Genomic DNA, 202602 nt, shown 5'->3' with positions numbered 1-202602 from the left:
ATTTCAGTGTCTAGTCTGCTGGAGGCTCCTAGCTTGAAAGATAAACAAAGGCTAAATGCAGTGGTGCCCCTATCCTTCAGTGGAGATAGGGACGAGAAGTGGAGCCGGATCAGCAACCTCAATTTAGATCTCAGGGTATCTTCCCTGCCCTGAAAGACCCCTGGGGAGCCCTGTGGAATCATGAGCCTCACTTGAAATCCACTCATGCTGCATGAGGTAAAGGCCTAGTCTGGACTGGTCATCTGGGGCTGACGGGGTCCCACGCTCCCTTCCAGGGGTACAAGCAGATGCCTGCCTGCTTCCTTGTCCTTATTGAGGCAGCCTTGGTCTTTGAGGGAGGCAAGTTCTAGGTCTTTGAACTTCAATATGCAGATTCTCCCTTCCTGTCCTTTAATCCTGTTAATCCAGTGTTTAAAGTCTTCCTTCTGCCTACCCTCCCTAGCCAGAGGTCAGCAGGTTTAGGACTCACCAGAGATGATCAGTAAATGACAAATGGGGCAAATGATTAATAAAGGCATTTGGGTCTGTCTTCCACACCATGCACACATGGGTTTTTCTTTTCAGTATGTTTAAAATTTTCCATCAGAAAGTTTTAAGGGAAGGGGATTGGGAGGAAAAAAAAAGGAATGAAATAAAACATGGTCTAATATCACTTACTTAAGAAGTACATATAAAGTTGGTTTTCTACATGGAAAAAAAATACACAGAAAATTAAGTTTCAGGTAGATTATAAACCTAAAAATGAAACAAAATTAAGATTTTAATTCAACTACATTTAAAAAAATAAAGCCGTATAACCTCATTGTTCAAGAATAGCTGTAGTTGAGCAGCTTAGGGCAAGAGTTGCTTATCCATATTGCCAGGGTGTTTGCCTCACAGGCTTGGCCAGCTCAGCTCAGCTTGTCTCAGGGGTTCCAGCGACTTGCTGCTGAGCAGAAACATGAGCCTGGGGCCTGCTTGTAGGACCCATGATGGTTTGGCTCTTCACCTGAACCCTGGTGAAGCATCTGAGGATTTTAAAAAGGCTACTGGTGAACACAGGACCCCAAAGAACCAGGCTGGCACCAGTCTCCTCCTCTTGAGCAGGGTACCTCTGGGCCTAGGTCAGAACCAGGTAGTAGCCATCTAGATTCTGCACTGAAAGCAGTTTAAAAAAGAAGGGGCTCTAGTGGGATGAGACAGACCCCCAACCTACTGTGCTGTTCCCAAACATCAAAGCAGCCTGTGGTACATCTGCCACATCAAATGTTCTTCCAGGGCCCGAGTCCAGCTCTTTAGGACCTCCCTGGGTACAGGAGCAGAGAGGAGGGAGAGAGGACAGACAGTGAATAACTAGGACCACCAGCCTGCTGATCGGAAGTGCTGTGCTCCAGGTGATGTCCAGCAAGCACCTGCCATTGTGACCTGTATGACTGTTGGGTTGCGGCAGTGTGGTGGGGAGAGCAAGGGCTTTCCCTCTCCTAATAACTGCCTCAAACCAGGGCATTTTTCCCTCATGAGAATATTGTTAACTTTTTACTGAGCAATGAGTAGCTGTTCTTAGCTATATGACTGTTGTTTTGACGCAAAGCTAGCATGGAGCAGATGTTCACCAGTTGGTTGGGGCACAGTACCCACAACACACCTTCAAGGAAACTTTCAGTCTCATTTAAGAGATGGTATAAGACAATCTTAACCTTTCTAGGGCCTGCCAGGCACACAACCTCTCCCTCTAAAATCCCTACCTTTCTTCACCACAGCCACAAAGTACGATTCATCCTTAAGATTCTGAGCCACCTGCAAGGGAGAAGGGGTCACTAAGACAATTCTGTTCTTAGAACCAAACAGAACAAGCTAGGGCAGAGACAGCGAGACTGGGCCTGAGGTTGGAAGAGTATTCAAGCCGCCTTCCAACCTCATGGGACTGTGCAGGGAACCACTGCCTACTTTACCTGGTCACTGAGGAGAATGAGGATGCCCCCGGGGCCCTGATGGAAAAGACAGTGGACCTGATTGGCTGGGAGGGCCAGGAGTTCAGCCAGTTTCCCCAGGAGCTCTACAGCACTGAGTTCATCCAGGGAGATCTCTTGATAAAAGCCTGGGGGTGTGGGCAGCACAGGGGCAAGAGTCAGTGGGGGGTGCCACTGCCCAGAGGGCAAAGTAACAGCTCATTGGGAGGTGCCCAGATGGGGAGAAGGAGTAAAGGAAAAAAGTTTATAAATTCACTTCCATTTTCACCTCCCCTTCCTTACCTCTGGCAAGGCCTCAAATTGAGAGGAACCTCCAGTTTAAAGAAGCGATGGGACGCTGTATGAATGACTGAAGCCCAAATGCAGTAACAAGATTATAGTGTTCTAATCCCTTGTACTAACAGAATGACAAATTGGATGATATTTGTGGAATCAGAGTGTAGAGCATGGAGGAATAAACCCAGGGAAACATACTGGAAGGAGAAGACTAGTCAAATTACAGAAGATGAGAATGCCAAGGGCATACTGGGTCCCAGACCAGAAGAGGTTTCATGCAGCTACGCCTGGCTTTCTTCTTTTGTTTTCTCAAGACCCCAGAACCTCACCTGAGTCAGGGTTCTTAGGAACCTCATCGTCTTGCCTACAGGTCTCCTGAGCAACATACAAGGTCAGCTGGTGTCGGATCGGCCTGGGCCAAGAGAAAAGTCTACGTTCAAACCTGAACTAACAGGTCCCAGTTTTAGCCCCTTTGGGAGAACCCCACCTCCTCCCAGGTGTCTAGGGAGAGGGGTCACCAAGATTTAGTGAAGGCTGGACCCTGTGGGGAGAGGAGAGGAGAAAAATCCACCTGTACCCCCAGAAACAGTGATGTACACCGGATGGGCACAGAAAGAAGTCACAGCAGCCTGACTTAAGCCCAACTCTGCTAGCCTTGCTCTGGCCTCAGGCAGCAGGTTGCTGTCCTCAGGTCTCTTACTGTCCTCCTGAGTTTCTTACTTTGTAAAAAGACGTGGGGTTGAGTAGTTTTTCAGGTGCCTTCCACTTAAACATTCTATGAAACAGGACTGCAGCTGAGTTGGTAAGTGCCACTACACTGGCAGGGCTTCCCAGGTGGCACTAGTGGTACAGAACCTGCCTGCCAATGCAGGAGACAGACAAATTCGATCCCTGGGTTGGGGAAGATCCCCTGGAGAAGGGCGTGGCAACCAACTCCAATATTTTTTTTTTTTCAACTCCAGTATTCTTGCCTGGAGAATCCCATGGACAGAGGAGCCTGGCAGGCTACAGTTCATAGGGTTGCAAAGCGTCAGAGGTGACTGAAGTGACTTAGCACGCACACACTACAGTGAAAAGGGAACCCTGGTTGGCAATGCCCAGCACCTGGCTCTGAGAGTATTGAAAAGGCGGATCCCGTCAGCAGCTCCACAGATCTGAATAAGGTCCTGGGGAGTAAGCTTCAGCAGATCAGTGCCTGAGAAATCAGACGGCTAGATTAGGGGAAGAGAGGCCAGAGACCAAGGGTGGCAAGGGATACGATCCACTATTAGTCTACAAATAGCCCTAGTATATCCAGACGTGGGAGTCAGACTTGGATTCAAATTCCACCTCTGCCACTGGCTAGATATGTGCCCTTGGGCAAGTTATTTAGCCTCTCTGAGCCCTGTCCTCGGGGGTAATGTATAAATTGTATGAGATAATCCACAAGAAGAGAGCCTAGCAAGCATTATGCTGTGTCAACAATTAGTTCTAAATAAAAGTTAGTTGAAGGACACAGAGCAAGCCAGGACAGACAGGCTTCCTGCCTGAGTGCCCTCAGTCCCCTCCAGGTCTGGTCCCTACCTGTGGACCAGATCCCAGCCTCACCAGTGAAACTGGCCAGCAACCGCCAGTAGCTGGAGAACCAGTGCCGATGAGCAACCACTGCTGTGTCTCTAGGACGGAGGCTCCGGGGTTCAGACCCTGAGGCATAAAGAGTGGTCCAAGTGACACCGTGGTCCCATGGACTGAGAACAAGGTGGAGGGGAAACATCCCTGCCCTTGGGGGTCCCAAGTCTGAGAAGGGAGGCTCATCCTGCCCAAGGGACGTGCCCAATGCCATCAGGCAACCATTTTGCGATCTGTGGCCATACCACATCTGTCCACCAGGGGGCAGGGCCACCCTATTATGGAGAAAGAGGGAACTGCTGAGAAGGCTTTGGAAGAGTTGGGGGTAGGGGGAAGACTCACAAGAGCTAGGCTGCCCCCCAAGGTGTCCAAGGTGAATGATGGTGAGGAGCAGAGCCTATGGGGGAGCAGGGAGTCTGGCTCAGAGGAGCAGGGTGGCCAGTCTCCTACCCCCACTTCCCTAGGCCTGTCCTGGTGTCACCCAGTTGTTCCCCAGAAGCTCCCTCAGTGGCACCCCTGGGCCTGCCCCTCGCTGGCCTCCTGAGTTGAGGGCTTCTCTCTTCACTCTCACCCCAGGGGCTGATAGGAGGTGTTTATCCTGCCTCACCTCTCCGGGGACAGGAGCTTGCAGGAGTGGGGAGAGGTCAGAGCAAAAGGGCTCAGAGGCAGGTGGGCCCCTGAAACGAGCTCTGGCCACGGTGAACACTGTGGGGCAAACAAACAGCAAGGTTAGCCTGGACATTCAGGAGTGCAGTGGTGACTGTTGGCAGGCCTTGGGCCAAACTTGGTCCCTGCCCCAGGAGCCCCTCACAGGTAGATCAGATTTCCACACAATGAAGAGAGTTAAACTAGCCTCAGGTCTGGCTGGGGAGTTGGGGAACTTCTGGAGGAGCTACAGCAGCAAGGGAGATGCACCAGGAAGAGGGAGCAGAAGTCCGGTAGTCGCAGCAGCAGGGCACAGGAGAGGCAGGCTGTGAGCGTCTGCTCCTGGGAACCGTCAACTATAGGCACTGCAGTTTGTCCTCGCAGGAAACGGGGACTCACTGGTGTGTATGTGGGGGTGCTGATGATCATGCAGCAGCCGCAACACCTGAGGCCTCAGTTTCCGCACGTGTACAATGAGGATGTTTTCTGCCCCCCGGCCCCCACTGCCCAGCACACGTACCTCCATGAAGATGGTGCTCTCACAGGCTGTCTGATACTTGTTTCTCTCATGCACGGGCTGTTTCTCAATCTTCTCCCGGTCAGTTTTCAGTTTCCGGTCAGCTCCTTTGGGCTGCAGGAGGATGACAAGGAAATGTCAGCATTCCCCTCCTTACCTGCCCACTTCTCATGACAGGAAGGGCTCTGAGAAAGAGACCAAGCCCCATCCATCTGTGTACAGAGAAGGAAACAGTCCCAGGTCCAGGGTCTGCAGGCTGAGTGAGGGTCTACCCCAATGCCAAGTCAGATCCACACAGCCAGCAAGGCAGGGTGACAGCCCTGAGAGGGAGGGAGGGAAGGAGGGGAAAGGGCCCCATGCTGCCCGCACCTTAAACACCTTGAGGAGGCAGCCAGCTGAATGCAGGTGCTCCAGCGGAAGCTCCTTGTCACTGGGCTTGAAAGTGTCGATCTGGAGGCAGAAGGGGACGCTTTTCTCCCCAGCTTTTTTCCGAGTGAACTTGGTGCTGATGCAGTGAACCTGAGGTGGAAAAGAAGGGTGACTATCTAGGTCCTGCCCATATTCAAGGGATCTCACCTGAAACCTGCTACCTGTCTGCCACCTGTAAGCCACAGCAACTTTCCATCCCCAACCAGTGTCTATTCTTAAGGTATACCTTATTAGGTTCTTTCCCTGGTTCAAAATCCCTCAGTGTCTCCTTAAGACTATGAGACGAGAAGCAAAGTCCCTGACCGCAGCATTCAAGCACCTTAAAGAGACAAGCCTTTCTGCCTGGCTGCTCTTCCTCCCATCAATGAACCCACTGACCCACTCATCTAGCCTACTTATCACCCCAATACACCTGCATAGCTGTCCCTAGAGTCCTCTACTGGGAAAGCGCTCTCTGCTCACACTTGAGCCCATACATTCCATTCCAGGGTAAAGTTACCAGTTCAAAATTTATCTAAATTGAGTGTCCTGTATTTTATTTGCTAAACCTAGCAGTCTACTCTAGGAAGCCTTCCTGATCTGCACAACCACTACAGTGGTTATGATTGCCTTCCTGCAATCTTGTGAAGAACAGTTAAAGAATCCAACTTTACAGGTAGGGAAGCTGAGGCTCGTAGAGATTACATTACCCAGGCAAGGTCCATGCCAAGAAGTACTGGAACTGAAATTGTGCCATATCCACCTGGCTCCTCGTCCAGGTGCTTAGAGTACAGAGGACATTCAAAAAAGGGACTTATATGTGAATTTTGACAATACTTTTTATTATAAAAGGAAATCTATTCAACATAGAAGATGCAAGGGGGCTTCCCTGGCAGCTCAGCTGGTAAAGAATCCGCCTGCAATGCAGGAGACCCCAGTTCAATCCCTGAGTCGGGAAGATCCCCTGTAGAAGGGATAGGCTACCCACACCTGTATTCTCGGGCTTCCCTGGTGGCTCAGATGGTAAAGAATCTGCCTGCAATGTGGAAGACCTGGGTTCATATCCCTGGGTTGGGAAGATTCCCTGGAGGAGGACATGGCAACCCACTCCAGTATTCTTGCCTGGCAGGCTACACAGTGCATCAGGTCGCAGAGTCAGGACTGAGCAACTAAGTACAGTACAGCACTGAAAAAGTACAAAGGATACGGGCATCTCCATCACCCCACCACTCACAGAGAGTACTGTTAACATTCAAGTATTGTTTCTTTCTATCTTTTCTCTGCGCAAGAAAAAAACACAACTTTTATATACACACACTTTTATTTTTGCAAAATAGAAATCAAACATTAAACACAAGTCTACATTCTGCCTTTACGTATGGGAAAGCAGTTTCTCTTGTCATGAAATATTTCCAAGACATCATTTTTTTTCCCAAGACATCATTATAATGGCTACACAATTTCCATTATAAACTACTAAACACCTATTTCAAAGTCCACCCTTATCTGATGGACATTTTGATTAATATCTTTTAATATAAAAAATGGCAGGGGCATGAATAGCTGCTAAAGCTATGTTTGTGTACTTATTCAGCACTGCATTTCTTGAGGTAGAACTACTGGGAAAATGAGTATGAATATTAAATTTAATAAAATTTGCCCACTTACAAAATGGATACATCAATTTGCATTCTTGGAGTATGAGGTTGTCTGTTTCTCTAAAGCTTACAAATAATAGTTTTTTAAGAGTCTTTGCCAGTTTGCATATGTGTGTGTGTGTGTGTGTGTGTGTGTAGTTGTTTAGTCGTCAAGTCATGTCTGACTCTTTGCAACACATGGACTGTAGCCTGCCATTCCTTTGTCCATGGGATTTCCCAGGCTAGAATACTGGAGTAGATTGCCATTTTCTTCTCCAGGGGATCTTCCTGACCCAGGGATTGAAGGCATATCTCCTGCATTGGCAGGTGGATTCTTTACCATTGAACCACCAAGGAAGCTGTGTGTGTGTGTACATATATACATGTAGTTTTAATTAGCATTATTAACATTTTGTGAGTTTGAACTGTCTACTTGTATTAGCAATTTGTATCTTTCTTTATAAATTGCTTATATCCTTTGCCAATTTTTCTATTGAGCTTTCATATACTTTTTCATGTATGAGAATTTTTTATATATTTAAAATATAACATCATGTATGTTATATGTGGCAACTGTTTTCCCCATGTGATGTCTCCTTTTAATCTTGCCTACACTTTGCAGACCATTACTTTCTATGAAGCTAAATTCTGTCCTGTGTCTTGTCATTTCTTCCATCACCTTAATGTTTAACAAGTCCTTCCCTACGGTGACATTCAATCAACATGTGTCCACCTTTGTTCCTCATGGTGCTTTCTGGAAGTGATTCATTCTTATTACCTCCTCTGACCTCCACCCAAGCTCACCTTTCTTTTCCATATAGGCTGCTGCCACCCTCATCTGACCTCCAGCCTCCTTCCTGTCCCAGCCTCAGACTCACGTGCAGGAAGAGAGAGGTCCTCTTGGTCGGGTCCCAATAAAACTCCACGGTGTTCAGTTGTGAGGGCAGCACTTGGGGTTCCAGCACCCCCACAGACAGAGGGATATCTGCAGGCACAGATTGGCAGGCAGGGAGCAGGGCTCAGCACCACCGCCCGCCCCATCCACAGGGGCCTCTAAGCCAGACAGCAGCCCTGAAGGGCCCTGGTCCCTCCCCAGTCACTTATGTCCAGGATACGGTCCCCAGGCCAGCTCCACCTCCAGCCGTCCAGCTGTTGCTGCTCAGTGTACTGCAGGCGCCGGTCGTGGAAAACCACACGCACCACGCTCTGTGGGCACAGGAGGGTGCCGTGGCATTTGGGAACCAGCTCCCACCTCTGGGACAAGCCAACCTTGCCAGCCTCTCCCTTACCTTCCCTCCCACCCACATGGGGCAAAAGGACTTAGAATAACTAGATCTGTGTCCAGAGGCCACCTGCCACTCAACAAGCAGTGAAACTGAGGAAGTAACCTAGAGCTTCAGTTTCCTCATCTGTAAAATGGAGGAGTTAATCCCTTTGCACTCAGTCACTCTTTCTTCACAGCACTTAGCAGTTTGCGATTTGTAAATCAACTTGTAATCGTATCTAAATTGTTCAATGACATGTTTGTCTCAGTAGAACGCAAGTCCCCAAGGAAAGAAGCCACATCTGTCTCTTTACCCCTGAATCTCTAGTGCATAGAACAGTTTCTGGCAAAGAACGGGAGCTAAATAAAAACTTTTTTTTTCCTGAGAGATGGAATCATGTGTGTGAATAATGCTATGTAAATGTATTTCTAAATCCTGGTTCTGCTATTTACTGGCTCTGTGTCCTTGAGAAAATAATACTTCATCTCACTGTGCCTTTTTCCTCAACAATTCCCGCCACCACTGAGCTGTTGTGAAGGTCAAATGAAAAGGTGGACGTGAGCGGGTTCTACTTGAGAATGACATCACTGTGGTGACACTGGCTTCCTGCCAGAGGGAGAGTCATAGCCAGCCTTTGCCAGTTCTGGGAGTGGAGGCACTTGCCTTCAGCAGCCGGGGCTCCTGAGTGGCATCGACCAGTCTGGGGTTGCAGAGCATCTGTACCTCATAGGACTGGCCTAGGAGAAATTGAGGGGAAGTGGGCACCCCTCTCAGGGGCAGAGAGGCTGCCTGCCACCCCCAGCCCACCCCAGGTCCAGCCTCCCACTAGCACCCCGCTCGCCCCTCTCCATCCCCAGGTCCAGAGCACCCTGGTTCACCTGTGCCAGCGAAGTGGCTGCACAGAGCACGTACTGGAACACGGGGCAGGGCTGCTCCGCTCGGGGGATGTTGGCCAGCTCTTCCTGAAAGAGGAAGGCACGGCTGGCTTCTGCCCTGTCCACCCCCTCCTCCAAGAGGCTTTGACTCTTTCTGCCAGATTCGCCCTCCAGGGAGCCTACAGTTTGCTGAAGCAGGTACCCCTGCAGCAGCCAGGGCCTAAGGGGTCCCCATTCAGCTGCTCTGGCCTCCAGCAGACATCCCTCAAGGTGCAAATCCCCAACACTACAATATTTGCAAACATCTGCCATCAATTTGGAGAAGGAAATGGCAACCCACTCCAGTATTCTTGGCCTGGAGAATTCCATGGACAGAGGAGCCTGGTGGGCTACAGTCCATGGGGTTGCAAAGAGTCAGACACGAATAAGCGACAAACACACACACACACACCAAATTGGGCTTCCCTGGTGGCTCAGAGGTTAAAGTGTCTGCCTCCAATGCAGGAGACCCGGGTTCCATCCCTGGGTCAGGAAGATCCCCTGGAGAAGGAAGTGGCAATTTGCAACCTCAAGGCTTGCCTGATGGCCAGTGACTGCCCAACATGTGTCCTGAGTGGGTGGGTGGTTAGGGTGCTTTGAGATGTCCTGGGACCCACTAAATTCCAGATACATTTGACCATTTCCCAGTGGGTTCGCAAAGAGTTGGATATGACTGAGCATGCACGCCCTGACCAACCACCCCCCAAGAGCAGGAAGCCCATAATCTTCAGCTTGAAACAGATGGCCCTACCGTGTCCATCACAAATCAGATCAGGGCCTTCCTCGGGGGCTGGAGGGAGGGGTTCTGGCCCCACCTGAGCAAGCTGCTTGGCGGCCCACGGTACAGCTCCCTGGGGCTCGGCCACAGGTGCTCCAGCTGGTTGTGCCAAAACAGCATCTTGGAGAGCGAGCAGGACCAGCTGTGTCGCAGAGAGCTCAGCACTGGGTTGGGCTGGACCCCCTGGGCCATCCACCTGGGGGCCCAGGCTTTATACACAGGCAGGGACACACAGAAGGGTGGGGCAAGGCTTCGGCCCCTTATTGGCTGAGCAACCAGGGCTCCAGGAAACTCAGGACCTGTTAGGCAGCCCAAGCTGCCCAGGGGGGGAATGGAGAAATGATGTCCCTAGGGCTCCCCACCAATCATTAACTCAAAGGGGAGACAGTTTTGCAGCAAAACCAGTCACAGGGATGGATATCCACTAACCCCACCTTCAACGTTCCCCAAGAGGCCCAGGAACCATGAGGGGCACCCTGGAGCTAAGAGATTAGCTCCAGATACATAAGCCAAGTTGATTCCTGGAGACCGACTGCCTGGACCCCTCACAGGACGCTATGGGGGCTAGGAGCCTGACCACTCCAGGAGACAGGACAAACAGACACACAGCGTCACGTGGACCTACAAAGGGCCTTTGCTCCCCCTGGCCTCCCCCTGGCCGCCCCCCAGCCTCCCCCCATAGAGGGGCAGTGATGGCCCAGCACCTGTCCTGTCACTGGGGGCTGCCTGGCTAGGGGACTGGAGTTTACAGAATATAGTCCAGCTTGCTTTGGAGACAGCTCAGGGTGGTGATGGGAAGGAGAGCACACCCGTGAAGGGGGGTGGGCCTGGGAGTGCCCCCTCCCTGGGGAGGCAGAAGGAGAGGGGGTCCAGCTGGGCGCTCTGCCCTGGGGCGTGGGGCAGGCTGTGTTTGTGGATGGCCCCCTCCCCAGGAAGGCAGAAGGGGAGGGGGTCCAGCTGGGCGCTCTGCCCTGGGGTGTGGAGCAGGCTGTGTTTGTGGATGGCTCCCTTCCTCGGGCTCAGCTCCCATTGTCACTGTGCACAGTCAGCCCCGGCCCGCTGCCCCCACCTCCCACTACTGTATTTGGTGTAAACAGATAAGGGCGTTTCAGAGAGCAGACACAGGGCTCCAAAGATGTGGCCTGACCTCCTGTGACCCTAACTATCAAGGCTTTGTGATTCTGGCAACCCCTCCTCAGAGGAAGGGAGAAGGAAAACCAAAGAGTATGCCTCTCTCCCCGCCAACCCCCACTCCCCCCCCCCACACACAATGGGCTGGGTTCCTCCAGGTACCTGGCCCCCCAGTCCTGTACCTACATTCTTCTCCTATGAAGCCAGACCAAAGGAGAAAAGGGGATGGGAACATTCCTGCCAATGGGGGCCAAAGAAACTTTGAGTCCCCAAGATCCCCATTAAGACCCCTAAGACTTCAAGACTCACCCATTGCCCAAAGCTGGATTCAAGGCCAGAAGATCCCCACCATGGGACCCTCCAAGGCTGGACAGAGCAAGATACCAAGAAAGCCAGAGGAAGGGGCTAGGAAGGGTGAGGAGGCAGGGCGTGGCCCTGGTCTGGGTGGAGCAGGATGAGGAAGTGGCAGTGGGGTGAAGGAATGAGTAGGTGGTGGGAGGTGGTTTGTTATGGAGGATGGAAGTAGAAAAGGCGGAGACTGGTGTGGACCCCTCAGAGGACACCACCAGGAGCTGGTCTGGGGAGGGGGACTGCACCACAGGCATGCAGTATCTTAATTCCCCCTCGAGTGACCGAACCCCTGCGCCCTGTAATGGAAGGCTTAGCTGGACCGGCAGAGAAGTCCCAAAGCATGATATGTTTTTTTAAGGTGGATTTTTTTTCACATCCAAACAGCTCTATCATTGTCTAGGCATGGCATAACTCGATCCTAATAATACCCTTGGGGTTATTCCTTACCCTAAGCCAAGGAAGTAACTTTTTTTTTCTGTAAAAATTGCTAAGGAATAATTCACTGTCCTTCTCCTCTAACCAAAATGTATTGTTTTGTTTTGTCTTTTATCCCAGGCAACATTCTAACCTGGAGAGTTAGAGTGTAAAGCCTACTGCTCCCTCAGAAGAAGAGGGGCTGAGAGGAGTGTCCCTCATCCATTCACTGAACCTACCTAGTAGTAGTAAGTGAAAGTCGCTCAGTCGTGTCTCTTTGAGACCCCAGGGACTGTAGACTGCTTGGCTCCTCTGTCCATGGAATTCTCCAGGCCAGAATACTGGAGTGGATAGCTATTCCCTTCTCCAGGCAGGGACTCTTCCTGACCCAGGGATCGAAGTGTGGTCTCCTGCATTGCAGGTGGATTCTTTACCAGCTGGGCTACAATTATAGGCCAGTAGTAGTAGGGTGATTTCTTTTCCCAACAAACTGTTTCTGAGGCTTCTAGGTACGCAACTCCACAAGGCATCATACTGAACAGCAGCCCCTAGAGTTTGAGGAGGCACAGACCTGTCTTTGAGTCCCCAGCCTTGTATTCCTGAGAGTTCTTCTCACCATTAGGAAGTCTCACGCTGGAAAGGTACTCGGTTCATGTTTCAAAGTTACCGCCTCCTTTTTTTTATATACAATATATTTTAAAATTATTTATTTATTTTTGGCTGCACTTTGGTGCTGGGCGTGGGCTTTCTCTAGTTGTGGAGAGTGGGGGCTACTCTTCATTGCAATGCGCAAGCTTGTGGCCCTGGGGCTTAGTTGCCCCATGGCGTGACTCATGTCCCCTGCATTGGCACACGGATTCTGAACCCTCAACCACCAAGGAAGTCCACTGTCTCCTTCTTAAAACCCTTCTGCCACCCGGCCAGTTGGCATTTATGTTCTCCATGTGTCTCAGCCCTTCACCAAATTCCTTCACAGCAGTCATCTGACATGCAGTTTATTCTTTGTTCACTTTGCTTAATGTCTGTTTTCCTATCAGAGTGGAAGTCCCTTGAAAGTAGAGACTAAGAGATGGGTTAGTGTTTAGGTTGAAGAGTATGTTTCTCGAGATAGACCCTGAGTGCAAGCACAGCTGTGTGGCTTTGGGTAAGAAACTAAACCTTTCTGAGGTTCGTGCTGAAACTATAAAAAGGGGATGATGAGAACCTCTACCCCACAGGGCTGGGTAATAATGAATGAGATGATAATTGAGCGCTCAGTAAATGTAGGTGTCTTTTTATTTATTTATTGTGGGCTCACTGCACAGTGTGTGGGATCAGGATCTCAAGTCCCTGACCAGGGGACCAGGGGACAGAACCCACATCACCTAGAGTGGAAATGGACTGCCAGCAAAGTCCCAATATAGATGTCCTTTTCTCTATATATTTCCAGTGCCTAGTCCATTATACAGGTTAATTTATTTAACACTTGAAAGTGTAGGTTTATTTATATAACACACAAATGTAGAGGGTCTGCTTATTTAACAAACAGTTCTTTAGTGTTCAGTGTGACTTCAGAGTGCTTTTCCATCTACCTTCTAAGGTAAATGCTATTTGTTTCTATTATTCTATTATCACTGCCTCCCTCCCCCCAATTATACAGATGGGGAAACTGAGGGTCCAAGAAATTAAGTTGCTACCTCAAGGTCACACAGCTAAGACAAGACACAGCCAGGGTTTGAACCCAGGCTGCCTGAACTACTACCCTTTCTCCTAATGACCATACTGTATGACACACTCTGCCTGACAAATGTGTATGGAATTCTGAAACGAGTCTCCAAGCAACACTCCAACTAGAGGAGCTGGAGAGTCAGGCCTACTCCCCCTCCTGCAAAGAAAGGGGCTGATGTGGGGATTTGAATGATAAGTGCATTCATTTATTCAACAGCTCTCAAAGAAGTATTGGACCCTGGAACCTGGATTCTGATGAGGGACTTCTGACCTTTCTGAGCTTCAGCCTCTCCAGCTGCAAAATGGGGACAAAATGCTTTCTGTTCCACTCCTGGCCCGTGAGCTCTGAAGATGGCCAAATATGAATGACAGTGGCTGGGCTGCTGCGGTTGGTTTTGTAGAATGGGGGTTGGGGGACTAATGATGGCAGAGAGACAGGATACAGGATTGTGATTTCCTCAGGTGTGGCTATGACTTGAGAATTCCCTTGGGATGAGTAGCAATGAAGGCTGCAAGGAAACAGCTTTTCTAGGGTATTCGATCTTCCAGGTCCCACTGCATCTTACGACCACCTCTTGAGATAAGAAGGTCCCAATTACAGTCTGTGCAATTTGCCCAAGGTTATTAGCTAGTGGCCAATACTTTGGCCACCTGATGAGAAGAACTGACTCATTGGAAAAGACCCTGATGCTGGGGAAGATTTGAAGGCAGGAGGAGAAGGGGACGACAGAGGATGAAATGGCATCACTGACTCGATGGACATGAGTTTGAGCAAGCTCTGAGAATTGATGATGGACAGGGAAGCCTGGCACACGTGCTGTGGTCCATGGAATCGCAAAGAATCAGACATGACTGAGCAACTGAACTGAACTGATTAGCTAGTGAGAGTGGGCTGGACCCTGAGTCACCTCACTGCCATGCACCCAGGCCAAAACAAGACTCGTTCCTGGCCATCCCCTTAGAAGGCTCTTAGCCCACTACTCTGGCTCTGTTTCCATGTTGCTGCCCCTGGGAACCAGAGAGATGTTCCTGTGACACAAGAATGACCATACCATCATCACTCTTGGTGACATTCTCAAGCTGGGCTATGAAAACCCCTGGGTAACCACACCCATCTTCAGGCATCAGTGGTACACAGTGGTTAGTGCTTGTTAAAAAATTTTTTCTGGCTGTGCTAGGTCTTCATCATGGCATTCGGGCTTTCTCTAGTTGCGATACATGGGCTTAGTTGCCTCATGGCATGCGGGGTCTTAGCTCTGCGACCAGGGATTGAACCTGAGTTCCCTGCATTGGAAGATGGATTCTTAACCACTGGAGCATCAGGGAAAGTGCCTAAAATCATTTTTTAGTGGGAAAACTAATATGGATATTCTTGGATTCAAAAGCAAGGCTTTCACAAACACTTAATATAGAGCCTTGTCTTTAAATTCCTTTCCAGTCCTGGGTGAACCACTCTGCCCACCTGCTCCCTCCTCATGCCCCATGGTACCCCTAGATTGTTCACCTGGGTTCCCATGAGTGAGTCTGAGAAGCCTGTTTGTGCAGGAAAACCCGTCTTCCTGGCCCAGCATCCACAGCCATTGGCCCACTTTCTTCTGCCTTTCCCTCTCACCACTCCCCTTCTCCCTTGCTTACAGTCCTGCACTTCCAGAACAGTCTGTTCTATTTCACACCTGGGCTTTGCCCAGGCTATTCCCTCTGCCTTCCAGCCCTCTTGATGGCCTCTGTCAGCTCAGCTCAAGGCACATCTCTGTCCCCACTGCTCCCTACCCCCAAGTCTGTTCAGAGGGAACCCCTGTATTGTTGGCACTCTCTGGGTCAGGATTTACAAGAGGGCTTCAAAGGCAGTAAACAAGGACCTCCGGAGCCCAAAGCCTCTCTAGGCATTTAGTAGGACCCCATGGTTTAGATGTCACAAATGTAGACTCTTAAAGGCCCCACCTACATCTGCTAAATCGCTTCAGTCATGTCTGACTCTTGGCGACTCTATGGACTGTAGCCTGCCAGGCTCTGCTATCCATGGGATTATCCCAGCAAGAGTACTTGAGTGGGTTGCCATTTTCTCCTCCAGGGGATCTTCCTGACGCAGGGATCGAACTTGCCTTACTTGTGTCTCCAGCATTGGCAAGCAAGTCCTTTTACCACTGGCGCCCCCTGGGAAGCCCACCTACACGCTCCTATCCGAAAGATATACAGTGCTAGTTTCTGTGTGGCCTGCAGGGGGCGGTGTGGGTCCAGGCTGGCCCCGGGAACTCCAGCTGCTGTTTCAACAGTCTAGACAACCAGCCAGAAAATCTCTGCCCTGAAGGAGTTAATAAGCTGAACACTAAGGGAGGAGTTTTAGGCGGGCCCCATCCTGCCTGCCTCAACCTCTCTTTAACATCATCACCCTCATCGCTTCTCGGCCTTTTGGCTAAGATCAAGTGTAGTCACATCATCACCCTCATGCTTCTTTCACTTAATAAAGCCAGTCACCCTCACCTCTAACACCCGGATCCAGTTCCTTCCAGACTTCATCCTCCGGCTTTCCCACCAGGTCTCAGGGGCAGTCTGCACCCCAGTGTGTGCCCAGGGCCCCTCTGCAGCAAAAGAGCCTCCCTTAAGAGTTTGGGGGCCCCCAGTGCTCATACCTCCAAAAGTCTAACCCCTAACAGCCCCACCCCATCCACTGGGCTCCACCTCTTTGCTCACCCCAAAGTGATGACATTGCTGTTGCCTTGGTAACAGATGCTTTGTGGGTGGGTATGGGGAGACTTCAGGACATCAGAGGCATGGGGGAGGGGGCTGGGCAAACTGGTATAGGGCCTGGGAGGGGCAGCCGGGGGTTATGACTTCCCCACCACAGGCCGCCATCAGCCTTATGTCCCCAGCCTCAAGGAGAACAGAAACCGCATAGAAGGGGCATCTTCTTGGAAAGAGAGGCGTTCTCATTGGAGGAGAGGGAAACATCCCCCTCCCGAGAAAACAGGTCTTCAGGACAGTTCAGCCTGGTGGGGTGGGGGAGGGGCTGCACATACTGGAGCCCATGTTGTGCCCCTCCAGGGAGCCTGAGGCACAGAGGGAGGGGGCCGCTCACTCAGGGCGCGTTAGGGACAGTGCCACAGGCAGTGGAAGGGTGGCTGGCTGTATGCCAGTGTCCCGAGCTCCAAGGGGTGGAGAGGCCCTCCTCCAGGCCCTGGGGACCTTGCTGTCCCAGAAGCCACAGCCAGGAAGTGTGTCAGGCACTTGCGTAAGAGCCTTCTATATTTCCATAAAATCATAATTACCGATGCCTGCCACGAGCCTTAGCTCATTAGAGTGGCATCTGCCTCTGGGGCCCATGGGGTGGGCTGGCAGGGGGACGTGAGGGAGATGGGACAAGGCCAGGCCTCTCACTGTGTTCTCTGCATTCCCAGCCCCACTGACCCTGGGCACTCTTCCTCTCCCCAGCTGGAGATGAGAACCCAGGCTTGGCCTCAACCATGACAAACGCCCCAACGTGGGAACCCCAATTCTAAAGCTGGAGGGAAAGGCCAGCCACTCATGTGCTCAGCTTGGGCTGTCCTTGACAACCCATGAGGGCAGAGGCCAAAGCAGGGAGGGGCTTGAACTGAAGGTGTTTACAGGAGAAAATAGGTCAGTCCTTATGGAATAGCAGTCAAAGAATCTCAACCCCCAATGGAGGGCCCTGGCGTCATTCAGGCTGGTGATTCTTAATCTTGGGGGATCTTAGATTCTCTGAGGAGCAGAGGAAAGCTCTGAACTCTCCTCCAGAAAATGCTTATCCTCCAGAATTTGATACAACTTCGAGGGGTTCATGAACTCCCTGAAACTCACCTACAAACCCAAGGTTAATAAGAATCCTTAAAATTTTTTAAAAATACAATAGTAACTATCATGTACTTTCTCTGTCCAATTCTTTACATATATTAACTTATAGAATGCTCAAAAGAACACTAAGAGACAGGCAATTATCCTCCGCATTTAATCCAATTCCCCGTTTCAAAATAATTTAGTCCAATTCATCCAATCTGAAGAGAAAGAAACTAAAGACCCTCCAGAGATGATGGACAGCTCTCTGCCCAAGATCACGGAGTAGGAAAAAAGGGCAGACCAGGGTGAGGACCAGGTTCTCTTAGTGTGCTGGACTTTGGCCATATGCAGATTCGAAGTCATCTGTCCATCCCATCATCCCCAGGCTCCCGAGAGCCCAGCAGCTGTGCTCATTCACTCAGCTCTCCTAGTAAGAGGCCTCCTGGTAGTTCTATTATGACTTCCGGTCTGAGAGCCTTTTTGAGTGATTGCCACTCATCCTCCTGGAATGCCTTGCCCCTTGCTCCGCCCGCCCCTCATTTCTGCCCTCCAAATCTAAGATGGACAGTGTGCCCCCAAGAGAAGCTAGCCCCATTGCTCCTGCCCCAGCTCTGAGCCACTGCAGTGGGAATTGTCAGCACTGAGACAGTGACTCAGACTTAGTTCATGAAAGATTGCTCTGAAACACGAAGGCTGTCGGCCAGAAAGGACATCCAGAGGTCATGGGATCCAGCCCCCTGCCTCCTCCGTATTTGCTCTACCTTAGGCTTCTATTGCTGAGACCAGATGGGCCCCAGAGCCCACAGACTTCCCTGCCTTTCCTTGGTCCCCCATACCACTGATTCCCCTGAGAATTCTTTCCCAAGTCTAGTCAGGGTCTCCTTCTGGGTTAGTTCTTCCATGACTTAACAGGCTCCAGACAGCTAAGGAAAGTGAGGAAAGGAAGCTGTTTCTTCTCTCTGCCTCAGAAAAAGACCTAGAAAGAGACAAGTCCCCCAAGAAAAAAGGAGAGAAAGAAGAAAATGAAAACTTTCTGTGTCTGTCTTTCTTAGGCTAAGTGGTATATTCGCACTATCTCATTCATCCTCTGAACAATTAGGTGGGCAGAGTCTCCATTTTGCTGATGAAGAAATCAAAGCTTTAAAAGTTACCTACTCAAGGGACTTCCCTTGTGGTCCGGTGGCTAAGGCTCCTTGCTTCCAATGCAGAAGGCCTGGGTTTGGTCCCTGGTCAGGGAACTTGATCCCACATGCTGCAACTAAGACCTGGTGCAGTCAAATAAATAAATAATAAATAAATAAAAATAATAAAAATAAAAAAAATAAAGGTTACCTACCCAAGGTCGAGCAAATTAGTGACTACCCAGTTATTGGACTCAAAGGAAGCCAGAGCCTCAGTTCTTTGGAGGGAAATAGAGGTACCTTCCTGGTGTCTCCGATGGTAAAGAATCTGCCTGCAGTGCAGGAGACCCGGGTTCAATCCCTGGGTTGGGAAGATCCCCTGAAGAAGGAAATGGCAACCCACTCCAGTATTCTTGCCTGAAGTATTCCATGGACAGATTAGCCTTATGGGCTACAGTCCATGGGGTCACAAAGAGTTGGTCACGACTGAGCAACTAACACACACAGAGGTACATACATCCCTCAGGAGGTCTCCAAACACAGAAGAAGCTTGTTTGTTCCAGCTCAAGACTGCTAGAGATAGAGGCCTGACGATACCATCTCAGGGTGCTCCAAGCATTCCTAAGTCTGAGTTGCCTAGGGAGGGGTTGTTGGGCTGACCTGTGCTGGGCTGGAGGGAAGAAGGTGGCCCTCAGAGGGGAACAGGAGAGGCTGATCACGAATGGGCTTTTGGGGAAACTGGACTGAGGGCTGAGGTCAGGTTCTGTGGAAACTCCTTTTAGGAAATCGAGCACTCAGAGTCTGCCATGTGTGGATCTGGAGGGGGAGGAGACTAAGCCCCCACAACCACAGACCCGCCCGCCCGTCTGCCCTTGTCCTACTTCTGCCACTGGCAAATAAATCTCTTTCCCTAGATGCTGTAACCTGAGCAGTGCTCCAACTCCAACGTGAGCACATCTTCAGGAGGCGAGAGATCACATGAATGGCTGTGTGCACGGGTGGGTGGGGAGGAGGGACACAGGGTTCAGACCCTCCTCCAGGGCTGGCATAAAGGCAGGACCCTTCTGAGTGCCACCCACTCCTCATCTCATCACCCACAGCAGATGAGCAGGAAGGGGACTTAGACCCAGAAGTCTCTCCACCCACACCCAGGGAAGGCTTCTCTCAATCTCCAGCCTCCCTCCATTTTCTTGGACAGGCCCAGAGATGAAGGGCCAGAAGGGCCAGGAGGGGAGAGCAGAGAAGTTGAGGAAATGGCAGGTGAGCGACATGCATTAGCAGAGGTAGCTTCAGATCAAGTGGACAGAAGACTCTTTGGAGGGTCCACCTCTCCCTACCCCCATCTAACTTCACTTGTGGTAGGATCTTTAGGAGGGGGAGTGTCTTGGAGAGGTTTGGGGACCTCAAGTGTGGGGACTGAGGTCTCTTCTCTGCTGAAGTCCAGACAACAGGATTGGAAAGCCATGTCGTTGTCCTGCTTTCCAGGACAGGGCTGGCCTTTGACACATGGTGTTAAGTTATCTATACTTTGCAGAAGAAACCCCTACCGCACAGTCCAAGGATGTGTACATTTGGAGAGAATGTTTCCAGGGCAGAGACATCCAGTTAATGGGGTGGAAGCTTCCCCACTCTTCACTCTCAAGAAGTCCTACCTGCATCTCATTCTCGGCTCTCCTTCTGCAAATCCAACCTATTTCTATCCTCCTCTAACCCTTCCAGACTCTAATATGATCTCCTGAACCTTCCTTCAACCTTGTCATGCTCCCCCACCCCCATTCCGGATTTTTCAGTGTGAAACTGCCCCCTCCACTTCTTTACCCTCCAAGCTCCTCCCCATCTTGTCGAGCCCCCCAAAGCTCCGCCCAGCTCGCCCTCCTGGCCACCGCAGCAGCCAATAGCTTAGAACCTGATTTGCATAGCGGCGCGGGGGAGCGGCGGAGGGAAGGGGGAGGGACCAGGCGACCTCCTAAATCAAAGTTGGGAGGCGAGGACTGGGCGGAGGGGCCGCCGGGTGCCCGGCTGGGGCCGGCGAGGGGAGGGGAAGGGGGAGGGGGTGGGGGGCGGGCGCAGAGGACAGCGAAGCGGGCCGGACACTGACAGCTCCATCGCTTCCTCGGTTCCTGCCCGAGTCCCCACTTCCCTCCTCTCATCGCTCCGAGCAGCATCTTCTTCAGACCCTTGATCCTCACTCTTGGGGTCGTCCTGCTCCCTCGGCTCCGTATAATTGCCTCCTCTCACCCACCAATCCAGGAACTTTCTCCGCCAGCACCCGGGAGTGGGGATTGCTTTGCCTGGGCGGGTTTCTCCAGGGGTTCACTGGGTTGGGGGGCTGTCTCTAAGGGCTTCAGGTCCCGGAGAGACGCCTGCCACCCTTAGCCTGCTTCCAGGTGGGCTGCCGTCGGGTCTCGGCACCCTCTTTTCCCGTCTCCCCTAACCATGACCGAAATGAGCGAGAAGGAGAATGAACCGGATGACGCTGCCACCCACACCCCCCCGGGGACCGTCTCTGCCCTCCAGGAAACCAAGGTAACTCGAGAGGCGCGAGGCCTGGACCCCTGCCCTGTGCGCCCCCAGCCGGGGCATCCTCCTCCCGACTCAGTTGCCACTGTGGCCTCCGGTGCCCTGGAGTCACCGTAGAAGGGCCCGTTTGGTCCCTAACGCTCCGCGCGGCGACCTAGGGGCAGTAGGTTCGGATGAGGGACCGCAAACAGCTCCCATCACTCAAACACGACACGCCCTTGCGCGCGTGATGAGCGGAGCTCCCCCACGACCCTCCAGGGAGGTTGTAACTCGGCTTTGTTGGAGGGAGTCGGCGCAGCGAAAGCGGAGGGAGTGTGTAGCGGTGTGTAGCGGGTGTGGGCCAGTGTACGCGCCCGAGTGTGCGCGCCAGGCGCACCTCTCCTGTGCCCGCCAGGTCTCCGCCTGTAGCTCAGTCTGTCCCCCTCTCTCTGCCCGTGTCTCTACAACCTGTTTGTCTCTGCCTTAGTATCTCTCTGTGCGTCTCTCCCGGGTCCTCTGCGTGTTTATCTCAGAGTCTCTATGGCTCTCTCTGACCCGCCGCAGTCCGACATTCCCTCCTCCCAGCCCGGTTAGGCTCGGCGACGTGAGCCCGCGGCCCCAGGGTGCGCAGCTTCCGAGTTCGCGCTGGGTGTTGCGGCAGCGCGGGCCATCACGGGCGGGGACCCGCGGACTGTCGTTGCAGCTCCGGAGCAGAAAGACAGGCAGACCCACCCCCCCTGCCAGCGGGACGGGGGCTGGGTGGTAGTGGGGGCGTGGGGAGCGGGTAGAAGCAAAAAGGGAAGTCATCATAATTAATGAATGTCATAATTAACCCTAATTATGTATGATTGTTACTCCTGCGGGAGTCACAATGAATAAATTATTCCCCAATGAAGTCAGGCGCAGCCCAGACTCCTGGCGCTGAAGGGGCTGGGGGCGGGGAGGGGGACGGAGAACACAACAGGGCTCACTTTCTGCAACCCCCGCCTCTAATCTGTCTGCTGCCTCCCCAAGTTCTAGATGCTGACCCACAAGAAGTTGTGCGGGAAGCAACCTGAGCAGGGTCCCTGGGGATGGGGAGAGAGGGGGCAGTCCTCTCTGTCCCCTCCCCAGACTTCAGGCCAAGGTTACCCTTTCCCTTCCACCCTGGTAATTGGTTCCCACTTGGCTTCTGTTACCCAGATGAGGAGGGGGTCAGCCCGGACCAGAAATGGGTGCCATCTTTGGCTCCCCGTGGTATCACTAGTTCATCTATAGCTATTTCCCATGCCCATCCTCCTAATTCTGGACTACTTCCCACGATATGAGGTTAATTCAAGGTCAAGGTCATCCAGGAAATGACCAAGGAAAGATGAATAGGGCCCGAGTGGATGGAGTCTGGCTTAGGCACCCCAGGTAGGCTTCCTGTCCCTAAACCGGAGGGATCCAGTGGGTCTCCATATCCAAGACTTCAGATTCACACTTGGCCTTCTCCTGCTCCCTTCTGAGAACTGGAAACCTTGGGCTCTCAGACCACAGAGTTAACTCCCCTTCAGACAGTCAAGTCTATTGGGAGAAGAATGAGGTGTTGAGGTGGGAGGATATTGCTTGGAATAACTGTGACAGCTTCTTTCAAGCAGAGGGTCCCAGGAACAGAGCCCCATTCTGAGTTCCAGTGAGCCTGACCTCAGTTGCCTTCTTATCACCCTGGACAGACGAGTACAACCTCCCTGCTTGCTTCCCAGGGCACTGGGGCCTCTCAGATCCTGTCCTGTTTCCCACACCACAGCCTGGCCACTCCACCCCCTCCTTAAGGGCTTTCTGAAGGCAGGCAGGAGTGCTGGGCAGCGCTGCCTCAGCAATCAGCAAGCTCAGCTGTGTGGGGCTGGCAGGGCTGGCAGGTCTGCACCTCATTTCTCCCAGTCCAAGGACCATCTCATTCCAACACCTCTGGATCTGAGCCATGGGGATCTGAGGAGCAGGGAAGGAAGAGAGTGTACACTTGACCTGGTCCCTCTGTACCAGGTCAGTTGGATCCCTGCCCCTTTGACCCCCTCCCTGTACCTCACTTATGAAGGGCTCCATAATAACAACACGGGCTGGGCTTCGGCTTTGGGGGGAAGGTACTCAGGACAGCAGAGGTGGGCAGAGAGAATTCAGAACCTTTGCCAGCCTCCTTCCATCCCCCATCTCAACTTGTCCCAAGGAAGCTTCTGTCTTCAGACTGTGGGGGTGGAGGGGAAGGAAGGGAGAGGGTTGATTGCTGCCCACCCAGCTCAGTTTGAGGCAGGTACAACAGAGGAGGCTGGTGCCTGTTAGGCAGTGAAGCCAACATTCCAGACTTATTTATCAGTGTTTGGGGGTCCCTGGGAATTTCTTGCAGCCCAAGTTCAGCCTCCTGCCCACTCTAAGGTTGGTGTCACTCCTAAACCTAAGGTACTCAGTGAGCTTCCTCGCGTCAGCATTGCCCTCTCTGGGTCCCCATCCCATCCTACTTCGTGGGGTCTGCCATCACCCCTTCTGGTGCCATTCTTGGGGAAATCTTGTCATGCCAGCTCTGCCATCTGAGTCAGCTTGTGTCACATCTGCCACCCCCTCTGCCAGTTGCCTGATACCTTTTCAGGAGCTGGTGGGAACTGAGGGAAGAAAGGACCATCCAGGGTGTGGAGATGTGGGGAGGAGGCAGGGAGGCCAGGCCCTGCTTCCAAGAGGGGACTCAGAATGACAGGCCTGGTGGTCCAGGCTCCAAGCCAGACAAGCTCCTGGTGCTTTGGCGGTGATTGGGTGGGAGGTGGGGAGGAAATGGGATGCAGATGTGCCCGTTTGCCAGGGTATATGGCAACTTCTCCTGTCAGGGAATGGGTCCTGGGACAGTAGGGGCACCAAAAAGATAGTGGTGGGGAGGTCTTCCCTGGAAACTAAGAGTTCCAGGAGTGGAAATACCTGGCTAGGCTGAGCCAAGATGAGGTTTGGGTGGCCAAGGCAGATGTCTCTGGAGTGGGCAGGCATTAAGCCATTTGGCAGAGATGCCTGCATCTGCCCTCCAGCCACAGACTTTGACATCCGCCAGCCACCCCAGGTGTTATTCCTTCCTGCCTCTCTACCCTCCTGGGATCTGGGACAGAGTCAGGACTGCCCCGGCGCTGAGGAACAGTCTGTTCCAGAGGCCTCTGGTCCCCTGCAGCGGTGGCTCCTGGCACTAAGGCCAGGCAGGGACCAGGAAAGGGCACGGGCTGGACAGAAGAGAGGTTTGAAACCTCATCCTGTGAGGATTACTTTGGAAATAATGGCCTCGGAAGGGGGGAACATGATTGATGTCTTCAAATATTTGAAGAACTGATGTGCGGAAGCGGGAGTAGCCCTTTCTTGAGCCAAGGGAGGAACAAGGGCTGATAGGCAGGGAGGCAGGTTTCAGCTCTATATAGGGAAGCACTTTCCAGCGATTGCAGCTGCCCAAAGATGGAATGACTGTCCCAAGAGAGGGTGCTCTTGCCGTCACAAGAGGTGACCAACAGAGTCAGACAACAATTCTGAGGGGCTGTGGCCAGAGTGCTGCAGGGTGGGCACTGCTCCAGGTGGCCAGTCTTTCTAAGCTTACATCTCATGACAAGCCCATGGCACAACTGAGGGGCAGAGGTGAGGGCCAAGGCAGAGGGCTCCTTACTCCTTGGGCTCAGTAGCCAAAGCCACTAGTTCAAGTCCCAGCTCTGCTCCTTAGCAGCTGAGGACGCATGATGAGTGAGTAATTTAACCCCTCAGTTCCTCATCCTGAAAAGTGGGACAATAATTATCACTACCTCAGAGGATGGTGGAAGGTTAATGAGATGCTGCATATCCATTCCAGGACTCTGATAATAACCACCTCTCATTATGTTTGTAAATTTAGTTTTTTGTTTTGTTTTTTAATATTCATTTATTTTGGCTGCACTGGGTCTCCATTTTAGTTGCATCATTCAAACTCCTAGTTGCGGCATGTGGGATCTAGCTTCCCAACCAGGGATCGAGCCTGGGCCCCCTCTCTTAGCCACTGGACCACTAGGGAAGTCCCCCATATGTTTAGGTTTTTGGTTTGGGGTTTTCAGATTCTTGCTTTCCGTATTGCTTAGAAAGCACCTAACCCTGCCTCCTTCCTCTTGGGGGTAGGGAAACTGAGGCTCAGAGAGAGGAAGTGAAGTGACTTGCCTTCAGGAGCAGGTTTCATTTTGCCCCCACCCTCAGCCTGTCCTCCCAGAGGCCTCCTGTGCTCTTTGCCTACAACTCCTGGGCAGAGCAGCGGCTGGTTCACCCGCCTCCAGGCCTGTCAGAGCCTCCAGAGCCACGTTTGGCCCATAGAACACATTTGTGTTCTAATTAATTGTCCCTCTGGGCCTCTACCTCTGCCCCAGCACCCTGGCATCTGGGGCCTGGGGCCCTGCTTCTCAGAGACACACAAAGAAGCCCACAGTACTGGCCAGGAAACTGGATTTGGAAGGAGCTGGGCAGCTCAACATGCCAGTCACCCCAGGGCTCTGTCTGGCCTTTCAGCTGGCACACCAGGACCCACCTTGTGCCCAAACATTTCCCCCTCTGCTTCCCCTTTGTCCTGTGGCCTACTGGCCTCCCCAGGGCTAGAGGGGTCTCTGCTTCCATCCCCTTGGCATGGCTGCCAAGCTGGCAGCCATGGCACACAGGCTGCCTGGTATCCCAGCTGGGAACCTGGGCCAAGTCTCCCTGCCCTATGTCCCCTCCCCCCATTTTTTTTTTTTTTAATCACCAGTGAAAAGAAGTGGGCAGGAGAAAGGGTTCTGAACAGGAGGTGAGTGGAGCAAGGGTCTGGGTAGAGCCGTCCAGATTTCATTCCAGGCAGAATAAGGGTATGTTCGGGTGAGCAGTAGAAATAGCTCTTTGTCATTGTTATTCCGACATTGAATGGTGTCCGACTCTTTGCGACCCCATGAACTGCAGCATGCCAGGCTTCCCTGTCTTTCACCAACTCCAGGAGCTTGCTCAAACTCATGTCCATTGAGTCAGTAATGCCATCCAACCATCTCATCCTCTGTGGCCCCCTTCTCCTCCTGCCCTCATCTTTCCCAGCATCAGGGTCTTTTCCCATGAGTCAGCTCTTCACATCAGGTGGCCAATGTGCTCTGGCCTCATGCAGAATCCATCCTATGCTCCAGAACATGCACTCTGTTTAGGGTTCAAGCCACTTGCTCATCATTTATTCCACAAACATGGAATGAGCATCTTCTATGTGCTGAAGCCCATTATGGGGATTTGAAGCAACTTTCCCTGCTCTCCAGGGGCTCACAACCTCCTGGAGAAGTGAGAAGTAAATGACAAAGCATAAACCTGATCGGAGCGCTCATGTGGTCCCACTAAAAGGAATCCCTACAGAAGAGATAGCTCCCCCGAGGAAGAATAGTCACAGGAAACCCTGGAGGATAGAAAGCGAGACATAATTGGATAAGGCAGAGAAGAGGACAAGCGTGTCAAACGCCCAGAAGCATAACATACAGATGAGTTCAAGTCATTTTGTCTGAACTCAGGTGGAAGGCATGGGGTGGAAGGGTGGATTTGGCCAAGTAGTAGTGCCCTGGCTGGCATAAAGGCCTTGACTGAGTCCTGAGGAGCCATGAATGGTTTTTGCATTGTCAGGGGTCACCTTCCTGCTGCATGGAGAACAGGTGGGGATGGACAAGGTGGAGGCAAAGAGTTATAGCCCTGAACCAGACTGAGGGTGCCAGAGCCTGAACTAGGGCAAGGCTCTGGGGGTGCTGAGAGGTTGCAAGGGATAGGCTGGAGAGGTGTTTCGGAGGGAGAATCAACACTGAGGATGAGAGTCCAGAGCAACCACGCCCCTCTCCCTGTGCAAGAACTGAGGACCTGGCATGTTTTGTTTGGGCCCCCAAAGTATTACTTTGTTAACTCAAGTAAATGGCACACCCATTCAATAAAATTCCTGTGTGGCCATTAAAAAAGAATGCTGAAACTCTTTGTGTATTGGTATGGAATGATTTCCAAGATTTACTGTTAAGTGAAAAAAAGCAAGGTACAGGAGAAATACTATACTACCATTTCTGCAAAGAAAAAGGAATAAAACCTCTTGACTTTGTTTCTATTCAATTTCACATAAGAGTCTCAATTTCTTAACTGACTTTTTTTTTTGGCCACACGGCATGGGGGATTTTCCCATGACCATCCCCCCAACCCCCTCATCACCCCCCAGCCCCCACCCCCCACAGTGGAAACGCAGAGTCTTAACCATTGAACCACAAGGGAAGTCCCTCTTAACTGACTTCAAATTTCATAAGTTCATTAAGCACATTAATCTTTTTTTATTAAAAAATCACATTTATATGGAACTTCCCTAGTGGTCCAGTGGTTAAAACTGTATGCTCCTGCAAGGGGCACAGGTTCAATCCCTGATGGGGAAACTAAGATTACACATGCCGTGTAAAATAAAATTACCCAAAAAAAAATTACATTTATAAAAAAAAGTCTAGATTTCTTTTAAAAAATTGAGAACCCTGGCAATGCTGGGCTGCTCACATAGACTAGCCTCAGCTGGTATAGGAGATCAGCAGTTACTTGCTGGCCATACAGTTTGCCACAGTCCCCACCACTCCTAATTAGCCTTTCCAGTCAGAACTCCTTTGCTAGAGGAGTTTCCCTGCCTGGCTCTTGTGGGCACCTGGGGTGGTGACCTACCTTCTGGAACTTGGCAGCCTCTCTCTCAGGAGAAGCTTTGTATCACCTCTGGCTCTCACCTTCAGGCTGCTGCTGGCCGAGGAGAGACCCCCGGGAGCCAGCCCCCTCCAGGCTCACCATCCCTCTTCCTCTCTCAGCTCCAGCGGTTCAAGCGCTCTCTTTCTCTCAAGACCATCCTCCGAAGTAAGAGCGTTGAGAACTTCTTATTTCGCTCCGGCTCTGAGCTTAAGTGCCCCACTGAGGTGCTGCTGACGCCCCCGACCCCGCTGCCCCCTCCTACCCCACCACCAGCCTCCGCAGACCGGGGCCTGCCCACTCCCGCCCCATCCCCCTGCCCAGTCCCACGCCCCTTGGCACCACTCAAACCAGTGAGGCTGCACAGCTTCCAGGAACACGTCTTCAAGCGAGCCAGCCCCTGTGAGCTGTGCCACCAGCTCATTGTGGGTAGGTGCCGGGGTGGCAACAGAAGGGGCCAGGGTGGGTGTGGGGAGTGGGCCCATGGAACGGATTGCCTGAAGTCGAGGCTCCAGCTATTCATGGTCCCCAGACCTAACTGTGCCCCTCCACGCGGGCGGACACATAGCACCCTTGAGGGTGGGGGGGGGGTCTCAAGCTGGGGGTCAGCTACACCCTGACTGTATCGGGGTCAGCTCTCAGAGCTTGGCCCCAGGCTGCCATGAGGAAGCCCAATCCCTTGCTCCCTCCACGCCCTAACCTACCTCCTTTGCTCCTTGCCCATGGATGTAACCTATCTTGACCATCCCCTGTCACTGACCACCCCTCTTGTTCTTCCCAGGAAACTCTAAGCAGGGTTTGCGGTGTAAGACATGTAAAGTCAGTGTCCACCTCTGGTGCTCTGAGGAGATCTCCCACCAGCAATGCCCAGGCAAGACGGTGAGTGGGGACCACGTGGAGATGGCTGACTGGTGCTCCCAGGCTTGGCTTCTGGGGCTCTGAGTGCCACTCAGGGCTGATTCCTCAGGTTGAGGGGTGCTTGGGCTTGGGGAAAGCCAGCACCTCTCGGGGGCTGTGACCTCTCCATACCCTCTCTCTGCCTGCTTTTGCCACAGTCCTCCTCCTTCCGCCGCAACTTCAGCTCCCCACTCCTGGTACATGAGCCTCCGCCAGCCTGTGCCATGAGCAAGGAGTCCCCACCCACTGGTGAGTGTCCAGCATTGTCCCTCATCCCTGTGGTGTGAGGAGAGACCCACACACTCCTCAGATGGGCTTTGACTTACACTGGCACTGCCTGTTCTTGGCACAGCTACCACTCCCTTTTCATTTTTTTAGATTTTTCTTCATCTTCCCCTCCCCCTAATTCTTTGGATGCTTCTGTCCTGAATGTAGAGTTGATTCATCCGTTCATCCATCCATCCATCCTTCAACAAAAACTTTATAGAGCACCTGCTAAGTGCCAGGCACTGTGCTAGACACAGGGACACAGTCTTAAATAAGGTGGAGCTCATGGTCTAGTAAGGGAGCTAGACATGCAATAGATAATTACACAAATCATCAATTAGCCACCATTTGGTGAATGCCTGCATCCGAAGGATAGGAAACGAAGAGAGGATAAAAAGGCATCCACTCATCCGCAGAGACAAAGAAGGCATCCAGGAAACTTGAAGGATAGGGAATTAACCTGAGGATCTGGGGAAGACCAGTGTGGACAGAAGGCAGGCCGGAAGCAGGAAGGGGCAGAAAAGGGACAATGAGCCTGGGAGTGAGAGGGTGAGATAGAACTCTGGGTGCAGGGCCTTAGGGTCCCTCTTAAGAGTGTTCTTTGAACTTTATTCTTTTTTTTTTAACGTTTAGTGTATTGAAGTATAGTTGATTTACAACATTGTGTTAATTTCTGCTTTACAGCAAAGCGATTCAGTTATATACATTCTTTATATATATATACATTCTTTTTCATATTCTTTCCCATTATGGTTTATCACAAGATATTGAATATAGTTCCCTGTTCTATACAGTAGGGCCTTGTTGTTTATCTGTTCTCTATATAACAGTTTGTATCTGCTCATCCCAAACTCCCAGTTCATCCCTCCCCCACCCCTCCTCGGTAACCACAAGTCTTTGGACTTTATTCTAAGGTCAATTTTTGTGTTTTCACAAGAGCATTCTGGCTACTGTGTGGATTGGAGGGGCTGGAGAGAAGCAGGGAGACCATGGGGAAGCTATGATGGTTGCCAGTTTGGTAGCTTGGATCAGGCTGGCAGTCGTGGAGCTGGAGAGAAGTGAGCAGATGCTAGACTTGTTTGGGAGGCAGGACGAGGTGATGGAGTGAACATGGACAGTGCAGAGGGCGAGGGGTGGAGGATGCTTCAGGCTTGTGCCTGGGTACCATGGGAGGACATGGAGTTCTCACTGCAATTAGGGAGACCTGGCAGGGGCAGGTGAGGGGCATGCGCAGAATTCACTTTAGAGCTGGCTGAGCAGGGCAGCTAGCAGGGCAGCCAGGTGCCCAGCCTTGATGGTGACTCCTCGGCAGGGGCCAGCGGGAAGGTAGACCCTGTGTACGAGACCCTGCGCTATGGCACCTCCCTGGCTCTGATGAACCGCTCCAGCTTCAGCAGCACCTCTGAGTCCCCCACAAGGAGCCTGGTATGGGGAACACCAAAGGGAGGGGGCAGGGGTCCCAGAGGGTAGGGGGCTGAGCCCTCCCCTCTCTGTGTCCCCAGAGCGAGCGGGATGAGCTGACCGAGGATGGGGAGGGCAGCATCCGCAGCTCAGAGGAGGGCCCTGGCGACAGCGGTGAGTGGGGTTGGGGACCAGGGGCAGGAACAGAGCACAGTGGGGGCCACCACCTTCAGCCTCACACTCTGGCCCCACCCTGGCATCTCCAGTATTCACAGCCCCAGCTGAGAGCGAAGGGTCAGGACCAGAGGAGAAGAGCCCAGGACAACAGGTGAGGCTGGGGTGGCACTGAGCCTTGGCCGGCCAGGTGGGAAGGGGACATCCTTCTTGTCACTGATCCCTAGGTGGGTGAGAGTGTGTTGAGTGGGAGTCTCACTGTGCCATCATTTATCCTCAATCTACAGGGATATGCAATGCCAGGGTCAGTAGGCATGGGAGGCAGGGGTGTTACCCCTCCCAACACTGACCCGTGCCTGTTGAGCCCACTCCTACTCCCCAAGGGTGGGCAGTTCCAGTGCAGCAGGCAGAGGAGGCGCCCCCTTCCCACCCCTGGCCCAGTCCCTCAGGGGTATGTGGGCACAGCAGACAGGAGACTCTGACCTCTCCCTGTCACTGTCCCATATCCTAGCCCCAGCGTAGGCAAGATCAGGGCAAGGGGAGAGTGGGTGGAGTAATAAAGGTGTCCTTCCCCCAGCCATGACCCCGAGCTTCTTCGCAGCCCCCCAGGCCTGCCCTCCGGAAGGATGTGGGGCCCATGTACTCCTACGTGGCGCTCTACAAGTTCCTGCCCCAGGAAAAGAATGACCTGGCTTTGCAGTGAGTCCCCCAGCGGCCCGGCCTCTCCCCCACCCCCACCCCGATCCCGGGGGCTGCCTGCCTCCAACCTCAGGGCTCTGCACTCCCAGACCTTGCAACATGAGTTTGAGGGGGACCTTCAAGAGCCTCTGCCAGGCATGCTGGAGGCTACTGAGCCCCCATATGAGACAGAGGGGCCAGAGTCCAAGAGGGTTGGTACTGATGCCAGGCCTCTGTCCTAGACAGTGTCTGTGTACCTATGGTCACACAGGGGCCATCGTGTGCCCTTGCAGGGGACCTGGGGGTCTAGGACTGTTGGGATGCAGGACGGGCAGGTCCCTCCTGCCCCACATGCTACCCCCTGCCCCCCATACTCTCTCGTCCCAGGCCTGGAGACCGGATCATGCTGGTGGATGACTCTAATGAAGACTGGTGGAAGGTGATGTGGCAGGGTGGGGAGCGGAGGGTGAGCCGTGGTAGGCACCGGACTAGCCCAGAGAGCTAGAGGGCACTTTCCCTAACATCCCCCCTCCTTCCTCCACGACCCAGCCAGGCCTAGGCTCACCCTCAGGTCTTGCCTTTACTTCACCCCTCCATGCCCCAGTCTTGCTCTTTTGCCTACCTTGTGCCCTTCCCAACCCAGAAGCCCCCCAGCTAAGGGCTCAAACACAAAAGAACCCAGGATCTACAGGATGATGGCATTGGCTCTGAGTGGATATTAGGTCTAGAGAAAGCAGCTGGGGTTGGGGCAGCACAGTGCTCACTGCCAGCCTCATTCCAGGGCAAGATCGGCGACCGGGTTGGCTTCTTCCCAGCCAATTTTGTGCAGCGGGTGAGACCAGGCGAGAACGTTTGGCGCTGCTGCCAACCCTTCTCTGGGAACAAGGAACAAGGCTACATGAGCCTCAAGGAGAACCAGGTGAGGACCTGGGCCCCGCATGGCTGGAGAGGCTGGCATAGGAGGGAGATAAGTGGCGGGAACGTGGGCAAGCACCCTGGAGGAGGAGGAGGCTTGGAGCCTGGGGGCAGGAGGGAGGGCAGATTAGAAGTCCCTGGTGACCTAGTGGTTAGATTCCAGGCTTTCACTACCATGGGCTAGGTTCAATCCCTGGTCGGGGAACTGAGATTCTCACTAAGAAAAGAGAGAAAGCAGCAGCAGTGGGACTGCTGGGAACTGGGGCTGGTGGCCAACACAGGCATGGGCTCAGTTATGTTAGAGACAGCTAGGGGAAGAGCGTTGGGGTGGGAGTCCAGAGGCTTAGGTCTGAACGTTATTGTCAACCACGGGCAAGTCATTTCCCCGCTGTTACCTCCTCTGGGAAACGGGGAGTTTGTCAGGGGCATTAGACCAGCTGATCTCAAAGGTCAGCCCCGAAGTGCTGCTCGGTGTCCGCTGACCGCCTGGTTCTTGCTGCTGTGCCCTGGATTCTCATGGGATCTGCTCCCATCACCCCAGCTCCAACCACATGGTGGTCCCATCATCCCCTGGGATGGGCCCCATGGGAGGCATCAGCAGGACTCGGGGCCAGGGAGGCAGGCAGCGCCAGGCCTTAGTGTTGTGTCTCTCCCGCTCAGATCTGTGTGGGCGTGGGCAGGAGCAAAGATGCTGACGGCTTCATCCGCGTCAGCAGTGGCAAGAAGCGGGGCCTGGTTCCAGCCGATGCCCTGACCGAGATCTGAGAGGAGCCAAGAGAACCCAGAAGCCACCCCTGCCCATGCCCAGCCCTCCTAGCTTCTGGCCCCTCGCGGGGGTTCCCTCTGCTCCTCTCCTAGGGGCCACTCACCATGGCTTGGGAGCCTTCTGTACTGAGAAAGGTGTTATTTCTGGGGTCCTGGGGTGCCCTGAAGAGGTTGCAGCTCTGAGACTCGGGAGTGGGGAGGAGGAGAAAGTGGGAGGGAATGGCAAAACTCTAGGTGGGTTCCTCCGGTCCAGTTGCCATGCAGAGTCCAGCCCTGAGAGGAAGTTCCGGAGGAACGTCTGGGCTGCCTCTTCCAGAGAGCCTATCCCCGCCCACCACACCTTTGCATGCCTGACACCCCCTCTCCTCACAGAGCCTCTGCTCGGGCCCTTGTATGTGTGACCCTGAAGCTGTCACTTTGGGAGTGGGGCCCTCCTGGGTCCCTCAGCCCCAGCTCTGGGTCGGGAGGGAGCTCAGGGCTGTGGGAGGACCCTGGTCTCATCACCTCTGTCACTCCATCAACTCTCAGGAAAGTTCTGTGGCTCTCTCTCCTGTTACTTGAAACTTGGGTGGGCAGAGGAGGGGAGGGCTGAGGTCTGGGGAGAGTGTGGCAAATCAGAGGCTGTCCTCTCGAGTAGGACAGTCACCACAGAGCAACCTCACTCTACCCTTGTTCACTGGGAGAGGACACACCCAAGAGCGGCCTGCACACAGAAACCCACTGGTCCACCTGATCAAAACAATCCCCATTTCACTGTCAGGACTCCGAACGCTCAGTTCCTGTCCCAGGCCTTGCCAGGCCTGCCCCAGGAACCCCACCCTCAGGACTGACCCTGCAATAGCCCTCCCTTACCCCCTCACTCGGGGCTCTGTGGGGGACAGGGCTGCCGTTGCAGGGGCCCTTTTTCTGGCTGCATCTGGTCCCTTTTCCAGGACACAGCCCTGGGAGGAAGCGGGAGTGGGAGACAGACAATGAATTCTGTTTGACCACCAGAAAGGGAAGGGGGTAGGCACGCTGGGGAGGGGGTGTGTGGGGACACGCAAAGAGGACCCCTCCCTTGCAGGTTGCTTTTCTCTGGTGCCAACCTCCCTTTCCCCGCCAAGCTCAGAGCCTCCTCTTGTGCCCTTGATCGTGCCAGCCAATGCCACCTCCATCCTGGGCACAGTCACACCCTCCCATGTGGTGGGAGGGACACACCCTCCTACCCACTGGCCCCTGCCCCACCTCTCCGTCTCAGAGGGAGGAGGAACTCAAGCCACACTGCCCTGTTTGCTGCCATGAGGCCCCCCCAGCAATATCCCAGGGGCGGGCCCAATGCCCACTGTACATGAGGCTGCATGAGGAGTCTGCTGGGGCATTGCTGAGCCCCCAGACCCCTAATTAAATGTTTCTTGTCCCAATCTGGCTGCTCTATGTATCTATCAGCTTGGGTCAGAGGACGGGAAGGGGTGGGCGGGGCCTGGAGGTGTGGTGGGTGTGGACCAAAATAGGAGAGAGTCTGAAGGTGGAGAATGTGTTCATCTCTGAGAGGAGGGATACAGGGGCTGGGCTGGCCCTGACAGTGAGGGTCCCCGCGCCTCCTCACTCCAGATCTGAGGAAATGGAGGAGGAGGTTTGGGGGACGCCGGAGGGAGAGAGGGTGGGGCTGCGGTCATTTTCTAGTTCGATGTGGACCTGCATCGCGCAGCGGGCGGGCATGCACCTCCGCGTTTCTGCCCACCCAAAGGTGCCCCCGGAGACCAGCCGAACCCAGGGTCTGGCGGCCTCAATATCCACCCGGGATCAGCCTCGCCCCCTCAGCCCCCTAAGCCCGAGGCAGATACGTTGGCGGACCGTGCGGCCCTGAGATGACTCAATCACGCCCATCATTGGGAGCCTGGCGCAAGAGGGCCGCGGTGGCGCCCCTCCCGCCGCGGTGCCCGCCGCCCACCTGCTCGGCAGAGCCGCCTTTCCCCTCCGGCACGCCGGGCCGCGTCATCGCCCAGGCGAGCACGTCCTGGGCTATTTATAGACAGAGGGGCGCGGAGGGAGGGAGAGGCTGCGGGGGTGCCAGGGCAACAGCGTGCAGCCAGAATGCAGAGCGGGTGGGAGGCCTGCTCCTCCGGATAGGCACCCATCCGGTTCTGCCTTCCAGCCCCCCACCCCCAAATCAAGGTGGGCCAGGTGGGACCAGCCCCTGGGTCCCCAAACCACGCTTTATTTGGTCCCTTTCATCCAGGAATGATGCGGGTAGGGAGGCAGCAGAGGAGCAGGAGGAAGGTGACTCCCCTTCCTAGGACCCTTGATGGTGGGATTGGATAAAAGTGTCACAGACCCAGTGGAAAGGCTTATAAAGAGGGGAACTCACACAAATAGACACCTACTGTGTCTGGGAAACTGTGCCAGGGACTTATTTTTTCCTCTTAAGGACCCAGTGAGGAAAGTGGTGGTGTCCCCTTTTCACAGATGATGGAACTGATGCCTAGAGATATTAGGCGGCTTGCCCACGGTCATACAGATTATCCAGCCCAAACTTGTCCCTTTTTTACACAGAGCAGCTGAGGCCCAGAGCAGACTCATAACATGCCCAAGGTCACCCAGCAAATTAATGGTCGAGCTGGTTTCAGAAATTCTATCTCTCACTTCCCAGTTCCATTCTTCCCCAACTTGACCCTGGGTTCCTCAGAGCCTTAAACCAGTATGATGGAAACAGAGACACCTGGAGATGCTGGAGGGGCTCCAGGGATCAAGACTTCACCCCCTGGAGACAGTCAGAGACTTTCAGCCAAACCTTCTGAACACCCACTTGTGTCTGTACCAGCCGGCAGCTGGCCTGGACCCCCGCCTCCCCCCAGCTCATTTGCCGCACTGCTGAACACAGCAGCTTTTTCGGGTGGCTGAACCACCCAAAGCAGGCTCACAGCCTGGGGGCTGGGAACAGCTGGTGCCCCCGCTGTAGCCGCGGCCCTCCTCTGTGTCCACGCTGGGGGTGGCAGGAGTAGCAACACCATTGGCCTGGGGTGGAGGATGCTCAGCAACCCCCTGGTGGTGCCCACCCACCATTTGGCTATTGTCTGTGCCCTCTGTCCCCTACCTCAGCCTGAGCTTAACCTGGGTACCCTGAGAGATTAAGGTTATCTAGGTTTAGGGGAGATGCAAAAAGGAGGGAAGTCTGGGGGCCAGAAACAAGAGGCCTAAAAGGGCAGGAAGATGGGAACCAGAGGTGGAGGCAGGGAGATGCAGACAGAGTAAGGCCCCCCCATCTTACTAGCCCTACTGCCTTTGGCTCCTTCAGCCTTCCCTCCTCCCCACCTCCTTAACACCCATTCCCCAATGCTTAGGACGTTGGGGGCACCTGCTGAAGAGTGCGAGGAAGACAGCGCATACCTCCAGCCTCAGCTCTCCCTGTGCTTTGGGAAGCCAGCCCAGGTGGTTCATCTGTTCACCTCAGAGATAGCACCGAGGACCTTAGCGTTTCTCCAGGCGCAGCAGCTGTGCTCGTATCTGTCATGTGCAGCCCACTCTGAGTCACCCCCCCACCCCCCACCCCATGCACATCTGAAGGAATCAAAGGTGGGTGCTGATGTTCAAGCCAAGCTTGGGTTCTGGGGGGCCCTCCGGGCTTCAGTTTCCTTCTCCAGAAATGGAGCTGGACTTGCTTAGGGAGTCTTTACCTGGGGCCATGAACCCCTTTAAAGGGTATGCAAAATTATATGATGGGACCAGTTGCATGGAAATGTCTTTTTTTTCCCTTAATTTTTATTTATTTATTTTTGGCTGTGTTGGGTATTTGTTGCTGCGCGCCGGTTTTCTCTAGTTGCGGTGCGTGGGTTTCTCATTGCAGTGGCTTCTCTTGCTGAGGAGCATAGTCCCTAGCGTGCGAAGGCTTCAGTAGTTGCGGCATGTGGGCTCAGTAATTGTGGCTCATGGACTTCATTGCTCCGCAGCATGAAGAATCTTCCAGAACCAGGGACTGAACCTGTGTCCCTTGCATTGGCAGGTAGATTCTTAACCACTGGACCACGACGAAAGTCCCAAATGGACATGTCATTTCATTAGAAGTTCTCAAGGCTCCAGGACTGGAAGAGATCCAGTGATTACTTTAGGGGATCTGTCTGCTGAGGGGGCCCTCCCAGGCACTGCCTGGAAAGGGGTTAGAGGCCGGTGGTGGAAAGAGGTAACCTTAGGCCTGGAGTGAGCTTCAGAAAGAAGTGATTAGATGCAAGCCTTCCCAAGAGATAGGCTCCTACAACCTAATTCTTCCCTCCCCCTCCCTTCAGCCCTTCACCAAAGTAAGGCAGTTTCCTATATCTTCAGTGACCTGTGGTCTGGCTTGCCTTGTGGCTCAGATAGTAAAGAATCTGCCTGCAATGTGGAAGACCCGGGTTCATTCCCTGGGTTGGGGAGATCCTGGAGAAGGAAATGGCAAGCCACTTCAGTATTTTTGCCTGGAGAATCCCATGGACAGAGGAGCCTGGCAGACTACAGTCCATGGGGTTGCAGCGTCAGACACGACTGTTAGGACTACCACTTAACTTCATTTCAGTGACCTGTGAGAGAATAGCACCATCTCCTGGTCCATGATGGCAACCTTTTTCTGTGCAGGCGGCTCAGGAGCCCCAGTGAAGGTTCTAATTGTCCTTCCTGTCATCTCTGTACTGCCTGGAGGAGGTGGAGGTGGGTGGCCTTCCATGCCCTTCCTCCTCTGGTCCAGGCATGGGAAGGTGTCTCATGCTCCAAGCAGCTTGGTGATAGCCCTTCTTCTTCCAGGCCACAGCTTCCCCATTTGGAATGATAGGCTTAGAGCAGGTCCTATGGATACACTATGCACAGGCTGGTATGGTGGCAACAGGCAACCCCAAATCAGTGTCCTCTCAGCCCAGATTCTGATGCACATGGGTGGTGGTCGAGGTTGTCTGGACTATTCTGTCTGTGCCTCCCTGCCTTGGGTTACCCATCTCTCTACTGTCCAGAATGGACAAGGAGCCTAAAGGCAGAGATGGGGACAGGTCTGCTGCCCTCAAGATCACTTTAGCCCTGCCTTTCCCACACCAAATGCAGATCTGCACACCTGCCCATTACACACCCTGAAGACCCCTTACTGGCCTTCTCATTACTCCAAAACAAGAATTCCTCCTGAATACAGGTAGAAGGCAGGGAAGTAACCAGGAGGGGCACCAGTCATAGCTGTTCCCCTTTCCTTCCCACTTCTCACCGGAGCTGACACTTCTGTATTTGATTGGTTGACTGATCCCTTCCACCTGGACACCAGTCCCTCAAACTGTTACCCACTCAAAATATTCAAGTGAGCTTTTCCAAGCATCCTCCACTGACTGGATCCTTCTGACCATCAAAGACGTCTCTTGCCCAGTCTTCCAAAGCTTGAGGCCTGGGAACCAAGCCAGGTTATTTATCTCAAATTCATTCTCCCCATCCCTAATGATGCAACACTAATTCAGGCTGAACAGGTGACTCCCAACATGTGGCTTAACCTCTTTTCTCATCTGAACATGGAGAAGCAAATACCCTACTTTATAATGTTAGAGAACCAATGCAAGTCAATGTAAATGCCTCAGTATCTGGCTCATAGAGCACATACCTTATTGAAAGATTTATTGGTTATTACTACCATACAACAGGGAAAATCAAACCTACTTCTCATCTGCAGAGTTAACCCAGAATGGCTTTGACAAGTGTGTCACGTGCCTTTGTTCCAACTCTTGCCAACAAAGTCTTTTTTGGCCCCCTTTTGATGCTTATAAAGCAAAAAACAAAACAGGAAACAGTACTGATAAGGAAAGAAAAAAAGGTTTAGAAATTTTAAATAGGGATGCTCAAAATGATGGCTTCAGTTCTATCTCAATAAGGCTGTCTAAAGAGCTCAGGCAGCAGCCAGCAGTTCAGGTTCAGATCACACCTTCTGGACCAGTGGCGGTGGTTCAATCCCCGCTGTCCTGGGGTTCCAAGGCAGCAGACTGCAACTCTGAACCTCAGTGCAGTTGAGCACAAGCATACTACTTTCTGTCGTTTTTAATTAATGTACAACTCACAACTGAATACCAACCAAAAACCAACATCTGAGACCGTGTCTGAAGTGCCACTCATGCTCTGCTGTAAAGGGCAGTTTTGAGGCACAATATCCAAAGCCTGGGTAGAAGTCATTCCTCCCCTCCCTTCAAAGTAGGCCCCACACGCCATGGATGGAGGGGGCATGAGCCTGACCAGAGGCTAGGAGTCAAGGAAGCAACAAAGCAGGAACCCAGGGAAGGGTCTGTATCCCAGTCCTCAGTGCTGGTCCTGTAAACAGTGAAGACCCCACTGAAGACTATGGAAGCACAGAGGTAGGCAGATAAAGGCTTGTCTTTTATTGAATGAGTGATCTATGCAATTGCCGAGGCCACTATGTACAGAGAAGAGGGGGAGAACTTTATTTCTTGGTCTCTTCCTCCTTGGACAGAGTCTTGATGATTTCCTCTTTCTTGGCCTGGAGCCGCTCTTCACGGCGCTTGCGGGCTTCCTTGGTCTTAGACCTGCGGGCCTCAGCCTGGTCCCTGGAAAAAAGAAGATGGGTGAGCTGCTGGGAACACCAAAAGCTGATTCAACTAACCAACAGCCCCACACTATCCCAACACTGATGGCATGCGGGTGTGTCCAAGACACAGCAGTATGTATCTCTAACATAACAGCTGTATTCTGGACAGACTGCATGGAAGTTAAGACTAGACATTAGCATATTTTAAATGTCTCAGAACTTACGCCAGAAGCTTCTTGCGAGCCTTGTCTGCCTTCAGCTTGTGGATATGTTCCATGAGGATCCGCTTGTTTTTGAACACGTTACCCTTCACCTTCAGGTACAGGCTGTGATACCTGTAGGGTACAAGGGTTATTAGAGGCTCTGGTCAGCAATGGCATCAATAGAGGTGGGCCCTGATCTGCTCTTCTACACAAGGCCCCTAAGCATGTAGAGTTCCTGTCCTCTCCCCTCCTGGTGCAGAGAATTCTTTCCCTCATCCAAGACTTTCTGCACAATTAGGAGACAGCAAGAGCTCACTTGGCAGATATTGGGCTACCCTGATGGTATACGCAGGGAGGATCGAATGGAAGAACTTTCCTAAGAAAAGTGTAAGACACATGGCTCTCCGCCCAAGGCCAATGAGACAGAGCTTGCATCTGTGCAAAGAACAAGTCAGCAAAGCCACAATGGATCTTGGTGAGGCCAGGAGAATGTACTTACATGTGGCGGTCAATCTTCTTAGATTCACGGTATCGTCTAAGCAGCCGGCGCAGAATTCTCATCCTCCTCATCCAGGTTACCTTCTCGGGCATTCGAGCATTGGCAGTACCCTTTCGCTTACCTAGGAAGAAGAGTCAGGCTCATCATAGTGCATCTGGGTTACTAGAGCCAGCTGATTAGTCACAACAAGAGCCACTAACTTCTGCAACACTCTATAGTCCACCGAGTCATGTACCAAGAGTTGTACCTCATCTTAGGTAGCATTATTTCCATTTTACAGATGATCTCAAGTATTAAACTTCTTTCATTTACTCAATTTTCAAAGAAGCAGAAACAAGGCAATTATCTCTCATTCACTTCAGGCAGAATGTGAATACTCCAAGGCACGCACTGAGGCAGCCTGCACCAGGTAAGCTCTAAGATCTTAAAAGGCGGTGTGACCTTCATCTCCCCAGATCATGCTGACCTTACAAAGTGATGTTAGGATTTATAGGATGACATTTCCCAAGTATCCAGTAGGATCCCTGGCAAGGTATAGGTGCTCAATTGGTATTTCTACCAATACCATCAATTCCCACACCAGTGCCATCGTTCTGATTTGCAGACAGAAAAACACACCAAGCATCATGGACTAAGAAAAGGGTTCAAAATAAGTCAGAATGGGGAAAGATTCTGAATTGATCCCAGTCTACATTTAATCACCTATCTTTCCCCAAGTCTTGGAACAAACAGAACACACTTACCTATACCCATATGCCTGCCTTTCCGGCGAGCCAAGGTGTTTTTCCGGCATCGAGCCCGGGAATGGACAGTCACAGGCTTCCGGATGATCAGCCCATCTTTGATCAGCTTCCGGATCTGCTGGCCTGGGAAATCACAATATACCTGGTCAGTCAGGTGGGCCCTAGTCCCACCAGTCATAACTCACGAGTCCAAACAGGACATGACAGAGCCATGGCTCACATCCCCGATTTTCAAAAATGGTACAAACGGGGGACCTTCTATTTCTTTCCTTAAAAAAAAAAAACAAAAACACAACAAAACTTCTATCCTTTTAGATGTCTAATAGCACTCAAAATATACGTATTTGGGGATATGTGATCAAAATAGTATACAGATATGGCCTAGTCCTTCAGATTCTGTCTTACCTATTAGCTACCAGTCTAAAATAAGGATTTTCTGAGCACATATGACAATAACACAAACCCAAACAGAAAAGAATTTCCCTGACAAAGATTCCTGCTAAACTTTCATCAGCTCCTGAAGCTTCTCACAGGCCAATCTGTACACTTCCTTAAAGAATTCTGTTAGGTCAGTTCAGCCAGAAACCCCCTAACCTGTTTCCTCTTAGTTATTTTTCTTTATTTAAAAAAATCCATTAGTTTGTCGTCCTCTTAGTAATTTTTCATCCACTGACCCCCTTCACCATGCTCCTTGGCTATAAATTCCTACTTGCCCACTGTATATTCAGATTTGAACTTCCCAATTCATCACTTCATTTCCTTGGCCATCTCTACAGGCCTCCCCCCAATCCCCGAGTCCCTGTACTGTCTCTCCAAAAATTTCTCACATAGCTATAAAACAGAACATCCACTCTAGCGATATTTATTAATGTTAACACTGAGTGGTTGCCATCAATTTCCATCCTGTCATTCTGACAAAGATCAGGAAGAGAACCTCTGGCAATCCATATTTTCATGGCTCCTCCATTTTATGAGACCCCCCACCCCTCCGCCAGGACTGTAAGCTAGATTATGTTAACAGTCAACATAATTGTTGTCACCTTTCATTGCACAAAGGATGAGAAATGGGGAGGGTAAAGGAGGAACGTAGACCCCAAGAACTCACGGGAGTTGGCATTGGCGATTTCATTGGTCTCATTGGGGTCCAACCAGACTTTCTTCTTGCCACAGCGAAGGACACTGGAGGCAAGCCTCTTCTGAAGCCTGAGCATACTGTGACAAGCAGAAAACACTATCAGGTCCTGGAAACCATACCTGGGCAAGGCTGAGCATCCCCAACAAAACCTGCCCAGCCCACGTAGACAACGTCTGTGGGTTTGTTTTCCCCTCTAGAAAATAAGATTAGCGAATAAAACGGGAATGAAGAGGGGGGCTTACGCCTTTTCTGGTATCCAGCACGAAAAATAGTGTTTAACGTGAAGAATCTGTGGCCAGTGGACTGTTTCCTGGGCTCGTTTGTCTCTTATCTCGGCAATAAACTAGCTTTAAAAGTTTTCTTAATGATGGGTCTACGGGGCAGAAGCCATCAAAGTGCTAGGATCGCCGCGCTTTTGGCAGGCAGAGGCCTGGGGCCTATTTGCGGCCTGTCCTACGTCACATGGAAGCAGGGATGGGCTCGGAGTCACAGATTGCCCCAGCGAGTTAAGGGGGCCACAGCCCAGTCCCCGCCGCCGCCTTTCCTCTGCCCAAGTGGGTCGCCTCAGACACGTGCAGGGCGCGTAGCCAGCCCTCCCCCGGCCTAGAGTTCCCGAGACGTCCCCCTACCCACTTCCCCTCGAGGCCGGGCGCTAGTGTGCTCCGGCTACCCCAAGCTCCAGGACCAGCCGCTTCAGGGCGGCCTCTGCCCTGTCTTTTCCAGTATGGGGCGCGGTACTGAGCCCCGCAAAGTAAAAATCAACCAGGATCAGAGACACAAGAGCGCTTACCTCATGGCCGCGGCCGCAGCGGCGAAAGGAAAGAGCTTGCTCTCGCTAGGCTCCTCCCATTATCTGTGAAGGGGAGAGTCCATCCCCCGTTCCGCTTTCGCCCGTATTCCCGTCCGGTCCTTTCATATTCCGCCACCCTATACTTACTTATATATTCTGAAAAGACCCAGAGTAATAGAAGTCTAACATCAGGAGTCGGTTTTAAACTTTAAAACATGGAAAATATCCCCCTTCGGTATGCCAAAGTGGTATAGTCCGACTTCCTATTAGGCATGCGCAGCGAGGGTACCCGATTACGTGGGTAGTGGAAGCCGGAAGTCCGCTGGATTGCGCAGGCGGGATAAAGGGGGCTTGCTACAGTGGCCTACTTCTCCCAGGTGTAGTGGGTTCTGTGGAAGGGTGTTTTATTAATGGGCGGGGTGGAGGGGAATGAAGCAAAAGAGAATGAGCTGAGATACCAGACAAAAGCAAGCTTTTATTCACTCTCCCAGTAATTGGGGAGCCCTGGAGTGCAGGTCATTAGTTTTTGAGCCACTGTGGTCCTTAATTACTTAGTGCCTCCATTTCCTCCTCTGTATAGTGTACCTGTATAGTTATGATATATCTAATTTGCAAAAGAAGGCGTTAAGACAAGCTCCATGATGGCAGGATGGGTTTGGCTCATACAGCTTGGCACATAAGTAAGCACTTGAGAAATAGCAAGTGAGTGAAAGAATAGTTGGGAAGTCTTTTTAAATCAAACGACAGGACCTCTCATAGTTCTTTCTTCTTGCTTCGGAGAACCGAAGGCTTGGTTAAGAACCCAAGGAGAACATTCCAAGGTCCAAGAAACATAAAGCTGGGTTCTGGTAATAACTTCTTACTTTGCTCCAGCTGGTAACCCCATATCTATCATCTGAACTTTCCTGGCTGCTAAATAGAGCATGCATGCTAAGTTGCTTCAGTCGTGTCCTACTCTTTGTGACCCTTTGGGCTGTAGTCCTCCAGGTTTCTCTGTCCATGGTATTCTCCAGGCAAGAATACTGAAGTGGGTTGTCATTTCCTCCTTCAGGAGATCTTTCTGACCCACATAACCAACTTTCCTCTCTTATGTCTCCTACATTAGTAGGTGGGTGCTTTACCACTAGGGCTAGCTGGGAAGCCAGCTAAATAGTGCTGATGAGGTCCAAAAGAGGAAGGGAAAGAAATTCCCTGATGGTCCAGAGGTTTTGACTCTGTGCTTTCACTGCCTGAGGGCCCAGGTTTGATCCTTGGTCAGGGAACTAGGATCCCACAAGCAGTGTGGTGTGGCCACCCTCACCCCCTCAAAAAAAAAAAAAAAGAGGAAGGGGATCAAAATTCATGCCACTTTCTCACAATAGAGAAATCGAAAACCCAGGTCTTTCTACAAAACCCAGGCCTTCTCTGTCATGCCAGGCTCTCTTGTGTCCAAGGGAAAGATGGGAGCCCTGCTCAGGGTTGGATCTTAGGGCTGACCCACACCTGTTGCAAAACCCAGGGTGAGAAGGAGGAGTCAGTGTATTCCCCAGACTCCCCTCCAGCAGAACACAGCAGGTTGGCTTATTTTACTTTTAGCAGCGCCGGTTTGCAGGCTCTTAGTTCCCCAGTCAGGGATTAAACCTGGGCTTCCCTGGTGGCTCAGACAGTAAAGCTCCTGCCTGCCATGTGGGAGACCCCGGTTCGATCGCTGGGTCTGGAAGATCCCCTGGAGAAGGAAATAGTAACCCACTCCAGTACTCTTGCCTGGAAAATCCCACGGACAGGGGAGCCTGTTAAGTTATGGTCCATGTGGTCACAAAGAGTTGGACACGACTGAGCGACTTCACTTTCACTCAGCAGTGAAAGCCTGGACTCCTAACCACTGGACTGCCAGAAAACTCCCAGCTTGGCTTATTTTAGAGTTATTGAACCTGGGCAAATCTCCATTCTACTTCTCATTTCTCTTTTTTGTGGAGCCCGGGAAGGGGTCAAGCAAGGTGGTAACAGGTGCTCCTGTCAAAATTGACACTCTCCCCTCCCTTCCCTACCTCACCCCTGCCCTGCACAGCATCTTACAGCATCTCCAAACATCTCAGAAACCCATCATTTAATTTCCTCTTCCTCCCAAAAATCCCAGGTGACAAAGACACCACAGTACCAGCAAACCCGTTTTACAGGAGAGGTGTACTGATGTGCCCAGAGCCACACCACCAGAAAGAGCCTGAACCAAGTTGGCACTAAGGCCGCTTGCCAGAATCCTCTAGTCCTTTTAGCTTCACAGATCATGGTGGTTGGGGTCCAGGCCTTGGATATCTGTCCCCAAATAAAGGATGAAGGGGGAAACAATTCCAGGTGACAGGTCATTAGATCTGATTTTCGCCACTCTCCAGTCTCAGCTCCACATTTCTTCCTCCTCCTCCCTCTCTACCCAGGAACACAGACCTCACCCAGGCCCACCCCTGGCCTTTTGGAAAGGTTTGGGGGATAGCTGTTAGCGCTAGGGCAATAGGACTCCTGAATCCCTGGAATTTCTTGTTGCTGTCTCTGCTGAACTCCGTTTGGACACCCTCCCCACCCCAGCTTCAGCCTCCAGCCATCCAGCACCAACCTATTTGGGAGGGAGGGACCTTTCTGTTTGGCTTAAGGCGGTCTGGGACAACAGTGGGGAGAAAGGAGTTAAAGCTGGGTCCCAGGATCACAAGGGCTGGGAAGTTCCGGTGGCCCAGCCTGGAATGGAATGGGGAGACCAGCTAGGAAGAGCGGTTTGGGACGGAAGCGGGGGGCGGTGCCAGCCATGCTAATCCGCGCTTCGGTTCCATCCGCGCTTGGCATCCACTGGTAAACCGCACCCCCTCCCTCCCGCTCTCAGCTCCTTGGCAAGGTTTCTAATGTCCCCCAGAGTGGCCACCCTCACCCTAGGCCAGTCGGAGACCTGAGCTCGCCGGGAGAGGCGTGCGTCCCTGCAGCCTCCCTCCCATTGTCTGTGCAGAGCAAGCGGAGGGGCTGCGAGGGGCGGGGCCGCGACTGGCGGAGGGAGGGAGGGAGGGAGGGACGGGTGGGAGCGGAGGGGGCGGGGGGAGATGCTGAGCCTTCAGGGGCGGAGGAGGCGGCGGCAGCAGAGGAGAGAGCGGGAGGAGGGAGGGAACGCAGGAAGAGGGCAACCGAAGGCCGGGCCAGGTGGCTGGACCGGGTGCTGGCTACGCTGTTCTCGGTTCCGACGGCCTCTCTCATGCGTTGAGGGCGCCCGGCTGGGCCGGGCCGGCGGCCGGAGGGGAGGCTCCTCTCCATGGTCCAGAAGACCAGCATGTCCCGGGGCCCTTACCCATCCTCCCAGGAGATCCCCATGGAGGTCTTCGACCCCAGCCCACAGGTGAGGTGTGATGGCCGGGATCGAGGGAAGGGGGCCGCTCCCGTGGACCTTGTGGGGTCAGATCGAGGGGGGACCGGGGAGAAAGGGGTTATATGCCCGGCGTGGAGGGGAAAAGGCTCTGCGCCCCCCATCCCTGCCAGTGAATGATTGATGGGCGCTTGGCTGGGAGTTATGCTGCGGTTTTGCAGAGCGGGGAGGGGGCGGTCGGGCCGCCTGTCACCCTCGCCTCCTCCTCTCCCCCGCGTCAGGGGCTTTGCTCCTTGGGTACCGGCTCCAGTGGGTTAAGAGTGTGGGTGCTGGCGGCGGGATCCGTGGGTTGAGGGAGGCTAGAGAGGGAGCTCAGGCAAAGGGGGCGACGCAGAGCACGCTCAGGGGCTCCGGGCGGGTGTGGGTGGAGTGGGGGTGGCACTGGGAGATGGCCGAGGCGGTGGTCAGAGGGCGGTGCCAGCAGGCCTTCAGAGCTACGGACACTGGCCCTCGAGGGTGGGGAAGGTACCAGCACCGAGCTAGGCCCCCGTCCCAGCCACTTCAGTTCCACCTCTATATTAGACCACCTCCCCTCCCCCGACACCCGTGTTAGCCCTTCCCGACCCATCCCCCTAGCCCCAGAAAACGCCTCCAAAGTTTGGAAAGTTGGATGGATGCCAACTCACTGTCCTGGAGGGGAAGAAATTGTGTTACCTGGGGGAACGGGGGGGGGGGGGGGGCTGCCTCCCCACCCCCACTCACACTTTTCCTGTACCAACTGGTTACCCCCAAGAAGGGATATTCTTGGGGGTGGAGGGTGCCGGTGGAGTGACCAGCAGAGTCTGGGGTGGTCGTCCCCAAGAATTTCTCTGGGACGTCCTTTTCCATTCTGGCAACACCCCAAGGCTAGGATAGCATTAACTCTTTTCTTGCTGTGGCCAGCCTGGAGCAACTGTAACCACCATGATAGTATGGCTGATGGGCACGTGGGGCGGGGGGGTGTCAGATCAGACCTAAAAATACTTCCCTTCTCCACCCCAGGCCCCTTGGAGCCTGGGAGGCAGCTGACCGGGCCCTTCCTTTCAGCTGTCCCTTGTCCCTCTGGGTGCCACTCCCTTTTCCTAGCCTGGGATAGTGGTGATATTGTGAAAGAGAGCCTTGTGCTCACTGGGGGAATCCTCTTAAATTCATAGGGATCCTCAGTCCTTAAGGTTGGATATATGTCTGGTTCCAGAGAAGGTGAGGGAGGGAGGATTCTTGAAGGGTTCCCAGGTGTCTTGCCCATCTATCCATCCATCTCTTGTACTCAAGCCCAAGGAACCAGAGCCTCTAGTCTGATTATGGCTTATCTAGCTTCTTTGGCAAAGAAACTCTAGGATGGAGGTTGTGGACAGCAGCTTGGAGGGCCTGGACCCTCAATCATCCCCTCTCACTCTAGATTGCCTGGGGGCTGATGTGTATATGTGAGTTGGGGAGGGCAAAGAAGCAGCCCCCTTCCTAGGAGGCCTGGAAATACCTGAATAGGTGGCTACTTGAGAGGTCAGGCAGTGTCCACACCACCCAAGCCAGGAGCCCAGCCAGCGGGACTGAGCCCGGCTTCCCGGAGGCCCTGCAGGGGCTGTGTCCTCGGTTTTTCTTGGGGGAGGGCCAAGGGACATTTAGATTTATGCAGCCTGGTGGGCATCATGGGACAGGAAGTGGGCAGTGGCAGCTGAGGGCTAAAGGGCTTGATGTCTCTTGCCCCCTTGGGAAGAGGTATGATCACTGTGATTGTGAAAAGGGGGCTGAAAAAAAGTCCTACCAGGATGAGGGGTATGCTAAATCTGCCCCCATGGGTCAAGGTTGGGGTTAGATATTTACTTTCCAAATACAGTTTCATGTCCCCTCCCCTCCTCCCTAGAAATCTAATAGTTTTAGGTCTCTTAAGACCAGAGAGCTGCAACTCCCCTCCCCACTCTGCAAAAAACAAGGCAAGAGTTGGGCTCAGGAAAGTCAAGCTGGGCCTGGGTTGGCGATTCCTCTTCTCTCTGGGGGCTATAGGTGCACACAGCCCCAGTCTGCTCCAGCTGAAGTGGAGAGGGAAGGGGACTTTCCCAGGGGCTGTCTCCACACCCCCAGCACTGCAGGCAGTCTCTCCCTTCCCCCCAGGCCTCTGCAGCCTGCCCAGCGTCTTAATTAGCTTTGCTGCCTAATGAGCTTCCAGCTTCTCAGCACCTCCCCTTTCCCAACCTCTGACTTGGTTCGGGGGTTTCTGTGTGTGCTTCCTAGGGCTCTCTTGCTCTGTCCCCCACCCCATGGCTGTGGTCTGGGCCCTCCCTCTCCCTCGGGCTGTACCATCCCAGGAAGAAGATGGAGGGGCAGGCTCTTGAGATTAGGGAATGATATTGCCAAGGCTTGGCGGTAGTTCTGGACTTGATGGGATGAGGGTTGGGCAAGGGTCTTTGAGATTCTACTCTTGTCCCTTCCTGGCCTCTCCAGGGCAAATACAGCAAGAGGAAAGGGCGGTTCAAAAGGTCGGATGGGAGCACATCCTCGGATACAACATCCAACAGCTTTGTCCGCCAGGTAATGGGGAGGCTGGGTTGAGAGGAGGGAGGTGGCTGGTTGGTGGAGACCAGGATTGGTGAGCTCCAGGCACCCTCCCCCACGTCATTTGTTACCTGCCTAGAACCACCCCATCACCCTTACACCCCATGACCTCCTCTGCATATACTGTCAGCTGTACCCACTCCCTCAGCCCCCGCCCAGCCCCTCCCCCAGCACCAGGCACCAGCCCCTGCTGCCTGCCTGCGTCATCTCATTCAGGGACAGCCTGGCCTGCCTCCTTCTAGCTTGCTTCAGGCTGTCACCCACTCCCCCTGCCGGCTGTCTTCTTCCATGTCCTCCCCCAGAATCTGTGACAGCATGGGGTAGAGGGAGGTCCTATGAAATGAGGAGCCAGGACATTTGGGTCCCTGGAGCCCTGATTAGGTATGGATCCGGGGAAACGCCCTCCTCACATCCAGTTGTGACTGTTGTTTAATATGCAGAGAGAATGTGTGTTGAGGAGGGTGGAGGAGAGGCAGCAGGAAGTTGATTTTAGAGAGGACTTCAGCCCAGCACCCCTGAATGAAAGGGCAGGGGTTATAACTGAATGGCCTTCTGGGGTCTTCTGTTCTCAGTCAGGAAGTTGCCATTCTCATCTCTGTTCTAACTCTCAACCCCAGGCCATCTCAGGCTCAGGGAGAAGCAGTGAGAGAGCCCTGTGGTTGCTATGACTACAGAGCATCTCAACAAAGCCTGGTACCCAAAAAAGGCGAGAGGGGCTTAGGATCAGACAAGGAAGGAGTACGTTGAAGAAAAAATGGGCAGGCACATGAGGACAGAGGACAGTAGGAAAGTCAGTCACCCCCAGGCCAAGAGAGAGAGGATGATGCCAGGCAGATCCACTACTGACTGGAGTGAGGCCCTTCTTTTTGATTCTTATGTCTCCACAACACTTGGCACTCAAAAGCCCAGGCCTGACTTGAGAGGATCAGGAAAGGGACCTTTCATCCCAGGATTCCTAAATACACATACAAATGGGAAGTCCTTTCCCTCATCCCCTGTGTGTATTGTAGGACTGGGGCAGGGCCAGGGCTAGGAAAAATGACACCGTGCTCAGTGGAGCCCCTCTTGACAGAAAAGGGCCTCATTCCTTCAGTGTTTGCCAACCCAGGGGATCAGACCCCAGTTTCCAATCCTTTCTCCTCTCAGCTCCCCAGCTCTGACCCCCAGTAGGTGGCAGGGAGTGGGGGGGCAGGCCTTGCCACATCTCTGAGCTAAATATACCCTAGCAGTTTGCACATGTAGCAACTCTGCTTGTAACCTGAGCCCCCTGGGGGAACGGGCAGTTTGGGCCACCCCCTAGGCCAGCAGGGCCAGGCACTGAGGGCGCCGGGATGGAGGCGCCCAACCAGACCCTCGTAGTGGTGAGCTGGGGATGGAGTGAAGGTGGGGGTGGGGGGCGGGAGCAGCCCCTCAGGAAAGCTGGTGGGAGGCCTTCACTCCAGCCTATTTCCTTGCCTTCTCACTGTTCCCTTGTCTCCCGCCATTTCTGGTATGCACGCACTTGTGTGTGTGTGTGTGTGCATGTGTGTGTGTGTGTGTGTGTGTGTGTGTGTGTGTGTGTGTTGGGGTCAGTAAGTGCTTGCCCCTCTCCATCTCTGGGTCTGTTCCTCTGGCTCTCCTGGTGGCTGTCTTCCTGACTCTGAGTGCTCAGGAGGGATAAAGAGTAGTTGATTCACTGGTTTTCACTCTTTCCTTTGTATCGCTTTTCCAGCTTCTATGAAAACCCCACCCCACCCCCTGGTTTTCCTCTCAGAGTCTCCCATTTTCCTGATTTGGCTGGGAAATGGATGGGCCGCTGCACTGGCTGATGACGAGGGCACTCTGGGGAGATGGGACCTGGTCTTCTTTCTTTCCGAGGTCCCCTCCATACCAGGCTAATGGGCATTCTTGGCCAAGTGATCCCTTCCTGTCTTCAGAAAGAAACCCTCCCACCCCTGCAGTCTTACCCTTTCGTCACATCCCCTCCGGCCCTTTGTAGCAATAAATCCACACTTCTGGCTCCCGTCCTCACGTTCCCTTGGGGACACAGACACTGAGGGCGCCCCCCTGCCCCTCCCCTGTACGCACACACAGGGACCTGTATGCATTCAGTCATGCACCAGGACATACCACAGAGCACACACTCCCGAACAGACTTGAAGTTGCACATCCAAATACACCCGTGAAAGAGCATGTTCATTCACCTCCTGGGCTATGTGTGCCTTACACGTGTGTCTGCATTGCTGAGGGAGTTCCTTATGTCCTGGGATGGTCCGTGTGGTCAAGGCCAGCATCCTGGCACACCCAGACTTCTGAACCTGTCTTAATGCTGGCAGTTGGCTGCCCTAATGCAAGGGAAAAGCCTGCTTGTGTTCTTCTCTTGATGTGTTTCTCCTGTCTGCCCCACCCCAGGAACTTTGGGTTCTTTTTTGTATCTTATAAGAGTCTAAGGGTTGGGGCTTTCCAGCTTCTGGCAGGGGAGGTAGGATTCTATTTTCCCTCGCCCTTGAGCAGAAGGTAGCAAATTTTTGTGTGGCCCTAGCACATGGAGCAGGCTGCCCATGGCCACCAGTGCAGAGGGCTCAGACCTAAGCTGGTGGCTGTGGCCCCTGGAAGGACTCACTGGGCCTGTGCTGGGTCTGTCTCAGCGGGTTCTGGGAGCAGGGGAGGGAAGGAGGAACAGGGAATGGAGACTGACCGTTGGCACTCTGCCTCTGCACTGCACCCTATCAGGTTCCCACCCCTCCCTGGGCCCCAAGCAGCTGTCCTTGGACCTGCCATAATTCCCTGCTTGTTGCTATCACCCTTTCTAGGGCCACACTCTTCCCAGGGGCCTGCAGACCTCATTCTCAGGCTCTTCCTGTCTAATGCCGCCACCTCCTAGCCCTTGTGGTCTCACACTGGTGCCTTCTGCGGCCCAGGAGCTGGGGAGGCGGCGTTGGCCCTGAGCTGGCCCTGTCTGTTTTCAGGGCTCAGCAGAGTCCTACACCAGCCGTCCGTCAGACTCTGATGTGTCTCTGGAGGAGGACCGGGAAGCCTTAAGGAAGGAGGCAGAGCGTCAGGCGTTAGCCCAGCTAGAGAAAGCCAAGGTGAGAAAGATGGGAGGGGCTGTGCTGGCATTGTTTCCCTTACCTCGTGCCTTGGAGACAGCCTGAACAGACCTGAGTCAAGTCTTGGCCCAGCCACTTCCCGGCAGATGTACGCCTCCTATGTGCCTCTGTCTTTCATCTGTAAAAGTGTAAGCTATAATACCTGCCTCCTTATAAAGTGCAATAAGTGCCTAAAACTCTTGCCACACGTAACAGGAGCTAAACATTTCCACTCTTTCTGGGTTGGCTCTTACTAGCTGTGAGATCTTAGGCCATTCACTTAACCTTTCTGAACTTCAGTTTTCCCATTCATTCAAGTGAATATGATAATAGCACTTTGTAGGATTTTTGTAATGAATAAATAAGATAATGGGTGTGAAACATATAACACAGTGCCTGGCACACTAAACAGTAGCTGCTATCATGATCACTACTATTATTATTATTACTGTGACTGTTCCTTCTTGGTGTCATTCTGGGGTCCCCCATAACCTATACTTATTCCCTGATGCCCCCCTCCATCCTGAGAGGACTGAGTTCTGTTTTTTGCTGTTTTTTTTTACTGTGAAATTTAATATGCACGTAAAAACCTGCATAAGCCATTCAGTGAATACTTTTGTTTTTTTAATAAAAATTTTTTTGATGTATAGTTGATTTACAGTGTTGTGTTAGTTTCAGGTGTGCAGCAACATGATTCAGTTATACATGCATTTTTCATTATTACAAGATTTTGAATATAGTTCTCTCTGCTATACAGTAGGACTGTGTTTACTTTGTGTATAGTAGCGTGTATAATGTGTATCTTAATGAAGAATTTACAAAACAAACCTCTCCATAATCACCACCCCAGTCAGGAAGTTGTACATCCCATTGTGATTTAACTCTCTGGTTGTCATCCACCCTGGGTGCCTCCTCTAGACCAAGCCGGTGGCATTTGCTGTGCGGACAAATGTCGGCTACAACCCATCTCCAGGGGATGAGGTGCCTGTGCAGGGAGTGGCCATCACCTTCGAGCCTAAGGACTTCCTACACATCAAAGAGGTGGGGCGAGACCGCTTGGCATCTGGAGGGAGGGCAGTGAAGTGTGTGCCAGGAGAGGGGCAGTCAGAGCTCTAGTGGAAAAAGACTTCTGAACTAAGCAGAGCTGGGCTAAATTTGCTCTGTGATCTTAGACAAATCTTTCCACTTCTCTGAGCTTCAGATTTTTCATTGGTAACGTGCGATGGTAATACCTAGGTTGCAGGGTTGCTGGGAGGGTTTGTGAAGAGGACTGTTGATGGAGTGGCAGTGTGCCAGGCACACAGAGGTGTCAGCATTTACTTCTCTCCCCGCCTTTCCAGGATAGAGCTGACACATGGCGGGAGGAAGGACTCTCAGAACAGGGATATGCTTGGGGTGGGGTAGTCCAGGGCACAAGAGGATGCTGGTCCTAGAGAGCCCTGAGAATTGGGAGCTGTACTCAGAGGCTGGTGCCGGGGCTCTTTGAGGGTGCCATCCCCTGGGCAGAGAAGGCAAGGTTGGGGGTGGTATCCCCTGGAGCTGGCTGCTGGCTTGACCTCTAATCTCCTTCTTGGTCTCCCCCACCCCACCTGCCGTTGTTGTTTGCAGAAATACAATAATGACTGGTGGATCGGGCGACTGGTGAAGGAGGGCTGTGAGGTTGGCTTCATCCCCAGCCCTGTCAAACTGGACAGCCTGCGCCTGCTGCAGGAACAGAAGCTGCGCCAGAACCGCCTCAGCTCCAGGTGTCTGGCTGGGGGCGGGGCACTCCCACCCCCGGGAGAGGCCAGCCAGCCAGGAGGAGGCCCCAAGGGTTGACCTCATATTCTGAGGACACAGAGTTGCCCGAGGCCTCACCCGTGGGGCTGGCGAATGAGGGCCACAGAGTGGGGAGGGGCAGCCTGTGAGAGAACAAGATCCCCCGCCCTCACACCCACCTCTTTGCTCACGGCTCCATTTGCCTCTCTGCCCACACAGCAAATCAGGTGACAACTCCAGCTCCAGCCTGGGAGACGTGGTGACTGGCACCCGCCGCCCCACGCCCCCTGCCAGTGGTAAGAGCTGCCGCCACCCCAGGGGGTGGGGTGGAGCTCCTGGGTGGGGTGGTCTCCCCATTGCCTGTCCCTTCCTTTCCCTGCAGTAAGGGGTATCCCAATCCTGAGTCCTCCAAACACATCCAGCGGTACCCCCTCCATGAAGAGCAGGGCACCCCCCAAGCTGGGCTGGTCAGTCAGCACCCATTCTCTCATGTCTGTCCTCTCCCATTTCTTCAGTAGCTCCATCTCTCCTCCTGACTGCCCCGCCCCCTGCCCCCCATTCATTTCTCCCAGCCCTGTTCCATTCACCTCTTCTTCTTTCTTTTCTCCCCATCCCATCCCCGCGTTCTGTACTTGTGTCTCCATGTCCATCTCACTCCTCCCCACCTCGCCTCCTCCCTCCCTCAATCCTGACTCTCCGGTCCAGGTAATGAAATGACTAACTTAGCCTTTGAACTAGACCCCCTAGAGTTAGAGGATGAGGAGGCAGAGCTCGGGGAGCAGAGCGGCTCTGCTAAGACTAGTGTTAGCAGTGTTACCACCCCGCCGCCCCACGGCAAGCGCATCCCCTTCTTCAAGAAGGTAATTCTTACTGCGTTCTTGTGAGAGGGGAGGTCAGGGCCCAGCTCTTCGGTGGGTGGAGGGGGGCTGGAATGGATTCAGATGGGGTATCGGCCTGATTTTGTGGGGATCAGGCCTTCCTGCCGAGGAGGAGGGAAGGGTAGAGTGGCACCCAGAATGGGCACGTCTGTCTCCATGCACAACCCCACCCTGGCCTTCTTGCCCAGAAGGGATGGTTCTTGCCATGGAAGCAGCCCTTCTAGCCCCCGCCCCCCAACTGAAAGCAGATCTGGTTGTAATGAAACCTGACGTTTCCCCCTCACTACCAGTGGCATATTCATGTTTGCCCTTGCCCCCAGATGTGAAGGGGAAAGTGGAATGGTGACTCTTCTTTGCCCTTTTCAGATTAGGGTGCCCAGGGATCTCCTGGCTGCAGAGCAGGACAGTTAAGGGAACCCTTACAATGGGCAGGTTGGCCTGCACTGGGGCCAGGAGATGGGCACCAAATTAGGGGCTATCACTCTTTCCAGCTTTTTTCCAAGACCCGGAAAGGGGGTAGAGGATGTCTGAATATTCCAAAGTTCACCGGACTGGCTGTCAGTCCCACTCCTGGCCCTGATCCAGGGCCATCTCTGGCTCCCCCTTGGCATGGGGTCCCATCCCCTCTCTCTGGCTCTGTCTGTCACTAACACGCATGCCCTGTTATCTCTCCTCGTCCGCCCGCTCTCCCTCCCTCTCTTGTCCTGGCTCCTCCCTTGCCCTCTGCCCCTGCCTGGGTACCCTCCCCTTTCTCCTCCCCCTCCCCCATCTTGGCAATCTCTGGACCCAGCCAAACAGAAGCAGAAGTCGGTGAGTAGCACAGCTTTCTATGTTTCCCTCCCCACCCTCTGGGATGAGCTAGGGGGACCTTCTAACACCCATTCCCATATCTGCCCCCATTTCCTCCCCCCCATTCCTGGTTCTCCCTCCCCACCCCTACCCTGATCCCCTACATCTGGGCTTTGGGACCAGGGGGAGGAAAGGATGCATGCGGGAGCCTGGAGGCGGGGGGAGAGGGGCTAATGCCATCTCCACTCTGGGGTTTCCCCTCCCTGCTTCCCCCCAGACAGAACACGTGCCCCCTTATGACGTGGTACCTTCCATGAGGCCCATTATCCTGGTGGGACCGTCGCTGAAGGGCTATGAGGTAGGAGCCCCTAGAGGGGCATAGGGACCAGAGGGGCCCAGACTGCCAGAAAGACTCTGTAAGGTCTTGAGACTCCAGAGACATCCCCCAGCAGGGTCTTCCCAGGGTTTCCTCCCCAGAGGGCTACAGACCTTTAGAGACCACCCCCTTCCCCAGGGGGGCCCCAACCCAACCCATGGGGAGACCCACTCAGAAGGGTCTAGTCTTCTCAAAAATACCCAGAAAAGTCCTCCTAGAGATTCTACCTGAAAGGATCTCTGGAATCAGAGACCCCAGTGGAGGCCCCTCAAACTCAGAAGGATCACTTCCTCCCCTGAACAGGGACTCATTCATCTCAGGGATTAAAGGAGAAAATGGAATGTCAGGGGGCAAATGCCTAGCAGTCTACCCTCCTTGAGAGCTTCAAACACCTGACATCTCTTCCTCCTCCTCCACCCCCACCCCCTGCCCCAACTTCAGGTTACAGATATGATGCAGAAAGCTTTATTTGACTTCTTGAAGCATCGGTTTGATGGCAGGTAAGCCCTTTGGAGCTGGCTCTCCATGCCCAGCATGGTTCTCTGCTGCTGGGGTTGGGCAGGATGGCTTGAATGACAATCCTGGAACTCTTGGACTGAGGGCTACAATGCTGTCCTGGAGCCTGGGGAGGAGGCAGGACATTTTAGCCCACCCTGAACCCTGACCCTTTGCTCTGCCCCCCAGGATCTCCATCACACGTGTGACAGCGGACATTTCCCTGGCTAAGCGATCAGTCCTCAACAACCCCAGCAAACACATCATCATCGAGCGTTCCAACACACGCTCCAGCCTGGGTGAGCCCATCCCTTGACTCTGCCCCCACCCTGCTCTGGGGCCAGATGTGGGAGTGAGGGGGCATCTCCAGAAACACTCTATCTGCCCACTGCCTCCTGGGAGGCTGCCTTATATTTACCCCTTCCCCATGACTCCACTCGCCTAGCTGAGGTTCAGAGCGAGATCGAGCGGATCTTTGAGCTAGCCCGAACCCTTCAGTTGGTTGCTCTGGACGCCGACACCATCAACCATCCAGCCCAGCTCTCCAAGACCTCACTGGCCCCCATCATTGTTTACATCAAGATCACCTCTCCTAAGGTGGGTACAAGACCCTACTGGGGACAGGAGTGCTCTGGGTGGGCTGCCTGTGTTTAAGCCCCAGGTACTGCTTACTAATCATGTGACTTCATCTCCTCAAGCCCAGATTCTCTTCTCCATCAAACTCCATTGTCTGGATATTGTGAAGATGCAACCTAATGTGAATACTTATCACTTAGCAAACGATCTGGTATAATATACCTCATGGTGTATTAAGTGTTTTAAATATTATTATTAGAGTTGTGCAGGTTAGTCCCCTGTCTCTGCTTTGTTGACCTCCCATCCTTAGTCCAGAAAATAGAAACAGTTCTGTGTGTTCTGCCTCAGTGTCACCCAGCTAACTTGGCAGTTGGAAAAAGACCTCTCCTGTCTTTTTTTTTTTCTCCTGTCTTTTTATTTCAGCCCTTTTTACTGTACTGCCCTCATTTAGACCTTGATAGAGATGAACTTGGTAGGAAGACTGATTTACTTCTTTGTCATACAGCAGCTCCTTTAATTCCCCCCACTAGACATTAGTGGTTTTGAGAAACGTGGAAGGTGAGCCAGGTTGAAGGATTTTTATAAAATGTTTATTTATTTGACTGCTCCGGATCTTAGTTGTGACACGTTGGGTCTTTAGTTGTGTCTTGTGGGATTTTTAGCTGCAGCAAACTCTTGGTTGTAGCAATTGGGATCTAGTTCCCTGACCAGGGATCGAACCCAGGCCCCTTGCGTTGGGAGTGCAGAATCTTAGCCAGTAGATCACAGTGGAAGTCCCTAGGTGAAGGATTTGAAGCATGAGGGTCAGATCCTAGCTCTGAGTGGCTTATTTTAATTAATTAAAGTTTGTTGTTTTTTTTGGTTGTATGTTATTGAGCTTTGGATCTTGGGGAGATAATTTAGCTTTTGCACAATTTCTTCACCTACAAAATGGGAATTATAATCCTTATCTTGAGGTAGTGATGTAAAGAGCCCAGAGTTCTGTCTGATGAAGGCAATCAGGGATTAACATTGCATGATAGCACCCTATGAGCTAAACACCCAGTTTCTAATGAGGATAAAGGGGAGGATGGGATTTAAGTACTTCCTGAGGTGGTTTAAAGGAGCAAATGAGATAATGGATGCAAAAGCACTTTGTGAACTAGAAAGTAACACACACTTCCATTGCCCTCGCTGAGCACTGACTCTGAGGTTAAGGGTGGGGACTCTGAAGCCGGGCTGCCTGGGTTTATGTCTCACTGCTGCCACTTACCTACTGGCTCTGGCTCTTTGGGCAGGTCACCTGACTTCTCTGTGCCTCAGTTTCCTCATTTGGAAAATAGGAATCCTTAGGTGATGTTTGTGAAGATTAAATAAACAAATTAACCATGCAAAGTGCCTGGTACCTATTGAGTGCTATATGTGTTCAATTCTTAAAGACTTTTATTTTGAAGTAATTTCAGATTTATAGGAGAGTTGCAAGAACAGTACAAAGGATCACCTTTGAATACCCTTCACTCAGACTCACTACTTTTTTAATGGCTCTTTAGAAATAAAATTCACATGCCATTTAATTCAGCCATTTAAAGCATACAATTTAATTTTTTTTTCAGACTCACTAATTTTGAACATTTTGCCACATCTACTTTATCTTTAGGGCTTCCCCCATGGCTCAGCAGGTAAAGAACCTGCCTGCAGATGCAGGAAATGAAAGAGATGTGGGTTTGATCCCTGGGTCAGGAAATGAAAGGATCCATGGAGGAGGGCATGGCAACCCACTCCAGTATCCTTGCCTGGAGAATTCCCATGGACAGAGGAGCCTGGGGGGGCTATAGTCCATAGCGTCACACAGAGTTGGACATGACTGAAGTGACTTGGCATGCACACACTTTATGTACGTCTATATTATGTATATATGTGTTTATATATATATATCTTTTTTCTTGAACTGTTTAAGTTGTAGATCTTGTATTTCTTTATCCCTCAAAATTTCAACATGTATTTCTTAAGAACAAGGACCTTAACTTACATGTCAAATTCAAGAAATCTCACTAAAATACTGTCTATTTTCAGTTTTCACCAGTTGTCCCAAAAATGCCCCTTATAGCAATTTCCCCTTCAATCCAGGATCACGTGTTGCATTTAGTTGTTAAATCTCTTTAGTATTTTTTTCTTCTTTATTTTTTTTCTCCTTAGTAATCTTTAAGCTAAAAATCGAAGAAGGGCTTTTCTTCGATTCTCATGAGACTATCATTTTTGAAGAGTACAGATCACTTATTTTGTAGATTGTTGCTCAAGGTGGGTTTGTCTGATGTTTCCCTGTCAACAGATTGAGGTTTTGCATTTCCGGTAGGAATATTCCCCAAGTGATGTGTCCTTCTGAATGCATTACATCAGGAAGCATAGGATGTTGGTTTGTTGTATTGCTGGTACTGTTAACTTTGACCACTTAGTTAAGGTTGTAGCTTTATGTCTAGCTATTATCATTATTATTGTTATCATTGAGAGGAGGATTATAATAGTGGCTGCCTAAAGGCATTATTGTCAGGACTAAATGAAAAGAAGGACTTTCCTGGTGGCACAGTGCTAAAGCATCTGGCTGGCAATGTGCAAGTCATGGGTTTGTCTCCTAGGTAGGGAGGATCCCCGGAGAAGGGAATGGCAACCCACTCCAGTAGTCTTGCCTGGAAAATCCATGGACAGAGGAGCTTGGTGGGCTACAAGTCCATGGGGTCGCAGAAGAGTCGGACACAACTTATCAACTAAACAACAACAACAAAATGAAAAAAAGCACAGACCAGTGCCAAGGCATAGCAAGTGTCCCTATCAAGGATGGCTGCCTGTTGTTAACACGGAGGGGAAGTTGGCTCAGAATGAATGAAACCTGTAAAGAAGGTTACAGGGGTTGGGAAGGAGAATCACTGCCCTTCATACAACCACTGTTGGAATGTCCCAGGGGAGGCTGGCATGAGACCCAGGAGAGAGCCTGAGCTTTGTGTAGGATGGACACAGGGCTGGTGAGGTCATTTCTGAAAAGGCATCCAGGGCTGAGCGTCATGGAATGTTCCCCCGGCCCTGATACTGTCTCTCCACGTTGGCTCCAACCAGGACCTGCCTCTCCAGGTTGGTGCATTGCAGGGTCCCTCTAGCTCCTCTTTTCCCCTTACCAAACAGGTTCTTCAGAGGCTCATCAAGTCTCGAGGGAAGTCTCAGTCCAAACACCTCAACGTCCAAATAGCGGCCTCAGAGAAACTGGCGCAGTGTCCCCCTGTGAGTGCTCAAAGGGAAGGGAGGGCATTTGGGTTCTCCTGGTTTCCTCTGGCCTGCTGAGAGAATGACCAGGAACACCTGGGTCCAGTTCAGAGGTGCAGATGGATTGTCTGGGAAAAGAGGGCTGAACAGGCAGTTAGAGACTGTGTTCAAGTCCCAGCAGCACCACTTCTCTACGGAGAGTTAAGCCCCTCTCCACACCTTGGCTACCTTATATATAGAATGAGGAAGCTGTAATATCTAGGTGCTAAGACCTCCTTATATATATTTAATTTACATATCTGAGAGCCCTCCTCTTCCTGAACATCCAGAGGTTTCTTTTTAACTTTGTCCTTCAACCCCTTGACTCCACCCACTGCCCCCAGGCCACACCCTCACCCCTTGGTCACGCCCAGCTCATCCCAGCCCTGCCCTTAACCCCGCCTCCACAGGAGATGTTTGACATCATCCTGGATGAGAACCAATTGGAGGACGCCTGCGAGCACTTGGCAGAGTACTTGGAAGCCTATTGGAAGGCTACACACCCGCCCAGCAGCACTCCGCCCAATCCGCTGCTGAACCGCACCATGGCTACTGCAGCCCTGGCTGCCAGCCCTGCCCCTGTCTCCAACCTCCAGGTACAAGTGCTCACCTCACTCAGGAGAAATCTCAGCTTCTGGGGCGGGCTAGAGGCCTCGCAGCGAGCCAGGGCGGTGCCCCAGCAGCAGGAGCACACGGTGTAGGTGCCCCGCCCACCTCCCCTCCTGCCCAGGGCTCGGAACTGAGTGCAGGGAACTTGGGGAAGGAAGGGAAAAGTTTTATTTTGTAAAAAATGTGGTGAGTGGCAGTTTCTGGTGTCTGTGGTTTTTGATGGGTTTGGGGCTAGCTGGTGGGGCCTATCTGGGCCTGGTCCCATAAGACTATATCTGCTGCCTTGGGGGCTTCTGCTTTGGGGGCCTTGTAAGATAAGAGACTAGGAAGAAACAGGAAAACCAATGTATATTTGCTGGACTCTACACCCGTTTTCGGAGAAGGCAATGGCACCCCACTCCAGTACTGTTGCATGGAAAATCCCATGGATGGAGGAGCCTGGTAGGCTGCAGTCCATGGGGTCGCTAAGAGTCGGACACGACTGAGCGACTTCACTTTCACTTTCCACTTTCATCCCTTGGAGAAGGAAATGGCAACCCACTCCAGTGTTCTTGCCTGGAGAATCCCATGGACGGTGAAGCCTGGTAGGCTGCAGTCCATGGTGTCGCACAGAGTCGGACACGACTGAAGCAACTCAGCAGCAGCAGTAGCAGCAACACCCGTTTTAGACTCAACAGAGGTCACAGCATTTTAGACGCAACAGACCCACGGCCTTCAGACCCAGGGAGTCCCACAGAGCAGGGCCATTAAAACCAGACAGACTGCTCCCTGCTCCAGAGCCCTAATCTCCAGGGGTTCTCAGAAGAGACCCAAAATGAAGCATATTCTATGAGTTGATATAGAACCTTCCACCCTTCCAGTTAAACATATTCCAGGGAAGATCCTCCTGTGGGTGCCCCACCCTACCTTGATCTCCTATGGGAGCCATGGCTTATTTCTGAGGTCAAATCATTAAGTATTGGGTTCTAGATTAGAGCTAGAAGAAACCCAGGAAATCATTCTAGACCACTGCTTTTCAAATTTGTTTTCAGCACCAGAACCCATTTGTTCACTGAATCTTATGGGAAGTTCAGTGTGTAAATAAGGCATCCTTGCTCTGCTTGGAGAGGGCTAGTGGCTTGGCCTCCACTTTACCTCCACGGGGACCCCTGAAGCACTCTATGTCCTGTCCATCTACCCCAGAACTCCAGGGAATGAAAATTGCTGCTCTAGCCTAATCCCCATCACAGCACCACAGAGAAACTGGGCCACTGAGATGGGAGTCACTGCTCAGGGTCACACAGCTTGAAGTGGCAGGGGATGCACTAGAACCCAGGCCTCTTGGCACCCCACCCAGCAGCCTCCATGGCCATCTTCATGTGACATTGGTGCTAAGGACACTGAGCCATCTCATTGTTGCCAGTGGGGAATAGAGACCCATCAGCCTTCCCCAGTATTCTTGCCTAGAGAATCCCATGGAGAGAGGAGCCTGGTGGGCTCCTGTCCACAACTGTAACAACTTAGCATGCATGCATGCATTGGAGAAGGATGACAACCCACTCCAGTATTCTTGCCTGGAGTATCCCAGGGACAGAGGAGCTGGTGGGCTGCCATCTACTGGGTCACACAGAGTCGGACACGACTGAAGTGACTTAGCAGCAGCAGCCTTCCCCAGCCTGAAGCTTTGAGTCTTTTGGGGGCAGGGGAAGAATCCTATCAACCTTGGAGACTGTCACCTGACTCAGACTGGAGTAGGGAGAAGTGTGGAGTTCTGGACGCCTATGATTAGGGTCCTGTTGGGCTGAAGGAGCTGGATGAAATTCTCTTTAGTATGTTTGGGGCAACGACTAATCCAATCAACCACTAACAAGTGGCAATACTAATGAGCTGTTAATGATGATTTAGCCCAAGACAGCGTTAATGAGTGCCTTGAGGAAGTGACGACTAATCGTTCATGGGTTCTCTACCATGATTACCAGGAGAGTCATGCCTTCTCACACCTGAGAAGGTCGGGCGCCCCCTCTCCTAATGGAAGAACAAATGCCTTGAGTTCTGTCCTCTGGCTGGGCTCCAGAGCCGGTTGCCCAGCTGCCCAACCCCTAGGGCCAGCACCCTCCTCCTTCAGCCAGGCTGGGCGTCTTGGTGCCTCACTAACCTGCCTTGCTTTGTTGTGTTTCTCTCACTCCTGCCTGATCTGCATGGTGTGTACCGTCCGTCTGCTAACCAGGGACCCTACCTTGCTTCCGGGGACCAGTCGCTGGAACGGGCCACGGGGGAGCACGCCAGTGTGCACGAGTACCCGGGAGAGCTGGGCCAGCCCCCAGGCCTTTACCCCAGCAGCCACCCGCCAGGCCGGGCGGGCACCCTGCGGGCACTGTCCCGCCAAGACACGTTTGATGCTGACACCCCTGGCAACCGAAACTCTGCCTACACGGAGCTGGGAGACTCGTGTGTGGACATGGAGACTGACCCCTCCGAGGGGCCAGGGCTTGGAGACCCTGCAGGGGGCAGCACCCCACCAGCCCGACAGGGATCCTGGGAGGATGAGGAAGAAGACTATGAAGAGGAGCTGACCGACAACCGGAACCGCGGCCGGAATAAGGCCCGCTACTGCGCGGAGGGCGGGGGCCCAGTTCTGGGGCGCAACAAGAACGAGCTGGAGGGTTGGGGGCGGGGTGTCTACATCCGCTGAGGGGCAGGGGCTACACAGTGGGAGGAAGGGCTCTTGAGCCCAAGGGAGGGGAGGGACAGGGGGGCTCACCACGGAGATGTATCTTGCCTCCAGGGGGCGCTGTCTCCCTCCTTTCAGATGCCTTTGCTCAGATTGGGGTTTCTTTGGTGGTAACCTTCCACCCAGCTCCTGGGAGTCCCTTAAGCCTCAGCGGCAGGTTTTTACCTACCTGCTGTGGATGTATGGAGGATGCCCACCTTTCTGCAGTATCCCCCTCTCCACCTCAGGGGGCTCTCTCCCCTCACCCAGAGAAAAGGTGCACTTCCTTAACTCCTTCTACTCCGGGCTCTAAATGAGGGCCCTAAAATGGTGTGGCCCTTTCTTTTTCCACCCTGGAGTATTTGGGAATGGGGGGGAGGGGCTTTTCCTGGAGAGGGAGACCACAGACTCTCACATGAGGGCTCTCGTCCCCAAACCCCTGGTCCAGCGTCCTTTACCATGAGCCCCGCCCCCAGCACCTGCCCGCAGCTTCCTGGCTTCATTGTCTGGGAGGTGCAAGCTACAGCAATGGAAGCTCCATCGGGAGCTGTCTCATGGAGCGGTCTGGATGATGCTGGCGGGCATCAGGTGCAGTGCCCTGTGCCTGCCCAGGACCTAGAACTCTGAGGAGGAGGCCGCCCCAGATGCTGCTCCTCGTCCCACCACCTCCATGCCTCAAGCCTTTGCCTACCCCAGGAATGAGCTTTGCCTACAACATCCCTTGCCTGCTGCCATCAGAAGAGGGGGCCCCTCTGCATCTGAGCCCCCCCATCCTCTCGTCACCTGGGCCCATGGAACACTCTGATCCGCCTCATTTTGAAACCAAAAAAACTGCTCCTTCACTCTCACCCTGAGGCCCCAGAAAAGAGGCCCTATGGTTGGTGCCCCAGAGTTAATCACCACCCCAGGGGTTGCCTCTGGATGTCAGATCTCCCCTGGGGGGTGGGGGGCTTGGCTGCTGCTGCTGCTGCTCTGTATTTGCCTCTTGTGATCCTGTCCTTTACCCATTCCACTCCACCCAGGAGAGGCCTTGGTACGCCCTCTGCTCTGGAGTGTCCCTCTGCCTAGCATCCCATTGCCCAGCAGCCCTGCCCCCCAGCACCCAGCTGGGCCAGAGAGAGCCGATTGTGCCAACGAGGACTGGGCCCTGCCCGGCTGCCCGCCTCAGGGATGGGCACCTCATGCCTGTCTCGCCACCTCCTGTGCCAATGTTGTCCCACCCCACCCCCTACCTGGGGCGGGGTGCAGCTTCCACTTACTGGTTAGAAGAGACCACTGCCCAACCCTCCCCCTTTCCTGTCTGGTGTCCCGTGCCCCAATCTGTCTGTCTGTTCGTCTGTACTACCCTAGAAGTATTTTGCCACATATAAAACCGCCGTCCTGTCCTTTGCACCGCCTCCCAGGCCTGCTTCTTTGTCCCCATCACTCGCCACTCGGTTGCCAGCCTAGGTGTGTGGGAGCTGCTGACCTGCAGGGAAGGAGAGTGAAGCGGTGGGCGTGGGAGTCAGCTGCGCCCTGAGTGATTTGCACAGCGGGAGAGATTGTGCTTTGACTTTCGACTCTGACACATTATATTCAAGCCTGACAGGAGCTTCGTGGCCAGTCTCAGCTCCACTCCGCCCCAAGCCCCATACCTGTCCTGTCTCCCCATAAGTAGAGCCAGGGAAAACCGGAAACTGTAGAGGGAAGTGGAGTGTCCCGGATGTCATTCAGGGGATCAGATCCAGAGCCACTGGCTCACAGTCTTAGAAGCATGCGTGTTTTTCTGCTCCTGTGGCCTCAGCTGCTCCCAGGCTCCTCAGGGAGGGAAGGGCTGAACTTCCGGCTTCCTCCACTGATGCCTCCAACCCCCACCCCAGTCACTGCTAACTAGCCTTGTGAGAGAGAAGGAGGTATTTTTTGGGGGGAGGGGTGGGTAGAGAATTGGGAACTCCCCCAGTCCCAGACTGAAAGAGAAAAGGCCAGGAAGAAAGTCTGCAGGTGAGAGTGACAGTTCCTGCCTTCATCACCTGGCAGGATGTGGACTTGCCTGCCTCACACAGCACCCAGAAACCATTTCTCCACTCTCCTGGTTCTTGTTTTTGGGGTAGTAGACCCAGATAATCCTGTCCAGAGTGTGCATGTGTGTGTGTGTGTCTGTGGGTGTGTATAGAGGGCAACGGACATTCAGACCCTCCAGATGAGGGGTTAGCAAATCCAAGGAAAGAGGAACTGGACAGGCCCACAGGTTGAGTGACTGGCTCATGGTCAACAGGGAGTTGATGGCAAAGCCAGCACTGTTGGGACTGGAGCCCATTCTGCCTCCCATTGTGGTGCTCTTCCCCTTGCATTGCAGTGGAATCAATCTTTCTTTCCTGTGTTTAGTAATTGAGCAAACATTTATTGAGCATCTACTATGTACCAGGCACAAGTCTTAAGTGGGAGCAGCAGACAGTTCATAAGGGAGCTCTCTGATGTGGGAAGCAATGGGTCTTAGGGGAACCTGAAAGAGAAGTCCCTGCCTTAACCTGGGGAGATCAGGAAGGGCTTCCTAGAGGAGGTGAGGCTTGAGCAGAGTCTAGAAGGCTGGTTAGGAGTTGACCTGCAGAGAACCAGGGAAAGTATTCAAGGCAGAGGAAGCAAGTGACATGCATGACACATTCTTGACACTTCACTAGCAAAGGGTGCTCTCAAGGTGAAGGGAAGAGTGGGGTCACAGGAGCATAGATTTGAGGCAGCCTAGCTAGGAAACAGCTGCAGTGCTCCAGGTGAGAAATGAGGGTTTGAAGTGGAACAGGTAAGGAGGCGGTGGCTGCAAGAGACAAATAGTGTTTAGGATTGAGAGTTCTTGGAGAGCAATTGGAGGTGGCTAGTGAGAGAGATGTGAGAGTTGGACTGTGAAGAAGGCTGAGTGCCGAAGAATTGATGCTTTTGAACTGTGGTGTTGGAGAAAACTCTTGAGAGTCCCTTGGACTGCAAGGAGATCCAACCAGTCCATTCTGAAGGAGATAAGCCCTGGGATTTCTTTGGAAGGAATGATGCTAAAACTGAAACTCCAGTACTTTGGCCACCTCATGGGAAGAGTTGACTCATTGGAAAAGACAATGATGCTGGGAGGGATTGGGGGCAGGAGGAGAAGGGGACGACAGAGGATGAGATGGCTGGATGGCATCACTGACTCGATGGACGTGAGTCTGAGTGAACTCCGGGAGCTGGTGATGGACAGGGAGGCCTGGTGTGCTGCGATTCATGGGGTCACAAAGTCGGACACGACTGAGCGACTGAACTGAACTGAACTGTGTGAGAGAGAGGGAGGCATGTGGATGACTGTAGGTGATGGTCTTCCCAGACATAGAGGAAGCAAGTGAAAAAACCAGGTTAGAGGCAGACATTAGTTTTGGACAAAGTGGTCACAAGCCTAAGTGGGAGCCACAGACAGCTCCTCCTGTGGGAGGACATCCAAAAGGGAAAGAGCAGAAAACAGGCTCCGTCTGGGCTCCACAGAGAACTCCATCTGCAGTGCACCCTGGTATTTTCAATCAAAGGCAGGGATCATTAGCTTCAGTTTACAGATAAAGCTCTGTGAGGTTAAGCAGTTTGACCATAGCTACACAGCCATCAAGCAAGGACTTGAACTGAGATCTTCAGATTTCAAGTTCTGTGCTGTCCATGACCTCCAAGTCTTGTGCTGATTCCCCTGGCCCAGGGTGCCCTGGTTTCTGCAAGGGGAGGGGTGCGGGGCAGGAAGAAGCAGGTGTCCGAGTATGTTTCTGTCTTCTCGCCGTGTGCCTTCTGCTTGAAATTGCATTCGCCCGGAACTTGCAGGCAGGGGCGTTTCTAGGTGGTTTGGAGATATTGAGCGATGAGGGGAGAGAGATTCTTGTCTCTTGGCAACCACCAACCCTCAACCATCACACAATAAGCATGTTGGTGGTTGTCAACACATGAGGATTTCAACGACCATGAAGTCGGTTCGGACTAGGCCCAGAGAGGCTGATGCTCCTACCGCAGCCACCTCAGGGACTCAGGAACTGAGATGCTGGGGACACCTCCTACCTCCCTCCTTGACCAGCTGCTTCTGTCTTTTCAGTAGTTTCTGCCCCAGAGTGAGCTGAGGTCAGAGAGGTTGAAGGTTTCCCTCATGCTAAAAAATGAGAGCTGAGTTGTGACCACCAGGACCTGGGAGCAGGCCAGAAGATGGGGTGGTTTCCAGCTCAGTAACCTCAAGAAAAAAATCTTAGCCCCAGTAATCACATCAGCAGACAAGTGTGCCTTGGCTCCCTTCTAAATCAGGCCTTCCCTCCACTGTCTCTTTTTTAGTTGTTTTTTGGGTGTGTATATTTGTCTCCCTAACTAGATGGCAAGCTCCATAAGACCCGGACAGGGCCTGTTTTGTCTGCTTGGCATGTTTCTAATTCCTGACTCACATTTGTCAAATAAATGAATGAGTGCCCCCTGAAGATCCTACTGCTGGGCCTCACAGCAGAGGCAGCTCATGTCTGTTTACTGAATGTGCTCCAGTGAGCAGAAACAGTCACTTTCAATTCTGCAATTGATGGTGGGGGCAGGGTGCACTAAGAGGTTCCTTCCCTCTTCCCACCCTCCAACCCCTCCAGGAAACAGATGGTAAAAATGCTTTAAATATTGCTGCTTCCCCTAGCACATTTCTGAGCCTCTACCCTACCCCACCCCAGCGCAGCCCAGCCCATTTTTAACTAGGGCTGAAATGGAATCAGCCTAGATGGGCTTTGGTAGTCAATTCTCCTTCCATCTAACTCTGGGCACCACTCTGGGTGGGATGAAAATTCTGTATTTAGTGAACTTTTCCCTCTTCTGTCCACAAGCTACCCAGCCTTCCTCAGTCCTCTTCAACTTCCATTCCTAATCCTTTTTTAATATTCCAAACACCATTTCTCAGGCTGTAACTTAGCTTATAGCCCTTCAGTCCAAAAGCAACACATCCCCACTGTGCACCAGGCTCTGGGCTGATGGGGAGTGGATGGTGGGGAATACACAGGTGAGAGAGACATGACCCCGCCCTCTAGGACTCACAGTTGATTGGAGAAAGCAGACAGGTCAGTTATCATCTCAGTGTAAAAAGGAAGCCCCATTTGACTGGAGAACCAGACCAGGGCTTGGGAATAAGGTGGCTTATGTAGTGGGCACTTGAAGGGATTTAGGAACACACCTCTCTGAGAAGGTGAAAGGCGCTCAGATGGAGGAAACGCAGAAGCAAAATCATAGTTGGGCATGTGTAGACAAGAACCATGGATGCAGAGCATGGGGGATAACCCACAAAGGCGGGTGGGACATTGTTCTTGGGGGTTCTTCAATGTCAGGTGGGAAGATGGATCTGAATCCAGTGGGCAACAGGGAGCCATTGAAGGTTTATGAGCTGTGGAGTAACAGACTCTGAGCTGTGCTTGAGAAAGATTCATAGGGCTGTGAGGCAGATGCTCTAGGTAAAGGGGAGGCAGGAGGACCAGTTAAAAAGTTGTTCTCTTTGGGGAGAGGATCACTGATGGGCTGTAGGTGGGCAGTGGCAGTGGGCTGGAAGAAGCTGAATCTCTTGTGTGGTGATGGGTCTCTCTTAACTGCCCCCTCCGTCTGATGTTGGTTTGCTTTCTTCACATCTCCTTTTGTCTTCTGGTTTCCCCCAGTTTATGCAAAGAAGGAAATTCACACACAACAACAAGCAGTTCCCCACTTCCTCTGTCTCCTCCAGCCTGGTTCTCTCTTGGCCCGGGCTCTCCTTCGCTGCGTCTCAGGATCCTGGACCCCTTTGTAGGGTCTTCTTGGCTGAAGGCTCTCTCTTTGCTCCATCCCTATCTTCAGATGCCCACTCTTGGGAATCAGAAAACTATGTCCAAGCAGGTGGTTTGCCAGCAAATCATGGGAGCAGCACTGCTTTACTCCTAGGAGTTGCCCATCACCAAGGAGCCTGCAGAAGTTGCCCATCACCAAGGAGCCTAGCTGGACATCAAGCCCTCCCTAAGGGAGCTCACCCGAAGGAGGCCTAAAGGCCCACACTGATGTCACAGCTGGAGACCTGTTGAGGGTTGGAACATTCTCCCAGCTCAGAGAGGATCCATGAGCCCTCTCTGCATCACACAGCTAGTAGGTACAGAAGGTGGATAGCTTAGGGTTTTGCTTGTTTTGAGTTCCCCAGACACGGCACTTGGAGAAGCAAGAGCTGGCATCTAGTGTGGGGCCCTGTGCTAGGTTTCCTGATTTGCAGGGGAGACTAGTCCACCCAGAGAACTCAGGGGTTTCCTCAGGGTGAGGGGGAAGATGTAAATTCTGGACCCCGTTTTCCTTGCACCTCCAGGGCTATGGTAGCTCATTGTCCCTGTAAGGTCCATGGTGCCCTCCTGGGGCCAGAGTCCCAGGGGATTCCCAGGCCCCTTAGGGGACAGACTCGCGGGGCTTCAGGGACTTCATAGGTAAAGTTTGTGACAGCCTTCCCCAGGGGTAGGGGCTCCAAGCATCTGGGCTCGACCTGGGCCCCCGAAGACCCCCCGAGTCCTAGCCCTGTCTGACTCGGGACATGCCATGGGACAACTGATGGCCAAGTTGATGAGCATCTTCTGGGAACGGGGTAAGAGGCACATAAGTCATCCAAGTGACCACTTTGACCCAGCTCCCACCTGCTATCCGCCCCCTTTCCTCCCCCTCAACCTGTGGGGTGGTCTGGGAAGATGCGATGGGGCACGCTCAAATAATCCTGCGTGGGGGCTCCCTGCCTGCTCCGAAGTCTCCTCTGCCCCCTCCCGCCCACTCCTCGTCGGTCGCTCGCTTCGGTGCATCTTTGGGCGCCCCGCCCGGCGAGCCTCCTTCCTCGGGCTAAACGCGGTCGCCGGTTTCCTACGGTCGTGACTTCACGCTCAGCTCTTTCTTCAAACCCCTTCTCTTAACAAGAAGCCCTGGGTTCCCCGGACCTTTTGCACAATCATTTTTCTGGAAATGTGGAGAGGGGACAGTGGGGTTCAGCTCTCATTTCCGCTGTTCCGAGGTGGCTCAGGGGTCCCGTCCCGGTGGGAAAGAAATCTGTCCTGTTGGTTTCTTGTGTGGAGAGGGGGCTCGGGAGCAGAAGTAGTACCGTGAGCCGAGGTCCCCCAGCCTGCTGGGAACACATGTCTCCTTCCTTGGAGGCTGGTGGGGCACACAATCCCTTGGTCATCGGGTTTGGCCCTGACCCTGCCCTTCCCCCGGATGCTTCCAGAGCACAAGGTTATCATCGTGGGACTGGACAATGCAGGGAAGACCACCATTCTCTACCAGTTGTAAGAGACTCTCAGATTCTGAGGGGGCTGGGCCTTCCTACTAGACTGACAGGCATTTGGACCAATCACCGGAGCCCTTTCCTGGGTCTCTGGTAGCCGGGAGAACAGATAGGCGGAACGCTAGTGTGACCTTCCTGGTACAGGAGCCCCTCGGTTCAGTGGCTTCTCCATCAGGTATTCGAATCCTGCTCGGTATGAGCAACCCCACTGCTCCCCGCCATCTACCCGCGGTCCCTGCCAAAGCCGGTTGTGAGCGTAAAGCTGTCCAAACCTGACCGATGATCGCCTTCTTCGCTCCCCCTAGCGTCAGGTCTCCGCAAACTCCGGCATCCCAGCCTTGTGTCTTCATTTTTCCTCCCCCTTTCAGTCCCTTTTCAGACTGGAGAAGGAAATGGCAACCCACTCCAGTATTCTTGCCTGGAAAATCCCATGGACGGAGGAGCCTGGTAGCTACAGTCCATGGGGTCGCAAAGAGTCGGACACGACTGAACGACTTCACTCACTCACTTTCAGACCCAAAAGGGAGGGCCGGCTTTGGGTCTGGGTGGACTGTATAGATCCTGGTCTAGCAGAGCCTGGCACGTGTGCGTTTCCCGATATTCACTCTCTGGATGGCATCTCTCCTGTTTGGAACTTCCTGAGTATTTACTTAGGAAAATTCTCCCTGAAAAAGTATAATTTTTCCTGAAGAAAAGAGAAATTCAAACAACATGAGCATATATATATAGTAAAGTTCCCTCTCACCCCTAACTCCCAGTTTTATGTCCCAGGTTTTCCAGAGGTATTTCCTACATATAAAAACATGTGTTTGTTTGTTTGTTTTTCTAACTCACTTTAAACAAAGCCCCTCTCTGAAGGCCCTCACTTATGTCTGTCTCCTTTTTTCAATCCCTTGCTACTTGAACTGTGGTCCACACACTGGCAGCATTGACATCAGCTGAAAGTGTTAGAAATGCAAAATGTTGGGCCCCAGTCTAGACCCTCTGGATCAGAATCTGCCGTTTAGCAAGACTGAGCTGCATATTAAAGTTGGGGGAGACTGTTCTAATGAGTCTCCCCTCTCTGGGGTCCAAGTCAAGCAGGACTTGATCTCCCTCCTGTCTGCATTCCCTCATCCCCAGCAGAAGCTCTGTCAACCTGGGCTGAGATGCTCTGAGTTTGATTCAGCCTGACTTAACAGTGGACTGGGCTGAATGGTTGGTGCCCTCTCCTACCTCCCTAGCCTGACAAATGAGGTGGTCCATACACGTCCCACCATGGGTAGTAACGTGGAGGAGATTGTTCTTTAAAAGACCCACTTCCTCATGTGGGACATAGGAGGACAGGAGTCTCTGAGCTCCACCTGGAGCACGTACTACTCCAACACTGAGGTAGGAGGCTGCCTGGGCTGGAGGAGCTGTGTGATATTAGCCAGTCACTTAACCTCTTTGAGCCTTGATTCCCCTATTGTGAGATGGAAACTGTAATAACGACCTCTCTGGGACTGCCCTAGCGGTCCAGCGTTTAAGACTCTGTGCTTCTATTGCAGGGGGTATGGGTTTGATCCCTGGTTGGGGAACTAAGAGCCCACATGCCGTGCAACTTGACCAAAGAATTTTTTTTTAAATGATCTCATGAGTTGTGAAAATTAAATGATTAAACAAGAGCTAATTCAGATGTGTTGAATACTTAATGCAGCACAATGCCTGTTAAAATTTTTGAATACTTCCTGGCAGCTTTGTCTGCTTGCTGGCAGCTTTCTGTTTGATGCATCGGATGGGGTAAGCTCTTTGTCTCTGGGGGCCTTACTTTCTCACTCTGGCAGCAGCAGAATCCAGTGGTTTCATTCCTGGAGTGAGAGCTGATTTCAAGCTCCAGCGCTACCACTCTTAGGCTGTATGGCTGAGGGCAAGATCGCCACATCACCTCACCGACCTTCAGTCTCCTAGTTTGTAAAAGGGGATAGTAACAGTTCCAGTTCCGCAAGGTTGTGGCGAGACCCAAGTGGAGTCACAACGCCCAGGACTTGGCATAACCTCTGGCACACAATCAGAAGTTGTGCTCTGTCCACCCTGGGTCTGGATAAAAAGGGAATTCATATGGGACTAGGGCAGTGAGGTCTTGAGACTGGACAGTTTGTTTTCTGTGGGGCTCACATCAAGGCAGAGTAAAGTGGGAAGAGACACATTCATGGGATGAATGAATGTGTGTGTCATCACTCACAACTTCCCTCTGCTGGCCAGTTCATCATCCTTGTGATTGACAGCACAGACCGGGACCGGCTGCTGACCACTCGAGAGGAGCTGTATAAGATGCTGGCCCATGAGGTAAGCTCCCTGCAGTTGGGAGAGGACCCAGGGCACTAGCTACTAGCTGTGTGACCTCAGTCTAGTCACACAGCTGCTTGAGCATCATTACTGATGTCCCAGTCTCTGAGCACCTCTATCCTAGCAGCTTGGGCAGGGCAAGATTATTCCAGATGAAGGGCAATAAGGCCTTCAGCACAACTGATCACAGAATTCAGAGTTGCAAGTGCCAGTCCTGACCTCACTTGTCACTCACTGTGGTGGGACCCCACACGAGTTACTGCGCTTCTCTAATTCTCAGTTTCCCCAAGTACAATGTAAATGGGACAGGTCATCAATTCCCTCCTCCTGGGATCGTTGTAAGGACTCTGAGCTGGTTGTGGGCCCTCCATGGACTGTTGGTATCGTTTCATGTGGTTGTTACTGTTGGGCAGGGCTTCCATCCTTGCCCACCTGGGCATGGGGCTGTCTTGCTGGGAAAGCAGAAGAGCTTGAGAGGGCTCATGGGGCAGTGGGAAGGGAGGCTGGGTCCTGGCAGGCTGACTGGGGCTGGGTTCCTCTGTCCACAGGCTCTACACGATGCGCCCATCCTCATCTTTGCCAATAAGCAGGACATGAAGGACTCCATGACCATCGTGGAGATCTCCAGTTCCTCACCCTAGTGCCATCAAAGACCACCCGTGGCACATACAGGGCTGCTGTGCCCTCACCGGGGAAGGGTTAGTGGCTGTCCTACCTGGACCTTCAGGGCCTGTCCCAACCAGCTGATCATCAGAAACTTCTCTCGTCTCTCTCCTGTCAGAATCTGACTCATAGCATCCCTTAGCATCTGGGTCAGGAGAGCTGAACACCTACCCACAGTTAAGATGCTGTTTGTAAGCAGTGAGCAAGACAGTGTCTCTGTTCTCCAGGGGCTTGTTCTACTGGGGAGAGAGGTGACGCGCCAAACACAAACATTTTCGGTACTGAGAAATGCAGGAAGAAAGTGAAATTTAATAACAAGGATGGGTTTGCTAGAGCTCTGGTGGTCAGGGGCCATGTCTACTAGGAGGTGACTTCAGAACTGAGACCTGAGTGAAGAGACAACCATGGGAAGACCTGGGGGGCAAGCCTTCCAGGCAGAAATCACTGACTCTGACCTTGAGTTTCCCTATCTGTAAAGAAAGCTGTTTCCTCCCAGTGTTTCTATAGAGAATAAATGATATCATTCAATTAACATTCACTGGGAACCTACAGCTGTTCCTCCATATCCATGGATTTCACATCCTCAGATTTAACTAACTGTAGATTGGAAATATTCAGAAAAAAAAAAAGCCAGAAAATTCCAGAAAGTGAAAATTGAATTTATTGTGTGCTAGCAATGATTTACACAGCATTTATATTATATTTACCACTTTTTACATATCATTTACAATATATTAGGTATTATAAGTAATCTAGAGTTGATTTAAAGTACTGATTTAAATCAGTGACTAGGTTATATGCAAATATATGCTACTTTATACAAGGGGCTTGAATGTCTGAGAATTTTGATGTCTGCAGGGGTCCTGGAACCCTGGAACTCCATGGATACAGAGAAACGACTGTACTTTGTGCCAGGTACTGTTCTAGGCACCTGAGAAAAAGTAGTGAACAAAACAGATAGAAATCCCTGCCCTCACGGAGCTTACTTTCCAGGAGGGGAGAAAGAGACACTGAACAATAAAAATAAGAAAAATGTACAGTAAGTTAAAAAGTGATGTGTGAAGGGGAAACATCAATAGGAAAGGGAAGTTGGATGTGTGTTAGGGAGAATGTTGCAATTTTAGATAATGTGTCCAGGGAGGGGCTGCTGAGAAGAGAGCTGCTAATTAAACATCTGAGAATGTGAAGGAGCTAGGTCATGGTCACACAGAAAGGTTCTTGAATCAGGCCTGGAGAATCCCCTGTCCTCTTCCCTCTCAAGTGGAGTCACAGTGGGTTTGGGGCTTGGATGCCCAGTTGAAGAAGGTGAGACTTTAGGCAGGCCAACCCAAGGAACCACGTATTTCTGGCCATGTCCTTCTAACTCCTGGGTCAGGAGGAGCCCCCTACCCCCGTCTCCAACCCATATTCAGTTCAATTCAATCAGCATTTCCTAGGTAACCCTCATGTGCCATGCACTGTGCCAAGTGATACAGACATGACCAAGACCCCATTCTTGCTTGGAGTTGCTCACAGTCTAATGAAAGAACTTGCTTATGGAGCCTCTTCGCAGGCCTTTGAAGCCACCCTGGCACTGACCTAATGATGGAGTGGGTGGAAAGGTGGCATTGGAGGCTTGCCCAAAGACATTGCTAAGGTGGGTCTCCAGGCCTCTTTGTCCAAGAAGCCCTCCCCAACTCCCAAACATCCAGAGGTCTCTGTACATCTCCTTTCTAAACGTTATCACAGTATGTAGTTATACAATTATTTTTTTGACCATTTGTTTAATATCTATCTCCTCTGCTAGACTGCAAACCCTAGAGGGCATGTCTATTTTTTCACCAGTAACCCCTAGCATAATACCCATTGCACAGTTCATTTATGTTTGTTAACTGAATGCAAAACTGGATATAAATTTGGGCGTTCCAGCAGTCAGCTCTGGGCAGGGCTGGGGGTTGGGAAGGCCATCAGCCTCATGGGATATGCTGATCTTTGCCCTGTTCTTCCCTCTCCCAGGCTGCCTGCCGGGCTGCAGTGGATGCAGTCTCAGGCCACTGCCAGTTGATGTCCCAGACTGAGGCCAACCAGAAACTTGGAGGGTTTTGCATGGACTATGTGGGTAGAAAACCCAAGTGACTATTATTTTTCTATGACGCTGTAGTGACCAGGGGCATCTATGGATGGTGAGATTGCTACTGTCCACCCAACCCCCCCACTGAGGAGCTAGATGGAGCACCCTGAGTTGCTGCAGACAGGACAGCAGAAAAGCTGCCCTTCACTCCATGGAAGCAGGCATCCTTCTTAGAGACACCAGGGGAGCTGTTGGATGTGTTGGGGGATCAGGAAGTGGAGCCCCCTCCCTCAGCCCTCAACCTCTCTGTAGGAAAAATGGAGGGCCGAGTAAGAGACCCCTGGAATTGTTCTTTATTTCCTAGACCTCTACCCCAACCCTTTAACCCCCACTCCAGCTTTCCGGCCCCTTAGCCATCTTTGTCCCATACGCTTCAGTCAAAGGAGATGCTAGAAAGGTGAAGAGGCTGGCTCAGGGGTTGCTCAGTCGTGTCCAACTCTTTGCGACCCCATGGACCGTAGCCTACCAGGCTCCTCCCTCCATGGGATTCTCCAGGAAAGAGTACTGGAGCGGATTGCCATTTCCCTCTCCAGGGGATCTTCCTGACCTGGGTCTCCCTCATTCCAGGCAGAGGCTTTAACTTCTGAACCACCAGGGAAGGGGGGCAGAGCCAAAGCCTGAGAGGGGAGAGGGTGGAGGACTGGACGTTCCAGCCAGAGACGGGTCCTCACACTGCAGGGGGTTCCACTCCTTCCCCACCTTCCCATTCCCTCTGAGACGCTGGGTCTGACCACAGCTTTTGAGCTTTAAGCTACCCCTTCACTCCCAGTATCCTTCCAGTGTGAATCCCACTCCTCCCAATACCCCAGATTCCTACAGCATTTGTTTATCTTGTCTTTTTGTAGTGATTTTTTTCCCACACCGTAGTAGGAATTTTATGAAGGTATAATAAATGCCATTGAAAACTGCTCATCTTTTATTTCTGCCTGCTCCTTTGGCTGCACCTCAAAACTGATTCTCTGGCAGGGGAAATCCATCTATGAAGTGGAAAGGGGCTGCCTTAGGGTCTATATGGGGACTGGCTCTTCGGTCCTGGGCTCTATAGCCCTCTGCCAGGTGACTAACACCGGGTTTGCCAGCACTCAGAGCTCTGGGCTCTGCCTGGGCCTAGGGGAAGGAGGGGAGTAGGGGACTTAAGGGGTTGGAAAAGCCCAGGAGTACTATGAAAGTAGAGCTGGAAACAGGATGGAAACCAGGCTGCCTATGCTGTGCAGGGAGCAGTGCTATTACCCCCAGAAAACCTGGGGTGGTCCTGAGGTCAGTGGGTCTGTTCTCTTAGAAAGTCAGGAGATGCACAACGCTGTGAGAGTCTGGACACAGATATAGTGGGCTCAGGATTTCTTAACCCGGTGGTTTCCATAAAGAGTGATGAGGGGAAGAACTCAGGAAGTCTAAATATCTCCATTCAGATGCCGTCTGCCTTCCATTAGGTTAGCTACAAAGAACACAATAGGTGAAAATTAATTATTCCCTTATTCCGTAGAAATTCATCCTAACCGGCAAGCAGCACCGGTACCACGGGGGTATAGCTCAGTGGTAGAGCATTTGACTGCAGATCAAGAGGTCCCCGGTTCAAATCCGGGTGCCCCCTCTAAGGCCTGGGTTATTTTTTCCTTCCCCGGCTTCTTAGTCCTGCAGTGCTCCTACTGAAGTTCCCTTACAGGCTAAAGAGGAAGGGTCCTTCAACATTGCGGAGCTCTTTTGCCGGCGATCAGAGTGGAACCCCAGGTCCTGCCAAACCACGCCCTCAGCCTCGTGGGGGCTGTACAAAGGCCGGCTCTCCTGATGGTAGGGTGGAGGCGTGAGCGCCCGCACGCAGGTCTACGTATACCGGGATCTCAGTCTGTTGGAAGACAGACTGAGTTTCTAAGGGCCGGGCTTGGGCTGGGACAGGAAGGACTGGAGGTGTTTGTGAGCGTGTAGGAGAGAGATGGGCGCCAAGGGAAACGCTAGGGGCGCTCTAGCAAGGCAGGAAAGGCGGACCCAGGCCCAAAGGAAGGTCCAGGAAGTGAGAAATCTAGGGGAAGTGAGGGACTTCCCCTCCCGCAGTCCCAAATTGCTTTTTCTTACATCATTATAATTCTTTAGTTCAGAGTTTCAGGAAACAAACTCTGCATTCAGATAAGTAGTCTCTCGAGATTTATAGTCTCTCTGTCTCTTGAAAATACTGGATTCCACTTCCGTTTGTACCCAGTCACAGCGCCTGCGCTGGAGTAGCACTAAGAAGTCATCCGCAGACGGATAACCAGCAGAGGGGGTATAGCTCAGTGGTAGAGCATTTGACTGCAGATCAAGAGGTCCCCGGTTCAAATCCGGGTGCCCCCTTGTGTACCTTTTTAAGGATCCAAATTCGGATTCTCCCAATCACCATTTTTCTTACAACTTTCTACTTCTACTATTTTATGTTGACATTTACTTCACCACTGCTATTTTGGGCAAGATGAGGAACGGCGAGACAGCAAAACAGAAATTTAGAGCAGAGGTTCTCAAAATGTGTTACTGAGAACAGCACCACCAGCTGGGAACGTGTTAGAAATATGGATTCTCGGCCTCAGAACTATAGTACTTGGGGGGGGGGGGGGGCTCCCAGAAATCTGTGTTTTCTAAGCCCTCCAGGTGATTCTGATGTACACTCAAGTTCTAGAAGCTTACATTAAAAAAAAATTGACATGTCATTTGCTTCTAATTATTTCCAAGTTGCTGTTTCAACCTGAGTCCTTTATTAAGAGACCTTTTAAAACAGACCGTGCGCGGGGCATCCCGGACAGGGGACTGTTCAAAAAGATCAGTGCTGGAGTTGAAATTCCGTCCTGGGTCCTCTCACCTTGACCTTTCGGAAGGTAGGGGCAAGGAGATGTGAACCCGCCTGGCTGGAGTCGGAGACAGCGCGCAGCGCGGAGGCAGGTCTGGAAAATCGAGGAAAACCGCAAAACACGCGCGTTGCGTCTCGTCACGTGGCCACTAGAGGGCAGCAAGAAGCCGCAGCTGGAAGCAGCAGCCTTTTTGCTTCTGAGAGTTGGCAAAACCGCAATTTAAATGAGACAAGAAGAACTTACAGACAGGCCTAGTCTTGTCCCATTGTAAGTGATTAGGGGATGTGGGGCTAAAGGAGGTCGGTTCTGGGACCCTGGGTCCTGAGGAAGAAGGAACTGGGATTCTGAAAGATTCGTCTTTAGGGCCCCAGCCTGTATATGTCAGGGTGTCGCCTTCACCCTCATTCTCCCTCCATCCAGCGCGGGATCTCCTTGCCTTCGCACGAAGTAGGTCGAGGAGGGAAGAGGCACCTCCGGGTTCTGACCTGATTCCCTGCCATCCTAAATTGAGGGTATTTTTATTCTGTTCTGGTAGGGTAAAAAAAAAAGTGATCTATTCCCAGAGCCTGCTTATAAGGTGGTGGCAGTTGGGGTGAGACGTTTCCTTGCTCTCCTCTGAAGATTGACTGGGTCGGGCCCTGTGGAGGTCTGGGGTCCCCAAAGAGGAGGGTGACCTCAGTTACTTTCTGGTGATGGGAAGAAGTCCAGGTTATTTCAAAGTAGGGATGATCCAGGTCCCCTCCATCCCCATGTCTGCGGGGTGGGATAAAGTGGAGAGAAGCCATAAGAGGGCGTGGAATCCAGGCCTCTGCTGCAAGGGGAGACTCCTGGGGTGGGGGTGGGCATCAGATCCCTGCACAACTCCGTGGAATCGCCCAGAACGTCGGGAAGCCTGGTGGAAATGGGTCGGGGGTGGATGGTAGGAGCCCAGGGTCTGAGGAAGGGGCGCCCGCTGTCCCTTCCTGGGATCTGGCCCTTCGAGCCTTCTCTCCACCGCTTTCCCCCAGGGAGTGGAGGAGGGGAAGGCAGGCAGGAGCTAAGGTGCGGTGTAGGGGTAGCTGATGCTCTTCGGGGGTTCTCCCAGCCCGAGGGTTACCCGCCCTGTCCCCCTCCACCTCCCGCTACCCCCTCCTCCCGCCTGGGAAGCGGCCGCGGTAGCTCTCGGGGAGCGCTCGGGCAGGGCTGGGAGGGCTGGGGAAGACTCGGGGAGAGCTCCGGAGGCGCCGCGCCCCCCCCCCCGCCCCGCCCCCTCCCCGGTCCCCGCTCCGGGAGGCCGCTCGGCTCGCTCGCCGCCCGCTGGCGCTCCGCCGCTCTCACTGCTTGCCTGCCCCGCGCTCCGCTGCCGCTCGCCGCCCACCCCTCCGCCGGCCAACCCGGGGGACCACGCCGCCCGAGCCGGGCCGGGACAGCTGCGGGCCGGGGGCGGGTCCTGGCCTCCACCATGCGGGCCGAGCTCTGGCTCCTCGTGCTGGTGCTCAGGGAGGCTGCCCGGGCTCTGAGCCCCCAGCCCGGAGCAGGTAGGACTGGCCAGAGTTGATGGGGGTGGGTCAGGGTCGTGGGTCGAGGGGGCAGGTGGGCGGGCGTGGGCATGGACAGGTACCGGCAGGCTGACGATGTCAGAGGCGTCGGGGGTCGTGTCCGCGGGAGGCCAGGAGCGCTGTGGACGGTGGCAGGTGAACAGGGACCCCTACTTTCCTAAACACACAGGGTGTGTAAGTGAGGGTGGAAGGATCAGACACCGATGCCCGCATTTCTCCTTCCCTCCTGGAAGGACACTGGAGGGACCCCAGTAGGGGGAATCCATAAGGCATTGGGCTCTGGCCCCAAAGGGGACGGTGGGAGAGTCACAGGGACCCCTGGCCACACTGGGTGAGGCTGAATTCTGATGAGATGCGAAGTCTGGGATGTCTTGCTTCAGTTTTGTTTCCTTTTTCTCTCCGCTGCCCCCACTCCCAAGCTGACCCAGTCTGGGGGCTGAGTGGCAGTAGCCAGGAGGATGGAGGAGACCCACCATCTCTGCTCCAGCAAGGGCAATGGGGAGCCTGACGCCCTCTCCTCTCTGTTTGGTACTTGAAGAGCAGCGCGGGGCCCAGAAAGAAGCAACTTGCTGCTTCCCCACCCCCAGCCTCTAGGGTCCTGCAGTCACTCTTGCTGTACTCCCCTGGTGGCCCTTGGCCTTTAGCTGTTCTGGCTCTAGATTAGGAGGGTGGGGTGTCCTACCTTCCCCACAGCAGTTCTCTGCAATCATTCTCCCACCTGGAAGTCCTTTCGGAGATCTACCTTGAGTCTCTCCTGTTATAAAGGAGAACCATTTTTCAGCAAGTAATTTTGCATTCTCCTCTTTCTTCCTTATGTATGCAGGCATTCTCTGGGGTTGGGGAGGTGGGTAATTGCAGTCAAGCCTCTTGACAGAGAGAATTGGGAAGATAGAGTTCCGTGATGTCCCCCAGGGTGGGATGGAGCAGGTGGAGGGTTTGTCCAGGGGGATGCGGTAGTTGGGCTGCTGTGTCTCAGGGGTCTGCGGGCATCAGGCACAGCATCAGTGATGGCATTCTTGACTTTAATGGTCCCTGAATATTGTTGAGACAGGCCTGGGTTTCTGTTGAGAAGGAGAGTGTGGGCAGAGGGCGGTGGAAACTGAGGTGGCAAGAGGCTGCTGATGCAAAACCACCAGTTTTCAGAGAGACCACACAGAGAGTGGCCAGAGACTTGACTTCTAGTTCCAACATCTTGCTTGCTGTGTGACCTTGAGCAAGTTACTTTCCTTCTCTGGGCCTGTTTCCTCCCTTTTAAAGTGAGGCTGTGGGCAAAATCTTTGTGGGATTATAGAATTATGAAAGATCTTTTTTTCTTTTTTATGACTCTCTCTCCTTTTCAGATTTGTTATGATGTGTATGAGGTAATTGCAAAAAAAAAAAAAATTAAGTCAATATAAAAAGGAATGGGTTGGACAGGTCAATTTTTGAGGTCTTTTGCAAACCCATCCTGATGGGATCTTCTGAACTCTGGATATGACTGGGTTGATGAGGGATGGCGCTGAACCTGACTGAGATGGGAGATCCACGGAAAGGGGTGGGGAAGAGGGCATTGGAAGGAAACAAGGATGGGCAATGCAGGGGCCAGAGCCAGGCTGGGCTGAGGGCTGCCTCTTCAGAGGTGGTTAGAAGAGTAGATACCCTGGGGGGCCAAAAAGAGGGGGCAGGCAGAGATTCGAATCACATCTCTCAGTTGAGGACGCCCTGTCTCCTCAGCTTTGGCAGATTCAGCCAGGAGAAATGAACTTTCTCTGCAGCAGGCGAGACTGGTGATACTGAAGGAAGCCAGTGGGGGCGCTGCTGACTCTCAGTGTTGAGCTTTTTTTTCACAACGACCAGACTGGGTTTGAGAGGGCCCTGTGTGGAGGCAGGGGGTGTCTTATAGGGAGAATAGATGTGGGAGTGGGACCCTCTGGGGGAGGGCTGCTCCGATTGGTGGTGGAGCCCTGGTGACAGGTGAGAGGGCAGTTGGGAGCTGGACCTGAGTGGTGGGTGCTGCCATCCAGCCCCAAGGCTCCAAGTCCTCTGTGCTGTGCTGGGAGAGGGGATGTGGGTGGGGGGTGGAGGGGGGCGGGGCTCAGGGGGGAGCTGAGATCTCCCCTCCCTCTTGATGAACTGGCCTTGAAACTTCATCTATCATTAAAACAGGAGCAGGAGAAAGATGGATGAGTGACCTAAAGATACAGTCAGGTGGTGAGGGAGACCAACAGAGGCTGACAGGCAGATAGACAGATGGGGAGACAGGAAGACACTAGGGTGCATGGTGGGAGCTGGGGGCACCCTGGGGTCTGGGCTGAGTGAAACTGGAAGTGCCTACAGCAGACAGAGAAGGAAAAGGCCACTGAAGGTGGCATCCTGTCCTGGGAGTTAGCAGATCAGGCCCAGCTCCAACCCTGGGTGACCCTGGCAGCTTCATCCTTTTTCTGCCCCTTGGATTCTCCATCCATAAAACGAGGTTTGGACCAGATTGCCTCTAGGGCCCCTTGTAGCCTTGACTCTGCTTCCAGCCTTCTCCTTGCTCACCAGGGAGGGATCTTCAAACAAATGGAGACTGAAATCCAATCTCCACCCAGTGGCCACTGAACAGCCTCTCCCTACCCCCACCTCTGCTCGCATTCTGCCCGGGTCTGTTGCCCAAAACACTCAGGCTGCGGTCCCCTGGGATCGCCAGGTAACTGACTTCTCTTCATCCGGGTCTCAGTCAGCTCAAGGGCCACCTCTGAGAGAGGCTCCCTGAGGGCCCTGACCAGAGCAGAAACAACCCCAACCCTTTCGTCCTTCTGTTTCCTCCACAGTCTGTCTCACCATCTCACACTGTCTTACTGGCTGAATTACTCATTTTGTGTGTGTCTTTCCCGACTAGAATCTTCATGGGCACAGGGCTTGTGTCTACCTGTTCGCTGTTTTTGCTCCAGCACTCACACAGTGCCTGGCACATAGTGCTTGCGTGCAAAGTCGCTTCAGAGTCTTTGTGACCCTATAGGCCATGGCCCACCAGGCTCCTCTGTCCATGGGATTCTCCAGGCAAGAATACTGGAGTGGGTTGCCATGCCCTCCTCCAGGGGATCTTCCCAACGCAGGGATTGAACTTGCGTCTCTTACGTCTCCTGCATTGGCAGGCGAGTTCTTTACCACTTATGCCACCTGGGAAGCCCGCCTGGAACACGGGGCTCAATAAACATGTATTGAGTGAGTGAATGAATTAGAGGGGCTCACAGACCCCATTCTGTCCCTTTTAGAGAAACTCAGAGAGGCAAATTCTTCTTTTCTCCTCTCCTCCCCTCTTTTCTTCTGAGCCACTGGCCATCCCTCCCTGCCCCTTCCTTATGCCTCCCTCTCGCTCCCCAGATCAGGGTCCTCAGTGGGTCTCTGCCTGCCTGCAGGAGGGAAGAGAGTGCAGTTGATGGCTTTGTAACTGAGAGGCGGGATTTCAATTCAGGGTCTGGAGCCTTCCCCAGACCCCTTGGTCCTCATATGAAACCCAGGAAAGGCAGGAGGACCCTGCTGGATGCTTTGTGTACAGTATTTTGTTAAAGACTCACAATGACTTGCCAAGTGTAGGCTTTATCATTTCCGTTTTCTAGGGGAGGAAACTTAGAGATTGTGCAATTTGTCCAATGTCATAGTCAGTAAGTGATAGATTCAAGGTTCAAGCTCAAGCTTATTTGATTCCAAACTCGTGTTTTTTTATTTTATTGCTCACAGACAATTTTATTTTCTTTTATTGCTGTGATAACAAGGAGGGTTTCTGATGAGGCTGTACCCCAAGAGAAGGGTCTTCTAAGCCCTGTGGGCCTCAGGAGTTCTGAGAATTTAAACATGCCTGCCTTCTTTCCTTCCTTCCATCCATCACCTGTGTGTGCTTGACCAGCATCTGCTCTGTGTCAAGCACCTAGAGCTTGTGGTTGCCCAGATAGCAGTGATTTGTCAGGATCAGGGCTGGGACTATGCACATAGCATTTGGGGTGAGGCACAGAAGTGTCAGAGAAGGCGCTGGGAAGAAGTGACATCTCGTGAGACTTGAAGGATGAGCTAGAGCTCGTCAGCTCCATTTATTTATGGAGCAGAATGATCTAGGCTGAGAAAACTGCCTGTGTGAAGTCCCATGGCCAGAGAGAGTGGGGTTGAGCCCTGGAAAGGACTCGGGGACTGAAGAAGCCAGCAGGGATCTGATCACGAAGGGGCTCCAGTGCTGAGTGGGAGAGCTGGGCTGTCAGCTGAAGGGTCGTGGCAAAGAGGGGAGTGCAGGAGGGATGGAATGGAGTTTTTCCTCTGGACAGGATGCTCTGGCAGGTGTGTGGGAGACGGGTCCAAGGGCATGAATGGTAGAGGCTGAAGTCATCACCAGGAAAAAGGTGATGGTGGCCACAACCAAGTGGTGGCCGTGGGGCTGGAATGGCAAGCTTGGGTGACAGGTGGGATGAAGGTGACCTGGCTCAGGCGCTGGGATGGTGTGATCAGGCCTCCCGGAGTCAACCCATTGCTTCTTGCCCTGGAGCAGGGCAGTGGCACCCGAAGAGGGTTGGGGCACGGCCACTGGGTTGCCCCTCTGCATTCCAAGGGGTGCAGTCTGCCGGGGAACCTCCCAGGTTCGGGCCCAGCGGCACCTGTGCATCCTGCCCTGGGGCTGCCCTGCACCCTAGAGAACGGCCTGGTGTGTGGGTCACCTGGTGTGCTGCGGTGTGAGCAAGCCTGCACGTGCTGTGCCTGAGTGCAAACCCTGTCATGGACTGGTCACGCAACCTGGGTTTCCCAGTTTATAAAATGGATCTACAACAGCACCCCTCTCATGAGGCGATTGTGGGGATTAAATGAGTTAGTGGGTTTAAAACCCTTGGAATAGTGCCAGGACAGGGTAAGCATTCTCTAGAAGTGAGCTATTATTGTTATTACCCCTCCCAGTGCGAACACTAGACTTGTTCGCTACTTGGGGTCATGGGTGGCGGAATGGATGAATACGTGACTAGCGGTCCTCTGGAAGCTTCTCACCATCACTCATAGGCGGGTCCCCTCACATGCAGAGGCAGGGGATGGCTGCTGGGAAGAGGGCAGAGCAGGCGGTAGCCGGGAGTTGGAGCCCACAGGAGGAGGAGGACCCAGGCCTTCAGGCAAGTGTGTGTGTGTGCACATAGGCCCTTACATACACATGTGCAAAGCCAGCTGTGCTGGCTCCTTCTGCAAGCTGAGGGAGTGATGTCCCATCCTAGTCAACCGGGAGGGGGCAGGGTGTCAGGGAGACAGTTGTGGTGGGGGCTGGGAGGGCAAGATTCAGGGTTAGGTCAGGGTGGGGCAGGTTCCTCGGTGACCTCCTTCTCCATCCCTTGGCCCTTCTCCTTCCTGGATACTTGGTCTCTGGTCCTGGCCCTGAGTCTTTCTACTTATAAAATCTTACTTTTGCTTCTTACTGTATGCTCATGGTGGCCTGTGCCATAGGCACACTTGTCATTCCCACTTTCTACTTCTACTTAGACGAGTAGACTGATGGGTCCATGGTCACACAGCCTGTGGGCGTCAGGTGTGCTGTCCCTGGCCGCACTTCTGGTGGGGCCCTCTCACCAGGCCTTGGGCCGCACCGTCCAGGCACCTCCTGTCTCGGATGCAGGACTGTGACGCCTGCAGATCCCTAGCATCCCTTTCCGGGCCAGCTGAGCTCCTCTGCTCGTTCTGCACAAGCTCCTTTCCTGTTCTGGCTCCTGCCCAGGCCTGAGGGCTGCTTGCAGGAGGACCCAGGGAGCTGGGCAGGCCAGACCAGCACAAATAGTTCTGACTCCAGAGGCAGCTGTGGGCCCCACCCGAGAGGGGCAAGACAGCCCTGCCTTGGGGTCTGAGCCACAGGCAGACTGCCTTCCCAGTACTGGGTTTAGGTCCGTCTCAGCCAGTGGGCATTTTGGGGCAGGGGTCTGGAGACCACCCTTTCCCCATCTTCTCCAGAGCATCTGGTTGCAATTAGGGGCAGGGGAGTGAAAGGGGGCCGGCAAGGATCCAGCAGGCGCCAGCAGCCAAGAATGACTTAATTGGATAAACTGTCTAATGACAAACCGGAGCCCCGCAGCAAAGAGTCCTGGCCCTGGCCCCAGGCCTGGTCCTGGCCAAGCCGTTTCTCAACCTCTGTCCTTGCTGGCTCCCAAGTTACCTCCAGTATCGTGTTCTAAGTTGTGCAGTGATTGAGCACCCACTGTTTGCCAGGTACCAGGATGCACATTTACGGTAGGTGGCAGAGTCCTGGGGGAACCCAAGTCTACCAGGGAGACGGGCACATCGTTGGACCTCTGGCGGGTGCTGCAGGAGAGAAGGCTACCTCCGGGAGCTCTGGGACCAGGTGGGGCAGGGCATCTGACACAGCACAGGCCTGAAACTGATGGAGGTCACAGGGAATGTCAGCTCCTCCCATCTGGGGCATATACACGTCCATAATAGGTGTGGCAACTGGAGAAACAGCATAAGACATGTCTTTGTGGGCACGCATAACTCTTTTTCTGAAATGGGAAAGCATGGTTTCTGTGTCATTTGGAATACATTTAATGACCAAGAGGGAACTGGAGAGAATATTGGGTCGAGGAACGGCTGCTAGATGGCCTGGGCGCAGCCACTCTTCAATCCTGTGCCCGCCGCAGACATTGCCAATTGATCGTGACCATCTTTCCTGCTAAACACAAATGGAGCCTCAGAATTCTTCCCCATTAGAGCATTCCTGGTTCTCACTAATCCATTGGAGGTGGCTTTTGAGATGAAACCCATTTGTTATCCTCAATGGATTCGTAAAGCTCCTTGTTTCCTGGGGAAAGTGACTTGCCCAAGGTAGTGATAAGACTAAACAGTGCTTCCATTATAGAGACATATTCAGTTGTCATAACCTGGGAGGAGGGGCTACTGGCATTGAGTGGGTAGAGGCCAGGAATGCTGCAAAAAAAAAAAAAATCCTGCAATCCTGCAATGCACGGGACGGTCCCCCACAACAAGGGATTATCCAGTCCAAAATGTCAGTGGTACCAACGATGAGAAGCCCTGAACTAAAATAACTCTGCTCTCTGGCTTCTAGTCCCTGGAGTCCCTTGGAAGATGAGATTATGTGCCATTTCTGGCAGAGAAATAGGGAATTGGTTTGGAAAGTACTAGAGTGGTTGTTCTCACCCTTGTCTGCCTTGTTAGGTCCAGGGCTTTTCAAAAACTCTCCTGGGGATCATTTAAGTGTCCTCACGCACAGGCCACACCACAGACTAACTACATCAGAATCTCTGGGGTGGAGAACCCAGACACCAGGAATTTTTAAAGCTCCCCAGATGATTCTAGTGAGGTTGAGAATAATCAACCCTTTAGGGGCAGATCAGCCTGGGTTTGAAACTTATCTCCATCCCTGATCTGCTCTATGACCTTCTTTAACCTCTGTGAGCTGCTGATTCCTGTTCGAAAAATGGAGAACATCAGATTTTCAGTGGAGGGCTGGAGTGAGGGCTCAGGTGTTCCGTATGCAAAGTTTGTGGGGTGGAGCTTGGTGCATGCTGGGTGTCTCCTGCCGTGGTGTCAGTGTCCCCAGAGTCAATGATGGTATCAGGGGGGTCAGGGCTTCTCAAAATAAGCGGGCTGGTCCCCCTCCCGGCCTTCACTCTGACTGCCAGGACTCAGCTTTCTGTCCCTTTCTCCCAGGTCAGGATGCAGGCCGAGGCTCTGGAGGGGCCACCCAGGGGACCACGTGGGGCTGGAATCGGAGAGCCCGAGAGAGCCCTGGCCCGGTGTCGGAGCTGGACAGGACTCAGCTGAGCCAGGACCTGGGTGGGGGCACCCTGGCCATTGACAAACTGCCGGATAACGGGACCAGGGTGGTGGTGAGTGCTGGAGGGACACAGAGGGGGAGGGAAGTGGCGGTGGGGAGGCCCCAGGTGCCCCTTGTAAGCTTGTCAGAGCCACAAGTGTATCCTTTGGGGTCGATCCTGGAGGTCAGCGTGGAGAGAGGGCTCCCAGGGGAGGGGATGGAAGCCCGGCCCAGCCTAGGTCAGAAAATCTTAGCATCTCAGAGCTTCATAGGCTGCCTACCTCCTTGTGGACTCAGAGGGGCAGTGACTTGCTCAAGGATACACAGCATTACCACAGGGTTTAAGACACTGGACTCTTCCATGTCTTAGGGCCTCCACTAGAAGCAGAATGAAGGTGGCTATTACTAGTCACGTTGACTGCTAGCTCTGGCCCTGTGCCTACCCCATTTCTGTACCATCTACAGACCACGTGGCCCCAAAGGGTTAATGGTGTCACTGCTCAGCCCCAGGGCAGGGCACTCTGAGCAGAGAAGGCAATTAGGGTGGTGTGGCTGGAGAAAACCTCCTCTGCCTGGGGCAGTCCTGGGGCTGGTGAAGCAGGGAAGACATGGAGATTGTGCAGTGCTGGCCGGCTTCCCGGCCGGCCACAGAAGAGCTGATGAAGGCTTCTGTGTCTGGGGGCTTCTGTAATCACGTGTGTGTCTGAGGGTTACTGTGTATTATGTACATTTATCTGTCACCGTGGGCTGCTGTGTCTGTGATGAGAGTGAGTGTGTGAGAGAGACTGTATGAGCATGCCCGTGGTCATGAGCGGAGGAGGCCAAGGCTGCAAGCGAAGAGGGTGGATTCTCAGGAGGCAGAAAAACTACGGAAGGAGAAGCAACAAGAGGATGGGCATTTCTTTATGTTTCAATAACTCGTTTTTTAAATCCAAGACACGCATGCAATCAAAAAGGTCAAATAGTGCTGAAGTCAGAAAATAAAACAGCAGTCCGCCCCTCCGCTCTGGACCTGCCTGTCCCTTGCTCAGAATATGCCACCTGGAGCTTTTTACCTGGCTGTTACCTCCGTGTTTCTAAGTAATTTGCTTATGCAGCTGCCTCTTGATGAATCTGTTTAGACATTGTATGTTGATTGCCCGTTCTGTAGATGAAGATTCACCTTCTGTATACTCCCCCAAACATGGTTTGACGCTCTCGATATTGTTAAATCCATAGGCTCTGCTTTTTATCTTTATCAGGTAAATATTGTTCACTACTAAGCCGGTCAGAGCACTATCATTGTTTCCTTTCTTGCATCATTTTTGCTTTTCCTACCTCCCACCCCTGCCTAGTTGCTTAGATTTTTGTATTTACCAACAATATATGTACTTTTTTTTTTTAATCTTTTGACTTCACTGCACAGTGTGTGGGCTCTTAGTTCTCTGACTAGGAATCAAATCCACACCTCCCTGCACTGGAACACTGAGTCTTAGCCACTGGACCGCCAGGAAAGTCCATGGCTATGTATTCTTAAACATCCACTGGCCTCAGACATAAGTTTGGCGTGGTCAAACCTGTCTATTTTTTTTTTTTTTTTTTGGAATCTCTCTCCTGTTGTCACGCTGGCCTGGTACTCGCCTGCCTGCCTGCAGCCATCCTGGAACTCCCTAGTCTCTCTCTTCGCTGGGTGCCCTGTCCTCTTGATCCTGTGTCTTTTCTTTCCTGCTTTGCTCCCTCATTTGTTTAGCTTCCTGAGAAAGGTTATAGAAGAAGAGAGATTCTTTGGAGAACTTGCATGTCTGAAAATGCCTTTATTCTATCCTCACTCTTGATTGATGGTTTGGCTGAATATAGAATTCTAGATTAAAAATAATCTTCCTTCACGAGTTTGCAGGCATCTCACATGGTCGTCTGGCTTCTGATGTCACTGTTGAGAGGTCTGATGTCGTGCTTATGCTCATTGTAGATAACTGCTTTTCTGGAAGCTTTCAGGGTGTTACCTTAAGTTAACCCCAGCCTTCTAAAAGTGTCTGTCCTATCTTTCTGTCTCGCTGCTCTGGACAGTTGACTGGCTATTTCAACCCAGGCACTTATATTCACCAGTTCTGGAAAATCTTCTTGTTTTATTGATTTGACTATCTTCTCTCTACTACCTACTCAGTTCTTTCTTCCAGACCCCTTGATTAGATGTCCATCTAGGGAATTGATTCCCAAACTTTCTTCTCTCTTCTATTGTCCATCCCTTTGCATTTTTTGTTGTCTGTCTGTTTGTTGGCTTGTAAGTGTTGTTGTTGATCCACTTTCTGGGAGATTTCTCAACCCTTTTTTTTTTTTTAGTATTTATTTACTTGGCTTTGCTGGGTCTTCGTTGCAGCCCACGGGATCTTTGCTCTTTAGTCGCAGCATACAAACTCTTAGTTGCGGCATGTGGGATCTAGTTCCCCGACCAGGGATCAAACCCCTGCCCTCTGCATTGGGAGCATAGAGTCTTAGCCACTGGACCATCAGGGAAGTCTCCTCGACCTTATTTTCTTAATGTTACCAATTTGTTTTCTACTATCATATTTTTAATTTCCATGAGCTATTTATTCTTTTCTTAAAAAAAATAGTCTCCTATGGTTCTTGTGTCATGGATGTAATAGCTTTCCTAATACTTTTTCCTGCATCATTTCTTTCTTTCTTTCTTTTTTTTAAAGAGTTTAATGTAGGAACAGTATACACGGACGGGCCAGGAGTGGGCAGGGTGAAGGAGGAGAAGATGTTAGGAGAAGCTGCAGCAGGGAGCAGCTAAAACTGTGCACGTGAGCCTGAGCTGGCAGGGAGAGAGGCTCCCCAGAGGAGGAAGAGCTGTGCCACTCTGCCACAGGGGCTGCTGGATGGGCTGCACCAGTGTGCATGGGAGAGGGACCCAGCCGCCCTGCAGTCTGGTAGGGAGGGAGCAGGGTAACACATGCTCTGAACTCTCTTTGTGCATTGTTTCTGTGACTTATTTTTTCCCTTTACCTCAGCCTCCGATGTGGCTTGGCACCATTACTGATCCTGTCTTTATTTAAAATGCTAACCTTTTGTTCATCATGGACTTTTTGGCATCAATTGAACTAATTAATTTGATTTTAAAAATATATGGCATTAAAATATTCTCTTGATGGCTGAGTTTGTTGATGCCACTTTATTATTTTAAAATTTTTTTATTGGAGTCTTGTTGATTTACAATGTTGTGTTAGTTTCAGGTATGTGTGTGTGTTAGCTGCTCAGTCGAGTCTGACTCTTTGCGACCCATAGACTATAACCCACTGGGCTCCTCTGTCCATAGAATTCTCTAGGCAAGAATACTGAAGTGGATTGCCATTCTCTCCTCCAGGATATCTTCCCAACCCAGGGATTGAACCCAGGTCTCCTGCATTGCAGGCAGATTCTTTACCGTTTGAACCACCAGGGAAGCCCAGCTCTAGGTATATATACAGCATAGTGATTCAGTTGTACGTACATATTTTCATTCTTTTTCAGATCCTTTTCCCATATAGGTTATTACAGAACATTGAGTCGAGTTCCCTGTGCTATACAGTAGGTCCTTGTTGGTTACCTATTTTATACCTAGTAGTTTGTATGTATGTTAACCCCAAGCTCCTAATTTATCCCTCCCCACCATGTTTCCCCTTGGGTCCCCATAAATTCATTTTTAAAATCTGCAAGTCTGTTTCTGTTTGTAAATAAGTTCTTTTCGCTGGTGCCATTTTAAGGGTTGGACCAGAAGTCAGGGCCTCCCTCGCCTAACCCTAATACCAACCCTGAGGTGGAGCCTCAGAGAAGGCAGCCCCATTCACTTCCCATCCTGCCCTGTCTTCTCCACCCTGCAGAACCAAGGAGCCATGGTGGGGTGATGGGACAGAGGGCCAGGGCAGGGGAGGCACCCCGAGGAAGGGAACGCCTGGAGGCTCACCCCTCCCTCAACCCCCAGCTTTGTTAGGCCATCAGTTAAAGAACTGGTATTTGCTCTGGGCCAGACACCACGGTCAGAGGACCATGGTCCAGTCTGAGCAGAGAGGCCCTTGCAGAAGAGAGCCACAGAGACGTGGCCTTCTGGAAGCAATTGTCTGTGGGCGTTCAGAAAGGGCAGTGGGGATCATTAAGAGCCAGTATGGATTCAATAACCCCAGAGCCTAAAAAACAACACAAATTCTTGGGCTCCACCCTGAACTGACTGGTTGAGAAACACTGGAGCTGGGCATTTGTTTCAAGTCCCCCCATATGATCCTGATGGTTCTCTACCTGTAGGAACTTCTGAGCTATAACATTCCACGCCAGTTTTAAAATCCATTACCAGATTGATCACCGGAAGGTGAGGCTTTCTCAGGTGCCATGCGTCTGTACTTGATCACAAGACTTCCACCACCCTGAGGGCTTTGTGGCCCCCTCAACACATCAGGAGTCCACACGAAGGAGGACTTCTCTGGTGGTCCGGTGGTTAAGACTCCGTGCTTCTACTGCAGAGGGGCAGGTGTTCTATTCCTGGTTGGGGAACTAAGATCCCCCATGTCATTTGGTGCAGCCAAAAGAAAAAAAAAAGAGTCCATGCGAAGGAGCACGGCCCCACCCTGGCAGGAGGCCCCTCTGACTGCAGTAGAGGTCTCCCTGGCTCTGCCCAGAAGATTGGAAAATCAAACTTCTAGATCAGACTTCTCCAACAGCCGGAAGAGAGTTCAGATGTCAGATTAGGAACCAGAAGCCCTCCTCTGTAGGCTGGATGATAGGTGGCCTCAGGCCAGATGAAACTTCCGGGACAAATATAAATCCTGGCACTTCAGCTTAAAATCAGGTGGGAGAGATGTGGCTTAGCAGCGGTTCATGAGGAAAAGAGTTGGAGCTCCTCACTGCTTGTGGGCTGGGATGAGTCAGGAGTGTGGAGTGGCTGCCAGGGACGGAGGTGGGAGCCAGCTGTGTTCATGGAAACCCACAGAAACCCCGGCGACAAGGATTGGGGCTCTGGGAATCCTGTGGTGGGGAGGGAGGGTGTTTCTTTCCTTGACCATGGCTGAGGGGCTTGTGTCCCCTTTCAGATGGTTATGCAGAAACCAGAGTAGTCTAAATGGTTGAAGGAGCCTGGGGTATTTAGCCCGCAATAGAGAAACTTCTAGATGTGGCTGTTTTCTAATAGCTGCAGGGTTGGGACTGGGGCAGAGGGAAAGGGTTATTTTTCTCCATAGCTCATATCCCTTCCTGCATGGAATTATCTATTTGTTTTTATTGCCTCTCTTCCCCTGAAACCGAGGCACATGAGATCTGAGATTGTCTTATCACTCTGTAGCCAGTGCCTGGCCCACGGTGGGCGTTCCTCCTTTGAAGGAACAAAGGAGGCAGGGATTTCCCATCTCCAGAGGCCTTGAAAGACAGGGTTGGTGAAGAGAAGAGGTTTTGCCCGGGGTGAGTCGTTGGACATACTGGCCTCAAAGGACCCAACTCTACTAACTCCTGGGCTCCCACACACATAAGACAACATCAGCGCTTATATACCCCATATGCACCGGAACACATGTTCACACGCTGCGACCCGGAGTGGGGGCCTCGTGCCTGAATCCTCAGAGGGTCTGTGCTCCATTCCTACCTGGCCTGGAACCCATTAGGCCTTGCCCTGAGCAGCTCTCAGTGGAGGATGGTAATGACTGCCTCTCTTCAGCACAGCCAGACCTCCACACCCCCCGGGCTGTGTGCTCACCCTACCCTGGACAGCGGGCCCTCTTGAGGTGTCCCGGGAAGGGGCCCAGAGACGCCTGCTTCTCCTGTGTCTCCAGTCAGCATCTCTGAGAACTGGGTTCTCCTTTTCCAAAGGAAACTCCATCTTGGTAGCAGAGGGCTGAGCGAGAGGGAAGTGGCAGAAAGGGGACATTTCAGCAAGCTGGATTTGGTCTGCTTCAGGAAGTTTTCTTCGGCTTCCACAGAACAACATTTCCACCATTTATCCACATCACAGTCTATTCTGTGCCAAAAGGAACCAGACTCTGGTTCCCTCTGCTCAGGAGGCTGAGGGCCTGGCACCTGGGCTACCATCCCTTTTGCACCCAACCCCCAACCCCACACAGGAGCCTCCTCATTTTCCTTCATGGCTCCTTAGTCTACCCTCCTGGCCTCAGCTTCCCTCCTGGTCCAGCTCCCTCACCTCAGTCTGTCTGCCCAGCCCCCATTCCAGACCTTCTCTGCCCAGCCCCACCACCCCCCACCTCCATCTTCCTTTCTCACTCCTTTGGCCTAACCCCTTCTTCCTAGTCCCTTCTGCCCAGCACCTCCTGCCTGGCCACCTTGCAACAATGCTCCTTCAACTCGGACCTCTTGCTTTGGAAACTTTGAGGCGTCTGGCCTGTGTTCCCAGGGTAGACTCAGAGCCATCTCCTTGGATTTTATTCTCACGCCCACTCTGCCACCATCTACCATCCTATTTCCCCGTGGAAACAGGATTCTTGTCTGGACTCAAGCTTTCCAGAGATTTTCCACCAAGGCCAGTCCTGAGGCCCTGGAGACACTGGAAATTTTATGGAGGAGGGAGGGGTTGCGGAGGGCTGTAGTGCTAAGTCAGAAATCTGGGAAGAGCCACAGTTTATCCTCCAAGAGGCTGAAGGGGAATGTCTTCAAACCTGGGGATTTCCAAATCCAAATGAAGGGTTTTCTTGGTTCTGTGGTTCATGTCTGGTTAACAGTTTGGGAGGAACCAAGTTTAAGAGCATTCAGATTTGGGAGTTCCCCCGTAATAGAACAGTTTTACTCCATAACAGAAAATTCTGACTCCCCACCTCTCACCCCAGTATTCCCCCTGGCCTCCCTTCCCTGAATTCCTCTCCTCTCTCTCTGACCCAAGCAAAACTTCCCAGCTCATCCGACCGCCCTGGCAAGCCTAGGAATGCTGAGAAACTCTGCAGCTGGCAGGGACCACAGCATTCAAGACAGTTGGGCAGCGAGAGGGACAAGTGGGCGCAACGTCTGCCTGGTTCCTACACCCCCCAAAGGAGGCAGCTCCCAAAACGAAGCCTCTAGAAGGCCCCCTCCCCAGACCTAAGGGCCTAGGGGAGACAGGACAGACAGACTCGTAGCAGGGACACAAGAAGAGCCCCAAGCAATGGCTCAGGGAAGAACCCAGGCATGCCAGTGCCTGCACTCAGGGGCAGGGATGGGGTGAGGAGGCTGCTAGGGGAAGATTCCTGAGGGTAGAGGGTGAGGTGGGTGGAAGGAAAGTGGTGAGTTGAATTGCAAAGAGAGAGAAAATAAGAGATTTTGTGAAAAGGAGGCGTGTCCTGAGAGGTGAAAGATGGAGTCCAGACATTCAGTCTTTAGCGCTGTGGAAAGAGTACCACCGGCCTGGCCTTCCATCTGGCATGCACCAGCGGCAGACCTTGGGCCGGGTGGGCACTTAAAAACCCTCACTTAATGAACCTGGCGTTTCAAACCCCTACTAGCTTCAGATTTCTCAAATGGAGCGGGTAGGTACTGATCTTCAGAGAAGGCAATGGCACCCCACTCCAGTACTTTTGCCTGGAAAATCCCATGGACGGAGGAGCCTGGTGGGCTGCAATCCATGGGGTTGCTAGAGTCAGACACGACTGAGCGACTTCACTTTCACTTTTCACTTTCATGCATTGGAGAAGGAAATGGCAACCCACTCCAGTGTTCTTGCCTGGAGAATCCCAAGGACAGGGGAGCCTGGTGGGCTGCTGTCTATGGGGTTGCACAGAGTCGGACACGACTGAAGCGACTTAGCAGCAGCAGGTACTGATCTTACAAAGTTGAGACTGAAGAGCAAAATGCCAGGCACTTGATGGGTTCTCAGTTGGGGATGTCTCCCCTGCGTGGCTCGGAAAGGGTGCCACAGTGCCCTCTGCTGGCTGCTCAGCCTAAGGACCTGCTCTGCCTTCCACACAGGTCCCTTTGGTTGACCCTTTCCCTTTTCCTTCAGCCAGCTAGTTGGTCTGTCGGTTGGTCGTTTGGTTTTCTTTCTTTCTTGTTGAGGTGAGATTCACATTAAAAAATTAACCATTTTAAAGTGAAGTGCGTTTAACACGCCCACAGTGTTGTGCAACCATCACCTCTATCTAGTCCCAAAACATTTTCATCCCCCAAAAGGAAACCCTGGATTTAGGCTGTCGCTCCACACCCCCCGCCCCCAGTCCCAAGTAACCCCTAATCTGTGTTCTATTTCTATGAATTCACCTGTTCTGGATAGTTCATATATAAATGAAATACCATATATGATCTTTCATGTCTGGTTTCTTTCCCCTGGCATAATGTTTTCACGGCTATCCATTTTATGGCTGCATAGTGTCTTCCATTATATGGATATACCATAGTTTTGTTCATCTGTTCCTTTGTTGATAGACGTTTAGGCTTCCTCCTTTTGGCTATTGTGAACAGTCTGCTGTGAACATGTCTACGTGTACTTGTTAGAATACATATTTTCAGCTCTTTGGGGTATATGCCTAGAAGCGAAATTGCTGAGTCATAGTGTAATTCTATGCTAAACTCTTTGAGGAACTGCCAGACTGTTTTCCACAGTGACTGAACCATATTACATTCCCACCAGCAATGTATGAGGGTTCCCATTTCTCCACATCCTTGCCAACATTTGTTCTTTCTCTCTCTCTCTTTTTTAAATTATAGCATCCTAGTGGGTGTGATCTAGTATCTCACTATGGTTTTGCTTTGTGTTTCCCTAATGACCTAAATCAAATCCCTTATGATTATACAGTGGATGTGAGAAATAGATTTAAGGGACTAGATCTGATAGACAGAGTGCCTGATGAACTATGGACGGAGGTTTGTGACATTGTACAGGAAATAGGGATCGAGACCATCCCCATGGAAAAGAAATGCAAAAGAGCAAAATGGCTGTCTGAGGAGGCCTTACAAATAGCTGTGAAAAGAAGAGAAGCAAAAAGCAAAGGAGAAAAGGAAAAATATAAGCATCTGAATGCAGAGTTCCAAAGAATAGTAAGGAGAGATAAGAAAGCCTTCCTCAGCAATCAATGCAAAGAAATAGAGGAAAACAACAGAACGGGAAAGACTAGAGATCTCTTCAAGAAAATTAGAGATACCAAGGGAACATTTCATGCAAAGATGGGCTCGATAAAGGACAGAAATGGTATGGACCTAATAGAAGCAGAAGATATTAAGAAGAGATGGCAAGAATACACAGAAGAACTGTACAAAAAAGATCTTCACGACCCAGATAATCACGATGATGTGATCACTCACCTAGAGCCAGACATCCTGGAATGTGAAGTCAAGTGTGCCTTAGAAAGCATCACTACGAACAAAGCTAGTGGAGGTGATGGAATTCCAGTTGAGCTATTCCAAATCCTGAAAGATGATGCTGTGAAAGTGCTGCACTCAATATGCCAGCAAATTTGGAAAACTCAGCAGTGGCCACAGGACTGGAAAAGGTCAGTTTTCATTCCAATCCCAAAGAAAGGCAATGCCGAAGAATGCGCAAACTACCACACAATTGCACTCATCTCACACGCTAGTAAAGTAATGCTCAAAATTCTCCAAGCTAGGCTTCAGCAATACATGAACCGTGAACTTCCAGTTGTTCAGGATGGTTTTAGAAAAGGCAGAGGAACCAGAGATCACATTGCCAACATCCACTGGATCATGGAAAAAGCAAGAGAGTTCCAGAAAAACATCTATTTCTGCTTTATTGACTATGCCAAAGCCTTTGACTGTGTGGATCACAATAAACTGTGGAAAATTCTGAAAGAGATGGGAATACCAGTCCACCTGACATGCCCTCTTGAGAAACCTATATGCAGGTCAGGAAGCAACAGTTAGAACTGGACATGGAACAACAGACTGGTTCCAAATAGGAAAAGGAGTATATCAAGGCTGTATATTGTCACCCTGCTTATTTAACTTATATGCAGAGTACATCATGAGAAACGCTGGGCTGGAAGAAGCACAAGCTGGAGTCAAGACTGCCGGGAGAAATATCAATAACCTCAGATATGCAGATGACACCACCCTTATGGCAGAAAGTAAAAAGGAACTAAAAAGCCTCTTGATGAAAGTGAAAGAGGAGAGTGAAAAAGTTGGCTTAAAGCTCAACATTCAGAAAATGAAGATCATGGCATCTGGTCCCATCACTTCATGGGAAATAGATGGGGAAACAGTGGAAACAGTGTCAGACTTTATTTTTTTGGGCTCCAAAATCACTGCAGATGGTGACTGCAGCCATGAAATTAAAAGACGCTTACTCCTTGGAAGGAAAGTTATGACCAACCTAGATAGCATATTCAAAAGCAGAGATATTACCTTGCCAACAAAGGTCCATCTAGTCAAGGCTATGGTTTTTCCAGTGGTCATGTATGGATGTGAGAGTTGGACTGTGAAGAAAGCTGAGCACCGAAGAATTGATGCTTTTGAACTGTGGTGTTGGAGAAGACTCTTGAGAGTCCCTTGGTCTGCAAGGAGATCCAACCAGTCCATCCTAAAGAAGATCAGTCCTGGGTTTTCATTGGAAGGAATGATGCTAAAGCTGAAACTCCAGTACTTTGGCCACCTCATGCGAAGAGTTGACTCATTGGAAAAGACCCTGATGCTGGGAGGGATTGGGGGCAGGAGGAGAAGGGGATGACAGAGGATGAGATGGCTGGATGGCATCACTGACTCGATGGACATGAGTTTGAGTGAACTCCGGGAGTTGGTGATGGACAGGGAGGCCTGGCGTGCTGTGATTCATGGGGTCGCAAAGAGTCAGACACGGCTGAGCGACTGAGCTGAACTGAACTGAACTGAGTAACTAATGATACTGAGCTTCTTTTCTTGTGCTTGTTGGCCATTTGTATATTTTCTTTGGAGAAATGTCTACTTATGTCCTTTGCCCGTTTATTTTTCTTTTGCCCATTTGTGAAATTGGGTGATTTGTCTTTTTGTCTTAGGCGGGTTTCTTAACCTCTCTGAGCCCATTTCTGCATGGTCACATGAGGACGCTCTTGCCTAATGGCAAAGGTGTCATACACTAACCTACATAAAGGGGCCTGGGGTTGGGAATGACAGACATTAGCTGACTCTGAATTAGGCTCTGGTTAAGTGACCAGCCATCTGTGTTTTCCCAAGATGGTCCTGTTTTTGGCACTGAATGTCCAGCATCCTGGGAGACCCCTCGGTCTCAGGCATACTGGGACAGCGGGTCATCTTAATCTGGTCCCAATATGGTAAATAGTGTGTATCTTTGCTGCATTGTCACTCTAAACCTCGGTTTCCTCACCTAAATGTCTCACAGAGTTTTCATAAAAATCAGTTAAGCTAATTGAAAAGTTAATCAGAAAGGTCTAGGAAAAATGAGTAGTGGTTTTCCCCCCAGATCTTAGCTGGAAGTACAAAAATGGGACCCCAGCCACAAAGGAGGATTTCCTGGCCTTGAAGCTTTAGGGGCTACTCTTCATATTATCACAATTCCTCACTGTATAGTGGGAGCTTGTTAGGAATGCAGTTGCTCAGGCCCCTCAGACCTGCAGAAACAGAATCTGACTCCCAGGTGATTCTTATGCACATTAAAACTTGAGAAGCACTGCTTTGTATCAGAGGCTTTGAAGCAGGGATGATAATTCTGGATATGAAAAGTGTATCAACAAATTCATCAGAGTAGTATTTAAAATAGAAAAATAGATCATAAAAACTGGAAACTAAGTGCTCCCGAATAAGGAGATAGTTAAGAAAATTATGGGTTTTCTTCTGAGTAGATGGTCATGACTCATTTACAAATGATTGTTAAAAGACCATGTTCAGCATCAGAAACTGCTTCAGATATCATGAAACATGACAGAAGCCGTCCACACAACTGGATAGTCAGCAGGATTATAGCCACGTGAAATTACATCCAGATGAAAAAGACTAGAAGGAAATATGCCAGAATGGGACCAGGTGATGGGTGGAGGAGGCCTGTTTTTGTTTTTTTTTTTTTGGTTCCTTGTTCTAATTCTCTGTGATTAGGTGAAATATATTGATGCTGTCAAAATCTCTGGTTGACTGATAGGTACTCCTCCAAAAGCCCACATATTGAATCAGTGTCAGGATAAGATGATTCTTCCATTTCCATGAAGTGTCAGGGGGTATTAAAAAATGCTTTGTCTAGAAAGCCGGTTCACACCCTCTTTCCAAGCCTGGTCCAAACCCCTCTTTCAGCACCTTCTCAGGTCAGCCTCACGCACCCTGACACCTCTTTACCCCAGGTCTTCAGCACCATATCACAGCCTCTGTCGTCCAAAGCCCTTTCCAGGCTAACCCACTGGGACCTACTTTCTACAATTCTGTGATGACAGTTTTCCATATGGTTTATTTCAGTCTGAGGCTTGAATGCCTCAAGAGGGCAAATCGAGGTTATTATGTAGGTGCATGAGGTGAGGGAAACTAAAGGAGCCCTCCCTGAGAGCTGGCCTCACTCCCCGGCCTTACATTTCATCCACTCAATGACAAAGGCCAGTATAGTCAAAGTTGTGGTTTTTCCAGTAGTCATGTATGAATGTGAGAGCTGGACAATAAAAAAGGCTGAGCGCCAAAGAATTGTTGCCTTCAAACTGTGGTGCTGGAGAAGACTCTTGAGAGTCCCTTGGGCAGCAAGGAGATGAAACCAGTCAATCCTAAAGGAAATCAGTCCTGAATATTCATTGGAAGGACTGATGCTGAAGCTGAAGCTCCAATACTTTGGCTGCCTGATACAAAAAGCCGACTCATTGGGAAAGACCCTGATGCTGGGAAAGATTGAAGGCAGGAGGAGAAGGGGATGACAGAAGACGAGATGGTTGGATGGCATCACCAACTCAATGGACATGAGTTTGAGCAAGCCTCTGGGAGTTGGTTAAGGACAGGGAAGCCTGGCGTGCTGCAGTCAATGGGGTCACAAAGAGTTGGGCACAACTGAGCGATTGAACAACAACACTCCAGGAAGCAAGTGTTTCTAATACTATCTGGGAACAGAGACCTAAAGTGCTGGGCAACGGCTGCACAACTAGTGAGTGGCAGGGCCAGGATGAGAACTCAGGCCTTTCTGTCCTCGGAGACCTCAGAGACAAAAACGAGTGACATGCTGGTCCACACAGAGGGCGCTTCTTGACCAGGGCTTTTCAAACTTTATTGTGCCAAATAATGCCCTGGGAAGCTTGTGTAAATGTGGATTTTGATCCAGCAGTTGTGTCTGGATTCTGCAGCTGGCACCACTGGCAAAGAACCCGCCTGCCAATGCAGGAGACATAAGAGATGTGGGTTCAATCCCTGGGTTGAGAAGATTTCCTGGAGTAGGAAATGGCAACCCACTCCAGTATTCTTACCTGGAGAATCCCGTGGACAGAGGAGCCTGGCGGGCTACAGTCTATAGGGTCACAGAGAGTCAGACACGACTGAGGTGATTAGCACACACGCACCTGGATTCTGCATTTCTGGTGAGCTCTCAGGTGAATCTGAAGGTGCTGGTCCCTGGGCCACACTTTGAGTAGCAGGGATCTAGAAAACATTTCCACTGGCCTTGTAAGGCCTCCTAGAGCAGTGGAGGCAGGCAATGGGATACCCAGTAATCCCCTCAGCATGTCCTGGGTTGGACCCAGCTGTCTGGCCCACCATTCTAACCAGCACGGCCAGCCTGGCTTCTTCAACAGGCCCTGCAGGGTGCACTTGGTTGCCTGCCCCAGCATTTCCACCTGCCAGTTGGCTGGCAGGTGATGGGCTGATGGTGACAGCTTAGCCAGAGATCCTGTCCAGAAACGGCTTGAGCTCAGCCAAGGTAAATGCTGCCCCGCTGTCAGAAATGAAGTGCCTGGCAGGCTCCCGGCATGAATAATTGAGGCAGAAGAGACACTGAAACAGCAGGAGCTGAAGATGGAACTGGGGATGGTTTTGAGGAGGCAGCCTCCACAATCAAGACCTTTCCTGGAAAGGTTCAACAGATTCATCATAATAACTCCCACTTTTCAAACCCCTACTGTGGATGCTGGGCTAAGAGCTTTATGTGCTTATGTTTTGTCTAATCCTTGCAAGAGCTCTGTGAGAAAGGTTACTGATGAGGGAACTGACGCTCAGTGGGGAGAGGAATGTGTGGCACCAACTATTATATAGTGGGGCTAGTTGTTGAACTTGGGTCGGCTAACTCCGCAGCCCCTGCCCTTGATCCTAGAGCAGTGGTTTTCAAGTTGCAGTCCACAGAACCCTAAGGGTTCCCAGAGGTACTCCAGGGGCCACTGTGGATGAAGGGTGGCAGAGAAGGAAACAGAACAGCAGGCTGGGTTCCAGGGCTTCTCTTTTCTCCCTGCAGAGTGCTCTACTTAGATGTAATTTATGTATTGCGCCTCCATGGAAGAAGGTTAATTGGAAGAAAGGGTTTCATGGCCAAAAAGATTTGAAAGCCACATCATGCTGCTTCCCCAAATGAATGTGGTTTACCCACTGGGGCTTCCTGCAGGCATTTCAAGGAAACATGGTTCCCTTTTGTGGACTTGCCAAGTGGTCTGGCTTGTGCTGCGCTCTCTGACCTTCTTCTGTAGTGTCACCTCCATCACAGCTTCAAGCCTCTGGCCACAGTGCCTGGAAGGCTGCCCTCTAAGGTAACAGGTCTGCCCCACAGATAGCAGGTCAAATGTGGTGTCAGCTGTGAAGTGTGTGAATTCCTCAGGTGAGTTCACTGCCAGGCAAGCCTCTAAATCCTTTTTCTTTGTTGTGCCCAGTCACTTCAGCTGTGTCTGACTCTTTGTGACCCCATGGACTGTAGCCCGCCAGGCTCCTCTGTCCAGGGATTATCCCAGGAAAAATACTGGGTTGGGTTGCCATTTCCTCCTCCAGAGGATCTTCCCAACCCAGGGATCAAACCTGCAGCTCCTGCATTGGCAGGCAGGTTCTTTACCACTGAGCCACCTGGGAAGCCCTTTCAGGAGACGTATCTATCTGGAAAACAGTGAAGAAGGCTTCGGATTGAGTGGCCTGAGGAGGCCATTTAGAAGCTTGTATTAATTAGGATACAGATTCAGCTGTTGTAAAAATGACCAACTGACAAGGTACTTAGACATGAAAGAGGTTTATTCCTCTCTTACATGTAATAGTGTGAGCATAAGTAAGCAGGAGTTGCTGTAGTGTCTCCATGGTGTTAGAGACCCAGCTTCCCTCTACAACATTTATCTCTCATGTTATGGTCCAAAATGGCTGTTTCAGCTCCTGCCATCACATCTGCATCCCAGCCAATGGAAACTAAGAAAGGTGAGAGCCCCTTAATTCCCATTGAGGGCAATCATTCTTCTCATCTTCCATTGGTCAGACATAGTCATATAGCTACATGTAGCTGTAAGGAGGGCAGGGAAATGTGATCTAGCTGGATGACCATGTGTCTAACAAGAACTGGGCGATTCTGCTACTGAAGGAAGGAGAGGAGGATGATTACTGGGAGACAGTTTTCAGTGTCTACCATGAGTGGGCTTGCACCATCCAAACTGCATGCCGGTGGCACATGATAAGGGACCTGCAGTGGCAGACAGGAAGCACCCCCATGGCTGCCAAATTCCAAGCCACCACCAAGTCCAGAAGCCAGTGACGATTGACTTTGTAGAAGAAAAAACATGGCAGCCAAGGACAAATTCTCCCAGAAATTTAGTTTCTCATTTCTCTCTTTCCATGCAGATTCTTGCTGTCTATGCTGGTGAAGGACTATCTGGGGTATCCCTCAAAATCCTTCCTCTGATCACCCCTAGAGCACAACTGTTGTCTTTAGGGCTCTTTTGGTTCCAAGGAGCCATTCAAGCTGTCTTGGGAAAGCTTTATAGAGAGAGTTCAGAGACTTGCCATGGGATCCATGGGCTAGAGATGAAGCCTGACCTTCCAGCCTGACCTCGGACCTAGAAAGCCATCAGGAACCAGGGCTGCTTTCTCTGTCTTTCGAGACCCTCCTCAACTTGGTCTCTTTTTCACTTATGCAGCATATATTTGTTGAAGCCACATGTGAGGGCTGGCTTCCTTCTCCTTTCTGTGGAACAGCAGTCACACTTAGGGCAAGGCCCTGATTACACCAGAGGTCTGTGCTCCTCACTTGCTGCCCTGCTGCACTCTCAGCCACGGGACTGAGTACACTTCCTCTGGGTCTATTGTTGTGGTTTTGGGTCAGGTGGCAGCATGGGGAACCTCCCTGCCCAGGGATCGAACCCATGCCGCCTGTGTTGGAAATGCAGAGTCTTAACCACTGGACTACCAGCACCTGCTTCGAGTCTGAGCAGGTGGAATCAGGGTTTCCTTGCATGGCCTGGAAGCATCTCCCTCGTTAGCTTCACTTCCTTGCAGAAGAGCTTGAGGCATCAGGAGACGTCCTTCCTTCCTTCCCTCCCTCCCTCCTTTCCTCCTTTGACAGAGAACTGTTTTTCTCATCCTCTCCCCTTGCCTGCATCTCAAATTCCTCCTACCCTTCCCCATTCCAGACAGGAATACAGCCCAAGGGATGTGCTTCAAACTGCAACTGTACCAATTCAGGTCTTTTGACTGAAAGGCCCTCCTCAGGTGATGGTACGAGCGTTTGGAGAGGAGAAGACGGGGAGCTGGAGGCACCTTCCCGTGTGCCTGATGTCCTGCCTGTGGGAGTGCTGTCCAGAGACTTGCTTGAGTCCAGTGGCTCTTGTGTCTGTCACCTGCCGTCAGGGCCGGGCGCTTGTATCACCTGCCATCAGCGATGGGGGAGGATGCCGTCCTTGTTGGAGCTTCAGCTTGAGCATCAGTCCTTCCAGTGAATATTCAGGGTTGATTTCCTTTAGGACTGTCGATCTCCTTGATGTGCCATTGGAAGGCTTCCTGGGAACTCCAAGAAGGAGCTGATCCTGTCCCAGGATCCCCCAGTAGCACACAGCCTCCTCAGTGGAGCAGCGCTGGCTAGGGTGGTGGGCTGTTTGTCCTTCGTGGGCAGAGGACTCAGAGTAACAGGCTGGTGAGACAAATCCCCAGTCACCCCACCCTTTGCCTCTTAGGCAACATAGCAAGAGATGTGTCAGCGTCTGTTTGGGCTTCACAACTGCAGAGCGTGGCTTCTGCGCAGGGCTGTCATTTCCAATGCTTGGAGGGTTGGTGAACACCAGGTGAGTCCCAGGGATTAGGTGATGGAAACCAGACCCTTTTCCAGGCCTCCAAGCAGCTGTCTTAAACCTGTTCCCCATGAGCTGCTGTCTCGCTTTGTTTGGTAATAACATCCCATCCCGCTCACTAGAATGCATGGCTACTGGCAATAGCAATAAAACAAAGGAAGAGCAGGCTTTCAACAAACTGTGCTTTGAAATTATGAATGGTTGGTCATTCATTTATCAACATATCCTCCATCAAGTGCATACTCTGCTTAAACACCAGAGGTGGGACCTCCCTGGTGGTCTAGTGATTCTCACTCCACGCTCCCAATGCAGGGGGCACGAATTGCATCTCTGGTTTGGGGACTAAGATCCCACATGCTGTACAGCACAGCCCAAAAATAACCCACCATAGGTAAAGGCTGACCTTACTTGTGGGGAAATTATGGTCTTCTAGGAAAGGCAGGTGTGGAGATAACAAGTCTAAAAGTCAGATCAGTCATTGCAAGTGTGCAACACATGGAGAGGCAGAAGACCGAGATGTGATGAGAGTGTAACAGGGACATCAGGAAGCCACTCCTGATGAAAGAGCACCTGAAGAAGTGACCATCGAACTGAGGTCTGAAGGACCATGAGGAATCAGCTTCTGAACTGCATGAAAAAGAGGTTTTGAGGCATAGGAAGTACCAAGGCCCTGAGTCAGACAAGCACTTGGTGATTTCAGGAATTGAAAGCCTTGCAGGGCTGGGGCAAGGAGAGCGGGGGTGGGGGTGGGGAGGGGAGACCTGGGGAGGGAGGTGGTGGGGGGAGGGGCCAGACTACTGTGTATCAGGAAAAATTCATGTTTGCATATAACAGAATGCTGAACCTGAGGACTTAACAAGCATTCCTCCAGGGACCCAGGTTCTGTCTAACTGTCCACTCCACTATCCTATCTTTATTGCTTCCCTGGTGGCTCAGATGGTAAAGAATCTGCCTCCAATGCAGGAGACCAGGGTTTGATCCCTGGATTAGGAAGATCTCTTGGAGAAGGGAATGGCTACCCACTCCAGTATTCTTGCCTGGAGAACCCCGTGGACAGAGGAGCCTGGCAGGCTATAGTCCATGAGGTTGCAAAGAGTCGGACATGACTGAGTGACTAACCCTTTCACTTGTCTTAATGCTCACAAGATGGCTGTTGAAGCTCCAGTCATCACATCTGCATTCCAGGCAGGAATAAAGAGAAGGGCAAAGGCAAGAGGGATGAGCAGTCAAATTTGACCTCTTGTAAAAGGCTCTGCTAGAACCTTCAGTATATCTCATAAGCCAGCCTGCATCACATGGTAAGCCTTAAGTCATCCAGGGAATGAAGTTTTTTAGTTGACTACATTGCTGCTTGCTATAAAATCAATGTGCTATTAATAAAGAAGCGGGGTAATGAATATTGGATAGGCGAAGTCTAGAGTTTGCCTCACAGGGCCTTGGAGGTCATGGTAAGGAATGTGGCCTTCAATCTGAGTGCAGCTGGGAAGCCGCAGAATGTTCCAAGCAGGACTGTGACAAGAAGGGGGAGACATTGAGGGTTGCCCCCTTGCGGCACAGCATCACACAACTGTGGACTTGTGTATTAGCCTCCTAGGGCTGCCATAACAGAGTATCACAAACTGGGTGGCTTGAAACAATAGAAATTATTCTCTCACAGTTTTGGCCAGAAATCTGAATCAAGGTGTCAGCAAGGTCACAGTCACTCTGGAGGTTAGGGGAGATTCTTCCTTGCCTTCTCCTAGTTTCTGGTGGCCTCTGATAATCCTTGGTGTTTCTTTGTTTGTAAACTGCATCACTCCAATCTCTATCTTTGTTGTCACATGGACTTCTTCCCTGTGTCCCGTCTGTGTCTCTGTATCTAAATCTCCCTCTCCTTTGTTTTGTAACAATCATATAACAAGCCTGTCATTGGATTTAGGTCCCACCCTAATGCAGTAGAACCTCATCTTAACTTGACATCTGCAAAGACTTTTATTTCCATTCATGGTCATATCCAAAGTACTGGAAGTTATAACTTAAACATAGCTTTATGAGGGACACAATTAAACCTTCTGTGCATTCAAAAGGACTAACCTGGTTAGTTCACCAGGTCAAAGAGGAACTTCCTTGGTGGTCCAGTGGCTAAGACTCCCAACTTCCAATGCAAGGGGCCTGGTAGGGTTCGATCCCTGGCCAGGGAACTAGATCCTGCATGCCGCATCTAAGATCTGACACAACCAAATAAATTAATTAAATTAAATAAATTTTTTTTTTAAAAGGACTAGAGTGCCACCTAGACCCTGCTTGGCTCTGTTGGCTGCTAATGTCCTCCTCCCCTACTTTTTATGAAAAGACAGCCCAGGAATTAGGGAAGCAAGTTTACTTCCAAAATCTTGACTGTGCTAGGCACTGGTCCCTCTTACTTCTATAAAAGGGCAAAAGGAAGGTTCTGGGCTCCCTGAGCAGGCCTCGCCTCACCTCAGCAAACCCTTCTCAGGCATCAAGGATTCAGGGATCCTGAGCTGTGGTGCAGAGGTGATTCTGCCTGTCCCTCTGTGTCAGGGGCTCAGAGTTTGAGGCGATGGGGTGGAGGTTGGAGAGGACATCTAAATGGTGGGCTGAATAGCATGTAAACTAGGGCTTCCTTTCTTTGGGCAAAATTTTAGGCCCACTGATGCTGTTTAATAAACCACTCCTTTGTTGGACCTAGTGGAGAGAAGAATTGAGCGGTAGCTCTGTCTGGCAGGTGGTCGCAGCTGAACCTGAACTGGCTTCAGAGCTGTGGTCCTGCAGACGTTCAGGTGCAGAGTGTTGGTCAGGGCCCCGTGGTTGTTCTTTGAGGTGGAATAAAACCCACTCACCACGTGATTCCCTGGAAGCAGCTTGGGGGCCTTTGGACTCTTTTCGTGGGCACATTTGTTCACGTGTCTTTGCATGAGTTGGTGTGCAAGGGGCTTGCTTTCTTGGCAGGTTTTCTTTTTTTTTCTGGAGCTTTTTTTTTTTTTAATTGAAGTATAGTTAATTTACCAGGTTTCCCTGATGGCTCAGATGGTAAAAAAATCTGCCTACAGTGCAAGATACCCAGGTTCGATTCCTGGCTCAGGAAGATCCCCTGGAGAAGCGAATAAGAGAGGAGCCTGGCGGGCTATAGTTCATAGAGTCTGAAAGAGTTGGACACGACTGAAGCAACTTAGCATGCGTGCATACATAGTTAATTTACAACGTTGTGTTAATTTCTGCTATACAGCTAAGTGATTCAGTATACACACACACACACATATATATATACACATTCTTTTCTATATTCTTTTCCATTCTGGTTTGTCTCAGGGTACTGAATCGCGTTCCTTGTGCTACACGGTAGAACCTTGTTTATCCTTTCTATGTAAAATACTTTGCCTCTGCTAATCTCAAACTCCCAGTCCATCCTTTCTGTACACCCCCTGCCCCGTGGCAGCCACAGGTCCGTTTTCTCTGTCCGTGAGTCTACTTCTGTTTTCAGACAGGTTCGTTTGTGTCATATTTTAAATCCCGCGTATAAGTGATATCATATGGTATTTGTCTTTCTCCTTCTGACTTCCTTCACGTATATGATAATCTCCAGTTGTATCCACGTTGCTGCAAATGGCATTATTTCATTCTTTTCCGACTGAGTAGTATTTCGTTGTATATATGTGCCACGTCATCTTTACCGAGTCGTCTGTCCATGGACGTTTAGGTTATTTTCATCTCTTGGCTATTGTGAACAGTGCTGCTATGAAGATAGGAGTGCATGTATATTTTTAAATTATAGTTTTGTCTAGATATATGCTCAGGAGTGGGATTGTTGGAGCATACGATAATTCTAGTTTTAGTTTTCTGAGGGACCTCCATACTATTTTCTATAGTGGTGTCAGGTGATTTTGGGGGTCGTTTTTTGCTTTTTTTTTCTTTTGGTGGTCAAGGTGGGGATACCAGCAGAAATGACTGGGGATAGGAAACTTGGAGACCTAGAGGGGAAAATGTGACTTCTAGTCTTTGGCAGGGGGTGGGATGAGGGAATAAGCAGAAGCTGAAGGGGCTGCTTTCCTGAGGGAGGCTGTGAACACAGAGATGCCCATGCCTGTGGGCAAGCTGAGATTCAGTGCTTCCTCCTCTGGGCATCTTCTAGGACCTCAGGGTAGATGACTGTGGCAGCAGTGGGAGGCAATATCCATGGGCACCCATGGCTGGTGGCATCAGGTTGGTTGGCCCCCCCTCAGAAGGTTTCATGAGTAAAATCAGAAATCCAACAAGCATGAGCCCAGGTGACTCTCACAAACAGTACCTGTGAGTCACCCCTTGAGGACTCCTGTGGATGGTGGAGGCCCTCACTGGGCAAGTCGGGGGAGATCAATAAGAAGGTGATCTTTAAGCTGAGCATTGAAGAGGAGGGATCTGCCAGGGGGAGAAAGCAGAGTCATTCTGGGCAGGGAGATCAGCATATGCAAAGGCCTGAGTGACCAACGGTGGACTGAGACTACTGGGAAGTTGGTCTGGTGAGTGGGTGCCCAGGATGCACAGGTGAAGGAGAGAGAGAGAGAAGTTAAGCTAGAGAGAGGGTGGGGCGGGCTCATGGGGGAACCTCATATGCAAGGCTGAGGTTTGGGTTTTCGTCTCCAGGGCAGTGGGAGCCCCAGATGGCTTATGAGCAGAGGAGTGTGGCCTCATGTGTTTCCGATTTGTTTACATTTGCTTGATGTCCATGCTAGGAATGGGTGGAGAGGCCGGCAGTCTAGAGGCTGGAGGGGAGGAACCAGGCAGTGGCCAAAGGAAATCTACCCCCCACCCCCACCCTGCCTGGCCCTGTGTTTCTCCTGCTCATCTTCCCCCAGCCCTGCCCCAACCCCAGGCCCCAGAGTGTGTCACCTGTCAGAAGAACAGAGTCTGCCTCCGGGCGGGTGGATAGAGCAGGCGACCCTTGGCCCTGCTCATGCTGGGACCCGGGCAAGGGCTGGCTGGGCAGCTGGCAGCTTGGCAGGGAAAACATGGTTAGCTCTGCTGTGTCTGCAGCCACTGCTGCCTGACAGCCTGATTAATGACCCGCAACGCCCAGGGCTCTGCACGGGTCAGCAGCCCCATGGCTGTGGCAGCGGCCAAATGGACCTGCCCGCTGTGCCTCTGCTCCTCCTCGGCTGCGCTCCCAGATGGGCTGAAAGGCTTTGACATGGCCTCCTCCCCAGGCTCTTCCGCTCTTTCTGCTGCTTGTTTCCCAGCCTCCTTTAAATCCTGCCCCTAAATGCTCCCTTGCAGGAGAGGCTTTACAGAATTAACTCCCAGCCCTCTGGATTCTGACTTATTCTTCATTTTGTCCCAATCAGGCACATAGTAAAGCTTAAAAATATGTCTTGAAGGCATCATTGCTGCTTCTTTCCCCGTTCTCAACTCTTTAGTGACTCGTATGGGCCCTGTCTTATCTCTCTGCTAGAGGGTCTCTGTTTGGGTATTCCGTTTGCATGGGTCCCACCTCCTCCATCAGACTAGCAATGCCCAAGATCAAGGATCTGCCTCCGTCTTTAGATGGGTAGCTTCCAAGATTCAGATTTTTCTTCTCCGTTAAATTGGGTGCTCCCCAGGGTAGGGAGCTGTGTCTCCCCCTCAGACTGGGAGCTCCCTGAAGACAGGGCTCTGTTTGAGGCTACCTTATCTGTTGCTCCTTCATGTCCCAAGTTGAGCTCTGCCTTGGGTATGCTCTGGGGCAGGGGTGAGGTAGCGGGGAATGGAACTCGGGGCTCTAGGAAAACCCCTGGCCTGTCCTGGGGATGGCAGAGTGGAGCTCAGGTATAGCAGGCATGGATTTAGCTGGAGCAGAGCTGTTGGGGGCATAGCTAGGGGGCAGGTACTGAGCTCTCCAGGGCCAACGGCATCCAAGGGTCTCCCAGGCCTAAACCAGCTCTTCTGGACTATGGTCTGGGAGGACCGTGAATTCTCTATCCGGACATCTGGATGGAGGAGGTGAGAGGGTGGTTGCTAGCATCCTGTCTCCTCATCCTCCTGGGACTCTGTCTTGGATAACGACAGGAGGACAACCACAGCTACTATGTGTCCCGTCTGTATGGTCCCAGCGAGCCCCGCAGCCAGGAGCTGTGGGTGGACGTGGCCAAGGCCAACCAGAGCCAAGTGAAAGTTCACAGAATCCTCTCCAACACCCACCGGCAGGCTTCGGTGAGTGCCCCAGTCCCTGGCAGCACTGCCCCGGGCTGGGAGGCTGGGGGCCAGCCCACTCTGCCTGGTGAGTGGGCATGGCTATGGCCTGAGGTCTGGGGTCTGGGGAGTGCCTTCCCAGGGGATCCTAGGGGGCTTGACCGGAGTTGGGGTGCCCACCTGTGGCCCTGGGGGCCTGCCCTGGACATGCCTACCCCCCCACCCCATCCAGATAAGTATGGGACAGTGTGACTGCCCGGCTACCTGGCCTGCATGTTGGCCCTGCTGACTCTCTCCCGTCCCCTGCAGAGAGTGGTCTTGTCCTTTGATTTCCCTTTCTACGGGCATCCTCTGCGGCAGATCACCATAGCAACCGGAGGTAAGGCCTTGTCTGTGGGGCTGGGAGAGGGTGTGGAGATTTCAGCTAGAACCTGGGACCTAAACTGGAAAGGTTCACGGGAGTCAGGGTTTTATAGATGGACTGGGGTGGGTCCCACATGTGGCTCTCTCTTGGGACCCCACTCTCAGGTGAGAGATCATGAGTGTTTCGGACCACCTCCCTCACGTCTGCTGACTTAATTGTGTGTGTGTGTGTGTGTGTGTGTGTGCATGTGTGTGGGTGCACGTGCATGTGTGTCTCCCTCTGGGTCAGCACAGCCCAGTGTGGGCAGTCCCTTGGCCCTTGTGCTTCTGAGTCTGTGAGTGAGAGGGAGGAGACTGCACTGAGAGCCTGTTTCCTGGGACCAGGCTCCCTGTTGATATGAGGGAGCCTATCTTGGATTCCTGTGCACTTTCCAAGGGACAGAGATGGGTGGAGGGGCAGAGAGAACCTTCTCTAGTCTGGGCCCCTTTTGCTCTATATACACCAGACCCATGCCCACCATGTGATGCTGGGGGTCAGAGGTCCAAGACTCACTTCCAGCTCCATCTACACTACTCCTTCCTGCATGAGGAAGCAAGTCCATCTCTGATGACTCATCTACGCTTCTTCCCACCCCAGGCTTCATCTTCATGGGTGATGTGGTCCATCGGATGCTCACAGCTACCCAGTACGTGGCCCCTCTGATGGCCAACTTCAACCCTGGCTACTCTGACAACTCCACAGTTGCTTATTTCGACAATGGTGAGATCAGAGCTCAGAGTTTAATTCATCCAGCTCCAGGGATCCCTTGGTCTAGCCCCCTTTAGAGGCGCCCAAGGCCCAGAGAGGGCAAGGGACTTGCCCACAGTCACACAGCACGGCAGCTACCCTACCTTTGTGTTCATTTTCCTCACCTGGGGACAAAATGCCTGCTACCTGATGAGAAAATTAAGTGAAAACAATTGGCTCTCGGTGCCGCCGTCTCTGGGGTCGCACAGAGTTGGACACGACTGAAGCGACTTAGCAGCAGCAGCAGCAGCAGAGGTGAAATAAACATTAGAGACTTTGTTTCTTACTCTCACCAGGTTCTCTCTTGAGAACCTACCTGCTGCCCCAAGAGAACAGAAGTTTCTACTGTTTCTCCTCCTTTTCATCTCAGGGGGTCAGAATAGGCAAGAAGGACAGGGCAGTGCTTGGGGTTGGAGATGATTCAGGTACAATTACAGTACCTGGTTGGGGGCGGGGAGGGTGCAGCAGGGTCTCCTGGCTCCCCTCCAGCTTGGGAGCCAGACTGTTTGTGGGCTGCCCAGTTTCTGCCTCCTGTCAAATTTCCAAACTGCCCCCATCATCGCTAAAGGCACTAGCTGGTGTCCCATCCACGTGGGCCACCATTTCTGCAGGGCCCTGCTCCCTGCACGACCTCCCTGACCAGCCAAGTCTCTGCTCTCCTCACCAGGGACAGTCTTTGTTGTTCAGTGGGACCACGTCTACCTCCAGGGTCGGGAGGACAGAGGCAGCTTCACCTTCCAGGCGGCTCTGCACCAAGACGGCCGCATTGTCTTCGGCTACAAAGAGGTGAGTGGGCCATTCTTTCATTCAACAAATATGTCGAGGCCCTGTAGTGCGCCAGACTTAGGGTGTGGTGCTGGAGATAAGGAAGTTCACAGGATGGCTGCCGGCCCATCTTTGTGGAGCTGAGAATCTGGCTTGGGGGATAGATAGTAACTGTGGGGGCAAGTGCTCTTAAATAGTGATGCCAGGAAAGCCTTTCACGGGGCTCTTTACCTGAACAGGAGCCTGGGAGGCTCTCCTGAGGAAAAGAGTTGAAATCTTCAGAACGTGTAGGAGTTAAGGAAGCAAAGAGGAGGGTGAAGTGTGTTCTGGGAGGGAGCAAAGCATATGCAAAGGCTCAGTGGCAGGACTGAGCATGGCTGGTATAAAGCACTGAAAGAAGGCGGCCTAGGGATTTCCCTGGCAGTCCAGTGGTTAAGTGCCCGTGGTATGGGTTCCATCTCTGGTTGGGGAGCTAAGATTCTACATGCCTCCCAGCTGAAAAAGCAAAACAGAAACAATATTGTAACAAACTCAGTAAAGACCTTAAAAATGGTCCACATCAAAAAAAAAAAAAAAAATCTTGAAATTTCAACACCACTCTGGCTTCAAAGTGGAGAGCACAGGGCTGGGACTCAGAGGAAATGCTGGGAGATGATGCAGGAGAACCGGCCAGCTTGGGGTAGGGTGGGGGTGATGGAGAAAACTGGATAGATTTGAGAGCCTGTTAGGAGGCTAGTTAACAGGATTGGAGATGTGTTTGACAGAGGAGGAGGGAAATGAAAGGAAGCTGGGAGAGGCTGAGGGTGACTCCTCCATGGAGGTGCCATTCACAAAGAGAAAGAAAAGAAAAAGGAAATGTGTTTGGAGATGATGTGGGGAAGACTTGGAATTTGGATGGGCCCATTGGGTTGAGATGTCTGAGCCCTCCAGGAGCCAATGCCCACCAGGCAGATGGGTCTGAAGCTCCAAGAAGAGCTGGTCCAAGAGTGTTTCGGGGGTAGATGGAGCCTCTTCTTCCCCGCCTGCAGATCCCTATACCCGTCCTGGAAATCAGCTCGTCCCAGCACCCTGTCAAAGCAGGCCTGTCAGATGCCTTCATGATTCTCAATCCATCCCCAGATGTACCAGGTGAGACCCCATGGACCCACAGAGATCCCTGGACGGGGCTGGACTCAGCTCAGATTAAGCCAGACTGGTGGGGGAGAGGGCAGTGGTAGGAAGTGGTTGGGGGGGCGGGTAGGAGGAGTTAAGTGGGAACTGAGGGAAGAAAAGGGGCAGAGTGAGTTTCAACTTCTCTTCATTCGAGCTGAGGAACCATTTTTCCAATAAAATTTCCAGTGGGAGGCACTGCTCTGGTGGTGGAGGGGGGTGGGGAGCCAGGGCCCTTCCATTTAGCACACCCTCCACTTAGAAAAATCTCCAAAGACACTAAATTAGGGTTTATTAGTCCTCCCAGCACACAACCGTAATTGCCTCCCAAACCCAGATGATAGAAGGAGCGTCACAGCGGGCTTCAGGAGACAGGAAAATTAGATTTCTCTCCTGTCCCTGATCCCCGTTCCCCAATTCCCCTTCCTGGAGGCAACCAGGGCCACCAGGGTATTTCTAGAGCTACAAGCCTTCGGGTAAGTATACATAAGTGTATTTATCATAAACAATGGCATAAGCTGTCCTCTGTTCTGCTCCTGAATAAAGTATATCCTGCCCATCTTTCTGGATCACTCTTTTTAATAACTGTACACCCCTTGCATGGATGTACCTTAATTGAACCAGTCCCCTGGGCCCAGACTTTTCAGTTGTTTTAATCTTTCTTTACAACAAATAATACTGCAGTGAATATTCTTGCAAATATGTACTTTTATGCTCTTGCATGAATATTTCCATAAGATTACTTCCCATCACTTCACCTGTCCCTCCACTGTCCCTTCTCCCACCCCCAAACTCCCAGCACTCTAGCGAGTGGCTCAGACCCTGCTCTGTTGCACAGTCAACTACTCTAATTGGTTGGTTAAAACCTATACTGAGCCAGTTACTAAAGAGTTTCAATATCATCCTGATTGTATTAGTTAGCTACTGCTGCATAACAAATTGTGCCAAAACTTAGAGGCTTAAAACATTATCTCAGGGTTTCTGTGGATCAGGAAACAAAGCATGACTTAACTGGGTCCTCTGGTTTAGACTCCTTCACAGGCTGCTCTCAAGGTGGTTGCCAGGCTTGCCTCAGTGACTGCTGGGGGGACATCTAAGAGCTTTCATGTGGTTGTGACAGGATTCAGTTCCCCCTTCGGATCTGGCTGCGTGAACGTCCCCATAGGACAGTTCATACTGTGGCAGCTGGCTTCCATCAGAGCAGGCAAGGAAGACAGCAGTAGAGGGTGAGCGAGAGGGAAGCCAGAGCCTTCTCATAACCTCACCACTTTTGCCACCTTCTGCTGGTTGGAAGGAAGTTCCTAGGTCCAGCCCACACTCAAGCTGGGATTAAACAGGGTGTGAATCCCAGGAGGCAGGGATCACTGGGGTCATTTAGGGGCACACTGATTACAACCCCATCCCTAGATACTGAGCTTATAGTTATCTTATTGGATTATCCTGCAGCACTGTAAATGAAGTCTGTGCATTTGTCTCTTTCTAAATGAAGATAAGGAGGCCCAGAGAGGTGGCGTGACTTGCTTTTACACAGCTCTGAGGGTTAGAACTGAAACCCAAATCCTCTGTATTTTAAACCCTAGTGTCCACCATTGAGGCTTTCTAAATCCAACCAACTCCCACTCCATCCAGAGCGGGCAATCCTTCCCTCCTCAGTTCCCCAAACACCCACAGCACTGTGTGCACACACCCAGGCTGTTTTATAGGAAGGACTGTTCTTGGTATCCATGCCTCCCTGCCCCTCCCCACGGCCCTGTTTTGCGCACCTCAGGGGTGGGGTCTGTGCCCCCCTCGCAGGCCCTGTGCCCAGCGGCAGGAAATGTGTGTTGGATCCAGCTGTAGAATGAGGGTGAGTTAGAGGAAGTCAGATCCCCCGAGAGTGTCTGCCTCTGAGGCTCCTCTGTGGTTCTAGAATGAAAGGCTGTTTTAGAGCAAGCCAGGGAGATGTGGGGAGGTGTGGTAATGAGGGGCGAGGGAGGAAGCAGAACCCACCTGAAATAACAGGAGGGCGGCTGCGCCTGTTCTGTGAGACCTGGAGGAAATACAAGGGCTGTTGTGGGAGCGGCCAAATCAGGTGGCTCCAGCTGTGGTTCATGAGGCGCTGAGTCTACCAGCCAAGGGAAACCCACGTCTGACTCTAGACACTGCCCAGCAGTTCCTGGCCTCCAGGCTCCCTGCCCCCTGTCCCCTGTCTCCCTACTCCTTGTTGTCACTGCCAGACAGAGCTGATCTTGTCATTCTCTGGCTCCTTATGGCCCAAAACATGAATTCAGAGTTCTTAGCATGGCACTTGGGGCCTACACAGCTGGGCACAGCTTACTGTTTCATTTTTCTTTCAGTGTTATTGAGTCGTGTCCGACTGTTTGCGACCCCATGGACTGGAGCCCTCCAGGCTTCTCTGTCCATGGGGATTTTCCAGGCAAGAATATTGGAGTGGGTTACCATGCCCACTAGGGGATCTTCCCAGCCGAGGGACTGAACCCAGGTCTCCCGCATTGCAGGTGGAGTCTTTGCCGTCTGAGCCACCAGAGAAGCCATAAAGCACTGTGTAACTTTCAGGCGTTAGAGCATAAGGATCTGACTTACATACATCATGAAATGATTACAATGTTTAGTTAACATCTCCCATCTCATGAAGATGCAAAATTAAAGAAAAAAAATAGACTTTTTTCCTTGTGATGAAAACTCTTAGGATTTATTCTCTTAATAACTTTCATGGATAACATACAACAGTGTTAATTATATTTCTCACATGTATTATGGGCACAGGCCTACCCTTATGGGCTGGTCTCTGAACCCTCCTGTCACCCACCACTCTGTCCAGTCAGCACTGGTCTGCATGCCCTGTGTTCCCCAAACATGCCAAGAGGGAATCTGCATCTTTCGGATGCAGTTCCTCATGTAAAAGCCACCCCCTACCCTAGTCCTTTTACCACTTGGCAAAATCCTACTTATCCATTGGTCCAGCTTCCTCCATGCAGCAGAATTCACGTTCCTCCTCCATCCTCCGGGCACTTTGTTAAGAGCTTTAATATAGAACTCTTGACACCATCCGGCCTCATTCGTCTTCTCCCCAACTAGCTGTGAGCTCCTTGGGGCTCCAGCACTTAGCCCAGTGTCTACAGCAGGGCAGGTGCTCAAAAAATGATCCCTGGAACAGGTGCTGAAGAGACTGGGTGTGGTAGAGACCGTGTGCTCTGCCCTCTGGTGACCCTAAGTGAGAACAGAGCCTGACATCTGAGTTTAGGGGTGAGTGCTCTGATAACCGTATCTCTTTCTGTCAGAGATTTTTCAGCTTGGGGATCAGGTGTGGACTTGAAAGGAGCACTGAGGTGTGGGTGAAGTAAATCACATGTATGCATTTTTCTAGAGCAGTATCCATGGCCTTCAGTGGATTTTAAATAGGCTACAACTCCTGCTTTTCAGAGTGATGGCTTTTATGTGGCTGAGAGATCAGATTCCTCTGGGTCTGATAATCAACCCAGCAAATAGGGAATTCATTTGAATTTGGTTGAGATGCAAATATTGGGTTGGCCAAGAAGTTCGTTTGGGTTTTTCCATAAGATATTATGGAAAATGAACTTTTTGGCCAACCCAATAACAATACATTTCAAAAAACCATGATAGAAGTTCAGGGAGAGGCCTTTGGTCCACAGACAATGTCACTGTGGGAGTCACTGTGGATATTCCTGTTGTCCCAACCCACCTGTCCCATAGAATAGGCGATGTCCCTGCCCTGGCACCCAAGCTTGCCTCCTCCCTGCCTGGGGTGCTGTGAGGAGTGGCATTTACTCCCCATTATTCAACTGAACCATGTCTGGGGGACTCTCTCCTTCCCCCAGGCCCCCAACACTTTACTCCCACCCCTGTCTGAAGGTGGACGGAATTCTGCACAGTCTCATGTCTGGGGATTGAGGGAGGAAAACAGGCAGAGTTTCTCTTACCATCACTTCCTTGAAGAAACCGCTCTGCAGGCTTTGGAGCAGAGAGTCTGCAGAGTGTGCTTTGTTGCAGAGAAAAGATTCAGATTAGTAGCGTCTGTTTGCAGAAGCAGGCAAAACATACAGAGTAGTTGATACACTCTGTATTTGACTGGCGGGGGGCCCAGAAGTCAATATAATTTCCTCTATTCATTTAAGAAACCCTGTCTTTCACGGACAGTATAAAAGCAACTTTAGGGTCTCCAATATAAAAACTGATAGATTCTGAATTAATGGAATCGATTAATGAGGATTTCCTTATTAAAACTCCAAATGGCAACCTGCCACTTGGCTGGCCCCAGAATAGCCTTGGATGGCCCAAGCACTGGAAACTTCTCCTGTTCCAGAACCTTCCTTTCGTTTCAAAGGCAAACTTGAGAAATGTGGCGGCGGCCCGAGCTGTACCTTGGTGCTGGGTGGGGAAGAGGAGGCCCGGGAACTGGCAGCAGAGGAGTGAGAAGGAGCAGCCAAGTGAGGGCACGGGAGGGGGTATCGTCACCGTATCCAGCCCATTTTGTCATCTCCCTGCTCCTGATAAGGATCCTCCATGGTGCTCTTTTCTTGTGGCTCTTTATCCATCCTGGTGCCCTCCCCCAACCCCGCCCCCATGAACCTGATTTTTACTTTTATTTTCTGTTTTTCCTTCTACTCTGCTCCCTGAGTGTTTACTTTCCTTGTCTCCTCTCCTCCCTCAGTCCCTTTTCTACTTTGCATCTGTGTTGAGGGGCCTCCCCTGCTGGGCTGCAAGCTCCTTGGGGTATAAGATTCTCATTGTATTTATCTCTGGGGTCCCCTGCTAGGGCTCGAGTCACGATTATTAAATGAATAACTGAATGAGCAGAGGAAGATATGAATGAATAAATGAAAAATGCCTCCTGATCCACCATCTTCCATTTTTTTGTATGGTAGCCACCATCTCGGAGGGAAGTTTGTGGCTGGATCTGTCAGTCTGATTTCTTCTGATCAAACCAAACCCCTCCCACTGGTGTCTGGTGTGGAAACAAAACGGGACATGCCAAGCTCTCCTTTGAGCCACGGACGTCTCTTGATTGCATGGCAGGGCTCACCGGGTCTGGATCTTAGCATTTCTGAATGTTTGATGAGTGGAAGCAGAGAGAACACAGAACGTCTCAAACTGCCAGGAATGTGGCTCTGGGGCGGCCACCATCTCGGTTCCGGGAGGGATCTGTTGGTCACGAAGACGGACATCATCATCTTGGGCGAGCCCCAGATGTTGGCAAGATAATCCAGATGCAAGTAACACAGACTGGGATACTAAGGGTTCTGTTTATTGAGAAATAAAAGTCTTACCAAATCAGACACTTAAACAAGTACAAGTTGGCCGCTGAAGTGAGCAAATATTTTTAGTCAGAGATGTTTCCGTCCACCCACCCTCCTCCCCCTTCTTACCACACACATCTCCCCTTCCCTGCTGGTGGGGCTGTGCTGGGTTTTGGAGGATATATCCCATTATCTCTGGCTGAACCCTCACTTAAGGCACATCCCCACTCCCCAGCTGGCTGGTTGGAGACCCATCCCTAGATTCTGGGGTAGGGTTTACTGGGAGCCCCGCCTTCCCCAGCTGCTCCTTGCTCCTGTCTATCCCTAAACTCGACTCTCTTGACAAGTTCATGCATCTCTCTTCATGCCTCAACACTGACCCCTTTGTCCTATTTCACCTTCCTTCTAACTGAGGTTTGATTCCTGGGTCGGGAAAATCCGCTGGAGTAAGGGATAGGCTACCCACTCCAGTATTCTTGGGCTTCCCTTGTGGCTCAGCTGGTAGAGAATCCCCCTGCAATGTGGGAGACCTGGGTTCGATCCCTGGGTTGGAAAGATCCCCTGGAGAAGGGAAAGGCTACCCACTCCAGTATTCTGGCCTGGAGAATTCTAGGGACTGTATAGTCCGTGGGGTCACAAAGAGTTGGACACGACTGAGTGACTTTCACTTTCACTTTCCTAACTGAGAGCCAGCTCTCCCCTACAGCGCTGTAGGTAGAGACACCCTGGAAGCCAATACTCCTGCTTTAAGCTCTAACTTCGGAAGGGTCTGGCTTTCTGTGGCCCATTGCGGGTGGCCCTTTTGAGAAAGGCCATAATCTGTGGTGGGCTGGGGAGGAAAGGCGTCCTTCCTTTGTGCTGCGGGCTGAAGTTATGATAAATTGCTAGGGTTTTCCTGACTATTTATAAGCCATTCATTCGTTCACAGTCCTTTCTCAAGACCCTGTTGTGTGCCAGGCCTGGGGCGAGGGGCTGGGGGACAGAGACGTATAACTTGCAGGCTCTGCCCTTGGGGAGCTCACAGTCTCAGGGGGCGGGTGGCCAGCAGAGTAAATGTTTGTGAAGCGGGTGACATTGGGTGGGGCACAGGGGGCTGTGGAGCTCAGAGGAGGGGCCACTAACTGCATCCCTGCTTGGGGGATGTCTTCAAGGAGGACCTGTCATTTGAGTTGAGCCTTGACAGAAGAGGCAGATTAAGGAATAAATGTTTACACCTTGACAGAAGGGGGAGATTAAGGAATAAATGTTTACACAGAGTTTAGACTCCAGGGCCTCAGACATCTTGGAAGACCTGGTTTCACATTTACTTTTATCCTATTCCATTTTGGTGTTGAAGGGGGTGATTTTTCAGTAGAGTTGGCCCCTGGGGGTGGTGGGTGGGATGGAGCTGCGAAAGGCTGCCTGGAAGTTTCCCATCCTCCACCTAAGGTCTCACATGGCCCAGGCTCAGTCGAAGTCCTGGCCACTTTTACAGAGAAGTTGGTGTCACACAGGGAGGGCCCTACCGCACCTGTGGGCTGTTGGGTGAATTGAAAATTGGAGCCTCTTCTGAGCAGATAATCTCTCACCTCAATCTCTTTCAGACCCACCCCTGCTTGGCAAGGGGCGTTTCTTATATCAAAAAAATCTCGTGTGTGTGTGTGTGTGTGTGTGTGTGCACATGTAGGCGCTCACATACACACACGTGACTCTGTGTGTGTGTGTGTGTGTGTGTGTGTGTGTGTGTGTGCAGGCGCTCACATGTGCACATGTGAGTGGGTGGTACTCACATTTGGAGTGCAGACCTTTGAGGTGGGTCTGCAGATTCCTCTTTAGTTCCAGGGGAGCTTTGTGGCCACCCGCGCCAGAGCAGTTTCCTTTGTGTTGCACAGAATGTCTCAAGGACATTCTGTGGTTGCAGACGTTTTAGGGACAGAGGTGTCCCCAGGCTCTGCCACAGAGAAGAGAGCACAGTGGAAAGAAAGCATGCTTTGGGGTCATCACCTGGGGTTCAGTCCTGGCTTAAGCAGGAGGTGTTAGTTGCTCAGTCATGCCTGACTCTTTGTGACCCCATGGACTGTAGCCCACCAGGCACCTCTGTCCGTGGAATTCTCCAGACATGGTTTGCCATTCCCTTCTCCAGGGGATCTTCCTGACCCAGGGATCGAACCTAGGGTCTCCTGCATTGCAAGTAGATTCTTTGCCATTTGAGCCAAGCTATAGATTGAGGATAAATAGATGATAGAAACATAACTGAAATGTTCTTTTGAGCAGTATATGCTGCCCTAGATTTTTCGTTCAGGTTGGGGTGCCCAGCTGTCGCACAGGACACTCTGCTTTTTATGGATGCCCTTACTGAGTTCACTCCAGTGTTCTTGCCTGGAGAATCCCAGGGACGGAGGAGCCTGGTGGGCTGCCGTCTATGGGGTCGCACAGAGTCAGACACAAGTGAAGCGACTTAGCAGCAGCAGCAGCAGCTACTGAGTTCTGCCACCTTAGGAAACTTTTCTCAAAATCACCTTCAGCTGGAAGGAAACTTATATCATCTATTCTGGGCTTCTAGTGACAAAAAACCCAGCTGAAACTAGTTCAGCTGAAAAGGGGTGCATTGGGAATACTGAAGTAGCCCAAAGAACCAAAGGAAGAGCCAACACCTGGGAAGATAGGGCCAGGGCAGGTCCGGGACTCCAGGGACTGGGGTGCCACCAGTATTCCATGCTTCTTTCCCCAATATAGCTTCATCTTCTAGCTTTCCCCATGAGACTGGAACTGTGGCCATTCATGGACACCAAGCTTGCATCTTCTCAGCATTATTACTAGAGAACAAAGGGCTGCGTGGTTACAATTAAAAAGTCCCAGGGAAGGTCTCTGATTGGTCCGACTTCATCAGATGCCCAACCCTGGACCAATCACTGTTGGCCAGGGAGGCAGAGTCATGAAAGAAGATACAGTACAGACCACATGTAGGAAGGGGCTGGGGGCAGTTCCTTCTGTTTCCAGAAGGAAGAAGGGCTGCTGGGTAGGCCAAATACTAAGTGGCCCTTTCCCCTCATGGGAAAGCTCATTCATGAAACTCAGCTGCTTGCAGCCTGTGTTTTGGAGCTGAAGGAAACCAACCGCAAGTCATGGTTCTTCGGTGGGCATGGGGGAAATATCAGAGCATCTCAGACTGCCATTTTAGGAAAAGTCTTTCTATCTACAATTCCAGCTTTTTCCAGCAAGGGTGTTGGGGCAGTAATGTTTTTCCACTTCACAGATAAGAAACTGAGGCCCTAAGGGTATCCAACTTGTCAGGAGCAGAGCTTGACTCAGAATTCAGGTCTTTTGACTCTGAGGTCCCCTAGGAAGTTTCTGCAGGGACTGAGGCAGGATGTCAACCTGGCTCCAGCCCTTGAACCATCAAGGAGAGGAGAGGATCTCCGAGGTCAGCCTGTCCATCTGCAGACATTTGCAGAGCATTCACTGTGGGTCAGGTTCAGGACCAGATGATCGCAGTTGACTGGTCTCCACCCTCCAAATTGACCATCATGACTACATCATGCAAGGAGTGCAGTGGGAGGAGGGCCTGGGGCAAAGGGGGTAATAGGAGGGAGCTGGTCAAGGGGGGCTGCTCAGAGAAAGTGGCCCTCAGCTAGATCTGAAAGAGTGGGATAGACAAGAAGAGAAGGGGTGGAAGAGTGTGATGGGTCAAGGGAACAGCAGCTGTGAAGGCACAGAGGGTGGACTCCTGTGCTCTGGCCCCAGCGGCAGCTGGGCCTCTGCATTGTCAGCCTACTTATGACATAGGATTGACTACTCACAGTCAACTCCCCTCCTCCTGTCTCTCCAGAGTTTCAACAGCATCATCCCGGGATGACGGTTTTACTTCCTGCCCTTGGGGGCTGCATACTGACTCTTGGTTCCTCTCACTACAATCTCCTGCCCCTCTGTCAGGCTCCAGGCCCCAAAGCCTATGAAATGCTCCCAATGATAGGCTCTGTCTCTGTTTCAGAATCTCGGAGAAGGACCATCTTCGAATACCACCGTGTGGAGCTGGACCCCAGCAAGGTCACCAGCACATCTGCCGTGGAGTTCACCCCGTTGCCAAGTAAGTAGGGCTTGTCCCCAGTGATGGAAGAGAGGCATTCTGCCATCCTGGCAAGAGCACTGAAGTCAGACTGAGTTCCATCCCAGGCTCACCAAGGTCCCCTGTCTAGATACGGCCACCTGACTTCTCTGGGCCTCCGTTTCTCATTTGTAACATGGGCCTCACACTGCCTCCTTCCCAGGGCTATGGTATGGGTGAGAACTGCACTAGGTAGAGCTGAGGATGCAAATCAAAGTCCAGACACTCACTGGCACATCCCAGGCCCAGGGCATGGCTTGTGCTTGATACATGACAGCTGCTGGTATTAACGGGCTTCGCCCGTGGCTCAGAGGTAAAGAGTCAGCCTGCAGTGCAGGAGCTGCAGGAGACACAGGATTGATCCCTGCATCTGGAAGATCCCCTGGAGGAGGGCATGGCAACTCATTCTAGTATTCTTCCCTGGAGAATCCCATGGACAGAGGAGCCTGGTGGGCTACAGTCCATGGGGTCACAAGGCGTCGGATACGACTGAAGCGACTTAGCACGCAGGCGCTGTTATTAACATGTAATTGTAACCCAGGAAAGAGATACCTCTGATAACTTGGATTGAGCTCGTAGAAAAGATAATACAGGAACTGAATGGAACCGTAAGTTTATCATTGCATTTTCTTTAGAGGAGGCGTGATGCTGGCATCCACAGGCAGAAGGCAGTGTCGGGTTTAGCCAGCAGCCCTCCAGGATCCAGGGGGCTGGGTCCTGTAACTCTTCTGCACCTTGCTCACCTGCTGTTGAAGGCACACCATGGTGGAGGCCCCCACCACTGCTGCGGAGCCTGAAGGATCCAGTCAGGGCAGATGGGGAGAGTGAGGGAAGGACAGTGCTCCTGTTCATATATATATATTTATTATTTATATAAACTGCACCAGGTCTTTTATGTGGCTCATGAGCTTCGCGTAGTTATGGCAGCACATGTGTTTAGTTGCGGCATGTGAGACCTAGTCCCTGACCAGGGATTGAACCCAGGCCCGCTGCATTGGCAGCATGGAGTCTTAACCACTGGGCCACAAGAGAAGTTACCACCTGCCCCGGCCCCATGCTTATATTTCTAAAGACAGTTTTCATTTCCTCTCCTGCTTCATGATACCTCCCAGCTTCCCTCTGGAGTCATGGCTTTCTCCCTGCCTTCTGGGGCGGTTCTTGCCTCTCTTTCTCCTCTTCTTTTTCCTTGGAGGTTCTGGGAGCAGGGGGTGAAGAAAGAAGAGGAGGAGGAAGGGTCTTCTCAAATGCTAGGCCATGGCCCAGCAGGTGTCCTCCCCTGATGCCTAGGGACAGGGCTGGGACCCCTGGGGTCCCAGGCTCACCCCCATCCCAGTCGCCCTCCCTCTCGGCAGAGCTTCCTCTAGGACTGGTGAGAGCAAGCCTTGGGCCCCAGGAATGACTAAACTACATTTGGGAGCAGGGACATCCAAGGGCAGGGCTAACCACCCAGGCAGAAGAAGTGGAACATCTGGGAGTGCAGTTTCTGGGACACGTCTGTACATTTAAGCCTCTTCCATCCCTCCAGTGAATTTTGTGAGCATTTAATAGCACACAGGACATCTGAAATGCAGATGAAAGTAAAGGTCAGTGTGTTTTTTTAATGTCTCATGAGGCTCCTAGGGATTTTTCTCAGTTTGACTGGAGCCATTTAAGGGGCCTCCAGAGTCACTGGGAATGAGCAGGTCATGGGCTCCCAAGTCCAGGAGGGAACTGCTACTGAAACTGTGATTTAAACTCCTGGAAGCTGGTTTGCCTTGTTCTCAGAAAACTCTGCACCCCACAGCCCCAGGTTTTCTCCCTTACCTTTGGGGGTCGGAGGACTTAGCCAAAATTCTTCCAGAGATGTGGCTCTTCAAGCCATCATACACCATGGCCGGTCCTTCTTCTAGAAGAGACCCTGAAAAGGTGGGCTGGTGTGAAGGTGGAAGCTGGGGAAGGGGGTCTCCCAGGGGGACCTCAAGGCTAGGAGCTCAGGTTCTTGGCTTAGACAGACCTTGGTTCAAACCCAGATCTGCCTCTCTTAGCTTTGTGACTCTCTCCAAGCCTCAGGTTCCTCCTCTGTAAAATGGGGATGAGAGCAACTCTATATCAATTCCATAAACTTTTGTTAACTGCCTACCACATGCTGGGCACTGCTGTAGACCCTCGGGGTGCACCAGAGAAGAAAACAGCCAGAGCGCTGTCATTCTGGGGTCAGGCCAGTCCCTGCTTGTTTTCTGCCTACGGAGTTCCCTCCACCCTTCCAAAGCCTGCAAAGCCCTGGTAGACGAAAGCACACAGTGCCCCCTGCAGCCAGTCCCTCCCACAAGGCAATTAGAGGTGACCACACTGTGCCCGAAGCAGTTTTTCTCCCCCTCACCGAGGGCTAGTTCCCAGATGCTGTCTTGCTGGGGGTCCACAGAATGCAAACTGGTTCCCTAATTAATGGATTGTGGTCCAGGCCCATGAAAACCCACAGAGTGAAGAAATGCCTATTGAATAAGTGGTCATTTTCTGTGGTTAGCGGTCACTTCTTGCTGTTACCAACGTGTTCTGTTCAGCTGCTCTTCAGATGAGTCCTCAGAATGCATACAGTTATTCTGGGTCAGTGTCTATCTATCCTTATAGTAAAATGGATGGATTTTGTGGCAGCTGCTTGCCACTCCGAGGTCATTTAAGAGGGCAGCATTTGAGTGAGTGAACAACTCTTAAAATCCAGCTCCCATTCTTCCTGCTCCCCTGGCCCTCTCTGCTTTTCTGGCTGGCTGATGACAGAAGGGATCCACACACCCTCCAGCAGCCACTTCCACTAACTTCCCTGCTCTCCACCCCTGCCTTGCCCAGCGAGGCCCCAGCTGCCATTCCTCCCCATTCCCACCACCTTCCACCTCTCCACCCTGCAGAGTGCTGCCTGCTGTTGGGAGCATCCTGGAACCTACTCCTGGGCCTCTGCACAGAGGGGTCCCTCTGCCTGGACTTCTCCCCCAGGAGAGTTGCCTGCTGGCTTCCCTTCTCTGCGTCTCCTCAGAGGCCTTCCCCAGCCTCCCTGAGTAAAACACATCCCTGACTTGTTCTGCTCCACTTTTCTCCTGGCCCTTCTCACCACTGGAAGCCCCAATGTAATGTGTTAGTTGCTCAGTCGTGTCTGACTCTTGGCAACCCCATGGACTATACCCCACCAGGCTCCTCTGTCCATGGACTTCTCCAGGCAAGAATACTGGAGCGTGTTGCCATTCCCTTCACCAGGGGATCCTCCCGACCCAGGAATCAAATCTGGGTCTCCCGTATTGCAGGCAGTTCCTTTACCATCTGAGCCACCAGGGAAGCCCAGGCAGAGCCCTAGGGTGGATCTTTTTGTCTGTATATTTGTCGACCATCTCCTCCATTCGCTTGCAGGCTCTATGCGGGCAGTACTTCTGGCTTTTCCTGTTCACACTGCATCTCCAGGGCAGTGTGGGCCCTTGATAGTACTGGGCCCACAGTACTGGGCCCTTGATAGATGCTCAATAAATTTTTGTTGAAAGAATGAACTAGTGAATGAGCACCTGAGAGGAACGATGGACCAGAGTCGATAACAAGTATCATTCACTGGCTCCCTGTGTGGCCGGCACTGTTAGAAACCCTCTCACAGCTGGCCTACCACACAGACAGCATCCTTATCCTTCTATTACAAATGGGGTACCGAGGCACCAAGAGGCCAGGTGACTTTCCAGGGAAGATTTAAGCCTGTTTGAGCAGAGGTCAGCACATTCCCTGGAAATAGCTCACTTCCAAGAGGAGAGGGAGAGGAAAGGAACGGAATCCCGTACGCCTGGTTTACTCTTGAAAACTCAGAGCCCAGACTTCCCTGGGAGGAGCTGGACAGGCCAGGAGTGGGTGTCTGTTGGCAATTCTGCCACATGGAGTCATCAGGAGTTGGGAGCGCTAGCTGGTCAAACCAGAACATCTAAAATCCTTTCAAGTGATAGAAGACAGCACAACTGTATTATAAACACTAAATTTGCTAAGAGACTCGATCTTAATTGTTCCCAGCACTGGAAGAAATGATACTGATGTGGAGTGGTGGAGGCGTTAGCGAAGGCTACCATGGTCATTGGACAGCAATATAAATGGATAAAATCAATGTGCTGCACACCTGAAACTTACATGATGTTGTATGTCAAATATATCTTGATTTTAAAAAATCCTTTTCAACCCTGTAAATTATAGGCAACAGGCCAGAAGTCTAACTTCCCAGACTAGGTGTGATTCCTTGTACATCCTTATGACACCATGTAATCTTCCTTTGTAAACCATATCACAAGGATAATTATGTAGTTATCTTTGTTTGATGATCTGCTTAGTGTCTGTCTTCCCGTGTGACTGTAAGGCCCAGGAAGGCAGGTACCAGGTCTTACTGCTGAATGGCCAGCACCAGCTCAGGGCTTGATCTGCTAGTGATAAAAGGAAGAAAGGAAGCGGGGAGGTGGGGACAGGGAGAGAGGGAGGGAGGGAGGGTAAAGAGGGAGAGTCAGAGAATCAAGGCTGGACTCAAATGTGCATTAGTTGCTCGTCGTCTCCAACTCTTTGTGACCCTGTCAACTGTAGCCCTCCAGGCTCCTTTGTCCATGGGATTCTTCAGGCAAAAATGCTGGAGTGGGTTGCCATTTCCTTCTCCAAGAGATCTTCCCAACCCAGGGATCAAACCCTAGATCTCCCATGTTCCAGGCAGATTCTTTACCATCAGAGCCACCAGGGAAGGACTCAAGTGAGGGTGGCATTATAAACTTCTAGGGTCCCTGTTGGTCAGAGCCTCCGGAGTTCTGTAAGGACCCAGCATTCAGGGAAGTCGCACCTTTTGGAGGTCTGTGGCGGGACTGGTGCTGAGTGACTGCTGCCTTCTTCTTCGCAGCCTGCCTACAGCATCGGAGCTGCGACGCCTGCATGTCCTCAGACCTGACCTTCAACTGCAGCTGGTGCCATGTCCTGCAGAGGTTTGTACCAGGCTCACCCTCTGGTTCCCACAGGCAGACTGTTTTGGGGGGCAGAGGGTGGCACCACCCTGTTCCCTGCCTCAGGTCTCATGTCCAACATGAAGGTAACTTTGGCCAGTGCTACTCTGATGCTTAGGACAAGAATATTACAGCAGTGAGTGTCTCTCTGAGGCTTGTGACCCATCAAGGTGACTCTAGACTTTGGAAGACCATTCAGAGATTCCAGCTACTGCAGCTCCCTCCTCACAACCGGGAGGGTTGGTTCATCCTCTGGCAGGCCTTTTCCAAGAGTGGTCCACAGTTGCGAGCATCCCAGAATCAGCTAGGGCTCGAGCTAAATGTGCAGATTCCTGGGGCCCACCCCTGGCCCCCCGCATCAGGGTCTTTCAGAAAGAAGCCAGGGAGCCTGCATTTTACCTCACTACCTTATCTGCAAGCAAGCGTGAGACCTGCCAACTCAGGGGTGAGCCTAAGACCTATCATCATTGGGCGAAAGCCCCACGATCCCAAAACCGCACCTCAAAACTGTTCTCAGGCTATAACAGGGTTCCCTGAAATCCAAGGGTGTGGACATTGCAGGCATCTGTGGAAAGCTGGGACAAGTAACAAAGCTGTGTTTGTTTGGTTTTGGAAGCAGGGAAAATTCTGGATGAGATTCAGTTTCAGGGATAAAGTTCTTAAATCCTACTCATCTTCTACTCCTTGTTCTGAAATCATTTCCTCACAGATTAGACTCAAAATTTGATCCCTCTTCTCCTGTCCAGGATAAATAAATGGTGGGGGGAGGGGGGAATTGGGGGGGGGAGACTTTCTTGGGGGACTAGAGCTCCCATGAGACTGGGAAGACCTATGAACTCTAAGAACCTTGGAATCTTGAAAATTGCAAATTACAGAGGCTTTGAGTTCCGTGCAGCTGTCTTGTAACTGTCAGTATTTCCTTTGCTCCTTTCCAATGTCCTGGTGCAGAAATAAAAGCCATTGCCTTTACAGGCAGCCTGCCTAGCACACAAGACACAGCTCAGGGCCAGGAGGAGAAAGGGGCCCTCATCAGGTCTCCCAGCTGTTCTTCCCACCAGCTGTGCTCTTATTCACTCTCTTGCGCCCTCAGTTTATTTTCCCTATAAAATGGGCTGGGGTTATGTGATTCAGGGAGATGTGGGTGAGGAACATGCCTGTTATTTTAACTCCTCAAATACAAAACAGAATTTTTGCAAAGTGTTCAGAGTCCTTCACATGAAATGCACAGAGCCTCAGAGAGAGTACCTGGGGGAGGCCCGAGATTGCATCTTCCTGGCACGGAGACTTGCGGTGTGATCCATCTTGTGCACTTTGAAATGTGAGAGCCCCGTGTGAGTGTGAGGCGATAATCCAGATGACCTCAGATGAGCCCTGGAATGCTGCGGCTGGCTGCCACCATGTGACTCAGCATCATCCAACAACAGCTGAGCCATGAGGACTGCAAAATGGGTCAGATGAAAGCAAAACCCTAGCTTGCTACACCCGCACTTAATGCATATGCCCATGCCCAGAAAACCATGACAATTTAATGAGAGTTGGTCGGGGTGGGGGGGCAGGGCCTTGGCTGTAGACATTATCTTTGCTGGATTATGTTAAGTAGAGGACAGAAAAGCTCCATCAGGGATCCTGTCCCCAGATGTACGTGGGCCCAGGCTCACCCAAGCCAGGCCCATTCCTTCTTGACGGATCTCTGGAGCCTCAGCTGAGAGCTGACTCCAGATTTCTAAAAAGCCAGAGATGAGGGCTGCTGCAGGGCAGTTGGCTACCGTGGTCTCTCCCACCAACTGCTGCTTGAAACCACCTCACGGTTCTTGGCTCCGCCTCCACCTGCTTTGCCCTCTGCAGCCTTGCAGAGCCTCCCTTCCCTGCACGGGGGCCGGATCTGACTCAGATGATTTCACTTATCATGCAGGTATTTTCCTTTCACCCTACATTGTCCCCTAATGGCCCACCTTGGAGTCTACGGGTGACCCTGACTCCAGGATTTGGCTCAGAAAATGAGGGTCGTAACCCTTGCCTTACAGTGTCATCGCAAAGGTCCTCTGAGATAGCGCAAGGGCAGCACGTGACTGGGGTAACACCTGGCGTTCAGGAGACGCTCAAACAATGGCCGTTTCTCATGCCTTTCTCCTTTGCGTCTGGGTTGGTTGGCCCCGGGCTTGGAATGGGGTGCTTTTGGACCTGTATCCAAGGCTTAGTCCTTGAAAGAACCAGTTAGTTTGGCCTAAAGGAAACTTGAGTTCCCAGCCCTCAGCGATGCCCCTAGTCTTCCACGCCTCGAAGGAGGGGGCATGGAGCACCTGAGAGAGGGGACCGTGGACGGCTCCGCTCGGTGTCCCTGCTACAGGAGGAGCAGCTCAGAGGCGTCTTTGGAAGGAAGGACTGGCAGAGCCTGGAAGCCTCGGCCTCGCCAGGTCTTGGACAGATGGGCAGGCGGTTGCCGGTGCAGAGTTTTCTCAACACTGGTGGCTGGTGATACTGGCTTCCCATCCAGAGGTCCCTGCACTTGAGTAGGACTTGGTGGATTCTCCTGGCACCAAACAGTGAAGAACGGAACTTTGAGCATGACGCCGTGGAGAATATTCTCTGGTTCATCCTCGTACCCCACCCCTTCCCTAGGGAAGCACTTGATGTCTTCCAGCCCAGCTGAGCTGTGCAGTGTCCTCTCAGGGGACCCTGGTCAGCCAAGATCTCATCTCTCCCAGTCTCTGGCAGGACCTCACTTCTGCCCTTCAGTGACCACATGGTGGGTGTTGGCCAGATTGGCTGATGTCCATCCTTGGCCTCGCCCCTCCTTGCCAAATTTAGGCTCCTCCACAAAGAAGGGGGATTCAGCGAATGAGCAAGACTTTCCCCAGATGAGAACACGTGTGTGAACTCCCTGGTTTCTCCGCCCAGTTTCTGGGCTGCCCGGAGTTGCAGGGTGGGGCTTAAGGTCATTAGAGGTCATGCAGTCTGTCAGCTCCATAAATACAGAGACACATACAGACATACAGACACACACACACACACATGCATCTGGGTGGGTGTGGCCTTGGTCCTGGGGAGCTGGGTCAGGAGAAGGGTGGGGATGCCACAAATAGCTTCCCCTCTTTTGGGGGAAGGAGTAGAGGGGGCAGGAGGGGCTTGATCACAGCCACCTGGTGCCGGGGCACCTGCTCAGTGGTCTTGGGGAGGTTCACCTCCTCCTTGCTCCCCTTGGAGAGCTATTACTGCATAGGGGTAGGGGAGGGCTTCTCTGTCAATCCCATCACACCTCCAGCCTCTTGATTTCCCCCTGCAGATGTTCCAGTGGCTTTGACCGCTACCGCCAGGAGTGGCTGGCCTACGGCTGTGCCCAGGAGGTGAGAGCCTGAAGTGAGCTGGGTGGGGGAAGGGCAGGGCTGCAGGTTTGCCCCTTGCCTGGTTTCTCTTCTCTTGGTGACATTCTGCCCTTCACCTGGGGCTTGCCTCCCTGTCTGCTCTGCGCCAGTGAGACCATTGTTGGAGGTTTTTGAGGGCTCAGTGGGTCCTTGGGATAAGCACTTCTCCTGGTGACTTGGCCCAGAGCGGCAGTTCTCCAGGGGCTCTCTTGGTCCTTGCAGAGGGTATATTGGGTGTGGCCTTGGCCACGCTGGAATCTTCTAGGAGGCTGTGTGCCTGGTAACATTCAAGAAACGACTGCCCTGGCTCAAACCTTCAGGCATTTAAGGAAGGCAGTCATTCTGGGAGCGAAGTGGGTTGTACCTGGCACCTCCCATTTAGAATCCCATAAAAAGGTTCAACCCCTGGGTCAGGAAGATCTCCTGGAGGAGGACATGGCAACCCACTCCCGTATTCTTGCTTGGAGAATCCCATGGACAGAGGAGCCTGGCGGGCTACAGTCCATAGGGTCTCAGAGTTGGACACGGCTGAAGTGTCTTAGCACGCATGCACAAGCACAGGTTCCTTCTCACTTGGAATTTTCCAGAATGCTCAACATTTTGGATGGGTAATGTCCTATTCTCACACCTTTTACTGACACAGAGAGACCCATTCATGTATGCATCCCTTCCCCTCCCTTCCTCTCACTTTCCCTTCTTGCAGGGCAGGCACATGGCATGTGCCCAGCACTTGCTCTGATTTAATCCTATCATGGTCCCAGGAGCTACGGACCAGTGTCCCCACTGATCAGAGAAGGAAACTGAGGCTCAGAGAGGTTCAGTGACTTGGCTTGCCGCTCACAGCCAGTGAAATGGTGAAGGTGCTGGGCCCAGCATTTAAATGTGAACCCCCAGAATTACTGCTATGCTCTCACTACCATCTGTTTTATCAGTGAGGCTGGGTGAGCTGTTTCTAGTCTTCAAAAAAACACCCCCAAAACCCCTTGTCCATCCAGCAGCCTGTTTCTGACATTGGCTGTTGGTGAATGCACTCATTCGCTTTATTTATTTAAGATTGGCATCTCAGCTCCTTCAAGAAGGATTCGAAGTGGCTGACAGGTAAATTGCCCTGTAAGATAAGACACTTTCATGATAAAGTAGAAAGCTTAAATGCATTCAGAGCCCAGCTTTGGTTAGATTACCATGCTTGGACCACTCACTGGCATCTTAAATCTTCTGGCCGCTGAGGGATGAAGGCACCCCCAGGGTCCTCCTGCGTGCGACGTAGCTGCTGCAAGGCCTCTGTGCATCGCAACCCCGGGTCTGTCTTGCAGGCAGAAGGCAGAACGTGTGAGGACTTCCAGGACGAGGACTCCTACTCGTCCTCCCCCGACAGCTCCTTCAGCCCCTTTGACGGAGACTTCACCACCACCTCCTCCTCCCTCTTCGTTGACAGCCTAACCACGGAAGGTAAGGGTGGGGAGGAGCCATGGCCCTGGAGCATCACTGCCCCTGAAGGGGATTATCTCAGGGAACAGGGTTGTTGCATCCTATCACATCTGAGGCTCCCAGAGCAGAGGTCACTTGCTAGTGAGATACAGAGCTAGGTTTAGGACGAGTGGACTCCACACCCACATCAGAGTTGTGGAACAGAATTCACTGTGGCAATGGGAAAAATTACTGTCCCAGCACAATGCCAATTAGTTTACATAATAACTTGATTCATCTTAATAGCAATTCTCAGAGAACCTGTGAGATCTTGGCATCCCGATAGCAGGTATGAACTCAGTCCCACACACTCAGATGTCAGAGAAAGATTGCATAATTTTTCTGTGACTTCCCTTCTGGTTCCCACCCCTCATTGGGCTGGTGTGGTGGGAAGTTCCACCCTCGCCGTGCTGGGGCTTGACTTTCCACTCCTGTGATGTCCAGGGGGCAGAGGGTAGTGCAGGACAGCTCTGACCATCTGGAGTTGTTGCTGAACTGCTTCTTCAGGCCTGGCTGTCCCTGGGGCCTTCTCTGCCATCCCCATGTTACTGGTGCAATGGTGATTCCTGGGTTCTTGTCCTCACAAGGGAAAGAAATCGATCTAGAGACATAGAACAGTTTTAAGCAGCAGGAGTTTTAATAAGCAAAGCAAAATGTACACTCATGAGAAGGGAGGAGAGCGGACTGGGGGCCAGAAGCAGCCCCACAGTGAAGGTAGAGTTGGGTTGTTCAGAGCGATGGAAAGTCCCTCCCTGTCCTGCATCACTGGATTGATGCATTGATTGATAGCTTTAGATAACGTAACTTTCCTCCTGTGTGCAGCCACTTACCCATAAGCACCCAAGTGGAAACGGATTGGGGGGGTGGTGGGAAGGGAATGGCAATACTAATTTATTATAAATACTGCATAATGAACCCCAGGCTATTCTGAGTCACCTCTTAGGTCTTGTTGCACCTACACCAACCAGTACTGGGGGTTTGGAAAGCCCCGCTGGGTTTTTGTTATCTGGCTTGGTCCTGATATGGCTGGAAATTTTGCAGTCCTTAACTCATCTCACACGCTAGTAAAGTAATGCTCAAAATTCTCCAAGCCAGGCTTCAGCAATATGTGAACTTCCTGATGTTCAAGCTGGTTTTAGAAAAGGCAGAGGAACCAGAGATCAAATTGCCAACATCCGCTGGATCATGGAAAAAGCAAGAGTTCCAGAAAAACATCTATTTCTGCTTTATTGACTATGCCAAAGCCTTTGACTGTGTGGATCACAATAAGCTGTGCAAAATTCTGAAAGAGACGGGAATACTAGACCACCTGATTTGCCTCTTGAGAAATTTGTGTGCAGGTCAGGAAGCAACAGTTAGAACTGGACATGGAACAACAGACTGGTTCCAAATAGGAAAAGCAGTTCGTCAAGGCTGTATATTGTCACCCTGTTTATTTAACTTATATGCAGAGTACATCATGAGAAACACTGGACTGGAAGAAACACAAGCTGGAATCAAGATTGCCGGGAGAAATATCAATAACCTCAGATATGCGGATGACACCACCCTTATGGCAGAAAGTGAAGAGGAACTCAAAAGCCTCTTGATGAAGGTGAAAGTGGAGAGTGAAAAAGTTGGCTTAAAGCTCAACATTCAGAAAACGAAGATCATGGCATTCGGTCCCATCACTTCATGGGAAATAGATCGGGAAACAGTGGAAACAGTGTCAGACTTTATTTTTCTGGGCTCCAAAATCACTGCAGATGGTGACTGCAGCCATGAAATTAAAAGACGCTTACTCCTTGGAAGGAAAGTTATGACCAACCTAGATAGCATATTGAAAAGCATAGACATTACTTTCCAACAAAGGTCCATCTAGTCAAGGCTATGGTTTTTCCTGTGGTCATGAAGGCTGAGCACCGAAGAACTGATGCTTTTGGAGTGTGGTGTTGGAGAAGACTCTTGAGAGTCCCTTGGACTGCAAGGAGATCCAACCAGTCCATTCTGAAGGAGATCAGCCCTGGGATTTCTTTGGAAGGAATGATGCTAAAGCTGAAACTCCAGTACTTTGGCCACCTCATGCGAAGAGTTGACTCATTGGAAAAGACTCTGATGCTGGGAGGGATTGGGGGTAGGAGGAGAAGGGGACGACAGAGGATGAGATGGCTGGATGGCATCACTGACTCGATGGACGTGAGTCTGAGTGAACTCCAGGAGATGGTGATGGACAGGGAGGCCTGGCATGCTGCGATTCATGGAGTTGCAAAGAGTCGGACACGACTGAGCGACTGATCTGATCTGATCTGAACCGAACCACAAAAAGGGAGCTCTCGGGGCATGTTCTCGTCACCAGGGTCCAGGTCAGGCAGGGAAAGGTGACCCCATCCAGGATGGGGTGGGACCTGCTCATGTCTGACTTGCTATCTACCAGTCTTCAGTTCCAAGGTCAAGTTGCTTCCATTTCTTTGAGGCCAGTTCTCGGAATTGTGGCAGTTATGTCATGGCTACAGTCTGCTCCTCATGCAGTTAACTTCTTCCACCTGGTGGAGGTTTGGGTGTCCAAAGGTCCTTGACTGTGTCTAATGACTGTATTATCATTTAGTCTTGTTTTCCTATTTTTCTGTGTTTTCTCATGTCTCTGACTAAACTTATTCTTTGGTTAAAGTTTTTCCACATAGAAAAGGTAGGCTGAGGACATGGAGAGCAAGGGCCACAGGATCCTGCTCTGTTTCACCCAGGCCTAGGGTTTTATCGAAGCTGCCGGAGGTCCATCCACCCTGTGGGGAAGACCAGGCAGGGTCCCTGGATTCTTTGGCTATCTCTGAGAAATTCCTTCCTCATCCTTTTTTGATACATGGCATCTAGATTTTAAGCCCTTGCCCTAAGTCTAAGACTGAAAGATGTATGGGGTCTTCCTACCTCCCCTGAGCCCAATTACCTGTTTGAAAGGAGCAAATGGAAAGGAGAAAAAAGTTGGTATTTTTAAACATTATTCATCCACAATCCCATTTTATAGACAAGGAAATGGGCTCATGAGGGGCAAAGTAGGTTGCTCAGCAGTGGAATATTCTTTCTGCGGTCTCCCCCTGCCTTTGAAATGCAGCCTAGAGAACCAGAAAGCAGGAACCCATGGATCTGGCCGGAGGGAAGCGAACAGTTGATAGAGCAAACATCTAAGGGGACTGACCATGAGCCAGGTAGGGTGCTGACGTTGTGTACCCATTAACACTCAATCCTCCTAATTATCCTGAACTTTGATGCTCTTTGATCCCCAGTTTACAGAGGAGACACTATGGCTAAGAGAGGTTGATGGGCTTACCCAAAATCACCCAGCCAGGAAAATGTGGTATCGGGTCTCATCTGGTTCCCAAAGCAGCAATCTGGCTCGCTCAACCCCACTGCCTTTCTCATGCTGAAAGGAATAGAGAAGGGTCTTCATGGGTTCCGTGGGTGGGAGAATAGTGAAGGGTGAACAGTGAAGCAGGAGACTGAATAGATTACATAAAAAAGCAGCAAGAGGAGACCTTGCCCTCGGGAATTATAGTGGAGTTCAGGGGTGACCTTCCAGTCAAAGGAAACTCCACTTAAGAGAGCCCCCCGGCCAGTCACCCTTGAGTTAACCCTATGTGCTACTGGGGGCTCAGTCTGAGCCCAGAGCTGGGTTGGGGTCTGCAGACACTAGGTGAGAACCCAGCCTTTCCCTCAGGGGCTTATGTCTGGGTGAGCCACGGGGCCTGAGGCCAGAGGGGTGGCTGCGGTGGGCATGGAGAGAGCCCAGGGTCTGGCATCTGGGGGTTGGGTTCAAGCCCTGACTCGGAATTATTCTCCTTTAGTCCCGGGCTATGGCCATGAAGGGCTGTCCCTATACAGTGTGTCCCGGCGATCAGTTTTATCACCTGTGTGTCTCCTGTCAGCCCAGGAATGTGTCCCTCCTGTTTGCTATGTAATCCACATGGGAAACATTAATTACAGTAAGGACAATTATGGCTTTATGGCCTTCCAGTCCTGGAGGAGGTGGCAAAGATTAGCAAGTTGCCTTTATCAGAAAAAAATGTGACAAGGACTTGTCCCCACAACAAGCTCTCAAGGTGTCTGGAGGGACAGGTTTGGGTCAATCCCTGCCTGTGTTATTACAGCCTACACAGGGAGATGACATGCTGGGGGCAGAGGCTAGCTCATGGTCCAGGAAGATGCTGTGAATGAAGGGGATACAGCACTTCAGCCAGGGGGACCCACCTGGTCAGGGCAGGGGTGGAGAGCAGAGAAGTTAGTGGGAACGGCTGCTGAAGGGTCGTGGACCCCTTCTCTCCCCAGCCAGCCAGAAAAGCAGAAAGGGCCAGGGAAGCAGGAAGTGTGGGAGCTGGATTTTAAGTTACTTACTTGCTAAATGCCGCCCACTTAAATGAACCAGAATGAACTCAGAGTGGTAAGCAGCTGCCACTAAATCTATGTATTTTATCGTAAGGATAGACAGGCACTGACCCGGAGTATCTGTGCAGTCTAAGGACTCATCTGATGAGCAGCTGAACAGAACATGTTGGTAGCAGCAAGAAGTGACTGCTAACCACAGGAAATGACCACTCATTCAGTAGACATCACACATATTTCTTCACTCTGTGGGTTTTCATGGGCCTGGACCACAATCCGTTAATTAGGGAACCAGTTTGCATTCAATGGACCCCTAGCAAGGCAGCGTCTGGGAACCAGCCCTCAGTGAGGGGAAGAAAAGCTGCTGTTGGCACAGCGTGGTCACCTTTAGTCGTCTTGTGGGAGGGACTGGCTGCAGGTGTCTATTTGTCTATCAAGACTACATGTGGCTTGGGCTACAGTGTATTTCCAATGGTCTAGATTCAAAACAAGTTGATTCAAAAAATCAAGTTAATTTGCTCAATCATGTTTAGGATTACTTTGGTCAATTTCGGGTAATCCATCATTTTTAACTTGTAGTTAAAAAACAGATTCAGAGGCATATATAAATACCTTGTGTATTGCAATTCCTGAAGAAAACGTATCTTTCTGTTATAAGTCAACAATTCTCTGTTTTGTTTACTTTGAATTTTTAGGGGTTTCTGTAATTTTGTTCATTTATTTTTGACCATGCTGGGCCTTCGTTGCTGCGCAGGCTTTTCTTTGGTTGCAGCTTCTCGTTGTGATGGCTTCTCTTGTTGCAGAGCCCTGACTCCAGGAGGTGGGCTTCGTTAAGTTGCAGCACATGGGCTTAGTAGTTGTGGCTCCTGGGCTCTGGAGTGAAGGCTCATTAGTTGTGGTTCACAGGCTTAGTTGCTCCACAGCCAGGGGGACCTTCCCAGACCATAGATCAAACCCATGTCTGCTGCATTATCAGGCAGATTCTTTACTTTCTGAATTTAACTCACCTGATGCGAACAGTCAACTCATTGGAAAAGGCCCTGATGCTGGGAAAGATTGAAGGCAAAAGGAGAAGAGAGCAGCAGACGATGAAATTAGCATCACTAAATAGCCTCACTGATTCAATGGACTTGAACTTAGGCAACCTCCAGGAGATAGTGAGGGACAGGGAGGCCTGATGTGCTGCAGTCCATGGGGTCACAAAGAGTTGGACACGACTTAGCGACTGAACAACAATGACGATACATGATAAACAGTTAAATGATTCCAAAGTCAAATCTACAAAAGCAACTATATCCGAAGAAGCTTAGTTTCTTGTTTTCTTCCTCCATTCTATTCCCCATTTTCCCTGTGAAAATGAAGTGAAAGTGTTAGTTGCTTAGTCGTGTCCAACTCTTTGTGACCCCATAAGCTGTAGCCTGCCAGGCTCGTCTGTCCATGGGATTTCCCAGGCAAGAATACTGGAGGAAAGAGGAGTGAGTTGCCATTCCCTTTTCCAGGGGATCTTCCCAACCCAGGGATCGAACCAGGGTCTCCTTTGCAGGCAGATTCTTTACCATCTGAGCCACCAGGGAAGCCCCTTTCCGCTATGGGGTACTATTTTTAAACTGTCTTATGGTTTGTTCTTCCACTATCTAGTGTGATTTTTTGATATTTGAAGATTTATTGGACATGCATAGCAGAACAGGGTATTATATTCAGGTACTGGGAGCGTGAAACGGTTGGTTGCTGAGAGGCTCATAGTCTATGGAAACCAGGGGACCCAAGATGCTCCAGAAACAGATCAAATGCCGTGGGACACAGGGGAGGACATACCCATCTGTCCTCTGGGAAGTGACAGGGCTGGGACCAGGACTAGGCTAAGGTAAGTGACACACTCAGTGCAGATATAAAAGTTAAGGAGGCATACACACACACACACACACACACAAAAGCAATAATTAAGAGAAATAATCTTTTCATGCAATATTTGCAAAAATCAAAAGTGATGCCAAGAACTCCATGGTGAACAAAATATCAAAAAATTTTTAAAAAGACAGAATCAGACCCTGTTTCACATGTGTCACCCTAGCCTCAGCCCTGCAAGAGGCATTTCAGGAGTGGGACTTTTGAAAGAGGAGTGGTGAAGGGGAGGAAGGGCACGTCCTGTAGGAGGAACAGAATATGCAGCGATTCAGAGATCTGAGAAGACCCTGAGGTCTGGAGAGCCTTGCGTAGCTTGTTACACCCACTGTAACAAGTGCTATTGAGTTGACCCAAGTGACAGGAGAAGAGAAGACTGGGACAAACTGCCAAGGGTCTTGAACATCTGTAATCAAAGGGGAGTCAGTGGAAGCTCCCCTTTGAATGAGGAGGATGGTGGAGGGGGAGAAAGGACGCAGAGCAGGTTGCAGGTCCTACATTGTGGAAGGTTCCATTCATTTAATGTTTGATGCTTGAAGCAGTGATCTCTAGTCATCTAGAATATTCTCCTGATGTGGAATTTTTGCTATCCTTTCTCCACAGGAATCTGTGGGGAAGAACCACAGGAAGGGTCAACTATTGGGACTTATTTAGGAGGCTTCAGGGTACACTCCTTGAGGTGTAGAGGGAGTCTGTTGGCCTGGAAATCTGTCTCCCGCATTGTACCCTGGGGGTCTTCAAGCAGATTTGATCTCGTGACTCACACACACCCCACCTCAAATCCTTCCTCCCTTTCCTGCTGCCCCCTAGGATACTGTGAAAGGCCCCGAATTTGGCTTTTCAGGCCGCTGTCCACCCCCACCCCCAGCCTCACCCACTCTCATCACCCCCTACTCACAGCCTGTCTGCCCTCCAGCTGCACTGAACTGCTTTTTATGTCTCTACTGGCCAAGTTCTTGCTGACTCCAGCCTTTGCCACACCGCCTATATGGGACTCTATCTCAGCCCAGTATCTTATCCTGCCTTCTTGACTGCCTTTGTGTGGACAGTTTTCATTGTCCCTCCATTCCCCACCCCCCACCCCCACCGCATGACCTCCCTGAGGGCAGAGATCACATCTATCCACAGTACTTACTCCTGGACTCAACTCCCAGCAATCACTCAATAAGTATTTGTTGAACGAATGAACACTGGGAAAAGTTGGCTTGTCTGTGGCCTTTGACCTTTAGACTGCTATGTGACTTTGAGCAAGTCACCTCCCCTCTCTCGGCTTCAGTTTCCTAGCCTTCAGAATGAAGGGCTGAACTGAACCTCCCTAAAGTCTCATCCAATCCTAACGGGACAAAGGCCATTGTGATTCTGCTAACCTTGCACCTTCTCTCCTTTCCATTTGAAGATGACACCAAGGTGAATCCCTACGCAGGAGGAGATGGTGAGTACAGAGACACCTGCCCCTCTTCATCACACCGCTGCCTCTTGGACTCACCCCCCAGAGGGTGCAGCCTTCACCTGGCCTCTTTGCTTTTACTCCCTGAGTTGGGGAGGGGGAAACAGCAGCAGCCTGGGCTTCTCCAACCTCCTGCTCGGTGGGAAGGTGCGGGACGTGGGCGGGAGCTTCTGGGCACACACTCCCGAGGCTGAAAAAGCAAATCTACATCTAGACATTTCTCATCTCGGGTGGGAACCTCCTGCAGTTCTTCTGACCATGGTGCTCTTGAGTATTCACTGCCCTGAAAGGAGTGAGAGGCAGAGGAGAGGATGAGCTAGGGCAGGCATGGCCACGGACCTGTGGCCCTGGCCTCTGTCCCCAAGGGGCCTCCCAACCAGTGATGGGTGGAGTACTCTCGTTAAAGTTGTTGCAGGAAGGGGGACCCCTTCCAGGGCCCAAGAGTGAGCTCTTGTCTAACACTCTGAAATGAATTGTTCGTGGAGATACACGGGCTGACAAAGCAAGAGATTTTACTGGGAAGGGGAGCCCGGGTGAAAAGCAGCAGGGTAAGGGAACTCAGGAGGACTACTCTGCCCTGTGCTTTTCAGTCTCTGGTTTTATGGTGATGGTGTTAGTTTCTGGGTTGTCTCTGGCCAGTCATTCTGCCTCAGGGTCCTTCCTGGTGTAATGTGCATCAGCCAAGATGGATTCCAGCCAGGATTCTGGGAGGTTGGTAGGGTGCATGAACTGGAGTCTCCTCTCTCCTTTTGACTTTTCCCGAATTCTTCCAATTGGTGGTAGCTTGTTAGTTCCGCGTTCCTTGCCGGAACCTCCAGTTTAAGATAACTCAGCCACGTGGGCACTATGGGGTCTGGCCAGGGCAGGCGGCTTTGATCAGTGTTTGCCCTAATAAAGTTGCCTTTAATTCCCAACATGGGTTGGCAGAGAGGACACAAAACTTGTCCACCACAATTTTACACAGCTTAAGAAGGTAGGGTCCCTGATCCCAGGACTGCCTGGGGGGATAATCTCCTCTCTGGTGATGTGGGGGCGCAGGCGGCCATCTCCCCTGGCCTTTGCCCAGAGCCAGCTTAAGCCCTTGCTGCAACTACCACAAAGAGGAGATGGAAGAGTCTTCCAGCTCCAGGGGCTGGGAGACTGTTAACCTGGCTCCAGCAGGAGAGGAGGGACTGTTAGACAGCTAGATGGTTTCTCCCACCAGAGGAGGAGCCATTGCTCCTCTGTGGGCACCAGGTGTGAGTGTGCATCTGTGTCCATTGGGCTGAGGGGAGGCAGGGGCCTCTGAGCCACGTTATTCCACATCGTGTGCTCATCAGCCCAAGCCCTGCCCTCAGATCATCAGGGTCACTGAAGGCTGCGGGCTGATGGCCAGGTCAGGAGAGGCCAGCTCGGGGTGTGTCCTCTCCACTCCTCCAGTTCTTGGCAGATACCCTGGCAGTGCCCCCCAGTGTAGTTTCTCTCCTAAGCTTTTTTCTCTTGCAGAGAAAAGGGGATGGGGAACACAATGACTTTGGATGTATGCAACATTTTATTAAAAATCCCCACCCTTTGTTGATTCCCATCACACCCACCAGCGAAGTAAAACAGACTTCAATATTTCTGTTGCTCGCATGCTGCTCCATCTTCTCTATGTCATTAGCCCCACATCCTTTTAGGATAAGGAGAAGCAGCAAAAAGCCACCACAGGTAATATTAGCGAACTAGGCTTCTTAGCATCACCGACTCGATGAACATGAGTTTGAGCAAGCTCCAGGAGTTGGTGATAGACATCCTGGTGTGCTGTAGTCCATAGGGTCGCAAAGAGTCAGACATGACTGAGCGAATGAACTGAATTGAACTGAGGCTTCTTAGTGACTGGCACTGACTGTGTCCTTGGACGAATCCCTTTACCCCTCTGTATTTCCATTCCTTCAGCTGTACGAGAAAGGGTTGGGCTGGATGTGCTTCCAGCTCCATAGTCTATGGAAAATACTCAGCCTTCTCCTTGGGCTGTATTTCAAATGCTTGCAATGTTCTCAGAGAGTGTTTGCTGGCTTATTAGCCCTTAGAGGACCTAGTTCATTTCTTTTATTGAGTTCCTCTGATGGGTCTGCCATTTTTCTAAGAGTTGAGGACACTGAGGTGAATAAGACACTGTCTCTGCCCTCCAGGAGGTCACAGTCTGGTAGTGGACAGTGACAGGTAAAAATGTGGTCATTTGGCTCTCGTAATAGCTACACTTATTGAAGTTGTCCCAGAGACTGACTGTGCTCCTCAGCAGTTAACATGAATTATTTCATTTTAATCCTCACTGTAATCCTATTGGGTAGTTATCATTATTATCCTGTTCTACAGAAATGATGACCGAGACACACAGAAGTTAAATAAGATGCCCAAGATTACACAGCTAGTAAGTAGCAGAGTCTGTATTTGAAACCAGACAGCCAGACTCCAGACCCCACAACCAGCAGATCTCTCAACCATCACATGCCCTTTGTGAACTCCTTAAAAGGACCTATATGGGATGGGTATTAGAGAGAGCTTTTATGATCCCTAGGAGACATGTGGGCAACTTTTAAGTGATTTTGGAAAACTGCCTGAAGTGTGCTAAGAACAAAGTTAATGTCACGCTCATTATAGTTCCACCCGACCCACCCCTTCATGTATTTGATGAGTAGATCTGAAGGTTCTGTTGGCCTTCATCTCTGGGCTTTTGTCAGAACCCGGGACTCCACGGCCCCCCTTCCTCAATCTCCTGACCTAATGGTCTCTTCGCAGGCCTTCAGAACAACCTGGCCCCCAAGACGACGGGGTCCCCCGTGCACCTGGGCACCATCGTGGGCATTGTGCTGGCCGTCCTCCTCGTGGCTTCCATTATCCTGGCTGGGATCTACATCAATGGCCACCCCACCTCCAACGCTGCCCTCTTCTTCATCGAGGTCTGTGCGGGGTGGGGCGACCGCTCTGCCATCCCCATCTGCGTCAGCATTCCCCAGCCATTCAGTCCCTATCTCTCCTCATTTCATCCCTCACCCACCTCACACCAGGCTCCTGTTCCCACTTGAGGGGCTTCATCGATTCCATCCGGGCATACCTCCCACTAGCAGGCGCTCTCTGAGTCCCTAACCCCCAGGGCTTGCCCCTCAGGACTCCTCTGGCCTGCTTGTCCTATCGCATGGCCTCTGCTTTGGCTCCACCATTTGTGAAATCAGAACAGTGACCATCCCCAGAGGAAGGAGAGAAAACCACAGATGCCTCACATGCCCTTGAGTGGTTATGTGACCATCCCCAGTGATTTATGGTTTCTCACACCCAAATTCCAAGGCCTGGGGATTAGCCAAAGCCATAATGAAACTGAGGTCTTTGCCTCTTGGCCTGCTGTGTGCATTTTTGATTAGATTTGACAGGCCACAGTAATCATAAGAGTCGCTCTGTCTGGGAGCTTTCATTGAGGATGCTGCAGTTTTGAACATCTCAGAATTCAGAAGAGCCAGCCTGACGTGCAGCATGGGAAGTAAGGCCTGGGCTCCTTCACTGTGAGCCGCAGAGCTCAGGAGCCCCTGCCCACCCCCGACCCGTGGTGACTGACCAGCTCTCTGAATCCCCTAGCAGGGTGGCCTCTAGGTCCACAACCCTCCACGTGGGTCACACGCCCCTTGACCTCATCACCCAGAGGCCTGGGTGGTTCCCTCCCCTCTGGTTCAATGCCACCTGTTTCTTATGAATTCTAACCAGTCATTGGTAGGTTAACACTAAGACCTGCCAAGGCTAAGACCTACCTGGTTTCACCCAGGGAACCTGCAGATCCCCAGCCACAGGGATGCAGACAGGAAGGCCTGAGACCTGGGAATCTGCATTTTCTTCAGCTCCCCACCTCTGATGCAGGACCTGTCCTGTCTAGAGGGTTATCTTGGCATTTCCAGAACCTCCCAGATCATTCCATCTCTTACCCATTTCCTCACTTTCTGAAGTCTTAGGGCTCCACTCTGTGTATTGCTGAGTTTTTCACCTTGTGTCGTGCAGTCCACATGGCAAAGCATCAGATAACCTCCTTCCCAACTCCTGGGGCTCCCAGCGGGTTTCCCAATGCGCCGAGGATCACAGCCGGGAGCCTTCTACACTTCACCTGGCTCACACACAGTAGTCCCCAAGAGCCCTTGAAAAGTGCTCAGAGCTGTCCCCCTGGGTGAAGGGGAGAGGGTGGGGAGGGTCCCCAGTGGGTGGTATCGCCCCCCACTCACTCTGTGTCTGTGCCCCTGCAGCGGAGACCTCACCACTGGCCGGCCATGAAGTTCCGCAACCACCCCAGCCACTCCACCTACACAGAGGTTGAGCCCTCAGGGCATGAGAAGGAGGGCTTCGTGGAGGCGGAGCAGTGCTGAGAGCGCCAGGTCTCCCTTGGAAGGGTACAAAGGAAGACCCGGGGACCTCAAAACACACGAGTCAAAGCAAAGCAGAGAAATGACTTTTCTTGGCCTCCTCTGAACACACCCTGGCTGGGAAAACGAGCCCGTGGTCTGCGATGCCAGCACTACAGTTTGGCCATCACACCCTGGATATTGAAGCAGGGGCAGAAAAGCCACAATTACCAGTAGCAATCATAAGTGCCAGAGGTCTCCCCTTCTGAGTCTCTCAGTGGTCTACTCTGGAGCTGCCTCCGAGGTCCCTTCCCACCTGGAGATGGACAGATGCCCTGCTCCCATCACCTAATGCCCCTGTGTACGACAAAGAGAACCAAGCTCTTGATTGTGGCCGCCACATTCCAGGGTCCATAGACTCAAGAGCGGGTCCTCATGGCTATGGATTCAGCGTATTTTGCCCCAGCTTCTGTGGTCTAGAAGTCTGGAGAAGGAGTTCTCACCATCTGTTACACACAGGTACGGCTGCTCCCAGCGCTTTCGGCAAGACGCTGATTGGCATGCTGGCATCCGAAGCAAGCCAAAGGAGAGGAGAGAGAACTTGTGGGCAGATTGCATTTTTAGGCTTCACTCCCCCAACTTGCCCTATCTGCTGAGAATCAGTTAGTTTCTACCTTGAACATGTGTGTGGTCCATGTCACGGGCTTTATCCAACGGCAGCCCAGCCCACCAGGTGAGCCGTGCTGTGCGCGGCCACATCTACCAAGTGGGCTCTTCATTCCAGCGGCACGGTTGGGTGTCCATTGTCTTCACTGGCCTGGTCTTCCGTCAGTGCCAGTCAGTACCTCCAAAGGCAGGGCCTGCCTGATCAATACTTTGCCTCCTCTGAGCTGGAATTGTATAGCCATTAAAGAGAAATAAGGTGGGGAGAAGCTTCTTGAAACATACCCAACAGGGAACTTCAGTTGGATTCTGTTGAAAAGCCAAACCTCTAGAACAATTGGGACAGAGGAAGCTGATGCGGAAAGGAAGGACTTTATATCTGCCAGAAATTCTTGGGGCAGAGAGTTTAGACTCCCAAACCCAATCTGGTTTTGAGTTCTGTCCCAGAGATGAGTTGGTGTTGCTTCTGAAGAGCATTTCAAATGAAAACCTATAGTTCACCCTCATTCAAAGTAAAAAAATATATATATATATCAGCAGCAAATAAACAGTAAATCACAGTCTCCACTGTCCTTTGTTGTTGTTTAATCACTAAGCTGTGTCAGACTGTGTGTGACCCCATGGACTGTAGCCCACCAGGCTCCTGGGTCCATGGAATTTCCCAGGCAAGAATACTAGAGTGGGTTGCCATTTCCTTCTCCAGGGGATCTTCCCAACCCAGGGAGCAAACTCATGTGTCCTGCACTGGGAGGCAGATTCTTTACCACTGAGCCACCTGGGAAGCCCTCCACCGTCCTCAGTCATGTCCGTTTATGCATATCACCAGCATGCTGCCAAAGAAAGAAGCTGATGTACAAAGCCTCCTGAAGGGGGGGTTAGGGAGTCTGCAAATAACCAGGCACATACCAACACTGGACTGATGGTCTTGCAGATGCTCCATGGTTTATCCTTGGTGAGTATGCTAATAACCATTGGAGTGGGAAACGTGCTGAACCTCTGCTTTCCATAGGTATCCTTCATAAGCCAGGCAAGGAAGAGCTATGATTTTGAGAAATTGTATCCAAATTTGAGAAAGTAAAAAGATAATGCAACAAAGAGGAAAGAGTTCTTTTTAAGCTTCTGAAGGTATGAAACAGAGCCCTCCTAATGAGAGAATCACAGCCAGACACTGAAATACTCAGGGATCCCAGCACTGCTGGCTGGCAGGAGGGTGATTTTTGCCCTTGGCTGACCAGCAGAGAATCTGTGACCTTTGTGTGTCTAAAACAGCCAGTGAGGGAGTTCCAGCTGTGATAAGATGCAGCGCACAGCATCACAGGTCCCACTCCCAAACTCCAGCACGCTTCTTCCTAACGGGGGCTCTTCCGATCATGCTGATTCCTGAAGGGAAAGAAGACTGAGGATGAAAAAATGGGCAGTGATGTGCTGAGGCCTCTACTACAAACACTGCAGGTGGAGACAGAAAGCACGAGATACCTCGGGCCAGTCAGAGCAAGCCTTGCTGGCCCCCGGGATGACGGTGGTGAAGGCAGTGGAGCTGTCTGTCAGCAGGTAGCCTGGTTTGTTAACAGCAAAAAAGAACTAAAGACGTGTCATTCAGAGAGGTCCCTGGCCATTCAGAGCGCCTCAAGTCAAAACAAAGCGCTCCCAAGAAACAGCCAGCAGCTCACAGAATTAATGCTGGTTCTCACCTGTCCTTAGGCTCTCTCACGAGATCAAGCATCTCTCAGACCCGAGAGTTTAACTCCAAGGTTTAGGGGGGGTTCACTGGGTAGCTGCAGAGTGAATGACCAGAAAGAGACATAGCGGTTTCATGGTCAACCAGCAAAAGAGTACTTTTGCGCACCATCAACCACAGATAGCTTGCAGACTTCCAGGCCTCTCTGACCCACAGGCAGACAAAATCACCCAGGAGAGCAGGTGCTCAGCAGATCCTTCCCTACATGGTGCCTTTGGGGATCCTCACAGTGAGCCCACTGGAGAGGGGTTGGATGGGTCCATGAAAGCTCATCACTGACAGAAAGCTTCAACCCCGTGAAACAGCTGTCTGTGTGGTACCCAGAAATCAGGAGTTCTCTGGGAGGCTCTGTTTTACATCAGAACTCTTAAGAGAGCCAACAAGAAAATGAGAAGGAAATCTGATAACAGTCCAGAGGTTAGGATTCTGCTTCCACTGAGGTGGCCGGTCAGGGAACTAAAATCTCACAAGCCACAAAAGAAAAAGAAAGAAAAAGAGAAGAAAAATGCAGAGGCCAAGTGTGAGGGGGGAGTCCCTGGATCAGGGTGTGAGCACAACTTAATTCCCCTGTAATCAGCCGCCCTTACATTTGTGGATTTGTCCAATAAGGTCCTTGGGGGTTTCTGATTCTAGAACATGAATGCATATAAGCCCAGCCAGCAATTCCAGTACCCGGGAATGCCCCAGGTGGAGCAGATGGGGTTTCCAAGCTGGACACCATCTCCCTCCTGCCTCAATCAGGTGTCACCACCCACTCACACCAGCAGGCCCCTGACTCTGGAGACTGCCTCTTCATGTCTTCAGGTCTCAGCCTGGAGCCTGAGGTTGAAAATGTCCTTTTTTCACTGTTAGAGGTTCTCGATGGGCCTATGGAAACAATTTTTTTAACTTGTGTGTTTTTCCAGGACTCTCCTGTGTAATGGAGCCCCTGTGTATGTATATCTATTTATACAAACACACACATACGTATATGTAAAATTGCTAGAAACGTTGGATGCAGCTTATAGCCATGCTCAGCCTGTAGCTTGATGTGCTAAGACAGTGGGAAAAGCTCAGTCAACCACACTATGTGAAAAGCAGAGTATTCACTTGAGCTGTTCACTTATAGAGCTGAGACTGTCTTCTCTGGGTGCTGGAGCAGATTTGCACAAAGCACTGATCAGGAGCCACATCCAGACTCCCCACATCAGGTAAAGTCACAAATCAAGTCAGCCTCTTTCTCTGTCTCTCCCATCTCCCGTTCTCCCCTCCCCCAGGTGCCCCCCCTCGAAACAAAAAGACACCTGAGCTTAAAGCACAATTCAAAGGATTTGGGATATGAGGGCACCGTGTGTGCGCGTGCACGCGCGTGCGTGTGTGAGTATGTGTGCGCGCGCGCACGCGCGCATGTGTGTGTGTGTGTGTGTGTGTGTGTGCGCGCGCGCGCGCGTGCTTAGTCGCATCTGACTCTTTGGGACCCCATAGACTGCAACTTGCTAGGCTCCTCTGTTCGTGAGATTTCCCAGGCAAGGCTACTGGAGTGGGTTGCCATTTCCCCCTCTAGGATATCTTCCCAACCCAGGGATCAAACCCACATCTCCTGCGTCTCCTGCACTGGCAAATGGATTCATGACCACTGGCTCTACCTGGGAAGCCTACCTGTTTTAAATGCAATCTATTCACATATTTAGCTTGAGAATTCTTTGCACAGATTCCCAGTGTTAAAAATAAAAGGCAACATTCTTTTATAACTTCTGCCATGTGCAAAATTAAGTGCAAAAGATTTTGAATGACATTCTGCAAGTCACCACACAGCCCTTAGTCCTGATGACTGCCGCCTTCTCTGAGGACCTACCCTTAGAAGCATAGGAAGAGCCTCCAGCAATCTGCCAAGCAGTCATGTTCTTCCCAAACTCCTGCCCCACCTCAAAGAGAAACAGCCTGGAAAGAGATTCTAGCTATTTATTTATTAGAGGTTTGTAAGTCCCTGGAAGTAAACTACGGGGGTTTCTAATCTACTATCTAGAGACAGAAAATAAATCTGCTAAGTTGATGCTGCCACATTTCTGGAGATTTTGCATTTGAACCGCCTTAGCAGCTTTGCCGTGTTTTTATTCTCGATTTTGCTCACAAAACATGGTTAAGCAAATCAAAACAGAAAGAGGAAAAATTTGAACTCCTCACAGCCAAACTCAGCTATGCCAAATTTCAGGCTCCGAACAAGCCAGCTTATAAATAAGCATGCTGTGTTTGCCAAATAAAGAGGAGTGTATTGGAGAAGGCGATGTGGATTGATGAGAAAGCCCTGGGTTACTCCACAGTGCTTCAGAAGGCGGGAGCTTTGGCCCCTGCCCCACCCCTGAGAAGCTGTGTGTTGTTGGCCAAGGCACCCAACTTCCCTGGGCCTCTGCAAAATAAGAAGTGGGAGGACTAATGATCTAAGGAAGGATGTCTTCCTCTCCTTAGCAAATACGCTCATCCAGTCTTGTTCTTTCCAATTCACAAGCAGCTTGAATGGAAGCATCTCTTTGGTTTCCATTATGCTTAATAAAGTGACCAACTTGTTCTAGTTTGCCTGAGACTTTCTGACTTTAACACTGAGAGTCCTGTGTCCCGGGAAACCACTCGATCAAGAACCCACTGGGACAGTGGTTAGTCTATCCTGAACCCATTGGTTGAGGAGATGTTAACAATCTCAAGCGCCTGTAAAGCATTAAAGCGTGGGCCATACAGGCATCCCCTGGGGCTTAGCTGGTAATGCAGAATTCAGACCTACCCACCCTGACCTACTGAGTCAGAATCTGCAATTGACCAGCTGCTGAGGTGACTCAGGTGAAATGCATGAACATTTGAGAAGCATTTCTAGGAGGCAATTTTACTGACATGATCACAACCTGTTGCGGAGGCATTATTTCCCCATCTCTCAGATGAGGAAATTGAGACTCAGGTGGTTTCCTTGTTTATTTACTCATTCTCTCAATACTTATTAAGCACCTACTGTGTGCCAGGCATCATTAAGTGGCTTGCCCAAGGTCACCCAGTAGTTGAGAGAATTCCCAAACCCAGGACTTTGGGTTTACCATCTAGGGTTGTTCCTCTAGGGTGGGACAGTGCCAGAGCTATGTGCCCACAGTTTAATTGGGGAGCAGGGACTTCCCTGGTGGTCCAGTGGTTAAGACTCTGTGCTGTCAATACAGGGAGGCTGGGGTTCGATCCCTGGTCAGGGAACTAGATCCCACATGCTGTAACCAAAGATCCCAGATGCGACAAGTAAGACTCGGAGCAGCCAAATAAATAAATAAAGATAAACAGAGCCGTCCTGGGCTTATAAGAGTCTTAAAAAGATGCAGAACAAGGACAAGCACTCTTAGCTCCTGAAACTGTGAGCTTATCAGCTATTTATTTACACAGTCCAAGACTCACTGTTCTTGCCTCCTCATCCGGATCCCCCACTCCAGTAACACTCCCTCAGGAAGATTTGGAAAAACTGTCCTTAAAGTTTTGCAGAACACAAGGCCTGCCCTGGGGCTTATTTTTTTGAATGGAAGACAATTGATTACTTCACTGTCCCCTTGGGGCTGGAGAGAAGGGAAATGGGAGGAGAAGGAGAATCCTTACTTTAACTGCTGACACCAAAGAAATTCTTCAGGGAATGGTTTTTCTGATGTTCATAAAACATTTTTACATTTGGTCCCTAGAGGTGGCTGAATCATACCCAGTTTTCCACAAAGCTAAAAGCACAAAGAAACTTCTGAATGTAGGCCAATAAAATCTCATCATACGTTCCCAGTCTTGGGTGAGAAACTTCCTTTCCAGCTTCAGTCTTTCCTTTTCACATTTTTCTATTCAGAAAGTGACTGTACCACATGGGGTATCCAAAAGGTATAAGACTCACTATAACCAGTGGCGAGAAGTCTGAAAAGCCTTAAAAAAATAACAGATCCCATCTCTCCTCCATTGATCCATCTTGCCATCTCTCAGTTTAGACCCCATTTGGTTTTTTTAAAGTTTTTATTTTTAAATTTTTATTTATTTATTTGACTGACCAGGTCTTAGTTGTGGCATGTAGGATCTTTAGTTGTGAATGTAGGATCTAGTTCCCTGACCAGGGATTGAACCCAGGCGCCCTGCAATGGGAGCACTGAGTCTTAGCCAATGACCACCAGGGAAGTCCCCTAGACCCCATTTTGAATGCACAGTTTTGCTGGTCTCAACTAACAGGCACAGTGGAGGCAAGGGTCTAGTGGTGATCTTTTGTTCTTACTGCCCCCACCCCCAAGGAATGGTATGTGTTAATAATTCCAATCTCGCCCCCTCAAGTTCAAAAGGGCAGCCGGCCCCAGCTTCGCTCCCACCTCCAGAGCTGCAGACACCCCTCTGTGTTCCATGGGGCTTGTTGGGCTGTACCCCACAGGCCTCTGAGGCCTGTGCCGCCCAACTTCAAGACGGGAGAAAGAGCCCAGAGTCAGCATCAGAGTTATCAATGGTTTCATGAATGGGGAGCTTACATGTCTGAAGCAAGGTCCTGGGGTGACACCCTACTGTGTGCAGCAGATGGCAGTGGGCAGGACATGGTGGTACTCTTCACTACTTCCCAAGGGGAAGGGGAGTTTACCAGTTATAAGGGATTGACATCAGGTGGGCTCATTAGTTACCACAGAAACCAGTAGTGGGGCATGCTCCTCATTGCCCCTTTGACAAGAATGATGACTCGCTAGGGCCAGGGGCAAGCACATAGAGAGGTCAGTTGTGTGGGTAAGATAGAGGTGAAGCAGACACTGGTTGGGCAGAAGATGTGCAGAGAGCAAGAGAATGGCCATCTTGAGTAGCCCGACATACAGAGTTCTTCTCCCCAAGCCCTCTGTGCTCACAATTCCTTCTGCCTCCAGAGACAAGCACTCAGCCCTCCCTCACTGTGAAGGAGGAACCAACCCAACAAAACCAGGCATAAGCAAAGCTTACTTACCAAGACCCTGGTCTATGTACTTTTGAGATGATGATCACACAGGTGACATCTCACATTTGCTCGGTACTGTGTTCCAGGCAGTGTTTTATGAGAGTTATTTGCATCATCACCTATGGGCCAATGCTACTGCGATATCTACGTTACCTAGGAGGCCACTGAGGGTCAGAGCATGAGGGAATTTGCTCAGGGTCACCAATGAGGTCACTCAGGCAAGGTATCTAGAACTTGGCAAGGGTAACTAGAAGTCAGTTGGCCTTTGGCCCTCAGCTTTGGTTCCTGAGGCCAAGGTATGCCCACTCTCCTACCCTTAACACCTTGACCCATCCTCTATCAAAGGCACCGTGGACCCTGTCCTCCACAGAAGACTCATTTCCCAGCCAGGAAGTGAAATTGGGTGGGAAGAAGCACCACTGCCTAGTTTCAAGTGGAAGTTTTAAATCTCTGAGACCCCACAGACCGGGTGGCTAGTCTTTTGCCCTGTAGAAATGAACCCTCTTGGGGTGCCCTTCCCATCCTTGGGCCACACATCTAAGAGACTCTTACCTGATGTTTTCTCATTTGTAAGAGCCCAGATTGTAAAAATGACTCTCTTGTCCAGTCCCTCAATCCCTGAGTTTCATAGATGGAAAACTGAAGCTTCAGGAAAGTCAAGAGTCACACCCAAGACCACACAGGAAGTGAGAGAGCTGCCCCTGCTGGTTCTCCAGCATGTATGGAGGGTAGGTGGCTCTGATGCTACCAGGCCTGAGCTGAATCCTGGTAATGCCACATACCATCTCTGTGACCTCACAGAGTTGCTCAATGTCCCTGCATACTTGCTGCTTTGCTTAAATGGAAGAGATGAAAAGAGCAGCACCACGGACTTCCCTGGTGGTCCAGTGGATGAGACTCTATGCTCCCAACGTAGGAGGCCCAGGTTTGATCCCTGGCTCCCGTCTATGGGGTTGCACAGAGTCGGACACGACTGAAGTGACTTAGTAGCAGCGGCAGCAGGGAACTGGATCCCACATGCCTCAACAAAATATCCTGCACTCCACAACTAAAAAAAGTGTCCCACGTGCCACAGTGAAGACTGAAGATCCCACATGCCACAACTAAGACTCAGTGAAGCCAAATTAATAAATATATATATATATATATATTTAGAGCAGACCACCTACCTGTCTCCTGAGAAACCTGTATGTGGGTCAAGAAGCAACAGTTAGAACCTTACGTGGAACAACTAACTGGTTCAAAATTGGGAAAGGAGTAGGACAAGACTGTATATTGTCACCCTGTTTATTTAACTTCTATGCAGAGTACATCATGCAAAATGCCAGGCTGGATGAATCCCAAGCTGGAATCAAGACTGCTGGGAGAAATATCAACAACCTCAGATACGCACATGATATCACTCTAATGGCAGACTGAAGAGAAACTAAAGAGCCTCTTGGTGGTTTAGTTGCTAAGTTGTGCCTGACTTTTGCAACCCTACGGACTATAACCCACCAGGCTCCTCTGTCCATGGGATTTCCCAGGCAAGAATACTGGAATGAATTGCCATTTCCTTCTCCAGGGGGCTGCATTTTGTCAGAACTCTTCACTATGACCTGTCTGTCTTGGGTGGCCCTGCACAGCATGCCTTATGAGGCTTCATTAATTTACACAAACCCCTTTGCCATGACAAGGCTCTGGTCCATGAAGACTCTGATACTGGGAAAGATTGAAGGCAAAAGGAGAAGAGGGTGGCAGAGGATGAGATGAAAATGAAAGTGAAAGTCACTCAGTCATGTCCAGCTCTTTGTGACCATGTGACTATAGTCCATGAAATTCTCCAGGCCAGAATACTGGAGTGGGTAGCCTTTCACTTCTCCAGAAGATCTTCCCAACCCAGGGATCAAACCCAGGTTTCCCGCATTGCAGGTGGATTCTTTACCAGTTGAGCCACAAGGGAAGCCCAAGAATGCTGGAGTGGGTAGCCTATCCCTTCTCCAGGGGATCTTCCTGACCCAGGAATCAAACTGGGGTCTCCTGCATTGCAGGCATATTCTTTACCAACTGAGATATGAGGGAAGCCCCTAGAGGATGAGATGGTTTCATAGAATCACCGACCCAAAGGACATGAATTTGCGCAAACTCTGGGAGACAGCAAAGGACAGGGAAGCCTGGCATGCTGCAGTCCATGGGGTTGCAGAGAGTAGGACATGACTTAGTGACTGAACAACATACATATATATGTGAAATAGAACCTGCCTCCTCAGGCTTTGTGAGGGTTAAACATTTCAGTGTTTGGAGCCAAGCATAGCACTCAGTTAGTGCTCCAAAAGTCTTGGCTTCTTTTTCACTTGTTAGTTACTGAATGCAACACCATCTATTATCCAGGGCAGTGGATGGATTTTCTGGTGCTTCTTGCTGTCTGTATGTTTGAGCATCACTGCTACAGAAGGAAATGCTCTGCTGGTTAATCTGCTCAGAAAGCATCCGTCTCAGACTGCCTCCCACTTTCCCCGGAGATGGGGACAGACATCAACAGACACCCATGTAATAGGTGGCTCTGGTTTCTTTCAAGGAAACAGGCATTGAAACTCATCATTCTAAGCTTTCTATAATTATATTCAAAAGCTCATTTTCATGTCCTTTAAGGGAAAAAGGGGAATATGAGAAAGGAATATTGCAGAAATCAAACCTTAGAAACTTCCCTCAGTGAATAATTTTGAAGGAAGGTCTCAGTACTCAAGGCTGACTTTTTTTAAGTAGACTGGATGAGGCACTGGGCTGGCTTTTCCATTTCCTTTTCCTTTCTTTTTTAGCTTTTCTATTTCCTTTTCAACGTAAATCAGATTAATTGTTGCAATTTCTTTTTAAAAACATTTAATAAAGCACCCACAATAAGTGCATACTTGCACTTATTTGCAATAAGTGCAAATACTTTGCATATTTGTAAAAAAGATGCATGTAGAAGGAGAGGAATTTCTCTTAACCAGAAACTCTTCCTCACTTAGGAAATCATGGATATTTTGATGGAAAAGAGTGAAAAGCCTTTAGTGTTTTTTCAAAGTGAGGCCAAGATAAGCCCAAATGTGGCTCTCCTTCAGGTCCACAGAACAATCAGAAAACCCAAATTTAGAATCCTCATTCCTCTGATTACTAGCTTCCTCTCCTTCATAAGGGGAGACGTCGAAGTGCCCGGCAATCCCAGAATCAGGGCAACAGGTCATTGGACACAGAAGCACTTCCCACTCATATAGGACCCAGGGCTGGGTCTGCCAGTTTCTGGTTATTTGGGAGAAAAGGCACAAATTAGCTCTCAGTCCTCAGCACCCAAGTACAAGTCTCACAGGCAGCCCGCTGCATTAGAAAAGGACACAAAATGCAGAGCAAAGTGCCGGAGGCGTTTCTGGAACAAACTCCTTCCAGGCCGGGTCTTTGTAATCTGATTCTCAATTTCTGGGTAAAATCGCTTTTTGCGGTAGAAACACCCAAGCAGAGTGGGAAGCATGGAAGGGTTCATGGCCCTAGGGGATCAGAGTTAAACACCAAAAGGCTACAAAGGAATATCCCCTTTCCTGTGTTTATGAAGATTTATTGAAAAGTCCCTTTGAGGGAGTCGTTATGCCTCTCAGGGCTCAGAGAAGCATAAAAGCTCCCATGAGCCTTCTCTAAGGTTTCTCCTGGTTCTTTTACTTGGAGGTGATAGTTAAAGAAATATCTACCACAGTGATTTCTGTTAGTTCCATCGTTCTTTCTTTACAGGCTGTAGATCTGACAACCTGCAATTACAGGAACCTAAATGAATGCAGCTCTCACAGCACTTGTATTTCCCTATGCTCTAGTAAAACAAAGCTCCTCACCAGTTTGGCATAACGGGGGCTCCCTCTCCCGCCTCCACTCTCACTCATAATAAAAAGATAGCTCCCTTAGGGCTTTACAGCTTTCAGAACACTTTCACCCGTTCAAGTCATATGCCTCGAGGACCATCTGGACCCCTATCCTGTCCTTGAGGCCAAGTCGCTCAGTCGTGTCAGACTCTTTGAGACCCCATGGACTGTAGCCTACCAGGCTCCTCCGTCCAAGGCATTTTCCAGGCAACAGTACTGGAGTGGGTTGCCCTTTCCTTCTCCAGAGGATCTTCCCCACCCAGGGATGGAACCCGGGTCCCCCGCAGTGTAGGCAGACACGTTACCCTCTGAGCCACTAGGGAAATCTCATTCTGTCCTTACTCCCAGCCCAACACCAAGCAAGATGCCGAGTTCAGTACTAGTATAATCATAGGTGATATTGACAGGCCTTCTTGGCTTTCAAAACTCTTTCTCAGTATGGTATCTCATCTGAGCATCGTAGTTCTCCTTTGAGATTGGCAGGGTGGAAACCCGCATCTCCTACTAAGGATAAAAGAAACCGAAGCTCAGAACACTGAATAATTTTCCCAGGTCCCACTGCCTCTGAAAGGAAGATCACATTAGAGCTTCACCTCCACCATTAATAAGTTACGAATGACAGCTAATGTTAATGGAGTATCATTCATGGTCCAGGCAATACTAAGCATCTCATAGGCATTTCGGCCAGAAAGTAGAAAAGAAGCCAGTGACTTCACTTACTGTTGAATTCCTAAGGATACCAATCAAAGTGCACTTTTTAGGCATCAACCTGAGCCCAGTAAAACAGGAGTTTAGAAATACAAAATATAGGGAGTTCCTTGGCAGTCCAGTGGTTAGGACTCGGTACTCTCACCACCAGAGCCCCATTTCTACCCTAGTTGGGGAAACTAAGAGCCTGCAAGCTTCGTAGCATATCATTCCCTACCAAAAAAAAAAAAGAGAGAGAGAGAGAATACAGGAGCTATTTGCCTTTGTGGTACTCACTGTAGAGTCCATCAGAGAGAAGATGAGATGCTTCAAGACAGAAAACAATACAATCTAATTTATATTTATGGCCTAAATTAGTAAGCTTCCCTGGTGGCTCAGTTGGTAAAGAATCCGCCTGCAATGCGGGATACCTGGGTTTGATCCCTGGGTTGGGAAGATCCCCTGGAGAAGGGAAGGGCTACCCACTCCAGTATTCTGGCCTGGAGAACTCCCTGGATTGTATAGTCCATGGGGTCGCAAAGAGTTGGACACGACTGAGCGACTTTCACTTTCTTTCAAATTGGTAAGCAGACTAAACTCTCAGAGTTACAGTAGCTCAAAGGAGAAATAAGATGGAAGATTTAAAATAATTTTTAAAATATTCATGTATGTTTTATTTGGCTGTGCTGGGTCTTCATTGCTCAGACTTTTCTCTAGTTGCGGTGAACAGGGGCTATTCTCTAATTGCGATGCACGGGTTTCTCATTGCAGTGACTTTTCCTGTTGTGGCACGTGGGCTCAGCAGTTGCGGCTCGTGGGCCCTAGAGCACAGGCTGTATAGATGCAGCCAAGAAATTAAAAGATGCTTGCTCCTTGGAAGAAAAGCTATGACCAACCTAGGAGGCATATTAAAAAACAGAGAGATTACTTTGCCAATAAAGGTCCCTATAGTCAAAGCTGTGGTTTTTCCAGTAATCATGTATGGATGTGAAAGTTGGACCATAAAGAAATCTGAACATGGAAGAACTGATGCTTTTGAACTGTGGTGTTGGAGAAGACTCTTGAGAGTCCCTCGGGCTGCAAGGAGATCCAACCAGTCAATCCTAAAGGAAGTCAATCCTGAATATTCATTGGAAGGACTGATGCTGAAGCTGAAGCTCCAATACTTTGGCCACCTGATGCAAAGAACTGACTCACTGGAAAAGACCCTGATGCTGGGCAAGATTGAAGGGGACAACAGAGGATGAGATGGTTGGATGGCATCACGGACTTGATGGACATGAGTTTGAACAAGCTCTGGGAGTTGGTGATGGACAGGGAAGCCTGGTGTGCTGCAGTCCATGGGGCCTCAAAGAGTTGGACACAATTGAGTGACTGAACTGAACTGAACTGAACTGTGGGTGTAGTTGCTCCACAGGATGAGGGACCTTCCCAGACCAGGGATAGAACCCATGTCTCCTGCATTGGCAGGCAGATTCTTTACACTGAGCCACAGGGGAACCCCCAGATGGAAGACTTAGAGTTGCACTGTTCAGTATGATAGCCACTAGCTACAGGTGACTACTGAGAACTTAAAATGTAGCTGATTCAATCTGAACTCTGGATTTTTAAAAATTTAGTACCAAAAAAATTATTGTAAACAAATCACATTAGTAATTTTTATCTTGACTACATGTTAACATTATAATGTTCTGTATATGTTGGGTTAAATAAATTAGTAAAATCAATTTCACTTTTTTAATGTGGCTTCTAGAAAATTTTAAATTACATATGAGATGCTCATTATATTTTCCTTTTTTTAATTTAAGAACCCAGGTCTTCTGCACTGCAGGCAGATTCTTTACTGTCTGAGCCACCAGGGAACCCCAATTTAAGTATAGTTGATTTACAATGTTGTGTTAGTTTCTGGTGTATAGTAAAGTGATTCATTTATACATGTATATACAATGCATATTCTTTTTCATATTCTTTTCCATTATAGGTTATTACAAGATAGTGAATATAATGCTATACAGTAGGACCTTGTTGGTTGTCTACTTTATATATGTTGTTGTTGTTCAGTCACTCAGTCATACCTGACTCTCTGTGACCCTGTGAATGGCAGCACACCAGGCTTCCCTGTCCTTCACCAGCTCCTGGAGTTTGCTCAAACTCATGTCCATTGAGTCAGTGATGCCATACAACCATCTCATCCTCTGTTGTCCCCTTCTCCTCCTGCTCTCAATTTTTCCCAGCATTACTCAGCATCAGGGGCTTTTCCAAGGAGTTGGCTCTTTGCATCGGGTGGCCAAAGTATTGGAGCTTCAGCTCTTCCAAAGCATATTCAGGGTTGATTACCTTTAAGATTGACTGGTTTAATCTTGCAGTCCAAGGTACTGTCAAGAGTCTTTCCAATGAGTTGGCTCTTTGCATCAGGTACCCAAAGTATTGGCACTTCAGCTTCAGCATCAGTCCTTCCAGTGAATATTCAGGGTTGATTTCCTTTAGAATTGACTGGTTGGATCTCCTTGCTGTCTAAGGGACTCTCAAGAGTCTTCTCCACACCGCAATTCCAAAGCATCGATTCTCTGGGACTCAACCTTCTTTATGGTCCAACTCTCACATCCATGGGCTCCCCTGGTGGCTCAGTTGGTAAAGACTCCGCCTGCAATGCGGAGACCTGGGTTTGATCCCTGGGTTGGGAAGATCCCCTGGAGAAGGGAAAGGCTACCCACTCCAGTATTCTGGCCTGGAGAACTCCATGGACTATACAGTCCATGGGGTCACAAAGAGTCAGACACAACTGAGCGACTTTCACTTTGTCACATCCATACATGACTATGGGAAAAGCCATAGCTTTGACTATGTAGACCTTTGCTGGCAAAGTGATATCTCTGCTTTTTAATATGCTGTCTAGGTTTCTCATAGCTTTTCTTCCAAGAAGCAAGAGTCTTTTCATTTCATGGCTGCAGTCACCACCATCTGCAGTGATATTGGAGCCCAAGAAAATAAAGTCTTTATATATATCTATCTATATATATGTATATATACACATATATATCTATATATATGTGTGTATATATACACATATATATTTATTTATAGCCATTTGTATCTACTAATCCCAACTCCTAATTTATCCCTCGCCCACCTTTCCCCTTAGGTAACTGTAAGTTTGTTCTCTATCTCTGTGAGTCTATCTTTGTTCTATAAATAAGTTCCTTTGTGTAATATTTTAGATTCCACATGTAAGTGATATATTTGTCTTTCTCTCTGACTTGCTTCACTTATTATGATCATTTCTAGGTCCACGCACATTGCTGAAAATGGCACTGTTTCATTCTTTTTATGGCTAAGTAGTATTCCATTGTGTGTGTGTGTGTATCACATCTTCTTTATCTAAATATCTCAGGAGACATTTAGATTTCATGTCTTGGCTATTGTAAATAATGCTACTATAAACACTGAGGTACCTGTATCTTTTTGACTTAGAGATCCATCTGGATATATGCCCAAATCCCATTTGTTTATTTTTGCTTTTATTTCTATTGCCTTGGGAAAACGACCCAAGAAAACATTGCTACAAATCATGTCAGATAATGTTTTGCCTATGTTCTCTTCGAGGAGTTTTATGGTGTCCTGTCTATATTTGAGTCTTTAAGCCATTTTGAGATTCATTTTTGTATATAGTGTGATGGAGTGTTTTAACATCTTTGATTTACAGATGGCTGTCCAGCTTTCCCAACACCACTTGATGAAGAGACTGTCTTTTCTCCATTGTATTATATATTCTTGCCTCCTTTGTTGAAGATTAATTGACCATCTGTGTGTGGCTTTATTTCTGGGCTCTCTACTCTGTTCCATTGATTCATATGTCTGTTTTTGTGCTGATACCATGCTTGTTTGGTCACTGTAGCTTTGCTGCATCATCTGAAGTCTAGAAGTGTTATGCCTCCAGCTTTGTTTTTTTTTTCTCAGCACTGCTTTGGCAATTCTGGGTCTTTTATGGTTCCATATACATTTTAGGATTATTTATTCTAGTTCTGTGAAAAATGTCATGGGTAATTTGAAAGGAATCACATTAAATCTGTAGATTGCTTTGGATAGTACAGCTGTTTTAATGATATGGATTATTCCAATCTAAGAGCATGGTATATGCAGCCTAGAAAGGTAAGTCGCTTCAGTCGTGTCCGACTCTGTGTGACCCCATAGACGGCAGCCCACCAGGCTCCCCCATCCCTGGGATTCTCCAACCAAGAACACTGGAGTGGTTGCCATTTCCTTCTCCAATGCATGAAAGGGAAAAGTGAAAGTGAAGTCGCTCAGTCGTGTCCGACTCTTAGCGACCCCATGGACTGCAGCCCACCAGGCTCCTCCATCCATGGGATTTTCCAGGCAAAGGGTACTGGAGTGGGGTGCCATTGACTTCTCCAATGCAGCCTAAGAGCATGGTATATATTTCCATTTCTGTAAATCATCTTCAGTTTCCTTTATCAGTGTTTTATAGTTCTCAGTGTATAAGTTTTTCACCTCCTTGGTCAGGCTTATTCCTAAGTATTTTATTCTTTTTAATGTGATTTTAAAATAATTTTTTTTTTGCTTTCCCTTTCCGATATTTCATTGTTAGTATAAATAAATGCAACAGATTTCTGTATGTTAATCTTGTCACCCTGCTGAATTTTTTTTTTATCAGTTCTACTAGTTTTTGTGTGGAGGCTCACATAACAGTCTATGGGACAATGCTGGTTTTGAATAATGATCAGTTGTCATGTTTTAGATGTCTAACTAAATGCTAAGCACTTTATGTGCATTCTCTTATTTAATCATCTCCACAATTTTATTTGTTTTTCTATTTTACAAATGAGGAAGCCGTGGCTTAAAGGAGTAAAGTATATAACTATGAGAAAAGGATAAGTTAAAACTAAATGTATTACAATGAAAAATGTCCACAATAAATTGGTTTTTTGGCCATGCTGGATCTTAGTTCCCTACCCAAGGATCAAACTATGCTTCTTGCATTAAAAATGCCAAGTCTTAACCACTGGACTGCCAGGGAAGTCCCTAAAATGTTTTTTTTTTTTTAACAATTATCATCATTATCAGAAAAATTAAATATACCTATATCACTTATTTTAAATTAAGACATTAAGTGACTTGCTTGCGGCTCTTCTACTAACCACAGGGCCAACACTTGAATCCTGGGCCTGTGATGACTCCAACTTCATGCTCTTATCCCCATGAGGACCCATAGAGATAAAAAGGCTTTGGAGGGCATAGGACCTAAACTACCACACATGACAGGTCTTCTTTCTGCAATATTCTTGGAAAGTGGCCAGCTAGCCCCTGCTTGAATACCTATAGTAATGGAGAGTTCGTTACCTTCCTAGGCAGCATGCCCCATTGTTGACTACTTAGGAATCTGTTCATCCTAAATTCTGTCCTTAAGTTTGGAATGCTCTTAGTGGAGGTGGCCCCCTTGAGCTAGACTGAAAGGATAGGCTGGTTTGCACTGGTCTCTAAGGAGAGTCCAGCATGTTCCCCACTGCTTCACGGGGATGGGAGCCCTAATCTGCCTCCACCCCTGCTCCCACCTCCCAGACCCAGCACTTCCTGTGGACTGACTCAGGTAAACCTTACCAACTCAGCATGGGCTGCCTCCCTCATGTGGCTGTGGGGTCACAGCTGCTGCAAATGCCTGAATTGCCATTCACGGTAAAGCCTCCCTCCGCTGAAAGGATAATCAACTCCCTGCTCCACTGACAGGTTCTCACTGGGTGAGGGCTGAATGCTGGGTCTTTAGAAAAGACACCAGAAAAGGCAAGTTCTTGGCCCAGCTTTGACAGATTCCCTCAGCCACTTTAAAGGGAAATTGCTGGGATAAAGATTAGGCGGTGTGGGGGTTGGTGGGGGAGGACGTGTAGAGAGGAAAGCAGCAGAATCTGGGATGCTAATGAATTTCCTGTGATCTCACTTTTCTTCTTCCAGCACAGGCTCCTCTACAAAATGGATGGGGCTGCCTTGCCAGCCGGAGCCTGAAAATGTGCCCAGGTGTACAGAACCCCAAGTCCCTGGACAACCTGTGAAATGCTAGCTGCCTGTGAACAGATGAAAGGGAGGACAGGCAACTGTCCTGGAAAGAAGGATCTGCAGACGGGACCTCCCTCAACTTTGACCATGTACATCTCAGGGTCTGCTTTCCCGGTCTGACCCCTCCCAGTGACAGCAGAGCTGTGAACCCAGGAACACTGACAGCCAAGAAAAGTGGCATCATCAAACCCCTCCCACCGCCTCTTCTCTCCTCTCATGGCCATTTTCAACATCAAAGAATAATAAACTACTACACTGCACATCTGAAACTCACATAATATTTCAAATCAACTATGCTTCAGTTTTGAAAAATTTATAAAGAATAAAAATGCTGTAAAAGAAATGCCCCCCAGGAGTTTTAGTAAAGGGTCTGAAACCTATAATTTGATCCCCAGTTCCATTCCATCTGCCAAAGCTGTGACGGACCCTGCGGTCAAGACAGTGGGCCAGCCATCTGCTTGCAACCATACCATGATTACAGGTTGTTCCTAAGAGTTGGTATAACTAGAGGGTTAGGCTCAAGGAGACTCACAGTAGCATTACTGATTGCCAACCATGTTCTAGGCTTTGCCCTAAGGGCTTTATGTACTTGCAACAAATTTGTGAGCCTGGAATTATTCTTACAAATGTTTTAGGAATTGGAGACTGGACTCAGAAGCATTAAATGCAAGATTGCCCAGCCAAAAAAATAGCAGGAAGGGATTTGAACCTAGATCTGTCTTGGGCTAAAAATCTGTGCTTTAAAAAAATAAATAAAATTAAACAAAACATAACAAAACAAAACGTTTATTATGGAAAATTTCTAACATACATAAAACCACCGCAAACTAGTAACGTGAACTGCCATATACCCCTCACCAAGTTATAATGACCATTAACACAGGGCCATCTTGTGGCAACTCTACGTTGACCCGTGCTCCTTTATTGGGTTATTTTGAAGCAAACTTAAGTTGTACCATTTTATCTGTAAATAGTTCAGCCTGTGTCTCTACTGGAGAGGGATGCTTAAAATCTGTGCTCTTGACCTCCTCATAATAATGACACAATAATGAGAAAGTCCCCCCAAATATGCAAAATTTCCATTACCTCCAGAGGGGAATGAAGCATTCTCTGGCTGCATCTGACCTTTCCACATAATGTGGGGAGGATACAGTCATTATCTGCTAAGTCCAGGAATGCCCATCTGGCAGTCCAACATCATGGGGACTTGGCCACCAGGCCACGTGGATAACATTCCTGCCAGTTACCCCTGAGTAACATTTATCTGCTGGAAAATATTACCTAACCAGTTCTGTCCAGCTGCACTGTCTCACAACTTGTTACCTTGTTGGCTGTCACGTGCCCATGGAATAACATTAACATCAACTTGGCACACCTACCATATGTCAGACACTGAGCTAGGGGCTTCCTTCCTTATGTGTCTGGAACCAAATGCGTGATTTTTAAAAATTTCAATCTGATTTTTTTCTGTTCAAATTTCCATTTGGAAACTTCCTTGGTGATCCAGTAGCTAAGACTCTGCTCTCCTAATGCAGGGGGGCCAGGTTCGATCCCTGGTCAGGGAACTAGATCTGGCATGCTGCCACTAAAACCTGGCACAGCCAAATAGGTAAATACACATTTTTTAAGAACAAATTTCCATTTGGTTCAGAATTCCATCCTGCGCTGCAATATTATGGAAAGGAGTCTATATAATCCCTTCAGGGGCTGAATCCATCAATCAGCAGCATTTCTTGAGAATGTACACATTCAGAGAAGTCACCCCATGAGTCACCATAGAAGGTACGAAGAATATAGTTCCTGCCTTATACTACAATGCAAGACATTTCTCTGTATTCAAGTCTGCAAATTACTTAGTAATAAGACAAAATATACAAATAAAAAGATCAACAAAGTGGAACATACCACCTGGCACAGCAGATGTAAAAATAACATGTCCAGGGAGTTGAAAGGCGATAGCACTTATGTGTGACTGAGGGAAACCCGAAAACTTTGGTGGGGGAGGTGCAAACAGATTGCTTCGCAGGACTTGGTGCAGTTCGCTGTACATGCCCCAAGCCATAGACTCTAGAGGCCACACACTGTGCTCTCCTCATCATGACACTGGCGATGGCCCTTACTGAGTGTAGCTGGCTCTGGTTCCATCTGCATTCTTATTCTGTGACTCCAAGGTGCCCCTGACTGCTCTGGACTGCTGCCTCTCCCATGGAACCCTAGTTGCTGCTGCCGCTGGCTCTCAGGGTTTGCTTGTTAACCCCAGAAGGCAGAGTGATGCTGCAGCTCTCTGCTTCTCCAACAGATGTGTTTGCTCATCAAACCAACTATTTTCTGAGTATCGTGAAGATGATAAGGTGGTTTGAAGCTCTATTGGAGGAAAGAGTTATACCTTCTAGGGTTGGGAGTGCAAATAGACCCATTGTTAAGGTTTTTACAGATAGAGGTGATGGGAGAGGTAACTATAAGAAGAAAGACAGAGGCAGGGTATTCCAACTGGTGGATGAGCTGCAGTGAAGGGCAAGATGGGGCGAACCATGCAGGTGTATGTGGAGAAGCAGGCTGGGGCATTTTGTGAACACCATAAGAACATGTTGAGGACTTACATTAGCAATGAAGAGCTAATGCAGGGACCTAGCAGAACTGTCACTGTACCTTAGGAATGTCAGTCGGGCAGAGCAAGTGACATGGATTGGAACGGAGGAAATAAATGGAAGCCAGGAGACCAGTTAGAAAGAAGGCCTAGGGTCTAGCCACTTTGTAATTATCTGCTTACTTACCCGCAGTGGGAAGTAGTCCTCTTGAAATAAGCCTTCTACTCATATTGCAGGAAGAAGGACTCTTTCCAGGGCCTAAGAGTGGGTTCTTGTTCAACATTCAGAAATGAATTGTCTGAGGAAACACATGAGCTGACAAATCAAGAGAATTTATTGAGAAGGGGTGCCGGGGGAAAGAGCAGCAAGGTAAGGGAACCCAGGAGGACTGCTCTGCCACATATCACAGTCCAGATTTTATGGTAATGGTGTTAGTTTCCGGGTTGTCTGGCCAATCATTCTGACTCAGGGTTCTTCCTGGTGGCATGCGCATGGCTCAACCAAGATGGATTCCAGCCAGAAGGATTCTGGGAAGTAGGTAGGATATATAGACTGGTGTCTCCTTTTGACCTTCCCAAATTTTTCCGGTTGGTAATGGCTTGTTAGTTCTTTACTGGGACCTCCTGTCATAGAAAAACTCATGCAAATGGTTACTACAATGCCTGGCCAGAGCAGGCAGTTTCAATCAGTGTTTTCCCTAATGCTTGCTCTAAACATCTTGAGGAATGGGTCTGCACTGTGTTAGTTTCTTGTTTCCCTCGTACCTGACATTAGTAGGTATTCAATAAAATTATTAGCACCTGGCACATAGTAGGTGCTCAACAAATATTGTTACAAGAAAGAAAAAGGAGGAAGAGAGGGAAGAAGGGAAGGAAGAAAGGAAAAAGTCACACTTGTGATAAGCTATGAAGACAGTTTAGGGCTCAAGTACTGAGATCTTTCTGGAGAGGTGGCTGTAGTAGAAATGGTTAGGTAGGGGAGCCACAGTATTTCAGCAGGAGCATCTAAAAACCTTGGCAAGTGACTGGATGTGGGAGGAAAGCAAGAGCAAGGAATCTAGGATCGAGGAGAGAATGGGAAGACCACTAGTAGAACTAAGACAACAAGGGAGAAGCCTGTCAGTGGGAAAAGACAGGCTTGTTACCTGAAATCTGGGTTCGCCTCAGGTGGGTGTCAAGCCAAAAGACACAAGCAAGCCAAAGAACAGGAGGAGGGATTTATTACTTGCAGAAAGTAAGAACACCAAGGATCTTTCCCAAAGCAGTGTCTCTCTGAACAGCAAAATTAGGGAAGCTGTGAGCTAAGGATACAAATAGCTGAGAAAAGAAGAGAAGTGAAAAGCAAAGGAGAAAAGGAAGGATATATCCATCTGAATGCAACATTCCAAAGAATAGCAAGGAGAGATAAGAAAGCTAAGTGATCAATGCAAAGAAACAGGAAAACAATAGAGTGGGAAAGACTAGAGATCTCTTCAAAAAAATTAAAGATACCAAGGGAACATTTCATGCAAAGATGGACACAATAAAGGAGAGAAACGGTATGGACCTAACAGAAGCAGAAGAGATTAAGAAGAGGTGGCAAGAATACACAGAAGAACTATACAAAAAGATCTTAATGACCCAGATACCCACGATGGTGTGATCACTCACCTAGAGCCAGACATCCTGGAATGAGAAGTCAAGTGGGCCTTGGGAAGCATCACTACAAACAAAGCTAGTGGAGGTGATGGAATTCCAGGTGAGCTATTCCAAATCCTGAAAACGATGCTGTGAAAATGCTGCACTCAATATGCCAGCAAATCTGGAAAACTCAGCAGTGGCCACAGGATTTGAAAAGGTAAGTTTTCATTCCAATCCCAAAGAGAGGCAATGCCAAAGAATGTTCAAACTACAGCACAATGGCACTCATCTCACAAGCTAGCAAAGCAATGCTCAAAATTCTCCAAGCTAGACTTCAATAGTACATGAACATAGAACTTCCAGATGTTCAAGCTGGGTTTAGAAAAGACAGAGGAACCAGAGATCAAATGGCCAACAACTGTTGGATCATAGAAAAAACAAGAGAATTCCAGAAAAAAACATCTGCTTCATTGACTCTGCTAAAGCCTTTGACTGTGTGGATGACAGCAAACTGTGGAAAATTCTTAAAGAGATGGGAATACCAGACCACCTGACCTGCCTCCTAAGAAATCTGTATGCAGGTCAAGAAGCAACAGTTAGAACCAGACATGGAACAACAGACTGGTTCCAAATTGGGCAAGGAGTATGTCAAGGCTGTATACTGTCACCTTGCTTATTTAACTTATATGCAGAGTACATCATGTAAAATGCCAGCCTGGATGCATCCCAAGCTGGAATCAAGATTTCCAGGAGAAATATTAGTAACCTCAGATATGCAGATTACAAGACCCTTATGTCAGAAAGTGAAGAAGAACTAAAGAACCTCTTGATGAAAGTGAAAGAGGAGAGTGAAACAGCTGACTTAAAATTCAACATTCAAAAAACTAAGATCATGGCATCTGGTCCCATTACTTCATGGTGAATAGGTGGGGAAACAATGGAAACAGTGACAGACTATTTTCTTGGGCTCCAAAATCACTGCGGATGGTGGCTGCAGCCATGAAATTTCTTTCCTTGGAAGAAAAGCTATGACCAACCTCAACAGCATATTAAAAAGCAGAGACATTACTTTACCAACAAAGGTCCATATAGTCGAAGCTTTGGTTTTTCCAATAGTCATATATGGATGTGAGAGTTGGACCAACATAAAGAAAGTTGAGCGCTGAAGAATTGATGCTTTTGAACTGTGGTGTTGGAGGAGACTCTTGAGAATCCTTTGGACAGCAAGGAGATCAAATCAGTCCATCCTAAAGGAAATAAGTCCTCAATATTCATTGGAAGGACTGATACTGAAGCTGAAACTCCAATACTTTGGCCACCTGATGAGAGGAACTAACTCATTGGAAAAGACCCTGATGCTGAGAAAGACTGAAGGTGGGAGGAGAATGGGATGACAGAGGATGAGATGGTTGGGTGGCATCACTGACTTGACGGACATGAGTTTGAGCAAGCTCCGGGAGTTGGTGATGGACAGGAAAGCCTGGCATGCTGCAGTCCATGGGGTCCCAAAAAGTTGGACATGACTGAGCGACTGAACTGAACTGACTGAGCGACTGAACTGAACTGACTGAAGGATATATGCCTATTCATGAAGGAGCTTGGGCTGTAGGTAGTGTATAAGCTTTAGTTGATTGAAGTTACAAAGGTCAGAAAAGGTCACATTGTCCCCTAGTTTCCAGTTGATCCAGTTCCAATGGTTGAGCACTTCAGGCTAATCTTTACCATTGGAAAAAGGACTAGGAGTCTTTACAACTGATACATCATCTTTGCTATTGTTACTTCTCTTGCCTGATAACAGGTAGAGTTCCTGCATTCTTTTTTCCACTGAAAATAAATACAGAGATATGATATATCATCTTTGCTATTGTTACTTCTCTTGCCTTTTCTGGTGTCTTTCCAAAGACCCAGCATTCAGCCCTCACCCAGTGAGAACCTGTCAGTGGAGCAGGGAGTTGATTATCCTTTCAACGGAGGGAGGCTTTACCGTGAATGGCAATTCAGGCATTTGCAGCAGCTGTGGCCCCACAGCCACATGGGGGAGGCAGCCCACGCTGAGTTGGTAAGGTTTACCTGAGTCAGTCCACAGGAAGTGCTGGGTCTGGGAGGTGGGAGCAGGGGTGGAGGCAGATTAGGGCTCCCATCCCCGTGAAGCAGTGGGGAACATGCTGGACTCTCCTTAGAGACCAGTGCAAACCAGCCTATCCTTTCAGTCTAGCTCAAGGGGGCCACCTCCACTAAGAGCATTCCAAACTTAAGGACAGAATTTAGGATGAACAGATTCCTAAGTAGTCAACAATGGGGCATGCTGCCTAGGAAGGTAATGAACTCTCCATTACTATAGGTATTCAAGCAGGGGCTAGCTGGCCACTTTCCAAGAATATTGCAGAAAGAAGACCTGTCATGTGTGGTAGTTTAGGTCCTATGCCCTCCAAAGCCTTTTTATCTCTATGGGTCCTCATGGGGATAAGAGCATGAAGTTGGAGTCATCACAGGCCCAGGATTCAAGTGTTGGCCCTGTGGTTAGTAGAAGAGCCGCAAGCAAGTCACTTAATGTCTTAATTTAAAATAAGTGATATAGGTATATTTTATTTTTCTGATAATGGATGATCATTGCTTAAAAAAAAAAAAAAAAAAAACATTTAGAGACTTCCTTGGCAGTCCAGTGGTTAAAACTTTGCACTTCCAATGCAAGAGGCACAGGTTCAATCCTTGGTTGGTGAGCTAAGATCCAGTATGGTCAAAAAACCAATTTATTGTGGACACTTTCCACTGTGATACATTTATTTTTAACTTACCCTTTTATCATAGTTATATATAGCTCCTTTAAGCTATGGCTTCCTCACCTGTAAAACAGAATAACAATAACATTGTGGAGCTGATAGAAAGATCAAATAAGGGAATGCACATAAAGTGCTTAGCATTTAGTTAGGCATCTAAAACATGACGACTGATCATTATTTGAAACCAGCACTGTCCCATAGACTGTTACATGAGCCTCCACACAAAAACTAGTAGAACTGTTAAACAAATTCAGCAAGGTAGCTGTATACAAGATTAACATACAGAAATCTGTTGCATTTTTTTACACTAAAAATGAAATATCAGAAAGGGAAAGTAAAGAAAATATTCCTTTTTAAATCACATTAAAAAAATAATACTTAGAAATAAGCCTGACTGAGGAGGTGAAAGACATATGCTGAGAACTATAAACACTGATAAAGGAAACTGAAGATGATTTAAAGAAATGGAAATATATATCATGCTCTTGGATTGGAAGAATCAGTATAATTAAAATGGCCATACTACCCAAAGCAATCTACAGATTTAATGTGATTCCTATCAAATTACGCATGACATTTTTCACATAACTAGAAAAAATAATCCTAAAATGTATATGGAACCATAAAAGACCTAGAATTGCCAGTGCAATCCTGACGGGAAAAAAACTAACTTAGAGGCATCACCCTCCCAGACTTCACATGACTCTACAAACCTTCTGTAATCAAACAAGCATGGTATTGGCACACAAACAGACAAATGAATCAATGGAACAGAATAGAGAGCCCAGAAATAAAGCCACACATAGACGGTCAATTAATCTTCAACAAAGGAGGCAAGAATATATAATACAATGGAGAAAAGACGGTCTCTTCGTCAAGTGGTGTTGCGAAAGCTAGACAGTCATACGTAAATTACTGAGGTTAAAACACTCAGTCACACTATACACAAAAATAAGTTTTTCTAGTTGAAGAGAGCAGGGGCTCTCTTCGTTGTGGTGCATGGGTTTCTCATTGCAATGCCTTCTCATTTAATCCTTGTGATAGGCATATTATTATTATTTCTACTAAAATATAAGGAGGTTAAAAGACTCATTCAAAGTCACACAGATAATACACAGAAGAACTTGGAAACAAGAAGTCAATCAAGAGACACTCACTGATGAAAATGCCCAGCTCCTTGTAGGTGCCAAAGATCCCAAACAGAGTAGGAAATAGCTCCTACCCACAAGAAGCTTACAACCCAGTAGAGTGAGCTCTATGCTATAGACCAAGAGGCTCTAAGACATAAAAGTGCTCAGCAGAGGTGCTAATTCAGGCGGAGGAAGGGAGAGGAATTATATGTCAAGGGAGGTTTTCAAGGGGAGGTGATGCTGAGCTGAGTCTGGAAGTATAAACAGAAATGAGCTGGCTGAGAAGTGTCAAAAGAGAAAAGCATTCCCAGCAAAGCACACTGGCCTGGGGCCTTTGGGAACTGTGAGTTATTCAGTCTGCCTGCACACAAGGGCAGGTGTGGCCAGGAGAGGCAAGTGCCAGGATAGAAGTAGGGGAACTTGCATGCTACCCTGAGGGATTCTAATGTGTTCTGAAGGTAAGTGCCCCAGTGAAGCATTTTAAGCAAGAGAACAATATCCTCAGATTTATATTCTAGAACCTTCACTCTAGAGGACCCCTGGAGGCAGAGTGGAGGGCAGATGCCTAAGCAAGAAAGGATAAGGGCCAGGCTGAATAGGGCAGTAGCACTGGTAATGGAATAGAGAATGAATAATATCATATCATACTATTTGGTATTAATTATGTATTTTGGAAAAGGAAATGGCAAACCACTCCAGTATTCTTGCCTGGAGAATCCCATGGACAGAGGAGTCTGGCAGGCTACTGTCCATGGGGTCGCAAGACTTGGACACGACTTAGCGATTAAACTACTACTACTACAATTATGTATATGAAGGAAGAATTGGTCAGCCTTAGAGGACGAAGGAGATAAGGAAAAAAGGATACAGAATGATGGAGAATTATTGCCAGATTCTGGCTGAAACAGAAGCAGGAAGTTAGAAACGGATACTAGTGGAGGTGGACAGCTGAGCAATGAGTTTGGGAACTTCCCTGGTGGTGCCGTGGACGAGAATCTGCCTGCCAATGCAGGGGACATGGGTTTGTTCCTGGTTCCAGAAGATTCCACATGCCTTGGAGCAATTAAGCCCGTGAGCTACAACCACTGAAGCCTGCGAACTCGAGGGCTTATGCTCCTCAACAAGAGAAACCACCACAATGAAAAGCTGGCGAACAGCAATGAAGACTAGCTCCTGCTTGCCGCAACTAGAGAAAGCCCATGTAAAGCTACGAAGACCCAGCACAGCCAAAAATATAAATAAATGAAATTGTTTTAGAAAATAAAAAAAAAAAAAAAATAAGTTTGGGACATACTGGGTTGAGAAGACCCCAGGCCATCCAGGAGGGGGTATCCAGTAGGTAGCTGGGTATGGGGATCTGGAGCTCAAGGCGAGGCTGACCTGGAGATATATCTTTGTGAATCATCAACATAGGGTAGTGGATGGAGCCAGGGATGGAGGTAGTGTTTGGATAGACAGAAAATGGTCTCTCACACAGCCTTGATGAGCACTGGCATTTAAGGAATAGGTAAAAGAAAAGAGCTGAGAAATCGGTGAGGAGAAGCGAGAGAGACAGGAGAGCAAAAAAAAGAAGAAAATGATGTTCCAGAAAGCACTGGGATCTAAGCAGGTCACCTGGAGGATGCTCCTGAAAGTGAGAGCAGTACCATTTTTGTTCCCTTTCTGAAGGATGGAGGATGGCTTCCTCCAAGCTGGTCAGAGGTTTTAGCAAATAAAAGGAAAGTGAGAAAAAGAAAGGCCCCTTTGAGTTGAGAAATAGAAGAGAGAGAAGAGTCCATCTCCTCTCCTCTCTGCTGTCTTTTCTTGCTCTTGCTGCAATAATCAGAGCACTCAGAAAATAAAGCTTGTTATTTGATAAACTGTGGAGAATCAGATGCTCAAAATGCTTCTATTATGTGCTTCAAAACCAAACATGCTGAAAATGGAGACCATGCTCATGTTGTCCTTAAAAATGTTCCTTTGATAAACATTAAGCTGTTCTGTTTACCAGAAATGTTAAGGAGGAAAATAAACAGGGCTATTTAGAAGTATTTAAAAATTGAAGTTTAAACCATAAGGGAAAACAAGAGGCAAAAATGACCCAAAACTGCATGAACATTGCAGACCTCAGCTGCCCTCGAAATCTTTTTCTCTGCCTAACATTACATAATTCTTCATCAGCCAAAGATATCAGTTTCACATGCTAAAATTCAATGAGTATGTGTCATGCTTAAAGGACAGGGTATTGAAAGGAAAAAATAACATAAAGGGATGGAAAAAGGGTTTGGCACATAAAGGCAATGCACTTAAAAGCCTAAGTATTTTCTAAAGAAATTTTATGAATATGATTGAAGAATAAATGATGCAGACTTCCATTTCAGATTGATGGGGACAGAATGGGATAGTTAAACAGGTAGTTGCAGAGGTCCCAGTAGGGGACTGTGGATAGAGAAGGAAACCTAGGAAATGCTGGGAGATGACTATAAGTTAATGATCGTTCAAGAAAGCTATTGGAACACTGTGGAACAGAGCAGCTGCTAAGTCACTTCAGTCGTGTCCGACTCTGTGCGTTCTCATAGACGGCAGCCCACCAGGCTGCCCCGTCCCTGGGATTCTCCAGGCAAGAACACTGGAGTGGGTTGCCATTTCCTTCTCCAATGCATGAAAGTGAAAAGTGAAAGTGAAGTCGCTCAGTCGTGTCCGATCCTCAGCGACCCCATGGACTGCAGCCTACCAGGCTCTTCCATCCATGGGATTTTCCAGGCAAGAGTACTGGAGTGGGGTGCCATTGCCTTCTCCAGAAACAAAGCAGACTTAACTATAAAGCCATAAGTAAAAGAATGAGATGTGCCCCAGGTCATTAAGTGAAAGAAAAATGTTACCACCCTTCTGTTGATTTGAATAAGTGCTATGATAATCCTAGTTTGACCTCATATCTTTAGAAACTCTCCTGCCCAACGTGAAGGAGGAGCTGGTGGTGTAAGCCTGACATCTATGTGAAGAAGGTGGTCTTTTCGCCCTCCTCCACTTTCCTTTGATTATAAAATTGTAGCCCACTTAATCCTCAGGGCAATGCCCTCTCCCCTGCTCACTTGCATCTCTCACAAGCATCTTACAGTAATAAATCTATTTCTTGCCTATTACTGTGCCTCTTGCTGACTTCCTTCTGCATGGAGACACAAAGAATTTGAGTCTCAGTAAGTCCAGACACCAGATGAGTGATTCTAATTAAAAGAACATAGTCCAAGTCCCAGTCAGGGTTTTGGCTGGGTTCAAGTCCCAATCTGATTTTAAGATGATGTCATAAACCCAGATATCCTAATTCCCCTGCTGAAAACTAAAAATTTTGGATAAAATACTAAAAATACCTTCTAAATTCATTAATAAAAATAACGAATATTCAGCCCAAACCAAGTGGTGGTAGGAGCCCTGAGAGATAAGCGGAGAAATTATCAAACCATGTAGCTCTCAGTTTTCGAGACTTCAAGGAGATCAAGGAATAAGACAGAGCCCCAGGTCTGGCTAAGGTGGAGATTCTAAGTGATACCCCCTCATGTAGGTGAGGCACTTAAAGTCTACACTTTCATTGTTATGCTAATCCAGAAATATATCTAATCTTTCCATCTGGAAGATCTGCAACCAGAATGAGCTGCCCTGATTCTTGATACCACAGGAAAAGGAAACAAACTCTGGAAAATGTATAACTAAAGGCTAGCCCTAACACAAATCTGCAGCACAGATTTGTATTAGTTGGATGGTCTGAAAAGCCTCTAGCAGAAAATGTAATGTAAAGCGATCCTAAGTGCTGAAAGAGTAAATACAAAGCCTCTTAGGTGAACCCACCTTTATCCTTGGCCCTACAAAATTCCCACAGGTAAAATTTTAAGAAATATTAAATCATAGTCAAAAATTATAAAACCCACGAACAATAAGGTCCTACTGTATAGCACAGGAAACTATATTCAACATTATATTCAACATCCTGTGATAATCCATAATGGAAAAGAATATGAAAAAGAATATCAGTTCAGTTCAGTTCAGTTCAGTTCAGTTGCTCAGTCCTGTCCGACTCTTTGTGACCCCATGAATTGCAGCATGCCAGGCAATGGCACCCTACTCCAGTACTGTTGCCCAGAAAATCCCATGGACGGAGGAGCCTGGTAGGCTGAAGTCCATGGGGTTGCTAAGAGTCAGACACGACTGAGCGACTTCACTTTCACTTTCCACTTTCATGCATTGGAGAAGGAAATGGCAACCCACTCCAGTGTTCTTGCCTGGAGAATCCCATGGACGGAGAAGCCTGATAGGCTGCAGTCCATGGCGTCGCACAGAGTCGGACACGACTGAAGAGATTTAGCAGCAGCAGCAGCAGCAGCAGCAGGCCTCCCTGTCCATCATCAACTCCCGGAGTTCACTCAAACTCATGTCCATCGAGTCGGTGATGCCATCCAGCCATCTCATCCTCTGTTGTCCCCTTCTTCTCCTGCCCCCAATCCGTCCCAGCATCAGAGTCTTTTCCAATGAGTCAACTCTTCACATGAGGTGGCCAAAGTACTGGAGTTTCAGCTTCAGCATCATTCCTTCCAAAGAACACCCAGGGCTGATCTCCTTTAGAGTGGACTGGTTGGATCTCCTTGCAGCCCAAGGGACTCTCAAGAGTCTTCTCCAACACCACAGTTCAAAAGCATCAGTTCTTCAGTGCTCAGCTTTCTTCACAGTCCAACTCTCACATCCATATATGACCACTGGAAAAACCATAGCCTTGACTAGACAAACCTTTGTTGGCAAAGTAATGTCTCTGCTTTTCAATGTGCTATCTAGGTTGGTCATAACTTTCCTTCCAAGGAGTAAGCGTGAGCTTTAAGCCAATTTTTTCACTCTCCTCTTTCACTTTCATCAAGAGGCTTTTTTGTTCTTCTTCACTTTCTGCCATAAGAGTGGTGTCATCTGCATATCTGAGGTTATGATATTTCTCTTGGCAATCTTGAATCCAGCTTGTGCTTCTTCCAGCCCAGCGTTTCTCATGATGTACTCTGCATAGAAGTTAAATAAGCAGGGTGACAATATACAGCCTTGACGTACTCCTTTTCCTATTTGGAACCAGTCTGTTGTTCCATGTCCAGTTCTAACTGTTGCTTCCTGACCTGCATATAGGTTTCTCAAGAGGCAGGTCAGGTGGTCTGGTATTCCCATCTCTTTCAGAATTTTCCACCGTTTATTGTGATCCACACAGTCAAAGGCTTCGGCATAGTCAATAAAGCAGAAATAGATGCTTTTCTGGAACTCTCTTGCTTTTTTGATGATCCAGCAGATATTGGCAATTTGATGTCTGGTTCCTCTGCCTTTTCTAAAACAAGCTTGAACATCTGGAAGTTCATGGTTCACGTATTGCTGAAGCCTGGCTTGGAGAATTTTGAGCTTTACTTTACTAGTGTGTGAGATGAGTGCAATTGTGTGGTAGTTTGAGCATTCTTTGGCATTGCCTTTCTTTGGGATTGGAATGAAAACTGACTTTTTCCAGTCCTGTGGCCACTGCTGAGTTTTCCAAATTTGCTGGCATACTGAGTGCAGCACTTTCACAGTGTCATCTTCTAGGATTTGAAATAGCTCATTTGGAATTCCATCACCTCCACTAGCTTTGTTCATAGTGATGCTTCCTAAGGCCCACTTGACTTCACATTCCAGGATGTCTGGCTCTAGGTCAGTGATCACACCATCGTGATTATCTGGGTTGTGAAGATCTATTTTGTACAGTTCTTCTGTGTATTCTTGCCACCTCTTCTTAATATCTTCTGCTTCTGTTAGGTCCATACCACTTCTGTCCTTTATCGAGCCCATCTTTGCATGAAATGTTCCCTTGGTATCTCTAATTTTCTTGAAGAGATCTCTAGTCTTTCCCATTCTGTTGTTTTCCTCTATTTTTTTCATTGATCGCTGAGGAAGGCTTTCTTATCTCTCCTTGCTATTCTTTGGAACTCTGCATTCAGATGCTTATATCTTTCCTTTTCTCCTTTGCTTTTCGCTTCTCTTGTTTTCACAGCTATTTGTAAGAATATATGTATATATAAATAACTGAGTCACTCGGCTGTACAGCAGAAATTAACACAACATTGTAAATCAACTATACTTCAATAAAATTTTTAAAAAATAATTAAAAAAATCACAAAACCCAAGGAAATTATCACCAGATATGAAATGCAGTAATACAGGCAGCAGAATCAGATTTATAAAAACTTTAGCTATAGGAATGATCAGAAACATAATATTAAAAACCTATTTAAGAGCTTTTAAGACATAAAAATAAATAATATAAGTAAACAAGAAGAGCTACAAAAATGATTAAGAAGTTTTAAACAATTAAATTCTGGAAATGAAAAAATGTAATAATTAAAAATTAAAACAGTGGACAGAATAGAATATTAGACACACTGAAGAGAGAATTATTGAACTAGAAAACACCTGAAGAAATTCAGTGAGACAAAGAAATGAAATATGAAAGAATACTCAGATTCAAGAAGCCCAATGAATTTCTTTTTTAAAATATTTTTATTTATTTATTTATTTGGTTGCATTTTCTCTTAGTTACAGCATGTGAACTCTTATTTATGACATGTGGGATCTAGTTCCCCAAGTGATGAAACCCAGGCTCCTTGCATTGGTTTTGGGAGCCTGGAGTCTTAGCCACTGGACAACCAGAGACATCCCTCCAGTGAATTTCTAATAGAAATAAAAGGAGGTTTGCAGAGACTTCCCTGGTGGTCCAGTGGTTAAGACCCCATGCTCCCAATGCAGGGGGCCTAGGTTCAAATCTTGGTCAGGGAAATAGATCCCATGTGCCTCAACTAAGACTATGGTAACCAAAGAAAGAAAGAAAGGAGATTTGCAATCCAACACATCATAATAAATTGCAGAACACCAAAGACAGACCAGATCATAAAAGCAGAGAGAAAAGACAGATAACTTCAAAGCTGCGACATTAGATTGATAGCCAGCTTCTTAACCACAACAATAAACGTAAGAAGATAATGGAAAAATATCTTCAATGTGTTGAGAGGAAATTACAATCAACCTAGAATTCCATACCCACTGAAAATCTATAAAGAACAAAGGCTAGAAAAGAAGGAATATTAAACAAATAAAAAGGAGTGTAGAGTGGTAAGTGGTAAAATAATTAATCAAATATTGACCATCTATTTTATCTAAGCAATTGACTATGTAAAACTATAGTAAGTTTCTAAGGCATAAGAAAACCAAAAAGAGGATATCTGTGGTCATCTGGCCCCAGGGCCTGCAGTATAGGTCCAGCCACGGCTCCCTGCTACCCCGTGTCACCATGGGCTTAACAAGGGCCAGAAGGGGACCAAGGTCATGACGCAACCAAGACACAGCTGTGGCCTTGGGCACCTCATCAAGCACACTACAGAGTTCTCTCAGGACGTGATCCAAGAAGTGTTCAGCTTTGCGCTAAATGAGCAACATGCCACAGAACAGTTTAAGGTCTCCAAGGACAAGCAGGCCCTCAAGTTCATCCAGAAAATGTTAGGGACACATATCTGCGCCAAGAGGAAAGCAAGAGAACTGAGCAATGTCCTGGCCACCACGAGGGAAGCAGTTGCCAAGGGACTGAGTCCCCCTCGCTGCTCTGTGCATAATAAAAACTTTACAGGAAAAAAAACTCACCTAAGGTAGAGTCAAAATACACAGCCAAGTGACATATAAGTCAGAAGGTGGGTGATTGGAATTAAAGTGTTTCAAGGTTCTTTCACAGTGTTTGGAAAAGGCAAAAGAGTAATGATTTACTTAGGACTTTGATGAGTTAAGTACTCATAATAACGTTTTAGATCAAACCACTTAAGTCTAGGAATAAAATATTTAGCTTCTAAACGAATAGAAATGTAGTGATAACAAGTTAGCAATCATAACAAACTTAAGAGAGAAGAGAAAAATAATCATAAAAAGAGGAACCAAATAGACAACAACAAAAATTATATCAGTAATTGCGTTAAATATAATGTAATAGATGCTTCAATTAAAAGCTTGTCAGAGCAGTAAAAAACCAGCTTTATGTACTTTTTAAAAGACCCATCTAGAGTATAAGGATACAGAAAGGCTGAAATCAAAAGAATGGAAAAGACACACTAAGCAAATACTAAGTAAAAGAAAGCTGACAAAACTTCATAAGTAACAGACAAAATGTACTGGAAAGCCAAAAATATTATTAGATATGAAAAGTTCACTACATAATGATGAAAAATATACTACAAAAACTGGCAGACTAAAAGATGGGACTGAACAGTTATCATAACAAGAGACAGTAATATCCTCAAGTGATCAAGAAACCAAGCAGGTAACCAAACCAAGCAAACTCAGTAAGGATTTATGAAATTTCAATAGAACAATTACCAAGCTCACGTTAATGGACACATTAAATTAATTTAAATTTAATTGATTAAATTAAATTAAAAACAATGTCAAAGCAACATTGTAAAACATTACAAGAATAGCACAGAAAGGAAAATTACATGCCAAGTTCACTCACAAACATAGATGCAAATACCATAAGTAAACTATTAGCAAATTGAATTCATCAGAGTTTAAAAGAATAATACACTTTTCTCAAATTGGATTTACCCCAGGAATATCTTAAAGACTGAATATTAAGAAGTCAATTAATTATTCTTTCTCCTAGGTGTGATCATTTATTGTGTTTTAATAGGAAAATGTCCTTTATATTTAGGAGCTGTATGCTGAAGTATATTATGGGTGGTGTGTCATGATATTTGCAGATTATCTTTAAATAGTTAAGAAAAAGGATACAGGGAATTCCCTGGCAGTCCAGTGTTTAGGACTCTGTACTCTCACTGCCCAGGACCTGGGTTTGATCTCTGATTGGGGAACTAAGATCCCACAAGCTGAGAGGTGAAACCAAAAATAGATAAATAGATAATAAAATGTGTGGACTCAAAGTTATAAAAGTTAAAAAATATATACAGCCTATTCCAAGAATATATATATAGACATGTATATTACATATATGAGACATGTGTTAGTTGCTCAGTCATATCTGACTCTGTGCAATCCCATGGACTGTAGCCCACTAGGCTTCTCTCTCCAGGCAAGAATACTGGAGTGGGTTGCCATTTCCTTCTCCAGGGGATCTTCTCCACCCAGGAATTGAATCCAGGTTTCCTGCATTGTAAGTAGATTCTTTACCATCTGAGCCACCAGGGAAGCCTAGATGATACAGAGATAAAGCAAAAATAGTAAAGTTTTCATGATTTTTATGCCTAAGTCATAGGTATACATATGTTCACTGTACCATCCTTCCAAGTTTTATGTACATTGGAAAATTTTCCTAATGCAAAGTAATGAAAAAGGAAAACCAAGCAATGAAATGTACCACGTTAACTGAATAAGCGAAAAAAGTTTTTGACAAAATTGAACATATGTTAATGATTTTAAAAAAGAAAAACTATTAGCAAACATAATGGTGATATATAAACATTTCCTTTTTAAGACTGGAAACAAGAATGGCTGATTTCCAAGACTGTATTGAAAGACCATCAGAGTAGCAGCAGGTACAAAAATTGGACTGAAAGAAACAAACCTGTTATTATTTGCAAATGATAAGAGTTTTTACAATGAAAATCTTAAAGGATGTACATGTATATTTGTAGATTTAATAAGAGAATTTAGCAAGCAATTGTATTAGAAACAAAACCAATAAATGAATATCAAGAGCGCTTCTATACACCAGCCTCTAAAAGAAATTGTACTTTTAAAGAGATATCATTTATAATAAGGTTAAAAATAATGAAGTACCTAGGAATAAATCTAACAAAACATGTGCCAAATCTCTATGGGGAAAAATTATAAATCTTTGTTAAGAGATATTGCTGCTAAGTCACTTCAGTCGTGTCCGACTCTATGCGACCCCATAGACAGCAGCCCACCAGGCTCTGCCGTCCCTGGGATTCTCCAGGCAAGAACACTGGAGTGGGTTGCCATTTCCTTCTCCAATGCACGAAAGTAAAAAGTGAAAGTAAAGTCGCTCAGTCGTGTCCCATCCTCAGCGACCCCATGGACTGCAGCCTACCAGGCTCCTCCGTCCATGGGATTTTCCAGGCAAGAGTACTGGAGTGGGGTGCCATTAAGAATACTAAAATAAACAGAGGGCTTTATTATGTTCATAGACTGCAAGATTTGCATTAAGAAAAACATCAGGTGTCCTCAAATAAAACTTTTAGATTTATGGCAGTCCCATTCCGCAGATGAATTTATTACTGACCAGACTTCTTGGCCTTCCCCAATCAACAGAAAAATAGAAATTGACTAGAGACCCGACAAGAAATTCAGGCAAGGCCTTACTGGGGCCTCTGCAGGAACAGTCTCCTTTGCTTGCTCCCGGGTGGACGGCGGGGGTGGGGTGGGGCGGGGGTGGGTGGGCAAGCTTCTTCCTTATATAGGGAGAGGGTAAGGGTGTATCCAGGACTCAGGCTGAAGGAGGTGTTTTGTCCACCCCTTAGGTGGTATTGTGTGCAGGACATACTCAGTACCCCATTTTTGCTCCAGACCCCCTGATTTTGCTCCAGGCTCCTCAAAAGTGGCAGTTGGGTCTTTTAGTCTCTTGTATCTTTTGTCCAGAATTTGTCCCAACTGCGCAAGCATGCAGTCATTTTTAGTCCCATGGAGTTTCTTTGTATTTTATTGCTTGAGAAGAGGTGTGTCCAGGTGCAAGCACTGCAGTATTGCAGTAAATGGTCCCAGATTCTGGGCCTATCTCAAATGTAAGCCTCTTTTTAAAAGGAAGGATATTTTGACACATGTTACAACATGTATGATGCTCAAAGACTTCAGATTAAATAAAGGATTAATAATGTATTGATATGATTCCATGTATATAAGGAACTAAAGTAGTATAATTAATAAATTAATGGCTGCCAGGATCTGTGGGGAGGAGGGAATGAAGGGTTAGTATTAATGAGTACAGAGTTTCAGTTGGGAAAAAAAAAAAAATTCTGGAGATGGATGGTGGTGATGGTGGCACAACATGAAGGTACTCAAGGTCACTGCACTTCTATATTACACATAGTTAAAATAGTAAATATCATGTATATTTCACCACAATAAAAGTTGTTAAATCGCTACATCATGTCCTACACTTTGAGACCCCATGGACTGCAGCATGCCAGGCTTCCCTATCCCTCACCATCTCCCGGAGTTTGCCCAAGTTCATGTCCATTAAATCGGTAATGCGATCCAACTATCTCATCCTCTGTCACCCTCTTCTTCTGCCTTCAATCTTTCGCAGCATCAATGTCTTTGCCAGTGATTCAGCTGTTCACCTCAGGTGACCAAAGTATTGGAGCTTCAGCGTCCTTCCAAAGAGAATTCAGGACTGATTGCCTTTAAGATTGACTGGTTTCATCTCCTTGCTTTCCAAGGGATTCTAAAGAATCTTACCCAGCACCACAGTTTGAAAAGTTCAATTCTTTGGCACTCTGCCTTCTTTATTGTCCAGCTCTCACAATTGTACATGATTACCAGAGAGACCATAGCCTTGACAACAAAAAGTGGTGAATATTAATTCAAAGCTCCAGATTAATATTCATCTCTAGGATGAAGAAAGGAGATAAAATCAAAGAGAAGTAGGGTCTTGACAATGTTCCCTCTTGGCCTGGTAATAGATTCATAGGTATTCATTGCTGTTTTTTTAAACTAAAAGACTGTATTTTCATGCCTGATACTGAAGAAGCACAAGCTGGAATCAAGATTGCCGGGAGAAATATCAATAACCTCAGATATGCAGATGACACCACCCTTATGGCAGAAAGTGAAGAGAAACTCAAAAGCCTCTTGATGAAAGTGAAAGTGGAAAGTGAAAAAGTTGGCTTAAAGCTCAACATTCAGAAAACGAAGATCATGGCATCCGGTCCCACCACTTCATGGGAAATAGATGGGGAAACAGTGGAAACAGTGTCAGACTTTACTTTTCTGGGCTCCAAAATCACTGCAGATGGTGACTGCAGCCATGAAATTACAAGACGCTTACTCCTTGGGAGGAAAGTTATGACCAACCTAGATAGCATATTCAAAAGCAGAGACATTACTTTGCCAACAAAGGTTCATCTAGTCAAGGCTATGGTTTTTCCTGTGGTCATGTATGGATGTGAGAGTTGGACTGTGAAGAAGACTGAGCGCCGAAGAATTGATGCTTTTGGAGTGTGGTGTTGGAGAAGACTCTTGAGAGTCCCTTGGACTGCAAGGAGATCCAACCAGTCCATTCTGAAGGAGATCAGCCCTGGGATTTCTTTGGAAGGAATGATGCTGAAGCTGAAACTCCAGTACTTTGGCCACCTCATGCGAAGAGTTGACTCATTGGAAAAGACTCTGATGCTGGGAGGGATTGGGGGCAGGAGGAGAAGGGGACGACAGAGGATGAGATGGCTGGATGGCATCACTGACTCGATGGACGTGAGTCTGAGTGAACTCCGGGATTTGGTGATGGACAGGGAGGCCTGGCGTGCTGCGATTCATGGGGTCGCAAAGAGTCGGACACGACTGAGTGACTGATCTGATCTGATCTGATACATATAAATATCAGGAATATAAATGTATGTGGCAAAACTATCATGAAAAACAGGGGAATTTATAAACACAAATTCAAAACAATGGTGAGAGGGAAGAGGGGAAGGGAGGAGAGGGAAGGAAAAGGATCTGGAAGCGGGGACCCTAGGACGTCACTGGTCATGATGGTTTTTGTTTTTTGTTTTTTTTCCCCTAAAATTGGAGAGGTGAGATATACACAGGAGTCTATTATCTCATGATTCTTTTTCCTTACACATATTTTTCAAATATTCTTTTTAATTTATTCTGTTTTTAATAAACGTAATTTTTAAAAAGATGCCTAACAGTATATATTTTAGAGGTTTGGCTTTATTTGTAAGTCTGGCACAGGGTCAAACACTGAGGCCAACCACTTCATGAGACTGGGCTAGGCTACTTCTATCCTACTACCTTCGTGGTGCCATGAGACGATCACAGCCGTCTGAAGAAGTACTTGTGATGTGATGAACAGACAGCTTTAGTACATAATAAACCATAGCTCTCCTTTATGCAAGTGGTTAAAAGGAGAACGTGCCCTCCTCTGGGGTATTAAAGTTTTGCTGTGGCTCCTCCAGTTCCTTACAGGGTAGAAACTGGGCCACTATGTCCCTTGGCTGCATTCATTCCATTAGCTTTCTCTGCCTTTTTCCCAACATCAACAAAGGAACAATACATAAAATACAACCATATAAAAGATCCTGTCATATTTGACAAAGGAAACCTTTTTCCAGGATAAAGTACCAAATATCTCTACTATTATATTAGAAAGTTAAGTGGGCTCATTATGGGGGACCAGAAGGCTGCTTGGCAGAGCCCTCACAGTTTCAAGGAACCCCAAATTTAGATCTTTGACCTCATCTCCAAAGAAGATTACAATACAGTCCCAAAGGCACACAAACAAGAGTTTTAAAAGACATTTGTTACGTAACTTGAAGTGTGTGTCCCAGTAGCAGGCCAAGTCCCACTGTTACCTTCTGACGAGAATTTATAAAAAATACAATATATTTCTTGATTCAGCATTCTAATTTATTAAATGTAAATTTGTTAAAATTTACAATTAATTGTATAACACTGTTTTGGTGTTTCTTCATTTTGTAATAAATCAGGAGCCTTTAAAATTTATGATACAGGTTTAGCAAAGAAAAATACAGGAAACCCAGTTAAATTTTAATTTCAGATAACCAAGTAATTCTTAGTATGAGTATGTCCCATGCAAAAATGAAAAGGTTATACCTTTTCAGTGTAACTATGTCCCAAATTTTTCATGAGATGGACTCATACTAAAAAATTACTTATCTGAAATCATAAAATTCAACTGGGTGTCCTATATTTTATCTGGCAGCCCCCATTAACATACATACCCAGCTTCTCCACCTCTGTGTGCCCCAGAGTGGGTAGAAAAAGAAAGAAATGTTTGCTGAGTGTTTGCTACGTATGAGCCCAGTACATTACAAGTGTGATCTCATTTAAACTTTACAACAACCCCATGGGATACATATTACCATTCCATTTAAAAGTGAACAGTATATGGAGAAGGAAATGGCAACCCACTCCAGTATTCTTGCCTGGAAAAGTCCATGGACAGAGGAGCCTGGCTGGCTGCAGTCCATGGGGTTACATGACTGAGCATGTGTGCATGAGGGTGGAGGGTCATGGGTTGGTAGCAATAAACTGGTAGAACTAAAAAAAAAAAAAAAAAATAGTGAACAGTATAGCACAGGGAGCTATATATAACCTAGAAGGGAAAAGAATTTGAAAAAAAGATATATGTATATGTGTATATATATATATATATATCTAAATCACTTTGCTGTACACTTTGTTTAAATATATAAAATAATTTTTAAAAAGAAAAAGAAAAAATTTTAAGTGAACACAAAGCTTGAATAAGTTATTCAAGATGCAACAGAAATGAGGTGGATGAAGCATCAAATTCAGGCTTGCTTCCCAAATCTATACTTTTTCCCTCTTTTCACCTCCCATTTTAGAAAGCTTTCAGATGACCTTCCTTTTTTCTTTCAAGTTTTAACCAAAAAAGGAAAGCGTTCTGCAAATACTCCAAACAAAGGCTTTCCTATCATAACTTAATATTTCATATGAAATATATTTTTCATATCAAATTAATTTGTTTGCTTTGAGTATAAAGTAATTATAAGTGAAATTTGCATAGCCTAGTGAAGAGTTTTGCTTTAAGAAGGTCAGATAATCTCTTGTAGCTCAATTTCTTCATCTATAAACTGAGGGTGCTCTGTGCTAAAGCTCTTTCCAGTTCCCCATCTTCAGGATTCCACTCATTTGAGAAAACATGTTAAATTTTACACAGCTCTCTGCTGTCACCTGCTGGAAAAATCACAGAACCTGTTTCTGCTTGAAATGCACTCTTGCAGTAGCCATTGAATTCTCTAGATCCTATGGCTTGTTTACTTAGTAATTTCAGTCAATTAATGAGGATTATAGATTTCCAAGTTTTCCCAGTTCTAGCATTTTGCATTTCTTGGGGGAAAAAAAGTGAAAGTGAAAGTCGCTCAGTCATCTCTGACTCTTTGTGACCCCATGGACTGCAGCCCGCCAGTCTCCTCTGCCCATGGAATTTTCCAAGCAAGAATACTGGAATGGGTAGCCATTCCCTTCTCCAGAGGATCGTCCCAATCCAGGGATCTCATTGCAGGCAGATTCTTTACCATCTGAGCCAGCAGGGGAGCCCTGCTTTCCATTTTTAAAACATTCCAAATCAATCAAGCCATCTGAGTTGACCATCTAAAAATCAATTTCCAATACCTAAGACATGGAAGCAACCTAGATGTCCATCAACAGATGAATGGATAAAGAAGCTGTGGTACATATATGCAATGGAATATTACTCAGCCATAAAAGGAACACATTTAAGTCAGTTCTAAGGAGGTGGGTGAACCTAGAGCCTATTATATAGAGTGAAGTAGACCTAGATAAAAACAAATATCACATATTAACGCATATATATGGAATCTAGAAGGATAGTACTGATAAACCTATTTGCAGGGTAGCACGGGGGAGCCTGGTGGGCTGCCGTCTATGGGGGTCGCACAGAGTTGGACACGACTGAACGACCTAGCAGCAGCAGCAGCAGCAATGGGGACACAGACACAGAGAACAGACTTATCGACACGGGAGTAGGGGGAGGAAGGAGAGAGTCAGACTAATGGAGAGACTAATGTGGAAACATACACACTTTCCTTCTCCAAACATATACACTACCATATGTAAAATAGATAGCCAATGGAAATTTGCTGTATGACTCAGGGAACTCAAACCTGGGCTCTGTAACAACTTAGAGGGGTGGGATGGTGTGGGAGGTGGGAGGGAGGTTCCAAGAGGGAGGGGACATATGTATACCTATGGCTGATTCATGCTGATGTATGGCAGAACCCAACACAACATTGTAAAACAATTATCCTCCAGTTAAAAATAAATAAATTTAAAAAAATTAGTTTTTAGCAGTTTTTTCCATAACACCCAGTGTTTTGCAATGACTGTCCTCCCAAATCTACTCAAATAAAATTAGCTTTATTAATTACTGTTACTGCTGCATTTATGAGATCTGATAAGAAGTACTCAATAGAACAGAAAAAAATGTTTTTCTTAAAGTATCTTATAAAGATTTTTGGGAATATTTAATTTTTGTCTTCTACAAACACTCAACTACTTTCATACACTCACACATAATCTGGAATACATATACCTATTTTTAAAATCTGCTTTATAGCTGCAAAGTCTGGTTTTTTTTTTTTAATTATAACTGGAAAAATGTTCCTGGAATTAAAGACTAATTTTTGGCCTTAACTGTTTTACATATAGAGGTTTTTTTTTTTTTTTTTGAGCAGTTTTAGGTTCACAGTCGGAGAAGGCAATGACACCCCCCAGTACTCTTGGCACCCCATTCCAGTACTCTTGCCTGGAAAATCCCATGGACGGAGGAGCCTGGTAGGCTGCAGACCATGGGGTCGCTGAGGGTTGGACACGACTGAGCGACTTCACTTTCACTTTTCACTTTCATGCATTGGAGAAGGAAATGGCAACCCACTCCAGTGTTCTTGCCTGGAGAATACCAGGGATGGCGGAGCCAGGTGGGCTGCTGTCTATGGGGTCTCACAGAGTCGGACACGACTGAAGTGACTTAGCAGCAGCAGGTTCACAGTAAAATTGGATGGAAGGTACAGAGATTTTCAGTATACCTCCTGGCCCTCGCCTGAGACCCTCTGCTCACAAAACAGCCCTCAGCATCAACACTTCCCACCAGAATGTAACATTTGCTAAACTTGATAGACACATCATTGTCACTCAAAACAAAGTCCAAAGTACATTAGGGTTCACTTTTGGTGTTGAACATTCTAAGAGTTTTGACAACATATAAGGACATGTAGGAAAAGAGTACGTCAAGGCTGTATATTGTCACCCTGCTTATTTAACTTATATGCAGAGTACATCGTGAGAAACACTGGGCTGGAAGAAGCACAAGATGGAATCAAGATTGCCTGGGAGAAATATCAATAACCTCAGATATGCAGATGACACCACCCTTATTGCAGAAAGTGAAGAGGAACTCAAAAGCCTCTTGATGAAAGTGAAAGAGGAGAGTGAAAAAGTTGGCTTAAAGCTCAACATTCAGAAAACGAAGATCATGGCATCTCATCCCATCACTTCATGGGAAATAGATGGGGAAACAGTGGAAACAGTGTCAGACTTTATCTTTGTGGGCTCCAAAATCACTGCAGATGGTGACTGCAGCCATGAAATTACAAGACGCTTACTCCTTGGAAGGAAAGTTATGACCAACCTAGATAGCCTATTCAAAAGCAGAGACATTACTTTGCCAACAAACGTCTGTTTAGTCAAGACTATGGTTTTTCCTGTGGTCATGTATGGATGTGAGAGTTGGACTGTGAAGAAGGCTGAGCGCCGAAGAATTGATGCTTTTGGAGTGTGGTGTTGGAGAAGACTCTTGAGAGTCCCTTGGACTGCAAGGAGATACAACCAGTCCATTCTGAAGGAGATCAGCCCTGGGATTTCTTTGGAAGGAATGATGCTGAAGCTGAAACTCCAGTACTTTGGCCACCTCATGCGAAGAGTTGACTCATTGGAAAAGACTCTGATGCTGGGAGGGATTGGGGGCAAGAGGAGAAGGGGACGACAGAGGATGAGATGGCTGGATGGCATCACTGACTCGATGGACGTGAGTCTGAGTGAACTCCAGGAGATGGTGATGGACAGGGAGGCCTGGCGTGCTGCAATTCATGGGGTCGCAAAGAGTCGGACACGACTGAGCGACTGAATTGGACTGAACTGAACTGAATGACATGTATCCAGTATTGTTGTTGTTCAGTTGCTAAGTTGTGTCTGACTCTTTGTGACCCCATGGACTACAGCATGCCAGGCTCCCATGTCCTCCACTACCCTCTGGAGTTTGCTCAAATTCATGTCCATTGAGTTGGTGATGCTATCTAACCATCTCATCCTCTGCTGCTCCCTTCTTTTGCCTTCAATCTCTCCCAGCACCAGGGTCTTTTCCAGTGAGTCAGGTCTTTGCATCAGGTGGCCAAAGGATTGGAGCTTCAGCTCCAAAGAATATTCCAAAGAATATTCAAGGCTGATTTCCTTTAGGATCAACTGGTTTGATCACTTTGCAGTTCAAGGGGCTCTCAAAAGTCTTTTACAGCACCACAATTTGAAAGTATCAATTCCTTTGGCGCTCAAGAGTTCTTTATCGTCCAACTGTCACATCCAATACATGACTACTGGAAAAATCATAGCTTTGACTATACAGGCTTTTGTCAGCCAAGTGATGCCTCTGCTTTTTTTAATATGCTAAGTTTGTCATAGCTTTCCTTCCAGAGAACAAGCATCCTTTAATTTTAAGGCTGCAGTCATTGTCCGCAGTGATTTTGGAGCCCAAGAAAACAAAATCTGTCACTGTTTCCATTTTTCCCCTTCTATTTGCCATGAAGTGATGGGACTGGATGCCATGATCTTTTTTTTTAAATATTGAATTTTAAGCCAGCTTTTTCACTCTCCTCTTTCACCTCCATCAAGAGACTCTTTAGTTCCTCTTCACTTTCTGCTAATAGAGTGGTATCATCTGCATATCTGAGACTGTTGCTATTTCTCCTGGCAATCTTGATTCCAGCTTGGGATTCATCCAGGCTGGCATTTTGCATGATGTACTGTGCATAGAAGTTAAATAAGCAGGGTGATAATATACATCCTTGCTGTACTCCTTTCCCAATTTTTAACCAGTCTGTTGTTCCATGTCTGGTTTGAAATGTTACTTCTTGACCCACATGCAGGTTTCTCAGGAGGCAGGTAAGGTGGTCTGGTATTCCCATCTCTTCCAGAATTTTCCAGTTTGTTGTGATCCACACAGCCAAAGGTTTTAGCATAGTCAATGAAGCAGATATTTTTCTGGAATTCCCTTGCTTTCTCTATGATCCAGCAAAGATTGGCAATTTGATCCCTGGTTCCTCAGCCTTTTCTAAACCCACCTTGTACATCTGGAAGTTCTTGGTTCACGTACTGTTGAAGCCTAGCCCAGAAGATTTTTGAGCGTAACCTTGCTAGCGTGTGAAATGAGAGCAATTGTTCAGTAGTTTGAACATTCTTTGGCATTGCCTTTCTTCAGGATTGGAATGAAAACAACCCTTTTCCAGTCCTGTGGCCACTGGTGAATTTTCCAAACTTGCTGGCACATTGAGTGCAGCACATTAACAGCATTATCTTTTAGGATTTGAAATAGATCCGCTGCAATTCCATCACCTCCACTAGGTTTGTTCGTAGTAATGCTTCCTAAAGCCCAGTGGACTTCACATCCCAGGATGTCTGGCTCTAGGTGAGTGATCACACCATTATGGTTATCCGGGTCACTAAGTCCTTTTTGTATAGTTCTTCTATGTAAGCTTGCCACCTCTTTTTAATCTCTTCTGCTTCTTTTAGGTCCTTACCATTTCTGTCCTTTATCATGCCCATCCTTGTATGAAATGTTCCCTTGATACCTCCAATTTTCTTGAAGAGATTTCTAGTCTTCCCCATTCTATTGTTTTCCTCTTTTTCTTTTCATTGTTCACTTAAGGTTTTCTCATCTCTCCTTGCTATTGTCTGGAACTCTGCGTTCAGTTGGGCATATCTTTCTCCTTCTTCTTTGCCTTTGTGTCTCTTCTTTCCTAAACTAGTTGTAGAGCTTCCTCAGATAACCACTTTGTCTTCTTGCATTTCTTCTCCTTTGGTACAGTTTTGGTCACTGCCTTCTGCACAATATTATGAACCTCTGTCCATATTATGGTATCATAAATAGTTTCCCTGCCCTAAAAATCCTGTGCTTTGCCTGTTCATTCCCTCCTCCTCTCTAGCCCCTGGCAACCATTGATCTTTTTACTCTCCCCATCAGATCAGATCAGATCAGTCGCTCAGTCGTGTCCGACTCTTTGCGACCCCATGAGTTGCAGCACGCCAGGCCTCCCTGTCCATCACCAACTCCCGGAGTTCACTCAGACTAATGTCCATCGAGTCAGTGATGCCATCCAGACATTTCATTCTCTGTTGTCCCCTTCTCCTCTTGCCCCCAATCCCTCCCAGCATCAGAGTCTTTTCCAATGAGTCAACTCTTCGCATGAGGTGGCCAAAGTACTGGAGTTTCAGCTTCAGCATCATTCCTTCCAAAGAAATCCCAGGGCTGATCTCCTTCAGAATGGACTGGTTGGATCTCCTTGCAGTCCAAGGGACTCTCAAGAGTCTTCTCCAACACCACACTCCAAAAGCATCAATTCTTCGGCGCTCAGTCTTCTTCACAGTCCAACTCTCACATCCATACATGACCACAGGAAAAACCATAGTCTTGACTAAACAGACGTTTGTTGGCAAAGTAATGTCTCTGCTTTTGAATATGCTATCTAGGTTGGTCATAACTTTCCTTCCAAGGAGTAAGCGTCTTGTAATTTCATGGCTGCAGTCACCATCTGTAGTGATTTTGGAGCCCAGAAAAATAAAGTCTGACACTGTTTCCACTGTTTCCCCATCTATTTCCCATGAAGTGGTGGGATGAGATGCCATGATCTTCGTTTTCTGGATGTTGAGCTTTAAGCCAACTTTTTCACTCTCCTCTTTCACTTTCATCAAGAGGCTTTTGAGTTCCTCTTCACTTTCTGCAATAAGGGTGGTGTCATCTGCATATCTGAGGTTATTGATATTTCTCCCGGCAATCTTGATTCCAGCTTGTGTTTCTTCCAGTCCAGCGTTTCTCATGATGTACTCTGCATATAAGTTAAATAAACAGGGTGACAATATACAGCCTTGACGAACTCCTTTTCCTATTTGGAACCAGTCTGTGGTTCCATGTCCAGTTCTAAATGTTGCTTCCTGACCTGCATACAAATTTCTCAAGAGGCAGATCAGGTGGTCTGGTATTCCCATCTCTTTCAGAATTTTCCACAGCTTATTGTGATCCACACAGTCAAAGGCTTTGGCATAGTCAATAAAGCAGAAATAGATGTGTTTCTGGAACTCTCTTGCTTTTTCCATGATCCAGCGGATGTTGGCAATTTGATCTCTGGTTCCTCTGCCTTTTCTAAAACCAGCTTGAACATCAGGAAGTTCACGGTTCACATATTGCTGAAACCTGGCTTGGAGAATTTTGAGCATTACTTTACTAGCGTGTGAGATGAATGCAATTGTGCGGTAGTTTGAGCATTCTTTGGCATTGCCTTTTTTGGGATTGGAATGAAAACTGACCTTTTCCAGTCCTGTGGCCACTGCTGAGTTTTCTAAATTTGCTGGCATATTGAGTGCAGCATTTTCACAGCATCGTCTTTCAGGATTTGGAATAGCTCACCTGGAATTCCATCACCTCCACTAGCTTTGTTCGTAGTGATGCTTTCTAAGGCCCACTTGACTTGACATTCCAGGATGTCTGGCTCTAGGTGAGTGATCACACCATCATGATTATCTGGGTTGTGAAGATCTTTTTTGTACAGTTCTTCTGTGTATTCTTGCCATCTCTTCTTAGTATCTTCTGCTTCTGTTAGGTCCATACCATTTCTGTCCTTTATCGAGCCCATCTTTGCATGAAATGTTCCTTTGGTATCTCTGATTTTCTTGAAGAGATCCCTAGTCTTTCCCATTCTGTTGTTTTCCTCTATTTCTTTGCATTGATCACTGAAGAAGGCTTTCTTATATCTTCTTGCTATTCTTTGGAACTCTGCATTCAGATGTTTATATCTTTCCTTTTCTCCTTTGCTTTTCACTTCTCTTCTTTTCACAGCTATTTGTAAGGCCTCCCCAGACAGCCATTTTGCTTTTTTGCATTTCTTTTCCATGGTGATGGTCTTGATCCCTGTCTCCTGTACAATGTCATGAACCTCATTCCATAGTTCATCAGGCACTCTAGTTATCAGATCTAGGCCCTTAAATCTATTTCTCACTTCCACTGTATAATCATAAGGGATTTGATTTAGGTCATACCTGAATGGTCTAGTGGTTTTCCCTACTTTCTTCAATTTAAGTCTGAATTTGGCAATAAGGAGTTTTACCTTTTCCACATGTCATATAGTTGGAATTATACAGTATGTAGCCTTTTCAGATTGGCTTCTTTCACTTAATAATATGTGTTTTAGTTTCCTCCATGTCTTTCAGTAGCTTGATAGCTCATTTCTTTTCAGCACTGAATATTCCGCTGTCTGGATGTACCACAGTTTATTTATCTATCACCTACTGAAGGACATGGTTGGTTCCAAGTTTTGTCAGTTATGAACAAAACTGCTATAAACACCCATGTGCAGGTTTTTGTGTGGACATAAGTTTTCAATTCCCTTGGGTGAATACCAAGGAGTATGACTGCTGGATCATATGGTTAGAACATGTTCAGTTTTGTAACAAATTGCCAAACTGTCTCCCAAAGTGGCTGTACCATTTTGTTTTTCTGCCAACAATAAATGTCAGTTCCTTTTGTTCCACAGCCTCACCAGCATTTGGTGTTGTCAGTATTTTGGAATTTGGCCATTCCAATAGGTGTGTAATGGGATCTCACTGTTGTTTAAAATTTGCAATTCCCTGAAGACATGATGCATGGCATCTTTTATATACTAGTTTTCCATCTGAATGTCCTCCTCTTTTAATACTTTTATTTTTTGGCCACACTGCATGGCATGCAGGACCAATGATCAGATCAAACCTGTGCTCCTTGCTGTGGAAGCAACAGAGTCTTAATCACTGGACCGCCAAGAAGTCCCTGTATATCTTCTTCAGTGAGGTATACCTATCTGTTCAGGTCTTCCGCTCATCATTTAATTGGGTTGTTCATTTTCTTACAATTTTAAGAGATTATAGTATATTTTGGGTAAATTCCTTCATCGGACATGTCTTTTGCAAGTATTTGCTCCCAATTTATGGCTCACTGGCCTTAATTATTTAAATAATTAAAACCACTTTCCAGAATTCTCAACACAATGCTAAATGTGCAGCCTAAATAATTCAATCATGAAATATAAAATATAGTACTAAATGTATTGCTAGTTGGACAAGAAAAAGTGCTCAACAATGATAATTATTAGAGAAATGCAAAACAAATCACATTGAGATATCACCTCAGACAGGTCAGAATGGCTATCATCAAAAAGACTACAAATAATAATTGCTGGAGAAGGTGTGGAAAAAAGGGAACCCTCCTATACTGCTGGTGGAAATGTAAATTCGTACAGCCAATATGGAGAATAGTATAGAGGCTCCTCAAAATACTAAAAATATAGCCACCATATGATCCAGTGATCCCTCTCCCAGGCATGTATTCAGAAAAGATGAAAACTCTAATTCAAGGAATTCCCTGGCAGTCCAGTGGTTAGGACTCCATGCTTCCACTGCAGGGGGCATGGTTTCCATCCCTGGTTGGGGAACAAAATCCTGCAAGCCATGTGGTTTGCCACCCCCCAAAAAAAGACTAATTAAAAAAGATACATGCACCCAATAGTCATAGTAGCACTATTTACAATAGTCAAAACATGAATGCAACCTAAGTATCCATTGATAAATAAATGCATAAGAAGATGTGGTACACATATACAATAGAATATTACTCACCCAAAAAAAGAGAATGAAATAATGTCATTTGCAGCAAAATGGATGAGCCTAGAGATTATCATACTAAGTGGAAATAAGTCAGAGCAAGACAAATATACATCACTTGTGAAATCAAAAAAAACAATACAGATGAAGTTGTTTACAAAACAGAAACAGACTCACAGACATAGAAAACAAACTTAAGGTTACCAGAAGGGGAGGGAGGAAGGGATAAATTGGGAGGATGGGGTTAACAGATATACCACAATATATATAAAATAGATAAACAACAAGGATTTATTTATTGTATTGCACAGAGAGTTACAGTCAATATCTTATAATAACCTATAATGGAAAATAATCTGAAAAAAACAACTAATTCACTTAGCTATATACCTGAAACTAACACAATATTGTAAACCAACTATACTTCAGTTTTTAAAAATTTATTGCCAGTTGGGATTGAGTTGGCTCCCAAGGGTAGGAGCCAACAGCCAGTCCCTTCATATCTAAATCCACAGTATCTAGGGGTTTCTTGGTACAGCTGCCTGGACCTTGATGCAATCTAAGAAGTAATAAAATCAGAATCTTGGGGAATTCCTTGGCAGTCCAGTGGTTAGGACTCTGTTCTCCCTGCCAAGACTAAAATCCTACAAGTTGCAAAGTCAAAAAAAATCAAAATCCAAACACCTTTTTAAAAACTAATCTTAGAGGAGGGCTCCTTTTGAAAGGAGATTGGAAAAAGATTTTGGGCAAGGGGGGTAGTGCCCACTAACTTCTGTGCTATTTGTTCTTCTGCCTCATGATTTCCCAGACAGTATCAACTGGCTTAAATATTTGAGTATATTTATTTATTGATATCTTTCAGTTGATGATGATCCTCATTAAAAAATATCCAAAATGACTTTTCAACCCTCTTCCATCTCTTCCATTTGTCCTACACTAATATGCAACAGTGTATATTTTAAATAATGCTTTTGATAACACAAATAATACATACTCAATACAAAGAGCTTGGAAAACCCAGAAATGCACAAAAGAAAAAAGAACTTATTTAAATCTCCCTTAATATTGTCATACGAAAATAACTACTATACTACTCAGTAGGGCTTCCCAGGTGGCACAGTAGTAAAGGATCTGCCTGCCAATGCATGAGACTCAGGAGACATGGGTTCAATCCCTGGGTTGGGAAGATCCCCTGGAGAAGGAAATGGCAAGCTACTCCAGTATTCTTGCCTGAAGAATCCCATGAACAGAGGAGCCTCGAGGGCTATAGCCTATCAGATCTCAAAGAGTCGGACATGACTGAGCATGCATGCATGACATATGACATATTACTAGTGGCATTTCTTCTGTTACCTGAAAACTGGGTTCACGTCTTAGTGGGTACTGAGCCAAAAGAAACACCCAAGCCGAAGTTTGGAGGAAGGAGGGAGTTATTACTTGCAGAAAGTAAGAACACCACAGAGGATCTTTCTCAAAGCAGTATCTCCCCAAACAGCAAAATTGGGCAAGGTTTTAAGCCAAGCGTACATACATATTTTTGAAGGGACTTGAAAAGAGAAGTCAGCATAGAATTGGGGTAAAGGACAACAGAATCCAAGTTTTAGTTGATTAAAGCCATGGAGATCAAAAAGGGTCAATACAATCATCACTTAGATTCCAATTGCTTTGGTGCTGAGGAGGCTTGAATTCTACAAAACAGCTCAAGAAAGTGCTTCAGGCTGATTTTTATCTTTGAAACAGAACCTGAAATCTTTACAACTGATTTGTTATCTTTGCTGCTGGTACTTCTCTTGCCTGCTAACAGATTGTTCTTTTGTTTCCTTAAATTCATTATTACTGAGACCTGTTCAAAGGCGGGCACTGAGACCAGGCTTAGATTACAAAATGGCTTAGGCCAAAAATGGCTTCTCTTATGTCAAAAAGTGATGTCTGGTTCTCTTTCTCCAGGGAGCCCCTACCCTATCAGCTTATACTCCCAGCATTTTATATACTCATGTATACATTTTTTTCATTTTAAAATAGTATAACACTATGCACATTATAGTAGACTTTTTTGGCCTCTTTTCCCCCCTTCTTTTTATATAGTAGAGTTTTTGTTTTTGTTGTTAGGCATGTCCAACTCTTTGCATCCTGGTGGACTGCAGCACACCAGGCTTCCCTGCCCTTCACTATCTCCCAGTTTTCTCAACTCATGTCCATTGAGTCAGTGATACCATCCAACCATCTCATCCCCTGTCACCCTATTATTCTCCTGCCCTCAATTTTCCAGGCAAAATTTGACATGACCCAAATGTAATTACTCAAACTGGCTTCATAACAAGAAGGATGCTGGAGTTGAAAATCTTAGGAAAGACACATTTTTTGGACCTTGGTGTCCTTGCCTGAAAATTGAGGAATTTCTTGCCATTCTGTTGTCAACGCCTATTGTGGGATGAAATCTTGTCACCAAGTTACAGTCTAAGGACTTTAAGTAATAGTCTCTGATTCCATATACCCTTACACGGTTTTATTCTTAGTATATTTTTTTCTGACTGCCTGATTCAAGTGCCCAAGGCACATGAATTTGCCTTATTATTTTTGCTGGCAATCTTTCTGATTCAGTTGACTAGTCTTTAAATATAAAAATACAATTTAAAAATTAAATAAGCATAAAGAAAATACCCATCTTTCCTGAAAGAAAAAAAAAAGAGGACCAAAGAAATGATAAAAAAAAAAAAAAAAAAAAAAAACATAAATTGGGGGACTTCTCTGGTGGTCTAGTGGTTAGGACTTCTGCTTCCAGTGCAGGGGCCATAGGTTCGATCCCTGGTTGGGGGACTCCCCACACACCATGGGCATGGACAAATTTTTTAAAAAAATTAGTCAGTGGACTTTATTTTTCGTATTTAAAGAAATAAATGCTCAAAAGTAAAGGACAGAAATCACTATGTTTCAATTCAATTCAACCAGTTAGGCTTTAGTCAAAAAAAAAGGTAACAGACTTAGGGTCCAAATAAAGCAACATTAAGAGAAGATGAGAAATATCCCAGAAGGATGGAATAGGATTTGGATACACCAAGGAAATCAAACTAGAAAGGAAATCACTGTCTAAACAAGGGAATTTAGAAGTATATCATTATTTTCAATGATGCAAAAGATATAAGCCAACTATGTGGTCTTCTCTATCAAGAACCAACAGGAAATTGATTTAAGCTATTAGATTAATTTGGACATTAAAAAACTGTTTGCTAAGGGTTGGGAAACCAGAAGATAAAATGTACCAAAAGTGGAAAATGTGCTTACTATTTGTACAGGGACTGTTGTACTCTGATAGCTGCTCTTCCCTTCTTATATAGTTATAGCATCCCCTATTTTTAAGCTGGACACAGGGTCTTCCAAGATATTTTTCAGTTAGGACTGACCATGTTACTAAATTGTGGTCAAATCCACGTCAAGGGAAGGGTCCTTGAACTGTCAGGGAGAAGTCCCTTCTTTCCTTTCCTTCTTTCTGCTGACTGGAATGTGAACATGATAGCCTGAGCTCAAGAAGTCTTCTTGGGCCATGAGGCGGAAGCCACAGGTTGAGGATGTGGAGCAACTAGATAGAAGGGGCCTGGGTTCCAAATGTTTGTGGAGCTGCCACACCAGTCCCAATTACTTACCTCTAAACTTTATTTATATGAGAAAAATAAACTTCTATCTTGTTTAAGCTACTATATTTTGGCGTTTTCTATCACTTGAAGCTTTTCCTAATTTTAAGTGATAGCCTCTTACAACCAAAATTTTTAAAAGTTTATCCTAAGATAAACATACAAAGTGCTCTTTGCAGGATTGTTTAATATTAAAAAATCAGAAAAAAATTAGTGATCCTGAACCAGTTAAACGAATGTCTGATGTATCTTTATAGTGAAATACCATGTAACTAGTGAAAAAGAGGATACAGATATATATTTACAGACCAGGGAAGATTCCAACAGGAAGGCAATGTACCAAAGTATTATTATTGGTTACCCTCAAGTAGAAAGATTTAGTTGATTTTTAAGGGATGGAGGGAAAGAAGACTTGTGTATATTTTTCTTTTTTCTGCACTAAACAATGATTTCTAATAGGAATTTTAAATTAATATTTTTAAAGAAAAAAAGTATGTATTGGTTTAATCAAAGAAATTTGTGAAATTTCATTTCCTAAAATTTTTGTGTGATGTTACAAGTAACCAGCTGTTTTTGAATACTTTATGTCAGCTCTCCACTTCTCTGGAATTCACAAATGAAGACATAATTTGATCACTTAGCCGCAGCTGAAGATAAAAGGAATGATATTCTTTCATAACATAAAGTAATAGTTAAATGCTCATTTTATTAAGTAAAAAATAATGGCAACAGAGGATACATGTATACTTGTGGCTGATTTGCACTGTTGTATGGCAGAAACTTCTGAACACTGGTGGAGGACACCAGGCACCCAGAAAGGCAGCCCATTCTCTTCGAAATGGGGTAGGACAAAATATAAAAGACAAAAGAGAGACAAAAGAGTTAGGGATGGAGACCTGTCCTGGGTAGGGAGTCTTGAAGGAGGAAAAGTTTCTACACAGTAGGAAACCCTCTCACAGGCAGGTCCGTGGGGAGTTTTGGAATCTCAGAAGGCAACATAACTGGGAGAAAAAAAAAACCAACCCACAGAATACACACCTAACCACAACTGCGCAAAAGAGAACTTTCCTGTGAAAGGCTCTAACCTAACAGCTTAAGACGCAGCCTGGCCTGCTCTCAGAACAAACGATTGAGCGAATACAAAAAGAGAGCTAGCTGGCCAGGCCCCTCCCTACCAGGAGGCAGTGAGGCAGGCTCCAAAGGCAAGGGGCTGCTACACTCTTAGCCCCAGAGACAGCATCTTCCACCAAACTGAGCAGGCTCCCAGCTGCTAACCATCTGGATGGTTGACATCTGCCAGGAGGGTCGCAGCCTGAGATCAGCTCTCCAGAGGAGATATTCGGCATACCTGAGACGGTGCTCTCACGGTGTGCCCGGGAAACTAAGCGGCCGGGATCAAGGAGGTGGTTAAGACACACAGCTGACCTGTGACAGTGCGCAAGAAACTGACCCGGACATGCCCATGAGTGTCCAGGAGTCTCCAGCAGAGGTGTGGGTCAGTGGTGGCCTGCTTCAGGGTCGGAGGCACTGAGTCCAGCAGTGCATGCATGGGACCTTTTGAAGGAGGTCGCCATTATCTTCATTGAAGTGAAGTGAAGTCACTCGGTCGTGTCCTACTCTTTGTGACCCCATGGACTGTAGTCTACCAGGCTCCTCCCTCCATGGGATTCTCCAGGCAAGAGTACTGGAGTGGGTTGCCATTTCCTTCTCCAGGGGATTTTCCCGACCCAGGGATTGAAACCTGGACTCCCGCATTCCAGGTAATAATTATCTTCATTACCTCCACCATAGTTTGGCTTCAGGTCCAGCAACAGGGAGGGAACACAGCCCTGCCCATCAACAGAAAATTGGATTAAAGACTTACTGAACACGGCCTCACCCATCAGAACAAGACCCAGTTTTCGACTCAGTCAGTCTCTCCCATCAGGAAGCTTCCATAAGCCTCTTAACCCTATCCATTAGAGGGCAGACCGGAGAAGGCAATGGCAAGCCACTCCAGTACTCTTGCCTAGAAAATCCCATGGATGGAGGAGCCTGGTGGGCTGCATTCCATGGGGTTGCTATGAGTCGGTCGCAACTGAGCAACTTCACTTTCACTTTCACACAATGGAGAAGGAAATGGCAACCCACTCCAGTGTTCTTGCCTGGAGAATCCCAGGGACAGCAGAGCCTGGTGGGCTGCCGTCTATGGGGTCGCACAGAGTCGGACATGACTGAAGTGACTTAGCAGCAGAGGGCAGACAGAATGAAAACCACAATCACAGAAAACTAACCAAACTGATCACATGGACCACAGCCTTGTCTAGCTCAATGAAACTATGAGTCTCGCCGTATAGGGCCACCCAAGACGGATGGGTCATGGCAGAGAGTTCTGACAAAATGTGGTCCGCTGGAGAAGGGAATGGCAAACCACTTCAGTATTCTTGCCTTGAGAACCCCATGAATAGTAAGAAAAGGCAAAAAGATATGACACTGAAAGATGAACTCCCCAGGTTGGTAGGTGCCCACTATGCTACTGGAGAAGATGGAGAAATAACTCCAGAAAAAATGAAGAGATGGAGCCAAAGCAAAAACAACACCCAGCTGTGGATGTGACAGGTGATGGAAGTAAAGTCCGATGCTATAAAGAGCAATATTGCATAGGAACCTGGAATGTTAGGTCCATGCATCAAGGCAAATTCAAAGTGGTCAAAGAGGAGATGGCAAGAGTGAACATTGATATTTTAGGAATCAGTGAACTAAAATGGACTGGAATGGGTGAACTTAACTTAGATGACCATTATATCTACTATTGTGGGCAAGAATCCCTTAGAAGAAATGGAATAGCCATCATAGTCAACAAAAGCGTCCAAAATGCAGTACTTGGATGCAATCTCAAAAATGACAGAATGATCTCTGTTTGTTTCCAAGGCAAACCATTCAATATCACAGTAATCCGAGTCCATGCCCTGAAAATTGAAGAAAGTAGGGAAAACCACTAGACCATTCAGGTATGACTTAAATCAAATCCCTTACAATTATACAGTGGAAGTGACAAATAGATTCAAGGGATTAGGTCTGATAGAGTGCCTGAAGAACTATGAATGGAGATTCATGACATTTTACAGGGGGCAGTGATCAAGACCATCACCAAAAAAAAGAAATGCAAAAAGGTAAAATGGTTGTCTGACAAGGCCTTACAAATAGCTGAGAAAAGCAGAGAAGATAAAGGCAAAGGAGAAAAGGAAAGATATACCCATTTGAACACAGAGTTCCAAACAATAGCAAGGAGAGATAAGAAAGCCTTCCTCGGTGATCACTGCAAAGAAATAGACGAAAACAATAGAGTGGGAAAGACTAAAGATCTCTTCAAGAAAATTAGAGGTACCAAGGGAACATTTCAGGCAAAGATGGGCACAATAAAGGACAGAAATGGTATGGACCTAACAGAAGCAGAAGATATTAAGAAGACATGGCAAGAATACACAGGAGAACTATACAAAAAAGATCTTAATGACCCAGATAAATACAAAGGTTTGATCACTCACCTAGAGACAGATATCCTGGAATGCAAAGTCAAGTGGGCATTAGGAAGCATCACTACAAACAAAGCCCATGGAGGTGATGGAATTCCAGCTGAGCTATTTCAAATCCTAAAAGATGATGCTGTGAAAATGCTGCACTCAATATGCCAGCAAATCTGGATGTAATTCAGCCCGCAGATGTAATTAAACTGCCTTCTTGACGTCTCCCTTGATATCTCATAGACACACCAAACTTACCATCTGCAAAATTAAACTTTTTATTTTCTGCTAGAACAACTCCAGCCTTGAGTATCTCAGTAAATGAAATTAACATCTATCCACTTACAGAAGTCAGAAGGCTAGGAATCATCCCTATCTCCTTTTTCCTCCCTCCCATATCCAATCCATCAACAAATTCAGTTACTTTTATCCCCCCAAAATATCTCTAATCTGTCTTTCCAAGACAATCACTCCAACCCTGCAAAACAATTCTAACAGATCTTACCTCTTCTACTCTCACCAGCCTCATTCATTCTCCACATAAAAGCCAGGGCAATCTTTAAGTGATGTAAGTCAGATTGTATCACTCTCTGCTTAAAAGACCTCCACAACTTTCCATGACATTGAATAAAATCTAAGTTTTTTTTATCACTCTGTATCTTTGTATCCATTAGGTACTCATGGCTCACTGCCTAGAGGTTGAGATCTTGTCGTGGACCTAATAAAAAACAAGAGGAAAAAAAGAAGTAGCTCCAAAAAACTTTT

General features: G+C 49.0%; 6 protein-coding genes and 2 non-coding genes across 14 annotated transcripts; 6 read left to right on the top strand and 2 right to left on the bottom strand.

The window, feature by feature from the left end:
- Positions 1-775: 775 nt before the first annotated feature.
- On the bottom strand, positions 776-20663 carry LOC132342981 (transcription factor CP2-like protein 1). Its single transcript, XM_059878368.1, is given in 14 exon segments — positions 776-2637; positions 3330-3420; positions 3813-3861; positions 3864-3908; positions 4050-4230; positions 4441-4538; positions 4999-5109; positions 5365-5514; positions 7919-8058; positions 8141-8246; positions 8969-9042; positions 9132-9400; positions 10035-10193; positions 20332-20663. Coding segments are annotated over 14 exon segments (1908 nt in total). The 3' UTR covers positions 776-2534.
- On the top strand, positions 20552-34193 carry STAC2 (SH3 and cysteine rich domain 2). Of its 3 annotated transcripts, XM_059878526.1 has the most exons (12): positions 20552-21039; positions 22915-23016; positions 27819-28125; positions 28478-28575; positions 28752-28842; positions 30173-30285; positions 30363-30435; positions 30528-30589; positions 31037-31134; positions 31501-31552; positions 31895-32032; positions 32689-34193. In XM_059878526.1, exons 1-12 carry the CDS (start codon positions 20950-20952, stop codon positions 32791-32793), a joined length of 1329 nt encoding a protein of 442 aa, XP_059734509.1. In that variant the 5' UTR covers positions 20552-20949; the 3' UTR covers positions 32794-34193. The 3 variants fall into 3 exon arrangements, with proteins under 3 accessions (XP_059734509.1, XP_002695973.1, XP_059734510.1); XM_002695927.6 differs by lacking the exon at positions 22915-23016 and having other exon boundaries at positions 20554-21039; XM_059878527.1 differs by lacking the exon at positions 22915-23016 and having other exon boundaries at positions 20554-21039; positions 27747-28125.
- A 4920-nt stretch (positions 34194-39113) lies between these two features.
- On the bottom strand, positions 39114-42712 carry RPL19 (ribosomal protein L19). Its single transcript, NM_001040516.2, has 6 exons — positions 42675-42712; positions 41855-41961; positions 40750-40872; positions 40007-40127; positions 39529-39639; positions 39114-39323 (listed from the first exon to the last, which is right to left on the bottom strand). Exons 1-6 carry the CDS (start codon positions 42677-42679, stop codon positions 39200-39202), a joined length of 591 nt encoding a protein of 196 aa, NP_001035606.1. The 5' UTR covers positions 42680-42712; the 3' UTR covers positions 39114-39199.
- An 819-nt stretch (positions 42713-43531) lies between these two features.
- On the top strand, positions 43532-64484 carry CACNB1 (calcium voltage-gated channel auxiliary subunit beta 1). 5 transcript variants are annotated; one of them, XM_024979650.2, is made up of 15 exons: positions 43532-45491; positions 45893-46023; positions 48469-48555; positions 51528-51647; positions 52566-52688; positions 53256-53392; positions 53625-53701; positions 54111-54265; positions 55350-55430; positions 55890-55948; positions 56133-56242; positions 56389-56540; positions 59673-59768; positions 60200-60385; positions 62605-64477. In XM_024979650.2, exons 2-15 carry the CDS (start codon positions 45940-45942, stop codon positions 63067-63069), a joined length of 1932 nt encoding a protein of 643 aa, XP_024835418.1. In that variant the 5' UTR covers positions 43532-45491; positions 45893-45939; the 3' UTR covers positions 63070-64477.
- Positions 64485-68735: 4251 nt separating this feature from the next.
- On the top strand, positions 68736-76345 carry ARL5C (ADP ribosylation factor like GTPase 5C). Its single transcript, XM_059878530.1, is given in 4 exon segments — positions 68736-72655; positions 73204-73292; positions 73294-73353; positions 75314-76345. Coding segments are annotated over 4 exon segments (330 nt in total). The 5' UTR covers positions 68736-72523; the 3' UTR covers positions 75363-76345.
- A 602-nt stretch (positions 76346-76947) lies between these two features.
- On the top strand, positions 76948-77019 carry TRNAC-GCA (transfer RNA cysteine (anticodon GCA)). Its single transcript has one exon. It is a non-coding gene; the product is annotated as a tRNA-Cys (tRNA).
- Positions 77020-77681: 662 nt separating this feature from the next.
- On the top strand, positions 77682-77753 carry TRNAC-GCA (transfer RNA cysteine (anticodon GCA)). Its single transcript has one exon. It is a non-coding gene; the product is annotated as a tRNA-Cys (tRNA).
- Positions 77754-79667: 1914 nt separating this feature from the next.
- On the top strand, positions 79668-146194 carry PLXDC1 (plexin domain containing 1). Its single transcript, NM_001099077.1, is given in 14 exon segments — positions 79668-79758; positions 87421-87599; positions 110602-110745; positions 111034-111103; positions 111725-111847; positions 112542-112660; positions 113668-113767; positions 123017-123112; positions 128001-128082; positions 131384-131444; positions 132776-132911; positions 140578-140613; positions 143389-143549; positions 144873-146194. Coding segments are annotated over 14 exon segments (1503 nt in total). The 5' UTR covers positions 79668-79682; the 3' UTR covers positions 144993-146194.
- The last annotated feature ends 56408 nt before the right edge of the window (positions 146195-202602 follow it).

The sequence above is a fragment of the Bos taurus genome, chromosome 19 (assembly GCF_002263795.3).
Source record: "Bos taurus isolate L1 Dominette 01449 registration number 42190680 breed Hereford chromosome 19, ARS-UCD2.0, whole genome shotgun sequence".
NCBI lineage: Eukaryota > Metazoa > Chordata > Mammalia > Artiodactyla > Bovidae > Bos > Bos taurus.
The sequence above is the reverse complement of the archived record's forward strand: the minus strand, read 5'-3'. Positions and strand labels throughout refer to the sequence as shown.

Coding starts and splice junctions, on each gene's coding strand:
- CACNB1 (XM_024979650.2), top strand. CDS start 45,940: ATGGTCCAGAAGACCAGCATGTCCCGGGGCCCTTACCCATCCTCCCAG. Junction 46,024..48,468: donor TCTTCGACCCCAGCCCACAG/GTGAGGTGTGAT, acceptor TGGCCTCTCCAG/GGCAAATACAGCAAGAGGAA. Junction 48,556..51,527: donor CCAACAGCTTTGTCCGCCAG/GTAATGGGGAGG, acceptor GTCTGTTTTCAG/GGCTCAGCAGAGTCCTACAC.
- RPL19 (NM_001040516.2), bottom strand. Junction 40,128..40,749: donor AGGCAGGCATATGGGTATAG/GTAAGTGTGTTC, acceptor TCTTCTTCCTAG/GTAAGCGAAAGGGTACTGCC. Junction 39,324..39,528: donor GCTCGCAAGAAGCTTCTGGC/GTAAGTTCTGAG, acceptor TCTTTTTTCCAG/GGACCAGGCTGAGGCCCGCA.
- STAC2 (XM_059878526.1), top strand. CDS start 20,950: ATGACCGAAATGAGCGAGAAGGAGAATGAACCGGATGACGCTGCCACC. Junction 28,126..28,477: donor GTGCCACCAGCTCATTGTGG/GTAGGTGCCGGG, acceptor TGTTCTTCCCAG/GAAACTCTAAGCAGGGTTTG. Junction 28,843..30,172: donor CAAGGAGTCCCCACCCACTG/GTGAGTGTCCAG, acceptor ACTCCTCGGCAG/GGGCCAGCGGGAAGGTAGAC.